General features: G+C 38.5%; 2 protein-coding genes, 1 long non-coding RNA gene and 1 other non-coding gene across 7 annotated transcripts; 2 read left to right on the top strand and 2 right to left on the bottom strand.

Annotated features, from left to right (window-relative positions):
• The first annotated feature begins 26,266 nt into the window (after positions 1–26,266).
• ARHGEF33 (Rho guanine nucleotide exchange factor 33) lies at positions 26,267–118,048 on the top strand. Of its 2 annotated transcripts, XM_042982119.1 has the most exons (17): positions 26,267–26,291; positions 28,088–28,137; positions 35,381–35,545; positions 35,867–35,988; positions 37,119–37,261; positions 39,986–40,045; positions 41,078–41,302; positions 45,910–46,039; positions 51,274–51,406; positions 53,369–53,452; positions 54,627–54,710; positions 56,363–56,511; positions 57,506–57,670; positions 60,254–61,070; positions 66,132–66,271; positions 73,227–73,384; positions 117,515–118,048. In XM_042982119.1, exons 1-16 carry the CDS (start codon positions 26,267–26,269, stop codon positions 73,354–73,356), a joined length of 2,622 nt encoding a protein of 873 aa, XP_042838053.1. In that variant the 3' UTR covers positions 73,357–73,384; positions 117,515–118,048. The 2 variants fall into 2 exon arrangements, with proteins under 2 accessions (XP_042838053.1, XP_042838052.1); XM_042982118.1 differs by lacking the exon at positions 117,515–118,048 and having other exon boundaries at positions 73,227–74,976.
• On the bottom strand, positions 40,483–60,495 carry LOC122237398. Its single transcript, XR_006215918.1, has 6 exons — positions 59,719–60,495; positions 58,029–58,090; positions 53,412–53,519; positions 53,095–53,184; positions 51,299–51,385; positions 40,483–40,556 (listed from the first exon to the last, which is right to left on the bottom strand). It is a non-coding gene; the product is annotated as an uncharacterized LOC122237398 (long non-coding RNA).
• SOS1 (SOS Ras/Rac guanine nucleotide exchange factor 1) lies at positions 82,898–232,544 on the bottom strand. Of its 3 annotated transcripts, none has more exons than XM_042982117.1 (23): positions 232,527–232,544; positions 159,356–159,481; positions 152,820–152,951; positions 150,725–150,889; positions 148,588–148,797; positions 144,668–144,811; positions 138,028–138,138; positions 137,853–137,951; positions 126,355–126,482; positions 124,936–125,591; positions 115,873–115,954; positions 114,911–115,033; positions 114,509–114,612; positions 113,111–113,333; positions 111,881–112,000; positions 106,345–106,507; positions 105,737–105,854; positions 97,360–97,532; positions 97,031–97,147; positions 95,261–95,525; positions 89,483–89,527; positions 87,672–87,790; positions 82,898–86,791 (listed from the first exon to the last, which is right to left on the bottom strand). In XM_042982117.1, the coding sequence occupies exons 1-23, from the start codon at positions 232,527–232,529 to the stop codon at positions 86,300–86,302; spliced, it is 3,918 nt and encodes a 1,305-aa protein (XP_042838051.1). In that variant the 5' UTR covers positions 232,530–232,544; the 3' UTR covers positions 82,898–86,299. The 3 variants fall into 3 exon arrangements, with proteins under 3 accessions (XP_042838051.1, XP_042838049.1, XP_042838050.1); XM_042982115.1 differs by lacking the exon at positions 232,527–232,544 and adding an exon at positions 230,436–230,781; XM_042982116.1 differs by lacking the exons at positions 89,483–89,527; positions 232,527–232,544 and adding an exon at positions 230,436–230,780.
• On the top strand, positions 167,409–167,513 carry LOC122237476. The gene has a single exon (XR_006216090.1). It is a non-coding gene; the product is annotated as a U6 spliceosomal RNA (small nuclear RNA).
• Positions 232,545–233,968: the final 1,424 nt, after the last annotated feature.

Raw genomic sequence — 233,968 nt, 5'->3', positions numbered from 1 at the left:
TTTCTTTAAAAGTATTTAAGGCAACAAGATACATACTTTGGTCTTAAAATCTTTAACTTTTTGATATAACTTTTTAATGCTGAAGTTTCCAGTTTTCTAAGATAACAAAGTCATTCCTTTTAAACAATTATCTTTCTTTTACTCCTTGAAACTAAATGCAGTTCAGTTGATTAGTTGATGCTAGAATTTGACCTGGAGCTTATATAATTAGAAGAGACACTAGTTTTCCTCATTCAAAAGCCTAGTTAGCATATGACAGTCTCGTTTCCGGGGAAGTCAAACCTCTCCTTTTTTTTTTTTTTTTTATATAACCTTTAAATTAATTTAGGATCCAGATAAGCCTTGATCTGAGGATGATATAACCACAGCAAGCAACATGGGGTAAGTGTGTGCTATTATGTGCTTTGAAAGGCATTGAGAGGGGAAATATTTTCATAAAAGAAGAAATCCCATAAATCCTTACTAATTTAGATTCAAACCATGCCAACATTTATTTAAGCTAGCTATTTAAAGAAATAACTATTTAAAAGTTCTAACAATTTGTAAAATATTCATATATTTTCTTGCTTAATGTTTAAATTATATCATTATCTGCCTTTGCAAGTTATCAACTAATGAAATGTTCGGGGACTAAAGAGTTGCACGTTTACATATTAATCTGAAGCGGAATTAAAGAAAAAATGACAGGATTCTTGATTTACAAGGCAGATAAATCCAACATGTATATGCCTCTTTGGGACTAAGAATAAAGAATAAAAAAGATTAGAAATGCCTTTTGTAACACATAAAAGAGACCAAAGATTCTATCAGAGTTCACTTCTCTATGTTCAGAATAATGTGTGCTGATTAATTACACAGGGACATTAGAAACTTAATTCTAACTCTTTGTGGGGTTTTGGGAGCATGATGAGAAGAACTGGGTTTCACTTGAAAGCTTTCTATTCTTTACTTAAATGAGAATAGCATTCCATTATAATTAGTAGTGGAATTATATGTGTTTTTATATGCTAAAACTAGTATTCTGAAAATATAGAAATACATCTTTTTATTACCCTTTCGTCTTTTTAAATAGCTCCTTTCAATACAAAATTACATTGCTGCAAATGGTATAGCTATTTCATTGAAGGTACTTCTGAAGGATTTAACAGAAATGATCAGAAATTTATAATAGAGAAATTTTTTGACACGTTTATTCTAAACAGTTTCTATGAATTTAATTAATATCTACATTTTTGTTAATACCATGGACTCTGAAAATGCAATCTAAACCAGTCTGAAACTTCAGAGGCTTTTGAAAAGAAAATGATTATACTATTGTTAACTTTTAATACAAGCATCACATAAAAGTTAACAGGTAAATACTTTGTACAAATTTCACATACGTTTGGTTGATTTGATTTGGGACAGAACTGATGAGACTCCTTGTTTCTCTTTATTCCCCTTCCTTCCTTCTCTCTTCTCTGTATACAAGAGTGAATATCAATATAGCAGTAAACTAGTAAACTCCAAGCAATGGGCACACAAAAAAGTCTTCCTTTCTTCCTTCCTCTCTGAAAAAAAAATTGCAAAATCACACAAAATTTTGCAAACAGTATTAGGAGATTTACAGATGGTCTGAATTTTAATCTATGGACCTCAGGTTAAGAATCTTTGATTCTGAATTTAAGGACCGGAGCATGAGTTTCCCAATACTTTTCTCAGTTTCTGGATTTTTATAAAATGTAAGAATCAATAATTCCTGCTAATCTTTTCTCAGGGACAATGTTGAAGGTACTGATTCTCCAACTGACCACCTCCTCACACACACACACACACACACACACACACACACACACACACTTTACATGGGAATACAGTTTGTCAAATATCCATAGTTTGATAGTCACATTATTGCTGCTTGTCCCTAATGACTTGATTAATTGATTAATCATTTGTGCTTTCAAGAGTGCCAGAAATCACCTTGGGAACCATGGAAGAAAAAAATCCTCATTATTTTATCTGTAAGGTGCTTTCTTTTCAGTGCCCCAAATAAAATGAACTAAACCATGAATTGCTAAATATTACAGAGGACACTCTTCTGATTATTTTGTTATCTGCTCCTCCCCTTATTGAGAAAGGAGAGGTAGTAGATATTAACACCCTTTTAAGTCTTCCTAAAATAATCAGAAAAATAAAAAGAGAAATTGGCAGCCGAGTAGATGCTCAAATTTGTTCATCTGAGGATATCTCTAGAATTTATCCCCTGGGAATGAGGAAGTAGTGCTTTAGGATTTTGTGGGGTGGAGGTTAGTTATCTCAAAGCTATTTGAGAATACAATGCACTTATATGGGTCTGTGCCAGCTCTTTCCATGTTTCCTCAGGCTATGCTGGCATGGTTTTAAGCGAGCAAGGAAGAGGCAAATGTTAGAAAATTCTTATGTTCTCTAGAAAGCTTCCTCTTTCTCTTAAATTTTCACTGGATTCCTAATGGAATGTGTGGGTGGACGGGGTGGGTAGAGATGGCACATAAGGGTGGTAAAGGGATAATTGGGGAGAAGTGGAAAAGCTTTACTGTGTAAGGTAGCCTGACACCTGCTATTCACCATAATACCTGGGCAGAGGATGAACAATGGGAAGGAAGGTATGATTGTATTTCTTTGCTAAGATACTTTTCAATACTCTTTCCCCATCTACCAGTTATTCATGCGCTCCCCCATTGACATCTAAGGATAATAGAAGTTAAGGTTCTGATAAAATTGTAGAACCAGAAAGTTCATTAGTACAGCATATTCAGCCTCCTTTTAGTTTAATTCAAATAAGGGTAATTTTAAAAATTTCTTAATGGGTATATTCTTCACATCTGACTCTGAGAATTACAATCCAAATCTTTTTCCTAGGCAACGTACACATTTAGCTCATGCAGTAATCTCTGAAATGTTGCTTCTGTGTCTTCCTGTCCTTTCTAATGGTTGCTTCCCTAATTCAGAGCATCTTTACCTCCTACTCTCTACTCACCGGCCTCTTTGCAGCCGGTATTTCCTCTGTCATGCCTTTTTTAGGAGGCATCTTCTTACTGAAGTCACATGATGGGCCTACTCTCTTGTTTAAAATCTTTCAGCGACTCCTCATTCTCTCTACTGCAGAGCAGGCTCCCAAAAAGATACTCATGGCCCTGTGTCTGTCCTCAGTCTACCAGTCTAGTGTTTCCTCCTCCTCTACCCTTCACACTCCCTAGAATCTCTAGATGCGCCTCTGCCTTGTGACTTTCTACCTCTGTTCCTTTGCTGCTCCTCTTTTAACCATTTCTACATATTGTTCAAACCGCAGTTCACATCCTATCTTCTTCATGAAATTTTCCATGATCCCCACAACTGGAACTCATCCTTTTTCCTCTGAAAGTTTTAGGCACCTTATGTTTTTCTTCTTGCATTTCTTACTGCCCATCACATGCTGTAGTTACTCATGTGTCTCCTCGAAGGAGGAGTAATGTCACCTTTCTATTTCTCCTACTGCCTGGCACAGGGCTTTTTACATGATATGTGCTTAATAAATGCTTGCTCAATTGAAATGAACTATTTTCCCTTTAATCCACAAAGAGCTAAAAACTTAATTTCAGCCAAGCTTCCTTCTTTCTTACCCAATAGAATGGCCCCATTTTTCAAGTTCCTATCTGAAGAGCTCAAATGAGTGTATAAAATTCAAAATGTGGGTGTTGCAAGGGAGGAAGGTAAAAACAAGGACTGGAGTGACACTTTAGAGGCTTCTGAAGAGTGGAGAATTCATTGTTAAGTAGAAGGGACGCACAGGCTCAAAGGAGAGAAAACTTTCAAGAATTAAAAAAGGTTCTTGGTTCAAGACTATTTCCTAGAGGGCCAGCATCTCAGTAAGTTTGGGTTCATCTGTATATGATGGAAAAGCAAAAGAATAGTGGCTTAAACAAGCCAGAAGTTTATCTTTTACATTAAAAAAAAAAAAAGCTCAGGGGTGCCCGGCTGGCTCAGTCAGGAGTCAAGAGTCAGTGACTCTTTCCTGCTTTGTCAAAGATTAGTTGGCCATACGTTTGTGGGTCTAGTTCTGGGGTTTCTATTCTATTCCATTGGTCTATGTGTCTGTTTTTGTGCCAATACCATGCTGTCTTGATGATGACAGCTAAGAGTCAGTGACTCTTGATGACAGGGTTGTGAGTTCAAGCTGTACATTGGGCATGCAGCCTACTTAAAAAACAAAACAAAACAAAAAACAAACCCAGAGGTAGGCAATCCAAAGCTGTTAGAGCAGGTCCTTGTGGGAAGGATCCTGGTTCCTTCGATCCTGTCCTGCCGTCTGTAGTGCCTCCCTCTTGGTCCAGAAGGTTGCTCAGACTTCCCTGGCTCATTTGCATTTGGACAGCAGGAAGGAAAAGTAGGAAGAAAAAGATGTGTTCTCTCTTTTGAGGAGACTTCTCAGAGATCACTGTCATTATTTCTACTACTTTAGGGGTAGAATCTATTCTTGTGGTTATACCTAGCAGTGAAGGAGAAGGGGGAATGTAGTTTTTTAACTGGGTTACTAAAGAAAAAGGAACACTGGGTGGCAATGAGCAGCATCTGACAGAGCAAGTATCAGGCCTTACATTGTCCCTTATATTCCTTCAGGACAAAGAACAGCATTATGCCCAAAAAGGAACATTTTTGAAAAATTTTTGTAATGTTTATTTATTTTTGAGAAAGAGAGACAGAGAGAGAGAGGAGGGGCAGAGAAAGAGGTAGACACAGAATCTGAAGCAGGATCCAGGCTCTGAGCTGTCAGCACAGAGCTTGATTGCGGGGCTCCAACCCACGAACCACGAGATCATGACCTGAGCCGAAGGTGGACACTTAATCGACTGAGCCACCCAGCCTACCCCAAAAAGGAACATTTTAAGAAAATTTTCTGTAAAGTTAAAAGGAAAAAAAAAGAGCAGACCAAGCTGGAAATAAACATAGAGTCTCTTTGGATATAGGAGCGAACCTTGACAAAATGATGACAGTGACAAAAAAAAAAAAAAAAAAAAGACAAAGGTGGCCAAGTAAGCCTTTGGTCCCCCAAGGGCCCACATTCCAGCCTCTGGCCCCCAACCTTCATCTCCTTTCATCCTCACATCTGCATTGTTATTGTTATTATGCCAATTATACAGATCAAGAAACCAACGCCCAGAAAGATTCTGTCACTTGGCCAAACTTCCCAAGGAGTTTCAGATAATGAAAAATAAATAGAACATATAGCTGGGTTGAAACCTGCTGTATTACTCAAAAAAAAAAAAAAAAACCATATACTCATAGGGTATTTTCCAAATGGGTTTCCACTTAATTTTAATCATGGATCACCTCAATTAGCCCCAGCAGAAAAACCTATTACAAACCTATTCCACTTGTCACTTGAAGTAGGTGATTTCATTTAATGTGGGATGCTTAGGAAAATCTCTACATTTGTGGCTTTCATTATTTTAGGGTCAGATGAACTGCTCTGAATGTTGGAGTACTTCAGCTGATTTGAAATACATACACATTTATTTTTATTAGTCAATAATAGTTGAGCTCATTTGTATTTGTCAATAATAGTTGAGTTAATAATAATAGTTGAGTGCCTATTCAACACCAAGTGACTTAAAAATGGAAAGACTCAAAGAAACAAGAACTTTTACTTTTTACTTGATATGTTATTAAATGATTAGATTTTTTTTAACAGCAATCTATTGAATATACAATAAAAACCTTTAGTTATAAAATTATTAAAACAAAGGGTGGTATAAATTACAAGGTACCTATCATTATCAATGGCATTTTATTTCTTGTAGAACCTCTAGAAAAATCAGAAAGACTTCACAAAACATGGTGTGATGTCTACTGGTGGAGACAGGCCACGAGGTGAGTGAATATTTCAAAGAACCTGTTTCTAGTAACCACACAGATGAACGGAGAGCTTAGCTTAAACCAGTGTCCTTGTACTTTATTTATAAATGTAAATGTAAACATTTATAAATTTCTTAAGAATCTTGTAACTCCTCTTTGTTTAAAAACAAGCAAATATATCATGGGATTCCTTATTAGTTAGCAATCAGAGCTAATAGCCGCCTTATAAACCAGCCATGTTACATCAGACTTTTACCAAATGTATGAATGCTTACAGTATTGAGACAATAGTGAACTATATTTTCATTGAGTCCTATTGTGGATGTCTTTGGGCAGGGCAAAAAAAAAAAAAATCAAAACACCTAAAGGACAACAAAATTTGCATTAAACTAATATTTACTGAGTCCCTACTTCGTACTAGGCTTTGTAACGTGATAACTATGTGGGATAGGTAAGTATTAACCTCATGTTACAATTGAGGAAATGTAGGCTTATAAAGGGTAAGTAACATTCCCAGGGGCACAACACTAAATAAGTAGCAGATGTGCAATTTGAAGTTAGATGTCTCATGAACTTAAGAAGAAAGTCCTATGGTTTAAAACATTATTTTTAAGTTTCAAAACTAAAAAGCACACATTATAAAACAAACTTGATCAAGACAGAAGAACATAAGTATGAAAGCCCATCTCACCCCTAGCCCGTTCCCCTTTCCAAGCATAACCACTGCTACTAATTTGGCATAAATGTTTCTATATTTTTCCTTTTGACTAATGTACTTTTTACTGTATCACACTTCCTGTCTGCTTAAAAACATCGATGAATGGAGGAGGCTGAATTTACTATATATCTACTAATATAAACGTCTACCTCTAAATAGTAACTGAAATGTTGAGGTGCCTGGGTGGCTCAGTTGGTTACACAACCGACTCTTGATTTCAGCTCAGGTCATGATCTCATGGTTTGTGAGTTGAAGCCCCACATTGGGCTGTGCACTGATGGCACAGAGCCTACTTGGGATTCTCTCTCTCCGTCTCTCTGCCCCTCCCCTGGTCCCCCCCCCACCAAATAAATAAATAAACATTAAAAAAAATAACAGAAATGTTCATTCATCTAACATTAGCCATCTAATTGTAGAGATTCAAAGAAGTATAGAACTGACTTTCTGATTCCTAGGGACTCTTAGTCTAGTGCAGTGTTCTTAGTTTGGTTGTGAGAGGGTAAATATGGACTTTGTTGAGAGTCTGATGTGAGCTCTGAATCTTCTCCCAGAAGAAAATGAACCCCCATAAAATTCTGCCTATAATTCAGGGGATTCATGGACACCCTGAGAGTATATGGACCCTTGCCTTTTGTAGAAGTAAGATTTTTAAGTGAATACTTTCACATACATACCATGTGAACATAGTATTTCTGTGGACAAAACCCTAAGGCAGCACAACAAAAGCAAGGGCTTACCTTTAGCAAGTCATGTCAAGAAAGACAGGGAAGAGTGGTACTTGCACTGACTTTGACAGACACAAGGAGCTAACCCAGAGTAAGGGAAGGATGTCCACCGAGGAACAACTTTATAAAGCCCAGAGGCTAGAGAGGCTAGAAGACAGGGAACCACAAGACTGTCTCTGTGATAGGAGCCCTGACAGTGACTGACATAGAGGCCAGATGAAGGTAGAGGTCTACTGCATGAGGACGTCTGAACTTTAGGAGTCACTGAAGGATTCTGATTAAGATTTTCATAGGTAGGTAAGAAGCCTATAATTAATGTATGATTGAACAAATGAACATGGGAATAATAAGTTAGATGATAGAATAATAAGTTAGATGATAGAATAAGGTAGAAAAAAGAGATAAGACCACTTGATTCAGACTTGTTGGAGGATCAATGATGAAACCATATGCTATTAAAAAGATATGTTGCTAAAAATCAGATGGAATTCATTGCAAAGTCTTTGGTTTTGTAAAGGAGATTGGGAGAACGAAGCTTGGAGATGGCGTGTGTAAGATAAAACTCAAAATTTGGGCAGCAGTTTGCGCCCTCAATGCAGGGAGTCCCATGTAGAACCAGACTAGTGTCAGTCACTCAGGGTATATCACTCACTCCTGGTCTGCACACCCCCTGCCTTCTGCATGGACTCTAGTAACTCCTGGTGGACTGTTCACTTTCCTAGCAACTCTTGCACCTGCAAAGAGTAGCAAAGAGAGGATAAAATCAGTTGGTTTCAGTATTTCTACACTGAGTATATGTATTTCTTTTATAATTATTTTTGTAATTTAGGTTTCAAAGTAATACAACTAGAGCAAGGCTTACAAATAATTCCATAGCTAGTTTATTTCTTTTTGACTCTACCTAACCTAATATACCCAGCTAAAAATCCATCTGTAGTCTCGCCTCCTACTGCTTGGCAGTGGCTTCATAATTGAGGAAAGACTATAATGTCTCAAGGATATTTACTTGATAAATATTTATTATTAATTAAAATTTTACTTATTAGATGCTGTAGGAGCTTTGAAGACTAAACTTACATATATATTGAATAAGCACTTTTGTGTGTATGATGGATCATATGTATATATATATTTTTTAATACAAAGAAGCATTTGGTCTTTGCCAAAGGGTAGTTGCTCCAAAAGATTTCCTGGTCCATATGTTTAGACAGTGAATTTATGTTAAAACAGAATTTATAATTTTAGGTAAAATAGCATTGACTTTTCCAGCTTGCCTTTTCTAGCTTATTAATTTAAAACAAAAATGTATCTCCTTGCTATTACTATGAATAAATAAAGTTCTGTACTGTTTTCTTTTTCCCTCAGCTTTAGTGAGGAATAACTGACAAATAAAATTGTAATGTATTTAACCAGCTGATTTGTTATATGTATATACAATGAAAGGATTTCCCCCATTGAGTTAATTAACACATCCATCACCTCACATATTTACCATTTTTTTTGTTTTGTTTTGTTTTTTGTTTTTTGTTTTTTGTGTTTTTGTTTTTGTTTTTTTTTTTTTTTTTTGGTGAGAACATTAAGTTCTACTCTCAGAAAATTTCAATTATAGGGGTACCTGGCTGACTTAGTAGGAAGAGCACCTGACTCTTGATCTCAGGGTTGTGGGTTCAAGTCCCATGTTGGTTATAGAGATTACTTAAATAAATAAACTTTAAAAAAAAAAAAGGAAAATTTCAACTATACAATATTATTAATTATAGTCACTAGGTTATACATTAGACCCTCAGACTTTATTCATCTTATAGCTGAGAGTTTGTACCCTTTTACCAATCTCTCCCTATTGTTGTTTGCTTCAGGGAAAAAGAATCATTAACCATCAACATCCTCTGGAATTGAATTAAATTCAACTCAAACTTGTGTTGAGCATTCATCACAAAACATTCTCAAACTTCACGTCAGAGGAATGTGAACAAATAATATAAATGTATTCACCTTTAAAAGCCAAGCTAATTTTTGCATGCCCCTCTATAAAATATCTCAGCATTTAAGAATGTATATTTTTAAGTTGCTTATTGTTAAGTAAAATTGCCAAATAAGGAGATGATCTATATTTATCCTGAGACTTAAAGTCCAGCTCTCTAGTTTGGTAAGAATTCACTGTACCCACTGGGTACAATGGATATGAATAAGAAATGGTCCCTGCCCTAGTGGGGCTGACAGTATCCCACGGGAATCAGACAGAGAGACTGTAGCCTACAATGCCTAGCAGGGAGAGATACTAACAGTATAGTGTGAGAATGTAGTAGAAGAGGGGTTGACTAAAGATGACTTGGAAGATCAGGGCAGGCTTCACAGAGAAAGGTGCTTGAATTGAGCCTTGAAGGATGAGAAATACTTCTTTAGGCAAGGAAAGATACTTGAAGCATAAAGAATGGGATAAACAAAGGTACAGAGCCAAGTGTTTGATGAAATGTATGAACTGTGACCATCTACACATCTATACCACATATACTAACTACTATAATGTTTTATTTTAAATACTATGAAATAGAGAAACAAATCAAGTAAGTTCAACTGGTTCAGTTGATAGCTGCTACAAGTAGCAACATTATATCAGCTAGTGTCTGGTTGGCACAGGGACACATGGGGAGCCCCACCCATGCAGCCTCTCCAAGGTTCCAGACCAGAGTGCTGGAAAGGAGATGACGATATTGTGATTTGCAGAGCCAATGAGCTAGAGTTAGTGAGAAGGGGCTCCTAAGATATAAAATTAAGGATCAAGACACCTGAGGCAGGCTAAAAATCTGATACTCATTCAAACAGATTTACTATCAATTTTCAACATTTGAATAAAGGACAAGCTGATTCCTTCATGGAGGAAGAGCGAAAAATGAGGCCCCTGAAGGGCAACACTTGGCCTCCCATCCAGAATCAATAGCAGCTCAGCTGCAGCCTCACTCTACAGCTCTCAGCAAAACATTTTACTAGGAAACCGGACTCACCTTTCTTAGAAGGCTTTTTGGTGACCATTTGTTGCTACTTAAGACTGCATCTAGGGGGCGCTTGACTCACTCAGTCAGTAGAACATATGACTCTTAAATTCAGGGTCGTGAGTTCAAGCCCCAGGTTGGTTGTGGAAACTACTTAAAAAAAAAAAAAGAATTATGGGACGCCTGGGTGGTTCAGTTGGTTAAGGCGTGGGACTTCAGCTCAGGTCATGATCTCATGGTTTGTGGGTTTGAGCCCCCCTCTCCTTCGACTCCGGTCGGGCTCTGTGCTGACAGCTCAGAGCCTGGAGCCTGCTTCAAATTCTGTGTCTCCCTCTCTCTGCCCCTCCCCCGCTCAAGCTCTCTCTCACTCTCTCAAAAATAAATAAAGATTAAAAAAATAAAAAAGGTTAAAAAAAAAAAAAAGACTGCACGTAGGCCATCACCCCCATCCCTAAACACGCCCGCGTACCCGTACCCACACACCCTCATAATGTTGATCAAGCATTCCTTTCAATCGCACAGGATACTTTTCCTTGAGAGAAGTCCTGACAAACATAGTTTTCTCCCTCTCCCATTTCCAGAGCTCTGTTACTGCCTCTGATAGACTGGTGCATGTCGGTCCTTCATTCGGCTGTAACTGGTGTTCAGGCCCTGCTGGTTGCTGGGGGCTCCCCCATGCCACAGCTGGACGGAGGCTGCCTGCAGAGGCAAGCTCCAGATTCTGGCTCCTGTGGTGGTAACCAGGGCCTCTGAATGACTCATTTTATTATTTCTGTCCAAACAAGAACTTAGGATTTAGTCAAGTCACTTAACCGCTTGACCTCATTTTCTTCATTCCTGAAGCAACAGGGTTTGGCTGGCTGATGTCAACGTAATCCTTCAGTTCTGATTTTCTTTACCACTATATGCTTCATCTTTAGTTTGTGCTGCAAGTAATTCTGGTTTGGTTTGGCTTGGTCTCTCCAAACTATGATATTGGTTCATTCATTTATTTAACACCTATTTACTTGAACCTATTCTATGCTGGATCCTGTGTCAGACTTCAGAGAATGCAGAGTGAATAAAACTGCCCATGCCCTAATGAACTGGAGGTGGTGGGTCAAGATGGTCAACGAACGATAAATAGCGCTGTCATTTGCTGGGAAATGCATCGAGAAAAACGAGGCAATGGAAGAGAGATGGGCAGTGGAGGCTGGGTCCTGCTCTTAACATGTGGTCAGGGAAGGCCTTTCTAATAAGGTGACCAAAAGCCTTGGAGCCTTTTTATCCTTGCTATATGATTATGGGATATTGTAAGTTTGAGAAGACCTTGAAGTTGCCAAGAGATAGGAACGAAATAGGCCCTGGTGGAGGTGTGTAAGAGTTTGGGTTTCAATCTAGCTTTCCCTTCTCACATCTTTCGTGTCCTAAGATTTTCACCAATGAGCTTCTCTTGCTTCTGTGAGTCTAAACGTTCTATTTCAGCATTTGAATGATTTTTCAAATGTACTGCATCTACTTATTTATCTCATTTTTCCCCCATGGGAATTACGGCTATTAACAATAAAGTCAAAAAGCTTTGATAATTGAATTTACAGGAATTTACCAAGGAGGGATTTGTTTTGCATGTGAATTTTGCACCCAGATCTTCAGTATTTTTCTCTTCAGCTCCACAAACCACAGCCTAGAGGAAGGACCCCACCTAAAGACTGTGTGGGAAGGAGGTAAAGAATCAAGGACTAGATTGGAAATACTGCTTTCAAAGGGTGGGCCTCCCCCCCGCCCCGCCCCAGATTCATCTTGCACCTGCTGGCTCCTTTACTGCCTATAAGGTGATTTGCTTTGGAGGAGGCTGGAAGTGTGGGTCCCCAAGCAGATGAATAGCAGACACTGCAGGCTGAAGGCAGGTCCTGTGGATGTTTAAAGAAAAGAAGTGGGCAAACCCCAGGTAGTGACGTTGCTAAGGTGCATTCCAAAGTGGGTTAAGGATGAAAAGGATTCACTTTACCTCTAAATCCAAAACATTCTAGTCTAGTGTGTGTGTGTGTGTGTGTGTATGTTATATATATAATAATAATATATAAGATTATATATAATATAGAATATATAATTATATATTCTATATATAGAGATAATATATAAATATAGAATATAAATATATAACATATAAATATATAACATATAAATATATTATATATAATAATATATATAATATAATTCTAATCTTATTTGAATTAAATATATATCTGACAAGGGCTAAGCCACTACAGATCATCTACTTTTGACCCTGTAACTCTGAAAATGCCCTCTAGGGCTGAGATAGAGCTTTAAATCCCTCTGTTCCACTATCCCAGCCTGGATTTCCTGTGGCCAAGTTCTTCCTCCCTTAGTCTCTACATCCGTGACTACTGATTATCAGATTTTTAGGTAAGAGAGCACTTAGCCAATTAATTACTAATAGTTGATTACACCTAATTAACACATTAGATTACATGCTAAATAGTTATCATTGACAGTGTTTGGCAGTTTTGTCTCTTATTGAACAAGCTTTTACTGAGATTCTACTCTATGTAAGAACATAGAATGGGCACCAAGGATCCCAAGAGGTGAAGAAATAATCTCTTTTCTCAAGAAGTTTATAATCTATTGAGACAATGAGATTATTTATGTAAGATAAATAACAGTAGAAAGTCATGGTTTTGGTTCCATTTGAGTTCAGAGGATTCCAAGAAAGGAGGGATTGAAGGAGGAAGTTCCAGAGGTTTTGGACCTGAGTTAGACCCCAGGGAATGAGGAAGGATTTGACAGTTGGGGTAGGGTGAGGAGGGCAGACAAGGCAGAAGGAATGGGAGAGACAAGGCAGGAATGTATGTGATGAATTAACTCAGAAGGCTGGAATATCCCGTACAGGTTGGAAACAAGGTTGGAGAGGAAGGTCAGGGACATTGTGGAGGACCCTGAAAAAATAATTTATGTATTACATTTTATAACTCAAGTTTTTGAGAAGGAATAAGAAATGACCAAAGGAAAATAATCTAGTAGTGGCCTAGAGTGTTAAATAAACTGATTAGGAAGCTCCTACAGAGGTTTAGGCACAGAGGAGTCAGGGTTGAAACAAAGAGGTAACATGAAAAGCAAAGGAGGAAATGTAAGAAATCTGACAAAGAAAGACTCAGAAGGATTTTACTTCCTTTAGACTGGACGGGGAGAGGAAGTTCATTCGGAGGTCTTGAGCCTGGGTCAATGGTAGTGCTAATGACAGAGCTAGAGGAATCTGAAGGAGGAGGCTGGATAGGTTAAGATGACCAGTGTGATAAAAACAGCTTGAGTTTGAGGTGACCATGGAACAGCCAAGTGCAAATATTCATTGGAAAGAAATATAACAACCAGGGATATTCATTTAGCAGGGAAAAAAAAAAGATCAGAAGAAAAGCCAGTTTTGTTTCTTTCCCTCAAAATAAAGACCTGAGTACTAGGGGCACCTGGCGGACTCAGTTGGAAGAGCATGCTACTCTTGAACTTGGGGTCATGGATTTTAGCCCCACAATGGGTGCAGAGATTACTAAAAAATAAATAAATAAATAAACAAAAAACCCAAAACCAAACCAAACAAACAAAACAACCTGAGTACTAAACAACAGCCCAAACTGCATACTGAAAGAATTAAGGATTGGGAAATTATAAACTACTTAACATAATTCCAGTTGGGGTTATAGTGGGTTTTTTGTTCTGTTTTCATTTTGGTTTTTTGGTGTTTCAGACTGAACAAAAGAACAATTATGGGAGGCTGTGGGGACTGAGGGGCTGGGGAAGGGAGGCCACTGGTTGCTATGTCACCATGTTGCTAAGTAATATTTGGAGATACCCTGCTAGATTTTATTTATTATTATTATTTTTTTAATTTTTATTTTTTGTTTTTTACCCTGCTGGATTTTAATCTCAGCATTTTAGAGCTCCAAAGACTTTGAGAGCCTCCTTGTACTAGATCTGAGAAAATGGAAGTCCAGACTCTCATGGCTTCCTCTTGGCCCTGCCGAGTGAGCAGTCAGGGTCGGATCTCAGTCCAGTGTTCTTCCCATTTCTTGACCCTGCCAATCAGGTCAAGATCTGGGGGGAACATTTTTACATTGATCCATGATGGGAAGCCTTGGTGAAAATGTTCAGATTGCATGATTGAAAAGCAAAATGGATGGTCTATGAAAGGCACTAAGTCCCCAGCATTGGAGGTGGAAAATGATGTGGCTCAGCATGTGTGTGCTCCTCTGTTAAACTGATTTGCCTTCAGGTAAGGGAATCATTTTCAAATGACATCAGGACAGGATGAAATGGGCATAATCTGTGCAGGGAATGATTTCCTTATAGTATGTTTAGGCAGCCCTGGAATAGATTTCAAGTGAGATTGTTCACTGTGTTTCTATATACAGTATATTTTTCAAGGTTCTGAAGGATAGGATTGCTATCTAACTCTCCGGGATGGGAGAAGTATGTAGTTGTTTGGAGACAGGAGGATGGAGAACTTCTATGTTTCATTTACTTACTCTTGTCCCAAGTTGTTCCCCAAAGGAAATCGAAACAGTGCAACAAGAGATTTAGGAATCAGTATATATAGCTTCTTAGCGAAACCAGTCCCAATGTGTTCTGGTCTCTTTATGGAGTATTTCTAGACCTCTCCACTTTGTGCCAAACCTTCCAGATATTGGTAAGAAATGGTAAGAAAGTACTCAGTGATTGGGTTCAGTATGCTTTAGCTCTAGGAAGGCCATGTATGAAACAGGCTGAAATGATTAAAGAAACAATCAAACTAATGATGAATTTACATTTTTTCATCGATGAACAAAAATATTGAATGTGTCTTATATCGAGGTTAATATGTTGTTGGACTCTAGTCATAACAGGTTATAAGATGATCCTTGCCTTTGTGAGGATAGGTGACAGTTGAGGAGAATAGGTGACGTCAAGGCAGGCTTATGAAGGGTATAATTGCCCTTTGAAGGTTGAGTGGGATTTGGGTTGGCAGAGTGCAGAGGGTTTTAAGGCAGGGGAAAGGCAGGGACTGAGATCCTCAGGTAGAAATGCATAGACCAGTTGTGCAGGGAGAATGTTGTCGTTTTTTAGTGGCTCAAGAACATCACTGACTCCTGTCAATGGTGCACGAGCTGGGGGCTATTCTTCTAACTGAATTTACAGATTTGCAGGGTTTGTCTATGATTTCCAACTTCTGGAGCTCCCTGGGAGGTAATGAGAAATTACAGTCATTCTCAAGATTGGATTTGCTCTATTCTCCTTTCTAGCAGTTCTGAAAGTGCCAAAGGCAGATCCAAATTGGATGTGTCACTTTATCTGAACTATGAAAAAACTCCCAGGAGAGGCAGCAGTAACCTGGTTTCCCCTCTTACCTAAAAAGGCTTTGGTGACTGATGATCTATTTCACAAGGTACTACTAACTCAGTCACGTGATCCAGCTCTTGTGAGGCCCACTGCTCTCTCTGCCTCAGCAGGAGGAATACTTCCCGAGGACTAGCTGAGGTTGGCCACGTTGATAGACCCCTCTGCTAATTAGGGTCATCCCTAGGGCTGGAGGGAGCTCTCTCTGGGGCTCAGGCTCTTTCCTTCACAGCTCTCCCAGGAGCCTCTCTTGCCCTTCCCATTTTCCCAGGCAGGACCAACCTGGTGAGAATACAGCGACAGTCACTTCATCTTCCTTTCAAGTACGCATTTGCCTTGCACTGGGGCCACACTGTTCTCTCCATCTCTTGCAGAGTGTCTCAGAGAGGCTCTGAACTTCAACTCAGATGAATCCAGGGAGAGAGCCTGTTTGAAAGGTTGAAATTAAAGTGAGTCAAACTGGGATAAGAAAAGAGAGAGGGCGCATTTTCCTAACCAGACCCATACTATAAAGCATTCAGGTTCACGAAATTCGGTTCTGGCACATTTATGTATGCCAGTCAATAAAATGAGTCAGAAGAGCCCCTGGAAGTAACAGGGTCAGAAACTCTTGGTATGTTTTGATGTCTTAAATGACATGATAAGTTAAATTTTAATTTTAATTTTAAAATAGTTATCTCTAACCACTGGGTTGTTGTGTGTGCGTGTTAGCATGCTGGTGTTCTTTGTTTTCTGATTGACATGTTGACACATGGCAGCTCAACCAAATAACTATCCTGACTGATATTAGGGTAAACAAACAACTTAATGCCCCATGGAGCGGAAGTGGAAGGATCTCTGTTATTCCATATTCTGATGTAAAGAACCTCTGTGTGCTCTTGATCTATGGAATCGCCCACTCTTTGCCCTCTTCTCACTGGCTTTGGGTGCTCTGAGGTTGCTGGCAATGGTGAGCTTCAGTTATAATTCCTTTTGGTGTGGGACCATTCGTCAGGAGATCCTGCTCTATCCCGGTTCCAATGGTGGGCACAGGGGATACATCCTGCCACTAAAACTTTGCTTGATGGGTTTTCCCCCCTAACAAAAATTGCCTCCAGACTAAACCCTTGTTCTATGTAACAGTAATTCTTTTTTGCTTATGTGAAGCACGTGTGGGAAAAAGCATGCTTCTCTTGTGGTACTGGATGAGAATTCAGTTCATTTCCATGAGTATTTGTTGATGATGTGCCCAAAATGGCACAAGGAGCTGGGGATACAAAGATGAATAAGACCACCACTCTGCTCCCAGGTTGCTCACAGTCTGGTGAGGAGACTAGCGCTCACGCAGTTAACCAAGGATGTGTTGATGGCCTTATGACCTGGTCAGTGGCAGGGGCTGACCTTTTTCTAGCAACACCTATATTTGGGAAAAAGTTAATTAAGAAGCTGACTTGAGGACCAAAGACCATTTTCAAAATAAGACTGCTTATTTTTTTTCTTGTTCAGCTAATTTTTTAAAATTTTATTTTATTTTTAAAAATTTATATCCAAATTAGTTAGCATATAGTGCAACAGTGATTTCAGGAGTAGATTCCTTAGTACCCCTTACCCATTTAGCCCCTCTCCCCTTCCACAATCCCTCCAGTAACCCTCTGTTTGTTCTCCATATTTAAGAGTCTCTTATGTTTGGTCCCCCCTCCCTGTTTTTATTTATTTTTTATTTTTATTTTTATTTATTTGTGAGAGAGAGACAGACAAAGTGTGAGTGGGGGAGGGACAGAGACAGACGGAGACACAGAACCCGAAGCAGGCTCCAGGCGGTCAGCACAGAGCCTGATGCGGGGCTCGAACCCACGGACCGTGAGATCATGACCTGAGCCGAAGTCAGACGCTCAACCGACTGAGCCACCCAGGTGCCCCTCCCCTCCCTGTTTTTATATTACTTTTGCTTCCCTTCCCTTGTGCTCATCTGTTCTGTGAATAAGACTGCTTATTTTGAGGGATGTCTGGTGGTCCTATATTTTAATTCTTTAATTTATTGCCTTTGCCACCATAAGTTGCTATGTATTCAAGAATGATTTGATGATTGTACATATTTTTGGAAGCAGGTATAAAAACTACATTATCATTGAGGTATCCTCATTATAAACACTTGCATCTGTGCCCAGGTATTGTGAAATTTGCTTTATCTCCTTACCATTTTGCTTCTAAGGGTCACACTGTGCTCTCTTTCCTTTTTTGAATTATGTTGATTAATGAACTGTATTAATAGATTTGTAAGCATCCAGCCATTTTTACACTCTAGAACGAACTCATGGTATTGTAATTTTGCTTTCAGACATTTTATTTAGAATATTTGTATTTTATTTACTTAGGCTATCCTAGAGTAGCCTTGGTATCAGAATCTCATGGGATGGATTTCGTGATTTACATATATCCTATTCTCTGATACAGATTAAATAATACAGTCACTGTTATTACAGAAACTTCTTGTGATATTATCCTAGATTATTTCTTATTTGAAGCATAGACATTTGACACCCCTCTTTCAATTATCTTCTCTAAATAGGTGTTGTGGTTGACATCACAGTTTTTAAATTATTTTATTTTATTTTATTTTAGAGAGAGAGCACCCAAGCAGGGAAGTGGGACAGAGGGAGAGAGACAGAGAGAGACAGAGAGAATGCTAAGCAGGCTCCATACTCAGAGTGGAGCCTAATGTGGGGCTTGATCCCACAATCCTGGGATCATGACCTGAGTTGGAATCAAGAGTCAGACGCTCAACTGACTGAGCCACCCAGGCGCCCCAAAAACAGAATTTTTAAAATAATATTTCATAGCCTCTGAATTGGTGGTTATAGCCCTCTTCTTTGTCCTATTTTGTATTTCTTTTTCTCTCAAACTCCCTCTGTCTCATCAGACTTGCCGGAACTTTTCTCCTTTTACCAATCCATTTAACCTGTTTGTTCAAACAGCTCGCAGAGCCCATATAGGAAGTAAGACATTTGTTTTAAAGTTTATTTAATTTTGAGAGAGAGAGAGCACGAGCAGGGGAGGGACAGAGAGAGAGAGAGAGAGAGAGAGAGAGAACCCCAAGCAGGCTCCACACTGTCGATGCAGAGCCTGATGAGGGGCTCGATCCCATAACCTTGAGATCATTACCTGAAGCAAAATCAAGAGTCAGATACTTAACTGACTGAGCCACCCAGGCACCCCAAGAATACATCTTTAATGACAGTAAAAGTGGTTCCTTCTATTATAGTGTTTTGGAATCCTGTGTCATGAAGTGGCTTATTTAAAGATCTAGGCTAATAGAATAGTGGTCTTACTTGGAGCTACTTCTTGTGTAACTTTGAGTAAATACTTAATTGTTCAGAGCTTCAGTTTCCTTTGGTCCTGGGTGGTAACAGTGCCCTGCACAGCACTGTTGCAATGATCAAGTGATACAATGTAGGAGAACCTGAAAACTGTGACATATGTACAAACAAGGTCATGAAATATGCCATTTCATAAAACCTATGTCACTTCTAAGCTATAGAAAAAAACCAAACAACGACTTCCATAATTTTTTTCAAGCATTCTTCTACATCACAAAGATTTTAGAGATTTTCTTCTCTGAAAACATTTGCAGAATTTGTCCTGATGAATTAGTTTCAGGGGAAAATATTTCCTCATCACCCTCCCCCCAACATAAAAAGTTCTCATTCTACTAAATTAGAAATGTGCACTAAAGACCCATTCAATAAAGGACACTGAAATGGAAATTAGCTCAAGTCTGCTTTCAATTAATTTCAATTCCCCAAAGTGCCAAACTTTCTTTTTCTGTCACAGCAGTAATTGGAAAGTAATAGACAGTCCTAAGTTTTTGTGGTCTTATGCGTGTATGTGTGTGTGTGGTATACATTCTAGGTCAGTCTGGGGGAGGGTCAGGAGATTTTTCTCAGTATTCTTTAGGCTTGTAGTAACTTTACTAATATTATAAACTTTATTAATTTCATAAAATCTGGCTATAACTTTTTAGATTAATTCCTATTTCTCTATTGCAATAATTTTAGAGCCTTTGTTTTTAAGCAGCAGAAACCAATTTTATTTTATTTTTAATTTTTTTATGTTCATTCATTCTTGAAAGGCAGAGCATGAGTGGGGGTGGGGCAGAGAGAGAGAGAGAGAGAGGAAGACACAGAATCCGAAGCAGGCTCCAGGCTCTGAGCTGTTAGCACAGAGCCCGACGTGGAGCTCGAACCACAAACCGTGAGATCATGCATGACTTGAGCCGAAGTCGGACACTCAGCCGACTGAGCCACCCAGGTGCCCCTAGCAGAAACCAATTTTAAAAGGAAATGCTTCCCCACAAGCTGCAGTTTGTTTTCAGGCAAGAACAAAGAGACTCTAGTTGAAGGGGATGGAGAGAGGGGCCCAGGACTCCACGAGCTTGGTGGCTTTGTTTCTGTTCCCAAGGCAGGTTTGAAAAAGCCCGAGGGCTTTGAAGAGTACAGACTGAAAACCATTGCTCTATATAATGATCAGGCAAGGTTTAGTAACTAACAGGCTTTTCCTAAAAACATTTTTCAAGGGTCTGCCTAGGCCCACACAGGTGTTTTTAAAGGCTAGCACTGTAGAGATGGAAAGACAAGAGGAAAACTGGGGAGGAGTAGAAGCCATATGAACTTGGTGAGAGGAATGTGGCAGCATTTGATGGTTATTCAAAGGTAGGAAGTGATTCCAGGGCAATGAAGGAGAGAGCAGAGAACGGGCTCAGAGAGTGAGGGATTCCCACAGAAAATGAGGAAAAGACTATAAGTAAGATCTCAAAGGGAATCTCAGAATGTAGTAAGTCTTTTCCTAGAAAAAGTCATACTACTTTTCCATGTAATCTTGTTGTTATCCTCCCTTTTAAGATGTGCCTTTCGATATATGTTAGTCATTAATATGACCATAGTGTTGGAACTAGTAATTCTCTTCTGGAAACCTTGCCTAAGGAAAAACAATGTCTTAAATATGGAAAGAAAAAAACTATATTCCTTTTAATATTCGTTTGTTATAGTGAAAACCAAAAAACTCTCCTAATGTTCAATAATTTTGGGGAACGAAAGAAAACAATAACACATTTCCTTAAACAACTATCTTTCAGTAACTAAATATAATGGTTGTGTAACTATTTGGAGAAAGCTGCAAGTAATAAAATACCAGTTCTGAAATCACAGAGACCTAAGTCGCAATCCTGGCTCCCTCTGCCATGTTTTAACTATGATCCTGGCTATAATATTACCTCCTTTTTCCAAGTCTCAATGTTCTCATCTATAAAATGAGGATAATAATACGTGTGCAACGGGACCAATATGAGGATTCAATTAAATGTGACAGTATAAATAAATATGAAGCATAGTGATTGGCACATAGCAGGTGTTCAATAAATGTTATTTCTCTCTCCACCATTCTTTATATAGCACATGGAAAGATGCTTATTTTCTATCAACAGATTGGTTGACAAACGTAAGGAAATACATGGTTTCCTAGGAAAACATAAGTTACAAAATTAAGCAGAAAAACTGAATAGATCAATTACCTTTGAGCAAAATCTGTCTACCTTTTTAAAAAAGGCACCAGGTCCAAGTGATTTCATAGCTATACTCTATTATCTTTTAAACACCAGATAATTCTAACTTAAGTGAAAAATTTCTAAATTATAGGAAAAGATTGAAAACTCTCTAATTCATTTTAAGAAGCTAGCGTAACCTGAATGCCAAAAAAGAATAAAAGACAAAAAACAATAAACCTCCCACAGATCAAAATCATTTATGAATATAGATACAAAATGCCTAAATATTAACAAATAGAGTTCAGTGTACCAAAAGAGGTGTACCTACAGCCAAGCAAATATTATAGGAATGCAAGGATGATTCAACATCAGGGAATCAGCGTAATGCATTAAAATAATAAAGGAGAAAAAAGCAATTCTATCAATAGCTATTGAGAGGACTAATAAAATATAGTATCCATTCCTAATAAGAAGTTTTAGTAAAATAGAACTAAAAGGAAATTACTTAAGTCTGATAGAGATGATTTACCAAATAAGAAGCATCATTCTAAATGACTTTAAAGACATTTACATTAAAATCAGAATATGGATAATGATGTCCACTATCACCATTATTAGTAAACATTATTCTGGAAGCTCTAACAAATACAATAAGATAGGACAATGAAATAACCAGTATAAATATTTGAAAATAAGGATAAAAATCACCTAGAAAGGGAGCACCTGGCTGCTTCAGTTGGAAGAGCATTTGACTCTTGATCTTGGAGTCGTGGGTTTAAGTCCCACATTGGGCATAGAGATTACTAAAAAAATAAACAAACAAACAAACTTAAAAAAAATCTAGAAAGCTGAACAAATACTCATTTAAAAATCTTCCATAATTAATAAAGGAATTTACTAAGGTGGCTAAATGTAAAATAAGTATGCAAAGAGATAGAGAATACAAAAACCAGCTAGAAGTAGAAGTGAAAAAATACCATTTAAAATAGCAATAAAAAATACTTAAGAATGAATTTCACAGGAACAGTACAGGATCTTTAAGAAGAAAACAATAAAATCTGATGGAAAGACCTAAAACAAGATCCAGTCAAATGGAAAGAATATTCATGTTCAAGGATGACAAGATCTGATGTAAGAAAATATCAGTTCTCCCAAATTAATATATAAATCTAATGCATTTCCAATGAGAATTTAAATTTTTTTGTAATGGGTAAAATGACTTTGGAGTTCATTTATTCACATGGAAAAATAAATGTCAGGTAAAGCAAATTATAAAAAAAAATAATAGTTGACTTGCCTTACCAAATATGTTTAAAACACAGAACAGCCATAGTTTGTGGTTTGGGAACAGAAATAGATCAGAATAGGATAGAGGACGTATAAAAGATCTCTGCGTGACAAAAGTAATATTCAATTCCATGAAAGAAAAGGATGGCTTATGTAATGGCTGGTGCCAGTACAAGTGACCATCCATCTGGAAAATAAAGAAATTAACACTCCCTTGCACCATATATTATAATAACAAGTTCCAAATGAATGAAACACTTAAAAATAATGAAAGCCTGAGAAGAAAATTTAGGGAAACATATATATAAAATCTTGGGGCTGCATAGAGCTTTTTAAAAAAATTTTTTTTAAATGTTTATTTATTTTGAAAGAGAGAGAGAGAGCAAGCAGGGGAGGGGCAGAGAGAGGGAGATAGAATCCCAAGGAGGCTCTGCACTGTTAGTGCAGAGCCTGAAACATGGCTCAAATCTGAGCTGAAATCAAGAGTCAGATGCTTAACTGACTAAGCCATCCAGGAGTCGTAAGATACAGAGAACTTTTAAAGCAGCTCAAGAAATCAAGAAGTAAATTAGGAAAAAGTTCTATTTGACTTCATAAATTCAAAAATGTTTTAATAGCAAAAGTGACTGCAAAGTCAAAAGACAAAAAAGACAGTTGGGAAAAATAATTAAAATTCACATGACAAATAAAAATCTAATCTCTAGCATATAAAAACTCTTACTAATTGATAAGGAAAAGACAGATGACTCAATGGGAAAATATGCAAAGCAGAGGAATAGGTAATCCCCAAACAGCAAATCTAAATGTACAGGAAAGACACATAGAGGTGCTTGGTAACTCTAGCAATCAGCAAAAGTAACAATGAAATATCCCTTGTCACACTCATCTGACTGGCAAGAACTAAAAAGTGTTAACTTCTACTATTGGCCGGGATGGGATGCAGGAGAAAAGGTACTCACACAGTTTTCCTGGGGGATATGGGAACAATTACAGCCTTTTTGTAAAGCAGCCTAGTCATATCTATTAAAATCCCACATAATTAAAAGCATGAATATGTAAGGCTCTATGTACCAAGCTGTTTGTTGTGGCATTGTTTGCAGTGGCAAAATAATGGAAATAGAGGGAATGTACATCAATACAGAAATGATTAACATAGGTCATTCACACCTCATGTATTGTGCAGCCATGAAAAATAATTTATTAGCTCTACACCCATTAACTTGGAGAGACTGCCATGAAAGAAATAAGATGCAGGGAGGTGTAGTGGGATACTACCATGACATGTATGTTCTGTATATATGTTTGCACATGGTGATATGAAAATGGAGAGAAGAGTGGAAGAACACCGGCAGATTATTAACACCAACTGGGACTGGGGAGGAATGCTGCCACTCTCTGCTAAAGTGGCCACAACAACAAAAAAAACCCCACGAGTAACAATGATCCAGTTAAAAAACATTTTTTTTAATTAATTTATTTTGAGAGACAGAGAGAGGAGAGGAGGAGCAGAGACAGAGAAGGAGAAAGAGAGTCCCAGGCAGGCTCTGTGCTGTCAGTGCTGAGCCGACGCGGGGCTTGAACTCATGAACGGGGAGATCATGACCTGAGCTGAAATCGAGTCGGATGCTTAACCGACTGAGCCACCCAGGTCCCCCAACAATGATCCAGTTTTTAAAAAGAAAGTAAAATGCTCATGCTATAATGCAGGTGAAATAGCAGATACAAGTAGGTCCATGAACAATCATGTAAAACATTCAAGAGAAAGAAAGATGGGCAGGCAATACAATTAAATGATCATCATGGTTACTTAAGTGAAGGCATTAGAGTTGTCTTTTCTATGTTTTCCAAATTTTCTCTAATGTAGTTTTGTTACTTTTGTAATTAAATAAATAAAATAAAAATTCTTATTTACCCTATATTAACCACACTCTTTTGGTTATGTCTTGAAATCCATGACCATGTGTACATATGTGAGCTTGATGATGTCCTAACTCTGAAAATGTGTAAATTTACACTATATCTATGATATATGAATGGTATTTTTGGTTTGTTTTCAATGACTTGTAAATTAGATAACTAAATCCCTAGGAAGTAGTTAGCCATAAAAACATGGCTTTACGTATTTCAAGCTTTTTTTCCCTCTAAACAGTAACAGAAATCACTTCTAAAAGTCATTTTCAAAGCTGTGTGGCTTTGGGCAGGTCATTTCTCTTCCACTCTCCAGACCTCAGTTGCTTCACCTATAAATGATGAAGCTGGATGAAATAATTTTCTCAGGGCCTTTGGCTCTAACATTTCATGATTTAATTTACATACATCATAGAATGCATTAGTTGTCAAACAAAGGAACAGCTGCTAAGGAGAAGAAAGTTTTCATCTCAGTAACACTCACATCAGCTGTAAAAGACATTCAGATAACTAGAGAAGATGCTCTACCCTGACATAATGTTCACGCTCGTGTGAAAAGGGTGTAAGATCCCAAAAGTATGTAGCCTTGATTTTCTTGATATCCCTCATTTATAAATTATTATATATTGATCAATCATTGGAAAGGATTAAAGTTCTAGCTGGCCAAAAAGAGGTCCAACATCCACAACACTGACATTTAATCGCATTTTGAACCCTCAGCTATGTGTCCAATGGTCGCTACAACCAGGCCACATTCAGTAAGCACCTCCAGTGTGTAGTCTGCCAGATGCTGAAAGTGGGAACAAGGTCATCCAGGAGCTTACTGTGTGATGTATTGGCCTTCATACTTGCTCAAGTTTTTTTTTTTTTTTTAATTTTTTTAATGTTTATTTTTGAGAGAGAGAGAGAGAGAGAGAGAGAGAGAGAGAGAGAGAGGCAGAGCACGAGCAGGGGAGGGGCAGAGAGAGGAGACACAGGATATTAAGCAGGCTCCAGGCTCTGAGCTGTCAGCACAGAGCCTGATGTGGGGCTAGAACCCATGAACTGTGAGATCATGACCTGAGCCGAAGTCAGATGCTTAACTGACTGAACCACCCAGGCACCCCATCAAGTTGTTTTTTTCTTAAGATGATTTCCCTGAACTATATAACCTGTTAATAAAATCAATGGGTCTAAAGTAATTGATATGATCCAAAAAAGAATATATTAAAAACTATACATTAAATTTTTTTTAATTTTTTAAACTTTATTTTATTTTTTAAATTTTTATTTGAGAGAGATAGAGTGAGCAGGGGAGGGGCAGAGAGAGGGAGACAGAATCCCAAGCAGGCTCCACGATGTCAGCACAGAGCCTGACATGGGTCTTGAACCCACAAACTGTGAGATCATGACCTGAGCATAAATCAGGGGTTGGATGCTTATCTGACTGAGCCACCTAGGTGCCCCTACCTTTTTTTTTATGTTTATTTATTTTTGAGAGAGTGCAAGTGGGGGAGGGGAGAGAGAGGAGAACAGAGGATCTGAAGCGGGCTCTGTGTTGACAGCAGTGAGCCTGATGTGGGCTTAAACTCATGAACTGTGAGATCATGACCTGAGCTGAAGTCAGATGCTCAACCGACTGAGCCACCCAGGCACCCCAGTTAACTTTACCTTTTAAACTAGCTATTAACTTAGTATCTTCACTCTTCTGAAATTACATAAACCTCAAGTTGCCTCTAATAGCTGTGTTCATTCCAATCATTTTAAGTTAGCACATAAAGTAAGTCCAGTTACTTCACCAGTTCTGCCTGCTAACCCTTCCTGTTGATTTCAATGGGCAGGTCCAGAGAAGAAGGGGTGGCCTGATCCAGGGACAATGAAGATGGAATGCTGAAGAGTAAGGTGGAGGAAAGAAGCAACAGGCACCATGGAAAAGACCAAAACAAAGCAAGGTTAGATTTTTTCCAATGTCTTGCTATAGATCTCAGAATTTAAGAAATGTAGGTTTCAGTCTTCTTTTGCCATTGTATCAAAACCTGAGAATAAGTTGCCTTGGCTATTCTCATTTCCTTATTATATCATGACCACAAAGAGCACAGACTTGGTGCTGGAAAGGCGGGAAATGCTGTATCTATAATTTGGTGTGAGTTGTTCTTATTTTTCTTAGCAATAACTTTGGGACTTGCTTCAGAGCAACCTGCTGAATAAGGCCAAGATACAGACTCAACTAATAAACATCCAACACCTTCTCGGTTAGCGTAGAAACATAAGTGCTCTCTCTTCTCATCTTTACCATATAGAATCAACCATACAGAAGTAGTTTCTGTCATCCTCTCCAATTTACAGATAAGGAAACAGTCATAGAGATGTCAGGCTACAATCACAAAGTGTCAAAGTTTGATCTGGGAGCCTGGACTTGGTTCCCATGTTCTGGTTCTTGCCATGGTACCAGGCTGTTGGGACATAGTATAAAATGAGCTAAGTAATCTTTACTCAGACTTGTGTGGGGAGTTGTGGTGATCTTAAACCATCTAGATTTTATAGGAACAGCCTTCTGTCTGTGTAAGCTCTGGGCTGAGGTTATGTATTATTTATTATTTATATTTATTTAGAGGTTGGCTCCTCTAAGGAAGGGTTTTCTGTTCCACCATATCTTAAGGGAACAATATATACATCCACACAACCAAATACTCGCAACGATGGCTTAAAAAAAATTTTTTTTAACATTTATTTATTTTTGAGACAGGGAGAGACAGCATGAACGGGGGAGGGTCAGAGAGAGAGGGAGACACAGAATCTGAAACAGGCTCCAGGCTCTGAGCTGTCAGCACAGAGCCTGACGCGGGGCTCGAACTCACGGACCGCGAGATCATGACCTGAGCCGAAGTCGGATGCTTAACCGACTGAGCCACCCAGGCGCCACAACCATGGCTTTAATCTATAAACTGCAGAGTGACACAATGGAGATATAGCTAAATGGATGAGCAGTGAGCTGCATGTTTTACTTGGATTGTCCTTCTTCATGGCCAACCAGTGTGGTTCTGCAAGGTACACTGTAAGCCGACCTTTTTTCTCCCTAGTTTGTAAGTGGTTTTTACAACCTGCTATTTCCTTTGTATTTGCCCTGTGTTTCTCAGTCTTTAGTGTTGCCAATACTATTTTCTTTCTGCCTGTATCCTTCCCAGAATCTTTCCTTTGACAATTCCCTTCTACCAACCCTCTTGCCCAGGAAGACAGTAAGATTGCCTTAGGTGATCTGGGCAGTGACAGCAGGGGAGAGCTCAGAAGTTTGGCAAGGACATTGTACACAGGCCTCCTGAGAACAACACAGTGACAACTAGACAGGTGCTGGAGCAGCCTTCCTAATTGTAGAATACCCTCTCAAGTAAACTTCCACCAGTCCCAAGGACAGGAGGGAAACCTTCATGGGCATTCCCTTCTGGCTGATTAATGAGCGTTCATCATTCAGTTTGGTTGCAAAACTTGCCCACTGTGGTAGGACATTTTTGTTTTGTGTTGTTGTTTTACTACAAGAAAGAGTTATATCAGATAGATACGGTTTGGTCATTAGGATGTGAATCTAGAAACCACCTACACCAGCTTATGTTTTGTTCTTGTATCATTGGTTTCTTGTCATGCAGCCACAGATTTAAGATCCTAGAAGTCCCCTTATTCCCTACGTGTGTGTGTGAAGGGGATAGGCACAGAATGAGTCATGTCCATTGAACAAAGCTCTTTCTTCCCACAGGAGAGAATGAACATATACCGATGAATAATCCTTCCACACAGATTTACCAGGTAAAGACAACTTAGATTGTTTTGAACACTCCTATATGTAATAGTGATGACTGTCATTTATGTATAAAGTTTTCCAGCACTCAACAATTGCTTCCACATTTGTCATTGGTGTTTGTTTACTTAACAAGACTGAGGTAGGCGGGGCAGAGAGCACCATTCACATTGCACTTTTAAGCAAACTGATTTTTGAAGGACAACTTATCCAGGTTGTAAATTACAGTGCCTACCCGCCCCCCCTTCCCCCATCAACTCTGCTTGTCTTGCCTGTTGCCACCATCACTATGGCCATTAAACTGTGCAATAACATTTCCGTAAGAGAGAAGGAGAAAGCAAGGTCTGTTTTTTCTTAGTTTGCTATTTTAGCAGAGAGCATTAAGAACTGAAAGGGGGTTAACATTGCAAATGTTCAAATATGGTGACAGAAAAAAATTTAAGCTCCTTTTAAACAATGGAAATAATTTACAAGAAAGATAAAAATTCTTCAAAACATTTTATAATATGTTTGCAACAAGGGTCGCATCGGTCTGCTTTGGCTCTCTAAACAGTGTTTATTTGGCTTCTATCTCTAAATGTAAATTTAAAGTAAAATTCTATCCTTAAAAATCATGGAAGTTTATTCTGATATAATATGTAATATAAAAGCAGCTTGGGCTAGGAAAATCCATGCTCCTCTCTAGAGTTAAGGCACTGTTATCTGGAAAGCATGAGAAGGAAGAGACAATTGACAGGGCTTGGTGGAGGCTGGCAAAAAGGGTAATTTCAAGTTGGCCATAAGACTTTAAGCTTTGGTAAGGATAAAGAGTGGTCTCCTGAAAAGAGATACAGGAATCCAGAAGAGTGGAGAGTTTTGGGGGGAAATGTTATTTAGATTTGTTGAGTTTAAGTGATAAGTAAAGTGAAAATAACAATAGTTCCCAGAAATATCATGCAAGATATCATTGCTGTGTGCGAGTCAGAGCAAGCCAACACAGGATTATGAAAACATTTTTGTAATCATATTGCTCCTAGACCAAGACCAGCAATGGAAAGGGGTAGAGGAAACAGCCTCATTTCAATTTAATACATGTTTATTGAGCAGTTACTATGTGCAAAGTCAACTGCTTGGCCTAATGAAAAATAAAACAGACGCAACAAACATTCACAATTGATTTTTAAATGTCCACCACCTGGAAAACATATACAATAAATAGCTCACACAAGGCAGGCCACTGGAAGGATTACACAGAGGCATTGATATGGGGGAGTGATGAATGAATATTGGCTGAAGGATTTCAATGAGGCATTTCAGGACAAGTTGATCATTTGGTAAGTGGGTATGGGGAAGGGTATTTCAAACAGAGGGGCCAGCTTGAACAAAGGCCTGGAAGCAGGGGTCAGTCTTTCCTCAGTGCTAATTTGATGCCTCACTCGTCTATGACCTTCAAATGCCTTCCCTGCCCACCTCCACTCTGTTCACATCTGACCTGTGTACGCATTTGAATGAGTGTGAGTATGTCTTTAAACTGAGGTATGATTTAAAATCTATTATAGGTTTTATGTAGGTCACTCCCTGAATGTTGGCTAAATATAGCAGCAGCGGGGGGTGGCCTCATTCTCTTATTGTATCACAAATCCAAGTACATCTGTTCACAGTGGAACAAATGAAGCAGTGGAATGAAGTTGGTCTACATGACCTCTGTGATGCTGTGATTATAACCCCATCCTTGTTTTAAAAGAACGCTTCCTAAATCCCAGTCTGTTTACTCCAAGCAACAGTTAACCAAAAGAAGATGAAAGAGAAGTAAAGAAGAAGAGGAAGAGGAAGGAGGGAAGCAGGGAGAGGTTAACTATAATAGAATACAATTTACAGCACAAAGGGAGAGCAAAATATGACATTTGAAGCAAAATATGACATTTCAGCCGTTTTCTATGTCTTTATTTTATTTTCTTGATAGACCCCAATCCCTACCTGAAATTATAGCAAATATTAACTTGTTTCTTTCTTTCTTTTCTTTTCTTTTTTTTTTTTTTTTTAATTGTGTGTCTCCTTCTCTAGAATGTAAGCTCCAAGGGCAGGGATTTAGTACGTTTTGCTCTCTGTTGTATTCTCAGCATAAAGTACAGTGCCTGGAATATAATGCATGTTCAATAAATATTAGTTGAATGAATGAATGAATATCTTCAAGATGTGTATATTGCTTTGAGCCAAGAGATCTGATGCACTTATTCAGTCTGGTGCCAAATGATGTTTGGAAAATTGTCTGGTTCTTTTGGGGAAAATTGTCTTGTTCTTCTTTGGGAAAAAAAGAAAAGAAAAGGAAGACATCCTTACTTCATACCCCAATCAAAATAAACTAAAAAATGGATTAAAGGACTAGAAATAAAAAAAGTCAAACCATAAAAGTTTAGAACTAGTGAATATTTATCTTGTATCTGGATGTGAAATGTCTTTTTAAGTAAAACAGCACTGGAGGAAATCACAAAGTAAAGGGCTAGAGATTTCACCCACATCACAATTAAAAATTTTCCCAACATAAATATATTTTTAACAAATTCAAAGGCAAATAACCAAATGGGAAAACTTCTTACAAGAAAATATCGTAAGGGTTTAATGATATAAAAATAGTTGATACAAGTCAGTAAAAAAAGGAAACTTCAGAGATCTCAGTAGATTAAGGGCAAAGGACACAGACAGTTTACCAAAGTAAAATTACAGATGGCTAATAAATAGAAGATTGAGGTTTTCAAAGCTGACAACAATCTAATTAGCAAATAATGAAATAATATTTAGTTCTGATGAGTGTGTGTAAATTGGTGGAAGCTTTCGTAAGAATTATTAGTTAAAATACAGTGAAAGTATTAAAATGTTCATACCTCTAATTGGCTCTCTGTTCTTTGGATGGACTTGACCTCCTTGGTGAGTAAGGAACATTGACCCAATCAGGTCATGGAAGCCAACAGGAGAACGAGCACTACTATCTCCCAGTTCGTTCCAGAAGTATTACCAGAACAGGTGAATCTGTGTGGATACACTGACTGTCCTTAGCTCACATTCCTTTTGATTGGAATCCAATCCATCCCAATTCAATCTCATCCTTTGTCCGCTGTACATAGGCCTCTCAAAGTTTACCCAATCTCTTTTCCAGAGTCAGATTGTGTTGCTTCAGACTGATTACTTCCGTTTGCACAAGGATTCTTTAAAATAACAGTCCATTAACATGAGCAGTGCTGGTGGAATCTGCCAGTCAAGGCAACAGATGTGGTAACTGCACCATTTAGACCAGCTCAGCTCTTGCCTAATGATGTGAATTCCAACTGTGGTTTTGGCTTACTTGTAGGGATGTAAATCCTGTAGCTTCCTCCACTTATATTACTTATGTTTTATGTATTTTATCCAAGACATGTTTTTCTAAATACACTCATTTAGCCCTTTAGGTCAAATACTGCCTAACATCCTTAAACTCACAGTAATTTCATATTTAGGAATTTATCCTAAGGCAATAATCTGAAATACATACAAAGCTTTAAATAAAAAGCATTATATGCCAGCATTATCTATAACATTGAAAAGTTATTAAAAGTTATAGATTTCCAAGAAGACTGAATGGGTAAACTCTGGCACAACTACAGGATGGAATACTGAGTGGCCATTAAAAATAGACAGAAAACATTTTGAAGGCTATAGGAAAAGGCTTATAAGAGTGTTGGGCAAAAAAAGGAGGGGCAGAATAAAAATATATCTGTAGGGTGATTTCAACCATATAAATGTCTGCACTTACATTCATAGAACAAAGCAGAAGGAAATGTGCCAAATGTGTCAAACATTCGTGGTTATATTAAAGTAAGGAGATTCGAAGAGATTTTTTTTCTTTTTTCTTTTTGTCTGTAATGAAAAGAATTTAAGCAAATGAATTATGTGCCAAAAGGACCCCTAACTGAAAAACCATGGGAACCAGTCCTACAGCAATAGGTTTCATCATTAAAATTGTCATTGTAAGTTTCCAGGATTTGTAAGTCCTATTCGAGCCTCAGTCTCTTTTTGCCATTGGGGAGTATCTTCTAACACCAGAGAAATTAGTTCTACTAGGCCTGTGGTGCATTCGGGGATGGATAAGATAAATATCCAGCATGCCACACTTCACATCAGCTTCCATTAAGAATGGAAGAATGGAAGTAAGAATGACATTAAGGATCAACTTCTATAGGGAGTGTAGAGGAGTAGATTTGGGAAATTTGCTCTTGACCATTCGGGCAACTTGCTGCCCACTTTGTGTTTTAAATTATTACATTTATGGGGATTGATAAAGAGGCCTAAAATTAAGAATATGAAAGCTGGCAGAAAGACCACATTTCCTCTCTATAAACCCTGGTTTAGGGGGAAACCAAAGAAATTATGTTGGCATCCTTGCCAGCATGTGCTGCTTCTCACAGAGTCTTTAGTCAGGTGTCGAAGGAATTCAGCCTGCCTTCTGGAGTTTTTGCAAATCTTGACATTTATGACTCAGCAGGGTTCTCAAGGCACAGGCCCAGTCCCCCGAATTTGCCCCATAGTAGTCTTTGACCTTGATAATGGGACAGAATGAAGAACAAGTCTGTGTAAAAAACAAGTTGGAACAATTTGCATAATGTATGAGAATTTAGTCTGAGGGATCTTTGGTGGAAAAAAAATTGGAAGACATTGATTAAAATTCACCTTGAGAAGAGTTAAGAAGCCAAGAAAGTAAAGAAAATTGAGAAACAGAAATTAAGAACAGGAAATAGGAAGAATTCGGACTCCTCTCCCCTATTTCTTTGAGCCTAAGAAGCCCTCTGTGGTACCCTAGGCTTCGAAGTACAAGTCTTCCCTGAACCTGCCTCCAGTGGGAGCCCGTCTCCAGCGGCAGGATGGAGGGATCATAACCTCTCTAGAGCAGCTTCATGAAAAAATCAACGAGATGAGGAACGTGTTCAACTCGCTGGAGAACAAGGTAGACACCCATTTCTAATCCTTGGGGTGGGCTGCGGGCTGTCAAACAAGAGAGTTGAAGAGACAGCAGAAAAAAGATGTTAAGTCCATGTCCTGGGAGTATTTTTCATTCACAAAGGAATGGCCAGTTGGTACTAGAAAACCAGTCCATAGCAGCTAAAGACATTGAGCCCCACGCATCTTAAAAGTGACATGTGTCTCAGGTGTGTGATTGTGCTCACTTTTGGCATCTCCTCCCTGTCTGATCAGTGGTTGTGAAGCCGTTTATAAAGCAGTAGTGTTACTTCAGTGGTAGGTACCCAAGGGGCTCAACGTAATATATGGGAAGGAAATGGGCTCATAGCTAAAATGGTTTCAAAATTCCCAAAGTCCCCATACAACCTGGCTGTTAGGGAAAACTTAATTTTTTTTTTTTTTTTTTTTTTTTTTTGAGAGCTGGGGTTCTACAGGTGAGGAAAAGTCCTTTCCCCCGAGGATCCTACTGCTGCATTTTGCTGCTGGGGAAAACTCTACACATCCACCTAAGGGAGCAGTGATAATGAAACCTATTTCTGTCGGATAGTGGTTCCCTTTCTTTTCAAAGAGGAAACCTGAGAGAATTTCAGAGCACCTGAATGAATGTCAGGTTTCCTTCCTTCAACTTTAAAACTTGCATAAATTTTGCTTTGATATTATATACTGTTGATTTTTTTAAATTTTGTTCACAGAAGATGAATTTACATAATGAGAATTACCAGATCAAAAGTAGTTGAGCTGGTGATTCAATCCATTCTGATGACTAGATTAGGATGTGTACTAAAATCCATCACGAAGATTAATTAAAATGAAAAATGATTGGAGTGAAATACAGATTGCTCATGTTGTTTCTCCGGCTTCCAGCCCTGAACATGTGGCAGATCCTGTTTTTTTCCTCAGAATGATCTCTTTGGTTCCTCTACTTCCTCCCTATTCCCAGCCCTTGAAAGAAACCTTTGCGAGGCACAATGAAACACAAACCCTATATTTTTAAAATGTGGTGTAGGAGACCAAATCACTTTATAGTGGGAGGTGTTTTTGCAAGTTGGAATAATTTGGATAACCAGATTCTGAAAATGTTTAGAAATACACATTTGAAGGAGTTTTGTTAATTTTGTGAAAAGTTCTGTTTTAAAGACAGATCTGGAGCTAAGAGTTCCTCTACTTAGCAGAGTGTAAGGTCATAAATTTCAAGAAAGTAACGTTTTTATCTTATTGTTATTATTATCTTAACTTTCTGTCTGTTGAAATGCTTTTTTCATTTGTTCAATAAAAAAAACTGAACTGTAGAAGTGCTCCATTTTCTCCACATTTCTGTTTGTGCTTAACTTTTTGATTTGCCACTTCAAGGGGGAGAAGAATTAAAATTTCTTGAACACCTTCTATGGACAAGCATGCACTGTAGCAGAAAGCTTATCTACATTTATTCATTAATTCTCCACACAGTCCTGTGAAATAGGTGTTATAGTAATTATTTTATGTATGAGGAAACTGCTGTGAAGAGGTTAACCAACTTGCCTGAGATCTTACTTCATATAGGAGAGAGCTAGGATTTGTACCCTATCAGACTCCAGAATTGACACCTTTGTCACGGTGTGGAAGTTGACAACAGAAATCCAATGCGCACACTCCTACACGACCAGGCTTGACTCTTGGAGAGAATTCAACATCACTGTCAACAACGTGCTGAACTCCTACCATTTTATCTGTTTCCCACCACTGCAAATGCTGTTATCTCCTTTTCCATGACATCATTCAACTATCTACCTACCTATCTATATGACTTCCTCACCTGCAAAGAAATTCTCAGATATGCTTAGTTATTACTCTTTTTATTATTTTTAATTGGTTAAGGGGAAAAAATGACTGAATTTCTTCATTTTCTTATACCACTAGGGGTAATATGACCTATCCCTTCTTTCATGGAATTGAAAGGGTTACTGGATCAAGATTCTGTTTCACATGCATATGTTGCTTTTCAAGTAAATCTCACTTTAAGCAAAGGTGTTAGAAGAAACAGTAGCTGGCAGGAACACTTGTAAACTTAATTGCTTGCTTGCTTGTCATAATCAAGCTCCAGCATGTGTTGCATATAAAAGACCCTCTTTTCCCTAAATGAATGGGGCCAAGTTTGTCTTAAGTTGTCAAAACTTTAGTTTACCGGGCTGTAGATTTTCTATATCCTGGTTTCTTAAAAAAAAAAAAGGAAAATTCAAGGGTTCAGTGGTACTATTTATAATAGTTAATAGCATACTGAACTTACTCTTGGCGATTATCATTTAGTTGCAGGCCTTGGCCTCTGAACTGAAAACTGGTTTCACAGAAGCAATGCAAGAACTGTCCAGAATTCAACATGGCGAGTATGCTTTGGAAGAGAAGGTTAAGAGTTGCCGATGTTCCATGGAAGAAAAAGTTACTGAGATGAAGAATTCGTTAAACTATTTCAAGGTAGGCCCCTCTTCTATTTCCCTGCTAGACAGAAGTTCTTGGTCTTAGTCACAGAAGTAGAAAATATCTTTTCACGTAGCAGGCAAATATAAGAATTTTTCCTCCTGGTCTATTCATTAATTATCAGGCAAAAAATATCTATTTCATGCTTTTCTTTCTTGTATCTCTGTGTTAAAATTATAGGCCACAGTAGAAGTAAGATGCTCATCTCTCATTCATTCATTCATTCAACAAATATGTATTAAAATATGTATTATATACCATGTTATATCCTTTTATCTCTTTTACTAGATTAAATATGTATCAATTCCTATTTTTTAGGAAGAGCTGAGCAATGCCATGTCAATGATTCAGGCCATCACTTCCAAACAGGAAGAAATGCAACAGAAAATTGAACAGCTTCAGCAGGAAAAGCGAAGAGAATCTCGGAAAGTTAAAGCCAAGTGAGTGTCTTATAAAAAATTGGTGAAAGGCAAAGCCATAAGCAATGGCTTATCCAGTGGCATCCAGAACACCTTCCCTGCTATCAGTATACAGCTAACTGTCTATATACTGGTGGAATCTGTGGGTCAGCATGTGATGGAGGTTATAGAATCATAGAAGTTGATTGATATTTGGGTGCCTAGGTGGCTCAGTCAGTTAAATGTCCGACTTCAGCTCAGGTCATGATCTTGCGGTTCATGGGTTCGAGCCCCACATCAGGGTCTGTGCTGACAGCTCAGAGCCTGGAGCCTGCTTTGGATTCTGTGTCTCCCTCTCTCTTTCTCTGCCCCTCCCCTGCACATGTTCTCTCTCAAAAATAAATAAACATAAAAAAATTTTTAAAAAAGAAGAAGTTGGTTGATATTAAAGATAGATGGTGATGATTACATGGACTCAACATAATAGGAAGTGGAATGAAAATGATAGAAGATGGTATGTAGAATTTATTTAAACTGTGAAAATGTAAAATAACAAAGATGAATTTTAAAATAATGATTGGCGTGTTAAGATACTGGGGTCACCAGTGATTTTCTTTTTTTATTCATTTTCTAAAATTTCTCTAATGCTACTAGTTTACTTCTACCATTAAAAATTAATGTATGTTAATAGCTCAACCAGTTTGAATCAAAACATATGTGGTAATCATTGTCATGTTTTTAACTTATCACGTTTTAAATAGAAATATGCCAATAATAACTGTGTGACCCTGGAGACTGGCTTATTGTTTTTCGTTGAAGATCTGCTGCTTCCCGGGACCTTTTGTGTTGTTTTGTTAAGAGAATGTACATCATCCCAAGCAGACTGTCGCCATGGCAAACTCTCAAGATCCTGATGACAAGGAAGCCAGTAACAGAAAAATAAAAATATAGGTGGTACGGTTAGGATGTGATTTATACATATTTGAAATCTTTCCCCAGCTTTGGCGATGAAGTAAGTTGAACCCTAAAAGTTGCTAATATATGTTTTTAATTTACAAAAACAGCAATTTTATATGGTTCAACCTAATAATTTGGAATTTTTCTTGGATTATTCTGAACTGATTCTCTTCTGAACCCCTCAGGTATTAACACCCTTTGTTTCCCTTCCCCAGGAAAACTCAAAAAGAAGAACATGGCTCACAGGCGGGGCCTGCTCAAGCACAAGGAAGTCCTTTCCGTTCAATCAATATCCCTGAACCTGTTCTTCCAAGTGAAGACTTTACAAACCTTTTGCCTTCTCAGGCCTATGAAAAAGGTACATTTTGCAAATCATATTGAAAAAGCCAACCTTCCCCCTGGATTCCTAGAGCTTAAGTAATAGTGAGCATGGGTTTATGTCTTCCATCCTTATCTTATTTAATGCTTATGTATTTATTTTGGGGGGGGGGTGGTGAGGGGCGGAGAGAGGGAGATAGAATCTCAAGCAGGCTCCGCACTGTCAGTGCAGAGTCCAACACGGGGCTTGAACCCATGAGCCGTGAGATCATGAGCCTGAGTCGAAGCCAAGAGTTGGATATTCAACCGACTGAGCCACCCAGTGCCCCTGTCCTCCATCCTTATTACAGGAAAATGATGTATTGCTCAAAATTTTTCCTCCAATAACTGGAATTTAGAAGAATCCAGAGCATCCTAAGAGACCAGGAGATCTGCCCAATTTGAAAGATTTTCTTTTGTGCTCGCTTCGGCAGCACATATACTGAAAGATTTTCTTTTTGGGGGGCGCTGGATAGCCAGAGCTGGTGCTGTCCGTTGGCTGACAGTCACTAGCACATCTCTGATCTGAGGGATGATAGAACAGATGCTAGAAAACTGTTCCTGGGCAGTCCTAAAGAAACTGGCTTTCCATCCAGTTCCATCTATCTGTAACCATGTCCAGTTCCACGTTTGCTACACTTCTGTATGCTCAGCAATGTCCAGCAAAGCACTTCTACACAGGAGAGTGAATGTAGACATTAACATTGTTTAGAGGAATTGTCCCGTCTGTCTCTCTCTCTGTCTCTCTCTTGATCTCTCGTTTTTGTTTTTGTTTTTTTTTTTGTCACATCTAGAAAATCTCCAAGAGTCTCAAGGGCTTCTGAACCAATTGTAAGCTCCTCAGTGGCAGTGCTGGTGGTTCCTACCCTTATGGCTGAAGGAACAATATATTCATAGACAGTAAATATGTTCTGCATAATTAAATTTAAAAATCTAAATCAGGGGATGCCTGGGTGGCTCAGTCAGTTAAGCAACCAACTTAGCCTCAGGTCATGATCTCAGGATTTGGGGGTTTGAGCTCCGCATTGAGTGAGCACAAGCCCTGCTCTGGGCTCTGCACTCTCTCCCCCTCTCTCTGCACCTCATGGGATTCTCTCTGTCTCCCTCTCTCTCTGCCCCTCACTCACAAGCGCTCTCTCTTTCTTTCATTAATCAATCTAAATCAGATGGCTTTTTAAAAATTTTTTTTTAAACATTTATTTATTTTTTTTTTGAGAGACAGAGAGAGACAAAGCGTGAGCAGGGGAGGGGCAGAGAGAGAGGGAGACACAGATTCTGAAGCAGGCTCCAGGCTCTCAGCTGTCTGCACAGAGCCCAATGCAGGGCTCGAACCCACAAACCATGAGATTATGACCTGAGCTGAAGTCCAGGGCTTAACCACCTGAGCCACCCAGGCGCCCCTAAATCAGATGGATTTTACTCAGTATAACTTCTAAGTATGGATTTGCTTTTATTTCTGTAAGTTTTTTTTGTTTTGTTTTTGTTTTTGTTTTTGTTTTTTTACCTCTTTGAGTAGTTACTTTTGAGACCAGTAGGTGCAGCTTGGCAAAACTCCCTGATCCATCTGGGGAATGAGGGGGTTCGTCACAAGGGGTTCTATTTTCTTTGCTCCATGTCATGAAGAACATGATGTAAAAGGATGATCTTATTAGGAAAGAATACAGGACAGCCTTGGAAAGTAGAAGGCAGATCAATGCCAAGTGTGGGGGAGTTGAACATGTTCACAAGACAAAAGGTTTAAAATGATAACTTGCGAAGTGCTCGATGGAGTTCATTTAGCTGCGTGATGGTAACCCTCCTTCCCCCACTGTTATAACAGAGGTAGCTTATATAACATAGTTGATTCATAGCTGCTGCTATGACTCTCTTAGGAGATTGCAGTCAAGGTGTTGACTCTTCCACTACGCATTCGTCTTTCCTCCTATCCATCCATCATCCCAGACACTGACTTAGATGGTGGGAGACAGTAGTGAACAAAACAACAAACACTCCTGCCCTCCTGGAGCCTTTGTTCTGAAGGAAGCAGACAATGAACAAGATACATAAAATCTGTAGTTTGTCAGTGATAAGGGGGAAAATAAACACAGGTGTAATTTTAGAGAGGGTGCCCAGTAAAGACCTGAACGAAGTGAGGAAGTGAGCTCCTGCATACCACAGGGAAGAAAGGGAACAGGTCCTGGTGGGAACACAGCCAAGATTTCAAGGAAGAACAGGAGCAGTGGGGCTAAGGCAGAGTGAACAAGGGAGACAAGGGGAGATGGGGTTTTAAAAAAAGAAGGAAACACCAGGCAGGGAAGGGAGCAGATATTTTAGAGCCTAATGGTCATTATACAGCCTCTGGCTTATGGGAAGCCATTGGAGGGCTAAGCAGAGGAGTGACAGGGTCTGACTTACATATGAGCAGCGTTGTTCCTGCTCTTCCCATCATCACCATCCTCTCCATCATAGTTAAATAATAATTTAGCTCTTACTGTGTATAGGTTACACATAATAACTGATTTAATTCTTCCGGTAGTCTATGAGGTAAATGCCACTTAATATATCTTTTTACAGATGGGAAAATAGTGCTTGCTACTATATTGAGATTTTATTATTATTTTTTTTACTGCTCTGTCTCTCTCAGTAAACTGTCAACTTTGAGTCTGTCCCCAATGTCTGGCTCATAGAAGGTGCCAGCCCATGTTAGTGGAATGAGTACTGATTGAAAGCTTTCCTTCCTCTGCAGCTCAAGAGTCCCGATCCATGCATGTAGGAGACAGTAATGTGAAGGGGATGATGGGTCCTGGTAAGTGGCTCTGATTTTAGTTCTCTTCTCTTCTAGCAAGTATACCCTTTCCCTGCTTTTACCTTTCCTGTTTCTACTCCTTCAGTCCCAAAGCAGGCATGAAAGAACTCAGGCAAAGAGAAAGCACTATGGTTACTAAGAATCTAAGATGAATGGTGGAGTAGGTCAGTGACTCAGTTAAACCCAAGGAGCGAGAATGGGTCGGGATGTTTAAGACAAAGCCAGAATCCTTGTTTTTTTCTGGCTCATTTCAATTATCAATGAAATAACATTCAGGGGAAACCTACAGATGTACGTAGCATGACCTAAGTTTTCTGTGGACACATTTTATAGTTTATTTAATTTAAAAGTTATTTACTTAATAGACAATTCACCAGTATTTTATAAATTATTTCATCTTCCCTCCCTCCATTTTGCACCTTACCATTATCAGGACCAAGAAAGACAAATTCCACAAAAAAACATTGTGTTTGGCATCTTTCTTCTGTATTTTTTTCTCTGGTGTGCTCACCTAAAAGGAAGGAGATACAGGGAGTCAACGTATACTATTACAAATTAATATATTATTATATAAATGTTTTAATTTTTTTTAATGTTTATTTATTCTATCTGAGAGAGAGCAGAGCTTGAGTGGGGGAGGGGCAGAGAGCAAGGGAAACACAAAATCCGAAGCAGGCTTCAGGCTCTGAACTCTCAGCACAGAGCCTGTTGCAGGGCTCAAACCCACGAACTGTGACATCATGAGCTGAGCCAAAGTCAGCACTTAACCGACTGAGCCACCCAGGCACCCCTATAAATTTATTTTTTAAAGTGCCTTAGTTAGTAGAAACTACATACAAAGAATAAGGATGTATAGGCCAGAAACAGACAGAGGTGATCCTTTGTAACTGTGGAAACTTTAATCCTTAGTTGATGTATTTAATCCTCAAGTGGAGGGGGTAGGTATACCCAAACAGGGGCATACTATTTAACCGTTAACAACAATTTTTTTTTTTTTTAACTCAGATATTGATGGCGGGTGCTATTTTTCAGGAATGAACCCAACAACTCCTGAAGCGGAAGAAAACCTTAAGCCTTGCCTTTCGGCTGATATCCAGCCCAAGGGCCATCTCTCATCTGGTGTGTGGAGGCAGCCCAAGGATGGTAAAGAATGGGGAGAGGAATATGTCACGAAAGACCACCCAGATAAACTCAAGGACGCTGGCCAGCCCAGGCACAGTTCTCTGGAAAATGTTTTATGCGAAACCTCTTTAGCTGGTAAGCCCTAGAGGGGAATGCAGGCCGAAAGTTTGAAGAACAGGAAGCCTACAGGCTACAATTCTTGCAATTTAGATTCAGTGGAGATATGAGACCACCTGGTCTCCAGTTTTCTTTTCAGATGAACACTAAAGCCTGTAGAGGGGAAGGGATTCACCTGAGGTCACATGGCAGGCTTGGGACCACCACCTTGATTCTGGGGATCGATGACATCTAGAAATGCAGTGCTTTGGGAGAAAAAAGGCATAAAGGTGGTGGAGAAGAGGGCAGAATTTTGTGAACTCTTTTGTCAGTGACGCAAAATCTTCCATATGTGCATCTTGGATCGGAAGTCTGCCACCAAAATACCAGATACTGCATCAAGGTCTGTCTTCCCTCCCTCCCTCGTTTCCTTCCTTCCTCTCCTTTCTATCACTAGTTGCTACTGAACACCTATTATATGGCACATAATGGCACTTCCCTCTGGCTATTTTGTGGAAAGTAATTTTCAAAAATTAATTTTTATTATCAAACACATGAAAAAATAAAGAGTACCGAAAGGTTTATTATGAAGAAAGCAGCAACCCCTTTAAATTGTTTTCACAGTTCCTTCTGGTACTTGCTTCTGTGTTTTGAAACCAGTTTATGCTATTTTTTTTTATCAGTACTTTACTGAGGGTAAATTTACATAAAGCAAAATTCACAAAACCTAAGTTTAAGCTTATTGACTTTTTATGTATGTATGTATGTATATCCCCTTGTGATCACTCTCTGGATCAAGATATATAATATTTCTGTTACCTCAGAGAGCTCTCTCATGCACCTGAAGAACCACTCTTCTGACTTCAGTCACCATAAATTAGTTTTGTCTGTTCTGGAACTTCATATGGAGGGAATAATACAATGTATACTCTTTTGAGTCAGACTCCTTTCTCTCAATACACTATGTGTCTTTCATTCAGTAGTTCAATCACATGGAATATATTTACCACAATTTGCCTATCTATTTTCCTGTTGATGGACATTTGGACTGTTACCGGTGTAGGACCATTATAAGCAAAACTGGTATGAATATTCTCATCTAAGTCTTTTTTGGATGTATGCCCTCATTTCTCTTGGATGTATACCTAGAAGTGAAATCTCTAGATTCTGGGGTAGGATTATGCTTAACTTTGAAAGAAAACATCAAACAGTTTTCCAAAGAGGTTGGGACATTTTATACTCCTACCACTAATGTCTGAGAGTTCTGGTTGCTTGACATCCTTCCCAATATTTAGTATGGTCAGTCTTTGAAATTTTAGCCATTCTCATGGGGGTGTAACTGGTATCATATTGTAGTTTTAATTTGCACTTTCCTGATGACTTATGATGTTGAAAATCTTTTCGCATGCTAATTGGTTATTTCTACACCTTCTTTTATGAAGTGCCTCTTCTTATTATCAGTTACTAGGATTTCTTAATATATTTTGGATATGAGTTCTTTGTTAGATGTATGTACAGAGAATATTTAATTCTAGTATGTGGCTTGCTTTTTCACTTTCTTAATATTCTTTTGATGAACGGATGCTCTTAACTTTGATAAGGTTTATCAATTTTAAACTTAAATTTTTTTTAATGTTTATTTATTTTTGAAAGAGAGAGACAGAGACAGAGACAGAGACAGAGACAGAGAGGGAACAAGTGGGGAAGGGGCAGAGAGAGGGAGACACAGAATCCAAAGCAGGCTCCATATGCTGTCAGCATAGAGCCCAACCTGGGGCTCCAACCCCCGGGCCATGAGATCATGACCTGAGCTGAAGTTGATGCTTACCTGTCTGAGCCACCCCAGCACCCCAATTTTAAACTTTTTAAATAGATCATGACTTATGTGTCCTTCCAAGAGATCTTCACCTATCCCAAAGTTGTGAAGATATTCTAGTGTGTTTTCTTCTAAAATCTTTATAGTTTTAGCTTTCACATTTAGATCTATTACTTATCTTTTGTTGTTGTTGTTAAGTAAACTCTACACCCAACATGGGGCTCAAACTCGTGACCTTGAGATCAAGAGTTGCATGCTCTACCAACTGAGCCAGCCAGGCGCCCCAATCTATTAATCTTGAATAAATTTTGATGTATGGTGTGAGGGAGTCCAGGTTCTTTTTTTTTCCTCATGTGATTATTCAGTTGCTTCAGCACCTTTTATTGAAAATATCTTCCTTTCCATATTGAATTGCATAGAGAACATCAAGTGATCACATTTGGGTGGGTCTAATTCTAGACTCTATGTTCTTTTTATTCCAATTAGCAGAGAATTTACATCTTGATAGTATTGAGTCTTCCTATCAAAGAACGTGGTATATGTCTCCCTTTACATAGGTCTTCTTTAATTTTTTTAGCAGTGTAATGGAAAATCTTTCATTTACATTTTTCTTCTTTTCCCCAGAAGCATGTGTCCAAGAGACCTCTGTCCTCCTGCTCCGTGCTGGCCTGTTGCACTGCTGCCTTCCCGGGACTTCCCACTCTTCCTAGGAATTCCCTTCATAGTTCTATGCTAGATTCCTGTTTGTTTTTATCTTGTGTGTCCTTCTTGGTTTCTCGGTTTACTTCTCGTTTGATGGAACCTATTGTCCAGTAGCTTCCGCATACTTTGTTGATAATTTAGGTGAATATAAAATCTTTTTCCCTCATCATTTTGAAGCCATTGTTCCATTGTCCTCTAATTTCTCGTGTTACTGTTGGAAAGCCCAGTACCATTCTGATCCCCAGTCCTTTGTATGTTACTGGATTTTTCTCTCTGGTAACTTTTAGGATCTTCTCTTTACCTCTGGTGTGCTGAAGTGTCACAGCGGTGCGAGAGTCTTTTTCATTAATTACGCTGAGCACAATGGGCTCTTTCCTCTAGAAATGAGTGTCCTGGTATTTTTTTTTTTTTCTATTATTCATTTGATAATATGCTCTCATCCATTTTCTTTATTTTCTCTGAAACTCCTACTAATTTGATGTTGGGTCTCATGGATTGATTTTCTCCACTACCATCTTTTTCTAGTCTATTTTTCTTCAACATGTCTTTCTTGTTTTGGGGGTGGGGGAGTAGGGAAGAAGGCAGGAAACCTCCTTGACTTTACTTTCCACTCTTTCATCTTTGAAAAAATGCCAAAAAGTTTCTTTTTCTCCTCCTCCTTCTTCTGGAGTGTTCTCTTTTCTTAAAACAAAACAAAAACAAAAAACAAACAAAAAAAACCCAGCATCATGTAACTATTAAAATTTTTTTTTCCCCAATGTTTATTTATTTTTGAGAGAGAGAGAGAGACAGAGCGCAAGCAGGGAAGGGCTAGAGAGAGAGGAAGACACAGAATCTGAAGCAGGCTCCAGGCTCTGAGATGTCAGCACAGAGCCCGATGTGCAACTTGAACTCACAGACCTTGAGATCATGACCTGAGCCAAAGTCAGCCACCTAACTGACTGAGCCACCCAGGCGCCTCTAGCATCATGTAACTATTAAATGATTAGAATGTTTTTCTCGTACCTCTTTGAGGTATTAACTGTAGGATTTTTAAAAAGTTTTGTTTCTCCATTGTCTCTTTTATTAAGGTATATATAATTGACATGCAACATTATATTAATTTTAGATGTGCAGCATAATGATTTGATATTTGTATATACAGTGAAATGATCACTACAGTAAGTCTGGTTAACATTGTCACTACACATAACTACAATTTTTTTTTCTTGCCGGAACTTCATGTCTACTCTTTTAGCACCTTTCAACTATGCAATATGATATTATTAACCATAGTCACCATGCTATACATTCCATCTCCTGCATTGTCTCTATTTATTCCTAATGGGTAAATACCTTTTTCTTCATATACATACAGCCCTAAATAAAAAGAAACTGCAAAATTCTATACTGGCCAAGCTTATCAGGAAATGGGCTTCACTGTAGGCTAATCGAGTGGCAAATTAACTTTTCGATAGGTGACTTCCTTATGTCAGTGTCTGTAGGTCTTTATTCCTTGGAGAGTTCCATTTCTTCAGTGGTAGATCCTCCAGTCTCCTGCCTGAAGAGTGGCAGGAGTGGGAACTGGCATTGTGGGAAGACCTCCAGAGGAAGGGGCTGGGGGGGCAGGAAGGTCTCCCTGTTCCTCCAGAAGGACACAAGCCTTCTGAGTTCCCTTGTTTTCCTTTTGGCATCTCAACTCTTCCTTCTCCTCTCTGATGTTTTTAGTCCAGACCCCAGAGATAAGGGCCCCTCTAGTTTAGTTTTTCCCATTTTCGCATGGGGCATAAATGAGGAAGCCATGTGGCATGGGGGGGAGGGGCCTGGAAGTTCAATTGCACTTTATGTAGACCATGTCTCCTGTTTTCAGCATTGCTCCTAAATTGCACTTTCTGTGGCACCTGGTGCCTCCACTTCTTGAGCCTTTCTGCTTCTTAGCAGATTTTCCATCTGCGGATGAGAACACCAAGGTTTTGTGCCCTCACTCTGCTGAATTAATTACCATGCTTCCATTCTGTTTTCCATCTTCCAAAAATTTGCCGATGTCTCTTTTTATTGGGTTTAGTGTCTTTTTATTGCTTTCTATAATTTAACAGAGTTTTGGGAAGGAGTGGTTGACAAAAATTCCCTCTTTGATTTATTTTTAAAGCTAAAAGACAGACCGTGGCTCTAGAACTGCTTGAATCGGAAAGAAAATACGTCATCAACATCTCTCTGATCCTGAAGATCAAGGCAACGTTCCAAGGGTCAGATGGAAAGAGGAATTCCAAAGAGAGAAGGTACCCATGTATTCATTGCCTTTCCTTTTTCAGATTGCTTAAGATTTAAGGTAAGTTGTTTATTGTTTCCATTTGGGGAATTCTGGGACCTGTGAGGAGTTCCAGGAATAGTCTTTGAAAAGAGCGTAGGCAGTGATAGCAGGTAACCCCTGGCAAGTCACAAATTTAGATAAGAAACTGAGTATAGTCTCTGGGGCCTTCAGTATCCCTGGCATGTCTGTAAAGAACCTAAAGGGAAAATAAATGCTACAGTGAGGGAGATGTTGCTCTCTGTTGACATCTGCATGTTCTCGTGGGACCACAGGTCTCACGGGGGGTGTAAGGGAATGGACGCAGGGAGGTCTGAAGGACTAAGTGGCCATCAGATAAATGGCATGGGGCTGGTTAACCCTGGCACTTGGATCTTTCTCATTTGTTCAGGTGGTCCCATAGTACCGAATGGTGCACAAGTGGTGTGTGTATGTGGTGTGTGTGTGTATGGTGTGTGTGTTGTGGGGCAGTGCTTCCACAGGGTCTGGAGCATGCTGGTCCCAAGATTACAACACTCTTTTGACAGGTATCTGTCCATAATCTTTCTATTTTCTCTGCCTCTTCTCCATTGAGAAAAGCAGGAAGGAGGAAACTCTGGTTTGGTGGAAAGGACTAATGTGATGAAGTTGGAATAATCCAGATTAGTTGAGGAAAAGGTCAATCCAAAATCTTGGAAAGTCTAGATTATGGCCTATTATAGATAAACGTGGCATTACCGGTTTAAATACGCTATCAGGTAATAGACACTGATGGTTCATATTGTGAATCTATCTAGGGAAGCCCCTAATTGTCAAATTTTCCTGCTCTTTTCCATCCCCTTGTTTCACTTGGCTTTGCGGCTACCAACATGGTACCTAGTCACCAGAGCACAAAGCTTCCCCTAGCTAAATGGCCGAGATGAGGGGATACTCCCTGACAAACTCGAAAATGACTTGACTATTTTCAAGAATTATTTTACTGCAAAACTGAGGTAAACAAAGCATAGAAAACAAGGGACAGAAAGGGTGATGTGACATGGTGAAAACTCTGACCACTGGAGACCCTGGACCAGGCTTCACCTTCTCTCAGTGGCCACCTAGAGTCCTGCTGGTCGTTCCTTCCCCATCTGGCCCCTTAATTCCCCTGCTAGACTCCAATCTTACATATGAATCAAATGTAAAGGCAAGTCTAACTCTGGGTGTGGTTTTGCTTCCACATCTGAGATACTAAGCCAGCAGCTTCTCTTCCTTGTCCCTGAAAATTTGGGGATGGGGTAAGGAGAGAGAATTGTTCATTTTGGATCACAGTAATTAGGCATTTCAGTTATAACTTCATGAAACCTTCACAAGAACCCTGTGAACCCTGTCTTACAGATGAAGAGACTCAGGTCCAGAGGGGTTTAAAGCCACATGGCCAATTAGTGCCCGAATTCAAACCCAGGCTTGTGTGCCCCTGTCCTTGTGATCTTTCCACATCATGCCACTTCTCTAAGGACCTTGTAGTTTCAAAGACGTCACCTGACTGACAAGCGCCGTATCAAATTTCTCAGCCAGAAGCAGACTTTCTGTTTCTTCCCATCTCACAACTTACGCTTCCCTCCTAACAGCCCACAGGTTCTTACTTCAGATCTCAACTGATTTGTCAGGTAGGGATGCTAGAAATGTGCTTGGCTCACGGAAGCTCTCTTCTACTTGCCATCACTTCCTGCTTGTCTAAGATGTTCTCCTATGACCCACTGCTGAGGAAGGACTAATCTCCCCCAAATCCTGAGATTAAAAAAAAAATTAAAACTATTATACAAAATTCCATGAAAGTAAGATAAGTTATTCCTGATATCCATGACGATGCTATGCATGTTAGTTATTTACTAAGCTGACCCTCTTTTTTCTTTTCATAGATCAAGATGAGAAAAGCTTTAAGTTGATACTCTCAGTCTTACTAATATAAAGATTCTAGTTCTGAGCTTTGCAGTGTTGCCATTTTTCCACCCTAGGGTTAGATTTCCATTATCCTCCTTCAGTTACTACATTTCTTCTTTTTTCTAAGCTTTTCTGAAGCCTCTGTGTGTGCTTTAAATAGACCAGCTGAATGAAAACATAGCAGAATGGGATTATTCCTTTTCTCTACTGACATTTTCCCCCATGTAAAGATGAAAATAAGTTAATAACATTTCCTATCTTTCCCATCACACATTGCAAGGCTTCAGCACTTTCTGCTCCTGCTGAAAAGTAACTTGGGGGTGAAAATAAAACCCACCGTAACTATAACCTGACACTCAAAACTGAGGTTGCCACATCTTCTCAAACCTTTAAGATACAAATTTAGGATTTCCCTAGGGGGGAAAAAAGCCTTCAAGAGCCTCCTCAACCTGTTTCAAGCCAGCCCTGCGTCTGGGCTGAAAACTGCAGTGGCACAAGCTACCAGCGGAGGTCTGAGTGGAACATGTGGGCTGTTGTTCATTTGTTGGAGGATCACAGAAGTTGGAGTTCTTGGATTTTTCTGGTCTGATTCACTCTATAGATAGAATTATAAGCTCAGGATCAAATAGTCCTGTCTGTCTGAATACTTGTAGGGAGGGGCAAAGTCAGCTTGACTTGACTGCCAGTTAGTCTTATAAGCTAAACTCCAGTGCCACATCCACCAAGAACTCAGTGTGCTACAGATCACCACCAGGTGGCGAATGTTTCTTTATCCACGCGGGTCAGATTGGGTCACATCCTGCTGCTGAAACTCAGGAGTTATTTTGGCCTAAAATTGAACTGGCAAGAGCTAAGTTATTAATTTGAAACTATAACTGGGTTTTCTTTCATTGCTTTTAGTTTATTTCCCTTGTTTTTAAGTACTGTGGTGTGGGAGTTGAAATAACTTTGAAGGTTTTAAAAAACAATAAACAAATTCACGTTGCCGTAATTTCACTCCTGGTAAGGAACAGATAAGAAGTTGAGCATTTAATACTTTCATCTTCATGAAAAAGTTGCTTCTGAGAATCAGGTCTGGCTCTAGGCAAAACAGTGAAATAGGTTATGTGTGTGTGTGTCTATACTGCTTGCCTTCTTTCTCTCTCTGTTCTCCATCTCCTGGCTCACGTTCTCCACACTCGTCTCCAATTTCAAATAATATCCTTATTAAATAGAACATTTTTTCCCCAATATTTGGTGAAGAACCCACCACAAGTCATTGCTCTTCCTGTAACTTATGTGTTTCCATAATACTTGATGGGGGCATTAGCCTTTTCTGACCCTCATCCCTCACCCTGAAATCTCTGTTACCCCAGTGGACAGTCCAGGAGGTACTTGGACTCCAACCAAGTTACCAGCTCTCCAACGCTGCAAGTACACTGATCACCATGTAGCAGAAGGCAGCTGTCTCAAAAGAAAGAGAAAGAAGGTGAGCTCAGGTGAGGCCAGGCAAGGCCAGGAGAGCAGTAAAGAGAGAAAAAAAGGAAAGGGGTAATCTAAGAGATATTACAAAACCTAAAAGGACAACCTATCTCCAAGTCATATCTTACCATGGTGTGGGGCCCTAACAGCTTTCAGTGTCACATCAGGAATATCACCGGAAGCCATGGTAGTGTTGGGTGGGGAGAAATCTTTCACATCTAGACCTTTTGCTGGCATAGTGTTTCACTTGTTCAGTTCAATCAGTTGTGCTTTCCTCCAGCAATGTTATGGTTTCCTCCCAGTCAGACTGTCTCCTAGCCACTCCTCCAAATTCCCTCTGTCCAGACAGGGATCACTTAGATCTCCTAAGCCCACCATGCCAGCCATAAGAGCTCAGGAAGCGCAGACCAGCAGGCTTTGCGTATGCGGAGACCAGTGGCACAGGAGGTGGAGGCGGAAAAGGCAGGAATGAAGGAGGCCTTGTATCTTTTCACAGGGGGCTGGGTACCCTCTCCAGTCTGTGTGTCTTCTCTGAGCTATATCTCCAGGGGAGTCTTTGCTTTCCTTGGAGATGGGTTGAAAGACCTCTTATCAAACTGATGGTCTTTCTACTGTTCTCAACAAAGGTCTGCTTGTTCAGGGTGGACAAAGCACACCAACTGTCCACTAACTTACTCTCGTTGGACCCTGGAGAAATATCCACGTAAGTTCAGCTCTCGGTGACAAGCAGGCCAGCACTTTCATCTTTGTTAAACGTGTGGTCTTCAAAACACAAGGGAGCCTACTTTCAGTTCCCATAAGTCACCAAGTTAGGGCTCAGATCCCTGCTGTAGCCCAGCAAGACTCCATTTCCTTGCAGCTTGCATCCTTGTTCCCATAGGCCTCTGATTGTCCCACTCTTCTCCATCCACCCCCTTCTTCCTCCCATGATTCTTTCTCTCTCTCCTCTCCACTGTGTCCTTCTCTGACACTTCTCCTCCCTTCATTTCCTCTGAAAAAACAACAAAACAAAACAACCAAAAAACAAAAACAAACAGACAAAAAAAGAGGCACACTAAGGGATGGGGGAGAGGGCTGTGAGAGTAGGAAGGGGCTCTGTGAAACTCCTGGGAGTAACAGGCCAGGCCTGGTCTACAGCCTTCCCAGGCAAGTCTCTGTCCTTGCTCAGTTTTCCTCTTGGATAATGACGGGAAGGGAAATGAACACTTTCATATGCCTGTCTCCTGAGCGTTTAGTTGCCAGCTTTAAACAAGTTTTCCTTCTTCCCTAAATCAGTCTCTTACCCAGTAGCTAAGAATGACCAAGTGCCACCTCAGTGCTGTTGTCTACAACACTAATTAGAATAGTCTATTTTGCACATCAAGTGGAAATAACTTTAAAATTTTGGAAGAGATTTCCCTGAGAATTTCCACTGTCGCATAAATGAGAGAGTAACAGTTTGGCTTTAAAAAGGCCATTCAAGGGGTGCCGGGATGGCTTTGTTGGGAGGGCGTGTGACTCTTGATCTCAGGGTTGTGAGTTTGAGCCCCTTATTGGGTGTACAGATTACTAAAAAAAATAAGCTTAAAAAAAAAAGCCATTCAAGTGATATGCTCCTTATTAGTACAATATAGATTTGTGTAGGAACCATTGCTAATGGGTCTTTTTACATCCTGAGGATATTTTCTGTCAGGTCTACAATGGCAAACTTTAAAAAAAAAAAAAATCCTGAATGCAGAGCTCAGGATATGCGGAGCTCAGAATATTTTGAATGACTGGGAAAATGGGACTTCCTGCATATGTTCTTATAGGCTCTTTTCTTCTCTACACCTGGTTTGTGTGATCCTATCTCTATTCTGTTTCAAGCCTCTTCCCTGGTTCTTTACGGTACCTTGTCCAGCAGCACCTCGATTTGCTCCATGCTCTGCAGGAAAGGGTCCTGAAGTGGCCACGCCAAGGAGTTCTTGGAGATTTATTCCTTAAATTAACAAATGATGAGGTAAGTTGTAAAAAAAAAAAATCCTGCATAAACTTGAATTACATGCACCTGTGTCTCTCTTGTCTGCTTCTCTGAATGGAGAACCTCAAACCAGTGATTTTTCAGAGATAGGAAACCCGCTGAGATCTAGTCTAACCTCCTCACTCTACAGATAACGAAATAAAGTTCAGAGACATTGAAAGACTTTGCTGAAATCACCCGGCTAGCTAGGCAGTCATGGATCTGTTACCCAAGTCTCCTAACCTCTAGCCCATCGCTTTCCACTGTACTATGTAGAACGGCCCATTGAGTATGCACGTAAGTGTGTGTGTGTATTTGTCTATCTATCAATCTATCAATCTATCTATCTATCTATCTATCTATCTATCTATCTATCTATACATATCTATCCATCCAAAATTAGTATAGGGGGGTTTGTATATGTGCTTGTATTTCTCACCTAATTTCATTCCTTAGCGGTATTTAAAAATGTGATAGGCAGTGGTTTGTCTTGAATGTTTTTTATTTTCACTTTTTGGAGAAGAGTGCTAAGTTTTGAAATCTCTGTAATGTTCTACAAAGAAAGTATGACCCAGGCCAGAGGTTGCAAACTCAAATGCCTACGGGACCAGGTAGTGATATAAATCAGTGGAAATAAGTGGAGTGTAATACAGTATGGACTGTTGGGAGGTGAGCTTAAGTGGAACACATATGCTTTTCTACAAGGAATATTATCCAATTATTATCCAGGAAGAAGGGACTAGAGTTTCCAGATCTGATATTTTAAGAGACGCTGGAAATCCAGAATTTTGTATGAAATTTCTTATTTAAAAAATATTGTGAGGGGCGCCTAGGTGGCTCAGTCGGTTGAGCATCCGACTTCGGCTCGGGTCATGATCTCACACTCCGTGAGTTCGAGCCCCGCATCGGGCTCTGTGCTGACAGCTCAGAGTCTGGAGCCTGCTTCGGATTCTGTGTCTCCTTGTCTCTCTGTCCCTGACCCACTCACATTCTCTGTCTCTCTCAAAAATAAATTAACATTAAAAAAAAATAGTGTGTGGGCTAATTAAAATTGGTCTGCAAGCCATAGTTAGCCTGCAATCAAATTCTGTATATTGGTGATTCTCAACTGCAGGTAATAAGACAAAGTTCACAAATTATTTACTTGTATAGTTTACAAACTATTTACTTGTATGGATATAATGCAATCCCTCTAATACCACTTTTACTTGTTTGTATTCAGTATGCTTTCTTGGGCTGAGAGTTGTTATATCTGTGGGAATATAACTTTGGAAGCTGCAAATTGTTTTCTTGAAGGCATACTGCATAGAAGAATAAACAAATGGTGGGAATATACAATTAGTGGCAAAAACTGAGAATCACTGGTCTAGACACCGGAAGGTGGGTTGGACAACGTTCCTCACTGGATGCAGATGACTGAAATTAAAAGTCACTTAAAAACAAAATAATGCATTTTAATCATTTAACAATTTAAAAATACTTTTTCGAGGTGCCTAGGTGGCTCAGTTGGTTAAGTGTCCGACTCTTGATTTCAGCTCAGGTCTCAGTCTTGCAGTTTTATGGGATCGAGTTCTGCATTGGGGCTCTGTGCTGACAGTGTGGAGTCTGCTTGGGTTCTCCCTCTCTCTCTGCCCTTTATCTCTCTCAAAATAAATAAATAAACACACACACAAAAATTTTCAACTTACATGACCCCTCTCCGCTGCATTGGTTTTTCACTTTCTCTCATGAAAGCAGGATTATTGAATGTTGGTTCTCAAGTTCATAGGGATATTTACCTTGAAACCAAAAAGTTAAAAAAAATGAATTAAAAAACCCCCCAAAACATATTAATGAACACATTAAATGATCAAAATAATCTCTGCAAAGTACTCCTTTGTGAAACACACGACTGTAAAACTATTAGCTGCTATCATTCCTGTTTCCAGAGTCTTACCATGCATTTTTGTGTTTGTTTTTAAGAATAATTTCTTGGATTATTATGTTGCCTACCTGAGGGACCTACCTGAATGCATCTCTTTGGTTCATGTTGTTGTTCTGAAGGAGGTAAGGTGACTCTGTGTGTGTACTGCCCTTTGGTTACAGGTATATCTGTAGGAAGTTGCTCATCCACCTAGGGGAACACAACACATGCACTCAGCTTGTCTTCCAGGCTGAGGAATGGCTCCAACAGAGTCCCTGACACCCTACCTGGAGTTAAAGGAGCCCACTCGAGGATGAGTGCCAGTGCTTTGGTCCACACCCTGCCTCGCTGACTCTCTGTTCTATTGCACTGGAAGTTTACACAAAGTAAACAGGTGTTCTAAGCAGAGATCCTCAGGCCACAGCTTGCATGCTCTATGAGGGTTTTTTTTTTTTCCAGGTACAATTTGAATCTGAATATTAAACTGAAATCATCCTGTGTCAGTTTATAAGATCATAAAGTGGTTCTAAACATGTAGCTTTAAGTATTGCTACTGCAATGCTATAGTAGGTGCTCAAGAAGCACATATAAATATCTAACAATTCTAGTTATTTTAGGTCAATAGGAAGAAACTCTATCAGAAGCCTAAAGTTAAGAGTTAATCAAGTTTCACGAGAGGTGAGGGTCTCTTTCTTATTAACATTCTACTTCCACCCCCCCTCCCAACTACTCTCAACCCTATAAGTATAACGCCTACCACATGTTAGCACCCATCAAATATTTGAGGAAAGGAAAGTAAGGGGAGGGGAGGGGAGGAAAGGGAAGGGAAAGGGAGGGAAAGAAAGGGACATGGGGAGAGTCCAACATGTTTGCTGTGCCAGCCCGGCTGACCAGTTTCTAGTTATACTCTGTCTTCACCCTCATGAGGCTCCAGTCCACCCTTAGGGCCTATTACTAAGCCACTGTAATGAGTACTTACAAGAGAACCTGAATGAATTTATTCAACTCGGTTATAATTTATTGAGTGCCCACTTGTGTCCAGCACTGTGCTAACAAGAGTAGTGGGGAGGGAGGGGGTTGTTTGGAAAGTTGGGTGGATTCGAAAGAATGATATGATATGCTCCCTGCTACAGAAGAATTGTCTCCTTGAGCATGTCTCTGAACAAGTGGCCTATCCAATGAAGGACCATGACACTTTAGAGAAAGAAAATGCTCTGGGAATAAAAAACTCTGCCTACTCTGGTAGGACTGACTTTGGGGTTCTGCAGCCAGAGCCAGAGGGACACCAAAGAGTGACTCTACCTTTCTTTCATTCAGGGTGACGAAGAGATTAAATCTGACATCTACACACTGTTTTTTCACATAGTCCAGCGCATCCCTGAATATCTGATACATCTGCAGGTAGGCGTGGCTAGGAAGTCACCAAGATGATTTTCAAGCTAAACTACTATTTTTGGCTTCTAAATGAGAAACACTGTAAAGGGTCAAGGAAGAATCATTGGTACTTCTAAAGAGTAATTAAATGATTTAGATTGCTATGATTATCCCATTCCTACCTTGTAGTACGAACCACAATCTCAATGTCTAAAAATTTTTGGTTCATGATGTCTGCCTTTGAAGTTCTATCTTCATTTACCAGCAATCACTACCTCTGCTGATCCAGGATCTTTCTATAGAAGCTCCTGGTAGACTCTAAGTACCTATTGAGTCCCTTCCATCTTGTTCTACAGCCATCTAAATGTACCCCTAAACTCTTACCCCATCCCTGGCATCTAAGAAGTATCTATGTAACCTGTCCACTTAAGTGCTCTTTGACTACTTTCTTTTGCCTTGAGTCCAAGAGCCTGCCATATATTGCTTATATCTTATGTCACAGACAAAGCATGAAGAAGTTGATGAGGTGACTTCTGCACATCATTTTTCCACAGGGCTTGCAGCACCTTGGAGGAAGTAGAGTTGAGAGAAAGGCTCACCAGCATCCCTACCAGTCCCTCTTATTTCTAACATCCACCTATTCTGGTTTAATTGCTGACTGATTTTCCTAAGTAATTCAGTTGAAAGCATCTTAGAAATGCTTGGGATTTATCTCAGGTAGAAGTAGCCCAGTATCACTATTAAGAAGACTTTCAATTATATGTGGCTTTAGATTTTAAGATCTTCTCACAATAAATTAAATTATCTTATTTAATGTTTTCAATAATCCCATGAAAGAGGTATTATTACCATTGCTTAGATAAGGAAATACAGAGCCAAAGAAGTTAAGTAACTTCCTCAAGTTAACACATGTTATAGGTGAAAAAATCTAGGACTCAAACCCAGGTCTTGCAAGCAGTATGATAAATGAGAGCCCCGATTCTACTGTCTGACGAGTTCAAATTCTGGCTCTGCTACTTGTTAGATGTGTGGCCTAATGAAGATTACCTAACTTCGGTGTGCCTTGATTTCCTTATTTGTTAAACAGAGATAATGATTGCACCTATCTATCTGTGGTAAACATTAAATGAGAAAACAAATATGTAAAGGGATTAGTACTTGGCAATAGGAAGACTCAATACACATTAGCTTTCCAGATCCAACTAACATGCATGTTTCACTACCACACAGTAGGCAATATAGTAGGGACCACCAGACCAGGTTTGATCATAAACATCCTCCCCTTGATGTCTGACATTCTCACCATTAGTCTGACTTATTTGGGTTATAAGGCATTGCTTATAGACAGTAATTGTTAGAATGGCTCCATTACCTCAAAAATCTAATGAATAGATCCTTCAAATTTTTCAGATGGAATTAGCCTATGTTTACATCCAGCCAAAACAGGAACAGTGATGACTATTAGTCTCCCTTGGTGGGATGGACAAAGAGAACGTCAAGTTTAACCTTTCAGATTAATTAGATTAAGATTAACCTTTCAGCCAATTAGATTGGCCATATGTATTGTTGTTTTGATTAAATGGCTACCAAACGCTCACAACAGATGGAGGCAAAGGGTACAAGAGACAAAATGTTTCATTCTAATTATGCAATGCTGCTTCCTTTTTTCCTCCATCCAGAACGTCCTGAAGTTCACAGAGCAGGAACACCCTGACTATTACCTACTTCTGGTGTGTGTTCAGCGCCTTCGAGTATTTATCTCGCATTACACCCTGCTGTTTCAATGCAACGAGGATTTGCTTATTCAGAAACGGAAAAAGCTCAAGAAGTAAGGTTCTGATGGTGCTGCTTAGAGGGTTTATCAAAGGTTTCTAAGAACAAGAGTACAGACAATGTGGGTACCTGTCACAAGTAACCGCACTGTATTGAAAGTGGCTGAAATGCAGTGACAGGAGGTAGAAGAGAACAGAGAAGAGGTGGGGAATGAGATGGCCAGGCTGGCTATAGGGAGGGAGGTACCTATTACCTGGGGGAAATTACCTCAGAAAAATAAACAGTTTTACTCTAATACTTATGCAGACCCCTTATCTCATGTTACTAACCATTGAAATTGTTTCCCTAAGCTTGCCAGACTAAAAAAATGCAGTTTAAAGGCCAGAATGCAGGTTCTTTCATTAATTCAACAAATATTTATTGAGCACTTACTATGCATCAGGCATTGCTCTATGCACTGAGTATACTGCAACGAACAAAACAAGCAAAAATCTTTGCCACATGGAACTCACTTTCTAGGGCTGGACAGCAAGTTAATAAGTAAGTTAGATAGTGATAAGTGCTATGGATAAAAACAAAACAAATAAGGGAGGGGTGGTGGTTGAACAAATTAATGCTAAAAAGAAACAAAAAGGGCTGACTGGGGAGAATCTGGGCTTCAGAGGGAACAGAAGCAATCTGTAGCAGAACTTTCTAATGACCTGGATTTCCTTCAACCTCATTCCAATCAATGAGGAAAACAGAATAATTTCTGTGGGTGTTTGAGACCGGAAAAAGATGCTGGTCTGGGGGATATCTTCCTATACCACCCCTTTCCCCCAAACTTAATTCAGGCAATTAATCAGCATCCTTATTCTTGCCCAGCATCTAGCTTACACTGTTATGTAAACAACCTTGTTTGTAGAGGGCCAGAGAGAGAGAGAGAGAGAGAGAACTTCACAGATGAGCTTCATCTAAGAAATGTCTCCTTATCTTTCTTGTCCTAATCTGTGTGTTCAGAGCCAATTTCCCAATGTACACCCTGAAAATGATTACTTCTATTCTCACAGGTCATCCATGGCGAAGCTGTACAAAGGCCTGGCTTCCCAGTGTGCAAACACTGGACAAGATGCTTCCCCCACTGCAGGCCCTGAGGCTGTCCGTGACAGCGGGATCCACTCAGAAGAGATGCTACAACCCTACCCTTCTGCTCCCAGCTCTGGCCCTGCTGTCACGTAAGCACCTGTTGCTGTGGAAATGCTAATGGCAAGGCCCTGGGTGCCAAGTGGTCTGTGTGGGGTAGCAGGACAGCCTGAACGAGGAGTATGATCTACAGGACTCTCCTCTCTCTTGCCCCATCAGGCCTATGTGGGCAGGCAAGCAGCTGACGCAAAACTTGGATCCCAGAGGAAGGCTAATGTCAAGGGGCAGGCCTAGAGGCTGACGGCTACTCCTAACAATTTACCACACATAACCACCCTCCATCTACAACATAAGTCTCTTTGGGTTTGGACAGTGATTGGGTGGAAGAGAGTGCCGCAAGAAGACAGGAAGGCATCTTATAGCTCCTCAGAAGGGTGGGAACCTACTTACGTTCTCCAAAAGGTACAGTAGAGGGAGAGAATCCCAGTCAGGGGGGAGTGGAACTCCAGGCTCTGAAAAGAGAAATAGGCCTGAGGTGATGCACAGAGAGTGTAGTTTAGTCCTCCTGATTCCCCTTGAAGCTTCTTCATAAAAGGACTTCATAAGCTCTTTTCTCCACTTGTGACAGCTTCTCTTAAAGTTTTTCTCTGCTGTGGATGTATTTGACAGCTTTTTAAAGTCTCTGCATACAATCCTCTAGCACACTAAGCTGGATTCTTTTTTAAGTTTTATTTATTTTTGAGAGAGAGACAGAGAAAGTGAGTGGGGGAGGGGCAGAGAGAGGGAGAGGGAGGGAGAGAGGGAGAGAGGGAGAGAGGGAGAGAGGGAGAGAGAGAGAGAGAGAGAGAGAGAGAGAGAGAGAGAGAGAGAGAGAGAATCCCAAGCAGGCTCTGTGCTGTCAGCATGGAGCCCAACGCGGGGCTCGAACTCACACACCGTGAGATCATGACCTGAGCTGAAACCAAGAGTCGGACTCTTAACCGACTGAGCCACCCAGGTGCCCCCACTAAGCTGGATTCTTATTGAACAAACTTCTTGATGATTTTTACATTAAGGAATAGGCCATTTATGTATCTGGAACTCTTTACCTCTAAAGGATAAGGATAAAGTCAACTTGGCTACTTTTGAAACCAGGATTTCTGGAAAGATAAGGGGAACCAAAACTCAAAATTCCAGGGGCACTGGGGTGGCTCAGTCGGTTGAGCATTGGACTTCGACTCAGGTCATGATCTCAAGGTTCGTGAGTTTAAGCCCTGTGTTGGGCTCACTGAGAGAGAGAGAGAGAGAGAGAGAGAGAGAGAGAGAGAGAGAGAACACACAGGAGCATGTGGGGCAGGGGCATAGAGAGAGGGCCAGAGAGAAACCCAAGCAGGCTCTGTGCTATGAGTGCAGAGCCCAACTCGGGGCTTAAACTCACGAACCATGAGATCATGACCTGAGCTGAAATCAAGAGTCGGATGCGTAACTGACCTAGCCACCCAGGTGCCCCCACTTCAGCTTTTATGAGAATGATCTTTGAAGTGAAACAAACAGAGCCCCAAAATGAAATCCCTAGAGATTATATCTAGCCCGAAAAGATGGCTGCCATTGCACTCTGTGTTGGGAAAATAGCCAGTAAAAAACTCAACAATTTCCAAGTTAAAAGACAATTCAGGTTAGGTCAGCATTTCATTTATCATTTCTTTTCACCTTTGAAAGTGGGAGACCTCATTTTCACCTGATAAAGATACTCACCAGAGTATCACCAGAGAAAGATACTCAGCATTTACATTTGTATTTTTAATGCATTTTTGTGGTAGAATTAATAAACGAGTAGAACAATCAGGCTGGGTCAGTGTGTAGTCCTCCACTCACATCTGCCTAGCTGTTACCTTCCAGAACTGGCAAATCACATCCAATCTGATGTGTATACTACCCTAATATCCTATGTAAATTATTCGTTATTCATGATTAAACAAAACATCCTTCCATGAAATTGGGCATATTCAGAGTGACAGCCTTTTCATTTCGGTCATGTTTTTGTGGGTGAAAGTTTGAGACAACTTTTAAAAGCATGCTCTATAGCCACAAGGAATTTTTTAGTTTTTTTTCTTATGAAAACTTCAAATATACACAAAAGTGTACAGGGAACCCCACATACCATCATCCAGATTCAACAGTTTTCAAGTTTGTACCACACTGATTTCATCGAGGAATATAATTGTTCTTAAGCGTGTAGGTCCAGGAGCCGAATAAAAGTTCTTTCCATTATTTTGTATCATATTGCTAGGGCAAAAAAGGGAGAGGAGAGAAAGGAGGCACCTTGGGGCTCTGGACACGTGGTGGGCGGGTAAGAGCTTCCATATGTGGAGTGATGACCATCCTGGCTCACCAGCCATCTCTGCGCAGAGCCTTCTTGCTCAGACGGATACTTCAGGCATCCGCTTTATAGACAGCATTTTCACCCTCCCACGTGGGGACCAGGGCTCGTGGGGACTCCCTGGCTGGAGACGCCTACGGAGCTTGGTCGGTGACACACGTAGACGCCTGGGAGGGCAGAGAGGAGAGGACCTGGCAGTTTTGCGCCTAGGCGCTATCTGGCTCCCGTGTTGCTCCCGGCTTCGCGCTGCTTGGGAAGCGGCCTGAACTAACCAACCGTAAGCACACCTCTTTTTGTACTGTTTCCTTTTTTACAGACATTTGATGCCCCCAGTGAAGAAAAGCCAACAACCGCAAAGCTTGATGGAGAGCATGCAGCCCGGGAAGCCCAGCGAGTGGGAGATGGAGGGCAGAAAGCACGAGAGGCCCGAGAGCCTCCTGGCGCCAGCGCAGTTCTGTGCAGCCGAGCAGGACGTGAAGGCGCTGGCCGGGCCCCTGCAGGCCATCCCCGAGATGGACTTCGAGCCCTCGCCCGCCGAGCCGCTGGGCAACGTGGAGCGCTCCCTGCGCGCCCCGGCCGAGCTCCTGCCCGACGCCCGCGGCTTCGTGCCCGCGGGCTACGAGGAGTTTGAGTACGGCGGCGAGATCTTCGCGCTGCCCGCGCCCTACGACGAGGAGCCGTTCCAGGCCCCGGCCCTCTTCGAGAACTGCTCGCCCGCCTCTTCCGAGTCCAGCCTGGACATCTGCTTCCTCCGGCCCGTCAGCTTCGCCATGGAGGCCGAGCGGCCCGAGCACCCGCTGCAGCCGCTGCCCAAGAGCGCCACGTCGCCTGCGGGCAGCAGCGGCGCCTACAAGCTGGAGGCGGCGGCGCAGGCGCACGGCAAGGCCAAGCCGCTGAGCCGCTCGCTCAAGGAGTTCCCGCGCGCGCCGCCCGCCGAGGGCGTGGCCCCGCGCCTCTACAGCACGCGCAGCAGCAGCGGCGGCCGCGCGCCGCTCAAGGCCGAGCGCGCCGCGCAGCCGCACGGCCAGGCCGCCGCCGCCGCAGCGGCGGCCGCAGCCCGCGGCGCGCCCAGGACCTTCTTCCCCCAACAGAGGTCCCAAAGCGAAAAGCAGACCTATTTGGAAGTAAGGAGGGTAAAGTAAAACCGAACCCAGACCCACAGCGCCGGCAGCCCCGGGCCTAGATCTCCAGGGAGCAGCCTGGGCTCCCCTAGCGTGGAGGGGAAAGCGGGCTGGCCAGAGGGGGAGCGGAGGCCGTCGAGGGAGAGCCCAGATCGGAGGTTTGCCCCCTCAGATGCCCCCGGAGGCGAGCGGTAGCGCCCGTTCTGCAGTGCCAGGGCACGAGGGCGTGTTCTGCATGTGTATGTATGACGGCAAAGAGCCAGCAGGAAAGACGGACTGTTAGACCTGCTTACACCGCCCCCCTCCCGCCCCCTCCAAGAGTTAGAGGTGTCCTCTGCCTCGCTGCTTAAGCTGTGGCACTTCACAGTTGCACTTCACTTTTAAAGACCTGCACGCAAGTCCCAGGCTCGTTTCTTCCTCTGCCCGCTAGGCGCACCTTCTTGTTGAGGCGTTTAAAACCCAACGCGGTGTGCCAGCCTGCTCCACTCCTCGACACGCACTAGCCTTGCTCGTAGCTAGGGAAGAGGCAGGTGGCTCAATCTCACAGTGGACTCCCTGCAAAGTCAGCGGCAAAGCGAAGTTCATTTCTGCTTGCTTACCTTGTGCCTGGGAAAGGGTGTTACACTGCTTTGCAGACTCCACTGGGATGGGGACAACAAAATAGTCAAGGAGACATTGACTCACAAGTACCTTCTTTAGCGTCCATATCATTGTTCAGTATTTTGATGTCTAACCTTGCTGTCTGCAAGCCTTGGGACATTTAAAGAGGTGTTTAAATACTTACCCATGAAAGGTCTAGTAGTTCCTGAGCAAACACTTAATTTCTCAGCATGTGATTAGAATAACGCAATTTCTGATTAAGCAGAGAGTAGCTGGATAGCTTTGACCTCTGCCACCATCCTTCCTGTTCAACATCACTTTAGAAATGGTGGTTAGGGTTTACAGGGCAGCTCTGTATTGGTACATCTTGAAAATGATATAGTCCAGAACTAACTTTACCTGCATTAAGTATCATTTGTATCAAGCGCTGGAGATCCTTTGCCTAGGCTGAGGCGGCGGGTGTTCCAGGAATAAGGGCCCTATACACCTATTCCTATTTCCAAGTGAGTGGGGACAGAGTGAGGATCACTGACTCCTTTCATTCATTCATTTTTCAGCAGACAGGGAGCACCTGCTTCCCACTGGGCTCTGTCCTAAGTGCTGAGGGTTCAGAAATGAATGGTGCCTAGTCTCTGACCTCCAGGACCACTGGCTTATCGCAGGGAGGAAACACAGAAACACAGAATTATAATAAACTGTGGGAACACAGGGGAGGGGTATTTAAACCTTCCTGGGGTGATGATGGTCAGAGAGGGCCTCCTGGATAAACTGAATGTCTGAATTCAGTTTTAAAAGCTGCCTAGATGACGAGTGAGATAGGGAAATATGAACAAATGTGACAGGCCCCAGGAACAGGAAGGGACTGGGTTGTGAAGAACCTTGGAACTTGTAGCTGATCTGGACTCCAGGAATCCAAATCTGACTGGTTTCTGCAGAGGGACCTTCCTATGCTCAGCTAAAATTGCTGGGATTCCCCCAGGGTTCCCAGAGGTGTTTTTTTTTTTTTTTTTTTTTTTTTTTTTTTTTTTTTTTTTTTGTGGGGGCTCTGATTTTCAACTCTGAGCATTACAAAATTCTATTAGGCAAAATTTCTTAGACAACTCAATCTTGGATATGTGTTGAACTTTAAAAGTTCATTAACAAGGGAAGGAGATAGGAAATAATAATGCCAATTCAAAGTGACTTGGGATGGGCAAAGATTTACATACAGAACCTTCTAAGTAGTATAGTCTAAGCTGCAAAGAATGCTTTTCACATGTTCTTAGAAGTATCTTTTATCCCCCTATTTAATATGTGAAAAAATGGGAGTTCAACAATTGACAGGAAAAAAAAAACCCATTAATCAGAGATAACAATATACCTGAGAAGCAAACAGTAAGTAAAATATTTGTGGCTGTTTATCAGGCATACCAGATAATACTAAACAATATATCAGGGACTATTAATCACACATACTAGACAGCAAGTTTCATTCCTTAACAGTGTCAGACATGAGTCAAGTCAGTTCAGAAAGTGACACTAGGAGATATCAGAGATCAATTAAAACAGGCCTTTTCTCTTACGGTTATCCCTAAATTTGCCAAGCATGTGAGGTTTTCACACAAAGTTCACCTTATTATTTCCATTTTTGGACAAAATTTTTCTTTCTAAAAATCTAGAAGGTGTGGATCATTAGGAATCCTAGAGAGAGGCAGAATGCAAAGTCCAGGTGGGCCGAGGCTGTGTGTGTCTGTGGGTCTATGTGTGTGCACGTGTGTATGGGTGGGGATGTACATGCATGTGTGTATAGGGCACATCTATGTTTGTGAATATATGTGTATGTGTGTGCATGTGAGTGTGAGTGTTTTTGAGGTGAAAGTGAGATGGGGTTTTAGTTGGCAAAAAACCATTCAAAAGCCGTGTCTTTAACGGTGTCAGCTCTTTCCTGCTGAGATGTATAAAGCTCTTACTGTTCCATCTCCTTAAATATACTCTGTGTATCTTCCACCCCTGCCCTGCAGAACCAGCCAAACCCTGTGTCTCAGAGTCAGGAGAGAAAGCAACATGATTTAGTGCAAAGAGAACCTGACTAGGTGTCAGGAGATCTGGGTTCTAGTCCCGGCTCTGCTGACAAATAGCTCTGTGCTTTTGGACAATTCACTTGGCATCTCTGTGCCTCCAGTTTTCTCATCTGTAAAAATAAGCCAATATATACCTTACTTAACTCACAGGGTTGTTGTAGGGTCAGGCCAAGAAAGATAAAGTATGTGAGAATGCTTTGGTAAAGTCTGGGATGCTATATAAATGCAAGATATAATCAAGATCATGATTGCACAGAGAGATTTTCCTTAGACTTAATATATGTAGTTCCTAAATAGTCCCTAAAAGCCCAGTTTTCAAAGTGTGATCCTTGGGCTAGTAATTCATTACCTGGGAGCTTAATTGTAATTGCAGAATTTGAGCCCTGCCCCAGACCTACTGAATCAGATTCTGCATTTTAGCAAGCTTCCCCGGGGTGTCATACAAACATTAAGTACAGGTGGGCAGGAGGATAATTCAAACCACTGATTTTTAAAATCTAAGTGTGCATAAGGATTACCTAGACCTAACTCCAGAGTTTCTGATTCAGAAAGTCTGGGTGGGGCTCAGGGATCTACATATTATGTTTTATTTTTTAAGTTTATTTATTTATTTTGAGACACAGAGAGAGAGACAGAGACAGAGACAGAGAGACAGAGAGAGAGGTGGGAGGGAGCAGAGAGAGAGGGAGAGAGAGAGATTTCCAAGCAGGGTCCGCAGTCAGTGTGCAGCCCTCTGTGGTGCTCGATCTCATGAACCATGAGATCATGACCTGAGCAGAAATCAAGAGTCTGATGCTTGACTGCTCAACCAACTGAGCCCCCAGGTCCCCCAGGGACCTACATTGTAAATAGAAGCTCCAGTTGATTCTCTTGCTCTAGGACCACACTTTGAAAAATGCCACAGTAAGCCATCAAGATATTGCTCTCCATAGTTTAGTTATGACTCTTAGTAGAGTCCAGAGAATCTCTAGATCTGCTACTACAACCCCACGTTAAGTTCTCAAAGTCAAACCCATGTTTCCTGAAAAAAAAAGAAAAAAATCCCCACGCTTCACTTCACTGTCAGCAAGCAGTCACCCATCCAGTTCATGAAAGTTTCGGGTAGTGTTTGCTTTGACTTCTTGGGTTCTCACGTTCAAAATTAAGCAGCTATTTTTGGTTACTTTTAAGTTTCAGTCACCCTCATAGTAAATATTTTGTTCATATGGAACATAAATATAAGTGCATTTTTTATTTAGCACATCTCACATATTTATTTATTTATTTATTTATTTATAAATATTTATTTTTGAGAGAGAGAGAGAGAAAGAGACAGAGCACGAGCAGGGGAGGGGCAGCGGGTGAGGAAGACACAGAATCTGAAACAGGCTCCAGGCTCTGAGCTGTCAGCACAGAGCGCAACGCAGGGCCTGAACTCATGAACCACGAGATCATGACCTGAGCCGAAGTCAGACACTTAACAGACTGAGCCACGGAGGCACCCCTAGCACATCTCACGTTTAAAAAGAAACTAGAAAGTTCACAGGAGATAGAGCCTTTTTTATTTATTTTTACTTCGCACGCCAAATACCACGGACTAAGAATTATAAAAACCGTATTAAAGGTGTATTTGCAGGTTGGAAATGTGTGGCACGCACACAGACACTTGCACGTACATGCCCAGATATACATAGTTGCCATTTACTTCTAAACAGATCTGACCTCTCAAAGCCTCCTTCCCTCATTTATGTCTAGGAGAGTCAAGAACATGAGTTTAAAACTAACATTGCAATCAAGAAACTGCCTTATTTTGTGGAAAGAGAAACATATGCAGAGATGTGGGGGGACCACTACTTGTTTTCCAGCAGAACAGTATTGGTGCCAGAATAAGAAGTTATTCTCCATAGTCTAGATACTTGCTAACTTCCTTTATGTCCTCATCTTTATTGTTATAGGATAATCCTACTCTAAGACTGTTTGCCTTGATACATACAAATTATTTCTGCACTCAGCAGAAAATTGTCCTCTGTTTAGCTTCTGATTTATCATTTTTTTTAATGTTTATTTATTTACTTAGAGTGAGGGAGAGGAGGCACGCATGTGCAAGCAGGAAACGGGAAGGGGGAGAGGGAGAGAGAGAATCCCTAGCAGGCTCCATGCTTAGTGAAGAGCCTGATGGGGCTCAATCTCACGACTGTGAGATCATGACCTGAGCAGAAATCAAGAGTCAGACGCTTAACCAACTGAGGCACCCAGGCACCCCTCAACTTCTGATTTCTTAATTAGCCTAGGTTTGCTTTAGTTGGAATAGGGTGCTCACCATTAGTGTGTTGGGGTGGGAGAGGAGAGTGACAGAAGGTAAAAAAATTGTCCCAGTCAGGATGATATTAGCTTTGGAAAAGAGTAAATAAACACCCCTCTTTTGTGTTTTCAGGAGATGCATTTAGAAGATACCACCAGATTCTGTCCAAAGGAAGAAAGAGAGAGCGAACAGACCTCTTTCAGCGATCAAAACCCCAGGCAAGACCAGAAAGGGGGCTTTCGCAGCTCCTTCCGCAAGCTCTTTAAAAAGAAGTGAGTAGCCCTTAGACAAGACAGCATCATAACTCCTTTCCCTTTGGGCTAAATCTTGAGGTTTTAATAGTAATAAGTTTCAAGTAGCCTGGTTCAACTGCTTCAAGCTCAGTGCCTGCAGCCAGTAGCCATGATTCCTGCCAGGTCAGGATGTTTCTCATTGTAATCTCCTAGAGTTAAAAGCAAACTCAGCCCTGTCCTCTGCCTCTTCTATCTTTTAGCTCTACTTCCTTGTTCCCAAGTCATATGTCTGAGGAGAGTAAGCAGAGGAGGTCCCCTGGGTAACGAGCTGGTGACAATCAAATCCCTTTTAGACTGGGAGGCGTGGGGTTGGGTGTAATGGGAGGTTCCATGCGAATCTCCCCACCTGTGGAAAGTTTTCCAAGGGATCTCAGCACTTCTGCCTGTAGGAGTCTATAGTTATCCTGGATGCTAGTACATGTTTATTGGGACTTCTGCTAGTGTTTTCCCTAGCAGAAATGATAGAATGAATTTGGTTTGGGCCCTAGTTAAAAAATCACTTTAATGGAGCTTCCATACTCCATAGGAGGCAAAAACAAGACATTTCCCTTCTGTGGTCCTTCTAAGGTTCTAAGTCCTTGTTGTATGAAATCACCCACCAGGCATTTTGGCCAGCACTTACCAGCACTGTCTTACAGACTGGGAGAAGGTGGCCAAACCCCAGCATGAAATGTAAGGAAGAGAGATCTGAGCATTTAGAGTTTGACCTTAGAGGGATTGTCCAGTCCAGCCATTGTCTGCCTGAGAGACTACTGTCTCTATCTCCACTGGGCCTGAGGCCACCACCCCCCCTCCTTTAGAGAGATTTCACCCTTACTTAGTTTCTCTCGGTAGAGGTGGTTCTTGCAGTCAGTTTTAAACATTTAGTGGATGGCAAAGTATATTGCTGCCTTTGGAGAGTTGCTGATAAGTGAGGAAGTACAGGGAAATCACTTTATCCTTGAGGGTAGAATTTACTGGCTGATTTAGATAACGGTTTTGATGGAAGAGTTGAGGACAGGCCTGGAGTAAGAACTTTTTTTCATGGTTTGTCTAATTTTTCTCCTATGGGGAGGGTGGTACTGAGATTAGTGGATCTCTGACTGAGGATCCCTGCCTGTTATTACTGGAAGAATGAGAAAGAGGAAGAGAGCAACAGTATTGCAATTAGACACAGCTAATTTCTGCTGAGGTAGTCCGGTGCATGCCTGTTGCTAGATCCCTTTATGCAAGGGGTGAGGAGTTAAGACTTGTATCCCTCTCTTTAGGTTCATAGACAGATTTTTCTCGGCCCAGTGCCTGTTTCTATCATGTTTGGCCGGGGTGGAGAGACCTGGAAGGAGACAACTCTCCAGCCTGACCTTGGGATTTAGGCCCCTAAATCCTTCTAAGGACTCCTAAGATAGGCACTGCTTGAGCCTATCTCTTTTTTAAAACCACAGTATTCCCAAAACAAACAGCTACTTTTTGCCCACTGACATTTATAATGAGTGGGTACTGTCTGTTGGAAAGCAATGAGCCATGGATTCGCAAATTTCCTTTTTTCAGAGAGATGTTAGAAAATGCTCTGCCAGTACTTGAGGCAGAGGGAGTAGACTTGTCCTCTGTGTATCCAGGGGGCAGAACTAGGAGAAATGGGTAAGAGGTGCCTGAATCCGGAGCTGGCTCCCTCATGAGGGTGTGGGTTCTCCTGAGTAGAAGACGGTGGCCCTCCTCAGGGGTGCTAACGGAAGGGATTCCTACACTAAGTGGGAGATTGCCCAAGATAAGCACCTGAGTTCTTCCTAGTGCTGAGATTTGCTTTGTTGGCTTTGTTTTAGATCAATCTGAGTAATCACATCTTTTTAACACCTGGAACAAGAAATTAATATGGCGTTGGGACCTATAATTTTAAAGACTCACCATGTGGAAGACCTGACTTATCTTTCTGTAGCCCCCCACCTCCCTTGGCACAATGCTGAGGACTAGCTGTGGACTCTCCAAATTCATGTTGGTCGATTGCTTTCTGTCTTCTTGTACCTTTTGGGGATCCTTCTTCTTAGAGGGTTAAATGGATCCCCTTAGCCTTCTCATCCTTTCTCATAGATCAGTCTTTCCTGCATCAATCACAATACTGCCACCAATCGTGCTGCTGCCTTTGTATTTAAAATCTGAAGCGTTACCTGAATGGAAGTAAAGGGGGGTACCACACAGATGGCTCTTCCCTCCGGCAGGCTTTCCTGGCTTTGAACATCTGGGGTTGGACTGTGAGCACCACCAGGTGATACTTGCTTATCGCCTGTGTGCACGGTGCCACAGCGTGCGCTCTGGGACTCTGCACAGGGTAGAGAAGCAGCTTGAGTACCTTCTCCTGAGTGTTCTCAAGGGAGAACCGTGGGGAAGTTTGCTCCATTATGCTAAGATGGAGAGGAAGGGCAGGAAGGTCCCAGTGTAGCACAGAAAGGTCAGTGACTCTTAATTCAGATGAGAACACACCATTCTTCTCAGTAGTTAAGCATTCTTTCTTACATGCACGTACTGTATGAGACGCTTGTACAGGAATCACAAACGACACAGTCCCAGCTGCTGTATAGGAGCTTGCACTCTGAAGTCAGGCATGTGGACAGGTACAGGGAGGAACTGGAACGAGACATTTAGCTTATTCTCCTCCCATGTGTTGGGAGGTCAGGGTGGCAGCAAGCCCTGTGACTTTAAGAAGTGGTTAATCCTGGGTACCAAAACCATGCCAGAACCTGGCCTCAGAGGTCCAAAATGGACTAGTGCCAGAAAAGCCACCTGTGTCACACCTGGGGCTCGCTGCCTGCCTCTCCCACAGCCCTCTGGAGGCTCATTCCTGTCTACACTGACACACTTTTTGTATCCATAGGGGCTTGTTTGGCTGGTGGCCCCACACACCCAGAATGCTGCTTCGGGATGAAGCTAGGCATGGAGCCAGATGCAACAGAAAACCTGAGAAAGGGTTCTCTTCCCTCTGAGGCTGGGAGGGCCGAATGAATGCTCATACCCACAAGGATTCAAAAGGGAGAGTCAAGTTGACATCATTAAAAACAAAATCCTGAAAAACACCCAAGATATTTGGGGAAAAGAATGATGCTCTGATTATTTCTATCTCAGGCACATTTGTCCTGGGTAGATACCAGGTCACATGTCCCTGAAAGCTGCCCAGAATTGATCAGCATAAAGACTATACGTATCTAAAGCTTGAAAATGTTAAGTGACTTTAAAAATTTTTAATGCAGATCCTTAGAAGCCAGAAACAGACCTAATGTGATAGGCTACTGCTGCACTGAATCCTTATTTCCCTGCCTTTGATCAGGGAGTAAGGCAAACTCCATTCTAGAAGGCTGTACATGGAGGCTGTCAAAGACTTATATCTAGACTATTCTGAAGTGTGAGGCAAATGCTACTTTATATATAAATCCTGCACTTACTTTAGTAAGTATTCTTGGTTAGGGGTGTGGCATGGAGGAAGAGGATTATATAAGGCAGTTTAGGGGTAGAATATAGGTGCTCTTTTTATCTGCAAATTTGGGAGAGTAGAAGAAAAAGAATATGGCTTCCAAATGACTAATTCTCCTTCCTTACCCATTCCCTTCCTCTTTAACACTTTATAACTTACATACCTCAGTGTCTCCTCCCTGCACCAATCACATCAAAATCCATTAATCATGCACACGCACACACACGTGCAAGCGCACACACACACACACACACACACACCCATTTAATTCTACAGCATCCCCATTTAATTGAACGTCAGTGAATTCTCTTCTTTTGGTGACTTATCAGTTGTTTTAGTATATGCCCAACATAAAACATATGCCCATATGTTTTAGTATATGGGCAGTGGAAAAGATCATGTCATTGAAAGCAGGACTCCTAAAGATTTAATTGATAATTTTACCCTCACCTTCTTCTTTGCCTCCTCAAAGCCTATCTCAAGTCCTTCTCCTCTTCTTACCCACTGTGGGTTTCTCTCTCATTTCCCATCTCATTTCCCTACATAACTTTAAAATTGAAGGAGGTGATTAAAGGCATAACATTTTAGATTACTTAAACCTCATTACAAATTTTTCTTAATAGGTCATTTGAAATCAATCACTAAGTCAGTGTACTAGGTTCTGTCCAGCACAAAAGAAGTAAAAGAAATAGTTCTCGCCCATTAGAAGCTTACAGTTCAGAGGTAAGGGTAACCTAGCTGAAGGTTCAGTACCTAGAGGATATTAAGCACTCAAAAGACATATACTAAATGAGTGCTCATTGTGTTACCCTGTTGATTACTAGGGCTGACTCATTTGGCTGACAGGATGGTGTTCCCCTGCTCCCTTACTTTTCCATGTGCTCCTGAAGCTTTCACAGTGAACAATCTTTCCAATCAGAAAACCAGCCCTTCTTAGGTCAGAGGGTTCCAAGGCGCTGGATTCTACCCCTCCTCCCTTTCCAAGCTCCAGACAAACTTTCAAGGCTTATTTGTAGCAAATCTGTACTTGTATAATGTACCCAGCTTGTTATTTTCTTTGTGTGGACTGAGTAGAAGGGAACTTAGCAACAGGTTGTTCTCTTTCCATCAAACACTTGGATGGCTATGTGTCCCAATGTACTGGCAGCCATTGTACCTTGGTCCAGCAAGTGTTTGCCTGCCTGCCCCTCCAGTGTCTGCTCAGATCTGCCCTGCATTCAACCAGAATGGCCCCAGGAGCTCAAAAGCCATTCCTGTTTTATAGATAAAGGGAATACAAGCAAATACGCTGGCGATTTCTCCTAGATTCTGTAGGTATTTCCCAGTAATTTAGGTACACATTACATCAGAGCCTCATAGCCACACATTTGGAAGAGTCCAAGTGACCACATACCATGTAAGCATGTAAAGAGATCAGTTAAAATTACCTTTACAAGGGTAAAAATAAGCTTATAGTTCTGGCTACCGTAGAATGCTGGATTTTGAGAAGTATTAGCAAGTTAGCCATTAGTTAATTAATAGTTACTATCGAGAAATGCACACACCTGGAGACACAGAGAAGGCGGTTTGTGAGAAGAGCGGTTAAAAAAAGAAAATACTAAGCTGAGTTTGTGGACTTTGAAAACTAGACAGGGCGATTTTGGCATTTGTTTCAGAAATGGGAACGCAACTGGTGAAGATTTCTGTGGTCCTTGGGGCTGGTGGTGACATCAAAGCTTTCCCATTTCCAGGTAAACACTAAACAGTTGCATGTTGGAACCATCAAAGTGTGACATACTGGGGTTTGGAGAGATCAGATGTAGCTAAGAGGGGAAATGAGAGGTAAAGATTTTAAGTTCTGACTAATGGCTTTCTGATCAGAAACTGCCATGTGGGGGAACATTCAGAAGAAACACCAGCCAGATTCAAATCTTGCTTCCTACTTCCCACCCCCCATAACTATAAGCATTCCTAGCCTTCTGTATAAAAGAAGATATGGGGAAGGAATAAAATGGTCAAAAATATATCTCCCTAACATTTTGGGTACAACTGTACTAATCAGGGATGATTTGAACTGGAAGTAGGTGGGAGTTCTGAGTTGAGAGAAGGTGTAGAGTTTTGGGGGTGGGCACGTGAAGGCTGTTTCAAGGGGGCTTCTCAAAAGGAAAAGGACTTTCACCCCAGCCAGATATAATCTTACCTGATGAGTACCCAGATGCACTGGTGTGGTGAGAAAGAATAGTTTTTCCTCCATGCCCTGGGATGTAGTGGGATGGTGCTTCTTCCTGACTGGAAGTAGAAAACATGGTGGGCAGCTCTGGCTTCATCTGTGAGGCCAAGTATCAGGGTGAAGAGTAAAAAACTCCAGTCAGTCATCAGATTTCTAGACATCAGGATTTTAGTCTTTGTGTGGATCCAGCTGCTTTCCTTGAATAATGTAAAGGGATGTTTGAATTCTGCCCAATTAATTCAGTAACTGATAAGAGTCATAGTTAACTTATCTAACAACAGTGAGGACTTGTAGCATACCAATGATAGTGAAAGAGCTTACCTTTCTTTTGTGGATGGTGGAAGCATGCCTGATTCTGCCTCAGCATATGGAGAACTTGTTCAGTTGTATAGGAGCTTTGGACAAAGAATTTCATGTCTAACATCACTTCCATACATCCTGCATGAGGTCTTTTGATACTGGTTCTCAGTCAGTGGGCTAGTTTTACCCATTCTAGCTCTGAGTTTAAGCTAGCCAAAGGGCCCAGCCTAGCCTTTCAAAGGTTATTTCCAGAAAGCCTCCTCCCTCCAGGGACTTCTGACATGAACAAACTGGAGAAGGTGCAGAGCTGGGATGGATTACCCAACTGGCTTAACCAAGATAAAGGAAGAATGCACCCTCGACTGGGGACTCCATTGGACTGATTTGAGTTGTTGACTATTGATTGGGCTTGGTCTCCTTTGTGGTGGTTGAGATTATAGAATCTCCTCAATCTGACTACTGTACTAATTTCTGAATTCTACCAAATGTAGCATATGTGTGTGGTTGGCTTCAATAAATTTTTCATTTAAAAATGAAAACAAGCAACAGCAAGAGTTTGTAATGTAATGCCCAAATTCAATGATGGCCCTTGTTAGATAACCTCAGTTGAGACCAATGAATTCCATCCATTTTAATTTAAGGGCCTTGGTAATTTGTGGAGTAGTTACTCGGTTGAAACAAAAATAGGATTTACTAAATTTTCTGAGCCTTTATTTCCCTTTTACAGTGTTATCACATAATATCTTACACTAACATACACAGTTGTCACAATTGTCTCCATAAAGCATTAGACAGAAATTCTCTTTATGTTCTTTGCAAATTTTAGCTACACATGTCCTGAGTCATGAAATTCAGGGGAAGTAAAAATTATTCCAGATCTAAGAGGCAACTGTTTTTACAAATGCAAAACAATTTGGATAGATAAAATATCTGAAAACAATTAAAACCAAATCAACCTGTACTTTATCTGTGTGCTGAGATTTTAGGTCCAGTGGATCAGAATACAGGGAAAAAACTAATGAGAATCCCTCAATGGATCCTTCACCCACCAAACAAGATTTCTTCAGAAACCGACTTGCTCTTGCAAATGACCTTGACCAAGGAACAGCTGTGTAAAACATACTTAAAGTTGTATTGTCAAGTGGTAAGATGAGGGTAAAAAGCTTGTATATATCTGTGTAGGAATATATATATACATATATATATATATATAGATGTATAAGTCCCTGAGGAAAACTAATATAAATACTTACATATGAAGCTAAATCAACATACAAGACATTGAAGAGATGAAGATTAGTCTGTGGTTGAGAGCTGGCTTTTTGAACTTCAGCACTTGGGAACAGGGAAACGAAGACTTTTCACAGCATTATAGAAACACAATAAATTTGGAGGAAAATAAATGTTTGTAAGAACAAAAACTTCCAACTTAAAGTCATTCCCCCCCAGTATAAAATTGAGCGTGTAACATGGATGTGAATTTTATGCTTCCTAGGCATTTACCTTATTAATTCATCCCAATGTTCTTAGGCTAATATACACGATGTTAGGGGCCAGTTCTGTCTTGCTATATGTCTTCCCCAAAGCAATACCCAACATCCCTTAAGGCAAAGGATCAGTAAAGAGTTGTATTTTACGTGTTGCCAATCTGAGTTGTGGAGAATTTGTGCTTACACCATGACATAGAAGGTTCAAGGGTTATAGACACACTGGTCTCCAAACGGGAAGAGAACCAGAAGAGTAGTATTTCTCTCTCTGTGGCTATGAGAATCAGTACAGGGAACAGTGATTTCTCTTGAGACTGGGAGGCCAAAGAAACGTTTTCACTTGCGTGAGTTGTGCTGCAGATGAGAATAGTCTAGAGTCTATGTGTTATTGAGTTCTCAGGATTCAGAGACACATTAGTGATCCTGAGTGTCACATACACTCATAAGCAGATGGGTTGGGGGAAAAAAAAAAACTTATTTAGCTACGTCTTCTTTTAAAAGACTTTCTTCAGTCTGGAAAGAAGTTGGCAACAACATCAGTGCTTTAATAGCACATGCACAGCAGTTGCTACAAAACACCGGAACAGGATGAAAATTTAGGGCTGGTAAGACCTTGTTCTGTTTTCCAGAAGTAAGCTGTTTAAAAAAAAAAAAACACAACAAACAGAGTTCTTAACAGCTCAGACAGAGGAATCATTGCAGTGAGGCTTTCATGGCTACAGGATAATAAAATGTGCTCTGCTTCCCCATGTCCAGGATGGTCCACAGCCTTGACATGCCCCTAACACAAGAATAATAGAAAAAAATTAGTTTTAAACAATTTGTCTCTCTTCCCAGGCAGTTATCTATAATGAATTAGAGGCATTTGGCTACCACTCATTCAAAATCTTGGTACCCAAACCGACTTCTTTAGAGGCTCTTCCTCTAGGAATGTACTGCTTGATAAAATCGTAAAGTTTTACTTGTTACACGTTTTCTACAAGTCTGATGATTAATTAGGAACTCATCCATTAGCCTTTGAACAGTAGGGGGTCTGGAATGTCTACAGGATTGCTGTCAAGTTTTGGGAGTTTCCAGTATTTAAGGTTAAGCCAAGCTTTTCATTTTCCTGAAATTAATGAACTCCTTTGAAGTTAGATTTATCTCTGTTTAGTAGGCCAAAGAAGGTTCGGGGGCAGGGTCTGAGAGCACAATGCAGAACTGACTGGATATGGAAAGTGAACTGCAAGTCACAGTCTTTTAAGTAAAATGTAAAAACAATAAAATTTCTTTCCCCTTCATAATGGTTATCATAAAAATGATGGATTACTTGGGAAGGTTTCAAAAACTTCACACACCTCCCAGATTTTCATTTTGATAACATTCTTTGAAAGAATCTTGATGTTACATCGGTAGCACAACTCAGTTTCATTGTATTTTATGAAACTAGCATGTAAAACTAGTAATAATTAGTGCTGCTACTCCCTGGGTCTCCTTCACCTGGTATCTGGATTTTTCCAGTAGCTTTCTAGCTCCGCATCAGTCCTGTACTTCTCTTAACACATTAATATTCCCAAATGCTGCATTGTGTGAAACTCTCTGAACGTTCTTTTTTGTCTACAAATTCTGAACTCCTCGACTTGACCTTCAAGGCTGTCTGTCCAGCATGGTGTCAAGTCTTCTCTTTGGCTGCTGTCTCCTACTTTGCCAGCCTACTGGACTCCCGGCCCTCAGTTACACTGGGCTTCTCTTGCCTGCTGGTGAGCCATGGCCCCTTGCGTCATGCCTTTTCTGTAGCCTCCTTCCCCCTGCCAGTCTTCAAGGCCCTGGGTAAGTCCCTCATCTTTCTATGATCTCTGGTGCCGTAACTTGTCTATCTTCTTATATATTTGTCTTGTCTTCCCAACAAGAATGTTGAGTCCCCTTGAGGGCAGGAACTATGACATATCTTTTAAAATTCCTTTCCACCTCTAGAACAGTACATAGTTGCAGAGAATAATTTCTGCTCATGATTTGACAGAGCTTCAGGGTTGTCTCTTTACCTTCTTGCCTTTCATTTTTTTTTCTTTTTAGGAAAAATACCAATCACAAAAGAAATAAAACACTGTTGTCTTCTAGAGCAGTAAAAGCACTACTGTCCTTTTCACAGTATTAACATTTGCAAACATCTTTCCACAAAAAAAGAAAGAAAGAAAAGAAAAGAAAAAGCAAGAAAGAAAGAAAAGGAAAGAAAAAGAAAGAAAAGGAGAGAAAGAAAGGAAAGAAAGAAGGAAAGAAAAGAAAGAAAAAAGAAAGGAAAGGAAAGGAAAGAAAAAAAGAGAAAAAGAAAGAAAAGAAAAAGAAAGAAAGTGCTACTCTTTTCTGTGTTGTCCTGGGTCACTTCATAGTATTGTAAATTGACAGCAGAGATAGGATCTTTGATGATGTTTCTTAATGACATTTAATGTAATGTTCCATTAAAGATGAAATCAGGGTGGGAAAGAGGTTTGCAATTCCTCCATCTGTGAGCTCCAGTCCCATGGAGAAGTACAGTTTACGTAGGGGACCACGGCTGTCTTCTGGAAGTGTTTGGGTCCCTAAACAGAAGGAAGCGCCCCACCAAAAGATGAGTTGGGTATTTCTGCACAAGCTGGGAGGGCCAGCAGGTCCCTTCTGTAGCTGGGTGTGGTCTGTATACAAGCCTAAACAAGGATTTGCCCCACTTTACTGACTCTAAAACTGGAAGCTTGGAGAACCAGGAATGTGTGGACCAGTGCTCCAGGGTCCTCTGTTTCGCCCTATGACAAATAGTTGAAACCCATCTGGGGCTTGCCATTAGACTGTTTCTTCCTTGCTCAGGGAGAACCCTTTGAATAGTACTTTCTATAGCACCTCATGACTCGTTCACTTACCTTCTTCAAGTCTTTACTAACACTTTACTTTCTCCATGAGAGAACTTGTAAAAATTCAGATTCCTGGCGACTAGTTCAGTCCCACTTTATTGGAATAAATTTGAGAGTGGGGCCCAGGTATCTGCATTTAAAATTTTTTTTTTAACGTTTATTTATTTTTGAGACAGAGAGAGATAAAGCATGAATGGGGGAGAGTCAGAGAGAGAGGGAGACACAGAATCTGAAACAGGCTCCAGGCTCTGAGCTGTCAGCACAGAGCCCGACGCGGGGCTCGAACCCACGAACTGTGAGATCGTGACCTGAGCCGAAGTCGGACGCCTAGCCGACTGAGCCACCCAGGCGCCCCCCAGGTATCTGCATTTTAAATGCACCCAGGTGATTCTTTGGCCCGCTGAAATTGTATAGCCATTACCTCTTAGACCAATAAGTTGGATGATCTACTATGTAATCAGCACTCAGATTCTATCCATAGATGGAAGTTTAGGACAGAATAGAGAATTGATTATATTTACCTTGAGATACAGAAAGCTGGTAGAGTGACTCTTTCTGAGGTTTTCTTAAATTCATCTGTGATCTTTACTATAACATACAGTAAAATTTTGGTTAAAATATACATATATACAGGATTAGTGTTCTTTGTAATAAATTGGTAAAGTTGATTGTATATTCTAGATAATTGCATGCACTTAGAAAAATGGTAAAATGAATGTCTTCTGTTAAGTTGTGTAATAAAATTAGATACAGTTTTCAGACTAAACTTTCTCTTGAAACATCACCATTAATAATTTTCTTCCTGAGCCTAAAACAGTAATTGGGGACACTTTGGATTCTCATATTCTGAAAAGTTGATTTAACTTAAAGATGTAAGTGTAGTGTTCTCAGCATCCGGGCATCTTTGCATTTATGGAATATAGGCCAGTGAGTCTCACATGGTGGAGAGGGGGTGAGGGAACAGGAAGAGGAGATACACTTCTTCAAAAAGGGAAATGAGTTTAAAAAAAAAAGGTTGAGGAAATTGATGGAAACCTATATATTTTAAGGGAAAAAATAGAAATTGGTGTGTGACACTAGACCTAAGTTTTAAACATATGTATAAAAATATGGGATATGATTTGGGCAGTGCTGAAGTTGTTGTTTTTGGAGGCTGTCAGACATGCAAAATAGTCAAGAGCTTTCTACCCAAATAACTTGTTTTCCAAAACTTGTTGTTTTCAAAGAGCTTATACATGATCTCGGTAAGTCATCTAAACATGTTTCTTATCTATAAAATAGATTCCCCCTCCCTCCTTCTTCCCTCATTCCCTTCAGAGGTAGGAGCATTAAAATTCTCTTAATTCTTAGCAGGAAAATGGAGTGTGTTGTGTTCCCTCCTCGTGTATGTAAAGCTGTTCATCTGAAGACAGTGGGATCTACTTTGTAAAGGACTGTTGCTCGATACTGTGTGTGTTTCTAAGTGGGTTGTTTCCATTTAGCACTAGGTCACCCTCTCCTTATCACATTTTCCAACTGGGGCAAACCCTTTAGCATACAATCATGCTCTTATTTCTCCCATTTTTACAGCAAAAAGTATCTTGACTGTTCCAGGTATGCTGCACGTCTCTGCTTACCTTTGAAAGAGGAAACTGCTCCAGTTCTTGCCTCTTATCATTAAACTCACTGGGCTCACAGGGCGCCTGGGTGGCTCAGTTGGTTGAGCGTCTGACTTCGGCTAGGGTTGCGATCTCACAGTTCATGAGTTTGAGCCCCGCGTTGGACTCTGTGCTGACAGCTCAGAGCCTGGAGCCTGCTTCGGATTCTGTCCTTCCCCCTGCTCACACTGTCTCTGTCTCAAAAAAGGAATAAATGTTAAAAAAAAATTTAAACTCACTGGGCTCACACCTCCCCCCTACACCGGTCATGTCCAGATCATCACTGACTTTCACCTTGCTAAATGAGTACTCCACTCTCCCTATCAGATAGTGTTTGACATGCTTATCACCTCTTCCTTCTGAAATAATTTACTAGGCTTCAAGGGCACAACACCCTTTTGGCTGCCATCATTCTTCATTGGCAGTTCCTTCTTTGTCTATTTGCTGGTTCTCCTTTCTTCTCTCTCTTGTTAGAGGGTCCCAGGGCTCTCCTTAGATATCTTCTTTTTCCAGTCTGTACTTCTTTGGTGATCTTATCCAGTGGGCTAGCTTTAAAATATGATCTCTATGGAAGTGATTCCCCATTTTATATCCTTGTTCCAGACTCTTTCCCAGATTTCGGACTCACATCTCCCACTGCCTCCTGGCACCCCTCAAATGTCTGACATATTTATTGAACTTCACGTGTCCTAGCCTCTGCTTCAACTCTACTTTTCCCACTTCAGTTAATGGTAACTTTGTCCTTCTAGTTGGTCAGGCTAAAAACCTTGAAGTCATCCTTGACAATTCTATTTCTTAAACTCCATGTTCAGGCTCTCGGCAAATTGGCTGTCTTCCAAATCCATCCAGACTCTGAACAACTTCCCACCACCTCCACTGCTATCACCTTGCCCAAGCTGCCTTCTACTGGGCTAGCCTCCCTACTCCCAGTCTTAACCCCTAATTATTCTCAACATGGCAGCCAGAGTGATCCCCTGCTCAAATGCTCTATGGGCTCTATTTATTTCTAAAGGAAGCCAAAGTCATTACAAGTGACCTGGATCCCATTAAACCTCTGATGGCATCTCCTATTCTGTAACCTCGCTACATGTACCAGGTATGCTCCTGCCTCTAGGCTCTTGAACTGGCCTTTCGCCATGACCTGGCATACTCCTTTCTCAGACACTTGCACATCTCCTTCCTTCACCTCCTTCTTTACTTATATGCCACCTTCTCCATGAGCTGACTCTGACCATCCCATTTATATATCACCAACCTGTCCCCTACATTCCCAGGAACCTTATTTTTTGTTGTTCATAGCAGCTACAACATTCTAATGTATTATATGCTCTTTCTTATTATTGTCTACATCTCCTCACTAGATAACCAATCTCGTGATGATAGAGATTTTTGTTTGTTTTGTTCATTGCTGTATTCCTAACATCAGAAGTGGACCTGGAACAGTAAATATTTTTGAATAGTCAGATAGGCCCTATCAAATGTTTATAATACAGTCACTCAAAACCAATTGAAGTGATAGTAAACATCAAAGGAATCTGGATACTAAAGAATCAAGTTAGGGGGACTTTAGGATGAAGTCTCAGCTTCTTAAAAGATACCTAAAAGCAGGCCGACTTTGAAAGCATATCCCTTATATCTTTAGTTACCTTTATTAAGCACCTATTCTGTGAAAGACATTGGGTTTTACACATATCACCTTTAAACCTCACATAGTCCCCAGTAGATCTATTAACCTCATGTGTTGATGAGGAACAGAGACTAGGATTATTTAAGTAACTTCTCCAAAGTTACACATCTAGTAAGTAATGGAACCAGAATATGAACACAGACATGTGTGATTCCAAAGCAACTGCTTATTGTACTTTACCACAGTGATTCTTCCTTTTCTTGAGGAGTCATGAAGGTAGAGAAACTAGCTTCTAAAAAAGGACTGCATTTTTTTTTTTTTTGCCTCTAATGAGAATCAACAGTCTTAAAATGTTAGAATGTGCATACGATTTTTTTAAATGTTTATTTTTGAGAGACAGGAAGAGAACGTGCACAAGCAGGGGAGGGGCAGGGAGAGGGAGACAGAGGATCTGAAGAGGGTTCTGCTCTGATAGCAGAGAGCCCAGAGTGGGGCTTGAACTCATAAACTGTGAGATCATGACTTGAGCCAAAGGTGGATGCTCAACCAACTGAGCCACCCAGGAGCCCTGGATAAGATTTTTTGGAATTCTACTCTGTCAAAGCTCTCCTTGCCTCTGGAAGCTATGTACATCTTTAGCCCAGTTGTGGGCTATACCCTAGAGACTTAACTGTCCTGAATCTGTGATGAGCTAACATGATTAAAATGAGTAAAAAGTAAACCACCCGGTTAAAATTCAAGTGACATTTCAAGAGCAAACTCAGAACCAGGTTGACTAATATCAGTGTTAATGTTATTTTCTGACTAATATCAACATTAATGTTATTTTCCTTTAGCTCTTAAATTGATTACCTAGAATATACTCAATAATACCTGCTTGGATTTCAGTGGCCTATAAATGGAATTTGTACAAATTAATGATTGTGTGTCTTTAAATTTGGAGGGGAACCGCAAATACATTTTAGCTGTTCCTAAAAACAGTCCTCCAAATGCCAGGAGTCAAAGTTGAGCCAATTGTCTCGGTCACTAACTGCCACGTGATATTGGCTTAGTCATCTCACTGCTCCAGGCCTCACCTGCCTTAAGTTTTGAGTAAGGGTATGAGATCTCTAAGTTTTCATCATATTCTTTTTAAGTTTGTTTTTCAGAGAGAGAGAGAGAGAGAGAGAGAGAGGGGCGGGTGGGGGAGAGAGAGAGAATGCCAAGCAAGCTCTGCACTCAGTGCAGAGCCCAATGTGGCGCTCCAACTGATGAACCCTGAGATCGTGACCTGAGCTGAAGTTGGACACTTAACCCACTAAGCCACCCAGGTGCCCCCAATTGTTTTAAGGTTTATTTTTGAGACAGAGAAAGGGAGAGAGAGAATCCCAAGCAGGTTCCACACTCCACGCAGAGCCCGATGTGGGGGTCAGTCCCATGGCTGTGAGATCATGACCTGAGCCAAAATCAAGTCAGACGTTTAACTGAGCCACCCAGGCACCCCAGTTTTTCATCAATTTTGCATTCTGTAGTTCACCATGAATGACCTCACACTTACAAAAATTCTTGACAGTGTGTAATTCTTTACAGTGTATAACCATAAACTGTATCTTTTTATGCCAAGCCTAGAAAGAGTTGCTGAATGTCAGGCTGCCACTTTCCAACAGGCTCAGTGAAACTTGCCTGTCAAGGAATTGTGAGATCTTAAAACTTTGATGGAATACAAATGCCTCCCTCAGCCCTTTGAAAGGTGATGCTGAAGGTCACTAATTTTCATCCCAAGGGCCTCCTGCTCACTACAGTCAGAGAGCCTGATACAGAAGGAAATACTGAACTTTTTATAGAGAACATGATACAGGAAAAAGTGTCTCCAAAGCAAGACCATGAGATAGAACAAACTATTTGCATGTGGAAAGCACAAGCTAAAATGAGAATCACGACTGATCTTGAAAAGAGTGCTTTCTAAAATAAATACAAAAATAATACACTTGTGGACTAGGTAAGGCATTTTTCTTTATTATTTTTCAATTTATCTTAGTAATGCCAGAAAAATAACAGCCATTATTTTCACTTTAAATGCAAACCAAATACTGCTGCACGCAGAATACAAAGATTACCTACGAACATGGTCAGGTACAAAGGCCATATTAGATGTATAGACTGCACTTTATTTTTACATCAAAGTAAGACTGACAGAGCAATTTTTCGACAATTATTTTAGCAAATACCGTGCTACTAAACAAAGGCAAATACACACACACGCGCGCGCACACGCACACACACACACACACACACACACACATATATACATGAACACGTTTCAACTGAAGTTATACATGTCACTTTGACAAAGGCTTCTTCTCTGGTGTGTCTCACCAGATATTTGCACCCCAAGGTCCCCTGCCCTGATCCCGCCCCCAAATGCTGACTTGATCTGAAGAAACAAATTAGAGATGTTCTTAATTAAAGGCACATTTGGCAGCTACTGAAAGTGGCATGCATCTGGCACAGGTGCGCTCTCCCTAAAGCCACACATGTGACTTCCATGCTATGCATCTTGTTTGAGTGGTAGTCCAATGTGATCCACCTTTAGCTAACTTGCTTTGTAATTCTGCAGCAATTGGCTACTTAATGCACTATTTTCATTAAAGGCAAAAGGGAAATTTGCTCACAGTCGACAGAAAATGCACTTTACGGTGTCAAAAATGGAAAATAAGGCATGAAATTTACAAAACAAGTATTAGGTGCTTTTGTTTAATCATATAGACTTCATGCTTCTTAACCAGAGCTCAAAATATTTCATTGGCTCATGTGTAAGGGATTTTGATTTTAAGTTAGTAATGAGATACTTCAAAGGAGAAATATTGAATAAACAAATTAAGTCATCACTTTCCCTTACAAACAATTCTGCATAATTCTTTCAGCCAAACCAATTTTAACCCTGTGGTTTGTATTTTACTGATAAAGATTAATGTGCAACAGGACCTACACTTGTGCAACAGTCATACAATATAGGTTAAAAGAACAAGTGAACCTACCCACAGCAGAATACCAAGAAACAAATGGTTAGTTTCTTTCTAAATCTGGAGGAAATAAAAGGTTTTCTTTGATATGTACAACACTAACAAATTGGGAACCTCTCCCTCCATTTCCATTATTTGTTTTGCTGAGCCACTTAAAACTGAATTTAAGCCGTCTTTAAAGACAGAGGATGAAATACATGACTAGAGTAAGCCAAACTTGAGAATTAAGATCATGATCACAGATACCAAGTTTCGGTTTATGTAATTTTCAACTTATGAGAAAACTCATTAAGGAAGAATTTAGAACCATAACATAGCCTCCAACTGAAATGGTACTTGTTCACTAGACTGTTGTGTTGATTGTAGTATCACGAAGTGTGGCAGGCGCTTTCCTAAATTCAGACCCATTAAAACATTTCTTGAGCTGTTAGAGCGTAGTAATCGACTAAATATCTCCTTTGATACCCAACAACCTTTAATTAAGAAAACTTTTAATGCTTGTTTATTTCCTGATAATTTGTATTCTTGAAAAGCATTAGAAAGGCTGGGAACAGTAAATAATCTTTCAGTAAACTTAGAAACATATACCTATCTGTTCCTGTTTTAAAAAGTGCTCAGACGTGAAAAGCCTCCCTTTGTATTGTTCTTGGTTGATAGCCCACTTAAATTCAACCTTGAAATATTTTTATTTTGTGATCCAAAGATGACACATCTAAGAACATTTCCATTTCTAAAAGAAATTTTTCATGTTTTGGGATGTGGTTTAGGAATAGTCATGCTGCATTGACTGTCTTGTAATGTCCTGGATTCAAAAACAGAATTTTGTGGTGATGCATTTGTCTTCTCAGCCACTTCTTGTCCCTGAATAAGTATATTTTAGTTACTACAGAGAATAAATTTGTCAGCTAATTCATGTTTCATGTATGAAGAAGGCAAGGATACAGTCTTCTCCACCTCCATTTAAGGGCACCCAATTGGAATTTTTCTAAGCAGTCACCACTGCAGAAAATATTTTTACCCAAATGTCAGCTTCAGAATACAAATATCCTCTATCCACAGTGCTGATGCACAGTGAAGTGGTCTCTTAGAACCACTGGGGTAGAAGATTGGTTCCCTTTGGGAGAAGTATGATTAGAACTCCAAATCTAAGCTTTTGCTCTTTAGACGATCAGGCGGGTTGAAAAGCCTCCTTTAATGAAGGCTAACACACTGGCCAGGGAGATATTGAATGAGCTCCAATGTGACTTCTCAGGTTCTCATATGGAGTGGGGTGGGGTAATTAAAAAGAGAAGTGATCAGTAAGACAGACAAAGGGAAACCCTAGGGAAAATGAGGCTGTTCTAATAAAAAATCATGGGGGATTCTGGAATGTGTATTATGATTAATTGTAGCAGCACTAGTAAGCAGGCTTAGATAAACACTTGTTAAATGAATGGTCTTATGGACGTGTTGCACACAAGAGTGGATTCGAAATTAATTTTTTGGGAGACTTTTAAAAAGAGACATTTTACAGAGAGAAAAATGGCTACCATAATAGGAATGGTACAGATATTAAACAAAGATTCAACTCTAACAAATAAGAAAGGATGTGATAGGAGGGATTGCTTAATGATGATGCAATCAACATTCTGGTCTTAAAGGACAATATACTGTACTACTGTGATGTACATTTAATGCTCTAATAAATATCACAGGAAATTATTAAAGTACTAGGTTTGCACCATGATGCAGCACTTCTAAAAATGTCTCTAATGGCATGGTTAACAGAATTGCTGAAATGTTGCTTCATTATTCTGAGGACACATGCAGATACTGACGAATGGATGACTCTCTAATGATGGAATGCTGCACATTTCATAGACATTAGAGTGGAGATTAATAAAACTTTTTCTCTTCAACAAGTTGCATGCATTTCAGTCACAGTATTTGTTAGACTCAGAAGATCAGTACATAGGCTTAATGAATAATCCATATTATGATATTAATGATGTAGGTAGATGTTCTATTATGAATAGTTTTGATAGAGCAAAGACCTCAAGCAAGGTAGAATGTTTAATATAAACTAACAAACTGTATACATGTTGCTTAGCAAATTAAAAAACTTACAAAGTTCTGCTTAAAAGATACCCATTCTATTCTAACCAAATTTTTTTCCTACATGCCAAACTGCAACTTTTTATCATTCTTTAAGATGAATACATACAATCCAGAACTAGAAACCAAGGCGTACCACAATACGTGCTTTTATGCTTAGTGTTTGCGTGCGTGTGTGTGTGTGTGTGTGTGTTTCAACTGAAAGAAATAAGAATCAACCATTTTCTCCATATAATAATTTAATATATGCCAGCCAAACAAAGTATTTGTATCTTTATTCAATTAAATTAAAACAGACCTGCCAGGTTTATTATATAACATTCACTATATACACATGATTTCGGCAATGCAAGGTAATTCTAGATCTGCGGATTACTCAACTATCCGTAAAACATGAGCGGTGTCAGGGACGCCCAGCAATGCTCCTTTCCACACTGGGTGACTGCATTTCCAGAGAATGGTTAGAGGGACGGCTATGAGCCATGAAATGGGTTACCAGTAAACTTTTGTGGGGGGTGGGGAGGGGCAATAACAATCTAGCACAGATTAACAGTCTCCTAAATGTAAATCGTATACTTGACAGTTACATTTTTTTAAAAAGTTCTTCTGTCATGTTAATGACACAAAACTTCTTGTTTGAAGGCATCACCACCATATTTTGTTTGTAGGGAGGGTGGGTGGGGGAATGCTCTTAAAATTAATATAATTATTCCTAAAAAAAAAAAAAAAAGAAAGAAAAAGAAAAAAAGTACCTCTTTGGTGAAGCCTCGGTACCCATTCACTTCACTGTAATAACCTGTAAACGGGACTGTGGCACAGCACGGGGCCTGGACTCCCACAAGGTCAGGCACCACAGCCACTCCCCACAGTCCTTTAAATGATTTCTAGGAAAATATTCTAAAGTAGGATGAGTAAAAGCAAAGGAAAACAAAGGAGATATGAAGATCCCTGTTTAAGATTTCTTTTTAAAAAGTGCATATTTTGAATTACAAAAACTGTCATCATGTGGGCCTGCTGGACACTAGACTATGTTTTCCATCCCTTTAACGATAAAGATCACTTCACAAAAAGAGGACTCCTGCCTATTGGCTGGAAAAAGTCCCTTTACTTGATTTTCAGGTGCAATCAGTTGTCCAATTCCTCTACATCAGTCTTTCCGTATCTAAACGAATACCATTTTCATTTTATAATTATGTCTAGGTTAAAATTCATTGTCTTATACTGCATCTTGAAGTAGAGTCGTTAGTGTTTGGAGTTGTCACTGTAACTCCTCAGTGCTGGCACATTCCGTGCATCCATTGCCAGCAATGGATTTGGGGCTAGGAAAATGTCCATCCTGGAACAGAGACACTCAGGAAGAATGGGCGTTCTCCAACAGTGGTGGTCCATCTCTGTGCATGGAGGGGTGTGTGTGCTCCCTTTTATAAGTTTTTGGAGGGAGTTTAGGGATATGTTGAGAAGTGCTTTGTCGTGGAGGAACCGGCGGCCCAGTGATGGAAGGAAGGTCCACTTCTTGTGTCAGTGGTGGTGATGGCAGATGCCTTCTCGTGCCATGAGGAGAAGGTGTTTGAGGAGGAGGTGGCGTAAATGGGGAAGGGCTGTTTGGGAAGAAGGCATTGCCATGATCGCTTTTTTTGCCCAAAGGGGGAGGCTGGAGATGTAGTGGTGAGCTGGAGAAAACATCAGGTGTCCTCACAGGTTCTCGCGGTGGTAATAAGGGAGGGCTCTCGGGAGGGTCTGATAGAGAGGTCCGGTCTGCTATTGAATACCGCGGTGAATAGGCTTTTGATGTGGGCTGTCTAGGAGGAATTGCTGGGGGGCTGTCCAAATGCTTAGACATAATCTAACACAAATGAAAAAGGAATAAAACACACATTTATTATTAATTTATGCAGTACTGTGACTATATTAAGAATTGGGGTCTTCAAACACACTGTTGGAAGAGCGTGAGGCACGGATCAGGGGGTTTTGCCATATTTTTTAAAGGGAGGGAGTTATGCCAATTCATTAAAAACAATTTTTTTCCAAGTTTTAATTTTTCTCAAAATTTTGTTGTTTGCTACTGTGCACCTATCAATCTAAGACAATTTATGACTTAACCTAAGTCAATCTTACAATTTTAAACTACTACGTTCACATTTTATGACACTCTGCAGAGTGTCCTGACTTGTCCAGGTGCCCTGCTCTCCGGATCCTCTGAGAACCACCGAATCAAGTCAACAGTTGGCAAAGAAAGAAATTTAAACAAGTGGAAAAAAATAGCTATTGCAAGTCTTTAAGGTCTCTTCCAACCCAGAACTGTTATGAAAATCCCGTTTAAAAGCATATCAGATTTATTATCGAGGGCGCAGACGGGTCATGTTTAAGTTTCACTTAAAACGTGCTTTCATATAGAAAGCTTCACACCTCTTTGCTTTTCTTTCTCTGTGTGGTCTGCGTGAGACTACATTCTACTCTTTTGGGATTAAACTTGTTTTCTCCTGGACAGTACCCATGATTTAGACTCACAAGGTTTTGAAAACATACCAAAAAACTACTTTCAGAAGATAGGAAATAAATATTACCGCAGGGTAAATCCGTATTTAGTCCTCGTCTAAACTCAGTTAAGCCCAGATACCCTGAAGTGTTGACCTAATCTGGTAGGAACTAAACTAGACACAGGCAAGTGATTCTAATGTAACTGTAATGACTCTGGGCTCCAGATGACAGGACTCTCTACGTACCTTAGATGGCGAAGATTCCGCGGGGGCAGATTCTGGCCGTCTTCGTGGAGGAACAGGAGGGGGGACAGGCACTTCGTCAGTGCCCTTGGTTAAACTTATAGATGATACTGAAGCAGATCCTGTAGGATGTGAAATTTTTTTTAACAGTTCACAGGAATTTTATCTCATCTATTAATCCTGAAAAGGCTTAGCTGGAAACTGCTTATATTTATTAAAAGAAATGTACAGAATTATCAAAAGCAGTTCAATAAACCAATACACGGTAGTATTTCCTTTATCAAAGCAAACTGCTATAAAAGCATGCAGAAATTTCTTAGCAGAATTTTCAGGGGAAAAAAAAGCTGCCTAAGATATTCTGTTATTTTGCTTTTGGAACAAAATAACATTCCCACTGTTAATTATTGGAAGTTTTTATTTGGGTATGATTCTCAGATTTCTGGGAGAAACCTTTGGAATGGTAATTTTGTTAAGCCTTTGTGATGGGCTCATTTTCTTTCCCTGACTGTATTAGTATAGAATCTCCCTGCCATTAGGTGGTAGTCAGTCCTTGGGATTAGTTTCTGATCTTAACTGCTCTCCCCAGCGACTGTCTCAAAGGATGCCAGGAAGAATCTTGTGTCTGGGGGAGGGGTCTCTCCTCACTTTGCTTACATATAGGCTGGCTCTCCTTGGCAGAAAATCGGGTTCATCATACTCTAATCCAAACATTTTAATTGTGATGGAGCTATTTAAGATGAGTGAGGCAGCCCTGATAAAAACAGAAATTACACTAAATCTAGTGAACCGGATTTAAAAAGTTGATGAACTGGCACAAGACAGGTGAGTAAAGCTTCTAATCAGAACTCATCCTATAGACATTTATGATGACAAGGGCATAATCTAGGCATAAAATAATTACATTATGAAAGACAACATTCATGTAAGTTGTTAGTTTATGCACAGTATAAAAAAGATATGAAAAAATACTTAAATGATCATCCAGAATTATACTTGGCAGGTTCTCATTTTCCTTTAAGCTTTTGTCAACTAAATGTTATAACAATATAGAACTTAAAGAGTACTTTGTGTACTGATGTTATTCAAATGAGAAACATTTTAATCACCTACCTTTTTTCTTAAAAGACTATGTAATAAGTTAATTAGTTTATAACTAATGTCTTCCATTGGATACATTTTGAAACCATTTGTATGAAGGACAGCAAAAACCATTAACCTATTAGCTTAAAATTTATGGACTAATTTGGTGAATTGTTAGTTGACTTTAAAAATAAAAGCAAATATCTGTAATGGCACTTTATTTCGCTTAACAGTGATGAATATTTAGGCCGCATGATTTAAGTAGTTACAACTATAAGATAGTTCTTCTAAAGCCAAATTACGGTCATTTGCCTGCAGTCTGTGCCAAGGTCGTCAGGCTAAGTGTATCTTGTGACTCAGACGCTGCCCGTAGCCGCCAGCATTCCCATATGCGCATGCATGCTCTTGCTTTTTTTTTTTTTTTAAGTTGAGCATTAAAATACTACTAAGAACTCTACAGTTGGGAAAGAGAAATGGTTAAATGTGGAAGTCACCCATATAATAATGTTTTTTTAAAAGAGAAAAGGGTTTTACAAAAAGCATGAAGAGTATATACGTTTAAGCAAATCATCTATGATCAAAAGGTAGCACAAGGGAAGGCCTCACTTCTAAGATGTTGCAAGCGGGGTACCAGTGCTGCCAGGCCCAAGAAGAGTTTTAGCAGGGAGGGGGGCACTTGGTTTAATTTTTGAAGCCAAAGCAAGAATTAGGAGTCTTAAACTAAATATACTAACTTGGGCCATGGGGCAGTGAAACTTGGACAAAGACGGTATCGCTGCCTGTGAAAGGAAACAAGAGAAGCAGATTTTTTTCTTTCGTTGATAAATTCAACTCATCTGCAGAAATTCATCCACGATAGAAATGTTATTTTTGTCATTCAAGTAAAGAAGGGTACAACAGTCTTTTTCGTAAAAGCTCATTACGTCTCAGTTTTGAGAAAAATAAAGAATTGAGTTAATATCATACTGGGAATGTTGAAGATTCCTTTTAGATTCACTACCTGATGCCATAATAATTCAATGAAAAGCATTCATGAGGAAACTAAAGTTTTCTCTATTAGTGGAATACTTTTAAAATATGTACAAACTCAATTCAAGCAAAGAATTCAGCTGGACATATAAAAATATGTCACTTACTAGAGATTATTTTGAAAACTCAACTGTGTGAAATAAGTAGTAAACAATGAATTTATGTTAGTAAATTGAAAAATAAAAGGGAATTTCTTACTAATATTATATACTTACGAAATTATTCTTAGAGCATGACAAAATAACTACAGCTTTGGATATTACAAAACAAGCTTGAAAGTGATATAGCCTTTTCCCTTCTATATTCTTGAACACTTCTTTAAAAAAATCAATTAATATTTGGCACTTAGACACATTTTGTACAGGAAACTCACTGACAATTTTACAATGCTTCAACAGATTATTAGTTCATCTAAGAAAAAAACTGAAAACCATAAAAGTCAAAGCCCCAAGAGCAATAAAGGCGAAAAACAGACAAAAGGTTAAGTTATCTGTAGTGGTTCTAAATCAACATAGTTGTCTATGTTACACTGTCTCATATTACCAACATACGGAAGAGATAATATCCACGAGACTAAAATAATTCCTGTAACACTAGACTCAGCTGATTTTTTAAAACTCAGGTTTGTCTCTCCCCCTGTCTCTCTTTCCACAATAGACAAGCACTCAATTTGGACCACTGTTTTTTTAGCTTCTTTGGTGAGAACAAGAATAATTTTATGTTCCAGGTTCAGTTGGCAAGATTATTAATGTGATTGCTACTTCTATAGCTATGGGTTTATTTTCCATATACCCCAGTTTCTAACAATCTATCCCATTAATCTCCCTTCCTTATGTACTGATACTTATTTGGAGGCCACAGTTACCAAAGGTAGCAATCCAGCTAATTCTGATAAGTTATCTCTCAGAAGATTAATTTTTATACTTTGATATTAAATGAAGCAGTTGCTCTGTCAATGATTCACTCCACTGCTTATTAGGCATAACAGGGGTTAAGGGAGTATTTACCTACTTATGTTTTTTCTACTTTTCTTGGAAAGGAAATAAATATGCCTCCTGGAGATAAGCCTCAAGAATATGGTAGTACACTTAGTATAATACGGGAATAAAATAAAAACACAAAGCTTATGATAGTTATAAACTGCAGACTTGTAAAAAGAATTATTATACCTATACATAAACACTTGTGCATACACAGACTTGGTTTTGGTCATATTTATATATATGTATGTCGCAGGCTTAGATTTGTATGTTTGGTAAATCAAGGGCACTTTTCTGATTTGTCATTATAAATGGATTTCTTGGTCTCACTGCCTGGAAAATGCCAAAACAAAAAACAAAAAACAAAAAACAACCCTCTTTGAATTATACATGCTCTAATCAAGAAATATATACTAGAAATCCTTGTCAGTGAACAAATTTACTTATAATGAGTTAGGAGTGAAAACCCACTTAATTAAAAAAGTATTAACTTGTTAAGTACAAATCCCAAATGACAGCTCAGTGGTTCTCAGTCTCAAGCTTTTGGAGTGCCTGGGTGGCTTAGTCGGTTAAGTGTCCGACTTCGGCTCAGGTCATGATCTCACAGTTTGTGGGTTCAAGCCCTGCACTCGACTCTGTGCTGACAGCTCAGGGCCTGGAGCCTACTTTAGATTCTGTGTCTCCTCTCTGCCCCTCTTCCAGTCACACTCTTTCTCTCTCTCTCTCTCAAAAATAAACATTAAAAAAATTAAAAAATAAAAAAAAAGAACCCCCTGGAAAGCTTTTAAAAATTACTGATTCCTAGTGCTAATACCAGTCTAATTCAAACAGGGGCTGGGCATATAGGTATTTTTTTTTAAGCTCCCCACGGGATCATACTGCACAGTCAGGATTGAAACCACTGTTCAAGATGCTTTCAATTTATAAATGAGTCTTTCTTAAAATAGAAATAAGCATTTCCCTATAGACAAAAATTTCCCTATAGACAAAAATCAATCATGAATAACTTCTTAAACTCACAAAAGCCTGTTATGCAAATTCATTTGAGATCAGAAACTAAGCACCTACAAGAATCTTCTAGGAAGAAAAGCCTTGCATTCCAGCTTCAAGCTTGGACTACCATCTTTTCTTGTCAAAGCTTCCCCTGCGGAGGGACACAGCTAAGCTCATCTGCAGCACACAGACCAGGTGGGGCCTCTGGCTCCCTTCTCTGACCAGGCCGTCTTTACAACAGGGAGGTCCCTAGAGCATCTCATCCTCTCCACCTTGTTAGAGCAGCAGAGACAAAGCAAGCGAGCTGGGTGGTCTCTCCCCTGGTCAGGGCCACTGTCATCATCACCTCAAAGGTGGAGCTGGCCAGGGCAGGGTGTGGGGCAGGGCTCTGAATGTGAGGGTGTATGTGGGTGCACTAAGAGGATGGCCAGGTTCCTCACCACAAAGCTTGATGTGACCATTCTTGCCCATTCTGTGGTCATCGTTTGTGTAAACTCCTACAGCATTATGTCTTCACTCATTTAGCACTTTGCTTTGCTAAGCCCTTACGTATCTTCTCTAGTTAAGCTTGCAGTCTTACTGAGAGTGAAAAATAAACACAGTACGAAGAGAGAATTGCAGCATTTAACAATGGTTAAAGCACTAAACTGTGATTTTCTTTGAACCATGATTATTTTTCCTCTCTCAGTAAGATTTATAAACTTTACCAGAGAAAATGTGATGTAGGAGTGCTGGGCAAGGAGTGAGGTATGCAACAGATACTGGCTGAAAAATTAAGTATGGTTTTGTTTTGTTTTTTTAATTTTTTTTAAATGTTTATTTTTGAGAGAGAGGGAGGGAGACAGAGCATGAGCGGGGCAGGGGCAGACACACACACACACACACACACACACACACACACACACACACACACACACAGAATCCGAAGCAGGCTCCAGGCTCTGAGCTGTCAGCACAGAGCCCGACGCGGGGCTTGAACTCACAGACCACAAGATCATGACCTGAGCCGAAGTCAGACGCTCAACCGACTGAGCCACCCAGGTGCCTCAAGTACGGTTTTAAAGTAAATCATTCTGAAAGACAAAACTATATGAAGCAAAACAGTACTATTATAACTGATCAAAAATTCTGGTCAAACTGCCTTTTGAAAAACTTAGGCAGCGGAACTTTCTGCTGTTCTGTTGAGTGGCAGGTGTTCAGATGACGTAAGAATGTAGGCACGGCAGCTCTTTCCTGCCAGGCCCTGAGGAAGGGGGAGTTCACGCTGTGGTGGCAACACAGTGGGCAAGGTGGTGGCCCCCATGGTACCAGCAGATCTGTTAAGCAGAAGTGAGGTCAACAGCAGATGAGGATCTTTACTACACGCAGGCCACGTAAGTTTTAAGTAAGCGACTAACTGAACATACAGATGGTTTTAGACTTGGCTAGGTTTTTTCATTTCGAAGTCAGTTATTTTCAGTTTCTACCAAGAGCAAAAGGAATAGTAGTAGGTGTTTTCTTTATCACAAAGAAAGTGAAATTGAGAAAACCCCCAAAGCTAAGACTACAAAGCCCAACTCCTGGAACAGTGGTTTCTCCACTTGTCCAGTATTTAATCCTGTTCCACCGCCACACATGGCAGAGCACAGCTCCAGACCGCTGCATTCCAAGACGACCCCTTCTTCCCCTTTTGGCTAGTTATCGTAAAGATTCAGCACTAGTAGGGAACTAGTAGGGAACTAGCAGGTAACTTATCTCCCGTTTCCCAACCTCTTCCATTTGTAGCTACTTTTTAAACTAGGAGAAATAGAATTTGCAGTTGATAGCTTTCACAGGACTTCAATAATTTACTTATTTGGGAATCCTTATAATACAGACTAGCTCTCTGCTTCAAGAAAAAAAAAACCCTGCAAACAGTTAAGTGGGCAGAAGAAAAAATGATTTTAGGTGGGGTATACTGCAAAAAATGCTGGTTTCATTACTTAGCTTTAGAGGATTGGGGAGAATAGGTGGGATTTTTTTTCTTAACCTGGTATTTATTTGAACTTATCAGAAATATATGTATATAATGTGACTCCATAACCCCCAGGAGCAAAATAAAGCCAAGATGTAGTAATTCTCCAAACAAACACACTTTAGGGTGGTCAACAGACAAGACAAACTTCTGGGTAACTACAAATGTATGTATAACACAGGAATAAATAAATAAGATTCTGGACCAAATCTCAAAATAATATACCTTCAAAGAATAATTTTAAGTCGATTTTTGTTAAAAAGTTAGATCCTCTGATTCCTAACTCCTAGGTCACCCGCCTCTCGACCTCCTCCCCACAATAATGACACGCTGTCCCTCAGGACTGGATTCTGTGCTGCCAGATACTGGGGTTGAACTTGGTCTGTACATTGAGCTGACAGCCAATGGGAAAAGCATGTGCAAGTGGCTGTGAGAGGGTTAAAGGTGATGGGATTCAAGTTTGGATTTAATACTGAACAAATGGAAAAAGGCTGTGTGTTCTTAGAGCTTTAAAACTGCACGTGGAATTGATTAGAAAGTCAGTGGAAGCAGGGTGACCCATGTATAAAACGTAGTCTCTTCAGAGGGCTAGAGCTGAGCATTACAGTTTGGTAGCCACCAGACATGTGTGGATTAAACATGTGAATGTGGCTGGTCTGAATTGAGGTGTGCTGTAAGTGTAAAATGCATATGGGATTTGGATGGTTTAGAACAAAAAAGAGAATGTAAAATATCTCAGTAACTTTTCATACTGAGTTCATGCTGAAATGACATTCTGCATACACTGAGTTAAATAAAATATATTAATCAAATTAATTTCACCTAATTCTTTTTGCTTTTTAAAATGGGGCTGTAGAACATTTGAAGTACATACGTGGCTCATATTACATTTCTATTAGACGACACTGGTCTAGAAATAAGAAAGGGGTGAGCAACAGTGTGCAGTCTGGGAGATCTGTCCGGCTGGGCTGGAAAGCACAGGCAGTGGATTAGCGGGCACCACATACTGTCCGCCAGACGGTGCAGACTAAGGAAGAGTTTGAATTTGATTCTTGCTGCAAAATCTGAAACTACAGAGTTTGGTGGAACCGGAATGATGTACTGAGTAGTATGCGGAGATAATAATTTTGGAGGCAGCATTTAAAGCGTCGGACTGACAATCCTTGCAGATTTCAGGAGTTATCTTTGTTTTCTCTGGATATGAGGGATGCCATTTTAAATTCACCAACTGAAAGCAAATACTCGAATACCAATTTTCAAGCTTAAATTACTAATTTTCATCACCAGTCCTTTCAGTAAAGCATAATAAATTTAAAGAGAGCAATTCCAACAGGTTTTTAAAAAAATTATAAGTTGCTGGAGTTCAGAATTTGCTTTATATTTTTATAATAATATCTTTTGGAATGGTATTTGTGTACAAATTTACAAAAAATAAAAAAGTTATATAGATTCTTTATTACTGCTAGCACACAGAATACTAACAACTACTTTTAAGCACTTAAAATTTTAGCACCTACTTGAGTGAAAAGGGCTCGAATGATCAGAGTCAAATACGCTGCAAACATCTGTGGTACTAGAAGCACCCGAAGCAGGAGGAGGTGTTAACGGTGTTCTTGGAGAGTTTGGTGCAGATGCTGTACTTTCTGTCTCACTTTCGGGGATCCTACTGTAACTAATTTTCCTTGGCTCCTGCTGCAGAGGTGTGGGATGTCTCATGGTACCTGGTCTTGGGTTTGATGGACGAACACCAGGAGATTTTAGGGGATAGCTGTATTTTTTTGGCTGTAAACACAACAAAAGAAACACAGTATTTAAAACACCATAACAGAAAGGAAGGTTTTTCTATATATGCCCCGTAAAACTCAATATCTAGGAAAACCATAAACCATTAGTAAAGAAGTTGTATAATGATTAAAACTAAAGTGTCCAAGTTAAAATATTAACATCCCATTTCCATAAAGCCTTGGCTATCTAAAATATTAGGCAATGAATTTCTTTAAATAGCTGAGTCTTAGTCCTAAAAATGCCAGAGTATTTGTTATCTTAGTATTTTTGAATGGAACTCTTTCTAAGATATATTGTAGATTTCTCTAGCTTTTTAAATAGACCCTGTTGAACGAATTTAACCTTGCTGGAGAAGCCAGGATCATTATTATGAATTATGATACCTTACTATGCTGTAATACTGTGATGCTGGAATCATTTGAGCTATTTACAAATGCATTAAATTGCTGGAGTTTTCATCTGTGTGTGTATATGTTTAGGTTTCTGAAATTTTCTTACAGGGTGCTATTAGTGAGCCTCTTTGGAGCAAGACTCTATAGCTATTTCTAATTTTCTGTTTTTAGTCCATCTTTTGAGAAACTGGTTTAGGCCTTGAGAAATTTTCTTGTGAGGTAATTGCATAGGCTTTAGTTCACAGATACTTTGAAGTTTATCTTGGTTACGTAGGAAGCCATTTATATTTACTTATTGATTTTTTTACTTTCTTATGAACAAGAGAGATTATGTTCAGATCAGTGAGGTGATGATACTAAACATAAAGTTGGCCAGGCACTGGCAAGTAAAGAAAACAATGGAAACTTTATTTCCCCCACAAAAGTATCTTTAACCAAACCTGTTATTATTATGGCTAATGATTCATAGTTAAAAGTTTTCCTAAGTCATTACTTTAGAAAAGTCATAAATACATGTTTATTATAAAAGGATTGGTATAAATTAATCAAATTTCTGCCCTTAAAGGAAATCTTGGATAACATTTTTGTTTAAAAAAAAAAAAATGATTGGGGTACGTGGGTGGCTCAGTCGGTTAAGTGGCCAGCTTCGGCTCAGGTCACGATCTCATGGGTCACGGGTTCAAGCCCCACATTGGGCTCTGTGCTGACACCTCAGAGTCTGGAGCCTGCTTCGGATTCTGTGTCTCCCTGTCTCTCTGCCCCTCTCCCACTTGTGCTCCCTCCCTCCCCCTCTCTCTCAAAAATAAATAAACATTAAAAATATTTTTTAAACAAAAAACAAAACTCATTTATTTGCCCAATTTCTTCGTGTACCAGGATTTATTCAGATTAATATTACTGCTCACTTATATGCAGCCAAATGGAATATTCCTGAGCATATTTATTAAGCATTTATTTGTTACTTTTATCCATCACCTGTGCACTTCATCCCCGAATGCCCTTATGGAAAACTAATCTGTGCAACATATATGGTGTTAATGACATCACCAGATATCGATAACTGCAAAAGATATACAAATATGAAAGAAATATGAATATATGTATGCTTACAAATCTTGGGAGAGGCTTAGGGTTTCGCGGTTCTATTTCTAAGGATTTGTTGAAAAGATAATCTGTAAATTCTTTTTCCATGCTATTTCCCATTGGATTCAAATTTTCAAAGAACCTCTAAATGCAAAGAAATAAACAGTTATTAATATTAAATATTTTAAATGCAGTCTGACATTCACAAAAATAACTGCAGAAAACATTTAACAAAAGAAACTTTGAGTTATTTTTAGTTTTATTTTCCTTTATCTCTTCTCTGAAATAAACCTGTCTTTCATCAGCCGGTTTATAAACTTAATTAGAAAGATGTATCCTCAAATAATTCAACTTACTTTGATATCTGATTCTACTCGTAAACAATAAGGCTGATTTTGGTACTGCTGGATCTCTCCTGTTATTTCTGCTACTTTCCTCCTTTTGCTAAAGTTTATAAGCTCTTTTCCATGCCTTTTTAGGACCTCAGGGTTGCCTTCTTCTGTTTTCAAGATATTAGTTAGATAAATTCCTAGAAGATATAATGAAATTATTTCAAGGATGAAAAAGGAACCAGCTAGTTTTTTTGTCAGTAACTGTAGGCATAGGTACAATCAATATGTACGTGTACAGTAATGTATGTACAATGTACCATCTCAATCACCATAACCAAAGATTTAAGGCACAGATTTCCATTCTATGAGAAACAACCAGCTACCTAAATATCGAGAGAAACATTTTTGTAAGTATCAAATTATTCTGTGACACTTAAGTTTTATAAATACCCAAGAAAAAGGGGGACCAAGTTTAACGAAATTTAAGAGTTATATCAGGACTCCCCAATTTTCCGTACCTCCAAAACCACGTGGTATTTGACATAAGTCACCGTTCTGTTAAAGGAATTTTAAGAATAACCCATCACTTAATAACACGTATTTCTGGCCAAAGAGGAAAATGTTAAATTCAGAGGATCATACTTTCTGCTTATTCAAAGGTTGCTAAGGATTTGTAATTCGGAGGCAGTACCGCTCGGATAGGCTTGCTCATGGGAGTGTGGAAGGCTCTGCAAGCCTAGCAAACACAGCACTGCATAGAATTTATTTCTATTCTGATCTTCAGCACTTTTAGATTTAGTGGCAATGTCGAAAATGAGCTCCAGTTTCCACATCACTGCAGGCTGTGCGCTGGGTGAGGAGGAGAAGGAACCAGGTAACAGGCGCTCTCATTCTGTACACAGCCCTGTGGTTCCAGGAGCACCTGAGTTCCTTTCTGTTCTAGCATAAAGGTTCTGGAGCCAACTCTGCTGCACTCTACTTGCGTGGTCTTGTGCAAGTTGCTTAACTTCTCTATGCCTTGGTTTTCTCATCTGTAAAATGAGGATAGCAGGGTTGTTGTGAGAAATAAGTGAGTAAATGTATGTACAGGCTTAGAATAAGGTCTGACTAAAGTAAATGCTTAATCAGCTATGGTTGTGATTGTTGATGCTATTGTTGCTATTCTTGGCCTGGTCTCTTAGGCTTCTGCGTCTTCCCCTGAAGTACTTTCCACTAAAGAAAAGGGAATGTATGAGTACCTGAGTTCATTCACTCAGTACACAAGGACTGAGTCTCCGCTGTATGCCCAGCACTGTCTTAGTACCGCAGACACAGAGATGAACAAGACACACAGTCCCTGATCTCAAGGAGTTCAAAGCTTTGAACGTGGGCTACAGTACAATTTGGTCAGTACTGCATTAGAGTAATGCGTAAGATGCTGTGAGGCCGCCGAGGATGTGTGCCTAACTCTGCCTTGGGCTGGTGTGAATAGAAAAAGCATCACAGATGAAGTGATGCCTAAAAAGTCTCTAATAATGAGCGAAGTCAAATGAGCAGAGTAAGCTGGAAGGGGATTCTAGGCAAAGCATCTATGTGTTAGAAGGCGCTGGTTTGCGACGAAGCTCAGAAGGCATACTCAGAGACAGTACGTTGGTTAGTACGGCCAGACCACAGGGCTTTGGTGTATGGACTCAGGAAGGGTGCAGGCTGCAAGGACAGACGCGGGCAAGGCATCAGTGGTTCTGGTCCTCCGTCACTGCAGGTTGTGCACAGGATGAGGAACGAACAAAGTAACAGACGCTTAGGTTCTAATCCTAGTCAAGTGGGTCCAAAGGCTTTTGTGGTAGAGGCCTACTTTCAACTACTTGAATATTTGCCCTCATTCTTGTAAAGATAAATGACTCAAGCTCAGTGAATAGGTCAGCAATAATGAAATATGATAGACATCCATGCCTGTTTGGTTCTAAAAAGTATCCAGTTTTTAAGTGTCTTAGTTGGCTATTTCCTAGCACCTAGGCTACTCTTGATTGTACATTCATGAGTCAAATTTACGATGTGTTCTAAAATGCTCAGGCTTTTTATTTTCCACATCTGCCTGTCACTTGGCTCTTTTACTTGCAGCCAGTTATATTCTCCACTACGCTAAGTTGCGTGATGCACTTAGCTCAATGTTCAGTCTGACAGACGTGCCCGTACAGTACACATATTTAAGGGCAGCTGGAATCAACTTTTCATTACTGGTCACACATTGATGGCCCAACTATGAAGAGTTTGTGGGTAGCAGTACCTGGATTGGATCATAAAGAGGCTTTTTTAAAGAGCTTAATTTGTATTCAATAGTTAGGACATTATTAGCATCTTTGCATTCTAGAAGGATTACTCTGGCTGGACTATGAAGCTAAATGGGTTAGAAGGAGTTAAGACGGGAAGGAGGATGATCAGTTAGCAGGATGAACGTAGCCCTGTTGAGATGATGGGGGCTATCTTAGGGTCCACAGGGATAGAGGGGAATGCACACGTATTTAAGGGGTAGACTCCACAACAACTGATTAACTGTTTTGGGCAGAGGGTGGGGGCTGAGAAAGAAGATTCTCAGCTTTGTGCCTGAGGGACTGAATGGGTGGTGGTGTAATGACTGCCACTGGGAAGATGGAGGGCACTAAGTTATGGGATGTTGTGTGTGTTGAAAGTATACTTGAATGAAGTTGTGAAAATGCTTATAAGTAGCATTTTAAAAGAGCTCAGGATAAAATGTGGAAATTATCTTATGACATATTAATGGCTAGTTAAAAGAAGAATAAGTGACCAAAGAGAGGGTGTCCAAATTTTGTTGATCATACACTTCCATCAGTAACAAATGTTTAAGCATGGATCCTCTCTCTCTCTCCCTCCCCCCTTCTCTCTCTCTCTCTCTCTCTCTCTATATATATATATATATATGTATATATATGTGTGTGTGTATATATATATATATATATATATATATATAAATTTTTGAATAAAAAATTTAGTATAAGTATATACAAAGACCTGAATATTATATACTGTTAAAGCTTAATTTTTTTCAATAGATCATTTTACATACCCTGCTCTGGTGACAGCTAGCTGTCTGGGAGAGCAAAAGCAAAGCATTATGACATAAATAACGAAGAGGGATGAGGTTTCATGTTTTTGCTAACGCCTTGCCCAGCCTTTCCAGGGAAAAGTGGCTCCTCAGGGTTCTAGGTTCCCATAGCACTTTGTTCATCTCCAACCCACACATTTCTACGATGCAGCATTACATTTACTGCATATGGTACTGTAATTTATTCTTCTGCTCTTTCAAGAGAGCTTATTGAGGGAAGACTCTGTTTTGTCTCTTGATTCATCACACCTAGCCCTGGGCCTGGAACACAGAGACATTCAGCAATGCTTCTGAATGAATAAAAAGAAGTACACTATTTCAGAATAGAAGAGAAAGCATTTGAAGAATAGGTCAGGATGCAAGAGACATACAGTCAGTTCTAAAATGGCGGGAAATAAGAGTGGAGATGAAGCAGATTGACAAGAAACGGAAGGAGGATGCAAAACTAGAGCTGGGTGAAGGGAAAGAGCAAAGCCAATGCTACAGGCTTGGATGTTTGAGAAGAGAGGTGAGGCTTGGTTGAAGGAAGAATCTACATCCTTTTACCTTAGAGGAAATGTTAGTTTGCCTGTATATGTCCACTTTACCTACGAGTAGAACATTTTATTATATGGAGAAAAATTGGGATGTGGACCCATAGTCTGGGGTAGCCTTGGAAGAAGTTGCCTGACTTTTATTCTGTAAATGGTGTGGTACCAGCAAAAGACCCGAATGAGAATTCTGGTAAGATGACAGAGGAAGTAAAAGCATCAGATACTACCGCTGGTCCTCCCGTAGAGAGGGAAAAAAAAAAATCCAAAAAACCTGTGTCCAGCATTAAGGATAAGAATCTGGAAGGAGTTTCTCCAAACCACCATACAGAAGAGAGAGAATTAAGAAGGCGCAATAAAAAAACATCTGGCTCTATTCTCGGGTCAGAACCATTATAGGCTGTGTGGCTAATCCCATGAACTGAAAACCTGGGAACAGCAAAAACCTTCCTAGAGCAGAACAGACCAGGGACAGCTGAGAGGCCCTCCCTTAGAAGAGAAGAGGCTCAACAGGCAGGAAAACAGGCAGAAAAGGGTAAAAAGCTGGCAGGCGCGCTGTCCGTTCCTACCAAACTGCCTGCATGTTTGTGTCCACTCACCAGATCACATGGCCAAGCTTAAAACACAGAATCATACTCTAAATACAGGTCTGAAACTTCTTTTCTTCTTGTAACAGCATGTTATGAAGATCAGTTATGGTACGTCATACATTTGGGAGGGAGAGTACTTTAAAGAGTTCAGTCTGTGGGAACAAATGCTCACCGATCAGGGTGATGGGGTCGCAGGGGCCAAACAGTGAGTCGGGCGAACGGGCCCTGGAATTTCTTTTTACCTCTTTGTACCAGAAGCAGTAGGATATCACAAGTAGTGTGACTGTAAGTTCAGTGAACACACTGAAGGACTATGTATTTTTCACTTTTTCTAAGCACCTGACATAGTCCCTGATACTTCACAGGTACTCAAGAAATACTTGTTGACTGACTGAATGAAATGAACGTCAGGCCTACCCAGGTCCCTTGTATGAACTGGCACCATACTCACCATGCTTAAAATACATAGACTTTAAATGCATCTGGCTCCTGATTCTCTTTTTGTAAATTATTTTTGAATTGTTTCTTTACTCCTTATCAGAATTGTCTTTACACTCTCTCCTCTATGAGCTGTGGAAGGTCTGTGCATCTTCTGTAGTGCCCAGATTGGTATATCATTTCTAACTTATAAGATCTTATGTAGGATACATTCCACTTTTAAAATTAAATCTGACTGAATCTGTACTTTTATAATTAAAAAGAAAATGTTTTACCATAAAGAGAAAATAAAATAGTTTTATCAAGAATGTAGGGGGCAAAAAGTTCTCAGGAAGACAATAAATTAGTAATGATAAAAGGTAATACATGATATAAAAAACAAAATCAGATGGGGCACCGGGTGGCTCGGTCGGTCAAGTGTCCAACTTTGGCTCAGGTCATGATCTCGTGGTTCGTGAGTTCAAACCCCATGTTGGGCTCTGTGCTGACAGCTCAGAGCCTGGAGCCTGCTTCAGATTCTGTGTCTCCCTCTCTCTCTGCCCCCCACCACTCACGCTCTGTCTCTCTCAAAAATACACAAACATTAAAAAAATTAAAAAAAAAAACAACAAAATCAGAGAGTAATTAAGTTTAAGATTTTATCTTTTTGAAGTAAGCAAAGTAAAACAAGTAAACACAAACGGGAAAAACATTGCAAATAGGAACAATTTTTAAAAATAATGCTTTTGAGACTATAACTGAATACTAGTATTTTAAAAATAATGAAATTAGACAATTGTGTATCAGAAAATAGAAATAGAAAAAAAAACTAAGGAACAAATGAAAACGTCACTAAAGAATTACATCCTACAAAAGATTCCAGGCCCAGATGGGCTTTTCTACTGGAATATTTCAAAGTTTAAAGGCTAGATCATTTCATGATATTCCAGAATAGAGTAAGATGGAAAGCTACTTAACTCATGTTACAAGGCAAATACAACTATAATAACAAAAGCTGATAAATATAGCACAAAGAGAAAAAAATCACAGATCAATCTCATTTATGTAGATGGATACAAAAACCCTAAATAAAATGATAATGAATAGAATTCATTTGTGCATTTAAAAGATCATGAATAAATAAGTTTTAATATCAGCAAATAGGAAAGTTTGGTATTAGTAAATCTGTAATTTTAATTTGCTAAACAAAAAAAATCATCTTTCTCTCACTAAGATGGCAACTATTTATAAAAGTAAATGTATACTGCTAACAAAAACACAGAAGATACAGAAGATAACTATGAAAAGAAACTTTAACATAACAAAAAGCATCTAATCGAGCAAAGAGCAGAATCACCCTTATTCCCGCTGCAACGGAGATGAAAACAGAGATACTTATTTTTGTCATTATTGTTAAATCTTTGTGTGGGAAGGTATGACCAATGCTGTAATGCATAGCACAGAAATAAGACAAAAGGAAGAGACATAATCAAATATTTAGAAAATCCAAGGAAATCAGAACTTCTTAGAATCAGTCAGCTAAGCATCCGACTTCAGCTCAGGTCACGATCTCCTGGTTCGTGAGTTTGAGCCCCACATCGGGCTCTGTGCTGACAGCTCAGAGCCTGGAGCCTGCTCCGGATTCTGTCTCTTCCTCTCTCTCAGCCCCTAACCTGCTCGCACTGTCTCTCCCTCTCTCAAAGATAAGTAAACATTAAAAAAATTTTTTTAGAATTAAGAGTAATTGACTATTAAAAAATGAAGATCATTCACAACCAAAAGTATCTATCATCAGTGTTCTTTCCTAATTAATTGATAGGCTGTTCCAACTGTATTTTGGGGAATTACACCCTCTCCCATTATAAAGTGCATTTGGAAAAATAAAGAGACAAAACTGGTAAAGAAAATACTGAAGCAGCATTGACGAACCAACTTTATCATATATGAAAACACTATAAAGCAAGGTTTCTCCGCCTTGGCATTATTGACCTTTTGGACTGGATAATTCTTTTGTCGTCAGGGGGCTGTCCAGTGCACTGTAGGATGTTAGCAACATTCCTGCCCTCTATCCCATAGAAGCCTCTAGCACCTCCCAATTAGAATAATAATGAATGTCTCTGGACATTGCTAAGGGTTCCCTTGGGGGGGGGGGGGCGGGCAAAAATTACCCCTGGTTGAGAATCACAGATTGTAAAGTGCCAGTCATTAAAACTGGGAAACTAATAGAATAAGTTAATGGGAAAAAATATTTATTAAAGGAGGTACCATATGTTAATGGGGTAAAGAAAATTATTCAGTATACTTAGGTCAACAAACAATTTAGTGGAGAAATAAATTTGAAGATTTCATATGATATCTAAAAGAGACTTTGATTAAATAGACTTAAATATGATTTTTAGAAGTCACATTATTAAGCTAGAAGAAAATATGATTGAAATACTAAATTGTTAGACTGGAAGAGCTTTCTAAGGCCAGAAACAAGAGCAATCATAATGGGGAAGATGGGCAGATTACAGAATTTTAAAATATGGTATATCAAAGAATAAAAATAAAAAAGCAGATTGGTAAAATATCTAGCTCAAGAAATTCCCAGCTAGATATAAAGTATCTAGATAGATTGGTTATCTAGCTCAAGGAAGTATTCTCAAATATAGATAAAAGGTATAAATATGATGATATTGATCACAACATTTAGGAAAATAAAAAAGCTGGAAACTATGTATCTAATCATAGAGTAATAAAATAAACTGTCATACCAACTTTAGAGACTATTATGTAGCCATTTTAAATGATATTATGAAGACTGATAAAACACAATAATAAGTTTAAGATATGGTAAGTTAAAGTAAATAATAATGTGTACATGTCATATACTTATGACTATATACAATGTGCATGGCAAAAAGATGAGAAATAAATACAAAAGTGGTTATAAAAGCTTGAACAAAAACAGGCTTTTGTGATAACTGTATGATGTTAATTGAAAAAATATCAGGACAGTATAACTTAAAGCTATATGGAAAATATATAGCTATAGATGAGAAAATGGCTAGAAGGAAATATACTACTTACTAAAAAACCTACACCATAATATGTGTAATAGGCATGATATTTGTAAGCATTCAGAGGAAGAATCATCAGAGCATATATACAAACAGAAAAAAAAAAGAAAGCAGTTGTGAAAGAGATATTGAAGATGTGAAATATAGGAAATAAATGATGAAATAAGATAGAAGAACCTGTATGAAGGGTGAAGATTTGGATGGTACATGTTTCAGCTTTAAAAGGAAGGAAAGGGCACTTCCTTCCTCTGGTGAGAAGGGAAAGAAAAAATGGCAGGTAAAATTTTGATGTATAGAAGGTGTGGGTTCAAGAATGCATGCAGTATGATTTTTAGCTATGTGAAACTGTTTACAAGAAACATGATTATAAATATAAATGACCAAGGCCAAACTTCTTCTGTAGAATGTATGGTTTATCAAAATTCAACAAAAAAAGATTTCTATGAATATAAAGCACAAAGAAGCATTAAATGATATCAAACAGCTGCCCCAGATGGAAATAAAAAATGGAATGTATATGTTGGGTGTGATCTTAAAAAGTCCTAATAAAGAGAGTAAAATTCTAAGGTGACTCAGGTGCTAGGTATTTATTAAATAAGCATTTTCTGCTGCTATATTACACATATGTATATTCAGTCATTTAATGAAATAAGTATCTTGTTTTATCCAGAAACACAAAAAAATTCAAGAAATGCTTACCAAAGAAAGGCACACACGGTGGATTAATAGACCTGAGTTTTGCCAAATATTTCTTATAGTGATCTTCGCTTAACTCATGAGCTTCTTCTAAAATTTTCTTTTGGCGACTTGGTATTTGCTACAGTAAAAAAAAAAGAAAAAAAAATTTAGGGAGTGTGAGTTTATAAAAGGAAGCATAGGTTTTGCCCCAAAATGCCAGGCTAAGAATAAAGCCCAAACACAACGGTATCAGTTTGATTCTAAGAATAACCACATCAAGACACTATCTTCATGGACCCCAGAACAAATTGCAAGAGTGTGGTATGTGAGTGAAATCTAGCTTATCTTGCCATTCCTTATACAATTACGAGAGTATCTGATTTTATGTTATACATAAGTGCTGAAAGGTTTTTCTTCTTGTCACCTAGGCTAGGGCCCATGAAAGCATTTTAACGAGAATTCCTAATTTTAAAAGTGCAACCAGTTCAATACAAATACAAATATAGTGGAATTGAGACAATTCCAGGTTTTAAACTGTCACTGAAAACACAGATGAGGCACTTAACAATTAAAGACCATGATTCTTAAAATCCTGATTCTTCATTTACAAAATGACTAGACGAACCTACCTCAAATGTGTGGTCTAGTCTGTAAACAGGAGATGAGTTCATAGCACTGACAACCTCAAGGACACCATTGAAATTGTTCAGCTCTTGAAAGACTTGTAGAATCTCAATTATTCGACTCACCACAGCTACTCTTTCTTCTAAGTTTTCAGTTTCTACAATACATCTGGGAATCAAAGACAAAAAAATGAATTAAATAATCTATAATTTCCCCAACAAAGATATGCTTTAAGGAATTTAGTAAATAAAATAATGTGTGTGTGTGTGGGGGTGCGGTTATCAAGTAACCCCAGAGGATCTATATTCAGAACGACAGGTAAAGAGCAGGAGACTGGATCGCCAGGCGGTGCTCCAGTCAGGCAAGGTGCTCTTCACTGGTTTTCACACGGACACAGCCACCAGTCAATCATTTTCCTGCTGTATTAGAATTAACTGGTGAGACTAACATCTTGTTGACCGTCTGCTGGTCTTCGGGATGTGGGTGTGTCCTAGGGGAATTTATTCTGGAACTCAAGAATTCTGTGTCTCCTATTCTTCACCTAATTTCAAGATTTTGGTGATCATGTTTTCTTTCTTTGAAATAATTAGCTACATTTCTAGGAACGGCTCTTCAGAAAAACATTGTGATGTTAAAAAGTCAATGAAAGTATTTTACCATAATTAAGAATAAAATTTTTTTAATCACTAAGAAAGAGAAAAAAAATCAAAGGCACTTTACATTTAAATACCAAGAATCTTTGGAAGGTATACAGCTAATATACCAATAAATAGCTAAAAGAAAGCATACTCGGTTCAAAAAGAGAAAATTCCTCAGTGAGCATTTACTCTCTAATATTAGAGAGAATCTTAAATTTACTAATCACCAGTAAAGAAAAAGGCATTTTAAACTTGGTTTTTAATAATGTAATATAAAATAATGTATAATCTAAGAAAAACAATACACAAAAGAGAAAATAAATATAAATCAATATTAAACATTTTTAAAATTGTAAAGGTGAAAATTACATTATTCTCTGATGAGGATAACCTGACACTAAGAAAAAGACTGTCGCAGAACTATCAAAATAAACATAAAATCAAATTTGCTATCAAATTAAACATAACATGCTTACATGTTTAAAGCATTAGCTAGATCTCTACAAATACATCATATACTGGCTAACTAGTTAGCTGGACATTTAAAAGGGTATAATACAAGTAGAATATATTTACATCTTGTATTTGACTACTTCAGTTGACATTACCTAGGTATACAAATTGTCACCACCTGTGGAGTTTCTGTAACAACCAGGTAAGTCTGGGGTGATTTATCCATAGGTGACTCCAATTCTAATATACGTCCATGGCTAAGAGCCACCGTAGCAAACGGACAAGAATCTCTCACACTGAAAAGGCAGAAGTTGGAACCCCTGTGTACTGCTGGTGGGGGGAATGCAAATGATACAGCCACTATGGAAAACTGTATGGAGGTTCCTCAAAGATTAAAAGTAGAGCTATTGTATGATTGATCCACCAATCCCACTTTTGGTTATTTATTCAAAAGCAGGGTCTCAAGGAGATATTAGCACTCCATGTTCGTTGCAGTGTTTGTTCACAATAGCCAAGATGTGGAAACAACCCAAATGCCCATCTATGGATGAATGGATAAAGAAAATGTGGTACATACACACAATGGAGTATTACTCAGCTTTAAAAAAGAAGAAAAGCCTGCAATATGTGACAACACTGATGAACACTGAAGACATTATTCTGAGTGAAATAAGCCAGTCACAGAAGGATGAATACTGCATGATTCTACACATATGAGGTATCTAAAATAGTCACAATTATAGAAGCATAGAATGGTGATTGCCAGGAGTCAGGGAGAGGGGAAAATAGGGAGTTACCAATTAGCATGTATAAAAGTTCAGTTATGCAAGATGAATAAATCCTAGAGATCTGCTATACAACATTATGCCTACAAATTAATAATTTATATAACTAAAATTCTGTATTGCACAGTGGAAAAAATCTGTTAAAAGGGTACCTCTCATGTTAAATGTTCTTACAGTAATTTAAAGAAAAAGGAAAAAGTGCAGGAAATGGCCTTTTCAGTCATCTATTAAAAAACAGGACAGAAATAAAAATGGTCTATTTTATCAGTTATGTTTCTCCTTTACAGACACAAATTTTAATTATTATGATGGAAAAGGTCTTCTGCATATTTAAGTGGAATTATTTAATTTGATAATGAAGAAATCAGGAAGCAACACTTAGAGGGCAAATGGTAAAGTTTTACTGTTTACAGGCTAGGAAATAATAACATAAGTGACTTGGAATGCTTATTTCTCTTTAGGAATTGCTTTTAAGTCTTTATCCACATTGTAGCATAGGTTCTAGTCATTCCCTATGTCACTGGCCTCTTGTTCTGATAATTCCAATAGGAACCTCATATCACCCTTATAAAATATTAGTCAACTAGTCATAGTGTTTTTACTCAAAAAAATATGGCTGACATATATAATGCCAATCTGTGGCCCCAACTATAAAACTGCATTGAGATTCTAGATTGCTGACATGACCGTATAAGCAGGTCTGCTTACCCACTCCTCAGTGAAACCAGTGAAGAGTAAATATATGAAGAAAAACATAATCATGATTAATACCATCTTCCCCAACATTTAAAGTCTCTGGAAATGGCTCTAAGAGCAAATGGCAAATAAAGAAACATCTATTTGGGAAAACTACAAAAATTCAGTAAGAGAGGCAAGAGTTTACGGCTTTTGAACCAAGCCCACTCCCTCCTTGCTCCCAGAGGACCCCAGGCAGTGGAGGGAAGAGTCTACTCCAGACAGCTGCAGCTGAGAATGCAGGCCTCCCTGTCCACCTGGCTCCCAGCTGGAGGGCTTTCTTCTCTGGAGGAACAGGACTTCAGCATTTCCAGTCCCCAGCTGGCGGGGGCTGAGGCTAAATCTCTGGCGAGTGTAGCTGGGAAGTGGGGACTCCCTTCTGCCAAACTCCTGCATGGAACACAGGCTCTCACCTGCAAGTGGCACACTGAGAATGCTGGGAAGACAGCCTCTCCCTGGTTCCCGAGGCAGTGGTTCCATGCCAGGAGAGGGGAGTAAAGAGGACCTCGCACACCACCTCCAACCAGGCACTCAGCTCCTAGAGCAGGAATGTTTCGGGGAAATTTGCCACCAGCACAAGAGTGCAGGCTCAAACAGCTCCTACTCTCTTGTCATTTGCAACAAACCGTTGGAGAAGTTTAAACCTAAAGGTGCTCTCAAGAACAGTGAAGGGGGTGCCTGGGTGGCTCAGTCCATTGAGCGTCTGACTTTGGCGCAGGTCGTGATCTCAATGGTTGATGAGTTTGAGCCACAGGGGGCTTACTTCTCTCAGCACGGAGCCTGCTCCAGATCCTTTGAGTGTCTCTCTCTGTCTCTTTCTCTCTGCCCCTACCCCACTTGTGCGCGCGCATGCGCGTGCTCTCTCTCTCAACACACACACACACACACACACACACACACACACACACACACACACACACAAAACAGTGAAGGTTGTGGTGCAGGGCAATGGTAAGATTCTTGGATCTAACAATTGTTGGTTGACTAGTCTGCAGGAGAGAACCAGGGAATAAGAGCTGGGACGAGCCTTCCAAGGGTCAGAACAAATATCAGAAACCTAAGAAACCACTCCTTAAAAGGAGTCACAATTTGGTTGGATTAGTTTGCAGAGCAATTTATACCACTAGGGAAATTGCTGAAAACAATAGAGCAACCAGCTGGCAATTAGCAGAGTTTAACAGCTGGATGTGGTCAGGACAGGAGTGAAAGAAAGCACTACCTCTCCTGCTGCCTTCTTGGAGTGACCGTGGACATACCCAAAACAGTACCTCTCAGAAGAGGAACTTCTCAGCTAAACATCTAAGTGTGGAGGGAGCTGGAGGATAGGCTTGTCGAGAAGAATCCAGCTAGTCACTAAAGGAACAAGCTCTGGGCGGTGGGGAGTCGGAGGGGCAGGACCCACAAGTTGCTACAACAGCAAGTGTCCAACAAAGAATTACCAGGCATGCAAAGAAACAAGAAAGTACAGTAGTGTCCCCTCTGCTGTTTTGTTTTCCCCAGTTTCAGTTACCTAGCAGCCAACTATGGTACCACAGATAGCTTCCTTTTGAGGTGTCGTAAGGTCATTTAGTAGCATACCGCTAATGTCACGGTGCCTAAAGCGTTCACCTCACTTCATCTCATCATGTAGGCATTGTGTCATCTCACATCATCACAAGAAGGGTGAGTACAGTGCAGTAAGATATTTTGAGAGAGAGACCACATTCACATACCTTTATTACAGTATACTGTCATAACTGTTCTGTTATTGTTAGTAATGAACAATTAAAAAACAGTATAAGGGGTTTGGTACTATCTGTGGTTTCAGGCATCCACTGAGTGTCCTCTGTGGATAAGGGGGGACTATTGTATGATCCGTTCACCGGGGGAGTAAAAGCAGGGAACAAGCATTGCCTGGGAGAGGGACCAGATGTCAGACTTAACAGAAAATGATTTCACAGTAGCCATTATGAATGTGTTCACAGAACTAAAGGAAAGAAGGCATGATTTAAAAAGTAAAGAAAGATATAATGACAATGTGCAGAAGAAAGTATCATAAAAGACACAGCAATAACAACTGGCAACTCAAACTGAAAAATACGACAGTTTAAAATAAATTTACTAAAGGGGCTCAATTTTTGAACTGCCAGAAGAAAAAATTAATTAACTTGGAGATAGAGCTGTTGTTCAAAAACGAAGGCAAAATAAAGACTTTCCCAGGTGAACAGAAACGGAGAGAATTTGTTGCTAGCACACCCACCGTACGAGAGATAGTAATGGAAGTTCTTCAGGCTGAAAGCAAAGAACCCCAGATGCTAACACCAGTCCACGAAAACAAAGAGCGGTGGTAAAAGTAATTATGTGATTATAGGAGACAGGATAAATGCCCGTTTTTTTCTCATTGCTTCTCTTAACTGATTTAAAAAGCAACTGTATAAAATAATGTGAATGTAACGTATTGTTGGGCCTATAAGATATACATATAGAATAAATTGCCAATAACCAGACAAAGGAGGTGGGGAAGAGCAAAGCTGTAATGGGCTAAGAAAATAACAAAGGGGAAAGCAATAATCGCTACATGTATTGTTAGATTTGCATCATTAATTATATGTAATATGTATGACAATAGTGCCAGGAAAAAGGAAGACAGGGAACAGAGCTATACAGGAGGAACATTTCTATCACTGGGATTAAGCTAGTAGAAATCTGAAGTGGATTCTAATAAGCTGTCTATGGTAAACCTTAAAGCATTCACTAAAAAACCCTCCAAAAGATATAATGAAAAAAATCATTAATGAAATAAAAATGCTACATTAGGAAAGTATTCACTCAGTGCAAAAGAAAGGAGGGACAGAGAACAAAAAAAGGACGCAAGACATATAAAAATAGAATTGCATTTAAAATCATAATAGCTGACTGCTCCGAAATGCGAGAGTGTCAGTAACACTTACTTCTCAAACCACAGAGTGAGGTTAGTGGTGTGCCGGATCATTTTTAGGAGATTAGGAGAATTAATTTCTTTGTCTTCTTTTGTCCACACGCTTCCAACTAATTCTGATGGCTGTACAGCTCTGAAATCATCAAGACATAATTCTCCATGATCCTTTTCCCTGTAGCATACTGTTTTACTAAGTAAATGAGATAAATAAAACTAAACTCCCATATAAACCTTTTGTTTTTACACCAATAGAAAGGTTTATGAAAACAACATATCACAACTAATTATAATTATGTATATTTTTCTATAGATTAAAAAAATATTTTTATGCATATATTTGTGTACTTTTATTATTGCTTTATAGTAGCATTTTGCTTTGGGCAACATTGAGATTTTTTCATATCTTTCCTAGCACTTAACAAAGATTATTTAACAAATTAGGGTGACAATGTAATCGGGGATTGTTCTTTTAAATAATGATACCTGTTATAATAATCAGTTCAATGAGGATATAGTAATCACTGTAATTCAGAAATCTTTTTTTTCTTCTAAAGGAGGGAGGGAAACCCTACCACCTTTTGGTAAATAAAGGGAAATAAAATAGATTCTAATATTGGTTTTTGGGAATAGTGATGATCTTTGGGGTGGGAGGAGATCTATAAATTTAGTTCCTTTTTTTTTCATTTAGTTATTTCAAAAGTTTGCAATCCTTACTAGTCCCCATTTAAAACAAACAAACAAACAAGCAAAAATGGACACTTTTTGAGACAGTAGTTACATCAAGGTAGAAAAACTAAAAAAGGCTGTGACGGGCCAGGACTTAAGTTTACAACTACAAGGGCAGTAGCTAACTTACTGAGCCCTTACTCTGTGCTGGGCTAAGCACTGTATGTTATATATTGACTGTTTTCAATCTCACAACAGCCCCAAGAATAGGTACCGTTATTAGCTCCATTTTAACCTTGAGGAAGCTAAGGGACAAAGGGATAAAAGTTTCACACGAAGGTTAAAGTTGCCCAAGCATACCCAGCCAGCAACTGGTAAAGACACACGCTGCACTCAGCTTTACCAGGTAGGAGTGAGAGAAGAGGTGGCCTTCTATACACCAGGCTTTATTACTACTCCCCTTCATATACTAGCTCACTTAGGTCTTATAACATTCCTATAAGGCAGAAAACAGTATTTCATTTAAAAAATCAACTCCTTGGAAATGATTTTTCAGCTTGAATGTCAAATTACATACCGATATAGATCTGATTCAAGTAAAGTGAGTTGTCGAGCAATTTCTATTGGGTGTAAGGTGAGCAGGTCAAAAGTCTCTATGTGCCCAGGCCTGCTTATATGCCACTCAACTGTGGGAGGTGAACTCTGAAATGTAATATTATGACCTGGTCCATTGTCTCTTGCAATTTTTTTCCTTTGGATTATTTTAGTGATGGATTCAACCCATTTTTTCATTGCTTTACCTGAAATACATTACATTTTAAATAACATTTAAATACTTTTTACTCAATATTTTATTCTTTTAAAATATTTTAAAATCATACAAGTGATAGTTGAATATATATTTGCTATTACAAGGTTCAAATGATCAAAATAAAAAAAAAAATGGAAGTTCCTCTTTACTATTCCCTGTTCCCTATCCTAATCTCATTCTTCTTCACATGGGTAACTGCGGTTAATAGTCTGATATATATTCTTCTACATCCCTTCTAAATAAAATTAGAAAGTAATTTATTCATAGACATTTTTCACCTTTACTCTTCTGAACGTCAGTTCAAAATATTATAATTCTCCATAAGATAGATCTTACACACATGAGATTTAGAAGTACAGACAATTCATAGTCACTATTAATCTTATTAATGTTGCATTTTATAAACCAAACAGTACCAGAGGATCCATGCCTTCATTTTAGTGCGAGTTTTTGATGTGGCTTTGTTTTGTATTATGCATGAAAGTACTATTATTTAACTCTTTACTTTCTGATTCTCCTTTAGAGTGCACAAGGGCAATTAGAAACAAGTTTGTCTAGGTCATTCTTAGACCTATACGATCACAGAATCCTTAAAACTAGAGACTTTGGAAACATCAAGCCTTACTCCTTATGTTACTGATGAGGAAACCCAAGTCTAAAGAATCAAAGTGGCTTGGCCCAAAGTCCTGTATCTGGTGAGTGGCAGTGTTCAGAAGAGAACTCTCGCTTCTTGGCTCTCGGTTCAGTCTGCTCTGCTGCCTCTCTGATACACCTAACTGGGTGTAGTCAGTTTCCTAACTGTTCACCTAACTGGGGCCTCGTCAGTTTCCATCAGTGGTGTTACAATGGCACACCGCTTCCTAATTGTCTTCTGGGACACAGACCTTCAGATAAGTGGAAAGACAGAATGAATTGAGACTTTTTCTGTCCAATTCCAAAATGATCAGTAAGTGGATTTACTAAATGCAAATACATTGGGCCAGCAGGGTGATTATTGAGCAATTTGTAGGTCAAAATGTTGTTTGGTGAAAATTTTTAACTTTTTCAAATGGTTATGTTGCCACTTATAAACAACTCTTAACAACACTGAACAATGACATCAACTGAGAGTCACCAAAAGGTACTTTTATTACATATGAAACCAGGCACTTAAAAAAACCATACCTCTTACTGTTCCAATAAACTCTTCCATTCGCTGCAAAAGATCTGCGTCTCTTTCAAAATCATAGAAATGGTGCTCTACCCAATGCCGACATACATTTAATACTCTATGGCATTAACAAAGAAGAATAACTGAATTACATGGGAACTCAGGCATAAATGTTTATCACAATGAATCACATAAATTAAAACAGTAATTCTTACCAAATAATTTTATAAGTGGCTGACTACTTTCAAAATTCTATGTTAATTAAGACTTATACAATAATTTCTGATAATTGCTTTCTACTTCACTCATTTTACTTGTTACCTTCTCCTTGCTTGGGAAAGATCCTTATTTATGTCAACTCTGGAACAAAACTTCAGTACAGACTTAATGCCTTCAGTTATTTAATTACTGCTTACCGCAGTTGTACAGGCTGTATGTATTCTTTCCTAAACCTTTTTAGTTCTGCACTCAAGGGTTGATCTCCATTCTCTATAGCTATGCGATCAGCTTCTGTTGGCTCAGGCTCTGGAATTTCAAACCTAACATAAAAGAGAACAAACTAATGAAAATACTAATAATATCAAGTTATTCAAATAGAAAACCTCAAACCTTTTCACCAGTCAGCACAATCAAGAGAGCTCTGTAAAAAATTACTAAAGACATACACACACATCGGTGAAAATAAGTAAGACTTCTACTGATCTTAATTTCTAAAAAAGAAATTAATACTTGACAATAAAAACAAACCTAGAAACATAGTTAAGAATAAAGAATACATGCAAAGTCTAAAAATAGATGTGATTATAAAGTTATGGGACTGATGTTTATTTTTGGCTGTGTAATCACTCAATCACCTAACATAAAACTTTACCCTTAAGGGTAATCCTTAAAAAGTAGACTGCTCTCTGAGTGGCTGAAACACTTCTCGATTATATAATGTATTTGTTCACTGACAAGCTCCATTGTATTCAACATGTGGTATATTTGAAAAATTCTGTTTAGAACATCTAAATCATCAAAATTTAGAAGTCTAAAATATACATTTTTTATATAGTTCTTTATATAATAAAACTATATAAAAGTCCAAAATCCAGAGTCTAAAATATACATTTTTATATAGTTCTTTAACTTGACTAATTCCATAAATATGCAATTTCATAGTTACCATATAAAAAAGAATGCTTATTTTTATACTTTAATAAATGAAAACCACAAGATTATTATAAAATAAATGGTCATCTAAGAGATTTTATTTCTTAAAAAAGTACTCACGAACTACAATTTAAAGCTCATACAATTTATTTCTGAGAGACATGTAGGATCTTAGCTCACTCTCTTTAAAAAAAAAAAAGAATTTACACATTTTACATTAACAGACCTTTCTATTATAAGACTCAGTAGTTCTTGAGGTTTACAAAAGGATCTGTATGTTGTAAGAAATGTCCGAACAAAATTGGGATCTAAGAAGAAAAAGGAAAAATATCTTATTAAAATCTTTGATTCAGAATGATTAAAGCTATTATTAAAACATTTTCAAGAGAGATGAAAAACAGTCAGTTTTGAAATTCCCAAAATGTTTTGACCACATAGAATGCTTTGGACTTTATAACAAACTGCTAGCTTGAGCACTTCCTAAATTAGTGGCAAAACCATTGATACTAGGATTCTGTAACAGCTTATTTCTTGACTTCTGTACACTGTGACTAGCTGAACTGAAACTCCTCATCGGCTGCAGGAATGCAAAAGGAAGAAAGGCAAAAAGAGCACGCAACACAAGCTCCCCACCTGCTACCTGGATCTTAGAGCATCTCTGGTTGGCTTCTTTCTCTTGAGAAAGACAAAGAGAAAGAGAAAGGCCACAGCAATAGCCCGGTACTTCTTCTGACATCCAGACTGTTTACCTAGGATCAGTTATCTAGATTTCTTTCAATCACATTAACAGAGCATACGACTAGAAACTGGATACTACAATGTTCTAGATTAAGCTAAATACGCTTTCTAAATGATTTGCTAGAGGTTTTAATTAAAGCTGCTAAAAGAAGCTTACACATACCTGTAAGTTATTAAAACTCTTAAATGTGTGAGAATGTGGATTTGGTTCTATTCACAACTTAATCCCTTTTATTTCAAGTAGTCACAATAAGAGTTTCATCATACGAGCAGGGGTCTCCAGCCCCTTCCAAGAGAGGACCTACTTTTCATTCACATCTCCATGAAGTAAATCAGGAGGCTGACTGAATGTCATCACTTCCCCACGCCTGGCCTACTCCAGTCTCTCCTTGACAGTATTCTCCCAAGTTGTGGAGAAAGGCTGCTGTCATCAGCACAAGAGACCTGGTCTGTCATCTTCTGTGTAAAGAGGGGGAGAGACATCTTCCCACAATGGAAAAAAAAAAAAAATCACGCACTTCTAGAACTCAAATTTCATCAATGTCCACATTTAGTTGTAAGTCTTCAAAAAGAGGGAGGGGAGAATTCATTAACTTTTCTATTGGGAACATCCTTTTCCTATTTTACATTACAGACCGGTAAGCTCTAATTTAATGATAAATTCATTGAGAATAGTGAGTACCTTTGTGGATCCTTTCTAAGTACAATATCTTTTATTCAGATAGGATTTACTAAGACTCAGAGTTCATTTGTGTGGAAAATTTCTACTTAGGCTGATTCCGTCTGATTAAGAACCACTCTAAATTTAGCCTTAACATAAAATAATGATAATATATTAACTCCCCCAGCAAAGCAAATGAATGGATTTATCATAAAAATAGAAGTCTATTTCTAATCTATTGGTACATGTGGTCATCAAGATAATGAACTGACTTAAATATCAGACAACCTTGAATTTATAATGCTTTTATAAATTAAAGAAAATTTACAGAATAAAAACATACTGGTTTTAAATGTCCCTCTTCTCCTTTGCCTTCCAAGTCTACAGTGGGGTACTGATAAAGGTAATTTAAATATATACAATCCTTTAGTAATTTCCTCTCTGTTGGTATCTTATTGTTTGTCTTCAGTTACAGAGTTCCTCAAACGTTAAAGACTAATGTCTCATCCAGAAGAAAAGATTTTAAAACAGAAGGCTGTACAAGATTTTAAAACAGAGATTTATATCGGTTTCATCACAATCCTCCCTTTCAAGAATCTACTTCCTGTTCTGCAAATCTATTTGTAAGGTGAGGCTACTCAAAACATCCTATGTTTAGGAATCCAAAGCAGTGGCCACTAAAGAGGTGCTGAGCTGTCGCTAATGGAGAGAGAGCCCAGACTCATGGTACAACAGAGTGTTCCTAGAATCCCTGAGCTGTGTTCTAAATTTAGGCTGACCCCTCCTTTTTAAAAAATTAAAAAAAAAAAAAATTTATTTTGGTCTAAAAGCCTAAAATTAATATTCAGATCCATTTCTTCTCAGATGCCAACTGAGTCAGGTTAAAAAGTTGTGGGATATCAAAGGTACTTTTAAGTTGAAAAACAGAACAAAAGCAAGTTCTAGATGAATTGTTTTTTAAGAAAATTGCCTATTTTTAAAGGCAAACTACTTTAAAATTGCCTTCTCATCTTCTACCAAAACTTCTGGTCATTTCAGTACTTGAGTAACTGATGACAATGCTGGGAAAGTTGTGCTAGGCCTTGGTGCCACATCAGTCACACGGGGATCAAATCAATTCCTGATATCTGTTATGTAACGTTCGCAAAGAGCATTCACATAATTTATTCCATGTGACTTCTGCAAAGTGAGTGGGGCTGTTGTTTTCCCTTTCTACATATGAGAGAAGTAGCTAAGACTCATCCAAGGTTACACAGTAGAATGGCAGAGAGTCTAGATTGTGCGATTTCTAGTTTTATGCCTTTTTCTACTGTGTCACACATAACCTCGCTGGATTAAAGGATCCTTTAAGGTTTCCGCAGCTGTGACATATAAATATAAAGAATGGTTCCATGAGTTATGTAATCATTATAGAAAACTTACATAAATGATTAATTTAGAATATAGCTGTACTCTGCTAATCTTGGTTTAAGGCACTAGGAAAATCACTGAAAAATCAGCAGTCTAATTGTGATTCTGTAATTCTTGTTAAGCCTTCTTCCAGATTTTAGGAAGTAGCTGCTGTGCCTTCCTGTACAGTCTTCAGAAAAGGAGTTTCTGAAGCGGGCAGTGAGATAAACACTCCCACAATCGTCACTGTTGTACTACATTCTAAAGTGACTCAAGTTTAAGTTGTTTTTTAGCTTCATCAGAAGTAAAAGCAGTCTTGCCAAAACGAAACAAAACAAACAAAAACCAGCAGAAGCTAAAAATAAGCCAAAAAAATTTGGCAAAAGTTTAAGTACTTTCGAAAAATATCTGAAAGGCTGCATATATTCCCAGGCTTGTATAATTTATAGAATCCATTTTTAGTCTAAAGCAGTGCAAAATTGCTAATGAGTGAAAAACTTCTATGGAGAGGACATAACACCTGTACTTGAACCTTTACACGAAAGAAGGGTAGATAGTCCAGAAGCTATTTTTACCTCTATCAATTTCCCCACTTAGGTGATTCCAACATGTACTATGTCACACTAACCCCTAGAAACCGTGATCTTACAGATGATGTAAAGGACTCAGATAATTCAATATCTTAAAAATACTCCTCAGTAAGGACAGGCTGTATACTTTTGTGAGAACGCAGAGTACAGGCAACCATCAGAGCTAAGTCTTAACCGCTGGCTCTGCCGGCTGTGGAGGGGCCTCTGCCCACCTGTGTTATAAAACGGTGTTGCATAGACAGCTGGAAGGCAAATGCATGAAAATGCAAAAGCCAGGCCTGCTTTGGTTTTAAAACCTAAGTGCAAATACTTGTGGAGAACACAAAAATTGGCTATTTTGATAGTCTCTTTGTCTGTTTATCACTTGATTGTGGATGTAAATTCCAGAAGCCTCTTTCTCAAACATAATCCCAAATGGATTTCAGTGTGAGCGATGATGCAAACTTCCTTGTGGTTTTTCTTCTTCAATCATTTTACTAGATCCTCCTATCCCTGCAGTAAGATTTCCACCAGGCTCACTAGCTGGTCTGCTTCCTTCCCTCGATGCAGCTCGCTATGCAAACGCCTGCCGGCTGTATTAGCAGATTCCTGGGCTAGGTCCAGGTTGTTTCAAACACAAGCTGCAGGGACTATTTTCTGCTGGTCTTCTCGCTGCCTTGTCTCCCTAACTCGAAAACTATCCTTTGATAATACTTTATCGCACAATTCATCAGAATCTTAGGAACTCAGAATATACTATCCTACGTTAATGTTCAGAATATAACGTACTAAAGTTGAGGTGATAATCCAATCCCTTTTTCTTAGGTACCTATTTTGATTGACACTTGACATTTTATTTGGTAAGGTCAATGAAATTTATGAAATATTTGTTCTGTGGAGCTATTTATGTAAAGAACGCCCCTTCCCCCACCACCGTAGTGAAACACTGTTAATCAGGATGTCTGTTCATGTGATAATTCTCCCTCTAATACAGCCATTTAAAAAGCCACCAGAAACAATAAGCTCCTCAACAAGGATTTATAAACAATCACTCTTGAATTCCTTAAAAAAGGAAACAGACGCTATGCTGACGCACAAACACTTTAAAAAAGTTATCAGAGAGTTTAAAAATAGAACAGTACTGCCCTATAGATCAAAAATTGTTCAAGAGATTTTTTTTTAAAAGTTAAGACACCCAAACTGAACTTATATAGGCCATGAAGGCAAAAGAAATCTAATTTAGATTTTTGAGGATTTTCTAGAAGGGCATAAAATACCAGTAAATACTTTAAAGAAAAATATCAACAGGCTTAAGTTTTTCAACACCATTTTCTAGAAAAGAGAAGTTCGTCATGCATGGGAAACACCTTTTTCCCACACTTCAAACATGAAAAGCTTTTATTTCCATGTAGTGTCAGTTCTAAATTTTCCCTATTTCAAGGTCACCTCATTTCTCTAAAACAAGACGATCAAACCAGACACACCATTACCACACATCTCTTTACTCATGCTGTTGAAAGTCTCAATAATTAATTTGTACTTTAGAAACAGAAGTAAAAGTCCTCCTCTCATCGCTGCTTCTTTATGTACATTGCTCTGTGCTTTCTTAAGGTAGGTAAGGAAGAAAGTCTCTTCCTATTCTTGCCAGATTCAGAATGCTCTAAGTAGATAATGCTCCCACGCCCCACAGCATTTGAAATGAATTCCAAAGTTCTGATGTAGCTAGTGACTTACTCGACGTCCAGAAATATTGCATCTGAGAGACAAGTATAAATCAGATTCCACATAAGACCCTGTGGCAATCTTCTAAGCAACAGTTAAGCATTTTCTAATTAACCTAAATTAAGTTTTTTCTCCCAGAAAGCTTTTCTTTACAGAGCACACAACACCAGTAGACTAATGACTGGATTTTGCTAAAAACTAAAATGATGCCCAGTATCTAACTATATACTAAAGTCTATGCATTAAAATGGAAGTTTATCTATAGTCAGAGTTAATTACCTATTTCAATAAGAGAAAAAAATTACTCTGCTAAAGTCTTCATAGTAAACTTGTGTGTGCCCAATGATGAACAAGCCATTTATACTACTGGAAATTCAAACCAAGCAAGAAATTCTCTTTATTTTTATTATTTGATACACATAGTAAAAATCATGTTATATTTTAATCATGAAGAAAAATTTGCCTTGGATGAGTCACTTTAACATGGTGGAAAGTACAGTCTATTAAGAATCAAGAAACCTAAATTTTAGTCCTTGTTCTGCAATTAATTGAAGATATAATAATTTCTGGCAAATCACATAATTTTCAGGGGCCTTGGGTTTTTGTCTCTAAATTCAGGGATTGGTAATCTGGTCTAACACGACAAATCTATAGCGCTGTTTGAACATTATTGTTAAAAACACTTGAGGGATCAAGTTGGTTAAAGCCACAGTAAAGTCTGAATTAAGTAAGGTTAAGCCAGTTTTTCTTTTTCTTTTCTTTCTTTCTTTCTTTTTTTTTTTTTTAGGTTTCTGACCAACCCATAACCTAAAAAATGTGTGTAAGTGGTGCTTATCAGATATTAAGTTTTCTTAATTATAGCCGTTGTCTTTTATTATAATTCTGTACAATATAATAAAAATGTGCAAGTTAAATTTTAGCCTTTGTTTCAGCCCAACTTGCATTGTGTGTCCTCCAATAAACATATCGAACCAACCAATTGAGACAAACAAACCAAAAAGAGCAGATGAATAATTCTAAAAACAAATGGCAACTTGATCTGTTATTATGGTAGTGAGGACTCAAAGTACATTTGGGCTGGAAAAGACCTTAAAAAATTAACTGCTTTCATGTTTTATGAGTTCATAGATGGTCTATCAGAAACATCCCACGTTGCCTGTAACACGTTCACTGAGACCCTGTCCAGAAGAGCCCAAATAAGCTAGGAATTAATACTAAGCTGTGTGTACTGTAAATCACAGCTCATGAAAACTGCTTGTGGATTCCGGTTACACCAGTCATGTACTTTAGTCACATATGTTAAAATATTCAATTAAGCTTCAAAAGAAGATAGAAAAGAAAAATGTCAAAAAACTCGGCCACAACACTTCCAAAACCAACACTGGCATTTTATTCCTCAAGATATTAATGAATTTTTTTTTCAAAATTTTGACTTTTTAAAAAAGTAAAACAGTCTTGTCAATTTAAATGCGAACACACTTAACTTTGCAAAACTTCTATAAATTTAGAAATGTCAGTGTTTTATATTAGCTAGAAGTAAAACACTTAAAAATACTATTCTACTCAAAAGCTAGAAGTTAATATAAATGAATGCAACTACCTAGAGGGACGAATAAGAAGCCATGGCACACGTACTGCGTCTGCAGACTTGGCCAGTGTTGTGCACGTTAAAGAGAAAACACAGCCAAGATGCAGAAAATCCATCGGCTATGCTCATTCACGTCTTAAAGTAGCCTCGTTCGGAAAATAAGTAAAAGGCACACAGTTCCCCAGAAAATATTTAATTGTAGTTCTGCAACTGCTTACTAATAATAGTAAGTTAGTTCTGTGAAATTCAGCAGGCAGTTTAAAAACAATTTTTATCATTAACAATCAAGTTTTACAGAAACAATTACATTTAAAAATTGGGAATTTGAAAATGGTTTCCAACTCAGATCCCACTGACGTGACAGTAAACATTAGGTAAGTCTCCTTAGCACTTTCCACTAATACTGTTCTACAAGAAAAAAAAAGCAGTAAAGCTTTGGTCCCACACAGATAAAAATCTAAGGATCAATTTTATGCTAAAAGGTTTAAGAGCTCAAAACACAGGTATTTAAAATAAAATGATGAATAGCTTAGAATACTTATGTTAAATAAATCAATGACTCTTTCAAGACGCTTAAAAATCAGAATAATGTGGCAAGAAAAGCAATTTAAGCTTGTGTAACCTTAAAAATTCCTTAAAAAGCAAAGAAATAAGTGTTTTGCAACCACAAATTTTGAGTACTTTAATGAAACATTTTTGTAGTTGTATTCTAGGTCTTAAAGAAGTATACAGAGGTTGAAAATCATTTAATAAGTTGGTCATAATAATTACTGAAAATTGCACCTCTCAAAATGTTTTATATGTAACAAAGTTGCCAGAATAACCTATTTCTTTTTCATGTAAAATCTTAGGCAGCTTATTTAACTTTCCTGTGCTTTGACTTTTTTTTTTTTTCTGAGTCAGTAAAATGGGTGCATGGACTGTGGCAGTTTCTAGGCAAAAAATCAGTAGTAAAATTGGAACGCCAGACTAGTCTTATTTCGCCACCTTCAATGTGTTTCAGCTACTGACTGCTATTACCAAATGCAGTCTGTTTAGAGAACCCAAACTGCTTTTAATGGCCTATGGAAAGCACTCATATCTTACTATGGAAAAGGCTAGCAAGAGAACTACCAATGAGAGGCCAAATAAAAATTACAAAGAAAACAAAAGTCTGGCTTATTTATCCCAGAGACATGTGGACACGATGAAACATTATGTTTATAAAAGTGTTTGATATCACTGATAAAAATATTCTAATTTAATTTTACTTTTTTGCAAGGTGGCCCTGATATAGTTGCCAGGCCATTTAAGTAGTTAAGTGGCCATTTAATAAACTGAAAAGATTAACGTTATTGAATGCTAGTCATCTTTGTTACAGTCGAGTAGTTAATGGGTATCTTTAAAAGTTTAATTTAACTGGTGCCAGAGCAGTTTCCAGAGAGAACTGAGAACCCATTTATAGGACTTTAAACAATGAAAAACATCAACGATGAAAAAAACAAACCAAAACCAGAAACACATCTCCCTCAGAAACGCACATCTCCTAGAGACAGAAATATATTTAAGCAAGAAGTATAGGGATGGAGGTTAACTTTCTCATTCAACTATTTAAGAATAACACTTATGTTCTAAGAGTTACATTTCAGTTTATAGGTCTTTGTAATAAAAACATTCTTTGAAAGTAAGTTTACATTTATATTTACAAAGAGCTTTCACCTTTAGCAATTCATTTATTCTTTCCGACAGCATTTGAAGATAACTGTTGTGATGTTGATTTTTGAGGTGAACTAAGGTTCTGGGATGGTAAGGAGCTGTGACAGAGTGACGACATAAATCCAGATTTCCACTATACCATACGCTACAGTTTACAATTACCAAGCTTTCTACTGAAGGTCGAAGAATATTGGATTATCATTGGTTACTTTATTAGAAGAAATAAAATTACTTAAAAAAAAATCATCACATTTGTTCCCTGACTCTCAAACATCATATTTGATTCAGCCTCTACCAATCTTCCTAGGTAGTTTGGACATGTTTGTCCTTAAAAAACTGCCCTACTAAGATGGACTTTTTTTTTTTTTTTTTTTTTTTTAAATAACATCGGTTGTAAAATGCAAAAAATACTGAAAACTTACATGACTCTCAGGATTGCTAAATTTAATTAAGTCTTAGGAATGGAAATGAAGAAAACCCAATGCTGTGTGTATTTGTACTACCAGCACAATTTTGATGATGAACATATATAAAATTTTTACTGACTTTATCGTCTCAGTAATGGAAACAGACGAAAGAAAAAAACAAGTGGTGAAGTTTATGTGAAAAAGTTTTTTAGACCCTAACGATGATGATTTCTCAGGACTTTTAGTCTTGTTCCTGCCGCTAACTGGGAAAATTTAGCCAAGTGATTTTATTTTCTCATTTGCAATCGTGGTTATAAAGCTACAAAATAGTATGTAAATGTGGTAGACAAAGTATAAATGGCAGTGTTTTTTAGGCAAAGGAAAATGAACTGGGATAATGCAGAGATCATCCTTCGTTGTTAGTCTGCTTTCTATTTTAGGCACAGTGACCTGTGCAGCAAAGAATCTCAGCTGGAAGCAGCAAAACACAAGTGACAGGCAACTCAATTACATTTCTTACCTGCGTACATATGGTACGTGAGCCTCTCAATAAGCTTAATAACAGTTCCTGCTTTGATAATTGGAATTCCAGCCTTGGGCTGTGTGTTCTCTTCAAATATTATATTCTCTTCGGAGTCAGGCTCTGCAAATCGATAAACATCAGCACTAGGGAGCCTCATCTGCTCCTCCTTCTCTTCCTGTAGCATCGTCACGTCAAGCATCCTTTCCAGTGTGCTCCGGTACTGGAGAGATATCAGTGCTGCCATCCAATTGTTTTTCTCTTCAGCTGACTTGGCAGAAAATATAACACTATTTTCATCTTTTAAAATTATTTCAAAAGCATGCTTGTACTCACTGGTGTCATCTTTGTCATTAATTTGTACCTTTCTCATGAAAAACTTTTCTTTCAGACGATACTCTGCATTGCTAGCACCAGGAAGTCTTGGCTGCCCATGATTTGATTTACAGCAAATCATTAAGCCATCAAAGAGAAATATGTGTCTCTCATGCTTGGCTCCTACACGTGTAAGAGTTCCTTCCATTATAAATTCATTGCAACACTGTCCAATGTCTTTTCCCTCCCAACCATCAATATTCTTTTGAATCTCGTTCATTTTCTTGATTGCTAGTTGTTTCCCCTTCATTTGCTGACTATAAAACCGACATGCAGATTCACTGGGATAAAGGAAAAAACAGTATTAGTGCACAGGTAACAGGCAACCTAGAATTCACGTAAATAAAGGACAGTAATAAGAGTACATTTAAAAAAAAGTTGCACTGACAAGGTGTTCACTAATTCTCCACATATATTAGTGATACAAAACTGTACCATTTAGAAACCAAAGCAACACAGTAGAGACTTTTTTTAGTGACTACTGACAAAATTCTACTCTATAAATCCAGCTACGGAATGATTACTTCTACCTTGGCTACTATTTAGAATGACAAATATTAAAAAGTAGCTCCATACAGTGAAAAGAAGAAGAGACTTAAAAAATTATTTAAAAATGTTTAAGTGGATAAGAGCTAAAGCTAAAAATCATGCACAGATTATAATGAGGAAACTGGAAGCAATGTATCTGAATTAATACCTCAAGTTACATAACCCCTAAATAAAGGACACTACGAATTTTACTTTCACAGAACGGTGATGTTGACATAAATCTACGCAAGACATTTTTCTCTCTCTCTCCTTTAGCTTACCAGTTGGCTCTCAGGAGGTCTTGTCTGGGAGTATGCAAGGAAAATGCACAAATATGAAAGGTTTTTCAAACAATAACAAATTCTCTTGGCTTTGATGTCACTTCCTCTGAAAGACCAAGCTTGTCACTAAAACTATTTTCTTCATTGTTTACTGACGAGGGAACTGAGATCCCTGAATCTATACCAAAATATTCAGGGTGAAAAGGAGGATTATTAAAAAAGTAAAAATATTCACCTCAGTCTTCGTTTTGCAAGACTTTTAGAACATATTTTTTCCATACCACTCTGAACATTAAGCAAAGCTGTTATTGCTTGTTTCAAACATTCCTTGTCTTCTTGATCTTCACTCTTTTCTTCTAACTGCTGCAAAGTCAAAATGACAAATCTGAACCAGTAGGACAGTTTGGGACAAAAAGAATAAAGATAACATCGATTCAACTCTTTCTATCACAATGCAACTTGTAAATGTGTCATAAAATGCATTCTTTTAAAAAAGCGTTTTCTTCTTTATGTATTACTTTCTATATTAACATGCAACCAAGTTTTCCACATTAAAAAAAAAAAAACAAAAACCAGTAGAAGCAGTGTTAAGAGATGTCACACCTTGTGACAGGCAATAGTGTGCAGTTTCTCAGGTGACTATTCCTGAAAAGAAATGAGGGACATAAAGTGTCTTCTTAACCAGCACAGGATTTGCACAGCAGCAAGCACATAGATGAGGTTTTCTTAAGTATGGAATCTGGTCTTAGGTTTCTGATTCCAACACGGCTGCTGTAGCAACAGGATGATTAGGAAGATAAATACACACAGGAGGATGCAATATGGTGGAGAGGAACTTGAAGACACAAAACCTAGGACCAAATTTTGACTCTACTGCTGTGTGACTTTGGGGCAGATTATTTGACTTCTGAGTCTCACTTTTCCCAACTATTAAATGAAGCTTCATAAAAATCTTGCCCTGCCTACTTAATGAGGTTCTCTCTCTCTCTCTCTTTTTAAAGTTTACTTATTTATTTTGAGAGAGACAGAGACAGTGTGAGTTGCAAAGGGACAGAGAGAGAGAGAAAGGGAGGGAGGGAGAGAGAGAATCCTAAGCAGGCTCCACACTGTCAGCGCAGAGTCCAACGCAGGCCTTGAACTCACAAAACCGTCAGATCATGACCTGAGCCGAAACCAAGAGTTAGACGCTCAACTAACTGAGCCACCCAGGTGCCTATTTAATGGGATTCTTATTAAAAATCAAAGCACTGTGTAAATGGTAATGTACAGTATAAGTTGTTTTCTTTGTAGTTCTATAGAATTAATATTGGTATCATGAAGAATTTTGTCAGTATTCACACGTTAAGATTATGAGTAAAACTAGAAATGTAACTATTAGTGAAACCCAAGCACATTTTCTACTGGTGGCAAAAGTCTGTGCTTAATAAGGATTGAGTCATCAATTACTACCAGTTATCAATACAACACGTGGCTATAATTGAAGCAAGCAGTTAACTGAGCAAGGTATGAGTTACAATAAGTAACAAGAATTCAGTAAACTTATAAACCTGCTTCTGGCTACCAAAAAGAAAAAGTTAAGAAATAGCATTTACCAATAGTTTTCATGCAATATTTAAGAACATTTACTCTTTATGACAAAGGAAAAGACAGGAGAAATAAAACCACAAAATATTCAAAGTACCTTGTAAAGGTTTACTTTTTAATGAGAGTAATTATTCATTATGACTCTAAGGATTTTATGTTCTTGAAAGATATTCCTTAAAGATCAACAACAAATTCCTTTTCAGTTCTGCTAAAGACTATATACACATTCTGATGATTTGTGAAAAGTAAACTTATTTCTTACTCAAAGCCCTAAACCGTTTTTCTAAAAATAATTTACTTAAAATACCTTAAATGCTCAAGTATTCCATAAGTTATAAATACCGTATTGTAAAGTCTATTTAATGCTCAGCTTTTATCATCCAAATTTCTTATATTCATTATTAAAAACTCACCATACTTTCAACTAAAAGGTGCAAACTACACTTTTTAGAAAAATATTCAGTCTCAATTGTGTTAGTAAAATAAAAATCTATTCACAATCCCCCAGATAAAAAGGGTAAAAAAATGGTTCTCCCCCCAAAGGATAAAAGACTTAAAGTATACATATATCTCATATATCTATATATATCAGAAGATACTCAGATATCACTTACTCATAGTATTGTTCTTCACTATGGCCAGCTAGATTAAAGGAAGTCAATGGCCAAGTGTTCATGAAAGACAGCTACTAGATTTTTACTTAACGGCTATTACTGGTAAGCTGAAGGCTGGACTTTGGGTAATCTCTCAAAATACCTTCCGTCCCTATCACTCTAAAACTATTCACCTCTCATATGGCAGAATTTTGGGAGACAAATAAAATGTTACTGTTAATCCTTACTTCCAAGTCAGCAATCTCACACTGAAAGCAATGTTCATGAAAAAGAGGCAGAATTCTACATGGCATAATGAGAGCACCACAAATGAGAACTATTTCACTGAGTTGTTTCAGAATTTAATTGCTCAGATATTCAAGTCAATAAGACACATGGAGAGTTTTTAGTTTTAAAGAGTTGGCACCAACAGGGAACAGAATATTGAGTCCTTCATATTCTATCCTGTGGTATTTTTTGTATTATTAATTCAGGCAAACAAACCTAAAGTCATACAAAACACAGTTTTAACATACATAAAAAGAACTATGAAAGTAACAAATGCATTTTGGCATGTATTTAGTTTTCTATTCCATAAATGTTTGAAGATTCTGGGTCATTTATCTATCATTTAACGACAGCATTTCACATACAGAATATACCAGTATCTCAAAAATATTGTTAATACATTCTAAAACCCCAAACCCAAAGTCTATGTCAAAACCCATAAATCTTTACTAATAAAGTAATTTTTAAGTTTTTTTTAAAAGATTTTATTTTAAAGTTTATTTATTTATTTTGAGAGAGAGAGAGTGCGCAGAGCAGAGAGAGAGAGAGAATCCCAAGCAGTTTCTACATTGTCAGCACGGAGCCCTATGTGGGGATCCAAACTTACGAACTGTGAGACTATGATCCAAGCCAAAACCAAGAGTTGGCCACTCAACTGACTGAGCCACCCAGGCGCCCCATGAAGTAATTTTTAAATGTAATTTTTACCTTCATAGCATTAGTCAAGCATCTAAAATAAATTTCAATGTAATAAATGACCTTTCTTATAGGCACTTTTGCTTAACATAGCTGACTTAAACTGGGCATTGGTGCAGAATAGTTGAAGTTAACTACCATCAAAGCGGTGGCTTATTGTTGCTACAGAAACAAAGCAGTGGCAATCAGTATGTAAATAAGACTCCACAAAGCAGCATCCTCTTTTTACCAAAGTGATGTTCAATACCATGCTTGTCATGGGTACCTATTTAATAACATTGTGCAACAGCAACAATTTAATTTTACAAATACAGTTCTGCTTAAATAGTTAAAAATGATCAAGTCTTGAGGTTAAATTGCTGTATATGAGATTATATTTAAAATAATCCACAGAATCATATTCCAAAGCACAGTGAAAACTCATTGCTCTATAGTGTTGATAAAATTTATATTCCCAAAAGAAAGGATCCACTTATACCAGTGATTACTTTTTCTTGGTCCTTTAGAAAGAAGTGAAGGGGCAGAAATCAACATGGGGTACTGCGTGTCCAAAGGAAACCCTGGGAAGTTTCCAGGGTTTAAATGGGTTTAAATTTAAGAAGCTGTGAACTGGAAAAGGAGACAAAACTGAAGATTGTTTACATACAAAAAATAAAGTGTTACACCTGATGCATTTTATAGGAGTCCAACTAATTCACAAACATGTAATGGTTTCCTTTGGTTAAAAAAAAAAAACCCTTTGAACTCATGTTTTTATTTCTAGAAATTACTTTTTCCAACACTAGATTATTTAAAATGAAGGAATTGCCATTACTTGATGGCAGAGGCAGGCAAGACCCAGGATTTCTGACCCTGAGTTCAAGGGCTTTTCAATATACTAACCAAAACACCAAAATAAGTTTGAAATACCTATTTAGAAAATATTCACCAAATAAGATCTAGCCCATTCAGATAGGTAAACTGCATGCAGTGCACAGGATGGCAAAATATAGAATCAAGAAAAATGTAATTATCTACGGTTTGGGACATAAAATAAAGATCTGTCTTTGTCTTAAATGTTGCGTGTATATAGAGAGTTTATCACAGAATGGAAAAACACAAGCAAAGATGAGGATCACATTTTGATTGTGGAGTGGTTACTTGTATACTCTTTGATGAGACGCTAAGAACAGATTACAAAGTGGAAAATATATGGTCAAACAGTAAATTTAATTTACTAGTCCTGTTAACAAATGTATGGAATATTATCCAAATTATCCAGAAACCAACTAATTAAACCACTGCTCCCGACTCTTTGCTATGCTTTAACCTAAATATCCCTTTAAAGGCTGAGCAAAGAAAGGCAATGACCCTCAACTATTCTTTTATAGTAGCAGCACAACTAAAAGCTATGGGTGAAAAAGATGAAATTCTTAACTAAAATGAGATTTAGAGATTATCTTCAGCTTTAAATTGCTCATATTACTTGTTAAGTCAGAAAGTACATTTCAGGATGCCTGGGTGGCTTATTTGGTTAAGCGTCTGACCCTTGGTTTCAGCTCAGGTCATGATCTCACAGCTCGGGACTTCGAGCCCCATGTTGGGCTCTGCACCAAAAGCATGGAGCCTGCTTGGGATTTCTCTCTCCCTCTCTCTCTGCTCTTCCCTTGGCTTGTTCTCTCTCTCAAAAATAAATAAATAAACATTAAAAAAATCTTAAAAAATATATTTTTTTAAATTTAAACTTTTTTGTTTTTAATTTTATTTATATTTGAGAGACAGAGTGCGAGTGGGGCAGGGGCAGAGAGAGAGGGAGACACAGAATCTGAAGCAGGCTCCAGGCTCTGAGCTGTCAGCACAGAGCCCGATGTGGGGCTTGAACCCACAAACCACGAGATCATGACCTGAGCCGAAGTCAGACACTTAACCAAATGCACCACCCAGGCACCCCAAGAAAGTACATTTCATAACCAGTTCCCTCCTTTCCCCTCAAAGTTATTTTTTAAGTTAGTGATTTCATATATGCAAATAACTCTATTATAATATATGAAATTTCAACCAGGAAGTGATGTTAATGATATTAACAAAATGTAATCTTCTTTTACTTAATCAGCCTAAAGAAACCCTCATTTTCCCCCAAGACAAGTGAGCAGATGATCATTACCAAAGCTGCATATAATACATGGAATAAACAGTATAAATTTATGGCATAAATGTATACTTCTTCTACAGTTGTAAGTTAAATAAGTAATATCTTTATAAAATTAGCCAGTGGTTGAAAATATAAAAATGAAATCTTAAAATATAAATTATAACATGACTTATAATTCACTATTAGGAAATAAAAGCAATATTCTCAAAGATGTTTCAGGAAAGTCACAAATTTTATTGAGATAATTAAGTAGATGTCTTTTTGTCTTTTAGAAACTAGAACATTAATAGTAGCTGAGTGGAAAAAAAACCTCAAAAGGGCAGATCAACAAGGCAAAGCCAATCAGGTCCCAACTGGAATTAATTTAGCAAATATTTAATTAACCATCCATATTTATAGCAATGAAAATATGATGGTGAGCAAGCCCATTTGGTCCCTACTGTTAGCTTAAAGCATGGAAGAGAAGAGAAATGAATGACAAAGTGTTATGTAATGGGGGAAATATAGCCTTCTGGAAATACACAGCAGGAAGAAGGGTTCCAGAAGGAAATGACTATAGGAACTGAAGAATAAGAATGGGGAAACATTGGTAAAAGAATTTAAAATAGGCAGATGAAATAATATGTGTGATTGAGAGATTTTTAGGGACCAGGACTGAGAGAAACTAGCTGAAGAGTAGAGCCTGGTGGGTGGGAAGAAAAGAAGTTGGAGAGAAGTGATGGGTCAACCTCAGGCTTTATTAGGAACTTGGACATTAACCTGCGGCAATGGGGAGCCATTAAGGGTTTTAAGCTAGTGACTAACATGATCAAATTTGCAATTTAGAAGGATGACTTTGGTTTACTTAGCTCCTCAAGAGCAGATTGTGTAGGGAAGGGAGATGGAAAAGGCAAGACTAAAGGGAGACTTTCAATAATAGAGATAAGATGATCATGGCCTTCAGAGTATTGAGAGGAAACGAAAAGATGAATCTAAAAGAAGATCCTTTTCAAGAACGAAAAGGACTTACTTGGTGACTAAATGGATGTGACAGAAAGAATGAGAGAGAAGAGTTGAAGACTCTTGGGTTTTTGTTTTTTTTTTTTTAATTTTTATTTATTTTTGAGAGAGACAGACACAAAGTATGAGTGGGGGAGGGGCAGAGGGAGAGGGAGACACAGAATCCGAAGCAGGCTCCAGGCTCTGAGCTGTCAGCACAGAGCCTGCGCGGGGTTTGAACTCACGAACTGTGAGATCATGACCTGAGCCAAAGTCAGACGCTTAACTGACTGAACCGCCCCAAGGTGGCTTAACTGACTGAAGCCCCAAGGACTCTCAGGTTTCTACTGAGCAGCAAGATGGACAGTGGGGGCTGCTCATGAGAGAGTGAGCACAGAAAGAGTACTTTTGCTAGAAAAGATAGTGAGTTTTGAAGAAAGTGAATTTGACGTGCTTACATAATAAACAAGCAAAGTTGTTCAATAAACAGTTGGATAATAAACAGCCTACATTTCCACATTCCCCCTTTTTTTTTTATGTTTATTTATTTTGAGAGAGAGAGAGAGAGAGAGAGAGAGAGAGCACACAAGTAAGCACATGCCCGTGGGAGAAGGGGCAGAGAGAGAGAGAAAGAGAGAAAGAGAATCCCAAGCAGAGTGCACTGTCAGGGCAGAGCCCAATGCGGGGCTTTATTTCAGGAACGTGAGATGATGACTCGAGCCAAAATCAAGAGTCAGACATTTAACTGACTGAGCCACCGAGGCGTCCCTCTACATTTCCCTTTTTATACCCCTCTCTTCATTGAATCCTTTTAATTCTAATGAGAACTGCATAAGTTCCTAATTTTTTTCATGTTGCCATAATCAACGTTTGGTGTGGCAGTTTATTACCTAATAGCAAAGGGGTCACTGCTTTATCCAGAGCAATTTCATGAGTAAATGATGGGATTGGGGGTGGGAGGAGGTGAAAGGAGTGATGGGTTTCAGGACATGCTACCCCCCCAAATAGCACCTTGACATATTAAATATTTTAAGTCGAAGGGGTTTTAGAAAACAGATCAATGACCTTCTTGCTTCTGTTTTCTTAAGTTCCTTCACCTTAAATATTCAGTGCGCCAATGCACCTGTATCATGTAAAAGTGACATCAAATAAACTTGTATGAATAAATAAAGTTGTATGCTTTTTCTCCTGTTAGTCTTTGTCAGTTTACTTTTCAGACCCAGTAAGTGGGTTGAAGAAAAATTTCCTTCCCTACAGGTCCCTGGAGCTGAATTTGTTCTTTTTTTTTTTTCAGTACATTTTAATGGAGAACACTTGGCATGGAAATTATGTCTCAATAAAGCTGTTTTTTATTTATTTTTGCTGTTTTTTTTTAAAGTAATACTTTAACACTTTTAGCAGATGCTAAATATGTGCTCTTCAGCTTTCTGTATACCTATCAGAGTATCTTCCTTCTATAAAAAGACTAATAGTTTTAGCAGATTGAAGCTAAGTTCAATTTCTAGTCTGAAACATGCAGTAATAAAAGAAATTACAGAGGCGCATGGGTGGCTCAGTTGGTTTGGCGGCCGACTTTGCCTCGGGTCATGATCTTATTATGGCTTGTGAGATTGAGCCCCACATCAGGCTCTGTGCTGACAGCTCAAGCGTGGAACTAGCTTCAGATTCTGTGTTTCCCTCTCTCTCTGTCCCTCCCCCCTCTCAAAAATAAACATTAAAAAAAATTAAAACAACAAAAAAACTGTGTTTATTCCCCAAATTATACACAGCTCAGGCAGCAGAAAACTGAAGCCTTACTGGTTTCACATGCCAGGGGATAACGTTTAAAGCTGAGAGAATGGCTGGAAATTAAGGACGAAATCTCCAAGTATAAGGGAACCACAGAGACTGTGCCCACAAATCTGAACATCATCTCTGCCCACACACTTATCTGACTACCAAATCATACATGTATAGGGAAGATCCAAGAGAATCAGGCTAAAAAAGCATCATATGGAAATCCTAGAAAGTAAACAGAGATATCAGCTGCTGTATAACACAGAAGAGACAAATTTGCAGCTGAGTCCAGGAAAGTTAACTGTCTACTAGCATAAAAAACCAACAATCCAAAAACAAGAATCCCACAATCCTCAACACTATAGAATCCAGAGTTGTTAACTAACAAACAACAGGAAAATATAACTCATGTTCAAGGAAAAAAAGTCAGTTAATAGAAACTGACACCAAGTGGACCCAGATGTTGGATTTAAGAAAGGCTTCAAAGTGGCTTTTCTGATCATGTTCAAAGAATTAAAGGAAAACATGGTCTTACTGAATGGACAGATAGAGAGTCTGTGGAAACTGTAAAACAAAATCCAAATGGAAATTCAAGAGTAAGCAAGATACTAACAGTTCTATTGATAGATCAATAAAAATTACTAATTTGAAGAACAAAGAATAAGATTTAAGAAAAACGAACAATCTTATAGATCTGTGGGACAACATAAAGTGGTTCAACATATATGTAACTAGAGTTCCAGAAGGAGAGGAAATTAAAGAAAAATGGCAGAAAATGCAAGAATAATGTAAAAGCAAGTTAAAATCTGAAGGATGGAAAGGAGTCTGAAACTTTAAACAGGATATCAACCCTAAAAAAATGTTAGGATAGCTCATTTATAAAAATAAAACACCTTTCAAAACTATTCTTATCAAAGAGAAAATTACCAAAATTATAAACGCACCTCACAGCAGTTTGATTGATTTAAAATTTAAAACTGGAATAGTACAATAGCCAGCTGTTAATTGTGTTTTTACTACAATGGCTCCTGAATTACACTATCCTATGCTTAACTTTAGACATTTAACATCTGTAGTCAGCCATAATACCATTTAGCTCACTGCTTTGAACCCATGGTTTCTGGATAAGAATGTCTAAATTTAGAAATCTAGTTTAAGGGAATGGAAGCTAGATAGACCTCTGTTGTGCTTATTTTTATGATAGAAGCTGTTTTCTAAATCTTCTCTTATTGCTCGTATTAGGACATCAGCTCAGGGGCGCCTGGGTGGCTCAGTCGGTTAAGCGTCCGACTTCGGCTCAGGTCATGATCTCACAGTCCATGAGTTCAAGCCCTGCATCAGGCTCTGTGCCGAGAGCTCAGAGCCTGGAGCCTGCTTTGGATTCTGCGTCTCCCTCTGTCTCTGTCCATCCCCTGCTCATGCTCTGTCTCTCTCTCTCAAAAATAAATAAACATTAAAAAAATTTAAAAAAAGAAAGACATCAGCTTATAGGCAGTATAAAAAATGGTCTGATGGGGTACCTGGGTGGCTCAGTCGGTTAAGCATCAGACTTTTGATTTTGCCTCAGGTCATGATCTTGTGGTTGTGAGATTGAGCCCCACATCGGACTCTGAGATGAGTGTGGAGCCTGCTTGGGATTCTCTCTTTTTCTGCCTCCCTCTCTGCCCCGCCCCCGCTTGTTCTCTCTCTTTCTCTCTCAAGAAATTAACATTTTAAATAAATAAATAGATAGATAGTTTGAAGCATATAGCAGTTAAAATAAATGCAAAACATGAAAAAAAGAAGATAAATTATCCACAGTAGCAGACGTTTGATATTGTCCAGCTCCCAAACGTAAAGGCAGCGAACCAAAGCCATTAACAAATGTATACAAGATGTTTGCAGAAGGGGTCTGAGGAGCAGATTTCTTTACAAAGAATTTCTGGCACACTATGTGAGGGTCACTAGTGAGTGTTTAAAGTGTATGATGTAGCACAATTTATATTTGCCTTTTCCAATTTGTTTTGTGTAGCATTAAAAAAAAACAGACTATTTGGGGAGGATAAATAATCTCTTAATTTTAACATTTCTCAGTTAAAAAAAAAATTTTTTTAACGTTTATTTATTTTTGAGACAGAGAGAGACAGAGCATGAATCAGAGAGAGGTCATGGTCAGAGAGAGGGCGACACAGAATCTGAAACAGGCTCCAGGCTCTGAGCTGTCAGCACAGAGCCCGACGTGGGGCTCGAACTCACGGACCGCGAAATCATGACCTGAGCCGAAGTGGGCCGCTTAACCGACCAAGCCACCCAGGCGCCCCACCATTTCTCAATTTTTGATCCTAAGTTTTCCACTCAACTGCACTATTCAGTTCTAAGTTTTTTTTAATTTTATTATTATTATTTTTTTAATGTTTATTTTTGAGACAGAGAGAGACAGAGCATGAATTGGGGAGGGTCAGAGAGAGAGGAAGACACAGAATCTGAAGCAGGCTCCAGGCTCTGAGCTGTCAGCACAGAGCCCAACATGGGACTCGAACTCACAGACTGTGAGATCAGGACCTGAGCCGAAGTTGGAAGCTCAACCAACTGAGCCACCCAAGTGCCCCTCAGTTCTAAGTTTTTATCTGTAATCCTTTCCCACACAATTCCTGTACTTAAGCATTTGGGGCTACAATTTTTGTAATATTTGTGATGGTAAGGGGAAAAAGGATCAATCTTCAAATTGGTCTACTACACAAAAATCCAAGGAACATTAAAAAATTTAATGTTTAACTTTAACATATAGCCAAAGTCCAACCATGCGAGCCTTCAGATTAAAGTTGTTAGTGTTCTTATTTTCTAAAATAAAGCTTATTATCACGATAAACACTGCACTATTATAAATGAAATTACATCAACTACAATCTTATCATTCTGTTGGTCCTCAATTTAATCTTCTCTATAAATACATGGTTATTATGGTGTTGAAATTAAACTCAGACATGTTTTCCCTCAATTATTTTGCTAATCTTGTACTTTTTATTACCAATAAAACCTAAGAAAGGTGTGGAGATTTCAAGTGTTAAATTTTCTATTTTTTCATTTAAGAGAAAGCATACATGATAACCTCAAACTCAATTATGTACACTTAGTCTTATTCAGATGATTAAGTTAGTAATTTTGTATTCCTGTCGGTTTTTACCTGCCTATAGTCCATGTATATGAAAAATACTGCAGCTGTTTGCTTTTTGCTAGATTTTATGGATGCGTATATCCAAGGTTGTTTCCAAACAATTGGCCATGTAAACAAAAAGGGCACAAGATTAAAATATCTGATGATTCCTTTCAAATTCACTCCTGAAACTAGAGAAAACGCACCACTTTTTTGCAGATTCACTTACATTGCCCTTTTTTTTTTTCTTTTATAGAAAGAGGGGGAGGAGAGGGAAAGGCAGAAGGAGAGGGAGAGAAGAATCACAAGCAGGCTCCATGCCCAGTGGGGGGGCTTGATCTCATGACTGTGAGATCATGACCCGAGCAGAAATCAAGAGTCAGATAACTTAACCAACTAACCCATCCAGGCACCCCTACATTTGCTTCTTAACTAGAAAAAGAAAATAGACATAGACTAATATTCATGGGTGCTCACATAATAATTCACAAACTGGTAAAAAAAAATTGCATCATATTTGAATGTTTTATAAATAGCAGTAAGAGTTATCTTACCTTCAAAAGCTCAAAGTAATGCAGACAGTGGTAAACAGGGGCTAGAAGTAGCCTGGGTAAAACATATTGAACAGCTTCTTTGAAACCTTCGCCTATTGACTAAAAAAAAAAGTGATTAATTTTTTTTAAGATTACTTTTCAGACATCATATATCTTGATTTAAAAATTACTATACCTGTAAATAGAGTGCTGCTCCTGGCTTTGATAACTGACTAAGGAAACGATCATGAAAACCAGGCCGTAAGATATCTCGAGCATATGATTCATATGGATCAAATGCCAGTTCCTTAGAAAATAAAGAAGGTAAAACATAAATAAACTTTCTCCAAGTTAAAACATAAATAACCTACCACCAGAAATACAGACAGATGAAATTATGGGTACATCTAAGATAGCACAATTAGGTACTTCTCTTAAAGCCTCTAAACAAAATTACATGGCTATTAATTATAATTGTTATAGGATAAGTTTAATATTCTCCAGTAAGAGAGTAAGTAAATCAGTTCTTTCTGACGAATAATGGCATTCTTGTATTTTATGATACTTCCCATCACGGATTCTAGTAGAGCATTTTCAACAAAAACAGTCATAAGAATGGGCAGACTTTTGGTTCCAGAAAACAAAGTTTAGCCTGAACAACAAAAATATAGATATCTACAATGAAGTAAAGTATATAATAAACCTTTAGAATACAGATGCCCAACATTTATTTTCTCAAGGTTATTTCTTAGTGGTAGACTTTTACTTTCACATTCTGTAAGCCAGAGGTAACAGTTTATAGCATCTAAAATTCATTGTTATGGTTTTCACAAGCAATTAAACAAGAGTTTAATCGAAACTACCCAAAAATTCTATCATCAATCGTTAATAGACTAAACAATTTTAATGGTTAGGTTGTAATCTATTGGTTTTGATGATTCCTGAGGAACAAGAGAATGGGCGTCATGATTTTAGCAGAAGCCATCCTATGCTCTAACTTATTTATGGTTTAAGAAACTATTATGAAAACAGTACTCTAGTTTCTTGCAAGAGCTCATTTCTAGGACGGGTAATTCTAGAAAGAGGAAGAGGACATCTAGTGGAGGAGTACAGAAAGGACTGACAGAACAAATGATGTTTGTGTTAATTACCCTTAATGTTTCTTAGATTTTTTTTTTTAAGATTGAATAACGACAATATAAGATCAGAAATCAGGAGACCGGAGTTCTATTCTTTGTGAAACACAATATGGCTTATATAGTTCTAAGTCATCCTGAATTCCTTGAACTGGTTCCTAATTCATTTCCCAATTTCAACTCCTTCAACTACTTTCCCAAGTAAAAATTTCTATAATAATGTAAACTGGAAATTGCAGTCCACTGTAGGTTTTACAAGAAGGGATAGTAAGGTTTCAGCAATAACAAGGAGTCAGGTATGGACAGAGTAAATGGGAGAGAGGAATAAAAATGTGATTTGATGCTTTTATCTTGGGTCTCCTGAACTCTAGAAATTATCTTGTACAGAAGATAATGTTTGCATTCCTCCTCTTTCAATAAACTCAAATGTACTATAGAATTTTTATGACAACTATATACATAAAGGCCATAAAGTGGCTTAAAAGCCTAACTTTAGAGTCATAGGGACTCAGATTCTAATTCTGATTGTACTACTTATTAGCTATGTGAGCTCTGATAAACAAAGCCAGTTTCTTCACTGGAAAATGTGGATAATACCTACTCTCAAGGGGTTGTTTTAGGAATTAAATGATAACATGCAAAATGCTTACAAACAGTGCACGCACATATAAAGTACTGAATAAACAGTATGCAGTATTATAATTTTACCTGGCTAATCTCAAAAGGGAAAAAAATCGCCAACTGGGAATCCAACCTCTCATCACATAGTTTTATCCTTGAGCATAAATTTGTAGAACTCTTAGCACTACTAAGAATCCTTATATAAGTTAATACATGATTTTCCTTATATCCTTATATAAGTTAATACATGATTAGTTTACTGGTTAAAATTCAATACAAGATTCACAAAACAATGATCAATATACACAATTGTATATTAATGATTAAAAATGTAGAATATTCTAAACATACAGAAAAGTACATTAGAACAACTAATGTAACTATATTCACCATTCAGCTCCAAAAATTTCAACATTTTATAATTTCAACATTTTATAATACAATAAATAATAATATAATAAAAGAAATAATAATTTCTTTAAAAAAAAAAAGAAAGACAGTTTAGTGGTAATTGATCCTTCTTTCACAAGCTTATCTCCTCCCCTGCTGATCCCCACAGGAAATCATTATCCTGAATTTGAATTTTATCATTTCCATGTATGTTTTTATATAATTACACATGTATCAAGAAATAACGCAATGCTTTCAAACTTTATATAAATATCGTAATGTATTTATGCTTCTGCAATTTGTACTTTACATTCAAACTTATGTCCAAGACTTATCCATTTGGATTAATGTAGTTTCTTCCACTCATTTATTCTAAATTCTTTAACATTGTATTGAATAAATATACTTTTTTTGAGATAGTTTAGATTCACATGCAATTGTAAGAAATAATATAGAAAGATCCTGTGTGCACACTACTCAGTTTCCCACAAAGGTAACATCTTCCAATAGTACAATATAGTGCAATATCACAACTTGGCCACTGACATTGATGTAGTGAAGTACAGAACATTTCCATCACCACAGGGGTCTCTCATTGCCCCTTTAGAATCATACCTCACTCCCTCCCATTACCGCCCAAGTCCAAATTATGTATTTTTTTGTTTTGTAGCTCATGCTTTGGTTGTCACATCTAAGAATCCTTTGCCAAAGCCAAGGTTGTGAAGATTTAGCCATGCTCTCTTCTAAGAGTTTTATAATTTTAGCTCTTACATTAGATCTATTTTATGTTTGTATATGGTGTGAGGCACAAAGTTCAACTTCATTCTTTCATATTCTCATAACTTTATAGTGTCTTTTTGTGAATAGAAGTTTAAAAACTTTAATCTTTTATGGCTTGCACTCTCTAGGTTCTTTACGAAAACTTCTCTTTTTAAATATAGTTTTTTAATATTTATTTATTTTTGAGAGAGAGAGAGAGAGAGAGAGAGAGAGAGAGTGAGTGGGGGAGGGGCAGAGAGCCAGAGGGAGACACAGAATCCGAAGCAAGCTCCAGGCTCTGATTTGTCTGCACAGAACCCGATGTGGGGCTTGAACTCATGAACCATGAGATCGTGACCTGAGCTGAAGTCAGTCGCTTAACTGACTGAACCACCCAGGTGCCCCAAGAAAGCTTTTCTATCTCAAAGTCATAAATATATTCTCCTATATTCTCTTCTGAATTTTTTAAAAGTTTATTTGAGAGAGAAAGAGAAAATGTGTGTACAAGTGGGGGAGGGGCAGAGAGAGAGAATCCCAAGCAGGCTCTGTGCTGTCAGCATGGAGCCCAACGCGGGGCTTGATCTCGTGAACTGCGAGATCACGACCTTTAGTTGAAATCAAGAATCAGACACTTAACTGACTGAGCCACCCAGGTGCCCCTCTCTTCCAAACTTTCAAAATTTGCTTTTTGTTTTTTAGATTTTTAATCTGTTGAGAACTTGGGTATGAAGTGAGCTAAGGAAGGAGTTTTTTCTTTCCATATGGATAACCAGTTTTTTTTTAAATAAACATTGATTTATTTTTGAGAGAGAGCACACACAAGCACATGCACGTGAGCAGGGGATGGGCGGGAAGAAAGGGACACACAGAATCCCAAGCAGGCTCCACACTGTCAGTGCAGAGCCTGACACAGGGCTCAAACCCACGAACCACAAGATGATGACCCGAGCTGAAATCAAGGGTCAGATGCTTAAGGGACTGTGCCACCCAGGCACCCCTGCTGAACACATGTTCTTACATTTAATGAAATCTAGCTTATCAATCTTTTCTTTTATGGTGTTGGTGTCTTGTTTTAAAAATCTTTGCTTATTCTAAGGTCATGAAGATCTCTCACATTTGCTTCCGCAAGCTTTATTATTTTAAATTTTGAACTCACTCTTGAATAAAAGTTTAGTTGGACAGAAAATTCTATTTTCCCTTAGTACTTGAAGATATTCCTCAACTGACTGTTAGCCTCTATTGTTAAAGAGAAGTCTTCTGTCATTCTAATTATAGTTCCTTTTCAAGTAGTACTCTTTTCTCTCTTACAGCTTTTAAGATTTTCTCTTTATCCTTGATCCATAGTTTCACTGTAACGGTTTTTGACTGTAGGTTTATTTTTATTTATCCTGCCCACTATTTGGAATTCATTTTTGACCTGGGAACTCATGTCTTCATTTCTGGAAAATGCTCAGCTTTTACCCCTTCAAATTATTCTTCTCCACCATTCTTTATCTGAAACTCCTATTAGACAATATGAAAGTCTTTCAGTGTAGACTTCATTACTCTTAGCTGTTCTAAGAGGATCATATTCTAATCGTGGTTTCTGTGTGTCACATTTTCAGTGAATTCCTCAATTCCTTTTTCCAATTCATAAATTTTCTCTTTGAACCAGGTCTAGCAAATGTTGGCTACATAGTGAGTTTTTATTTATATTTAATTTCCAATATCCCTAATTATTTTTAAGTTTTTATTTGGTTTTGAGAGAGTGCACACATATGCGTGAGCAGAGGAAGGGTAGATGGGGTGGGGGTGGGGTAGAGGATGTGAAGTGGGCTCTGGGCTGACAGCAGAGAGCCTGATGTGGGGCTCAAACTCACAAACTGTGAGATCATAATCTGAGCCAAAGCCAGATGCTTAACCAACTGAGCCACCCAGGCATACACCCACGTCCCTTTTTAACTAGGCTTCACGCCCAGCACAGATCCCAAAGCAGGGCTTGAACTCATGACCCTAAGATCAAGCAAGACCTGAGCTGAGATCAAGAGTCGGACCCTTAACCGACTGAGCCACCCAGGAGCCCCTAATTGTTTCTTTTGATAGCTACCTGTTCTTATTTTCCCTCCACTTATTTTTGCTTCACAATGTCTTATTTATAAATATTTCTTCATTTATCTCTTTGAGCCTCCTAAACTTCTTTTAAAGTCTTCATATGTCTATTGCACAAAATTAATTTCATCTGGAATGATTTTTTTCCTAATTGTTGATTTTGTTAGATATCACACTAAGGCATTATTATTTGTCCTGTATTTTGGAATTGCGCATTAGGGATTTCTTAGGGGGAGGCTTCTAATGTTTGGTTTCCTTTTTTTCTCTCCCATCTCTTTATGATCATTCTTTCAGACCAGAACCTGTTCTGTGATTTTTGGGTCTCAGGCTCTGTAGTCACATTGGCTTAATATTGTGGGATAATTTGTTAAGTTTTAAAGTATATTTGTTATAAGGTAGTGTTTCTGTTCCCCCACCTCAAGTCTACAACTTTCTATAAAACTTTGCAGGCAGGAAATTGACAGATTTCTCTGGCATCCTCTTACAATCAGGGTCTTGAAACAAGAAATCTTGCTCACTTTCATGGAGCACATTTAATCTTCATTATCCTTAAGAGTTGAACACTCAGCTACCAGAGATCATTACCTTGAATGCCTACTCTATTTCTACTCTACTACTGATCTTATTTTTTAGTCCAGTTATGCATATTCCTTCTTTTTAAGTTTATAAAAAATATCTATTTATTTATTTTTGAGAGAGAGAGAGCACACAGTGGGGAAGAGGAGCAGAGGGGGAGGGAGGGAGAGAGAGAATCTCAAGCAGGATCCACACTCAGTGAGGAGCCCAACACGAGGCTCGATCCAATGATCCTGGGATCATGACCTGAGCTGAAACCAAGAGTCAGATACTAAACTGACTGAGGCACCTGGGCACCCCATATATATATATATATATTCCTTTTTTTTTAAAAAAATATACTCTATGACTTCTATGTGTTTGAAGCAAGAGTAGAGGGGCTGTTAGTGAAGCTTAAGCTATTCTGCCTGAAAATCTTAAATTTTTTATTTTACAAACTCAACTCTGTGTTTGTGGATTTTAGAGTAAGAACAAAGGAAGAGCTAAAAATTTCAGAATGACTACCAATGCGAACTTATTAGGACTAACTCATATACTGTAGCATTTGAATACCCAAGGAGAGGGTCACTATTTTTCCACCCCCACAGCATTTGAATCATCTAGGTCCTAGACCTGATTTTCCTATTCACTTCACTCCTACTATTCCAAATTGTAACGTATAGTTATCATATATTGAATAGCTTACTGTGTGAAGGTGGTTAGCTAAATATTTTAGGTAGGTTATTTTAATTTTCACAAAAATCCTGAGCCCTACTATTATCTCTATTTTATATATATATATATATATATATATATATATATATATATATATATATATATATATATATATATATATATATATAAATGGAGGTTTAAAGATTTGAGATAAATTGCCCACAGTCACATACAACTAGTAAGTAGCAGAATTTAGACCAGAACACAAGTAGTCTAACCTCAGATCCAAGTTCCATGGCTTCTTCATTGACAGGGCATTCATGGACTTTTCTTAGCTTTGCTATATAAGACAGATGATTGAGTGTCAGCTGTAAATGCCTCTCCTTGGTGGGATCTCCTTTTTCATAATGGATAAGAGACTACTTTTTTGTGGGTTTCATAAGACAATAGAAACAAATGTTGACAATGACCCTATGAGGAACAGGCAATATAGCTGAGTGGTCATCAGTTAATATCTATGATTTTAGTTGGAAACATGAATTAAGACTCCAATTTTAATGCAATGTAGGGCTTTTATATGGACTTTTTTGGGTGTATAATTAAAGTACTTACCTCTGCTAAGTCTTCAAAGCAGCTTCCTACTAAGGGATGGGGACTACCTTCATCAGTCATTTCCACAGTATCTTCTATATGGCCCAGTAATTTTACACTAAGTTCATGTATATCTACTATACGACTAAATATATTTTCTACGTCCTGTCGGGAGGAAAAACATATTAATTCAGTTAGGCTATAGAATAAAAAACACATTTTAAGCCAATAAGTCATTTTATAATCATAAAATTTAACATGACAAATACAGTGAGAAATTTTAACAACTTAGAAACGTAAGCAAAAGACAGCTCAAGAATTCTTTTTGCAAAGGTGTACAATTTGCAAATATATTTCTTTAAGGTCAGTGGTTCTCAATATATAGCACTTTTTTGAAAACTGTTATTTCCTTAAAACAGTGAGAAGACTGGCACTTTTTTACATTTTTGCAAATCTCTAATAGACTTAATAGAAGGTAGCTCGATTTTCATATATATGTATTTAATCTGTTGTGAGACATTGTTTTGGTTAAAGCATACAAAGAAAATCTAGCTTTACACAGATAGGTAGTTGGAAAAGGGAGGAATATTTTAATTGTCTACTCAAATAATTGTAGATATCCTTTTCTTTTTCAGTACAGTTTCTTTATTAAGATGTAAGGCACATGCCATAAAATTCACCCTTTTAAATTGCACTATTCAATGGTTTTCACATATTCAGAGCTGTTCAATTATCGCCAGTATAAAATTCCAGAATATCTTTGTCACCTCAAAGAGAAGGTCTATCTATGTCCATTAGCAGCATCCTCCATTCTTCTTTTCTGCCCAGGGGGTGGCCACCACTAATCTACTTTCTATCTCCCTGGATTTGCCTATTCTGGACGTTTCATATAAATGGAGTAAACACCCTTTCATGCTAGTATGCCCAAAATCAACCAATGATAGTTTCTTAAAGGTTAGTTGCAAGTGGAATCTGAAACCACATCAATTTTGTACTGTTACATCAAAATCCATCGGGCTATCTTAAATTTTGAAAGGATTCTTTACCTATGTGTGTTTTCGTAGCATTATGAATTTGGTCACTTGGAAAACAGTGGTCCATTGAATTTTGCAGATTTTCCAAATGTTAACACATTTAACTATAGAATATTAAAAGACCAAACCTATTAGTATCACCACCGATCTTGGGAGTAGATACAAATTTTCCAAAATTTTATTTCATTTGGAAGCTCAAATTTTATCACTGTCAACAAATATTGCCACGCTCCTTGAAGTGACAGGTTTGTTCGTTTTATTCCCCCATTTCATTCATTTTTGAGAAATGTCTGCCAAACACACAAGTCTAAATAACTACAGACCTGTCAGTTGTTCTTTCAGGTAAAAGTAGTGTTTCATGAAGAAAATGGCTAGTTCAGGTAGCCATTCAGTCATATGGCGCTTTCCTTCAACACAGCCACCCTACTTTGGTATGGAGCACAAGTGCTTACACAAACCTCCCAACTGCCTCAGCGCTTCTCTTACCTGGGCTTTCTCATGGGATGCCCAGCTCTTGTTCTACCAGTAGTGACAGAAAAAACCCCCATGAGTCCAGACAGTCCCCTTTTACTTCATGTCTTCATTCTATTCCTTTGTTATCTCATTTTTGTTACAAGTAGACACGATACAAGAATGCTCAATTCAACACTGGGTGACTTACGATGTTCTGTAGGTCAGATTCCTGGATGGGCTTCTGTCATGGGGTTACACACTTGAAATGTCAATGGACATTTTCTTTAAAACAGTCCACTGGTCTACCCTCCCATAAGCAGTGTATGGGAGTAACAGTTTGGTGAAACCCTTACATACAACCCTTACATACAAGATTGTCAATCTTAACTTTTAGAAAAACGTCTAGGTAATTGAAAAACAAATACTCATTTGCATTTGTTCAGTTACTTTTTTTATTTGATTATCTTTATTATTGACTATATTTTTTTGTCAAATCAACTTTGAAGTAGGATTCATATGCAATAAGATATACCTATTTTGATGTACTTTTAGATGAGATTTTATGATGTTACTTACTCTTATAACTGTCACCACTGTCAAGATATAAAACACTTTTATTACCTTGAGAAGTTTCCTTATGCTCAATCCCCATTAATCACCTCTATTGCCCCCAGGAAACCAGCAATCTGCCTTCTGTCACTACAGATTAGAATTCTACAATATTAAACAAATGGAATCATACATTATCATATTTGTTTAGTTTCTTAGGTTACGTTTTTGAGATGCATCCATGTTGCTTATATAACTACTTCATTCCTTTTAATTCTGAGTAGTATTCCATACGTATGGACATACCACAATTTGTATATCCATTTACCTGTTGATGGATATTTGGGTTGTTTCCAGTTTGGGGCCATTACAGATAAAGCTGCTATGAACATTCACAAGCAAGTTTTGTGTGGACATGTTTTCATTTCTTCTGGGTAAAAACCTAGGAGTGGAATTGCAGGCAGTATGGCTAGTTTATGTGTAATGTTACACCAACGGCCAACCTCTTTTCCTAAGTATTTGTACCAGATTACATTCTTACAAGCAACGAGGGAATTTTACATTCCCACAAGCAGTTGCTTCACACTCTTTTTGACATTTGGTAATGTCACTTTTTAATTACAGCCGTTCTAATGAGTTTGTAGTAGTATCTCATTGTGGTCTTAACTTGCATAACCCTGAGGGCTATGGATGTTGAGCATCTTTCAATGTGCTTTTTGGTCACTGGAATAGCTTCTCTTATAAAGTGTGTAAATTTTCTGCCCACTTAAAATTGTCAGGCTGTTATTCTAATTATTGAATTGTCTAAGTCCTTTATATATTATGGGTTCAAGTCTTTTATTAGATATATGTATTTCAAATAGGTTCTACCAATCCGTGGCTTACATTTTTATTTCTGAGACAGTGTCTTTAGAAGAACAAAAGTTTTTCATCTTAATGAAATCCAATTCATTAATTTTTTACTTTATGGTTCTTGATTTTTGTGTCCTAAGAAATCTTTACCTATTCTTTACTCCTTTATTTTTCAAAACAACTTTATTAAGGTAAAATTTACATACCATGTAATTTATCCATTTAAAGTCAGCAATTCAATGTCTTTTTTACTATACTTAAAGGTTTGTGCAACTCATAAACCACTCCTGTTAACTTTTAACGTTCACTCATTGCCGTAACTTGAGCCCCAGTGCCAGCTTCTGTAGTGAGCACTGCTTTTCTGTCAGTCACCCATGCCTAGAGTTCTACCTTAGACAATCTACAAATGCAGCCCCCTTAGACAATCTCAACTGTTCTCAGCATTCAGCATTTTCCCAGGATTCAGTTAGGTTGGTTTGATTGCTATTGTAAGATCAGTAATCCCTTCTCTAATTTTCAATGTTATTGGCTCCCTCTCTTTGCTCCCCAAAATATTGTCGTCGCACTTCTATTATGGTAATTACCGTACTGTGTTGCAATTTAACATCAAGTTTACATTTCCATCTTGACTAGACTCAATTTGAGGTAAGGAATTGTTTCCTACTCATCTCTGAATCCTCACTGCCAAGTACTGTATGGTGCCTAACAGTTTATACAGGCAGTACTGATGAAGTATTAGTTGAATGACTCAAATGAGTCAAAATAAACAAAAAAATCTTCCACTTTAACAAGAGGCTTTATTCCTTGGAGTACATGGAAAACTGAATTCACTTGCACTTATAGTTCAGTCTAGTTTAGATTTGGTCTTTTAATTTTTGATGTTGAATTTATTGAAACTGTTGTAGCAACTCTGAGATCATAGTCACTATGAATTAAATCACACAGCTTAAAAAGTTATAAAAAATTAGCAATCATAAACTACACAAATTCAAATTTAAGGGATCACGTAAAATTAACACGTACAATGATATATGTGTATACAACAATACTTACATTAGCTGAAAATAATTTTGAGTTGGAGACAAAGGGCTCTCTAAAAACTTTTATAATTAAATTTAGTTCCCTTATGTACTGTCGAATTTCTGCCATAAATGCTTTTACCAAATCATAGTAAGTTTGCTCTCCTGAGGTGGAAGGCTCTTCATCGGTTAAAGATAATATATTTATATCTTCTACATCTTGATGAAACATATCCATCAATACCTACATAGTCAGAGATACAAAAAAAGTACAGTGAAATATGAATCTGTAGTTAAAGATAAGCACCCTAAGTTGCTCTTTGAATACAGTTCATAAGTGATAAAAAGCAGAAACACAATAATCTCTTCTTGGCTATATTGCCACTGCTTCCTGCATATTTTCTCTACAAACAGAATTCTACATCTAATATCACAAACTGCCTCCTCCAAGCTCTCTGTTAATACTGCTACCTGTCTGTCTCTCTTGTTAACCTATTAGTTCAAATTTGTTCCCAAATCTTGTCTTAGACTTCCCTTAGTTTCCTCTGTTTCATACCCTTGTCATCACCACCTCATTCCAGGGCCTCACTGCCCTGTATCTGAATAATTCACAGTCTGCTAACTGGCCTCCTTGACTACGTTTGTTGGAAACTGATCAAAACTAGTCCTGCTTCTTCCAAGAAGCCTATTATTATTCTCTTACTAAATCTCACCTTTCCCCTTCTATAAATTTTGACATCATTATCTCTACAACATGATGAAATATTTTATCTTGTATTACTCTGTGCTTGTTTCACAAATGTAAATTTTCCTTCATCAACTCTGCAGCCTTGTTTTATACTTCTTTTGCATCTCCTCTCTGTGTAAGCTCATAGTATGTACTAAAAAATATTTTACTTATCTGATTTAAAAGGTAACAGATATTTTATATTCATTGAAAAATATTTTAAAAACCAAATAGTTATTCATTTAAAAATGTCAATACATTTGAGACCCTTCCTCAGATCAGGTGATTTTTACTCTATATGTTCACATTCTAAAAGAAAAAATAAACACTAGAACATAATTAAGTGGATTTAGTAATCAGAGAGAATAGTCCAAATCAATAAGAGTATAGTGAGGAAAAAATGGAACAAAATGCTCATCCGAAAATATTTTCTTTTCTGAAAAGTCATTTTCATAAAATGAAAATATTGAGGCAATCTAGAGTAATAACTAAGAGCTTTATAATGAGATCTAGAGTTTGAGTCCAGGTTTTGAAACTTCTTAGTAAGTTCTGGGTCAATTTCTGTATCTCTCTAAACTTCAGTTTCCCTTTTATAAAGAGCACCTACCTTACAGGGGTACCACAAAGATGAAAGGAAATAAATTACATATATGCTTAACTTCAATAATGTTTGCTCTTTTTATTTTTAGTAGGCTCCACACACATCGTGGAGCCCAACGCAGGACTTGCACTCATGACCCCAAGATCGAGAGTCAGACACGTAATCGACTGAGCTACCCAGGTGCCCCAATGTTTGTTCTTAATATTTTTATAATAAAACCACAGAAGTAGTATCTAAAGAGAGTTAGGTGTTGAAATAAAGCCCTCAAGAGTTTAGTATTTTTACATTTTCAAAATTTGTTTTCAAAGTTTGTCATCTTCTAAGTATTCCAATCTAAATAATTTAAAGAATTTCACTAATAAGAGATTATTACTATCATTTACTCTACTTGCAGGAACACATAAAAGAAAAACTGCATGACATTTTTAAACACAGTTTACAGGCAGCTGGGTGGCTCAGTCAATTAAACATCTGACTCTTGATTTCGGTTCAAGTCATGATCTCATGGTCTGTGAGATCGAGCCCCAGGTCAGGCTCTATGATGACAGTGCAGAGCCTGCTTGAGATTCTCTTTCTCTGCCCCTCCCCCACTCACAGGTTCGCTCACTCTCTCTCTCTCTCTCAAAATAAATAAATGAAACATTTTTAAAAATAAACATGATTTAATACTATATACATAATACTCTATTTCCATAAAGTGATATCTTGTGTAGTTGCTATTAGACTACTGGAAATATACCCTAACACATAATATATAATTTTATTATCTGAACAGTATGTTAGCATCCAATAAATCAGGAATAAAAACTTAAGAACAAGACATACAGAAGATCAGTATCCTACCTTGTCAGCACACATTGCCACCTTAATATCTTGTTTTGTAATTTCATAATGCCGTATATTTCGTACATAATTCCCCACCAGCTTTAAAATGTCTGCAGAAATGTATTCTAATACTGCTACTATGTAAACAGAAACCTGGTGGTCAATTTTATAACCTAGGACCTCCTGAAAAATTAAAAGAAAAACATGTTTAAAAATCAGATACTATAAATTTGACACACTGATGAAAAATTTAAAAAAACATGTATACAATTTAGCTTAACTTTTACTGAGGCCTGTGATTATCAACAACATTTCGTTGTAAGTGGTTCATCTATGAATAATATACATATTGCTATTTGGAAATGTAGGTAGAGCAAAATTACCTACGATCATGTAAAATACTTAATAAGTACAGATTACTAAATAGATCATCCTTAACTTAAGAAGGGAAGCCCCAGTTTGGGGGACAGGAGAAATGCTCACTTTACCTAATCTGAATTAGTAATCTGAATTAATCTGAAATACCTGGAATTAACTATGACAAAAGAGGTTTTTTCTTTATTCAGAACAAAAGTTAATGTATTATTGATATCTGGGAATATGTACACTAGCCTTATACCTCTGTTCTTCATTCCAAAGGAATCTGGGATCCCAAAACCCTGGTGGCGCATTTCTGGTATTTGTACTGTTTCAATGAGAAAAAATGTATGCTATGTTCTACTGAACAACAGTGGTTACTAAGAACATGTTAAATAGTATTATTAGACTTCAAAGAAGGTATGGGCTTTTGTGGGGCTGACCAGTTGCTACAGGGAAACAAATTCTATTTTCTAAACAATCCTATTTAAAAAAAACCTTTGAAACACGAAGTTTACTTATAAGTTGGCGGCAGGTGGCATTTACCTTTAAAGATATGTAAAAACTATGAAATGGCTATAGTGATAAAGATTTATTAATAAACTGAAATGGTATCTGCAATTAGATCATAAAATTCAAAGTTCAGGATCATTACTGACACAACAGGCACATACCTCAATGTGTTAATTCTCTCAGAATAAAATTCAATGTATGGCTAGTAAAAATTAGGAAAAGAGAATTATACAGAAGTATGTAATTACTAGTAGTTTAGTAATTCTCTATAGCTTGCACTTATTTCCTCAGACCAGTAAAATACAGACAGATATTTCTATTCCAACAACCCGAGTACAAAACATAACCTTTGACAGTCTTAAACATAATCCAAGTGTTTAGTCTTAAATCTTAAGTCTTGGACGAGATCAAACAGACCTGAATTCCCTAACACCATCACTTGGAGCCCTGTGAACATGGACTAAAAGTTACTTAATCCATTTTTGCCTCAGTCACCTCATCTACAAACTGGGGATGACAATAATAACTTTGTTGAGTAATAAAGTTTAGAGGTAATGTACGCAAAAGCATTAACATTTTGCTTGTATTATAGTACATAAAAATTATCGGTATCGTAAGTATTAAGGTTTTAATTACTATAATACCTATATTTTTGACGTGAGAGTTAATCTACAGTTTGTTAATCTTATTAAATAAGTAGAAACAGGATTATTAGCATTTCCAACAATTATTCTTTCTACTAGCTCTGGAGAGATTCAGCTGACTGATTTAAATGAGAGGTGGGACTGGGTAGTTCAGGTAATCTTTAGACAATTTTTGCTCAGAAATTACACATAGCCCTGTGGCAGACTCATAGAGGTCCCTACACATCTAACAACGTGAAGGATTAAGATTTGAAGGATGTGTAGGGACACTTAGGTCTACCCAATAAGAAAGGAGTTTTATAAATTCTCTTTGAGGTACTAGTAACACCAGAGCTGAACGAAATCCACAATTATAACTTTTCTTAGTCCCTTCAATTTGCATATTTTTGTCGGTATGAAATTACTTTAAATCATGTTGCCCAACTTATATTTCCCTATTGTCATATCATCCCTCCCCGTGACATGAATTTCTGGAAAAATTAAAATGAGAGAATTTTACTCTTCAATTGACTATTATCCATAAAATATATGCTGAGTGTTTGAAAACGATGGGTTTTATTTTGCTTTTAAAAGGCAAGAAGGTAGTATTTCAGCTTTACCTTTAATAAAGGATGAATTTTTTCTACTGGGAGAGATAAAGGGTTTCTTCGCTTCCTCTTTTCAATAGCCGATTGGGCATCAGCTATTGCCCACTTATCAATTGGATGAGGGAAACTTTTTTGAACACGTTCCTTGGAAAATAGGAAAATAACAACTAAGCAACAAATATATTAAATAGTGCTCTTCACTTATAATTTACTTTAAAAATCAAAGAATACCAAAAGCAGGCTTTTCACATGTGCTATAATTTATACTACAACCATACTTAAGAGAAAACTCTACTGTCAATGGATTAGTTTCTTAATTAGACAATTAAGAGATTAAACATTCTTTGTATTATCTAGGGGAGAAAATCACATTCAGGATTTCAACTTAACTGTGATAAAGCTAATGACAAGAATGATTAGAATAAACATATAAAATCTCAACAAGACCTAAGCTCAAGAAGCAAGTATCTAAATCTAATTTTCATTCATTTGACCTTTTAATAATACCGATTACAACCTCAAGTAGCATTTTGCACTTGAAACCTCTAAGAAATTTTTTCTTTATTCATCATGCAAAAGTACTTGACTTCAAAACTATTTACAGATCATGGAAAACAAGGGTTTACACTGGTAACAGCAATTTTTATACACCGTAGTTCATCATTAGAGTTTGAACCCTCTATAAGTCATTAATTTTTACAAAATTTCTAGCACTTACTTGGTTAGCATTTCCATTGAAAGTGAAGAAACTCATGTTAATGTAAAAGCTGAATTTTCCTACTTTAATAAACTAATGTAGTTCACTTCAAGCAAAAGTGACTCTTTCAGGATACCACAGTGAAAACCAGTAGAGGTCGCTATTAACGTAATTTAAACCCATGTAGATAACTAGTTTGTAAAAACTATTAGATAAAATTAAATGTCACTCCTGATTATAAACCTAAATAAAAAGTTTTGTCAGTTGCTGTTAAAATGAAAAATAAAAAAAAGAGACTGTCACATGACACTTTGGAGGGAAAACATGTTGATTTTAGGACATCTTAAGAACAAATTTATAAAGTATAATTTTCTCTTCATCTAGGTTTGAGGCTAAATCAGCTGCCAAAGTTAAGAAGTGATCATTTCAATTCTAATTAATGGAACTGGAGGTATGTTGAAAGAAATTATTGTAGTTATAAATGGAGTTTACAAATTTATTGAAATGCCTAGTTAAAAAGCTATCTGCCAGGACACTATACAGATAATACAAAGGTCCAAAATATTGGGGGAGTTTGGAAGGTAAAAAAGGAGAAAAGAAAAGGAGGAGAAGGTGGAAAGCAACATCCAAAGCTAAAATTCTTTTCCTTTCTCCCAGTCAATACTAGATTTGCTAATCCAAAAATGACAATTAAAGAGATTTAGGACTAACTTAACTATGGCTTCCAATTAAAAATTTCAGTGATGGGTTTAACCTGTGGTTAACCATGGTACAAATCTTATAATGGTATGGCCCTGTACTGCTATTTTCTTTCCCCTCACCTCTTTCCCTCCCTCCCTCCCTCCCTTTCTTCCTTCCTTCTAACCTCAACTCACAGTAAGAAATAATAAATTCTTAATACATCTCATTGCATCCTTACACATCATACACATACTAAACAAAGTTCATAAAACAAAACCTGCCCTTATTACACGCTGATATTACACTGATATTTTCTATGCATTAAAAAAAAAGTTAGTTGGGCAATGCATAACGTGATTTTATGACTTACTAATGTGTCCTGACCTAGAGTCTAAAAAGCACTGGTGTATGGTAGTGAAAGTATAAGAGAAAAGACGTTGAACTCAATACGACAATTCTTAAACATATTTCACATAGGTCTTTGGAAAAAAAGTCACTGGTAGAATTACATAGGCAAAATGGAGGCAGGGGTTGAGGTGGAAGAAAAAGAAAATAGAATAGCAATCCCTTCCCAGAGAAAGAACAGGTATAATTATGGAAAGACAAGACTTAAGAAATTAAATAAAGAAAAAAAATAAATTTAACAAAGAATATACTTTACCAGGGACACAGAACAGAAAAAATACTATTAGTTTTTTCTTCTATTTTTTTTATAAAGCTTAAATACAGAAAACGAGGGAGAATGAACCGGATTGGAGCAATTTTTATACACTATCTTCTAACATGAAAAATTATTGTGAAAAGACAGAAACAAACAATACATATCCCTCCTCTACATTCCCAGAGCACTCATATAAATGCTTCTTTATTCATCGGGAACACTGCCTGACAGATAGCAATACTCAAATACTGGTGGCATGGATTGTTGAATTTTGGCTACGTCAGTAAAACGAAATCCCTTTCATTTGGACTCTGATAGTTCACAATCTTTAGTACAATTTCTCAAAACTTTTCAATTAACATAAGCAAGATTAAATAACATAATATTCAATTAACATAGTATAGATACATATATAGTCCATCAGTTTTCAAGCACTTTCAAAGTATCTATATTCCTAAAACTATAGGGCAACTAAAACCCACTTTTAGTTTTTCATTAAAATAAATCCCCTTGGGGCCAAGTATTAAGGAAGAATTGCTACTCTACTTTGAATTATGTTTATACTTTAATCAAAACGTATTCTTTAGAAAGACAGAAATTTTATATATTGCATTAATTCAGACTGATCTATTTTTTTAAATATTTATTCTTGAGAGAGAGAGAGAGAGACAGAGAGACAGACAGAGAGACAGACAGACAGACAGACACAGAGCATGAGCAGGGGAGGGGCAGAGAGAGGGAGACACAGAATCCGAAGCAGATTCCAGGCTCTAAGCTATCTGCACAAAGCCAAACGCAGGTCTTTTTTTTTAAGTACGGTTTTTAATATGGGCCTCAAATTTTTAAAAAAACTTTGATGAATTATCTCTTACCTCAAAATTTATTTGAAGGGCTTATAAAATTCATGACCCTTATGACTTAAAAAAAAAAAGGCTCTGTAAATGTATTAAGGAAATAAAACAAATGTATTAAAGAAATATAAAATCCTTATGAACAAAGAAAGTAAAAAATTGTTTTCTGATAAAAGAATCTAACACACCATTATATTCATTTAAAATCTCTATATATCTATATTTTTGTCTAAATACGCTTCCAGGAATGGTACAGTAAGAAGGGTATTTGACCATGATTAGATTCCAGGTTTCCACCTTTTTAAAAATCTGTTCTAGGGGCACCTGGATGGCTCAGTCCACTAAGTGTCTGCTCAGGTCTTGAACTCAGGGTTGGGAATTCAAGCTCTGCATTTTATTTAAAAAAAAAAAAAGAAAAAAATTAAATCTGTTCTACCATTCTGAGGGCTGTGTAATCTATAAAATAAGCAAAGTAATAACTACTCCATAGGGTTGTTGTAAAGACATAACTATGTATATAACTGTACTCTGAAATTACAAAGCCCATTACCCAACTGATGGCTATTTCTATTTCACTCATACATTCTTCCCAACCTTTCCCAATTCCAAAGCCAGCTCATTGGTATATCACATGGCTACATCCACTTTAAGGGCTCAGATTTACCGCTTAAAAATAACATGACAGGGCACTGGATAATTATATATCTTCAATATCTCAGAAGTTTTCTATTAAGAAGCTAAGAAATATCCTTTATTAATATTTAGAGTCTTGAGGGCCTACATTTTGATCAAACCTGTGCAAGTCAAAAACTGATGCAGTAATTTTCAAGAATTCATGGAGATCTCCTTCAATATTGGAAAAATTATATATTAGTTTCTGTATTAATAAAAATAAGGAAATTAAATAAACACAGTATAGTATGAGATATCAAGAAAGAACTGAATTTGAGTTTGCAATGTTATCAAACTAGCAAATTCCTAGAACGCCCTCTAACATCAGAATGATAATAAGCAAGATGAGTTCCATAACCCTACTCTAACACACTAGGCACAAGGCTGAATGCTGTATTTTATAAACACTGTGGGAGAACCTAACTAAGATCCAAAAGAGCAACTGGAATTGTTCATGAGAAGAGTCAGGCAACGAGTTCTATTCAAGATCTACTCTGAAGACCAATGTAATTAAGTGCCTAAAGGAAATCATGAATAAAGGATAGTTGACCTTATAATTCAATGGAAAAATGGGATAAAAATGTATGAAACCTTCTTTAAATTACTTAAGAAATCAAAGTGAATTACTATTCCATTGTATACAATCTTTTCTACATCTACAACCTCTGTAGTTCAATGTTTTCAAATATCTCTTTGCCTCAGCTGAAATCTGGAATTCCCCTGAAGACTTCGAGAGCAAAAACCGCCCTTGTCCCAAAACCTGCATGAAGGTAAATTTAGCATCTTTTCCATTCCCCAAGCTGTTTCTGGATCATGTAAAATCTTGTCATGATCCTGTGTGACCTTACTGTCTACCTTAAGGACACATGAAATACCCTGGCCTCTTAATTCTTTGAATACCTCATCTTGGAGACTTTCTACCCCAGCCACCATCACATGGCCACATCCCGCTTTGTAACTGTGTTACTGAGGAAATCTTAAATTCCAACAACTTTGTCTCTGATCCCAATCTATTCTTTTAATTCTCTCACTCAGGTATTCTAGTGTTATCAGTTCTTAACCTTATTGGGAAATCCAATACCCTAATTCCCTCCATGTTTTTCCAATCTACTTGTCCTCTCCTGGCAGGATACTTGAGTTGTAATGTACATGCAAAAAGCTTAGACTTTCTGGGCTACAGTCTTGACTTCGCTACTTATTAGCTGTGACCTTGGGCAAGGGCAATTTATCTAACCTCTCTGTGCTTCAGTTTCCACATTTATTCATTCAACATGTTATTTCCTGAGTGCATTCTCAGTGCCAGACATTGTTCTAGATGCTAGGAATTTGGCAGTAAACAAGAAAAATAACCTTGGAGCTTACATTCTAGTAAGAGAAGAAAACAGCACCATCTTCATGGGGTTATTAAAAAACTTTAAATAAAATATAAAGCACGGAACTGTTTAGAACAGTACACATTACAGCAAGCACTTAAATATCAGCCATTATTATATGTCACTTTTTCTCCTATCCAGTTTAGGTTCTCTGATGCTCTTTTCAGAAGTTTCTCATTAGATATGCCTATATTATCAATCCCTCATCCCCTGGGGGACAGGGTAGGGCCTGGGGTAGATAGATATACCTCCTACCCAGCCACCATTTGAGATAAAATCTTTGTTATATTCTATGTGTGTTGTGTCTTGAAAGGTTGTAAAGCCCTGTTATTACCAATTTCCATCATTTCCTTGTCCTACTATTCTACTGTATGTCTATGGTGAAATTCCATTCAACCCAACTATCTTTCTTGTGCCCACATTTGAGTACTGCAAAAGAAATGCCAGAGAAACTCAAAGATTTGTACTAGTATACATTCAAGGTCATTAAAGTCAAATGTTCTTTATCGTTGTTAGACAACTTTTATATTTCCAGCTCTATCTCCCATTTTCTACAGTTAGAACTTCAAACCTTCTTTCTTTTCTTCTCAGACTTTTGACTTCTTCAGATGCCTCTTCTGGGAAGCTAATCCCTAAGCCCCAAGGCCTGTGTTATTAGTTTGTCCCTTTTATGGTGTCCCTCAAAACTTTTATGCACAGTGGATCACATCCTGTTATTGCCATTATTCCTGCATCTCCACCAAACTTTAAGCCCTAAAAAAGACAGGGCCAGGTCACTGCTGTAGTAGACTGCAGAACTTCCTAGGTTTTTACATGTTTCTTTCCCTTCCAATTGGTGGGAAGGAGTTCACTTACTATCTAAAATACATGTAACAACTGAAGACCAACAGATTAATAACTAAATGTTTTTATTTATTTTTGAGACAGAGACACAGCATGATCAGGGGAGGGGCAGTGAGAGAGGGAGACACAGAATCCAAAGCAGGCTCCAGGCTCTGAGCTGTCAGCACAGAGCCTGACACAGGGCTGGAACTCACAGACTGTGAGATGATGACCTGAGCTGAAGTCAGACGCTTAACCGACTGAGCCACCCAGGCGCCCCGAAATGTTTTTAAATGACAGTGGGCTTTAAAAACAAAAGAAACATTTGAACATATTCCACTCTTAAAACTCTGTGTGTGTGTGTGTGTGTGTGTGTGTGTGTGTGTGTGTGTGTGTGTGTAAAATTCTAGTATCAAGGAGTAGTGTTTAGGGGTGCCTGGGTGGCTCAGTTGGTTAAGCATCCGACTCTTGGTTTCAGCTCAGGTCATGATCTCACAGGTTCATGAGCTCGAGCCCCGCATCAGGCTCTGCGCTGGCAATGAGGAGCCTGCTTGGGATTCTCTCCCTCTTGCCCTTTCTCTCTGTCCCTCCCCTTCTCACGCTGTCTCTGTCTCTCTCAAAATAAATAAACTTAAAACAAAATAAAGGCAGTGTTTTGAGGCCAACAAAAGTTCATTTCAGAACACTTTCACTGACACTGCAACAAGTACACAGTGTGTGTGTGTGTGTGTGTGTGTGTGTGTGCGTGTGTGTGTGTGTATAAAGCAAATACAAGGCAAAATTTATCATACCTCTACATCTGAAGCACTTCGGGGCTGAGCTTGGCATAGCATATTTAATAACTGCAAAATTAATTCTTCAACATACTGAAGAGCATCATCACTAGACTCAAGAGTAGGATGAACTTGCCCCTGGACCTATAAACAAAAAGCAAAGTAATTAAAATGTAGGTTTATACTCAAGCACATGGTCTGAATTGCAAGTACAGATTTAAATGTGATGACCCAGAAGTTCGTTCTCAATCTCTCCCCAGCCACAATACCATACATGCTTATTAACATGGTCCTGGAGGTTCAGATACCTAACTGCAGATTTCAATATATTTTTTTCTTTAAACCACAGTTACCCTGAGACATGGGAATGCAGAGAAGGAGGGAGAGGCTATGGTTTTCATCCAGAACCAGAACATTTACTCAACATACTGCTTGGGCAAAATTGACCTCCCATGGGTCTCTGGTCCTTGTTTTAACTCTACCTTTCCTCCTAAATGATAAAATCCAAGAAGGATTTCTCTTATTCACCAGTGTAACACTAGCACCTAGCACTGTGCAGGGCACAGAATACAAACTTGATAAATGTTTGTTGAACACAAAATCACCCTATACCAAAGGACACAAAATGGGCACTTTTGACAATCTGTGACTGTCTCTGCTTTATGAAGATAACTTGGTAGTCACTCATTCATAAATGCCTAATCATCTTTACCTTCATTTTCCTCAACCATTTGGTTGGAGGCCCATCAGGCCACTGGCCTCTGTAAAATTTACATTTTAATTACCAGCATGCTAGCCTTTACGTGCATCCTTTTGTCACTCACTATGGGTCACAACTATTCCTTTTAACAAATGGCAGAAAAATCAGTTCCAGGAAACAAACAATATAGGTTTTAAAATATAGTCAACTCTCCAAAGGGCAGAGCCCTCTTGGGAGAAAAGTGCACAATACTCGCTGGCCAAGAGCATGTAGTATGATCTGTCCTATTACACCTCATTATCGAACAGGGTATGACAGCCTTAGTGTAGGGGTACATTTTTACACACAGTGTACTATATTATTAATTTCTGGAATGTGTGTTAAAAATACATAGATATGTATATATCCGTACACATGAATTTAAAATACTTTTTAAGGAAAAATATTTTAGAGGCAATCACAATTCAGAACTGTGGGGGGAATGCTACATCAAGTATGAGGTTTAAAGCAATTTTTTATTATTTTATAGGTGAAGAAACTAAGCCGCAAAAGGCTTAAATCCCTTGCCCGATCATTTCCGGTCATATTCAGTATAGCAATTACCAATCTGATTGTGATTAATCTGTTTATAAATCTCTTCACCCTGTTAGATGACTGAATGGTCGTGCAGTTAAAATAACGGATAACGTTTGGACTTAGAACCCCAGAATTTGTGTTTCTCAGCTCTGGGCTTACTATTTGCCATGCCATCACACTCTAATGTGTGTAGCTAATGGACCTTGTAAACTTACTTCCCTTCAGCACATAACAACATTAAACCACCTTTCTGTTTTTAAGATGGAATTTGATAAAAAGTTTTATTTATTTATTTGAGTACAGGTGACACATAATGTTACAACAGTTTTAGGTCAACAACAGTGACTCGACTTCTCTCTACCTTATGCTATGCTCACCACAAATGTAGTTACTGTCATCATGCAATACTAACACAATATCATGGACTATTCTGTTAATAATCCCGTGATTATTCATTCCACAACCAGAAGTCTGTATCTCCCATTCCCCTTCACCCATTTAGCCCATCCCCAGAGCCCCCTTCCCTCTGGTAGCCATCAGTTTGTTCAGGTCTGATTCTGCTTACAAAATTTTATTTTTATTGATTGAATTGCATGCACCCATTTGGCTTAAATTGTCTTGTCAGATACCCTTTAGCTTCATAACCAACTTATCTTCATTTATCAGTGAATCCTAACACCACATAGTGGGCTTTTCTTGAGGGACTCTCAGTCCAGTCTTTTCATTTTTTTTTTAAGTTTATTTATTTTGAGAGAGAGCATGGGGCGTGGGTGGCATGGGGAAGGGGCAGAGAGAGAGGAGAAAGAGACAGAATCCCAAGCAGGCTCTGTGCTGTCAGTGTAGAGCCCGACATGGGGCTTGATCTCACAACTGTGAGATCATGACCTGAGCTGAAATCAAGGGTTAGATGTTTAACCGACCGAGCCACCCAGGTGCCCCAAGTCTTTTCATTTTTTAATTCTCTTTTCTGACCAGTGACACAACCTGTCCTACTTCTTTTATTTCTTTGCTCCTTTTCCATTTTCTTGTGGAGTTCCTTAGCTTCCTCCACCTCTTAACTGTGGATTCTAGCCTTTTCTGCCTGCTCTTTTCTTCTGTTCTTTCCCAAGTAATCTTTACCTCCACATTTTAAACTACAACCAATGCAGACAACTTCAAATCTACCCCTAGTTCTGACTTCTCTCCGGAGTTTTAATTTTTTTTTTTAATATTTTATTTTATACTTTAGAGAGAGAGAGAGGGAGAGAGTGCACACGAGAGCAAGCACAAGCAAGGGAGGCACAGAGAGACGGAGACAGAATCTGAAGCAGGCTCCCAGAGCTGTCAGCACAGAATGAGCAGTGAGATCATGACCTCAGCCAAAGTCGGATGCTTAACCCACTGAGCCACCCAGGCGCCCCTGCCTCCTGAGTTTTAGACACACACTTCAAATCACTTGTTAGATATCTCCATCTATCCTACCAAAATCTCTAATATAACTTAGTGAGAAAAAGGAACTTACTATAAAAGTTTAATAAGAAAAACTATATCTCAGGGTGCCTGGCTGGCTCAGTTGGTAGAGCATGCAATCTCTGGGTTGTAGGTTCAAGCCCAGGTTGAGTGTAGACATTACTTAAAAGTAAATAAAATCTTTTTTTAAAAAGCACTTGAAAAAATAAAGAAAAATTATATGTCACACATAGAACTCAGTTTAACAAATGGAAATATATTTTAGAAAAAGACAATATAGAAGCCCCTGTTTTCACTAAGATGTAGTACTGGAAAATGTAACTATAATTGGGGTTACATTTCTGTCCAAGGCTCCAGCATCATATAAACTATAGCTATAGATTTATAAAACCACAGAATTTTAGAAATAAAAGGGACTTGAGAAGTCATTTAACTCAGCGCCTCTATTTAGCAAATGAGACAAAGGAGATGCCCATGATCCTGCAGTTAACTAGCAACGCTGTAAATACCGAACCTGGGCCTCCTGGTGTCTGGGCCATATAGTTCTTTCCACTAAACCCTTGACTGTCGAATCTGGAGTCTGAGGAGTGTGCTAGTGGCTCCATCAGCACAGAGAGAATGCCCACAAACTGTATCTATTCACATAACGGGCTTCCAGAGAACACATGGCTTGATGTATGCTGTCACACTTCAATAAACATTGTCATGTAATCAATGCAAATGCAGCACTATAAATCTCTATCATCTGAAAAGGTAAAATCATTTTACTCATTCAAAATTACAAATAAAGTAAAATTTATAAATTACAAATTCACAAAAAATCCAACATATAGCTAAAATGCTGGAGATAATAAATATTAAAATGAAAATACTGGGGCGCCTGGCTGGCTCAGGCAGTACAGCATGTGACTCTTGATCTCAGCGTCGTGCGTTCAGGCCCCGCAGTGGGCATGGAGCTTACTTAAAAAATAAAAAAATGAAAAAAATGAAAAAGAACATATTTAATCAGCAATCATTTTAATTAATTTTTTAAAATATCAAAGACTTTTGAGGTATAGGTACACAGAAACACATTTTAGAAAGTGTTCTTTCTAAAGTAAATTAATCAGATTATTTTTTTAAAATGTTCTTTGTTTTTCAAAGAAACCCATGGAAACATAATTCTTCATTAATACAGGTCCCTCTCCAGCTGCTCTTCAACTTACACTTTAAGCTGAAGCAGCAATTCAAACCATTTGTAGTTTGCTAAAACATGGCATGCAGTTTACTCACACTGTTCTCCATGCCTGTCATTCACGCTCTCATCTACCTGTTTGACTTTCAAAACCCAGATCTCGTCTCATTTAGGAAGACTTCCTTGTTTCTTGCCTCTCTCTAAGGCAGAATTAATGTCATTCATTTAAATGACTTACTGACCCCATTATAAATATATCAGACTTTGTTGGTATTGGATACACAGAGCTAAGCCAAAAACAGTTCCTGCTCATATGGGCCTTATACTCTGCTAATGCTTGTACTAGATACCACATTTTTGTTACCAGTTTGTCATAATGAATTAAAATTACACGTTCCCTTGTCTGCTTGATGTCGATGATCCTACTGGGCAGGGCCTTCTTCATCTATCTATAGAATCATATTCTCTTAGCATTTCACTCTCAATCCCCGACATTCAGAGTATACTCACTCAAAGCCTTGGTGTTGCAGGGGTGAGAGGGATAAAATATTTCATTCTTGGAATTAAGGTTGAAAAGGGATAGTGGTAAGGCTAGATGATTTCAGGAGCATAAACCCTGAAAGCAGAAACCGTTCAACATACAAAGACAAAACTAAAATAGATGTTTATTTTGTAGAATCAAATGAACTGTATGTAACCACAGTGGTAAAATGCTATGCTTTAGACAAACAAACTTGATACTGCTTACAATTCAGGCACATATAATCCAAATGCTGGCCAAGTTTGACACCTAGCATGATGCATAAAATTTTAGAAATTTAAATTCAAACAGTTTTATTTATTGATGGTTATTAATATCCAAATAAAACCTATTAGGTAAATAAATCACACAAAGAATTAGGCCTAAACAGAAATAATGCATAATGCCAACTGTTACTTCTAAGTTTCTGAATATTAACCTTCATCATATATTAAACCTGTCAAATTAGGATCAAAAGGTTCCTTCGTACAAGAGACTAATAAATTATTTTACTTCCTTAAAAACAAAAAGAATACTTCAAAATCTCTGGCTGAAAAGCATGGACAATGGTAAATACTTCAAGACAAGCAGAACACCAATTTCTGAAATACAGACTTTGCTCTTTATTCTTTTAAGGAAGATGCTATTAGGAGATTTCTTTAATGAGCAGACAGAAGTAGTATTACATTTCCTATACAGACAGAATAAAAAACACTTCTTTTCTATGGGATAGTATTACAGCTAAAGTGTTCTATTCCATTTAAGTGGTACTGAAAGGTATTTAATAGATCAAATGATCCAAATTATTCAAGACCATACAGAATAGGTTACACTGCCAATCTTACGACAGCCTTCAGAAGTCATCTACAGCTGATATTCATTAAGGGTGTGTGTGTGTGTGTGTGTGTGTGTGTGTGTGTGTGTGTGTGTGTGTGTGTGTGTAGTTATAATAAGCACTTAGGATTGGGTTTATAAATTAGATGTGGGTTTTCCCTTATACACAGTTTTCAAAAATATTATATTTTATACTTCTATTTACTGATATCAAAAACCTCACATACTTAGAAAATTACTTTAGGTAACTTAAGTAAAGCAAATGCAAGAACTTCACTGAAGAATTAATTAATCATAGTCGTGAATAAGAATGTCACATGATCATGACAAGAATTCTTTTAGGGTATAATCATCATATTCAACTAAAGATGCCACATTGAATTTTAAACCTTCTTTAAGGACTGCCTGTATCTCTCTTGATGGTTCATTTGGTCTCTAGTGGTTTCCAACAGATTCAGAAGCAACTGTTGGCTCTTATTGCCAGATTTTGTGGAATCTGAAAAAAACAAGGATCAGGTCTGTATCAAATCCTAGGTTGTTTGAGACTTGAGTTCTCTAAGTGTACTCAGCAGCCCCTTGGGTAAACTGCCAGAAAACACTATGTTGAATTCTGATGAATTTTTAATAGGCTTTTCTAGCTAATGGCTCTCTGAAGAATTAGAAAGGCTTCTAGAGTGTATTTTGTCATATCTTGAGCCCAGATCTGCTACTTTTATTTCTAAATTTAACAGGAGAATATAAAATAAATCTTGTATTCTCAAAACCTTTATCATAGCAAATAATAAAGATTTGCATTGTTAAACTTCTTTGCAATGTTACAATGATTATTTAGCCAACATCTGATGTTTCAGGCCTCATTTTCCCTCATTCATAGATTTAAAAATCAAAGCAAAACCTTTAAAAAAATTAAAGGAGATAAAAATTAAATCAGAGAACTTAAATCTTTTCTAGAAATAAAATTGACTAAAAATATTTTCTCATTTCTTGGAGTCTGTTAATTAGCCTTTAGGTCCATATATGTAACAATCTTTTTAATTTCGTGAGCTTTTTTTTTTTTTTTTAAAGTTTATTTATTTTAAGAGAGGGAGAATGCAGAAGCAGAGAGACAGAATCCCAAGCAGGCCCCACGCTGTCAGCTGTCGGCACAGAGCCCAGCACAGGGCTCGATCCCTCGAACGGTGAGATATGACCTCAGTCGAAATCAAGAGTCAGATGCTTAACAGATGAGCTACCCAGGCACCCCTTTCCTAAGCTCTTATTTGCTGGGGACACAAAGAGGACACAAAGAGTTCAGTTCACACAGTCAATATACACAACTGACTTAACATAGTGTGATGAGGCTAAAATGGAGTTATATTTAAGGCACAGTGACAACCCCCAGCCTCAAAAAAAGAGTGACCCTTGCTGAATGGTGTGTGAGGATTATCAGAAGTAAGTATCAAGTAAAACACACTTGAACCGGTGCACAGAGAACGAAGGTGTTAAGGGCAGCACATATGTTACTAAAAAAGCTAGCATATAAAAAATTACAGAGGCCAAGAAAAAATGTGAGGACAGCTAAGCCTGGAAAGGGCAGGCTTGTGTGGAATGCTAAGAAGTGGGGAAGTAACCAGGGAAGTAGAAAATAATTGAAAGGTTTTAAGCAAGACATTGACATAATTAGATCCCTTTGCTTAAGAATCTTTCTGGTATCAGTATTAAGAATGAGTTAAAGGAAGATGAGGTTGAAGGAAGCAAAACTAATTGGACGGATGCTGCAAGGTCTGGAAAAAGAAACTGTGGATGCCTGAACAGAGGGAGAAACCGTGGGAGGTGGGAAAGTGAGGAGGTGTGTTTGGATAACTATTTTGGAGGAGAATGGGGGCAACAATCAGAACCACTAACTTAACCAGGGTAGGAAATATTAGAATAGGATAATATTTTGCAGAAAAGAGAAGAAATTCAGTTTAACACCTCAATTTAAGGTTTTTGTATTACATGTAGTGAAACAAAACTAAAACTGTTTTTTTTTTTAAGTGGTTTTGAAATTTTTATTGTATTTTATTTTTTTGGTTGTGGAGAATTATTTACCCAAACAGTGTTTCAAATACTCAAGTAGCAAAACAACCTAACTACTGGGTATTTACCATAGAGATATATTTACTTATTAACTTACTAGCTGTCATAACTACAGGAAGTAAAGAGGACTTATTTAAAGAATATTTACAAATAACTTAGTCCCAATTTCCAAGATTCTTCCCCTTTACTAATGTTAGATGAAAATGGTTACAATAAATTAACTGAAATAAGTAAAAATTATTTAAGACTACTTATCACATATTTTGTCCTGTGAGCAAAAATAAACAAAATATCTGAGAACCTGTGAACACTGTAGAAGAAGCTTTAGACCACTACTATGGCCAAAAATATGCATATACAAAAATAATAAAGATAACTTAAATTGTAATGTAATTAAATTTTAAAAATGAAAGCAATGAAAAAAATGATACAGCTAACATACAGCAAAAACTTTAAATTATAGTAAATATTGTTACTAAAAAATTCTATCTCATATGAAGAAATTTCCAACTATAGTAGGAGATATGCACAGAATTTTTAAAACACATACACATTTAACTCTTAATTCAATCTAAATTGTAAATGAAAATATAAGCCTGGGATGTCTTATTGTACCAGAAAGCAAGGAAGCTCTCAGATGAATGGGCCATAACAAACAAAACAAAACGTAACAAAACAACACAGGAATCTCATGAAAAGGCAAAGGGCTACCTCAAAAACCAAATCAGCTGCAACTAACTGAAACACACTGAATCTGTGCTTGCTTCAAGCAGCATATATACCAAAAATCGAAATGATACAAAGAAGATTAGCATGGCCCCCGCACGAGGATGACATGCAAATTCGTGAAATACATTGAATCTACAAAAACCAATGAGGTCAAAATGAGGTTTCAAAAAATACCAAATTGGAAATAAGTGGGGCACCAAGTCTTTATCCTGAAAGAATTAATACACATCCTTCTTTTCCTGTCTGAACTATACTATACTCTGGGATAAACCAAACAACTGGCATTGATGAATTGTTCCTTATAGAAGGATTCCAGGTAACAAATGTAAAAGGAACAGAGTTAGAAAACCACCCATTTGCGACTTGAACAACATAAATTCAGACACTAATTACCAACAGATGAAAGAAACCACTACATAAAGAGATGATCTTTTTAAGTAGGGCTCAGGCTGTTACCTCCTGAATCCCCTGATCAATCTTAGTTAACGTCACTAAAATTGGGGCCAGACTTGATGCAGTGTGAAGCCACAGCACCACCTGTGAAGTATTCTTGCCAAAAAAGCTAAAAATAAATCTAATCAAGCTTCTAAAGCTGACTTCCATTTATAGCAACTATGACAGATATAAGAAAAGTTAGATATTACCCCAAGGAAATAAACAGAGAACTCCAAAATGTTGAACATCTTGCAGGACAACTGATTCAGTTCCTGCAATAAGTCAACTGGAAGAGGAGGATCTGTGTATTAAAGAAATTTAAGAGACATAACAACTACATTTAATATGAAGACCTTGATTCCAATAAACCAACTGCAAAACTGACACTTTTCAGACACATGAACAAATTTGAATTTTGACTGGTATTATTAGATAGCACCAACAAACTGCTGTTAATTTTGATAACTGTGATAGTGGCATTGAAGTTATGTAAGGGAAAAACGACCTCTGGTGAACTCAACTTGCTTTCAAATACTTCGGAGAAAAATAAAAAGGTAGATGAAGTAAATGTGACAAAATCCAGATACCTCTTAACTCTAGGTAATGAGCACATGAATATTCATTCTGTCTACTTTGTGTACATTTAAATTTTTTCATTTAAATATGGCTGAGTTCGAGCCCTGCACTGGGCTGCCTCTCTGCTGTCAGTGTGGAGCCTGCTTGGGTTCCTTGGTCTCCCTCTCTCTGCTCCTCCCCCACTTGCATGCATGTTCCCTCTCTCCCTCTCTCTCTCTCCCTCTCTCTCAAAAGTAAACATTTAAAAAAAAAAGACTCTTTAAAAACACCGGAATGGGACATAAAAATATTGCACATCGCCTACAGAGACTATCAACAATGCAAATCCACCCCACTCCAACTATTCCCTTTGCCAAGGTCTGGGGACGGGCCCCAAGGTCTGCGTTTTTAACAATACCTCAGGAGTGTCTCAGGAGATCCTTTTTTTTTTTTTTTTTAATATTTATTTATTTTTGAGAGAGACAAAAGACAGAATGCTAGTGGGTTAGGAGCAGACAGAGAGGGAGACACAGAATCCGAAGTAGGCTCCAGGCTCTGAGCTGTCAGCACAGAGCCCGACATGGGGCTCGAACTCATGAGCTGTGAGATCATGACCTGAGCTGGAGTTGGACGCTCAACCAACTGAGCCACCCAGGCGCCCCTGTCTCAGGCGATTCTTGCAAGTGGTCCTGAAATCACACTTCGAGAAATATTAACATAGAAGAATGAACTCCTAGGGGCACCTGGGTGGTTCAGTGCATTAAGGGTATGACTCCTGATTTTAGCTTAGGCCATGATCTCACGGTTCATGAGTTTGAGCCTGACACATGGGGCCTGTTTGGATTCTCTCTCTCTCTCTCTCTCTCTCTCTCTCTCTGCCCTCCCCCACTCACGCTCTCGCTCTCCCTCTCATGTCCTAAATATATCTGGACCAATTAAGGGGGGATTGATAGAAGATCTACAACCTGAGCTGACTTTTGAAAACTGAATGAAAATCGTCTGAGTGAATCAAAGAGAAGGGCAATCTAGAAGGAATACTACAGGTAAACACAAAGAGATATCAGAGTATGTATTGCAGGTTAGGAAATGTCAAGCAGTTTTGTATGATTAGAATATTAGGAAGCATGGGGAGGTGGTAAGAACTGAGGTGGGCAAGAGATAGAAAATAAAAGATTTCTGTAGGCCATGCTAAAAAAAATTAAACTACACTTAATATATTTGGTGTTAAGGGAAATTTTATTCTACATTCTAAACAATTCAGTTATGGGACTTTGGAAACAAACCATAGTGCCTTGAGGACTATTTTTGTCTTAAAAAGGGTCTTGGTAAAAAGACCTTTTTGTAAAAAGACGAGATATCACTATCACAAGGTTACCTTCAACTAGGTTCCCTACCCTGTCCACTACCTAAAATGAGGCTTAAAAATAGGCACTAAAGTCAAATGTTCTTAAGTAGAATGACAAAAATAAAACAATATGCCCATGTTGCCATTATGTACCTAAAGTATGTGCCTATGTACATACTATGAAATACATGTATTTCCTAGTTCAGTCCACTGAGAGGACCTAAAGGTACATATACCTTAGTAACAATGAGCACATCCAGTGCCCTGGTCCTGGTTTCCAACACCATTCTCCAAAAGAGAAAGCAGGGTTCCTTGGCAACATGCCTGATTCTAGGTCAGAGAAGGGAATAAACAAATTGAGCCTAAAGCATGCTGTAGTGCTAGAAAGTAAAGAAGTGTTGGGACGCCTGGGTGTCTCAGTCGGTTGAGTGTCCGACTTCAGCTCAGGTCACGATCTCATGGTTTGTGAGTTCTAGCCCCGCGTCGGGCTCTGTGCTGACAGCTCAGAGCCTGGGGCCTGCTTCTGAGTCTGCGTCTCCCTCTCTCTCTGTCCCTCCCCCACTCATACTCTGTCTCTGTCTCAGAAATAAACATTAAAAAAAAAAAAATTAAAAAAAAAAGAAGTGCTCAAAAAACAAAAGGGTAGGGTATATAAAAAAAAAAATCATAGGGGGGAGTGGGAGGAGCAGAAAAGAATGAAAGGGAAAGCAATACAGAAGGCAACATTAAAGAGCTCCCAATGGTTAAAGCTAGAACAATTTGAGCAAGAAAATAAGTAATATAGTACTGGATTATAACCCAAACCCAGAGTACAAAATAAACAAACATCTATGCGGCCATACTGATACAGATAGATATATGAAACATAAATATGTATTTATGTTCTAAATAGAGATTGTCTCTTTCCATACATATATATATATATGGAACATACACATATATGAAACACACACACACACACACACACACACACACACACACACACCCCTATAAAATTACGCCCTCCCCTACATTTTCCATATTCTTCTGAAGCAAGTTAGGGGAGGGATACTTAATACTGTTCTCTTCAGTTATAGTCCATTTCCATAGAATATGTAAAAGAAGGGGAGAGGGAGAAACTTTATAATGGATACAGTTAACAAACACTACCCTGGCCAAGTGATCAAGGTTACGTCAAAAATGAGAAGTCATATTTATAACACATGCCTTTGATATCGTTTGGGGAAAAATAGCACTTGACCTCTGTAGTTTTCCTACCAAAAACCTATGACCTCAGTCTAACCATGAGAAAAACAATGGACAAATCCAAATTGAGGTGTATACTGCAAAAAACCTGACCAGTACTTCTCAAAGTCATCAAGAACAAGGAAAGTCTGAGAAACTGTCTTAGACCAGAGGAGGCTAGGGAGACAAGATGACTAAATGTAATGTGGTATCCTGGGTGGGATCCTAAAGTTGTAAAAAGGACACTGGGGAATACGGGCAAAATGTGAATAAGATATGAAATTCAGTAAATAATAACGTACAAATAATGTTGATTTCTTAGTTGTGACATACGTACTACAGTGACATATGGCATTAATAAGGGGAAATTAGGTAAGGGGTATACAGGAATTTTCTGTATTATGTTCGCAACTTTTCTGTAAATATAAAATTATTCTAAAGTAAAAGGTTTACTTTTAAATGTGGGTTGTGGCTGAAGCAGTATCACAAGGAAACTTAAAGCCCTAAATGTTTATATTAGAAGTAAAGAAAGAATGAAAATGAATGGGCTAAGCATCCAAATTAAGAAAATGGGGATGGGGAGAGAAAGATATATTAAAACAGTACTTCCCAAAGGAAAGAAATAAAAAGTAATAATAAATAATAAATAAAAAACAGAGAGCTCTCTGGCCCCCTCACACCATGTGAGGATGCAGACAAAAAATAGCTATCTATGCACCAGGTTACAGGTCCTTACCAGTAACCAAATCTGCCAGTGCCTTGATTTTTGGAGTCCCCAACCCCCAGAACTGTGAGAAATACATTTCTGTTGTTTATAAGCCACACAGTCAATGGTATTCTGTTATGGAAACTGAATGGACTAAGATAGAAAACCATATAAAAAAAAATCAAAGATGGATCAAGTACATAATTGTGATGAACAAAATATTTAGAAACCTTTAAAAACAGCATAGAAGAGGGGCGCCTGGGTGGCTTAGTTGGTTGAGCGTCCAACTCTTGAATTTGGCTCAGGTCATGATTTCAGGGTCATGGGGAGAGCCCCGAGTTGGGCTCTGTTCTAAGTGTGGAGCCTGCTTAAGATTTTATCTCCTTCTGCCCCTCTCTGCTGCTTATGCTCTCTCTTGCCACCAGCCCCAAAAAGTATAGAAGAATATCTTTATAACTTGAGGTAGGAATGAACTTCTTTGAAAAGACACAAAAAGTACAAAACAAAGAAAAATCATAATTCAATTTCTTAAATTAAGAACTACTACTTTGCGGTGCCTGGGTGGCTCAGTTAGTCAAGGACACAACTGTTGACTTTGGCTTCGGTCATGATTTCACAGTTTGTGAGATCAAGCCCTGTGTTGGGCTCGGCTCTGACAGTGTGGAGCCTGCTTGGGATTCTCTCTCTTTTCTCTCTGTCCCTCCCCTGTGTTCTCGTTCGTTCTCTCTCTCTCTCTCTCTCTCTCTCTCTCTCTCTCACACACACACACACACACACACACACACACACACACACAGTCTCTCTCTCTCAAAAATAAATGTTAAAAAAAAATGTACTGCTTCATCAAACACAAAAAGTACAAAGCTAAGTGACACACTGGGCAAAAATAAATGAAGCACATATAATCTACAAAGGATAAATATCCAGGATAAATAAAGAACTATTAAGTATTAATGAAAACACCTCATTTTTTTAAATGGGGGAAAGACATGTACAAGCATTTCATAGAAGAGGAAACACAATTGCCCCATAAATAATACAGAGGTGCTCAGCCTCAACCTTATAAGTATTCAAGTCAAAACAAGTTAAAACTATGAATTATAATTTCAGGTCTTACTATTCTGACAAAAATTTAAGAGTCTGAAAATATCAAGTGTTAGTGAAGAGATGAAGAAATGGGAATTTTCATTCACTACTGGTGGAAATATAAAGCAACATGACCTTTTTGGAATAAAGTTTGAGAATAGCTAGTAAAGCCATATACATATATGTATATATATATATATATATATATATATATACATATATATATATATGTGTGTGTGTGTGTGTGTGTGTGTACGTGTGAGCACACTTTATGATCTAGCAATTCCACTTCTAAGTATAATATAGAACTCTTTTAATTTTTTAAAAATGTTCACTTATTTTTGAGAGAGAGAGAGGCAGAGAGACAGGGAAACCGAGAATTTCAAGCAGGCTCTGTGTCATCGGCTCAGACCCCGACACAGGGCTCAAACCCATGAACTGCAAGATCATGACCTGAGCCAAAATCAAGAATCAGAGGTCCAGCCAACTGAGCCACTCAGACACCCCTGAATCTTTTATTAAAAACATTCATTAAACTCTCTCCATAAAGAATACTCTGCTAGGTTATATTAAAAAGGATATAGAAAATGATACCTAGTTAAGAGTTAATAGTAAAGCTGAAGAAAGGAAACACAAACACATACAATCATAAAATCTAAGTGTTGGAAAGAAAGAGCCAGAAGTGACTCTGTATCCTAAATTCCCCACCTAAAGAGAATGTCTTACAAAATAGCTTGAAAATACAATGCATCACATCAAAAAGTTGAAAAAACTGACAAATTAAAGTACTAAGAATAAACAAGTCTTGGACTAATTAAGTACAGGTGCCTGGTTTCTTTGCCTTGTTACACACTATTAGCTTCTTATCATATTTTCAACCCAAGTCAGGGTATAAAGATGCTGAACAGGGATATTTTCTCAAATCTGAGTTTGAAATTTTCACCCAGAACCATCCTATTTCTAATTTTAATGTTTAATCCAGGGAGAAAAGTTAACCCGCCTTAATTTAACTAATATCATGAACTGTTCAATTTATTCCATTTTGTTATTTATATCTAATATGTAATGTAAATCAAACTTGAAATAAGGACTTAAGCCCTCAGCTATTACGTAGCCAGGAATAGGATAGTTAGGTATTTTACAAAACTTGTCCAAAATCTCAGTTCATATGGGAAAACAGAAATATGATTCAGGCTGCAGGAAGAGGAGAAATAAAATAAACACTACTATATAAACGTCAGAGTTAAGACTATAGACCACATTAGCCTGATAGAATGTTTTAGTTCTTGTAATGCCCTTCCCCTTGCATTTCTTTCATCTGTGCAACAAATATTTTGAGCAGCCCATATACTCGGCGGTGTGGTAGGCATTTGGGAATAGCATAACAAAGTTCTAGTCCTCACAGAACTTACATTCCTTGCTTTAGGTTGTGTTAGTTTGTCTTGTGTTACTTTGTCTTCTCCCTCATTTTCTTTTACATTTTTGGCAAAGAAAAATGAGATCTATGTTATGAAAGAAGAAAGAATAAAGAAAGTATTTTTTTTTTAAGTTTGTTTATCTTGAGAGAGACAGAGACACCACAAGCAGGGGAGGGGCAGATAGAGAGAGGGAGAGAGGGAGAATCCCAAGCAGGCTCTGCACTGCCAGGGCAGAGCCCGACATGGAGCTCAAACCCCCGAAGCCGCTAGATCATGACCTGAGCCAAAACCAAGAGCCAGACGCTGAGCCACCCAGGCACCCCAAAAAAGAATATTTAAGAAAAGGTATCTTAATGCAATAATCAAATTTTACTCTAAATTTACCAAAGAATGTCTGGAAATCAAGCTAGGTCTTAAAGCTCAAGAACGAGGTTAAGGCCAAAGACAAGGATCTGGAATTCACCCAATCACTCACAGGAAATAGTACAAAGTAGAGGTGGATAAAATCTCCCAGCCCAAGGTAGACCATAGGCAGTGAAAGACAGGATGAAATCTTGGTAGCACCTACATCCAAGCAGCAAGCAGATGGACATGAGGCAAAACAAAAACCACTGTCTATCAGCTTTAAACACAGCAAAACTCAAACAGAATATATTTTGAAAAGGCCAACCAATGAACAATTATTATCACATAAGTGGTGACCTCTTAGAGAATATGAATTGAGTAGCAGGAGCAGAATCCAAATGGCAACTCAAATGGAACTCAACCAAATGAAACTCAATTGGAAGGCCATAGAGGAGTACATGGGAGGAGAAAGAGGGGCAGGGGGACCCCAAATTCAGACTGCTCTTAGGGGAATGTTAGCAAAGAAAGAAAGAAGAGACACAACTGTAGAAGTCTTGAAAAGGGATGCAGAACATGGAGGGTAAAGGAAATACTAGCCCAATTGTGAGAAAAAAATTTATTACTCGTTATTTCACGCCCTTTATAGGAACACATTTTACCTCTGTTGATAAAGGCTTAAGAGAAATTACTGACACATGTGTGTGGTTCACTTCACATTCAACACCCATGAGGCAGACTAGCATACTGCCTGACACATCCACTCATTCAGGAAATATTTCTTGAGAGCCCGCTATGTTTCAGATATAATACCAGGCACTGGGAATACAATGAAAAGACAGCTCTGCCTGTATTCATGCGGTTTACAAATTAGCGAAAGAGAAAAATATGAAACAATTATTAAAACTGTATGAAGAAAACAGTTTTATGGACAGGAATAATCTAATTTAGATTAAAAAAAATTTTTTTTACGTTTATTTATTTATTTTTTTGGGAGACAGAGCACAAGTGGGGAGGGCAGAGACAGCAGGAGACAGAATCTGAAGTAGGCTCCAGGCTCTGAGCTGTCAGCACAGAGCCTGATGTGGGGCTCAAACTCACAAACTGTGAGATCATGACCTGAGCCGAAGTCGGATGCTTAACCAACTGAGCCATCCAGGCACCCCAAATTTAGATTTGGAGATCAGGGGCATCCTCTCTGATCAAGTAATATACATACATATACATATATATATATATATATATATATATATATATATATATATATAATGTTTATTTTTGAGAGACAGAGAGACAGTGTGAGCATGGGAGGGGCAGAGAGAGAGGGAGACACAGAATCCGAAGCGGGCTCCAGGCTCTGAGATATCAGCACAGAGCCCAATGTGGGGCTCGAACTCACAAACTGTGAGATCATGACCTGAGCTGAAGTCAGACACTTAACTGACTGAGCCACCAAGGCGCCCCCTGATCAAGTAATATTTAAGCGGAGATCTAAAGGATGAGTGTGGGCTTCCCAGAACACACTTACCTCCATGCCTTCTCATGCTTGTCCTCTGCCTTGACTGTCCTTCTCCCCTTAACCTTGCCGACTGAAACCCTAATGATCCTTTTGTGACCCTGTTATCATATCAATTCACTTGATCTCCCAATCAGAATTAACTGAGGCCTTCTCCAAGTTATTATACCTTTTTTTGGTTAATAGTTCAACACTGATGTATACTATAGTTGTTTCCCTCAATGAACTGAAAGCTCTTGGAGAGGACGGACTGTGTCTTTTTCATGAATTGCCTACAAAGCATACTTACTGACACACCACATATATCTAATGGATGTCCCATGACTTGCTTTTATTTCTAATAAAGGTTTAGTGGTTAATGAGTGTGTTTTCCTTCTTTCTGTTCCTAACCAAATTGGGTATTACACATGTAATAAAATGACTAGGGATAAATATGACTGGGAACACAGACTGGGAACTATACTGAAATCAGACATTTTGTTTGAGGATAATGGTTTAGAATCCATTTGGGAAGAAAGTAGAAATAAACAGTAGATTGAGAAAAGCGATGGAAAAGTGTGCAAAAGCTGAAAGGGTATTGAACTGCCAGCTAGGACAAGTGGGACCACTATGCCTGCCTGTCCCCTCCCCAGTTTCCAGTTTTCCTACCCACCTCCAGCAGTTGCAACAAAAGGAACAGGTCCCTGGTCATGATAGAGTTAAGAGGTCCCAGAATTACCTTCCCACTTCAAATAATTTATAAAACCAAATATATGAACCAAATATTTTCAGACATTTGGGAAACAGGCAGCTCAAAACTACAGTGCCAAAAGAGAAGAAAAACAAATGAGGTGAGCCCTATAATTGCTCAGCTTCTGCCTGGAGGCAGCGTTCAGGTCACTGAGCAGGAAGAGTGTGGAACAAAAACTCAAAAGAAGCCTAGCAATCTCAAGATAAGGAGAAAGAAATAGGAATCATGCACGTCAAGGTGGCTAGAATATGTGCAGTAGGGTATTAGGATGGAGGGGACTGCCCAAGATGGAGGAAGCTCCAGAGATTGCAGAGTACCCTTAATTCTATGGCTGAATACTGATATGCATATGTGAGAAAAAGTGCCCCTAGGCCACGAAAGAACCACCAGAAGACAGTTGACAAAACAACTCCTGGAGCTCACACAGAACTGGGATTTGTTCATGCTCCCATCAGCCAGACTGGAAAGATTTCTTAATAGTACACAGGGTATCAGGCAAAGTGCTCAGGAAAATACGGTCTCAGTAGTAAAACTAAAGTCTGCTTTGGAACTGCTCTAACAAAGCCTCAGAAAGTCTCAGAAAGACTAAACTTATCCCAGATAACTTAATTACTTGTCAGAACAAAATACACTATTCATAGAAACATAACAAAATCCAGTACTCAACAATGTAAAATTCACAATTCCCGACAACCAATAAAAAATTACCAGCGTGTAAAGAAGCAGGAAAAAATAACCCAAAAGCAAAAGAGAAGTTAACCAATTGAAACAAACCTAGAAAATGGCAAAGATGATGGAATTAGCAAAGAAATTAAAATAGCTGGTATAAGGCCACAAACCAAGTCTCCACAAATTCAAAAATAATCAGTCACACACACCATGCATCTTTTTTGACCACGACACTCTGAAACTAGAAATCAACCACAAAAAAAATCTGGAAAAAGCAAAAATACATGGAGATAAAATAACATGCTACTATACAATGAATAGGTCAACCAAAAAGTCATAGAAGAAATCAAATGAAAATGGGAACAAATGAAAATGAAAACACAACGCTCCAAAATCGCCAGTATGCAGCAAAAGTGTATCTGAGAAGGAAGTTTACAGTAGTCTAGGCCTACCTCAAGAAGAAAAATCTCAAATAAACAAATTAGCCTTACACCTAAAGGAACTGGAAAAAGAAGAACAAATCCCCAAGACAGTAAAAGGAAGGAACATGAAAGTAATGAAAAGGGTGAGAGAAGAAATAAATGACATAGAAACTAAAAAAACAATAAACAGATCAATGAAACCAGAAGATGGTTCTTTGAAAAGATCAAAAACATTGATAAACCTCTAGCCAGACTCAAAAAAAAAAAAAAAAAGAAGAAAGAAGGAAAAGAAAGAAAGAAAGAAGAAAAAGAGGACCCAAATAAATAAAATCACTAATGAAAGAGGGAGAAATAACCAACACCATAGAAATACAAACAACCATGACAGACTATTATGAAATATTCTACCAAACATTTAAAGAATTAATACCTATTCTCAAACTATTCCAAAAATAGGAAAGTAAGGAAAACTTCCAAATGCATTCTAGGCGGCCAATATCACCCCGATACCAAAACCAGATAATGACACCACACACACAAAAAAAGGAACCCACAGGCCGATATGTCTCATGAATACAGATGCAAAAATTCTCAACAAAATATTAGCAAACCAAATCCAATAAAACATTAAAGAAATCATAGACCATGATCATATGGGATTTATTCCCAGGATGCAAGGATGGTTCAATATTTGCAAAATAATCAATGCAATACATCGCCAAAAAGAGAAAGGATAAAAACCATATGATCATTTCAATAGATACAGAAAAAAAGATTTGACAAAGTACAACATCCATTCATGATAAAAACTTTCTGCAAAGTAGGTCTAGAGGGAAAATACCTCAACATAATAAAGGCCTCATATGAAAACATCATGCTCACTGGTTAAAAACTTAGAGCTTTTTTTCCCTAAGGTCAGGAACAAGGTAAGTGTGTCCATTCTCACCACTTTTATTCAACACAGTACTAGAAGTCCTAGCTGCAGCAATCTGACAACATAAAGAAATAAAAGGCAACCAAATTGGTAAGGAAGAAGTAAAACTCAATTTGCAGATGACATGACACTATATATAGAAAACCCTAAAGATGGCACCAAAAAAAACTACTAGAACTGATAAATGAATTCAGTAAAGCAAGAGGATACAAAATCACTGTACAGAAATCTGTTGTATTCCTATACACTAATAACGTGTAATTAAGAAAACAATTCCATTTACAATTGCACAAAACCAATGAAATACCTAGGAATAAACGTAACCAAAGAGGTGAAAGACCTGTACCCTGAAAACTATAAAACACTGATGAAAGAAATTCAAAACACAAAGAAACAATAAGACATTCCACATCCATAGGCTGGAAAAACAGAAATTGTTAAAATGTCTATCTTACTCAAAGCATACAGATTTAATGCAATCCTTCTCAAAATACCAACAGCATTTTTCACAGAACTAGAGCAAACAATCCTAAAATTTGTATGGAGCCACAAAAGACTTTCAATGGCCAAAGCAATCTTGAAAAGAAAACAAACAGGGGCACCTGGGTGGCTCAGTCAGTTGAGCATCCAACTTCAGCTTAGGCCATGATGTCGCAGTTCATGGGTTCGAGCTCCACTTCGGGCTCTGTACTGACAGCTCAGAGCCTGCTTTGGATTCTATGTCTCCCTTTCTCGCTTCCCCTCCTCCACTTGTGCGCTCTCTCTCTCTCTTGAAAATAAACATTTTTAAAAAGTTTTTAAAAAAAGAAAAAAAAAACTACAGGTATCACAATTCCAAGTTTCAAGTTGTATTACAAGGCTGTAGTAATCAAAACAGTATGGTACTGGCACAAGAATAGACACAGAGATGCACAGAATAGAGTAGAAAGCCCAGACATAAATCTACAATTACATGGTCAACTCCTCTTCAACGAAGTTGTAATGAATACACAATGGGAAAAAGACAGTCTCTTCAACAAATGGTATTGGGCAAACTGGACAACTACATGCAAAAGAATATAACTAGACCATTTTCTTGCACCATACACAAAAATAATACAAAATGGATTAAAGACCTAAATGTGAGACCTGAAACCATAAAAATCCTTGAAGAGAGCACAGGCAATAATTTCTCTGTCATTGGCCATAGCAACATTTTTCTAGATATGTCTCCTATGGCAAGGGAAACAAAAGCAAAAAGAAACTACTGGAACTGCATCAAAATAAACAGCTTTTGCACAGTGAAGGAAACAATCAACAAAATAAGAAGGCAACCTATTGAATGGGAGATGATATTTGCAAATGACATAGCTGATAAAGGGTTAGTACTCAAAAAAAATTAAATTAAAAAAAGATATATATATATATATATATATATATATAATATCTACAACTCAACACCAAAAAACAAATAATCCAATTAAAAAGTGGGGCACCTGGTGGCTCAGTCGGTTAAGCATCCGACTTCAGCTCAGGCCATGAACTTGCAGTGGGTGGGTTCAAGCCCCATGTTGGGCTATGTGTAGACAGCTCATAGCCTGAAGCCTGCTTCAGATTCTGTGTCTCCCTCTCTCTCTTTGCCCCTTTCCCACTTGTGCACTCTTTCAAGAATACATACAATAAAATTAAAAAAAGAAAAAATGGACCATAGACATTTCTCCAAAAATGACATTGAGATGACCAATAGACACTGAAAATAGACAATGAAAAGATGCTCAACGCACACACGTCATCAGGGAAACACAAATCAAAACTACAATAAGAGATACCATCTCACACCTGTCAGAACGGCTAAAATCAAAAGCATAAAAAACAAGAAGGGGGGGTGAGAATGTGGAGAAAAAGCAACCTTCCTACACTGTTGGTAGGAATGCAAACTGGTGTAGCACTGTGGAAAACAGTATGGAGGTTCCTCTAAAAGATAAAAATAGAACTACTGTATGATCCAGCAATTGCAGTACTTGGTATTTGTCCAAAATATACAAAAATACTAATTAAAAGGATACACGCACCCCTGTGTTTACTGCAGCATTATTCACAATAGCCAAACTATGGAAGCAGCCCGAGTGTCCATCGATAGACGAATGGATAAAGAAGATGTAGTATATATACACAATGGAACATGATTCAGCCGTTTTTTTAACGTTTACTTATTTTGAGAGAGAGAGAGTGCAGGGAGGAGCAGAGGGAGAGGGAAAGAATCTCAAGCAGGCTCTGTGCTGTCAGTGTGGAGCCCAACATGGGGCTCAACCTCATGACCATGAGACCATGACCTGAGCCAAGATGAAGAGTGGGATGCTTAAGTGACTGAGCCGCCCAGGCGCCCCTCAGCCATTTTTAAAAAAGAATGAAATCTTGAACTGGCAACAACATGGATAGAGCTAGAGAGTATAATGTTAAGTGAAGTTAGTCAGAAAAAAGACAAATACTGGGGCACCTGGGTGGCTCAGTCAGTTAAGAGTCCAACTTCGGCTCAGGTCATGACAGGTCATGATCTCGCGGTTTGTGAGCTCAAGCCCCACATCAGGCTCTGTGGTGACAGCTTAGAGTTTTGGATTCTGCATCTCCCTCTCTCTCTGCCCCTCCACCACTCGCGCTCTGTCTCTCAATAAAAAAAAATAAAACATTAAAAAAAAAAGACAAATACCACATGATTTCACTCATATGTGGAATTTTTTTTAAGTTTATTTTTATTTATTTTGAGTGAGATACAGAGAGCAGGCGGGAGAGAGGCAGAGAGAAAGGGAGACAGAATACCAAGCAGGCTCCACACACTGTCAGCACAGAACCTGATGAAGGGCTCGAACTCACAAACCGTGAAATCATGACCTGAGCCAAAATCAAGAGTCAGACGCTTAACTGACTGAGTCACCCAGGTGCCCAACTCAAATGTAGAATTTAAGAAACAAATGAGCAAAGTAAGAAGAAGAAGAAAAAAAAGAGAAAGAAAGAAACAGACTCTTAACTACAGAGAACAAACTGATGGTTACCAGAGGGGCAGTGGAGGGTGGGGAATGGGTGAAATAGGGGATGGGGATTAAAGAGTACATTTGTCATGATGAAACATAAATAAATACAGCTAATATAAATATACCCTATATACTTAATAATGTAAAGGAAAAATATGAACATGCTATGGAAAAAGATACAAAGGATATTTAAGTAAAACTTCTAGAGATAAAATTATATTATCTGAAAGTGAAGACAGAGCCGACTGGATATTGCAAAAGAAAATATAAGGGAACTTAGAGTCATGGCAAGAGAAACTCTCCAAAGTGAAGCATAGATAGGGGGAAAAAAGACTGAAAAAAAATGATGAGCCTCCATGACCTGTGGGAGCAATATTAAGCAGTCTAACATATATGTAACTGGAGTCGCAGCAATGGAGACAGAAAAAAATTTTTAAGAAGCAGCAGCTCCACTTTTGGGGGCTGTGTCTGTGCTGCGGAACAGCACTTTCTCAAGCACCTCAACAAAGTAGTTGGCTGTCTGTGTATTAATAAGAACCACAAGGATGGTTTGCTATGGACCATTCATATTTCTAGTTTTTACTCTGTGTAATGACTAAAACCTTGACTTATGTTTAGTCTAAGTAAGTCCCTTTTCTTATATTTATCAACGGGGGAGGGGTAATAACATTAAAAAAAGAAAGGAAAAAGTTATTTTCTACCTCAACCTGGACTCAAATATTTATTGAAGCTCTGCTCTGTAGCCAGACATTATTCTAAATGCCAGAGATCCAACATTAAACAAAATATATCAATCGTTGCTCACACTGAGCTTTTATTTTAGTAAGAAAAGGGCTCCAGCCATGTGCTTTTTCAAAAATAGGATCTTATTTTGAACCTCAATCCACTGAAATGAGACATCAAGTATATGTAAGTAAAAAGGAAACTATAGATGTAACTACAATACATATGAGAGTCTTTTTTAGCACATCTAAGCTTTTCTATGAATTGAATGTCTAATTACTCAAAGTACAAAAAACACTCTACTTACACACAACTAATGAATGTATCATGTAAGCACATAACTGGTGGTTAATCCAGAAATCATCTCTCCCCCCAACAGAGCCAGGCCTGTATCCTATCTACACTATTGTAACTATCATTTCACCTGTTAATTCCACTCCTTCTTGCATTCTCTTCCAGAAGCCACTGTCCCTACCCATATCAGGATAAATCAGAGGAACAAGAGTTCACAGAGTACTTATGAAATGAATGGATGAATCACATTGCTAAATTCTATATAGTATTAGCTATATCATTATGAGTTAAACATGCTTTGCAGGACACTGTTGTTGTTGGGCTGAATTGTGTCCTAAAAATGCATATGTTGAAGGCCTAATTCCCAGTACTTCAGAATGTGACTATATTTGGCGATAGGATCTTTAGAGGTAATTAAGTTAAAAATGAGGTCATTAGGGTAGGCCCAAATCCAATCTGACTGGTGTTCTTATAACAAAAGGAAATCTGGACACATATATACAGAGAGGAGAGACCATGGGAAGACACAGGGAGAAGATGGCCATCTACAAGCAAGGAGAGAGGCCTCAGAAGAAATCAACCCTGCCAAAACCTTGATCTCAGACTTACAGCCTCCAGAGTTATAATGAAGTAAATTTCTGTTGAGACACCCAATTTGTTATGGCAGCCCTGGCAGACTAATACAACCATGTATCCGTTAAAAAGAACTAGAGCTATGCCATTTGACAGACTTCCACAAGGTATTTTTAAGACAAAAATTAAAAGTACAGGGAATGGGGGGCGCCTGGGTGGCTCAGTCAGTTAAGCGTCCAACTTCAGCTCAGGTCATGATCTCACAGCTCGTGAGTTCGAGCCCCGCATCGGACTCTGTGCTGACGGCTTGGAGCCTGGAGCCTGCTTCAGATCCTGTGTCTCCCTTGTTCACTGCCCCTCCCCTGCTCATGCTCTTTCTCTCTCTCCCAAAAATAAACAAACATTAAAAACAAAAAAAGTACAGGGAATGCTCAAAAACCCATGTACACATGTGTGTATGTACCATATATTATAAATATATATTGTAGATGACATTGACAATATGGACAAATATAAGCTAGGTTATTAACATGGGTTAGAGGATTCTGGCAGGGATATGGATGGAAAGGACAAAAAAAGGGAGAAAAATGAACCAATCACCCTCTCCCCATCCCCCCAGAAAACTATACTGAAAATAATTGTGCCATATTTATGCATTTTTGTAACATTTTATGTATGTGTGTAGATATAAAGTAAAATATAAATTTAATTAATTTTTTTCATTTTATTTAGTGTTCATTTAAATAAAAATTTTCATGATTGCTTTTCTGCTGTGTGTACATTAGCCATGGGAAAGACAGTATTTGAAGCCATTTCCCACAGAAAATAACTATACAAGTCAAAATCCAAACGTGTCAAGTGCCAAGTTCATATCATCTTGCATTTGTTTTGCTTTAAAAACAATAAGTATGACTTTCCAAAACAAATTTTTTATTGCTTTTTGTGATAACAGAGTTCCCACCAATAAAACAAAAAACGATTTGAGAAAGCCATCTGATGGTTTTTTAGTTCTTCAAGCATTTTCTTTTTTTTTTTTTTTTTCAAGCATTTTCTTAATCTTCATACTCAAGAGCCTTCCAAATGTGACAGAAAGCCCTTATCAGTGGTGTCCTGACACAAGTAGGAGCTCTTTATAAAATTCCCAGTTTTTCCCCACAGTGCTCCCATACACCCTCTCCTATCTGAAGTCTGAATCCCATTCAAAGAGGCGTCTTTAAAGCTGGAGTAACCATTCATAATACATGTGTATCTATTGTCTATTTTTTGGTAGTTTTCCTAAAAATACCAACAGATAACAGTTTGTGACTTGAACATTGTTTTAGTAAGATTCACAACTAATTGCCCCTAACTTCTAAGTGTAATATAATATTCTAAAATCTAGTGAATCAAAGGCATAGAAGCAGAGGGAAAAGCTTTTTCAAATGCAAACTTTCCCAAATAGATCAGGTTCCTTGACATATAATCACTAACAGAGCAAATTGGTTTACTAGATGAATTAAATAGATTTCTTTGCATTTATAGATACTTCCACTTCGAGAAGGTAAAATAGTCAATGTCATCTGTGAATTCCACTTATAAATGTTATCCATTTTCAGACTTTGAGTAAAAGAGGTTATATCCCAAATAAGATACATGCACACAGGCATGTGTTCACCACATATTGTGTGAGATACTAGGATACAAAATAGACACAGTCCCTGCCCTCACAGAGCTTAGAAATACAGAAGGAGAACAAGACATTAAACAGATCATCACAAAAACAACTACGTAAGAGGCAAAATAGTAAAGAGGGTAAGCGTGGGCTAAACCATCCAGTTTCAAATTTTGGTTCTTTCAATGATCAGGGTGTAACCCCAAGCAAATCACTTAACCCCTCCTATAATATTATGTACCAGTTCACAGTCAGTGTTTAGTAAACGTTAGCTGTAACTACTGCTGTTGTTCTTTTTAAAACAAAGGATGCCATGAGACTTAAATAGGAGCCTACGTTAACCTAGGGTTCTGGAAAGGAGGAGTAAGGCTGAAACTTGAAGGGTGAAGAGTAGAATTTAGGTGAAAAGTGGACGAATGAAGTGACAGGGTAAAGGGAACAGCATGAACAGACACCAAAGGGAGAGTAAAGGAGCTAACATTAGAGATGGTTTGGTAGGGCCCAGATCACTGGCCAGATGCACCAGATGCAGATGCATTTACTAAAATAAAGAATACTGTAAGAAGAACAGATGTTTTACTACAGGGGAAGGGGAACAAGGAGATTAAGAGTTTAGTTCTGGACTTCATTATGCTTGAGATATCTTTGAGACATGAAGTTAGCAAATGATCAGTTTCATGTACAGGTAAACAAGTCTGGAATTGTATTTTTAATAATTTCAATCATACAATGCCTCTATCCTATCAAAACAGCAAGAAGTGGTTAGATATTAAATGACCATAAAATAATAATGCCACAGGAAACCAGATGAAACTTTTTTTTTTCTCCTAGACATCCCATACTACTGAGAAGAAACTGGAAGTATTTCAATGTTTTGAAGACCATAACCCCGTAAGGGGTGCTGTTCCCCAATCAATTCCATGATGGTAGACAGTAAGACTACAGAGGGTATGTATAAAACAGGAATGTTAGAAGTGGCTTTCCCCTCCAATTTTGCACTATTCTAGAATGTGGCTGAATGTCCCTGGAAAAGAGCAGAATCGACTGACTCCTCGGCTCAACTGTGACAAATACATTCTTCAAAGGGAAGCTCAGAAAGAACAGTCGTATTTGGGGTGCCTGGGCGGCTCACCCAGTTGAGCATCCGACTCTTGATTTCAGGTCGTAGGATCAAGCCCTACCTCAGACTCCACACTGAGTGTGGAGACTGCTTGGGATTCTCTTTCTTCCTCTTTCCCTCTCCACTCCCCACCCCTCACTCACTCACTCTCTCTCTCTCTCTCTCTCTCTCTCTCTCTCTCAAAAAAAAAAAAAAAAAAAGTCACATTTAAGAAAAGCATACTAGGCACAAATGGTTGGTTGTAGAGATCATTTTGATTCAAGAGAAGAAAACAGTGTCACAGAATGACAGGTTTGCTTCAGATTTCCTGACAACTGACATTAATTAGCATCTATTAAGTATCACATATTTATACTTCATAAAAATACTTCCTTAAATAGAATCAGTGTAACTCAGTTTTGTAAATACTAAGCATTGCCAACATGGCAAAAATAATAGGGCTGTCAAATCATAAAGTCTTGCCTGCAAAATAAAGTGTTATGATTTGTTTAACAAGTTCACACTTTTCAATCACAAAACAATTAAATCCATGGGATCTTTGTAATAACAAACAAGATCTGCTATTTTCTTGGAGATTGCCAATACAGGAAATAACAGTTGTCAAAATGCGTATCTTGGAGGTCTGACCTTACCTGTATGTGTGATCTTAGGCAAGACATTAAATTTCCTAAAATCTCAAGTTTCTCACCTGAAAATGGCAATATCATTACCCATCTCCTCAGGATACTGTAATGATCAAATAAAATCATATTATCCGAAAGCACCTTAAAAAATACAACGCCAGGGGCGCCTGGGTGGCTCAGTCAGTTAAGTGTCTGACTTCAGCTCAGGTCATGATCTCGCAGTCCGTGAGTTCGAGCCTCACGTCGGGCTCTGTGCTGACAGCTCAGAGCCTGGAGCCTATTTCAGATTCTGTGTCTCCCTCTCTCTCTGACCCTCCCCCGTTCATACTCTGTCTCTGTCTCAAAAATAAATAAACGTTAAAAAAAATTATTTTTTAAAATACAATGCTAAATGCTTATGAGTAATCATTATTCATATCACCACATGCAGCAAGGTACAAATTTTAACAACTGAACATAAAAACCATAGATGAAGATTATATGTACTTGAATTCATCATCAATCTGCTAGTTTCTCTTTAAAAATATATACTAACAGGGCCACCTGGGTGACTCAGTCAGTTGAGCGTCCCAAATATAATCCCAAATATTAGTGATTCTTAACCTAAACTATGCATAACAATTATCTGAAAAAAAATTTTTTTTTTAAATGCAGCCTTCTGAGTCTCATCCCCAGAGACTGTGGTTCAGTATGCCTGGGGTGAAGCCAAGGAACATGCTTCTTTTTTTTAAACTGTGGTAAAATAAACTTACCACTTAACCATTTTTAGGTGTACAATTTGGCACTAAGTACATTCACATTGTTGGACTACCATTATCATTATCCATCTCCAAAACTTTTTCATCATTTCAGACAGAAACTGTAGCCCTTAAACAATAACTCTCTACCCCCTCTTTTCCCCAGGCCCTGGTAACCACTATTCTATTTTCTGTCTCTATGAATTTGGCCACTCTAGGTACCTCATATAAGTGGAATCCTACATTTGTCCTTTTGTGTCCGACTTCTTTCACTTAGAAAAATGTTTTCAAGGCTGTTCCATGTTGCAGCATAGATCTGATTTCATTGCCTTTTTTTAACACTGATAACACCTAATCTTTTCTTCTTTTTTTTTTTTTTTTGAGAGAGACAGGGCACAAGTGAACGAGGGCAGAGAGAGTGGGGGAGAGAGAGAATCCCACAAGGGGGGGGGGGAGAGAAAGAGAGAGAAAGAGAAAGAGAGAAAGAGAGAGAGAGAGAGAGAGAGAGAGAGCGCGAGCGAGGCTCACATTCACCTGAATCGGGGCTCCAGCTCACACAATATGGGACTCTAACTCACGAACTGAGAGATCACGACCTGAGCCGAAGTCAGATTCTTAACCAACGGAGCCACCCAGGCACCCACACCTAATCTTTTTCTCAAAGACTATTTCTTATGGCAGTTTTAAGTTCATGGCAAAATTGAGCAGAAGGTACAGAGATTTCCCACATACCCTCTGCATAGCCTCCCTCTGACTTCAGCTCAAGTCACGACCTCACAGCTTGTGAGTTCAAGCCCCACGTCAGGCTCTGTGCTGACAGCTCAGAGCCCGGAGGCTAAATCCCCACCAGAGTGGTACATTTACTACAACTGATGAATCTGCACTGACACAGCATTATCACCCAACATCTTTAGTTTACATTAGAGTTCACTATTGGTGTTGTATGGGTTTTGACAAATGTATAAGGACAGGTATACACCATTATAGTATCACAGGAAGTAGTTTCAATGCCCTAAAAATTCTCTGTACTCTCTTCATTTTCCCCTCCCACCCAAGCCCTGATCTTTTTGCTGTCTCCAGAGTTTTGCCTTTTCTAGAATGTCATATAGTTTGGAGTTGTAGCGTAGGTAGCCTTTTCAGATCAGCTCCATTCACTTAACAACATGCATTTAAAGTCCCCTATAGCTTTTCATAGCTTGTTAGCCCATTTCTTTTTAGCACTGAATAATAGTCCATTGTCTGGATATACCACAGTTTATCCATTCACCTACTGAAAGAAGTCTTGGTTACTTCTAAGTTTTGCCAATTACGAATAAAACTGCTATAAAATCCATGTGCGGGTTTTGTGCATGGATGTAAGTTTTCAATTACTTTGGGTAAATTCTAAGAAGTGTGATTGATGGATCATATGGTAAGAGTATATTCAGTTTTGTAAGAAATCACCAAACTAATTTTTAAAATGGCTAAACCGGGGCGCCTGGGTGGCTCAGTCGGTTGAGCGTCCAACTTCGGCTCAGGTCACGATCTCATGGCTTGAGTTGGAGCCCCGCGTCAGGATCTGTGCTGACAGCTCAGAGCCTGGAGCCTGTTTCGGATTCTGTGTCTCCCTCTCTCTGCCCCTACCCTGTTCACACTCTGTCTCTGTCTCTCTCAAAATTAAATAAAATTTTTTAAAAAAATAAAAAATAAAATTAAAAAAAATTAAAAAAATTAAAAAATAAATAAATAAAATGGCTAAACCATTTTGCATTCCCACTAGCAATGAATGGGAGTTTCCTGTTGCTCCACATCCTTGCCACCATTTAGTGTTCTAGATTTTGACCATTTTCTTTAAACTTCATTTATTAATTTTGAGAGAGAGGCAGGGAGAGAGAATCCCAAGCAGGCTCTGTGCTGTCAGTGCAGAGCCCAATGCAAGGCTCAATCCCACAAACTGTGAGATCATGACCTGAGGTGAAATCAAGAGTCGGACACTTAACTGACTGGTACCCCTGCTTTTCAAATCAGTTTGTGAATATCCACAAACTAACTTGCTGGGATAATTCTGATTGATATTGCACTGAATCTATAGATCAAGTTGAGAAGAACTGACACCTTGACAATATTGAGAGCTCCTATCCATGAACATGAACTATGTCTCCATTTACTTAGTTCTTTGATTCCTTTCATCAGAGTTATGTAGTTTTCCTTATACAGATTTATTTATATATATATATATATTGTTAGCTTTATATCTAAGTATTTCAATTTTGGGGTGCTGATGTAAACAGTATCTGTTCTTTGCTTTTTTTTTTCTAACTGCCTAGTTTAAGATGACTTTATCAGCCCTACTCCATTTTGGACCAGCCATTCTGGATCTAAAGCAGGAGTTTTCAGCCTTAGCACTACTGATATCTTGAGCCAAATAATTCTCTTTTGTAGGGGGCTGTCCTGTGTATTTTAAGGTACTTAGCAGCCTCTAACCAGGTTTGATGTCATTAATTAGATGTCATCAGCAACCCTGTGCTGGCCAGTTGTGGCCACCAAAAATGTCACCAGAAATTGCCAAATGTCCCCTGCAGGTAGGAGTAAAATCACTACGGGTTGAGAACCAGTGATCTAAAGCACACCTTTTCCCTACTTCTTCATAGTCTACCAGGTGCAACCGGACCACTTGGCCTACTATAAATTTTCCTGGATAAAAATTAAATCCCCAACACTTCATAATTCTCCAGCGTGGCCCAGCAGACCTCTTCCTCACTACTGCTTGTATATATTCTCTTAAATATTCCCTTCCTTGTGTTTTCACAACATGCATTCGCATTCTATTTATATCAGAACTTTTAAAAACAGCAAAGTCCATGTATTTATACCTTAATATCTACTGACAAATTATACCTTTTTGAGGCAAGAGAGGTAGGTGATATATTTAAAACTTGAAATGAATTTTTACCAAAAACTCAAAGTATGCCTCAAAAGAAAAGACTTATGAAATTTTTAAATAAAATCTCTTTAAAAGACAAATTTAAACCCACTTGGAAGCTCTTAATTAGTTGTAAAAATAGTCTCTTCAAACTAGGCATTCAAGAAAAACTGCATACCACTCAATTCTCCAATTAAAGTTTAAAATGAATATGACAATTTACTTCTAAATATCAAAGTTCTGTTATAACTTCAGAACTCTTATGAAGCACTACTACTTCTTTGGTAAAATGGAACTTTAAAAAAGAAGTGGCTCTAAGCATATACAAAGATCTCAAAAAATCACTTACTGCAGAAATACTTTAATTTTTAAAATAAATGCATTTTTTAAACTAACATTTAACGAAAGGTTTGCTAACGCTTACAGTAACAGGAAACTTCTTACACTTTTTCTTTAATCTTCAAACAATCTTGCAAGATAGGCAGTATTTTCTCCACTATACAGATAATAAAGATTGATACAGGCCATTCTCAATATATGTGAATAATTAAGACCTGAATTAAAATCTTGATTCCTGGGGTGCCTGGGTGGCTCAGTTGGTTAAGCGCCTGATTTGGGCTCAGGACATGATCTCACAGTCTGTGGATTTAAGCCCCACGTCAGGCTCTGTGCTGACAGCTTGGAGCCTGGAGCCTGCTTCAGGTTCTGTATCTCCCTCTCTCTTTCTCTCTGCCCCTTCCCCCCTCATGCTCTCTCTCTGTCTCTCTCAAAAATAATAAAACATTAAAAAAAAATTTTTTTTTAAATCTTGATTCTTTTAGTAGCTATATGACTAGACAAGAGATTTAACTTCTTAGTTTTCCTACTCCATAATCTGAGGATAATACCTCCATTACAACCAAGATTATGTCACAACACAGATTAAATAATAAACTCAAATATGTTATATAAATTCATTCAAGGGATTATTATGTGTATGAGTCAGCCCATAAAATTTTAAGTAACTCCATTATCAGTGAAGTGGTAACTGAAGTCCCTTTGCTATACACTGTATCACAAGACAGTAATATCACATCAGTTAAGTGGTGACTTAAGAAAATTTCTTTCAGAAATTACTAATAATCCAGGTGTTTTTGTACTACTGTACAAAAAGTGTTATTTTAACTGCAATCTTCTCTTCTTTCAATCAAGGCAACAATCCAGTTTTAACTAACCTTTGGGTTCCTTCTGTGGATTTATCAAGGTATTTTACTCTTTCCCTAAAATGTGTCTTTCCTGGTTGCCTTCTAATAGGACTCTGACTTCCTTTTGAGGAATTACCTTTCCCCTCTGTACAATGTTGGTAGAAGAGTAATTTCTGGTGACCACTTCCCACCAGAGGAGCCAACAGGCTGGCCCCTAATTCTTCCAGTTCCAGGGGGTGCGCACAAACACTTTTCCCTAAAACATAAGCAGGTAACGCAAGGAAGGAAAGACAGACTGGAAGTCGGTCACACGCAGCAGCAGAGATCCAGCAGGCCTTTCCCACTTAGAAGTCTGCAGCATGAACCCTGAGGCCCCAGACAGAGCTCCCTGGGCTCCTGCCAGTTTTTCTGTCAAGGGTGCTCTCCTCCCTTCATGAACCTCTGAGCAGCACCTTCCAACAAATTTCTTTTATGATCAAGACCTTTTTTATTTGAAATCAAGAACTCCAACTGATACACTAAACTAATGGCAAACAGAAAGGTTCGTCTTTTTCACATCTGGAAATAAATTAGATAAGGAAGGTGGATGAGTTTCTTTCTCATCCTGACACTTGGCCTATAGGGCTTTAAGTGTAATATTAATTAAAATTTCTAATCATTAAGATATATCAATAATTATTTCCTAAAATTGAATTTTTAAAGTATCAAGTCATGACAGATATCTCGGGTACATAAAACTATATAAATATTTCTGTCTGCTTAACACATAACAGAAAAAAAAAATTCCCAAATGTTCATCTTTAACTCCCTAAACTGGAGACAGGCCTTTCCTAACACCTTAGTAAGAATTTGCCTTTGTTTAATTGGGGCTCCTAATCATACAATATAACACCATGATAATTCTATAACCTCCTTTGGGGTAGGAGATACATCTTTTTTTTTTTTTTTTTAAGTTTGTTTGTTTTGAGAGGTGGGGGGAGGGGTGGAGAGGCAGGGGGAGAGAGAGGATAGAAGATCCCAAGCAGGCCTTGTGCTGTCAGGGCACAGCCAGACACCAGGCTCAATCTCATGAACCATGAGATCATGACCTGAGCTGAAATCAAGAGTCAGACGCTTAACCAACTGAGTCACCCAGGAGCCCCAGGAGATGCTTCTTTTTAACCCCTGTATCCCTGGCCTGCCACTGAATAATCTGGTGAATTCAGTTAAAACATCAAATATCATCTGAAAATGTAACTTCCTGAAAAGGCATAGTTTATTATACCTTTAAAGTGAAGAATACTAAATACATCAAGCAATAAATGAAATTCTTTTGGAAAAACATGTTGAATGTTACTGACTAGTAGCTTAATTGTTTCAATCACCTAGATTTAAATAAAATCCTAACATAAAATAATGATTTTCTACTTTATATTTTCCTGAAATAACTGATCACCTATGCGATAGGTCCTCATAAGACAATTTTTAGTGTTTTTGCAATGCAGAAGCACATTTATGCACTTTACAGCAAAGTATTAGCAATCCAAATGACTCAGTACTACCTTTTTTTTTTAATGTTGACATTTATTTAATTTTGAGAGACAGAGACAGAGCGTGAGCTGGGGAGGCACAGAGAGAGAGGGAGACACAGAATCTGAAGCAGGCTCCAGGCTCTGAGCTGTCAGCACAGAGCCCGACGAGGGGCTGGAACTCACAAACCATGAGATCATGACCTGAATCGAAGTCAGATGCATAACCGACAGAGCCACCAGGCGCCCAGACTCAGTGCCACTTTCATTTCCACCAACACAGGACAGGGTAAATGTTTCTGTCTGCAAAATGCCAATGGCAATCAGGTATAAGCAATTCTACTCCGGGATTCCTATTTTCACATTCAAAATCAGATACGTTCTACTGGTAGGTTTTTACTTAATTAAGATCATTTGAGGGTCGCTTGGGTGGCTCAGTCGGTTGAGAGTCCGACTTCGGCTCAGGTCATGATCTCTTAATTTGTGGGTTTGAGCCCCGCGTCGGGCTCTGTGCTGACAGCTCAGAGCCTGGAGCCTGTTTCAGATTCTTTGTCTCTCTCTCTCTGCCCCTCCCTGCTTGCTCTGTCTCTCTGTCTCTAAAATAAACATTAAAAAAAAAAAAAAAGATAATTTGACACAATAGTGAGTTTGCTAAGAAGTCAGAGGAAACGGCAAGCACAAAAGCACGACACAGGAGACTGCTTAGAGGAACAAATGGCAAGAAGTTCAGCGTGACTAGAGCAGAGTCAGCAGAGTTTGGAGATGAGGTAAGAAAGACAGGAGGCCAGATCACTTAAGGATTGACTTCGAGCTCAACGGAGCAGCAATGATGAAAAGCCAATGGTAAGTAAGGTCTATTGAGCCTTTTGAGAAGGGCGCACTGTTACTTTTAATTCAGGGAACAAAAAGTTCATTGCTATGGTTTCAGATTCCACACTGCAATTAAGAAACTACCACTTGTGGGGTCCGATGTCAAAGAAAAATACTCATAGTATTTGAAAAAAGCTGTTAAATATATTTTCCCTTTCCAACTATTTATATGTATGAAGCTAGATTTTCTTCATATAGCTCAACTAAAACGACATATCACAACTGACTGACTGTAGAAGCAGATATAAGAACCCAGGCTTGGGCGCCTGGGTGGTTCAGTCGGTTAAGCGTCCGGCTTCGGCTCAGGTCATGATCTCAACGGTTTGTGAGTTCGAGCCCCACGTCAGGCTCTGTGCTGACAGCTCAGAGCCTGGAGCCTGCTTTGGATTCTGGATTCTGTCTCCCTCTCTCTCTGCCCCTCCCCTGCTCACGCTCTGTCTCTCTCTGTCTCAAAAATAAATAAACATTAAAAAAAAAAAAAAAAAAAAGAACCCAGGCTTGTTCTATTAAGCAAGACATTAAAGAGATTTGGAAAAATGTAAATATGTAACACAATGCCACTCACTAAATTTTTTATCTTGGAAAATATAGTTATTTTAATAAAAATGTGTTATTTAACAGTTTATTATTTTTATATAAAAATATAAGTTAAAATTTTTTGTTTTATTCTCAAAAATATAAATTCATGGGTATAGCCCATATAAACAGTGCTCTTTGGGAGCCTCAATAATTTTTTAAGAGTGTACAGGGGACCCTGAGATCAAAAACTTGAGAACTACCCATCTACCAAGCTAAGGTGTCCTGGAGTAGCATTCCCCAAACACCACTAACAATTTGGAAGGACTCCTTGTCAGATTCACTACAGAAAATCTATTTACAAATAATTTAGTCAGCTACAAACATCATCTCTATTCTCTCACTAAAACCCTAAACCATTAACATGTTAGTCCAGGAACCTTCAGAACGTTTAGCGGGGAGAAGGGAGCTCCCAAGAGAAATCTCCACTGAACCACAGTATATAATACCAAATATAACATGAATAAAAGTGAAGCTACTCTGGTCAAAGTGAGGGTGGTATTTTCTGCCTCCAGTACACCCACCCCCTTAGCTACCTTGAAGACCCCTAAGGTACTACCTAGAATTACACTGATTTAATTACACTGATTTAAATCTTTATTTTAGACCGCTGCTTAAATCTGCTGCTTACTCAAGTCTCAGAAAGGCTTCTGCTACTGTTTCAACTTCACCCCCTAGTAGAAACCAGATGTGTATTATCTGCATCTCTATAGACAACCACAAAATTGTTAAAATCTCACAGAGAACTCTCAGACCCACGAGAATGTCTCCAAATTCTTAAGAAACTGCTTGAGGACTGGTAGATGGGTGGAGTTAACATAAAAAGGCTTCCTGAAGAAAGACACACTACGACTAGGCAAGCAGAAAAACCTCAGCTCAGAGGAGAGGTTCAGTGAGGAAGGGCTAAGATGAGCCGCGGTTTCCAGGTCATAAGAAGAACCAACTGCCAACCGGTCTGTGGCTCTAAAGTACCAAAGTTCTGCAGATTTACATTCAAAAGTTTGTGATTCAGATAGTAAAATAACTCCCTATTCCTCAATATGGGCCAGATGAACATTTCTTACTTTGCCAAGTTCCCTACTCTAGGTAAAATTTAAAAGGTGAAAACACACCAAGCCTGAAGTCTTAATGGGAATATCTGCCTCCAAGACAAAAATTATTCCAGTTGCACATAGGATAGGGCTGTGTCACTATTCAAAGAAGACAGAGGGGAGTCGTTAAAGTTTTAAGAGTGAAGCAGAAAAATTATTTTAGCAACATTATACAATGGTTAGAAGAAGCTATTGGCTGTAGGGAAGTCTAGGCATGAGCTGACAAAGGGCAACTGGGAAATAATTTCATAAGTCAGTCAGCAGTGTTTTCACAATCTATTTTTAATGTTTAATATAATTTTCTGTGCATTTTACAGTTGGTTCCTGAGAAGCTAGATGTTTATGTGGAGCTACCTCCTTGGCTACCCAAACTCCTCTAAAAGAAACAATGCAGATCAACTAATTTATGAAAAAAGCAACCTCCCAAAAGTTGCTTAACAATTACAGTGAAGGGCTAAATGAAAAAAAGACATTTTAGTATTTCAACGAGTTATCTACTGGCCTATAACCTAGAAAGGTGAAAGCAAGACTGTCCTTCCCTGTACCCAGACTTAGCTAGGGAGATTTTTTTTTAAGGTGGGGGAGGAAGGGGAAGGGCGGGCAGCTTTACACTTTTTCTGTTACTTCCTTTCTTCAACCCACTCCCTTTGAATTTTCTAATAAATGTAAGATGTTTCTTAGAAACAATCTGCTCAATGTGCTCCATTTTACATGAGTTTATTTATGGAAATCTATCCCACATCTCACTAGCACACATTCTTTAACATCAATCTTCTTCCTTATGTTACCTTTAAGGACAGAATAGAAAAGATGTCTACAAGGGTAGACACTGGTCAAAGGGTACAAAGTTTCATTTACACAGGATGAATAAGTTCTGGAGATATAATGCTGAGCTGGTTATTTTTTTTTTTAAGTTTTATTTACTTAAATAATCTACACCCAACATGGGACTTGAACTCATGACCTCGAGATCAAGAGGCCCATGCTCTACCGACTGAGTCAGCCAGGAGCCCCTCTGGAGATCTAATGGATAGTAGCATGGTGACTACAGTCAATAATACTGTTTTATATACTTAAAATTTGCTACCAGAGTAGATCTTAAGTGTTCTCACAACCCAAAAAACTGGCAACTATGTGAAGTGATGGATATGTTAATTAGCTTAATTGTAGTAAACATTTCACAGTGCATATGTATACCAAAACATCATGTCTTACACCCTAAATATATACAGTTTTTGACAATTATACCTCAGTAAAGCTGGAGGGGAAAAGGGAAAACAAAAACAAAAAGATATCTATAAAATACACCTTTTAAAACCTAATTATTTGCCAGGCTAAATTCATGTGGGTTTGTCTGGTCTTGTTTTTGGTATATAGTGAAGTAATAAAATACCATTTACATAAAAATATATGTATCAAGTATAAAAACTCATTTAAAAGTATTAAGCTTTTTATTACCTAATGAAATGTGTTACCAAGGAGATCTGTATTTGAAAAACACTAAAAATATATTAGCTGAAATAAATTTTTACTTCTCTTCTAACAACAATTTCAGAAATAAATTTACTAAGACCTACCTATACCTACCACTAATTAGCTATGTGATCTTAGATTAAGTGATTTATAATTTTTTTTTAATGTTTACTTATTTTGAGAAAGACAGCGGGGAGGGGCAGACAGGGAGACACAGAATCTGAAGCAGGCTCCAGGCTCTGAGCTGTCAGCACAGAGCCCCACGCAGGGCTCAAACCTACAAACCACGAAATCATGACCTGAGCTGAAGTCGGACGCTTAACCAACTGAGCCACCCAGGGGCCCCTTGGATTAAGTGATTTAATTAATCTCTATGGGGGGCATTGAATTGGATGATCTATAAAGTTCCTTTAAGTTCCAAAATTCTTTGATTATTAAATATTTTCTTAAGTTCAAGGAAATCTGTGAGGATCTGAAGAGAGATAGCCCTATGAAGAAAAGTTTACTTTATGTATGTAGGAATCTTAAAAGAAACCAATTGAGCCACTAACAAGGGCTAAATATTACAAGAACCTATATATATGCAAGTACATGCAAATTATATATGCAAATGTGGGGTACAAATCTAAATTTTATCTTTTTTTTTTAATCAGGTAGAAACTCCTCTGTTTATCAGCATTACTCTAATACTTTATAATTGTTCCTGTGGATCATTAAGGTAGAAATCCTGAAAACAACAGTACCAGCACCACTTAGAAATGTAAAATCTTGGGCCCCGCCCAAGACCTTCTTAATATCTAGGAAACTCTAGGAGTGGGCCCCCAAGGAGTAAATTTTTAACAGCCCCTCCAGGTGATTCAGATGCTTAATAAAGTTTGAGAACAATTGATCACAAGCACAAGAGCTTAAGTTAAGTCCAGGATTAACCCATGATGAGAAGAGTTTAAGTATTTTCACCTATTGAAAATTAAATGTTTGGGGCACCTGGGTGGCTCTGTCAGTTAAGTGACTCTTGATTTTGGCTCAGGTCATGATCTCACAATTCATGGGATTGAGACCCATGTCGGGCTCTGGAGCCTGCTTGGGATATTTTCTCTCTCTCTCTCTCTCTCTCTCTCTCTCTCTCCCTTCTCTGCTCAATCTCTCTCTCTCTCAAAATAAGTAAGTATTAAAACAAAATTAAGTGTTTATGTAAGCTTTGACTATTCTTTTTCAATCACAATATTATATTTTTAAGAATGCTGTGATTCACATAATGGGAGAAAATTTTTGCAATTCACGTATCTGATAAGGAACCTGTATCCAGAATATGTAAAGAACTCTCACAACTCAACAACAAAAGTACAAATAACCCAATTAATAACTGAGAAAAGAATCTGAATAGATATTTCCCCAAAGAAGAGGTAAAAATATGCTATGTTGAATATGCTATTTCAACACCATTACTTATCAGGGAAATGCAAACAAAAACCACAATGAGATATCACTTCACACCCACTAGGATAGCTAAAGTGTTGGTGACAAGGAGAAATCAAAACCTCACACACTGCTGATGGGAATATAAAATGGTACAGCCACTTAGGAAAATAGTCTGGAGTTACCATATACCCCAATAATTCCACTCAGAAAGAAACGGAAACATTATGTCCACACAAAAACTTGGAAACAAATGTTCATAGCAACATTATAACACTGTAACAGCCAAAAGGTAGAAACAACCCAAATGACTATCTACTGAGGAATGGATAAATAATGTAGTAAATCCATACAATAGACTATTATCTGGCATAAAAAAGAATGAAGTACTGATACATACTACAACATGGATGAAACTTATAAACACCTTTCTAAGTGAAACACACCCAGTCTCTCTCTCTCTCTTTCTCTCTCTCTCTCTCTCTCTCACACACACACACACTCTCTCTCTCTCTCTCTCTCTCTCTCTCACACACACACACACACACACACACACACACACACATATTATATGACTGCGTTGTATGAAATGTCCAGAATAGGCAAATCTATAGAGACAGAAAGTAGATTAATGGTTGCCTGGGGCTGGGAGCCTAGGAGGTGACAGCTGAAGGGTACAGGATTTCTTTTTGAGGTGAAGAAAATAATTGATAATTGACTGTAGTGATGGTTGCACAACTCTATGAATATATCAAAAACCAGTGAAATGTATAATTTAAATGGGTGGCCTATACTTTGTAGCAACATGGATGGAACTGGAGAGTGTGATGCTAAGTGAAATAAGCCATACAGAGAAAGATACCATATGGTTTCACTCTTATGTGGATCCTGAGAAACTTAACAGAAACCCATGGCGGAGGGGAAGGGAAAAAAAAAAAAAAAAAGAGGTTAGAGTGGAAGAGAGCCAAAGCATAAGAGACTCTTAAAAACTGAGAACAGGGGCGCCTGGGTGGCGCAGTCGGTTAAGCGTCCGACTTCAGCCAGGTCACGATCTCACGGTCCGTGAGTTCGAGCCCCGCGTCAGGCTCTGGGCTGATGGCTCAGAGCCTGGAGCCTGTTTCCGATTCTGTGTCTCCCTCTCTCTCTGTCCCTCCCCCATTCATGCTCTGTCTCTCTCTGTCCCAAAAATAAATAAACGTTGAAAAAAAAAATCAAAAAAAAAAACAAAAACAAAAAAAAAAAAACTGAGAACAAACTGAGGGCTGATGGGGGGTGGGAGGGAGGGGAGGGTGGGTGATGGGTAATGAAGAGGGCACCTTTTGGGATGAGCACTGGGTGTTGTATGGAAACCAACTGGACAATAAACTTCATATATTGAAAAAATAAATTAAAAAAATAAAAAAACTCAAAAAAAAAAATACATAAATTCTACACCAAGAAAACTCCTACCCAAAAGAAAGAGAAACAGAAGCAGAGAAGAAAAACAAGAAAAGATAAAGAAAAACATATATATTAGCTGCAAGGACAGTTTCAGTAGTATACTTAAACCAACTGTTGAACAATTAAATACTATAGAAAATAACATCATATGAATCCTGACAGCATTCTAGGCACTCATCCTAACTAAGCCAGTTTGAGTTATATTTATTGAGAAATTAACCAGCAAGATTTGTTCCAAATGTTGAAATTTCTGACAAGGGAACATTTATATTTGGAATATAAAGGTATTTTAAAAATACACTTAAAAAATTAGATGTATTCTTCTCTCATAAAATTCTCAACTAATTTCTCCTTGCTTTTAATGATGAGCCGCACACACAGAGCATAAGTTTTCAAATTATGAGCAAAGAACTGAGAGCTTCCCCAGAGGTATGTGGAGCACCACCAGGTAAAGGTAAGGAGGCAGCATAATTCTATTCACTGCCTCTGCAAGAAGAAAAAAAATATACAACTTTCTTCGTGATCTCTTAATATATTGAGTTTTCATTTAATGTCTTGTTTATTCATTTTCTTAAGGGCTATCTCTATTTTTAAAAATGGAAAAGAAGTTTATTGAGATGGAAAACTAAGGATTTTGAAGTCCAAAATATTAGGCCATATAGATTCTGAGGAGCGAAGCTGGTGAGATGAAGGAAGGAAAAGAGGAGGAAGAGATTTTCATTTTTATCTTATATGTATCTGTATTATTGATTTGAATACTGAATGCTTATTACTACTACAAAAAAAAGATCCCCATAAGTGAGTCACAGGTAAGGTCTCAATGTTTTAACTTCTTGTTTTAATTTTTGTGATAGCTACAAAACCATTATGGATATTCCCAGAGTTACCAGCATAATGCCTTTTAAATTTGGCCATTCAAAATTTTTATTATTTAAAAAAAATTTTTTTAATGTGTATTTATTTTTGAGAGACAGAGAGAGACACAGAATGAGCTGGGGAGGGGCAGAGAGACAGACAGACACAGAATCTGAGGCAGGCTCCAGGCTCTGAGCTGTCAGCACAGAGCCTGATGCAGCCTGAACTGCGGGATCATGATCTGAGCTGAAGTCGGATGCTTAACCAACTGAGCCATCCAGGCGCCCCCAAAATTTTTATTTTTTAATACAGAAATAAATTTGTATTTTTGCTGTAACCAAAACATCCAGACTAAAACAGCTTAGTACTCTAAATTGCTAAAAAGCATTAAGTACTGATATTCTTAGAAGGAAATCACAAAAGGAATGTTTTGGCTTTTCCTTGATATGTATATTTTTTTAAGTTTATTTCTTTTGAGAGAGAGAGCAAGAGCAGGCAAGGGGCAGAGAGAGAGGGAGAGAGAGAGAATCCCAAGCGGGCTCTGCACCCACAAACCATGGTATCATGACCTGAGTCAAAACCAAGCGTCAGACACTTAACCTACTGAGCCACCCAGGGGCCTCCCTTGATATTTTTGTTCCATTGTGGGGACTACATGAAAAAATTAGGAGTTGTTTAATGGCATAACAATTAAATAAATTCTGTAAGAAGCTGGATACTTTGGTACTTTCATCATTAGAAAAGGTAGAATTCATTTCATATACTAAAACTGTTAATAAATTATCAATAAGTGTATTAGGTTGTGTATTTTGTCGACTTCAAAGTTGTTCAACCTGAATCCTGTAAGAGAACTCTCAATAAAAGACAAAAAAACCCTGAAATTGACTTATTATACAGATATGAAAAAAAATTGGCTACTTATACTTTTCCTACCTTGCAACGCTTTAAACTACTCAGGTAAAATGCTATTTTAACTTAAAATATAGTCATAAGGAGATTCCACTACACTCAAGTCCTGGTAGTTTTATAGTATAAATATTATGTGCTAAGATACTTGATTCCAAATTTCAAGTATGTCAGTGAAGTGAAAAAAAATATTTTTTTTCAAAAAAAAAAAATTTACTTAATAAGGGAAATAAAGGGTTTTTCTCTCTCCCATTTTTTTAAATTTAAATTTTAGTTAACATATAGTGCAATATTGGTTTCAGGAGTAGAATTCAGTGATTCATCACTCACATACAACATCCAGTACTCAACAGTGCCCTTCTTAATACCCACCTCCTTCCATCTACACACAGTTTGCTCTCTATCATTAACAGTCTCTTGTGGTTTGTTTCCCTCTCTTCTCTTTCCCTCCGCCTACCCATGTGTTCATCTGTTTTGTTTCTTAAATTTCACATGTGAGTGAAATCATATGGTATTTGTCTTTCTCTGACTTACTTCATTTAGTATAATACATTCTAGCTCCATCCACATCACTGTAAATGTCAAGATTTCGTTCTTTTTGATGGCTGAATAAAATTCCAATGTAATCTACATCTGTATATGTATCTATATCTATATCACATCTTTATCCATTCATCAATCGATGGACATTTGGGCTCTCTCCATACTTTGGCTATTGTTGATAATGCTGCTATAAACATTGGGGTGAATATACCCCTTTGAATCTATATTTTTGTATCCATTGGGTAAACACCTAAAAATGCAATTGCTAGATCATAGGATAGTTCTATTTTCAGTTTTTTGAGGAACCTCCATATTGTTCTCCAGTGGCTATACCAGTTTGCATTCCCACCAACAGTGCAAGAGGGTTCCCTGTTCTCCACATCCTTGCCAACACCTGTTATTTCTTGTGTTTTTAAATTCAGCCATCCTGAGAGGTGTGAGGTGGTATTTGATCTACATTTCCCTAATGAGGAAAGATGTTGAGCATCTTTCTATGTGTCTGTTAGCTATCTGGATGCCTTCTTTGAAAAAGTGTCTATTCATGTCTTCTGCCCATTTCTTAACTGGGTTATTGCTTTTTGGGTATTGACTTTGATAAGTTCTTTATGGATTTTGGATATTAACCCTTTATCAGAAAGGTCATTTGCAAATCTCTTCTCCCATTATGTAGGCTCTCTTTTAGTTTTGTTGATTGTTTCCTTCACTGTGCACTTTAAGTCCCAATAGTTCATATTTTCTTTTGTTTCCCTTGTCTTCAGCAACGTGTCTAGTAAGAAGTTATTACAGCTGAGGTCAAAGAGGTTGCTGCCTGTGTTCTCCTCTAGGATTTTGATGGTTTCCTGTCTCACATATAGGTCTTCCATCTATTTTGAATTTATTTTTGCGTATGGTGTAAGAAAGTGGCCCAGTATCAGTCTTCTGCATGTTGCTGTCCAATTTTCCCAACACTATTTGTTGAAGAAACTGTCTTTCTTCCATTGGATATTCTTTCCTGCTTCATTGAAGATTAGTGAACCGTACAGTTGTGGGTCCATTTCTGGGTTTCCTACTCTGTTCCACTGATCTATGTGTCTTTTTTTGTGCCAGTACCATATAGTTTTGATGACTACAACTTTGTTAATATAGCTTGAAATTGGGAATCATGATGGCTCCAGTTTTTCCTTTTTCAGGATTGTTTTGGCTATTCAGGGTCTTTTGTGGTTCCATACAAATTTTAGGATTGTTTGTTCTAGCTCTGTGAAAAATGCTGGTGGTATTTTGATACGGATTGCATTAAACGTGTAGACTGCTTTGGGTAGTAAAGAGATTTTAACAATGTTCTCCCAATCCATGAACATGGAATGCATTCCCATTTCTTTGTGTCCTCCTCTTCAATTTGTTTCATAAGTGTTCTATAGTTTTCAGAGTATAGATCTTTTTACCTCTTTAGTTAGGTTTATTCCTAAGGATCTTTTTGGTTTGGTGCAATTGCAAATGGGATCGATTCCTTGATTTCTCTTTCTGCTGCTTTATTATTGGTGTATAGAAATGCAACAGATTTCTGCACTTTGATTTTATATCCCGTGACTTTGCACAATTCCTGTATTGGTTCTAGCAACTTTTTGGTGGAGACTTTTGGGTTTTCGATATAGAGGACCATGTTGTCTGCAAATAGTAAAAGTTTGCCTTCTTCCTTGCCAATATGGATGCCTTTTATTTCTTTTTGTTGTCTGATTGCTGAGGCTAAGATTTTCAGTACTGTGTTAAAGAGCAATGTTGAGAGTGGACATCCTTGTCTTTTTCCTGACTGTAGGGGAAAGTCTGTTTTTCCCCACTGAGGACAATATTAGCTGTGGGTCTTTCATATATGGCCTTTATGATATTGAGGTATATTCCATATATCCCGACTTTGTTGAGGGTTTTTTGTTTTTGTTTATTTTTAATCAAGACTGGATGCTGTATTTTGTCAAATGCTTTTTCTGCATTTACTCATGGGATCATGTGGTTCTTATTCTTTCTTTTATTAATGTGGTGTATCATGTTGATTGATTTGTGAATACTGAACCGGCCCTGCAGCCAGGAATAATTCCCACTTGATTATGGTGAATAATTCTTTTAATGTACTGTTGAATTTGATTTGAGAATTTTTACATACATGTTTATCAGGCATATAGGCCTATAATTCTCCATTTTGGTGGGGTCTTTCTCTGATTTTGGAATCAAGGTAATGCTGGCTTCATTCATAAAATGAGTTTGGAAGTTTTCTTTCTATTTTTTGGAACAGTTTGAGAAGAATAGGTATTAACTCCTTTGAATGTCTGGTAGAATTCCCTGGGAAACCATCTGGCCCAGGACTCTTGTTTGTTGGGAGATTTTTGATTACTGATTCAATTTCTTTGCTGGTTATGGGTTCTGTTCAAATTTTCTATTTCTTCCCGTATCAGTTTTGGTAGTTTGTGAGTTTCTAGAAATTTGTCCATTTCTTCCAGATTGCCCGTTTTTGGCATATAATTTTTCATAGTATTCTCTTATAATTGTTTATTTTTATTTTTTTAATGTTTATTTATTTTTGAGAGACAGAGTGTGAGTGGGGGAGGAGCAGAGAGAGAGGGTGACACAGAATCTGAAGCAGGCTCCAGGCTCTGAGCTGTCAGCACAGAATCCGACACAGGGCTCAAACTCACAGACTGCGAGATCATGACCTGAGCCGAAGTCAGACACTTAACCGACTGAGCCACCCAAGCACGCCTCTCATAATTGTTTGTATTTAAGTGGTGTTGCTTGTGATCTCTCTTCTTTCATTTGTGATTTTATCTATTTGGGTTCTTTTTCTTTTCTTCTTGATAAGTCTGGCTAGGGGGTTATCAATTTTGTTACTTCTTTGAAAGAACGAGCTCTTAGTTTCATTGATCTGTTCTACTGTTTTTTTTGTTTCGATATCATTTTATTTCTGCTCTAATCTTTATTATTTCCCTTCTTCTGCTGGCTTTAGGCTTTATTTGCTGTTCCTTTTTAGCTCCTTTAAATGTAAGGTTAGGTTGTATATCTGAAAACTTTCTTGCTTCTTGAGATAGGCCTGAATTGCAATATACTGCCACCTTAGGACTGCCTTTGCTGCATCCCAAAGGTTTTGGACTGTTGCGTTTTCATTTTCATTTGCTTCCATGTATTTTTTTAAATTTCTTCTTTAGTTTCCTGGTTAACCTACTCATTCTTTAGTGGGATGTTCTTCAACCTCCATGTATTTGAGGGCTTTCCAAATTTTTCTTGTGGTTCACTTCAAATTTCATAGCACTGTGATCTGAAAGTGTGCATGGTATGATCTCAATCCTTGTATACTTTTGAGGGCTGCTCTGTGACCCGGTATGTGATCTATTCTGGAGAATGTTCCATGTGCAACTTGAAAAGAATGTGTATTCTGCTTTTGGATGAAATGTTCTCAATATATCTGTTACATCCATCTGGTCCAGTGTGTCATTCAAAGCACTGCTTCCTTGCTGATTTTCTTGATCTCTCCATTCTTGCAAGTGGGGTGTTAAAGTCCCCTACTATTACTGTATTATTATCAAGGAGTTTATGTTATTGATTTACATATGTGGGTGCTTTCAAGTTGGGGGCATAAATATTTACAATTGTTAGATCTTCTTGATGGACAGTCCCTTTAATTATGATATAATGCCCTTCCTCATCTCTTGTTACAGCCTTTGGTTTAAAATCTAGTTTGTCTGATGTAAGTATGGCTAGTCTGGCTTTCTTTTGACATCCATTAGCAGGATAGATGGTTCTCCATTCCCTCATTTTCAATTTGCAGGGGTCTTTAGGTCTAAAATGAGTCTCTTGTAGGTAACATATAGAATCTTGCCTTTTTTTTTTTTTTTTTAGTCCATTCTGATACCCTATGTCTTTTGATTGGAGCATTTAGTCCATTTACATTCATAGTGATTACTGAAAAATATGATATTAGTGTCATTGTGTTTCCTGTAGGGCTGGTTTAGTGGTCACAAACTCCTTTAGTTTTTAATATTTGTCTGGGAAACTCCTTCTTTCTCCTTTCTGAGCGACAGTTTTACTGGATAGCGTATTCTTAGGTGCATATTTTTCCTATTCAGCGTGTTGAATTATCTTGCCACTTCTTTCTGGCCTGTCAAGTTTCTGTGGACAGATCTGCTATGAACCTGATCGGCCTTTCCTTGCAGGTTAAGGACTATTTTTTCCCTTCCTGCTTTCAGGATTCTTCCCTTGTCTGTGTATTTTGTGAATTTGACTATATGTCTTGGCGATGGCCAGCTTTTATTGAATTTAATGGGAGTTCTCTGTGCTTCCTGGATTTTGATGTCCTTTCCCAGATTAGGGAAGTTTTCAGCTATGATTTGCTCACATATACCTGTCCCTTCTTCTCTCTTCACCTTTGGGGACTCCTATGAAATGAATGTTACTGAGTTTCAATAAATCTCTGAGTTCCCTAAGTTTGCCTTCATGATCCCTGACCTTGATCTTCTACATCACTAATTTGCTTCTCTGTGTCCTCCATTGTCATTTTTGTGGCCTCCATTGGGGTTTGCACCTCAGTTATAGCATTTTTAATTTCAGCCTGACTAGGCTTTAGTACTTTTAACACCACAGAAAGGGATTCTTTGGGGTCTCCTATGTTTTCAAGCTCAGCTAGTATCCTTATAGTCATTGTTTTTAAATGCTAGTTCAGACATCTTACTTATATTTGAATTGATTAAATCCCTTGCCATCATTTCTTCCTGTTCTTTCTTTTGAGGTGAATTCCTCCATCTTGTCATTTTAGAGGAAGAAACAAACAAACAACAACAACAACAACAACAATAGAATGAAATAACATTTTAAAAATTAAAAAAAAAAAAACAAATAAAGGAAGCTAGGTCCTAGGTCTGTTTTGATCTGCTTGTTCAGAGAAGCTTGATAGAAAAAAGAGAAAAGATACAAGAAGAGAGGGGAAAAAAAGAAGAAAAATTTAAAAAAATTAAAAATCATAAATAAAATAAAAATAAATTGTTGTGTGTCCAAGAAACAAAAGAAAAACTACAGCAACATAAACAAAACACAGCCAAACAAAAACAATGAAAAAACAAATGAAAAAAAAAAACAAAACAAAACAAAAAAAAACCCAGGGGCGCCTAAGTGGCTCAGTTGGTTAAGTGCCCAACTCTTGACTTCGGCTCAGGTTATGATCTCAGTTTGTGAGTTCGAGCCCCATATCAGGGTTCACACTGACAGCACAGAGCCTGCTTGAGATTCTCTCCCTCTCTCTGCCCCTCCCCTGCTCACATGTGCACTCTCTCTCTCTCAAAATAAACAAACATTAAATAACAAAAGAAAACAAATGAAACCAGATCCAGTTTCCCCTTGAGCTGAACCTTTGCAGTCTACTCTAAATACACTAAGCTTGTGGAAGTGATTTGTGCTGGCCTTCTGGGGAAGGGGCCTGCTGCTCTGATTCTCAGGTGGACTGGCCCTAGTGGAAATGTGCCTGGAAGGCACAGGAGGGCAGGGGTTGGTATAATGGCTCCATTCTCCACTTGGCGGAGATGTTTAGATCTCTGGGGTCAATCAGTGTGGGTGGGCTAGTGATGAAAATGGCTTCAACCCACTCTCTAGTCTCTGGAGTGGGAAGTATGCACTCTCAGAGATGTGTGATTAATCACCCCTCCTGTGTCCCTCATTTCCGTCAGTTCTCCGCCTCCCCCCAACCCGTGTCTAAGCTGTCCATCTCCTAGGTGGTGCCTCCCTTCAGAGTTTTATCTCAGGTGCATCTGTGTTTCAAAACCCCACACATCAGAGATGCCCATGGTTTGGGCCTGCAGTGATCCTCTGGGGGAGGGTCTCACCCCACTGTGGCCCACCTGCCCCAGGAAATGGTTGCACCACCACATAGTGGCAGTGGCTCAGAGTACACAGTAAATTGCAACACAGAGCCAACTCCGGGCTTGTTGCCCTCAGCCAGTGTATTTGTTCCTATATGGGTGAACATGGTGGTTTAATGGCACCCCCTGGGACTTTTATCTGTGGAGAGGCCACATCACCTCTACCAAATGCACTCCAAACAGAGGAACCGCTTCTCCCTGTGTGACCTGGGGTATCCTCAGCCTGTGATGCCCGCTCCCAGGGAGTCACCCTGCTTCCTCACCAGATAACCGCCAGGCACTGAGCTCTGAAACTTCAGACTCTGGGCTCTATTTATAAAAAACTGGTGGTACTGAAACCCTCTCCTTTTTCCCCAATTAATGGCTTTGGGGAATAGTTTTCTTGTGCAGTTCCCTGTGTGCATTTTTCACTCTTTCTCTCTAGCTGCTTTCAGGGGGAGTGCTTTCTTGCGCAAACCCAATGCACTGCTCTCTCTTCCCCCCTCTTTCTCTTCTCTGTGAAAATGGCTCTCTCCCCTCCGCAGCGACACAGCTCTTTTCTCCCACAATTCACCTCTCCACATCATGCACCAGCCACATTCTCTCCTGCAAATTATGCAGATTTTTCTGCTAATCCTCAGATTGATTTCCCACATGTTGAAAATGGTTTGATGTTGATCTAGCTGAGTTCAAGGAATAAGACAAACCCAGGGTCTCCTTACTAGTCGGCCATCTTAACTCCTCCACCAATGTCAGGTGAGAAAATTACTTTTATAATAGAATTTGAAATACTCTGGCTGAGAATGGGGGAATGAGGAAAGGGCAACAGATAATTTTAATATGTAATTTAAATACAATTTTTTCCTTCACTGGAGATTTTCTTTTCAAGGGTTTACATAGCTTTAGCTGCTATAAATAATGGAGTATAACACTGCCATCTAAAAAGTGGTTTCGTTATGAAATAAATTTACTAAAATTTTCTAGGTTATTTTTATTTCAAGACCAACACAATACAATTTCAGTTGGGAAAAAAAATATTTTCACACACCAAAAAAATCATATGCAAATGCAAGGCAGAATTTGTAAATAGACTGGCATGAATGCAGCCAGAGAAAAACAACACTTTACCTACACTAGAAAAATAATTAGAACAACAACAGATTTCTCAACAAAAATCATGGAGGTCAGAAAAATGTGGCACAATATTTTTTAGATGCAAAGGAAAAAGTTATTTTTTTAATATTTATTTTTGAGAGAGACAGAGCATGAGTGGGGGAGGGGCAGAGAGAGAGAGAGGGAGACACAGAATCTGAAACAGTCTCTAGGCGCTGAGCTGTCAGCACAGAGCCCCATGTGGGGCTCAAACTCGGGAACAGTGAGATCATGAGTCAAAATCAGATGCTCAACCAACTGAGCCACCCAGGCGCCCCAAGAAAAAAGTTATTAATCCAGAATCCTATATCTAGTAAAAATACATTCTGGAATGAAAAGGAAATTAAGACAATTGAAGCAAAATTAAGAAAATGTGTTGCTGGCAAACCTACCCTAAAAGGATGGCTAAAGGAAGTTGTCTAAAAAAAAGGAAAACAATAAAAGGAAGGAACTTCAGAATATTAAGAAGAAAAGAAGAACATGAAAAAATATACAGGTAAATACAATAGGCTAATCATGTTTGATGATTAAAGCAAAATTCTAATGCTGTCTCATGTGGTTCTAAATGTATGCTGAAGAAATATTAAGACAACCATTAACAGAAGTGAGTAAAGGGAAGGAGGTAACATTCCTCTATACTTAATCAAACTGATCAAGTGACACAGTACACTGAAATAAGTTGTGCATATACAATGTATTACCTACAATAGAAAACAACAACTAAAATGGCAGGCCATTTATGGCAAGCCATAATATAGCAATAATTACAGTACATAAAAATGGTCTAAACACACCAATTAAAAGCAAACGTTGCAAAGAGGATTAAAAGACATGACCCAACTATGTGCTATCTACATGATACTCACTTCAAATATAGTAAGTTGGCTGACATAAAAATATATATCACATGAGGATTAATCAAAAAAAAGGAGTGACAACATTAATATCAGATAAAGTAGACTTCAAGGACAGACTTCAAGGACTATCAAAGACAGAGAGGGACATTACATAGCTATAAAAGGGTCAATCCAAGAAGCGATAGCAATCCCAAATGTGTATCCACCAGGCAGAATTCCAAAATATGCAGAGCAAAAATTGAGAGAACTGAAAGAATATAAAGACAAATCCAAAGTTATAGTTGGATAATCCAACACCCCTCTCTGAACAATAAAACTAGACAGAAAATCACCAAGAATTTAAAAGAACACAACATCACTATCAACCAACAAGAACTAATCAACATTTATAAAACACTCCATACAACAAGAGTGGAATACACATTCTTTTCAAGTGTGTAAGATTTTAAAAAAGAACATATCTAGGACTACAAAGCAAAACTTAGCAAATTTAAAAGTATCAAAATCATATAGAATGTATTCTCTGACCACAATAAAATAAAACTAGAAATTAATAATAGAAAGGTATCAGAAAAATCTCCAAACACTTGGAAACTAAACTTTTATCTAAATAACCTATGGCTCGAAGGGGCGAAGAGTAAGTCTCAAGGGAATTTACACACACACACACACACACACACACACACACACACACACACACACAACACACACGTACATACACATATATATGAAAGAAAATAAAAACACAGTATATCAAAATTTGTAGGGCATAGGTAAAATAGCACATTATAAAAAAAGAGAAAGCCTCAAATCAATCATCTAAGTTCTTACCTCAAGAACCCCAGAAAAGAGCAAACTAAAAGCAAACCAAGAAGGAAAGAAACAATGAAGACCAGAAACCAGTGAAATTGAAAACAGGGGGAAAATAGAGAAAAATCAGTGAAACTGCTATTCTTTTAAGAAATAAAAAATTGACAAACATCTAGCAAGACTAGCAAAGGAAAAAGACAACACAAATTACCAATATTAGGATCAAATCAGGAATGAAGCATGGATAGCCCTACAGACCATGCAACTATAAAAGGATAATAAGAGAAAACTATGAATAACTCTTCAGACATAAGTTGACAACTTAGAAGAAATGGACCAATTTCTCAAACAACACAACCCTCCCATAACTTAACCATTATGAAATAATTTGAATAGCCCTATACCTACTGAATAAATTGAATCTGTAATTTCAAAACACCCTAAAAACTCTCTAGACCCAAATGGTTTCATTGAAATTTATAGCAAACTTAAAAAAAAATTAACACCAATTCCCCACAATCTTGTCTGGAAAATAGAATTGAAGGAAACACTTCAAATTCATTCTATAAGCCAGTATTATCCTGATACCAAAACCAGACAAAAACAGAACAAAAAGGAAAACTACAGACCAATATGCTTCAGAATTATAGATTCTTAAAATACCAGCAAGTGGAATTCAGCAATATATACACAAAATAATTATTACACACCATGACCAAGCAGAGTTTATTACAGGGATGCAGGTCTGCATCAATATTGTAAAGCTAATCAATGTAATCCACCACATTAAAAAGCTAAAGAAAAAAGTCCACATGATCATGTCAACTGAAGTAGACAAAGCATTTGACAAAACACAACACCCATTCATGGAAAAAGAAAAAACTCTCAGAAAAATAGGAGCAGAAGGGAGCTACCTCAACTTGATAAACAGCATCTACAATAAACCTAAAGTTAACATACACTTGACAGTGAAAGACAATGTTTTTCCCCCAAAATTGGGTGGTGAGGAGGTAAGAATATCCACTGTCAACATATTGAACATAATGCTGGAAGTTCTTTCTAGTGCAATAAGATAAGAAAAGGAAATAAAACACATATAAATTTGAAAAGGAAAAAATATAAATGTCCCTATTTGCCAATAACATAATTACCTGGTAGAAAATTCCAAAGAATCTACAAAAGAAATCCTGCAAAACCCCAAAAATAACAAAAAAGAGGGAACTCTTAGAACAAATAAGTGAGTTCACTAAGGACACAGGATACAAGATAAACCTACAAAAACCAATTGTATTTTGATATAGTGGCAATGAACACACGCATACTAAACGTAAATTAAATTAAAAATAACCCCTACAACCAAAATACTTCAGTGCAAATCTAAGAAAACAAGTACAGGATGTGTATGCTGAAAACAACACAATGTTGTTGTTGTCGATTAAAGAAACCAAAGCTCTAAATAAATGGAGAGACATTCTATGTTCATGGAATGGGAGACTCAACACAGTAAGAAAATCAATCCTCCCACCCCCTTAAATTAACACATAGGTTTAACACAACTCCTACCAATATCCCAGCAAGATTTTTTATAGATATTGACAAGATTATTCTAAACTTTATATGAAAAAGAACTAGAATAGCTAAAATAATTTTGGTAAAGAATAAAATGGGAAAAGACATTCTATCCAATTTTAAGACTTATTATATAGCTATGGCAATAAAAATTGTGTAGTATTGGCAGAGAGAGAACCATGCAACAGAACAGAGAACCTAGAAATAGGCCCACAAAAATTTGCCCAAATAATTTGTGAAGAAAGTACAAAAAAATTCAATGAAGGAGAGATTGCCTTTCCATCAAATGGTGTTGAAGCAACTGAACATCCATAGGAAAAAAAAAAAAGAAAGAAAAAAAAGAACTTCAACTTAAATCTCACAACTTACACAAATATAACTCAAATATATCAAAGACTTACATGTAAAATGTAAAACCAAAAAAAAAAAAAACTTTTAGGAAAAAATATAGGAGAAAATTTTCAGGATCCAATAATAGGCAAAATTAAAAATTTTAGCTCTGAAAAGCCCGTTAAATGGATTGAAAAGACAAGCTAAGGAGTGGGACAAAGCATTTACAAACCACATTCCCAACAAAGAGCTGGTATCTAAAATATACAAAAAAAAAACCCCACAAAAAACAACCCAACATTCAAAACTCAACAGTAAGAGGGCAAACAATCCAATCAGAAATGGGCAAGAGACATGAAGATTTCACATACAGATGATATAACATACATACAAGTTTCACTACAACAGTGTTTACAATACAAAAAGATAGGAAATGACCTGTTTCTCAATACATTAGTTAAATTATAGTACAACCAAACAATAGCATGCAGCCACAGAAAAGAATGAGGGTGGTCTTAAATGCTATGCTCTCTAAAATACGTTGGAAAGGGGGGAGGGGAAAACAAGGATGCAAAAGAGGGTATACCAAAATTTAAAAAAAAAGAAAAAAAATTAAAGCCAACAAGAAAAAAAATTAAAAATATATATATTGCACATACTTATTTATCATAAAAGAAAATCTGTAATAAGAGACAAAAATGGGGGTTACCTGGGTGGCTCAGTTGGTTAAACGACTGACTTTCGGCTCAGGTCATGCATGATCTTGCGGTTCATGAGTTCAAGCCCCACATCAGGTTCTGTGCTGACAGCTCGAGCCTGGAGCATGCTTCAGATTTTGTGTCTCTGTCTCTCTCTGCCCCTCCCTCACTCATGCTCTGTTTCTCCCTCTCTCTCTCTCTCAAAAATAAACATTTAAAAAATTATAAAAAAAGACAAAAATGGATGTTACATAATGATAAAGGGGTCAATCCAACAAGAGGATGTAACATTTGTAAATATTTATGCACTCAACATAGGAGCACAGAAATGCATAAGACAAATAATTAACAGACCTAAAGAAAGAAACAGAGAGCAATACAACAATAGTAGGGGGTTTTAATACCCTAATAACATCAATGGGTAGATCATCCAGACAGAAAGTATTTAAGAGAACATCAGCCTTGAATGACCTATTAAACCAATAGGCCTAACAGATACATACAGAACATTCCATCCAAAAGCAACAGAATATACATTCTTCTCAAGTGTACATGGAACATTTTCCAGGATAGATTACATGTTAGGTTACAAAAAAAGTGATAATAAGTATTAGAGGACTGATATCATATCAAGCATCTTTTCCAACCACAATGATCTGAAACTGGAAATTAATTCCATGACGAAAACTGGAAAATTCACAAATATGTAGACATCAAACACCATGCTACTGAACTACCAATGTGTCAAAGAAGAAATCAAAAGAGAAACTCAAAAATATCTTGACACAATCGAAAATAAAACTATAACAAAAATTTTGTGGGATGCAGCAAAAGCAGTTTTGAGACAGCCATTCATAGCAATATGCCTCCCTCAAGAAAGAAGAAAAGCCTCAAATAAACAACCTAACTTTATGCCTCAAGGAACTAGAAAAAAAGAACAAATGAAGCCCAAAGTTAGTAGAAGGAAGGGAATAACAAAGATTAGAGCAGAAATAAGTGCAATAGAGACTAAAAATACAACAGAGAAGATCAATGAAACTAAGAGCTGGTTCTCTGAAAAGATTTAAAACAGTATGGCATTGGCATAAAAATGAACATGTAGGTCAATGGAACAGACTAGAGAGCCCAGAAATAAACCCATGCATATTTGATCAATTAATTTACAACAAAGGAGTCAAGAATGTGCCATGGGGAAAGTCTTCTCAATAACGAGCACTGGGAAAACTGGACAGCTACATGCAAAAGAATGAAACTTGACCACAAAAATTAACTCAAAATGGATTAAAGACTTGAACATTAGACCTGAAGCATAAAACTCCTGGAAGAAAGCATAGGTGGTAAGCTCCTTAACATAGGTCTTGGCAATGTTTTTCTGAATCTGACACCAAAAGCAAAAGTAAGTGGGACAACATCATACTAAAAAAGCTTCTACACAGCAAAATGAAAAAGCAACCATCTAAATGGAAGAAAATATTTGCAAATCATATAGCTAGTAAGGGCCTAATATCCAAAATATATAAAGAACCCATACAACTCAACAGCTTCCCCCACCAAAAAAAAGTTTTAAGGGCAGAAGACCTAAATAGACACTTTTCCAAAGAAGACATACCAATAGCCAATGGGTACGTGAAAAGATGCTCAACAACATTAATTATCATGAAAGTGCAACTCAAATCAAAATGTGATATCATTTCACACCTGTCAGAATTGCTACTATTAAAAAGACAAGAGGGGCGCCTGGCTGGCTCAGTCAGTAGACCATGTGACTCTTGATTTCAGGGTTGTAAGTTCAAGCCCCACATTGTAGAGATTACTTAAAAATAAAATCTTTAAAAATTAAAATTAAAAATCAAAAAAATAAAAAGATAAGAAACAAATGTTTGCAAGGATGTGGAGAAAAGGGAACTCTTAAGCACTGTTGGTGAGAATGTACATTGGTGTGGCCACTATGGAAAACAGTATGGAAGTTCCTCAAAAATTAAAAATAGAACTACCAAATGATCCAACAATTCCACTTCTGGGTATTTATCCAAAGAAAACAAAACAAAAACACTAGCTCAAAAAGTTGTATGTACCACCATGTTCACTGCAGCTTTATTTATATTAGCCAAGATATGGAAACAAACTAAGTGTCCACATATGGATGGATAAAGAAATTATGATATATTCAATGGAATACTATTTAGCCATTAAAAAAAAAGAGTGAAATCTTGCCATCTGCTACAACATGGATGGACCTCAGGGGCATTATGCTAAGTGTAAATGACACCTAACTTACACCACATAGAAAATTTAGATCAATGACCTAAATATAAGTGCTAAAACCATAAAATCCCTAGAATAAAACTTAGGGGTAAATTTTCATGATATTGGATTTGGCAAAGGATTCTTAGATATGATATTAAAACAGGAACAATGAAAGAAAAAAGAGATAAACTGAACTTTATCAAAATTAATTTTTGTGCAAAGGACATTATCAAGAAACTAAGACACGTTTGGTTGGGTTTGAATGAGTCTAATACCAAGAACATATATAATTATTTACAAAAACTTAACAAAAATACAAACAACCTAATTTTAAAAATGGGCAATAGACTTGAATAGGCATTTTCTATAAAGATATAGAAATGGCCAACAAGTGCATGAGAAAATGCTCAGCATCATTAGTCACTAGGGAAATACAAACCAAAAGCACAATGAGATATCATGTCACACCAACTAGGATGGCAATCGTTATTTTAAATTTATTTAAATTCAAATTAGTTAATATACAATGTAGTATTGGTTTCAGGAGTAGAAGCCAGTGATTCATCACTTACATACAACACCCAGTGCTCATCCCAAGAAGTTAGGATGGCAATTTTTAACAAAAAATGAATATTGGTGAGGATGTGGAGAAGTCAGAACCTTTGTGTATTACTAGTGGAAATATACAATGGCTGCTGTGGAAAACAGTACGGCAGTTCCTCGAAAAGATAAACGTAGCATTGCCAAACAACCCAGCAATTCCATGTCTAGGTATGTACCCAAAAAAACTGAGAACATGGACTCAGATACCTGTATACTAAAGTTCACTGGAGCATTGTTCACAATATCAAAAAGGCAGAAGCAACCCAAGTGTCCATCAACAGACGAATGGATAAACAAGCTGTGGTATATACATACAATGGAATATTATTCAGCCTTAAGAAAAAATGAAATTCTGACGCATGCTACAATATAAATGAACCTTGAAGACATTATACTAAGTGAAATAAGTCAGACACAAAAGGACAAATATTGTATGATTCCACTTACATGAAATATCTAGAATAGGCAAATTCACAGAAACAAAAAGTAGATTAGAGGTTACCAGGGGCTAAAAGAGGGGGAAGTGGAGAATTATTGCTTAATTTGCACAGAGTTTCTGTTTGAGGTGATGAAAAATTTTTGGAAATATAGTGGTAATGGTTGCACAATACTCTGAATATATTTATTGGCACTGAATTATACACTTAAAAACAGTTAAAATGACTAATTTGATGTTATATATAAAATTAAGAGAAAAAAGTTATTAAATATATGTACAGAAATCAGAATCCTACCGAAATCCTTAAACAAAACGGGTGTAAGTGTAATTACCAGTAAGTACATTCCATTATAATTTTTTTTAACATTTTTTTCATTTTTGAGAGAGCATGAGCAGGGGAGGCCAGAGAGAGAGGGAGACAGAATCCAAAGCAGGCTCCAGGCCCTGAGCTGTCAGCACAGGGCCAGACATGGGGCTCAAACCCACAAACTGCAAGATCATGACCTGAAGTCAGATGCTTAACCAACTGAGTCACCCAGGTGCCCCAAGTGCATTCCATTATAAATTATTTGGCCATATATAGAAATCAATTTACTTGCAAGTGGCTTAGATTATAGAAAATTAGTCTTGTCTATATAGAAAAGTTCATTTCAGGCATTATAAAATAACTGGAATTATTAGCTTATTACAAAAAGTCTCTGGTTAATGAAAAATTCAACTTTTCTTTTAATCTCAAGACCTATTTGTTATTGATTTATTCTGAACCCTGAAACAAACTTCTTTCTATATAATAAGATTAATCCCATTTGAAAAGGGGATACTTTAACATATATGGGCAGACTATAGACTTTTTGTTTTATCACCAGATACAAGTTTCATAAAAACAATTGTTTTATTTTTACTTGCATATCCATAATGCTTACCATACAATAAGAGCTCAATAAATTTAGCAAATAAAACCAAACCAGTCAAAATCAGCAGCATGAAAGCAACATTAAAGAAACTTTTTTGAAATCATATTCCTGTTACACTTTTTTTTAGTTTATTTATTTTCAGAGAGAGCAAGCATGCAGAGTAGGGGCAGAGAGAGGGAGAGAGGGGAAAATTCCAAGCAGGCTCTGCGCCATCAGCTCAAAGCACAAAGCAAGGCTCGATCTCACAAACTGTGAGATCACGACCTGAGCCAAAATCAAGAGTCAGACGCTTAACCAACTGAGCCACCCAGGTACCCATTACAGTTTTAAAGTATCTATTTTAAAAATAATATCTAAGTAATTTAGAGTCCATAAAACCAAAACTTCAAATTACTTTTCACCTATGTATACTCCTATCCTCAACTCCAGTGGGAAGTTCCCAGAATTTATGGTACCAGAAATTAAGTTACCAGACTTCATGAGGAATTTCTTTACTGATTTGTGTTTGTCTGCCTCCAAGATAGCCCAGCCTGGAAAGAAAAATCAACAAGTAGTCACCTTCATGGCCAGAGAGCTGGACTACTCAAGGTAGTGCCGAAGTGCTCTGAGTTCACTAGCTCACGTAGTAATAACATGGGTATCATTTGCATTGTTTTCTTTTGCCTTTACTGCTTTGTTTGTGGGTTTTGTACATCAAAGGGTTAATTATGAAATAAACTTGAATATGAAAGGCAAACTTTATTTGGTAACTACTAAAGCAAACTGTGCACTGTTAATATCAGCAATAATGAACTTGTGACTTTCAGAACTCAACCTAAGATATCTTTTTTGAAAGCATAAGGGATTTGGGAGGAACAAATTATCCACTTTCAGTGGAGGAAGTCTGTAACCGTATTATCCTGAATCAGGCCATCGATAGCCTCAGAGGTGACCCTGGCTGGCTCTGAGAATGAGTCTCTCAGACCTCAGACTCCAGCTGCTGCACTATGAAATCCATCACTGTGTTTGTGCAGAGGCTCTGCTTCTCCCAGGCTGCCCCCCCCCGCCCCCCCACCCCGTCAAGGACCGAGCACGGCACGCATACTAAGCCAGGCCTCTTCCTGGGGGATGAGGAATTCCTGTGACCCGCAACTTTCACTCAAGAACTTCCTGAGACCTGGGTGAACTTTCCTTAGAACTGCACTGCAGTATAAGACACTTTCACCCCAAGTTCCTTCCTCCCTTACCTCTCTCCTTCACTTGGGAGTCAGACTTGCATTACAGTCTCAAGACTCTCCTTGACTCCTTCCCCATTTTCTCTCACAAGCACTGCTAATACATTTCTTGTATACCCAACCCCACCTTGGCATCTGCTTCTCCCTTGCATTGCACACTTTTTAAAAAACTAGCCATTTAAGGGGTGCCTGGGTGGCTCAGTCGGTTGAGTGCCTGACTCTTGATTTTGTTCAGGTCATGATCTCATGGTTTGTGAGTTTGGGCCCCACAAGGGGCTCTGTGTTGTCAGTGTGTGGAGCCTGCTTAGGCTTCTCTGTCTCCTCTCTCTCTGCCCCTCCCCTGCTCGTGCACACGTGCTCTCTCACCCTCACTCTCAAAAATAAACCTAAAAAAAAATCTAGCCATTTAAAATGAGTTATTTCTAAAATATAGTATTTGCTTACCTATGTGCTAAAATGGAATACACTGAACATGGCAATTCCAATGCCTTTTGAAGTTGAAGATCTCAGCTAACACCCAACAAGCTCATTAGTAGTATATTCTTGAGGGGACAGGCTCAGAACCACATGCAATTCAACAAAAGGTCCTGAGCACCTGCTTGCTATATGTGAGAAATATGCTAAGCATTATAGGGAATATAAAGGTGAGTAGGACCCTATTCTTACCTTCAAGGAACTCCCAGTATAGAGAAAGAGAAGCCACAGATCAAACTTTGAAGGACAGACTATCATTAAGTACTAAAACTGACATATAAAGCACTAAGTAAATTAAGAGATACATTCTACTTAGGGGATGGGGTTGTAGTAGAAAGCCTTTGTGGAGAAAATGGTATTTGAAATGTACTTTGAAAGACATTGTCAGAGCCTTCATTCCTGAGAGCAGTCCAACAAAGACACTTTCCATGCTTGCCATACTTGGCTCCACCCCTCCCCCAAAGTGTAAATCCCTCCCATCATAATTCTCTCACATCCTCTCATTCCCAGAGAACTGGAGGCTTCTTAGTTCTCCTCCTAACGTGCTCCTCCCCCAGTATTTCCTCTTTCATCCCACTACCACTTAGACCCTTAAGCCAGAAACATAGGAATCAGTTTTGACGCCTCTCTTACTACTCTGTCATTCAATCATCAATCTACTTTTACATCTAAAAATCTATCCACTTTTCTGTATGCCCACAGCTATTGCCCTAGTCAAAACCACCATTATCCCACCCTAACTGGCCTTCCCCACTGCTCACAAGATCTGGCCCCACGCTTCAGACTCCCAGCTACTCAGAATTTCTAAAATGCTCAGCTCCTCATGAACTCCAAGCCACCATAAATCTTTGAACACTCTTCCTCCTCATCCTCACCTGGTTAACTCCCACTGCTACTTAAAACATCACTCCTGTCACTCCCGAACAGAAGCACACAGGACAGTCTCCAAGCTACCTAATGCCACCAAGACATTTCTCAGCCCATTCCTCTATGGTCTATACTGGTTTTCCATTAACTAGTGCCTTTAAAAGTCTTACTTTTTTATGCAGCAGAACCATTTTTTCAAATGTAATCCTATGCAGAGCCCTAATATGTAAAAGGGCCGAGCTTCTCAGCTTAAAGCAAAAGGTTTCGAAGCTTCAGTCAACCTCCTCTATCCTAAGGTACTTCTTCCCTAAAATCTAAGGTGCAAGATAATGAAAACACTACTGTACTATATTATACTGCCTACTCAAAGGAAGCAATACAGTACAGTACAAAGAGTGGTCTTTGAAGCCAGACAGATTCAGGTTCAAATCCTGATTCTATTCCTTATTAGTTATAAGATCTTGAGCAGTCTGCCTAAGGACCCATTTCCTCTGCTGTAAAACTCAGCCACAGAAACAGATGACCACTCTCACTACTTTCATTTAACATTTAATGGAGGACCTAGTCAGTAAAATAAGGCAAGAAAAACAAATATCGGATTATCTGTAGTAGCACATGATAATAATGTAGAAAATTCTGTGGAATCTGCAACTACCAGCAAAATCAAAGGATACAAGTTCAATATACAAAAAGCAGCTTTATGTTTGCATATTTGTGACAATTAGAAAATAAAATTCTAAAACAATTTACAATAAAATTAAAAAACAATTTAGGGTTAAACTCAACCAGACATGTAAGGCTTTTACACTGAAAACTACAAAGTGTTGCTGACAGAAATTAATAAGTCTAAATAAATGGAGAGATACACCATGTTCACGGGTCCAAAGATTTAATATTGTTAAGATACAAATTCTCCCTAGTGATCTATAGATTCAATGCAATCACAATCAAAATCTCAGCAAGATTTTTTGGTAGAAATTGACAGCTGGTTCAAAATTTATAGTGAAATCCAAACCTAGAAATGCTAAAACAAGATTTTAAAAGAAAACCAAAAATTGGAGGACTTATACTACCTAACTTCAAGACTCAGTATAAATCTACAGTAACCAATAGTGTGGTACTGGTGTAAAGATAAACAGATCAGTGGGATAGAATGGAGATGTTTGTATATATATTTACATAAATATATACAATACTTATTCATTTAATTTTCATAAAAACATCACAGTCAACAGGGAAAGAGAAATCTCAACATATAATTTTTTTTATGTTTATTTTTGAGGGAGAGACAAAGCACGAGTGGGGAAGAGCAGAGAGAGAGTGGGAGGCACAGAATCTGAAGCAGGCTCCAGGCTCCAAGCTGTCAGCACAGAGCCTGATGCAGGTATTGAATTCATGAATCACGAGATCATGACCTGAGCCAAAATTGGACACTCAACCGTCTGAGCCACCCAGACACCTGTATTTCAACATATAGTTCTGAAATAACTAGATATCAGCCTAAAAAATGAGTCTCAATTCCCACTTTATATTATACACAATAATTAATCTGAAATGGACCACAGATTATGTAAAAACTTTTCTATAAAGTTTTTAGAACACAGCATTAGGACAGTATCTTCATGGCTTGGTGGCAGGCAAGAGGTTCTCAAATACAGAGAGCAATAACCTTAAAAAAAAACAAACTAATAAATTTGACTCCATCAATATTAAAAACTCTGTTCATCAAAAAACACCATTAGGAGAATGAATAGACAAGCCACAGGCTGGAAGAAAATATTCATAAAACATTTTTCTGATAAAGAACAGTTACCCATGATATATAAAGAACTCTTACAATGCAATACTAAAAAGAACGCAAAATTTTAAATGGGCAACAGATTTATGCAGACACTGCCCAAAGAAAGATACAAAATGGCCAATAAGAACATGAGAAAGTGTTCAATATCATTAATCACCGGGATAATGCAAATTGAAACCACAGTGAGATACCACTACAAACCCACCACAGTGACTAAAATTAAAGACTAATAACAACAAATACTGGTAAAGATGTGGAACAACTGGAACTCTCATACATTGTTGAGGGAATATTAAAGGTACAACCAATTTGAGAAAAGGTCTGGCAGTTTCTTATAAGACTAAACACTCTATGAGCCACTTCTCTTAATATTTACACAAGAGAAATGAAAACACAGGCCTACAAAAAGACTTGTATAATAAGAACATTCATGGAAGCTTTATGTATAATAGCCCCAAACTGGAAACCTCCTAGGTATCCAGCCACTTGATAAACAAACTCTGACATAGTCCTATGATGGAAAAAAGAACTGAATTCCTAAGAAACACAACCTCAAAGCCTTACAAAAATTATATACTATATGACTCTATTAATATGATGTTCTAGAATAGGTAAGATTAATAATCTATGGTAGGATGATAAAAGATCAGAACAATGGTTACAGGGATTGACTGAGAAGGCACAGGAGGTAAATTTCAGGAGTGATGGTAATGTTCGTTATCTTGATAGAGGTTTGAGTTGTATTTGTCAAAACTCATTAAATGGTACAATTAACATTTGTGTATTCCACTGTACATAAATTTTACTTAATTTTAGGTTTTTACCTAAAAACCAAAAAGAACTGTAAACAAATACTGAACTCTACTTAATGACATGCATGTTGCAATGTTTGGAGGTAAAATGTACTGATGTCTGCCACTTACTTTGAAATGCATCAAAACATAAGATGGATTGGTGGATGGAGGGAGGCAGGGATGGATAGGCATGCGATAAAACAAACATAGTAAATGTAAATTACAGAATCTAGGTGATGGGTACACAGGTGTTTTAATGAATAATTCTTTCAACTTTTTTGCATATTTGAAACTTCCCATAATAAAACATTGGGTTAAAAAAAAAAAAACAACTTAATCACAAGACAAAAACACTCTAAAATGAAGTGCAACATTTTTTCCTATTCTACCCAAAGCTGTGATACAAAATACATTATGGGGAACAGGGAGTAGTTGCCACTTTTATTATTTGGATGAAGCATCCTCACTGCTGTGATTTCTGGATCTCACTGCCATTGCTGGATTACAGTCTTCCTTTCCACTATGACATGTGCCATAATCCTTGTGGACCTCGTCATCACCCATATATGTAATACACCAATCCATCATTCAATACACTAACTCCAGAGCTCCCAATTGTCTTATTTCTTTCATTTCTGGAATCTTAAAACCCTAAATTATTATGATGATCTCCAATCATAATCCCCTGTCTGCTCTCGCTACCCTCCTCCTCCAACTCATCAAAGATTTCTAATCCACGGAGCCTTCATCTATACCCCCATAACCCATCTTACAGCTTTACTTTCTATCACCTGAAATATTGCTATCCTCTTAGTCTCTACTGCAGCCACCTGCAATCAACTCTCCTTCTGTGTCCATTCACCTGAACCGATGAGTGCTGCTGGAGGAAATCTCACAACCACCAGACCAATGAATATGCCTCCAAATTTATGGTCTTCACACTCTGCACTGCTCAGCAAGTTCTTTCTGATTCACTGGTTGGCTCCTTCTCCACGCTCCAAAACAGCAATTTCAAAACTTCACCATGCTTCTTAAACTCCTTACTCATTTCTCTTTCCTCGCTCTATGTAAAGAATCTTGCTATTCATTTCGTTAAGAAAATAGAGGATACCTAACGTGAACTCCCTGCTGCTCAACCTACAAACCCTTATTTGTCTCTTTCCCTCCCATCTCAGGAAAAAAAGATGCCATCAAAGATGCCCTGCTAGAGGTAGCATAGCATAGTATTTAAAACTGCAGACTCTCTAACCAAATTACTCTTTCTAAACCTGTTTTCTCTCTTGTAAAATGGAAGCAATAATAGTATCCAATGAGAATTAGAAAACACATGTGAGTACTTAAAATAGTACCTGGCAAACAGTTCAAGACAAATCCCATTACTTGTGTTCCTGGGCTACTCATCTCCTCATTGTTCAGTATCTTCACCAGCACTCTCTACCAGCTCCTGCCCCAAAGACTCCTAACATATACAAGTTTCCATCACCTTCAAATAAAAAGCCTCCCCAAGCTTGAATCCCTTTCTTGCCACAGCAGTATCTCTTTTCATTTCCAAGCTTCTGGAAAAAAAAAAAAAAAAAAAACCATAGTAATCTGGAGAGTGGGGGGGGGGGGGGGGCAGGGCGGCAGAAGTCATCTGTCCTTGCTACCTTGCTATTGTCTTTCCATGTTCTTCCGTCATCTATCCACACTGAAACCGCTCAGACGGAAGTGACCCCTTAGCTGTCAAATCTAACATTTTCAAGCACCTTACCTCACTTATCCGTAGCCTGACGCACTTAACGACTCTTCTTGCAGCTCCTTACTTTCTCGGCTTCTCAGACACTAGGGTCTCATACTTTTTACCTGACTCCTTCCTTCTTTTTATATTTCCCCTTCAAATTCTCATAGTTTACTTCCTATGCCCTAGTTATAAAGTTCAGAGCAGAGTTTCAGCATTAAATAATGATATATACAAAGTTGCAGATATCAGTTAATCAATATAAACACCAACAAAACATACCAACACGATTTTGTGCATTTAGAAAAGAAGTATTTCCCGGATAAGTGGAAAACTGTGTGGATGGCTTCTGGAAGACCTTCACTCTAAGCAGCTTTACAGTGAAACATTTAATTAATTAATTTAAGATTTTAGATTTAAGGTTTTGTTTTTAAGTAATCTCTACAACCTACATGGGGCTTGAACTCACAACCCTGAGATCAAGGTAGCATAATACTCACTGAGCCAGCCAGGAGCCCCGTGAAACATTTAATTTAGAAGTCTGGACCTCCTTTCTTCAGCTTGCTGTATCTACATTCACTGAGTAGACCCTGTATTGATCACTGGGACCCAGTTTGTTCCAGGCTCTGGGTTATACTTCCTATCTCAACCAACACCTGGAATGAATAATGTCAGGTACAAGACGTACAATAAATACGAAGAGGGGGATCAAGATCTGATGTCTCTTGGCCTGACCAAGGATCCAACAGAGAAATAATTTTGGCAGAAGCCTCAGGTCCAGAAGAGAAAAACAAAACCACAAGGCCCAGGACTGAGGAGTCTCTACTCCAACTCCTTCTTTCTTTGATTTTTTTAAACATAGGGGGTTTTTTTGTTTTGTTTTAAAGTGTTTATTTTGAGAGAGAGAGAAAGAGAGGGATAGAGAGTGAGGAGGGGATGGGCAGAGAGAAGGGGACAAGCAGGCTTCACATTGTCAGCACAGAGCGTGATGTGGGGTTCGATCCCATGAACTGTGAGATCATGACCTGAGCCGAAGCCAAAAGTCTGACACTTAACCGACTGAGCCCCCCCAGGCTCCCCTCCAACTTCTTCCTTCTTCATCCCCTTGAATCACTCCTTCCCCTGCTCTTCTCCTACACACTATTGCCCACTCCTCCCCCTCCCCAACCAGGTCTAATGACAGCCCTACTTCAGTCTTACCTCTAATTTTCAGTAGGTGGCTTTATCTACTTTTAACTCCTTCACTGATGTACAACTGACATTCAACAAATTGCACATATCTGAGTTGTAAATCTGCTAAATTTTAATGTATGTATATATCTGTGAAATTATCAGCACAATCAACAAATGAACATAAAAGCCTCCCCCTAAAACCACCACTCACTTGCTCCTTGTCGTTGTAGGTAAGTTTGCAATTTCTAGAATTTTATATAATAGAATTATACAGTATATACTCTTTTTTTTGATCTGGTTTCTTTCATTCAGCTGAACTATTTTGAGATTCAATCATATTGTCATGTGTATCAATAATTCATTCCTTTTTATTACCCAGTAGTATTCCAATGTATGGCTATTTCACAATTTGTTTATTCTTTCACCTGTTAATGGACATTTGGATTGTTTCCTCTTTTTTTGCTGAAGAGAACTCTCATGAACAGAATCCTTGTATAAGTCTTTGTATGGATAAAGACTTCATCTATTCTTTTTTTTTTTTAACGTTTATTTATTCTTTGAGAGAGAGATGTTTATTCATTCTTTGAGAGAGAGAGAGAGAGCACGAGCAGGGGAGGGGCAGAGTGAGGCAGATACAAAATCTGAAGCAGGTTCCAGGCTCTGAGCTGTCAGCACAGAGCCTGATGTCGGTCTTGAACTCACAAACCACGTGATCATGACCTAAGCTGAAGTCAGACGCTCAACCGACTCAACCGACTGAGCCACCCAGGCGCCTCCAAGGCTTCATTTATTCTTAAGGCTTTACCTCCACCCCTGGAAGTTCCAAATTTGCGGTGGCAGATACCAATGACAACTGCCAGCTTGACAAGTCCACCTGGATAAGCCAAAAGGACTTTTAAATCAACGTGTCTAAAACTCATCTCTTTAGGCCACTCTCTCCATCACAACGGCTTCTTCTCCTCCATTGTCTGTTCTGACAAAAAGCACACAAACCAGAACTTAGGGACTCTTCCTGCTCTCTTACCACTTGCCCTACTCACTGAGGGAGTGACTGGGTCCTGTCAATTCTACCTTTAAACATCTCTCAAAATCCATCCCTAAGTTTCCAACCGAGTTCAAATGCATCCTTAATTCAAATGCATAGTATCTCTTGACTGGACTATTAAACTAGCCTTCTAACTTTTCTCCTTACCTCAGGTCTCATTCTTCTCCAATTCATTTTCTATTCTCTGGCCAAAGTGAATTTTCTAAAATTCCAATCTGATGTTACTCCCCCATTCCTCAATGACTTTCATCCCCTCAAGATAAAATTCAAACTCCTTAGCTTAACATTTAAAAAACTTCTCTCGAAACCAGTTTCCTATCCAAACTCATCCTCTGCCACTTCCCACTGTGCTCTGACTTAGTCGTTTCTGGATGATGTCATACCTTTTTATTCTTAGTGCCGAGGGCAATGCTTGGTCTGTAGTAAGCATGATATATTTATGCAATAGACAAGATAGGACTTAGACTGAGAGAGGTAGTGGGACACTCTGGGCATATTCAGGAAAAGCAGTAGTCCAGTCTGGCTGAAGCATAAAGAATATGAAAGACCATGGTGGGCAATCCAGCCAGGAAAGCAGGATGAAGCCAGATCACTGATCACCATCAATTCTCTGGTAATGACCGTGCACCGCATCCTGTGACCTCAAAAGATATCGTTAGTTCTGAGCAAGAGGGCAACGTATTCAGATGTGTACTAGAACTTCTGAAATTTGAAAAATAGATACGGGAAAGGTGAGGCGCAGTAAACTAGTTAAGGTGCTATCACAGTAGTCTAGGAAAGAGGACTCAAGGGGCGCCTGGGTGGCTCAGTCGGTTAAGCGTCCGACTTCAGCTCAGGTCACGATCTCACGGTCCGTGAGTTCGAGCCCCGCGTCGGGCTCTGGGCTGATGGCTCAGAACCTGGAGGCTGCTTCCAATTCTGTGTCTCCCTCTCTCTCTGCCCCTCCCCCGTTCATGCTCTGTCTCTCTCTCTGTCTCAAAAATAAATAAACGTTAAAAAAAAAAAAAAAAGGAAAGGGGACTCAAGAGTAGGAGGGAACAGATTAGAAGAACGTGTCAAAGGGGAATAAACCTACAGGCCATGCTGGGTTTGGGCAGCAATGTAAGAGAGAGAATGCCGAGACGACTCCAAAGTTTTTAACCAAATAAACAACAAGAGGACTTTTTTTTAATGGTCAGTGAAGGAGGAGACAGATGATGTAGTTTGGGTATTCCACGACCCATTCATTCAAGCAACGGAAGTTCCTACTAGGTGTCAGGCACTGTATGCATGAAGGATAAAATGAGGGTAAAATATCATTCCTGTTCTCAAGGACCATCTAATCTAGTTGTGGGATGGGGCAGACAAGTGAATAGGAACTTACAATTCATTATTAAGTGCTAGGCTTCAGTGCTAAAAGAAAATGAAGACTATCCAACTCAGCCCTGAGGATTTGAGAAAACACCTGAGGTCAAGTGAGTCCAGAAGGAGGAGTAGTGTTAGGCCAGGCAAAGGGCAGTCCAGGGGAAGAGAATAACATGACAACAGAGCCTCAGGTAAAAGAGCTCAAGTTGGGCACATCTGCAATAGTGCATTGAGTCTAAAGGAAGAGTTCAAGATAAAGAGAGCAGGCAGGTGCAAATGCAGGTTCTGAGCTCCCAAGAGTACATCCAGATATGAAATTGTATTCTCAACCTCATCTTAGGTGGCGCAGAATCATCACCAGTGGCTATCTTAAATAAGAATTAGAAGAACCTACCGGCTGGATTGTGTATGCTCCCACCTCCTCCCATCACTTGTGTCCTGCAAGGGGATCTCTGCATATGCTTAAGGCTGTTTTTGCAAATAAGCAAAGAGGACTGAGGGGACCTTGACAAATGGGAGATACATGTCCAGTCTAAAGAAGGAAGCCATTTACTCAGCTCCAGCAGTTTACTGTCTTGCCCAATGGGGAAAGGCCCTCCTATTCTTCAAGAAAAGCTGAAAATTCGGATTTTAACATCTCCCACTTTTAAATAGTGGCAACTAGTTACATTAAAAGTGAAACAACAGGGTGCCGGCCAAACAAAATGCTTCTGGAGACAGATTTCAGCAAGGGGCACCGGGGTGGCAGAGTCAGACCTGGTCGGCCAACTCTTAGAATGCTCTCTCCACTACTTGACAGTACCCTCACAACTGATAGAGTGTCTTGATGGTTCCCTGGAACAGGAGTTGTTTGCTCTTAAGCAAAACAGCCCCAAACTGATGGTGTTTTGAGTTCTTCTGTATGTTCGCAACAATTTTTTGGTCTCCTCCCCACTCCACTCCCACCTCTGCCAGGACCAGGCTTCAGACACGACTGAGACCTCCCACTCCCCTATTATAAGCTAAGACGCCAAGCTTGCAGGTAAAGCAAAAGTAAAAAGAGAGCCCTGATGGAGTTTCTAATGAATAAGGTATGTAAGGAAGATGGCATCTCTTTGGTTTTCTTAGAAAACAGTATCACGGAGACGTTTGATGTCACTTAAGGGAAAAAGTCAGTAACTTACACCTGAAAAAAATGAGCAAATTCTGCTAACACACTAAATAGTTTCCACTGTAAGTCTCCAAGGAGGGGGAGGAGGGCAAAAGGGAAAGTAAAAGTTGCTGGCCTTTGGGAAACATCAGGCACCTTTTAAGACACAGTTTTTTTCAAAGTATACATGTTCAGAACAAAAGGTACAGCATAATCTCAACTCTCAGGAGGAGCTAAAATATATTTTAATAACATAAAACGTTCTTTGAGCAACAACAAATTGGACTTCAGAAACACTCGGAGACTAAAGCAATCTCCACAGAAAAGGTAAAAGGGAAACAAAAAACAAGGATTGTTTTTATCTTCAAACACAGTTTCTAGTGTTGTAATGTATTTACTAACTCACAATGTTGCTTTAGAAGCTTTTAAAATGTAGCAACATTTCCTAATGCTACTAAAACATTTAAAAGCAAAGATCAGGGAGCATACAACTTTAGATAACAAGGTGGCAAACCTGAAGACACAGAGAAAGGTTAAAAATTCCAATCAACAGCCCGAAAGATAGTACCAAGACTCTAAACAACAACAACAAAAGTGGCATGTGCATCCGCCCCTGTTAATCGGAGGAGTGGGGGAATTCAGGGGAATGAAGAGCGATTACACAGGGCGAGCAAAGCAGGCCGTGTTCCCGCTGGCAAGCGAGCTCTGCAATTACTTAGAGCAAGCATTATGGCTAGAGCATTCTTGAGCCCACTAAAACCAGCATACTGGACACCTAAAACCGGAGGCTGACAGCAGCTCCAGGGTAAGACCGAGAAGGCGGAAAAGTGGCCTGCTGTGACCTCCACTGAAAACTGAGCCTCCTCCAACTCTCGTCTCGGAATCAGGGACAGGACATTAACCTCTCGGGAGGCTGTTTTATTCGGACAAACTCTGCCTGGCTTGCCGCGGCCTTCCCACACACCGGGTGAATGTCAACACGGAGCCAGCGAGTGTGGGGGAACCTCTCAGCGTGCGCGGTCCTTTCTGGGAGGCGGCGAGACCGGGAAGAAAGACGGCCTTGCGCGCGCCCCGCCTCCCCAGCCCTTCCACCGCCCCGGCCCCGCGCCCTAGCGGGGGCTGCAAGCCGGGAAGCGGGGGTCCCGCGCGCTCCTCACCTTTTTCAGCGCCGGCACCAGCAGCCCCCGCCACTTGGGTGCGTTCTCCTCGCTGAAAAACTCGTACGGCAGCTGCTGCGCCTGCATGGTGCCCCCGGGGCGCCTCTGGGCGGGGAGAGGGGCGGCGGCGGCGGCGGCCGGGCCGGGGAGCCGCGAGAGGGCGAGCTCGCAGCACCGAACAGGGCCGCGGCCCCACCGGACGGCCCGGCCCCCTCGGGGCGCCGCGCGGCCGGGCTAGCCCTGGAGAGGGGGCTGAGGGGCGAGGCTCGCGCCCGGCCACCCACCCGACACGGGCACCAGCCGCGGAGAGCGAACGCAGCCCGGAGGCGGCGGCGGCGGCATCCCGCACCACCGCCCCGGGGCCGGGCCCCCCCCCCCTTCCCGGCCCGCCGGCGCCGCCCCGGGCTGCCCTCCGCCGCGGCCGCCGCCCGCCGGGGCTACGCTCCCGGGCCCGGCCTGGCCCCGCGGCGGAGCCGGCGGCTGGGGGAGGGCGTGCGGAGGGACGCTCCGGCCGCGGAGCCCGCTCCGCGCAGCGGCGACCCCGAAACGCGAGCGGCCCGAGGCGGAGCGGGGCCGGGGGGTAGCGGGGGAGGGGAAAGGCCCGAGGTCGTCGTTGGAGGATCTGGCTGCCCGGAGGTGCCGCCGCGGCCGCCGCCGACGCCGGTGTAGCGCTCGAGCTTCCTACTAGCGAACTGAACCTGCTGGCTACTGAGCATGCGCTGCCGAGCAGGGCCGGTTCGCTCCGGGTTTTCCTGCTCCCCAGCGAAGGAGGAGGGAAGCGCGAGCGAGGAAGGGCGCCCCGGAGGACTGCAGGGGAGGAGCGAAAGGGCCCCAAGAAGTCGAACCCGGGCCTTCCGGGTGGGGTGCGAGCTACGGGGAAGCGGCCCCCATTGTGTGGTTGGGCCGCGAGGAATCCCACCTCTCTTTTGGCGTCTCTGGGCCTGTAGTTTCGGAAAGGGGCGTGTATGTGTGTACTTTGTTCCTGAACACGAAGATAAGAACTGCCCAGAGCATGCAATGTATAGTAAACAGACTGGACAAAAGATAGGTGCCTTTCTAACGAAACCTACTACTCAATATTTGTCCGGTAATAGAAACGATTGCAGTGTTTCCGATTAGTCTTTCCACATCACCAAGAATAAAATGCGTACCTGCAGTATAGATTTTGTGTGTGCGTTTCAAATTCAGTATGTTCATCTCTCAAGCCCACTTAAATTTGAACTCCAATAACCACTTACCTCAGTGGAAATTGAGACCTCTCTTGCAGCTCCCAGATCCCTGAGCACCTTACTTATGTCCCTCTAAGGGCATTTAGTTTATCTGTTTTGTAATCTCTCCAGGCTCTTTCAAATAGATAGCAAACTCCTGGAAGGCAGATCTTTTTCACTAAAGGCTCTACACAGAATAGACAGTTAGTGAATGTTTGAGGAGTGCTAAATGAGCATTATCTACAAATTGTTCATCTCAGTGGTACGGTGCAGCTGGCCCTCATGGTTTACCATTAAGCACTTTTTGAGCATAATCTCATTTAATAGTCATAGAATCCTATTGTTTTCATTTAACAGATGAGGAGACAGCTTAGAGAATTAGCCTTGGTTGAAGCTGATATTGTTCAGCTATTTCAGAGAACAATAACCAGGATCACGTGGATGAAAAATGTTTAAGCAGTGGTTCTTAATCTCTACAAGATCTCTTTACAAATCTCGTAATAAAAGTCTTAGGTCCTTCCCTTTTAAAATGTACACACATGGTTTATATTTTAATATCCTTCACACTTTCAAAGTATTTAGAATGGCATTTTGAAAATCATCCATACACCCTCTGGGTAAGGTGAGATAGAGGAACCATAGCTTTGAGTGGAGTTAAGGTAGGAGAAGGGGGTCTCAGAGGAAAGGGACTCTCATGTCAGCCATCTTCAAATATCTGATATCAAAGGATTAATATAGAAAAAATCGTATGATATGTAGGGGTGGCTGGGTGGCTCAGTCAGTTAAGCATCTGACTATTGATCTAGGCTCAGGTCATGATCTCACAATTGGTGAGACCCACAAAGCCTGCATTTGGCTGTTTACATTCTCAACCTTTTCTTACCATTCTCAACCTTGTCTCACCACACTCCAGTCACAGTGGCCTTCTGTCTGTTCCTAGAAAACAGCAACCTCTTTCCTGCGCAGGTTCTTTGCTCTTCCCTCAGCCTGAAACTCACTCTGCTCCTAACTGTTCACTTGGCTGGTTAGAAACGTCACCACCTCCAAGAGGCTTTCTCTGATCACGCTAAATTCCCACCTATATGTTGTTACCATAAACCTTGGTTAGTCCCTTGCTAGCATCATCACGGCCACTAGAATATACTGCAAGAGATCAACCTACTTCATCATTACATCCCCAGGACCTACAGTACTTGGTACACAATAGATGTTCAAGACAAGCTAATCACAGTTGTCCCAGGAAGCGGGGCTGTGCGGATGAAAACGGTACATTCATTCACTTGGGACGTCGGGGTTAACAGGCTGGACTTGTTGACCTCCGAGATCCCTGACAACTTGGGAGCCTCTGATTTGACTGCAGAGGTAAACAAGCCCTAAGAAACAGGGATTACAGCCCGTCATGGGCATGCTTAGCAGCCGGGACAGGTTTTCACTAGTTTGGACATTTGGGCCGCAAACTGAGACCAAGCAGCTGGAGGAAAATTGCAGCGGAGAGGCTCGACGCTTTTCAGCTGAGAGACCTGGGCTCGGCACCGCTAAGGTCGGGGAGCAATCGAGCCCCTCTGTGCCATTTGGTTGTATCTCTTGGCACAAAACACCTATGGGCGTGCAGCCATTATAGACAACCGTGGCGGACTCAAAAACGCGCTAGTGGAGACGTGAAAACTCCGGGGGCCCTCAGCGTTAACCGCCGACAGTGGCTGGCGGCGGCGCAGGCGCAAAAGCTCCCTTCGCGCCCCTCCTCGGCGCTAACAAGCCTAGTGCCGGAGCGGACGTGACGCACGGGGGCGCGTCCAGACGAACCAGCCGAGGCCCGAGTGGGACGCGTCCAGGCGTGCTAGCCGAGTTCCGAGAGTGTCGCGACGGGAGCGGGGCAGCGGAGCAGGGGGCGGGGAGGGTGTCGGGTCTAGCGGCGCGCCCCCTGCAGGCGGCAGTGCTCTTTGCCCTGCTCCGCCTCCGGACGCAGCCACGGGGTTCCCTTCCTCGCTATGGCCACAATTGTCTTCCTGAAGCAAATTTCAGGTCCGGTTACTCTCCTGTTCAAGAGCCTTCACTGCCCTCCCAGGATAAAGTCCGAAGTCCTTAGCTCTGTATTCATCAGGACCTTGCACAATCAGGCTATTCCTTATCTTTCCAGCTCTATCTCACTTAAAGTGAACTACTGTTGCCTCCTATTAACCCATCCTTTTCTCTTGTTTCCTGCCTATGCTGCTCCGTCCGCCTGGCGTGTCCATAACCGTTTTTCTTTTCAGTCCCTCCTGTCACAGCTTCACCCCATCTCCCATATGGGCACCCACCAAGGAACTCTTTTCCACGCTGTTGTTC

The sequence above is a fragment of the Panthera tigris genome, chromosome A3 (genome assembly GCF_018350195.1).
Source record: "Panthera tigris isolate Pti1 chromosome A3, P.tigris_Pti1_mat1.1, whole genome shotgun sequence".
Lineage (NCBI taxonomy): Eukaryota > Metazoa > Chordata > Mammalia > Carnivora > Felidae > Panthera > Panthera tigris.
Note: the sequence above shows the minus strand (reverse complement) of the source record. Positions and strands in the feature narration are given on the sequence as shown.

Excerpts from the sequence above, each read along its gene's own strand:
- ARHGEF33 (XM_042982119.1), top strand. The coding sequence starts at position 26,267 with ATGGAAAAGACCAAAACAAAGCAAG. Across the intron at positions 35,989-37,118 it reads TCTCGGAAAGTTAAAGCCAA|GAAAACTCAAAAAGAAGAAC; the intron begins GTGAGTGTCTTA and ends TCCCTTCCCCAG. Across the intron at positions 61,071-66,131 it reads CCTATTTGGAAGTAAGGAGG|GAGATGCATTTAGAAGATAC; the intron begins GTAAAGTAAAAC and ends TTGTGTTTTCAG.
- SOS1 (XM_042982115.1), bottom strand. The coding sequence starts at position 230,522 with ATGCAGGCGCAGCAGCTGCCGTACGAGTTTTTCAGCGAGGAGAACGCA. Across the intron at positions 115,955-124,935 it reads CACGTACCATATGTACGCAG|ATCCCAATTTTGTTCGGACA; the intron begins GTAAGAAATGTA and ends TTTTCTTCTTAG. Across the intron at positions 97,533-105,736 it reads ACCGTGTGTGCCTTTCTTTG|GAATTTATCTAACTAATATC; the intron begins GTAAGCATTTCT and ends TATATCTTCTAG.